Source organism: Uloborus diversus, chromosome 1 (genome assembly GCF_026930045.1).
Source record: "Uloborus diversus isolate 005 chromosome 1, Udiv.v.3.1, whole genome shotgun sequence".
Taxonomy (NCBI): Eukaryota; Metazoa; Arthropoda; class Arachnida; order Araneae; family Uloboridae; genus Uloborus; species Uloborus diversus.
In genome coordinates, this window is record NC_072731.1 from 224,953,056 (window position 1) to 225,241,413 (window position 288,358).

Below are 288,358 nucleotides of genomic sequence, written 5' to 3' on the forward strand. Positions count from 1 at the left end.
ATCGTTGTTAATTTCGATGCAAACTCAAGTGGTGTTATAATTTCGCGGACACTTGGCGATATATCGCCAATCTTTTGGTCTCCAAGTTTTGTCGCCAACTTGGCGACAAATTTGGCGTTTTTTTTTTTAAAGTCTGGTTTCAATTTGGGCATTGTTGGTGACATTCAGAGAGCTAACTATTAAATCACATTAAAATTGCCAATAATGGAGAAATAACATTAAATTGGTGTAAAAGGAAATCATGTGATGCACACATCAGCTCGTTCAGATTACCATGAAGACGATAATAAGTCTAGTTTGTTGTTTTACATATCTTTTAAGAGGACTATTTTTAACGTCACCATGGTTACAAATCGTTCAATTTTCGTCCATTCATATTTTTTCAACGCCTAAATCAAGCAGATTTTACATGAAAAAAAACCGAAGGGTGTCTTCTCCAAAATCACGTTTCTTTTAAGAAAAAAAAAACAATAAATATGAACTTATAAATGGCTAAACTTGATCTAAATACAATATGTCCAGATTGCTAATTAATATTAAGATTAATCAGAAATAAAAAAAATCATGACGGCGTATGCCATAAATATAATCTTTATGATACGTGTACGAGTGCAAATTGGTCAAAATAACCATATCTTAATTACCGCATCCTATATAATTACGGTTTCTCTTTTTTTTTTTTTTTTTTTTTTTTTTTTTTTTTTTTTTTGTGGAGGTGCGTCGTACTATCTAATCTAGAAAATCACCAATCATAACATAATGGGTACGAAATCCTTCTCCATTTCCTTTCCATTCCATTTTTTTGAAACAAGAAGCACAATGAGTCGGGTCCTATTCCATTTCGTGATTGTGAAAATATAATTTAAATTCAAGACGTCACAATACGTATGATTTTCTCTTTTTAGTCTTGATTTATTATACGTACACTTAATACCACATATAATATTTAATTTTTTAAATGGTTTAGATTAGCAACTTTTCATGCAATGATTATTCTAAGTTTAATATGGTCCAAGCACAAAAATGACAAATCCAGCTATCAAACATTTTTAAAAACCTTAAGAAAAATTAATGATCGAAAAATATGTGTATTGGCATATGTTTTTTTTTTAGTCGACAACTCTGAAGAAAATCACGAGAAAGCGGTTCACAGAAATAATTTGTCAGAGTTGAAAAAAAGTTAGCTATTTTTAGATTATCAAAACGTAATATGTCGCCTAACAAATGCAATGCTGTCATAGGTCTTAAATTATGTCTAAGACCTATTTTGAAATTCATGATCATTTTAAATTTTTAATTTTCATACTAAAGCTTTTTTATGGGCTGAATAACCTGATGCATTACTTAAAAACTGTATATGAGGTTTTTTAGTCTGTAAAAAATGTTTATAAGTACAAATTAAGCTACAAAATAATACGTGTATTCAAAATTATGCTTGAGCTAGATTATTACATATTGAATCAAGACTGCTGGGAGACGAACCACGATCAAAAGATACAGCTTTTAGAAAAGAAAGCTCAGCATTTAAAGAATTGGGAGAAGAACAGATGTAGCACAAACCTTATTTGATAACCTTTCTTTGAAAAGCACATACTTTTTTTTGACAGAGTTTTAAAAGAGAAAGCAAATTTAATCAAAATTCGCGAAAAACAAGTGCTTTTAAGTTGGTAGACAAACCTTAGTATATTGTTCTTTCACAACTAGGTTTTGTGTGACATTCATGTAGTTCAACTGAGCTACATTAGAGAGAAAGAATATCACGAAACTGCAATACATTCCCGTTACATTTGTTCAATAATTCCCAACAGTTTCACTTCCAGGAAGGACCTGAAATATCCTATCAACTCCATTTTACGATCTCTAAAATTTGAGCTTGAAAGACACATCGAGGGTGGACGCGTCAGAAAGATGGGAGTCTTGTTGACAAAGCACGCTTCAATCCGCCCATCACTCACGTGAGTCGTTCCTAGGAGAGACACTTATTTCTGGCAGGAGTACGTGACTCACGAAGGATTTGGGCAGCTTAAGATGGAGTCACAGTTACGGGACTCGTCATATGGAAGCACTTTGTTACATATTGTAAATTTCATTTCGGAAATTGCAGCATGTGTCTGAATTTCACTGCATAATTTTGAAAATTACTGAAGTTACATGAAATATCCTTTAACCCTCTTGTTGCGTATCCTATAATTATCACGGTCAATGTAGAAGTAACAATAATAAATTGTTTACTTCGCGCTTTCTATGTGCGTAGCGTAATTTTGAAATCCTCAATCTGCTATTTTATTGTTTTAATGTCAGTAATGTATTTTTTTTTAAGTATTTACGCTCATCGCTCATCCATTTTGCAAGCTACATACCTCGGCGTTTAATGCAGGAAAGGTTTTTTTGTTGTTTGTAACTCTTTTGTTTTTTTTCGCTCCATGGAGGGACTGATTTTTTTATTTGAATAAAAATAGCTTTATAATTGCAATAATAAGGAAGATAAATCGTAATAGACTGCCGTCTGCGCATTTCGCGTGATTTTAATTGATGGAAAATGACCAGAAAATTGCGATGATTTAAACTCTTTAACTGTTGCTATCTTGTGTTTGTTAACAAATAAATGTTTGTAATTATTTTAAGCAAGGCATTTAAATAATTTTCAATTTTCATTCTTTGCTTTGCTTTTGAGATGAATCGGGAATTGTGATGGTCGTCAAGTTATGGCGTGTGTAGTTTTGTTTTTGTTGGGAATATTGCTTCCTCGTCAAGCATGGGGTGAGATCTGAATTATAAGAAAGATATAGAAGAAAGTTTCGTGATGGCCACAACATACTGGTTATTTTAATGGTGATGAAACTCGAATTTGAGTCCATAACAAGGACGAAACTGCAGTCTCTGGATGGGATAACTGAGCTCTCAGCATGTAGTCCTGCCATAGCCGTGGCTTAGGGGCGGTAACTTACTGCCTAATACACAACTTTTGCCTTCAGCTTAAGAGTGGAACCACGTCATGGGTTTTTACTTCATGTATCCCTTTATTCTTTAATAGAAAATAGGACTTCTAAAACTTATACTAATGAAAGAGAAAAAAAAAATGAATAAAATTTTGATAAGGAACTACATAAGTGAGCATAATGAAAATTTCCTGAGTTCTGAGCTTTGCATTTGAACTTATTATTAATATTTTTTAAATTGTATTGAAAAATGTTTTCATACGGACTTTTCTGGAGGTACGTAGTTGAGACACAGATTAATTTTTATTTTGTAAAGATTTTTGCATCACGTGTTTATTGAAATTAATTTCAGACAGCACCTCAATACCAGACATTGTCTTTAAAAAAAATACTTTGAAGTATCTCTGATTGGAATACAGTTTCACATGAAATACTATTTTTAACCAGAAACCTTCACCATAAAAACCCATTTTTGAACAAAAGTATCACGGACCGCTGCCTGGACAGGAAGCGATCTGACAAAAATTGATGAAACTTTTTTCGCAAATTTCAGCAGTGTAGGATGGGTTACTGTTACTTAAATTTAGCATTTGCGATGCTTTCCATTTATTATTTAGCAACATATTATCGTCTGCAGTGTTTCGTATTTCGTAGTATTATTTAATTTAATTATCGTCTGCACTATTTATTGGTGTATTTTTGCTATGGCAGTGCTTAAAAAAACAAGATAGAAGAGCTGGAATGTTTCAATGTAGTTAGTTTTCTCGCTTGTTGTTGGGAGAAAAAATAATTTTATTTTTTGGTAAATAGCTAATTAAAAGTATATATATATATTTTTTTAACAAAAATCGAAGACATTCATTTTAGTTTCGAAACAAAGGGGAATTATTTATTTTAAACTTCCAAAGAAACGGAATAGAAGAAACTTTCTCTTAAAGCTTTTGTATCTGCCAAATCATTATCCTAAAAGGCTTTTCACTCCTGATCAAGTTTCCAGAATACTCGAGAGTATTCAGGGGCTACAATGACTTGAGGCGATGTGTCTTACTTGACGCTAATTGAGTTTGAGAGAGCAAATGACACTCAACCATTACGCAAATGAAAGGGCGAGTGATAGGACAGAAGACACTCTGGGACACGAAGATCAACGCGGGCCTCTCTTAGCTTTTATCCCTTCCGTGAAAAAGCCATTTCTGTTTGTCGTCACGGAAATCCTGATGACACAGGTTGCCCTCGAATTAATCACGAAAGGAAAAGTTTCTCAGAAATTGTCTCGCAGCTTGCGAATTCATACGCGTTCATAGCAAAAACTAAAAAAACATTTTTGGAATATTTTAACTCTTTGGTTTGAGGACTAAAAGTCGCAAGAGTTCCGTAAGCTCAAAATTCATTTTGTAAGTTGCCAAATTTTTATGTTGCCAAAAAAATACATATTAATTAAAAATACACTGCAATTTTTATTTGAAAACAGTGCAAATGTTTTCATAACATTTTATCATCTGCAACCACATTGTCATGCTTTTAATTTTTCTTTAAAGACTAGTTACGTTGATGCAGAGATATGTCGATGAGAACTGCACTAAAAATCGCAAAATAAATAAATAAATAAATAAATAAAATAAAATAATAATGATAATAATAATAATAATAATAAAATAAAATAATAAATAAATAAATAAAAGAATTAAAAAAAAAAGATTAATGCGTCGAAATTATTTACACGTGACCACGAAATTTAGTAAATCACGTTTTTTTTCTGCTTTACCTATTTATACATTAACGACTCCCTTGAAATTCTTTTACACTTTCTTAAGCCTGCGCTCAGCCCAAGTTGAGAACTACTGGTTTAAAGTAATAGCAAAACCGAGATGAACTCACTTTTAAAGATGCTGCGAAGTTATTGAAAATTCCTCGAAACCAACAAAAATGGATGAATGTTTCATTTTATTCAAAAATCAGGATGCTTTGAATGTGTCATTAAAAACTGTCGTATATTTCCTTGGTGAACTTGAGTTTTGCTTTCTTTCTCGATGATGAAACAATATATATTTATCAAAGAAATTCTCCCCTAAAATACGTACTTTCCTCAATACCAAGATTCCTAGACCTTCATCAGCATTATCCTGTGAATGCAAAGATATTTAGATACTTGGATACTATTTGAGCTGCTTTCGCACGCAGATCACGAAAAAAAAAACAAAATCAAGTATATTAGATTTATTTTTCTTCTAACTTTTGTGATGATGTCGGAACACTTTAAACGCCCACCACTTGAGATACACTCTTAGTAGCGTAGGAGTGTCCGGTAGCACCTGATCCACACTCTATCCACCCCCACTATCATCAAATGACAAAAGACATAAAATGTAACATCAATAGTAATAATAGTAATAATAAACTTTGAGGTTGCTCCAAACGTTTCAAATTTTGCTAAGCATCAATCTGAACTAAAGCGGATCTATCAGATGATTCATAAAAAGCGAATAAATTTAATCTTATTTTTAACCTCTTAACCTTTTGGCTAAAAAGCAAAAAAAAAAAAAAAGGTATTTGGTTGTTGCTGTTTTTTTTGAGCGGGGAGGGCTTTAGTAATTTGTTTTTAGCAAATTTTAAAAGTTCCTTTTAAATTGTATTTAATTAATTTAAAAAAAATCATATAATAAGCGATTAAACTTCTAGTACTGACTGATACATTCCGGAATTTGTTGTTCTTGTTTTGGGCCAGCTAGGCAGATATTTTGGAGTGCACTGCTTCATTTTTTCAACTGCACCGTAATATGGTGTGAAATCAGACTTCTACAGTACACACAGGCCAAAAGGACTCGCTTGTAGGACAGGCAACTATTCATAGCACAACACATTCATACAAGGAAAGGACAAGAGAGAGAAAGAACATCCATGCTCGAGTCGGCATTCGAACCCAGGACCTTCCCTTGCGCTTCTTCAAACCCCTAGACAAGGCAGTCGGCGCGAAATTTCTGCAAATGTGCATTTAAGGGGCAATAATTTCGTTTTCATTTGTTTTTATATAAATGTAACTTATGCAAAACTAATTTATGACAATGTAGTTTATAAAATTAAGGAAAGACACAAAAAAGACGAACGATTGTTTCTACACTTCTGTTTAATCATTATACTATTTACATCATTCTTTTTCTTTTAGGATTCCTTCGCCTGTGATGTGGAAGTATGTTTTATATCTAGTCGCAGTTCTTAAGTCTGTACATTTTAGTATAGCTCGTAAGTATATTTATGTTAATACTAGCAAAAATACCCGGCGTTGCCTGGGTCAGTAATAATTGTGAAGACTAGTTGCTATGTGTACTTTTGTACCCACTTTTTAAAAAAATAACTCATTGAATGAATTTGAACAGGTACACATGCATTTTATGATTTGTCAATCAAATGTGCATTCTTTATTTAAATACTAGCAAAAATACCCGGCGTTGCCTGGGTCAGTAATAATTGTGAGAAACAATCGCTACTTTCTTTTGTTTTCTGTTTTAACTGAAAGAACTCAAAACACACAGCTTTGACGTCATTAAAAATTGAGCTTCATCCTTACCCATAAAAGTAAAAAAGCAATAAGTATAAAGAACGAAAGAGTATTCATTTAGAAACGAAAGCGCAAAGTGAAGCATATAAAAATTTGAAGAATTTCCAAAATATATCTAACAAAAACAAAGATCACTAAAAAAAACTGTGCGCTTTATTTACTTAAATATACAAAAAAAAAAAAAAATGCTCTCTACTATGCTTACTTAAGTGTGCAAAAAGTGAGTTTCCAAATGTTTAAATGACTTTAGACTCATGTTTGCTCCGGAGAAGCCTTGATTCAAAATTTACATTATGATTACTTTTAATGTTGCTGTTGTTAGGCAACGAATTTTCGAAACAATGGGTTTAATCTTTAATCATTTGATGTGGAAACGACATGACATTTACTGCTTTCGATCACGACGTTCTTAAACTGAGTTTTTTAGCAATAAATTATAGCCTAAGTTGTTCCCCGATTATGTAGCTATCTATGGTGAAAAAATGGTTAAAATCCCTCAGTAGAGGGAAAAGGAGAGTTCTGCGGCAGGAGGGGCAATCGGGCAATGCATTGCCCCTCCACCCCCTGCCGCCCCCCCCTCCACTTCCTCCCCACCCCCTCCCGACCTTGGGGTTGACCCTCCCCACGACCGGGGCCGCCGCGAGAACCCGTAGAAGGTGACGAGGGTTTTTCCCGCGTTTTAGATATTTTTCCCGCGTTTTCGGACTTAGAATATTTTGAACTTGTTGTCATGGTATCCACAAAGTTTTTACTTTTTGGATGGCAACACTTGTTTGAGTTTCGGTTTTGGAATGGCAACACTTGTTGTCATGACAACCAGAGTTTTTAGTTTTCGGTTGGCAACACTTGTTGCTATGTTTTAACTTATGCTATGTTTAACGTCGGTGGCGCCATCTATTGAGAGGTTTATTTTTATTTTTTTATTTCTACGAATTTAATTATTTTTATTTTTACAGAGTGTTGAAGTTGGGAATCGAACACCCAAACTTTGAGTTAGCAAAAACGTATGCTAACCACTATGCTATATTTTTCATTACTCTTTCAGTCTTAATGTGAATCTGTACCATGACAACGAATATTACAATTAAATTAATTTTAAAACCATCAGTTAATTTACTCTTTAGTACTAATCATGGCATATCATTAACTGAATTTCAGCTCATAATTGAAACTATCATCATTATTATTATTATTTTTCATAATAACAAAGTTTTCACTTAAGTAAAGATTTATTTAAATACAACCCATTCGAGATTTTAGATTTATTTCAATGCTTTGTGGACTTGAAATATATTTTAAACTTTGATTTTCTTTTTCATGCATTTCAAACTTTATCCTTTTTATTTTTTCTAACTTGTTAAATTTTCTTTTTTCTTTGTCAAATTTACAAATAATTTTTCTAACTTGTAAAAATTTCGAAGAAATAATTTTCTTAACTAATTTTTTTTTTTTTTTTTTTTTTTGACTTTCATACAACAAAATATTTTTTCTTATTTGTTAAATTTTCTAAGAAATAATTAACTTAAATATTCTTTCATACATTTTGAACTTTAACGTTTTTTCCTGTCATTTAGCACTTTGATTTTTTTTTTTTCACTATTTTAGCGTTTTTCAATTATTTTCAGTCTTTAACTATTTTCTTAACTTTTTAGTCTTTAACTAATTTCAAGCATTTCAGACTTAGATTATTTTTTCGTGATTTCGATTTTTTTTTTTAGTATATTTTAGAGTTTGATCATTTTCTCGCTTGTTTTTACTTTATCGTTTTTTTTTTTTTTTCCCGATATTTTTAAACTTAGAAATTTTTCACAAGTAGTGACAGGAATCGAACCTTCAAATTTTTCAAAACGTTATCATGTCTTCAATTTTTGCAATCATGTCAAACTTGCAATCAATTTACTCGTAGTAGTAATTAACACTTATCATTAACAAATTTTCTCAGATTTTAAAAAATCAACTTAATTAATTTTTTCCAGTAAGCAAATTGCGCACTCAAGTTACATTCCAACACTGCATATATGTTTCAAGAGTTTCATTGAATTTATCACATTCCATTTAATTAACTCTAATAATTACTTTTTCATTAATACTTAACTTAATCATTTTATCATACATTTATTCCACTTACAAAATTATGCTTAAAAGTTATTTATTTTTCTTAGCACAAGAGATTTTAACATGTTCCTACTAAAATGCTTTTCACTCTAGTTTGAGTTTACTAAAATAGCAACTCATTTACGATTTAGATTCATTTAATCGTCTTTGATTCTTTTTTCATTGTTAATATTTTACATTATCACATACGTTATTATTTTTATACATTTATCCATTTAATTTTCCAAAATCTACAATCAATTTACTCTTCGTATTAATTAACACTTATCACTATCAAATATTTTCATGAATTTTAAAAATTATCTTCTTAAATAATTTTTTACTGTAACCAAATTTCCCACTCAAGTTATATTTCATCACTACATATGCTTTTCATGAGTTTCATTTAATTTATCGCATTTCATTTAATTAACTCTAATAATTATTTTTTATCATCGATATTTAAGTTAATCATATTTTCCTTTATTTATTTTTCATGCAAACACTCTTGATGGAATAAAACAAATTTTTAAACTTTCATGAATTAAATCCCCTCTGACTATTTTATTTTACTTTACCATACTTTACTATTTTACTTACTGCGTTTTACTATTTATCATTCATTACAGCTTTTCCAAAATATTACTTTACAACCAACTAATTTCATTAACAGAATTTTCATTACAATTTATAAATTTCACTTTTATTTAATTATTTTTACCTACGCTAAAATAAAACACATCACATAAAAAAGTTAAACATCAATGAAGAACCCGAGAAATGTTAAAATTATAAGTCAAGTATCAAAACTTCATGTCAGCAAATTTTAAAAATAGACTTACCGAAAAATAACTTCTACTGAAATTCATTTCAAAACTTGGAATCAATTTACTCTTAGCATTAATAAACACTTATCATTAAGAAATTTTCATGGATTTTAAAAATCAACTTATTTAATTTTTTCCAGTAAGAAAATTTCGCACTCAAGTTACATTTCATCACTTTATATGCTTTTCAAGAGTTTCATTTAATTTATCACATTTTATTTAATCAACTCTATTAATTATTTTTGATTAGTATTTAACTTAGTCATTTTATTGCATAGTGTTTTACTTTATTATTATTATTTTTTTTTTTTTTTTCATACAAGCACTCTTGTTAGAATAAAACAAAATTTTCAACCTTCATGAATTAGAATCACTTTGGCTATTTCATTTTCCCAATAATATTTTACTTTAACAACTAATTTCTTTAACAAAATCGATATCATTTATTTTAGTCTTTATCCTTTTCGAACGATACATTCAAATGGACAGCTATACGTTAAATTAAGAAACTTAATCTAAATTTTGACAAATTAAGTTATAGCTAAATACTGACTAAAATTAAGTACAAAAGACTAACCTTTTTGGGGTGAAATCCCTCAAGTACCAGCTATCGCGAAGTTATTTAAAAACAGTGAATGAAATTGTAATAAGTGGATTGTTAATTATAACTCAATCTCACAAAATTACAATTACACGCATGTTTTATTTGAAATCACTGCATACGGCTGGCTGCCCATCGTCGATTTGCAGAACGCATGCCGTGATATCGCAAATCAACTCGGCTGTTGAAAAAAACTACCGTAATGCTACAGCACTTCGGATCGTCCACACTCACCGAGACGAATTGAGAAAATGACTTTATCAATATTGCTATCTACCCCTTTACCGATAACAGATAACAAACCCCACGTGCGAGTATTATTCACCACCTGGCCTACGTCTTTCAAGTGATGTCACTGTTTCTGACCAATTAAAATTAGTTCACGTTTCTCAAATATCAAGCACATAGATCGGCAATAGCCTGATGTCTGGTTTTCCAAACAAAATTTTAGATTTTAATTCGTAGTTTCGAATTAATTTCTTTTTCATTTCAAACTTATAAAAAAAAATTTCCAGCTTGTAAGAATATTTCTTTCAAAAACAGATTTTTGATTCAAAACAGTATTTTTTCAAACTTGTAATATTTTTCTACTTAGAAAATGAAATCAAAAATTTTTGTTTTCTTTAATCATATAAAATGTTTTTTAAGAAATAATTTCTCAAACTTGTAATATTTTTCCACTAATTAAAAAAAAAAATCAATTTTTTTTTTTCAATCATATAAAAATAAATTTTTATTCTTACAACAATAAATTTTTCCGCAAAAATATTTTTTTCAAATCAAAATAATAATAATAATAATATTTTTGTAACATATTGTTTTTTTTTTTTTTCCTTTCAATCTTTTTTTTTTTTCAAAAATTTTCAAACTTACAAAATAAAATTTTTTCAACTGAATCTTCAAACGAAATGATTTAATTAAATTTAAAACTCAATATCACTTTACTCTTAGTATTAATAACCAATAGCACTTAACCATTTACTCTTTGCACTCTAAGTATTAATTAACACACACGCATTACAAATAATAATAATAATGTTTAAGATACTTACAAATCATCCACTCAAGCTTTCAAATATCCATCTAGCATGTTATTGTTCATTCGTGTGAGGGAACTTGTAATAAAACTTTACTTATCAACCGAAATTATAAGCGAAAATATCGCATTTTTTTAGCACTTAATATAATCCTACAATTAACAAATTGGTTTTAACTTTGAATTTAAGAAAAATAAAAACTATTACACACTTAGTAACATATCTATCGATGTATATTATTTCATGACAAATCACAAATAGGTGAGGATCTTTTATCGATCATGTGACCAACTAAGTTAAGAAAGAGCGTTCTTATCTCATATGAGAATTTATAAGTCTTTAATATTTCTCTTTAATGTAAGTGTATTGATACGTACGAGTTTGTGTATGTGAATATAACTGTGTATTGTTTTCAAACCATTGTCATGTTTAAGCTTTACGGTTCTAATTTTGACTTTCCACTTAGCATTATTTGAAGTCCTTCGCATGCATTAAACTATAGAAATATTACAAAAATTATATTTTCATTCAGTCTTAATTACAAAACCATACAATAAGATGAAGACAACACCGATAGTATAAAGATTACTTACAATAAAGTGCATATAAAAAATATATGTAAGAGTGATTTCAAAGTATAATCCATCAACCATATTCAACAACTCAATCAAAACACAAGTCTCTTTTAAAATGATAAACACAATTTATTCACACACACAGTAAAAGACAATTAAAAAAACTTTCATCCTTAAGTAAAACTCTTCAAAACTTTCAAGCGTATTTTTAACATCGATTGCATCAAATAAATCAGACACATGACATTTTAAACATGGACTATCAACATTCAAAGTAACGAAGTCACGAGTCAAGTTTTCCCAATTAACATTAAAAAGAACCCGTTCGAAAAAAGTGTCGAACTTTCGACCCCTTGTTAATGATTCACATTCATGCACTCTCATGTAAAAAATGAATCCATTTTTACAATCCACACATTCTTTTTTAGAAAGGTAGTTTATGTTGCATATGAGCTCATCAAATAGTCACTTACGTAGAGAATCAGCCAGTTTACGAACTTCTTGTGATGTATATGTGCTGATTTTATCACATCGACAATCACAGGGATATTTTTTCTCAATTTCCGAAAGGATGTACTCTTTTAGAGTATAAGTCATAAGTTTGTCTTTGACACTACGTGAGATACAAGGGGACGCGTAGCACAATTTGTCAATCTGGCTTTCCAAAAGTAGAACTCTATCAGGCATCAACTGGAACACTTCTCGTTTCAGTTTGAACAATCTTTGCACACTAACACAGATGTTACCATTCGCACTCGACTCTCCTTTTTTATAACAAAAACGAAATCACGGTCTTCGATTAATTTTTGATTTATATTTTTACGTAGGCTTGAAATAACTGATCTCCACACATCTGGTTCTAAGGAAATACCATCCATAGTTGGTCGAAAAATACCATCTTTCCCACACGTATATCTTCTAATATGCACGCGTGTACGTTTCCGAAAAGCATTCACCTAAAGTGAAAATACAATCACCCAAGTGTATCATATCATCAGGCTGTGGAGAAGCCTCAATGTTCATTTTCATGTTCGTTGCACCCCATCTGTTCATCTTCAGGCTTCAAAGTTTCAGAATGATTTTCACCAGCGTTAGTCATTCTTAACTCTCATAGGATTAGGAGTCACAATACTAAAACAACTTCCTGTGAACTTAAAAAATAAATCAAACTAGGTTTTAACACTAGCTGGTGAAGAAAAATCCTAAGTACATAGAATAAAATTTCACGATCTCTTTCAAAGCTCAGAATCACCCTGAAAATGATTCTCCAAACATCCACTATAAACCAATGAATATTCACTTTAACCAATGAGAAGTGTACATAAATCTCTTGCTACTGACGTCATAGAATATCACATGAACTTTTGAGCAGAATTGTGTTGTTTTACACAGTATTCAGATTTTAGAAAATGCCAACACTTTGACTTCCAAATTCATCCTGACCTACTACGAGTAATTTTAAGATGGTAGCAGGTTTTCACATCACACCGAATGTCGATGACGGTTTCGCATCTCATGCAAATTGACATGATCAATTACACGTGATTGATCATGTCATGCGTGAGATGCGAAACCGTCATCGGCATTCGGTGTGATGTGAAAACCTGCTACCATCTTAAAATTACTCGTAGTAGGTCAGGATGAATTTGGAAGTCAAAGTGTTGGCATTTTCTAAAAATCTGAATACTGTGTAAAACAACACAATTCTGCTCAAAAGTTCATGTGATATTCTATGACGTCAGTAGCAAGAGATTTATGTACACTTCTCATTGGTTAAAGTGAATATTCATTGGTTTATAGTGGATGTTTGGAGAATCATTTTCAGGGTGATTCTGAGCTTTGAAAGAGATCGTGAAATTTTATTCTATGTACTTAGGATTTTTCTTCACCAGCTAGTGTTAAAACCTAGTTTGATTTATTTTTTAAGTTCACAGGAAGTTGTTTTAGTATTGTGACTCCTAATCCTATGAGAGTTAAGAATGACTAACGCTGGTGAAAATCATTCTGAAACTTTGAAGCCTGAAGATGAACAGATGGGGTGCAACGAACATGAAAATGAACATTGAGGCTTCTCCACAGCCTGATGATATGATACACTTGGGTGATTGTATTTTCACTTTAGGTGAATGCTTTTCGGAAACGTACACGCGTGCATATTAGAAGATATACGTGTGGGAAAGATGGTATTTTTCGACCAACTATGGATGGTATTTCCTTAGAACCAGATGTGTGGAGATCAGTTATTTCAAGCCTACGTAAAAATATAAATCAAAAATTAATCGAAGACCGTGATTTCGTTTTTGTTATAAAAAAGGAGAGTCGAGTGCGAATGGTAACATCTGTGTTAGTGTGCAAAGATTGTTCCAACTGAAACGAGAAGTGTTCCAGTTGATGCCTGATAGAGTTCTACTTTTGGAAAGCCAGATTGACAAATTGTGCTACGCGTCCCCTTGTATCTCACGTAGTGTCAAAGACAAACTTATGACTTATACTCTAAAAGAGTACATCCTTTCGGAAATTGAGAAAAAATATCCCTGTGATTGTCGATGTGATAAAATCAGCACATATACATCACAAGAAGTTCGTAAACTGGCTGATTCTCTACGTAAGTGACTATTTGATGAGCTCATATGCAACATAAACTACCTTTCTAAAAAAGAATGTGTGGATTGTAAAAATGGATTCATTTTTTACATGAGAGTGCATGAATGTGAATCATTAACAAGGGGTCGAAAGTTCGACACTTTTTTCGAACGGGTTCTTTTTAATGTTAATTGGGAAAACTTGACTCGTGACTTCGTTACTTTGAATGTTGATAGTCCATGTTTAAAATGTCATGTGTCTGATTTATTTGATGCAATCGATGTTAAAAATACGCTTGAAAGTTTTGAAGAGTTTTACTTAAGGATGAAAGTTTTTTTAATTGTCTTTTACTGTGTGTGTGAATAAATTGTGTTTATCATTTTAAAAGAGACTTGTGTTTTGATTGAGTTGTTGAATATGGTTGATGGATTATACTTTGAAATCACTCTTACATATATTTTTTATATGCACTTTATTGTAAGTAATCTTTATACTATCGGTGTTGTCTTCATCTTATTGTATGGTTTTGTAATTAAGACTGAATGAAAATATAATTTTTGTAATATTTCTATAGTTTAATGCATGCGAAGGACTTCAAATAATGCTAAGTGGAAAGTCAAAATTAGAACCGTAAAGCTTAAACATGACAATGGTTTGAAAACAATACACAGTTATATTCACATACACAAACTCGTACGTATCAATACACTTACATTAAAGAGAAATATTAAAGACTTATAAATTCTCATATGAGATAAGAACGCTCTTTCTTAACTTAGTTGGTCACATGATCGATAAAAGATCCTCACCTATTTGTGATTTGTCATGAAATAATATACATCGATAGATATGTTACTAAGTGTGTAATAGTTTTTATTTTTCTTAAATTCAAAGTTAAAACCAATTTGTTAATTGTAGGATTATATTAAGTGCTAAAAAAATGCGATATTTTCGCTTATAATTTCGGTTGATAAGTAAAGTTTTATTACAAGTTCCCTCACACGAATGAACAATAACATGCTAGATGGATATTTGAAAGCTTGAGTGGATGATTTGTAAGTATCTTAAACATTATTATTATTATTTGTAATGCGTGTGTGTTAATTAATACTTAGAGTGCAAAGAGTAAATGGTTAAGTGCTATTGGTTATTAATACTAAGAGTAAAGTGATATTGAGTTTTAAATTTAATTAAATCATTTCGTTTGAAGATTCAGTTGAAAAAATTTTATTTTGTAAGTTTGAAAATTTTTGAAAAAAAAAAAAGATTGAAAGGAAAAAAAAAAAAAAAAAAAAACAATATGTTACAAAAATATTATTATTATTATTATTTTGATTTGAAAAAAATATTTTTGCGGAAAAATTTATTGTTGTAAGAATAAAAATTTATTTTTATATGATTGAAAAAAAAAAAAATTGATTTTTTTTTTTAATTAGTGGAAAAATATTACAAGTTTGAGAAATTATTTCTTAAAAAACATTTTATATGATTAAAGAAAACAAAAATTTTTGATTTCATTTTCTAAGTAGAAAAATATTACAAGTTTGAAAAAATACTGTTTTGAATCAAAAATCTGTTTTTGAAAGAAATATTCTTACAAGCTGGAAATTTTTTTTTATAAGTTTGAAATGAAAAAGAAATTAATTCGAAACTACGAATTAAAATCTAAAATTTTGTTTGGAAAACCAGACATCAGGCTATTGCCGATCTATGTGCTTGATATTTGAGAAACGTGAACTAATTTTAATTGGTCAGAAACAGTGACATCACTTGAAAGACGTAGGCCAGGTGGTGAATAATACTCGCACGTGGGGTTTGTTATCTGTTATCGGTAAAGGGGTAGATAGCAATATTGATAAAGTCATTTTCTCAATTCGTCTCGGTGAGTGTGGACGATCCGAAGTGCTGTAGCATTACGGTAGTTTTTTTCAACAGCCGAGTTGATTTGCGATATCACGGCATGCGTTCTGCAAATCGACGATGGGCAGCCAGCCGTATGCAGTGATTTCAAATAAAACATGCGTGTAATTGTAATTTTGTGAGATTGAGTTATAATTAACAATCCACTTATTACAATTTCATTCACTGTTTTTAAATAACTTCGCGATAGCTGGTACTTGAGGGATTTCACCCCAAAAAGGTTAGTCTTTTGTACTTAATTTTAGTCAGTATTTAGCTATAACTTAATTTGTCAAAATTTAGATTAAGTTTCTTAATTTAACGTATAGCTGTCCATTTGAATGTATCGTTCGAAAAGGATAAAGACTAAAATAAATGATATCGATTTTGTTAAAGAAATTAGTTGTTAAAGTAAAATATTATTGGGAAAATGAAATAGCCAAAGTGATTCTAATTCATGAAGGTTGAAAATTTTGTTTTATTCTAACAAGAGTGCTTGTATGAAAAAAAAAAAAATAATAATAATAAAGTAAAACACTATGCAATAAAATGACTAAGTTAAATACTAATCAAAAATAATTAATAGAGTTGATTAAATAAAATGTGATAAATTAAATGAAACTCTTGAAAAGCATATAAAGTGATGAAATGTAACTTGAGTGCGAAATTTTCTTACTGGAAAAAATTAAATAAGTTGATTTTTAAAATCCATGAAAATTTCTTAATGATAAGTGTTTATTAATGCTAAGAGTAAATTGATTCCAAGTTTTGAAATGAATTTCAGTAGAAGTTATTTTTCGGTAAGTCTATTTTTAAAATTTGCTGACATGAAGTTTTGATACTTGACTTATAATTTTAACATTTCTCGGGTTCTTCATTGATGTTTAACTTTTTTATGTGATGTGTTTTATTTTAGCGTAGGTAAAAATAATTAAATAAAAGTGAAATTTATAAATTGTAATGAAAATTCTGTTAATGAAATTAGTTGGTTGTAAAGTAATATTTTGGAAAAGCTGTAATGAATGATAAATAGTAAAACGCAGTAAGTAAAATAGTAAAGTATGGTAAAGTAAAATAAAATAGTCAGAGGGGATTTAATTCATGAAAGTTTAAAAATTTGTTTTATTCCATCAAGAGTGTTTGCATGAAAAATAAATAAAGGAAAATATGATTAACTTAAATATCGATGATAAAAAATAATTATTAGAGTTAATTAAATGAAATGCGATAAATTAAATGAAACTCATGAAAAGCATATGTAGTGATGAAATATAACTTGAGTGGGAAATTTGGTTACAGTAAAAAATTATTTAAGAAGATAATTTTTAAAATTCATGAAAATATTTGATAGTGATAAGTGTTAATTAATACGAAGAGTAAATTGATTGTAGATTTTGGAAAATTAAATGGATAAATGTATAAAAATAATAACGTATGTGATAATGTAAAATATTAACAATGAAAAAAGAATCAAAGACGATTAAATGAATCTAAATCGTAAATGAGTTGCTATTTTAGTAAACTCAAACTAGAGTGAAAAGCATTTTAGTAGGAACATGTTAAAATCTCTTGTGCTAAGAAAAATAAATAACTTTTAAGCATAATTTTGTAACTGGAATAAATGTATGATAAAATGATTAAGTTAAGTATTAATGAAAAAGTAATTATTAGAGTTAATTAAATGGAATGTGATAAATTCAATGAAACTCTTGAAACATATATGCAGTGTTGGAATGTAACTTGAGTGCGCAATTTGCTTACTGGAAAAAATTAATTAAGTTGATTTTTTAAAATCTGAGAAAATTTGTTAATGATAAGTGTTAATTACTACTACGAGTAAATTGATTGCAAGTTTGACATGATTGCAAAAATTGAAGACATGATAACGTTTTGAAAAATTTGAAGGTTCGATTCCTGTCACTACTTGTGAAAAATTTCTAAGTTTAAAAATATCGGGAAAAAAAAAAAAAAAAAAAACGATAAAGTAAAAACAAGCGAGAAAATGATCAAACTCTAAAATATACTAAAAAAAAAATCGAAATCACGAAAAAATAATCTAAGTCTGAAATGCTTGAAATTAGTTAAAGACTAAAAAGTTAAGAAAATAGTTAAAGACTGAAAATAATTGAAAAACGCTAAAATAGTGAAAAAAAAAATCAAAGTGCTAAATGACAGGAAAAAACGTTAAAGTTCAAAATGTATGAAAGAATATTTAAGTTAATTATTTCTTAGAAAATTTAACAAATAAGAAAAAATATTTTGTTGTATGAAAGTCAAAAAAAAAAAAAAAAAATTAGTTAAGAAAATTATTTCTTCGAAATTTTTACAAGTTAGAAAAATTATTTGTAAATTTGACAAAGAAAAAAGAAAATTTAACAAGTTAGAAAAAATAAAAAGGATAAAGTTTGAAATGCATGAAAAAGAAAATCAAAGTTTAAAATATATTTCAAGTCCACAAAGCATTGAAATAAATCTAAAATCTCGAATGGGTTGTATTTAAATAAATCTTTACTTAAGTGAAAACTTTGTTATTATGAAAAATAATAATAATAATGATGATAGTTTCAATTATGAGCTGAAATTCAGTTAATGATATGCCATGATTAGTACTAAAGAGTAAATTAACTGATGGTTTTAAAATTAATTTAATTGTAATATTCGTTGTCATGGTACAGATTCACATTAAGACTGAAAGAGTAATGAAAAATATAGCATAGTGGTTAGCATACGTTTTTGCTAACTCAAAGTTTGGGTGTTCGATTCCCAACTTCAACACTCTGTAAAAATAAAAATAATTAAATTCGTAGAAATAAAAAAATAAAAATAAACCTCTCAATAGATGGCGCCACCGACGTTAAACATAGCATAAGTTAAAACATAGCAACAAGTGTTGCCAACCGAAAACTAAAAACTCTGGTTGTCATGACAACAAGTGTTGCCATTCCAAAACCGAAACTCAAACAAGTGTTGCCATCCAAAAAGTAAAAACTTTGTGGATACCATGACAACAAGTTCAAAATATTCTAAGTCCGAAAACGCGGGAAAAATATCTAAAACGCGGGAAAAACCCTCGTCACCTTCTACGGGTTCTCGCGGCGGCCCCGGTCGTGGGGAGGGTCAACCCCAAGGTCGGGAGGGGGTGGGGAGGAAGTGGAGGGGGGGGGGCGGCAGGGGGTGGAGGGGCAATGCATTGCCCGATTGCCCCTCCTGCCGCAGAACTCTCCTTTTCCCTCTACTTCCCTCCAGTAGTTTTGAAGTTTACCCCGGACATCCGGACAGAGATTAGCCCTTTATGTATAAAGATGAGGATGCAATTCCTAAGAAAGCAATGTCATGCTTGCTCCAGAGAGGCCTTGATTCAAAATTTACGTTATGATTACTTTTAATGTTCCTGTTGTTAGGTAACGAATTTTCGAAACAATGGGTTTAATCTTTAATCATTTGATGTGGAAATGACATGACATTTACTGTTTTCGATCACGACGTTCTTAAACTAAGTTTTTTAGCAATAAATTATAGCCTAAGTTGTTCCCCGATTATGTAGCTATGTATGGTGAAAAAATAGTTAAAATCCCTCCAGTAGTTTAGAAGTTTACCCCGGACATCCGGACAGAGATTAGCCCTTTATGTATAAAGATAAACTGCAGTTTGTTTCAAAAAGTTTACATATTCTTGATTTTGCACATGTATTTTGTTAATTATGTTACATCTCGCTGTAGCTTAGGGGCCATTCATTAATTACGTAAGGCTTCCGAGGGGGAGGGGGTTGGAAAAATCTCTACATGCCCTTACTTGGGGTTGGGAGGGGTCAGACCCTTTCTTACGTAATATTTTCTGAGTCGATATTTTACATTAGAAATCGCGCGGTCAAGTGGTTTCTCAGGGCTCATATTTCATTTGCTTCTGAAAGGTAAAAAAACGCATTAGGATAAGCTGTTTCTATTTGTTTTACAAAGAATGAACAGAGTAAAATATAATAAAAGAATCGCATTGGAATGTCCTAATTTTAATACGTATCGCATCATATACAAAAAATATTTGTCGGAAAAACATTCAGTCTAGATTCCTTTTAGTAAATATTTCTTTGCACAAAAAGGTTTTAAAAAAATGTAATAATAGTGAACTTTATAATGATTCCAGTGATGCAAGATTCATTATTTTGTTATTTTGAAAAACGAAATCGAATCTTACGTAAGATAGGGGGGAGAGGTGTTTGAAAAATCTTACTTACCCTTACATGGGGGAGCGGTGGGGGGGGGGCAAAAGTTGACAAAATCATTCTTACAGTATAACGAAAAAAAACAGCAATATTAACCTGCATGTTAAGTGAAATAAATGCCTTTGTGCTGAAAAGTAAAATAAGAAATACCAACGTCAAAAAGCAGATTACTGCAGATCCGTGTTTCGACCTTACAAGGAACACCTTTTTCAATACAAAAAAATGAGCTTATGGATGGAAAGACATCCAACAAAAAACAGAGTCAGGTAAACAAACAGCTAAAAAAAAATAGCGGATCAACCAAACACCAATGAGAAAATTATAAACCAATAAAAAAAAAAAAAAACAATAGAAATGCAAACAAAGAGTAAGAGCTTTCTCAAAGGTATGATACCAGAGAAAGAAAAGATTGAATTGGATGGAGATTGAACTAAAGACAAACAAAAAAAAAAAAAAAACACAATATCAGTAACCGTGAACCATAAAAAAAGACAGAGCTGAATGAAAGAAAAATCATCAGGAAATAAAATAAACCAAAAACGAAAAAATTTGAAAAAATAAAAATAAGTAGAAGAAAAGAGAAAATGTCAACCGCATTACAAAAGCAAGTTAAAAACAAACAGAGCAAGATAGATAAAAATGAATGGAAAAAATATATGTATGCAAAATAGAAAAAAAAAATCGATGGGAAAAAGGACAATATTACAGATATGGAAGCCAGACAGTGGAAAAATACGGAACTAATCTAGAACTGTTCCTCAAAGTATGGAAAGATTCCCAAAAGTCAAGCTCTGATGAATTAGGGCATTTTTGGATAATTTGATAAGAGTTAAAATCGAAAGAGTGATTCGAATCCCAGCAATTATCGCTGAGATTGTTTATTATTATCTATAAGGACGCATATTAAAGTAAATCATGCCTAATAATTAGCGTATGATGTTAGTAGCCTCCAGTTAAACTGAAAAAAGACAGGTTTCTAAATTTCCCGCAATTTGAGTTAGTATTTTGCCATACTTATTTTAAGAATCTGCCCAACCGAGTAAAACGATCTTTCTTAGATAATGGCCCTCCTACTCCATCGAAGATGCTATTGCCTAATAAGGGATTTAATATCAAAATGGTAAAATATAACTTTATTCCACCTCCACAGGGAGAGCCGACTTTTTTAAGAATGCAAATTGCTTTAATTTTCTCGTGTGGACCGAAAGAGAAAAATAAAGAAAAAATAAATAAAAAAGCTTCCGACAGATATTGTGAGGCAGAATGACATATTAACAGGATTTTCTTTTAAACAAGTGAGAAATGGCGAGCATAGATCTTGTTAAGAGCTCAAGCAGCCACCCACTGTGTGTGACAAAGGTCGTATTTTCCGTTAACGAATATGTAATTCAAAACGTTTAAGATTATTATTTATGAGTCCAGTGGTGTTGACTTTGTTAGTAAATCATAAAAACTTAGGACGTAAATGGATAACAAATTGAAAAGCATGTAAACTATGATTGAAGGGTTTGCAGCAACAAGGAGTTAACTCCATTTTTTGATTGTGGGGAAATATCCTGGAGATAACAAGATAACTTCATATTGCCTTAAGCGAATGAAACATTTAACTCAAATTTAGCGAATAACTTGAGAAATATCAACCAGAAATAACTCCTTGTCGAACCAAACGACCAAAAAAAAAAAAAAAAAAAAAAAAAAAAAAATGGAGTTAACTCTTTGTTGCTGCAAAACCCTTCAATTGTTAAATTACATTGTATTTATTTATTTTCTTTTAATAGTAAGGTACAGAAATTAATTTAACCTATGTTATTGTTTACTCAACTTATACCACATCATTGAGCTTCCATAACTATTTTTCCTTTCAGTTTGATCTTAATAAAAGTCATATTAAATATGAAGAGCAATAAAATAATTATTTAATGAAAATATAATGCATTTATTTCAACACCAAACTGGGTGTCGCGGCAGCGGCCATCTGTTTATGAACCCCTGTTGCAATATTTGCCTTATGTGCTCATTCTGTTAACATATTTATTATTGCGTCCTCAAGGAATCCAAGACGTGTTCCGCATAGCAAAATCACTAAGATAAATGTTCGCATTTTTTGTACCATGAATCTTTTTATGCTAATTGTTGAACTTCGCTTTTTTTTCTTTTTCGTATTTTAACTCAGAGACTACAAATCCCCGGCACACGTGCAGTGCGTCAGTGTGATGCGGCGAATGAGTAACAGGGGCACGCACACAAAAGCTTTCTTATCATTTTAATATATTAATAAAACAATTCGTTTTCATAAGATGTGTACTAAAAAAACCGCGCTAAAAACGCTAAAAAAAACCTACTCATATACCAACCGCTTAGTAATTACGTAGAATTAAAAGTTCCAGATAATTGTTTTTATTTTATACGAAACCTAACTATTTGGATCTTTAAAACAGTTTATTGATAATGAAACCCAATTTTGTACTTTTTTTTTTTTTCTTATTTACCATGCTATTTTTAAATATCCAATGCGTGCACTGGTATGTGGTAGCTGCTATTTGAAAAAAACCTCGCAAAATCTTTCAATAAATAATGTTTTTTTTTTTCACTTTTTTATATTCTTCCGATTGTTGGAAAAATTTTAATTGACATGCAAAACTTTTTTTCCTCCAACTACTATTATCTCAAAATGGTTAACTTTTGACCACTTTTTTTTAACAGTTTCATACCATATTCTGAACGAGTTTTTCTAGTCAAATAGTTAGTTTTGATTCACAGATTTAATTTAAGGTCGTATTTCCATTTCATACCATTTATAAAAAAAATGTTGCATAAACGATTCTACAAAAAATAATCGTGAATATATAGTAAACAGAAACTGTTTTCCTTGATTAAAAAAAAGTAAATTATCTGAATAAAAACTTTAAAAGTATTTTATCCGGAAAGAAAATAAATATTTCTAAGAATTAAAATAAAAGCCTTCTGAAATGTTTTTCCTAATAATTTTTCTAATGTTATCAATTCAACTTTAAATTCAACAAAATTATCTGATATGTGGTTTCAATTTTATTTCTTTTAGGTACAGTTGCATGTGAAACATTTTTATTACTAAATTTATATCGTTCATTTAAACAAAAAGCAAGCCCCTGCCACAAAATCTGTAAGACCCCTCCCCAGAGGCCAGCAGTGTATATTTGCGATGTTAACAAGTATTAGTGCCAGTTTTTTTTTTTTTTTTCAGTTTCTTGGGCTGCTTGGCCCTTTAAGGACTTGGGCTCCTCCGCACTGCGGGGTCTGCGGGGACACAGATAAAGGCCTGACAAAAAGAAATTATCTCAGAGTTTTCTGAACAATTACAGCACGTTATTGCAGAAAACTTTTCAAGTATAAATACTAGATGGCAGCACTACCTTCCAGAACTCGATGGTGGATAGTGGCTGTGTAAAGTTGATCACTTGTGGTGCAGTACTTTGGTGGTCAACTTTTATAGAGGGTAGCAATGAAAACTTTTTTTTGTCATTTCTTGTCTCATGCATTCTTTTTTAACCAATTGAAATACTTTAAACTCACTTTCTTTTTTTAACTTTACTTTAAAACAATAAGAAAAATTGCTGTTTAAATATTTTTAGAGATTATTTATCAGAATGACGCGTAAAGCCTCATACAAATTTAAAATTTCTGTAAATCGATCAAAAAAAAAATGTCTCATTGCCTATGAAAAACTACTTACTTGATATTAACAATTCCTAAAAATTCATAACAAGTCAAAAGTGACTCCCATTCTTCATTTGATTTTTTCTATTACATTTGTAACCATGCATTTTTTTGGACTTAACATTAGCGCACTGTTTTTCGATGGAAACATAAATATCCATAGGTTTTTCTAAAAAGTCTGGTTGCTTAGTTGAGGCATAACTGATTAAACTTTTATTACAATTTAATGCTTTATTTGCCAAGTGGTAAACTTACAAAGGGTTTTCTTCAATACTCCAAACCAAAGCTGGTGTACATTAGTGGTCAAGATAGACAGGTGGTCAAGATATAGAGAGGTGGTCAAGTTACACAGGTTTTCCTTCATTATATAAGATAGAACTAATTCCGTTCCTGACACAAAAGTGGTCAACTTTGACAGGTGGTCAACTTACAAAGGTGGTCAACTTTACAGGTTTCACTGTATTAAACTAGGGTTCGCTCAGCGGTCGAAATTCGACCATATCATTACTGAATATGTAAGAGTACTTATTTTTATTTTTATTCTTACACATTCATTTACTATACATCAGGGAACATATAACTGTTACATGTACTCACAGTACCAAACAGTAATAATTTATTACAATTTTGCTTTCTATATGTGGCACAGCATAGCCTATTAAGGCTTTTGCGCAAAAAAAAAAAAAAAAAAAAAAAAAAAAAAAAAAAACTAATAGAACCAAAGATTTTTGTATGTTTATCTCAAAATAAATGAAGAAAGGGGATATTTCGATCTTGGGAAATTGGAGTGGCCCTCAAATTCTTGGCGGAATTAATTTCATTTTGGATAATGTCAGATCATGGCAGATCCCCAGACTTCGGATTTGGGAGGGGATTTTTTTTTTGGCAAGTATGTTTATGGGGATGGGGGGGGGGGGATATGAAATTACTCATTAAAAAAATAACCATGAATATTGAGTTTTACAACTTGATCTTTTGCTTCTACGCGTCTTATCAAATTTTTTCATGAATTTCAAACTCTGCAAGTACAATTCTTAGACAATTTTAAAAACAGTTTGTTCATTGTTCTATTTTTAAGTGCAAAAAAATAATAATAATAACAATAATAATAATATTTGCAGCAGTGGCTCAACCAGAAAATGTTTCAGAGGGGGCACTCTTGAAAGTTCCGCCATCTGATTGGAGGGTCCGAAATTATTCTCCCTCGGAGAATTTTTGAAATTGTAATACGTTCTCCGGTAGTGTTACGAGAAAGAAAGGTTCGAGAACCTTCTGCGAAAATTAAAGTTTTGAAATCGCGTATATAGGCGATATTTGTTGACAGTAGGGTTCGAGATGGGACTTTTTTTTGGGCTGTCTCCAATCGAGTAAAATTGATCTAAATCGATAATGCCTACGCCCAATTTTTCGAAATTGAAGTACCAAAAACGCTGTTACGGATAAACTTTGATAACGTTTCAAGCAGTGGGGTTCTAGGACTCTCCCCAAAAAATTTTCAAAAATGAAGTTTTAGGATACGAAATTTTCAAGCGGTATTTAGCGATGAAGGATTTCAGCATTCTCCCCCTTAATTTTTTTAAAATTGTAATTTTTTTTCATTTTTAAATTTCCTATAGGAGCATCCAGGTCCAAGCTCAGAAATTTTTCGTAATTGATGTCTTAAAAACGTGACTGCTGACTATATTTGGTAACATCAGGGGTACGGCAATTTTTCAAAATTGAAACTCCAAAAAACCAATCTTAAACGTTTCTCGGTGTTGTTAGAAAGCGAGGTGTTAAGCAGTTCTCTCCTAGAAATTTTTCGAAAATGAAGTCCTGAAAACAAGTTTTGAGACACGCTTTAAAGGTTTTGGTGGGTAGAGGAAGGGGACTTCCGAAGCATATCATTAGGAAGACTTTCTTATGTTTAGAATTTTCTTATTTTAAAAGTGGGAATAAAAGAAATAGGAGGTGTGGGATGCATGAAAAACATTCTACTCAGCCTTCTGCCCCCCCCCCCTGGTTGTGCCACAGAACTGCAGAAGCGTTAAATATAATGATCAACCGGACACCAAATAAATGTAAAAGACAGTTTGAACAGGTTTGTGTTCAAAAAGACTCATTTTAAAAGGTTACTGAAAAAAAAATTGGGAGACTGGAATTGGACCTAAAGGGGATAAATTGGACTACGACTGGAAAGCTGTATTGTGCCATATTGATGAGCCTTTACAAAAAACCTGAAATTTTAATTTTTTTAGGTACACGTCGGAATTTTAAGGGGGAAGGGAAGCATTTCCGCAGTTCCCCTCCGTTTGATAACTAATCGTTTTTCCTGGAGCCTTTTGTCAAGTTCTAAAAAACGGAAAAATTTTCCTGTACTGTTTCCTGAACAGTTTTAGATACAGTTGTTTTATTTATTTTTTTGAGGGGGGGAGATACATTCCCGCAGTTCCCCTTTGGATCCGCTTTTGCAATTATCTCCTCTCATTTTCTGACGCCTTTATTCAAGTGCAAGTTTTTAAAAAAGGAAGAATTTTCCTGTGTTCTGTTCTGAAAATTTTTAGGTACACTTTTGATTTTAGGGGAGTTGGGGGAACACATTTCCCCAGTTACCCCTCCATGGATCTGCTCCAGATGTTTGCCCTGTGATAACCCTGTATATATTTCTCTACTCTTTGTTGACGTATGTAATGGAAAAACATTTCTCGCGCTGGCATTGGTGCCAAAAAATTGACGCCAATGGATAAAGTTCGCCAATTTTCCAATTATCGAAATCTTCCCGAATGAAATGAAATGATACCGCAAAACTCAGTTTATACGTAAAACTTCTGTAAGAAAAATACTTCTTATAAAAAGTCGACTATCATTGATTAAGTTACCTTGACCTTTGCCATTAGAAGTGTAAATTTTCGGCAGTCAAATGAACCAACCCTACTTGCTGCATCAAAAATTGTCCAGTCGAAAGCACTGGACATCGCAATAATAGTAAAATTTAAAAGAAATTCTTCTTTGTGATTTGTTTATGGTTAAGGGCTGTGCATACGCTTTTTTTCGACACATTTGAACCACTTCCCCCTTTGTCACAAAGTTTCACACTTCACCATATCCCTTCTCTATTTGGCATATGACACGCTGTTTTCCATAAACATTCTTATCAAAAAAGCACGCGATCTCACATTCTCCCCTTTGTATGTCTCTTTTAGTCAATCCTTTCCTCCCCCTTGCCACAAACTACTACAATTTCATAAACCCCACCAAAAAGCATGACTTCATACATTAACAGTACCCTACTTTGTGATAACCCTGTGCAAGTAGACTATTATTATATCCCTACTATTTGTTTACGTATGCAAAACAAAAACAATTATCATGCTGGCATTAGTGCTAAAAATGTAACGCCAATGGAAAAAGGTCGCCAATATCCCAGAAAAATCAAAAGCTTCCTGAATGAAATCATACCGCAAAATTCAGGTAATACGTAAAATTTCTTTATAAACAACATTCTTTGTAAATAGATTAATTAATCATGTCAACTTATTCAATATTATTGAGCAAGTAGACATGAGCTTTTCCGTTAGAAATTTAAAATTTCCAACTATCAAATGAACAAACTCTACTCGCGACAGCGTATAAATAATTAAATATTAATAATTAAATATTCGCGAAAACGTAATCAAAAGGAAAAGATTTTAAACGTTCGTAGTTACCTACGAAGCCTCAATAATAGAAACGAATGCAAGAATTTCACTTCTTTACGCATAAGCGAGAAATGGCAACATATAATATTAGCCAGCAATTTCTTCACGCTAACTATGTCGCATGAAAAAGCAAATAACACGAATAAACGAATTCTTGCTAACTAATAATTGCATCTAGAAATTTTTCTAGTCCATTTAGCGAGTTTTTAATCGGGTTAAATGCCTTTAAAAATATTTTTCACGATCTTTTCAACCAGAACAAGCTCGAAGCGTTAAAATGCATTTTTCGTGTAGAAAGAGCGGTTTAAAAAAACAATTAAAACTTAATGTTTCATGCTTCCAACAATAAATTTCAACAATGGAAAAAGTCAAACTTAATTTTTTTTAGTTTTGCTAAGTAAAAAACGTTTATAACTTCTTTTCTAGTGCATTTAGGTTATTAAACCTTGGACGCCCTAAATATTTTTTCGTTTGGAGCATTTTTGAAAAACCTTATCAACCATATCAAATTTTTAAAAAAAATGGACCATCCATTCGCGCAGAAAGAGCTATTTAGGGCGAAAATGCGTTTTAGTTAATATCTCTGTTAATTAGCGTCTGACTTCAAAACTTTTTATTGATGACACTAAAACTCGACAATAGCTACTAAACAAAAAAAGAATGAAGAAAACCGGTTCACAAACAGAGGAGAGAATGGTACCGAAAGAAAACGGCTTGCGTATTAATACATGGATGTCTCACTTGCCAAATCGATTAACTCCATAAAGCAAAAAGTAGAGAAAAGTCATGAAGAAAATGGTGTTATTCATAGGAGTAAATAGGACCTCGTGTTACATTTTCGGCCATCACATGGTCCGAAATGTACTGAACCAAAACTTTAATATAAATTCCATGCTAAGCATTGATTAAGCACTATTAAAGCAGAAATGATGATTTTTTCAAAAAGTGAGTTAATCGATTTGGCAACGGAGGCATCCATATAAAAATTAGGTCTTTAACGCCAGCGCCTAATATTTTTCTTTGTGATAACGTTTGTGCTGACAAAAGAGGAGAAAAATCAAAAAGAGGAGGCAACAAATTAATTGTCGTTCCCGGATAATTAAAATGGCAAACACTAAATCCTCTCGGAAAAAGTTATTTTAATGGACATCATTTTCTGCACTTCCTATTCTGATAAACAGCGTTTTTTTCTCTAATAATAATAAAAAATGCTGCATAGAGATGTTTTTTTCTTTTTTTGGGTATGTTTCAAAATATTAATGAAACGTACATATTTTATAGTGTAACATTTTAAAAGACGCCGTTAAATATTAATGAATCTCAATTTAAAATTAAATATTGCTGCAAAAAAAAAAAAAAAAACTAACGCAAGTGGCAAATTAATTAAATGAGTAAAATACTGACAAAATGTGAGTTTTTTTAATAGGGTTTCTACTGTTTTCTAAAAATGTTAATCCTTTTTCTGCGCTTTGAAGTAGAACATACAATTGAGAAGATGCTAGAATTTCTTCATCTTCACATATTTGAATTTATTTTACAATTTTAAAATTAAAAGAACAAATTCCAATTTTAGAAAATATGCATTAATACCAAAGTAAGTTCTAGTCCAGAGTAATTTAGTGCCTCGGATCATCCGTAAAATGCAAATAGATAATCAAACATATTTTGATTTTATTAGATGTAATAAAATTTCTTTGGCTTGTTTGAATAAAAACTTGGCAAAAAGGAGACAAAAATAGGTAAATGAAATGCAAGAAATTGTAAAATTACCGATTTTAGTAAAGTTGATGAAAATGGGTGCAATTTGAAAAATATTCAATTTAGTGAAAAGGATTAATATTTTAATTAACAAATTACAATTAAAACTCATAATTAAGTAAAAATAGTAATGTCATGTCCTTCGAAGCTGTATAATTCGCTCTGTCGTGTTATGAATTCGAAATCTTTTGTTAATCCTTCTATTCCTATCTGTTAATCCTCAACCTCCCCCGCACCAACTCTGTTAAGTAACTAATGAATAATTGCTTGTTGTAAGTGATGTTTAATCGTTTAAGAAAAAACATGACTGTTTGAACAATATTATGGTTAAGACACAAATGCTACTGCTGTAAAGATCAAGTCACCAATCGCAACTTGACGCCTTTTGAAAAAGTGGTGGCTAAAAAAATTGGTACCATTCGCCACTCACCCTAATCCCGTCTGTGTGTATTGTCAGTAGTATCTCCTTTAATTTTATTCGTGATTCTTTTCTTTTGTAAAATATAAATTTTGGATGCGTGAAATTATAAAAGAAAGTGTGGATAACAATTCCAAGTTGTTAGAAAACATTCCACTTACAGAAAGAAAGAACTTTCTTTTCGCACTATTAATACTTGAATACACACCAACGTAACTGTCATTAAATTAGTTATATTAACTTTCTTTTAAACTGATAATGTTTATCTTTAGTTACAATTTAAAAGCTTGTTTCTTATTTTCCTTGACTTAACAAAAATGGCAAACGTGCCGAAAAGTATATTTTGCTCCTACTCGCCACTGGCGACCAGAAATATTTCCTAATCTTGACTATTATATTGCTGTGAATGTACTCGTCAAAGAAGCAGTGTAAGTGGCAAAATTAAAAATTTGGAGATAACCAATAAAAACGGTAGTTGAACCTCTCCTCTGTCTTGGGGCAAAGATAATACTAGTAGCCCATGAAGGTTCTGTTATACTGCTAGATTTAGAAAAACTTTACAATATAAGCCTACCTAGGACCTTATCTTTAAACGTGTTTTACTCAAAACTTGAAAAGGTCCACTTACATCCCTTTGCTTCTCACTGCCTCACACGTGTGTTCTTATTTTGAGCACTCTTATATTTATGTTCAAATACACATGTAATGTACAGTACACCAAGTTTTTTTTTCTCCATTTTAGAGGATTTGTCTAACCATATCAATGTTTGTCCGGAGATGCGGCCTGGAGAAGATGATTTACCAGGTAAGAAAAGAGTGGTGAAAGAAAAAAAAAATAGCATTGTTTTCTTTTCGGCCATACTTTTTTCGCTCGCTTTATTGTGTACATGGCTTTGAAAAAAGAAAGAAAAAACTATATCATTATTAGTAGTAGTACTTAGTTTCTTTGAAGCCATAGGAATCATAAGTGAAGTTTACTGAGGAACCGGTATAGGGACGTTTAATGTTGAAGGTTTTGAGGTTTAAAGCGAGATATTCGAGATTTGAGAGATCAACTAATCCGGGTGGAATCACACAAATTGTTTAAATGGGTACATTTCACTTCTATTATTAATTTGAAATGTATAGAAGTACAAGCATTTCGTCCCACATGGGGTTCTATGGGAACGATATTACCGATACTCTTGCAAAAAAGATGCGAATGCCACTTTGAAAAATAATAACTGCTTAACCATTTCTGAAGCCATTATGAGCAATTAATTTTTTTAACTAAATCTTGTAATTAAACAATCCTTTCATCCTGTAACTTTTTGAAACAATTGCTAATTAAATCTATATAATGGAACTGTGAAAACTCGTCGCAAATGAGACGTAATTAGCAGTGATCAAAATAACGGCATGTACATGTTAAGAAGATAATTACAAATATTTTTCTCAAATTTTCTGAGAACTTCTGGGTTTAGGGACCTGATTTAGCCAGATTCTTATGATGTATGAACTGGACCTGGTTCCTACATAGGAATTGGGTCGTAAAGTGTGCACCAGCAACACCGAGTACGCATCACGCAACCATATTCTAGCTTTCCAGGGTCGAAATAAGGAGGACATCTTTCAATGTCCTCTACTTGTTTTAGTTTTTTTTAAAAGGATTTCTTGGTTTGGGGATCTAATCTAGCTAGGTTCTTATGTATGTACTGGACTTGATTCAAAAAATTTGAACTGGGTCGCAAGTTAGCACCAACAACACCAAGCACGCATCACTCAAACATATTCTAGTTTTTCTGGGTCGAATGAGAAGAACATCTTTGAATGTCCTCTGCTTCTTTTTGATATTTTTAAGGACTTGTGAGCTTAGGGACCTGGTCTAGTCAAGAGCTCGTACCGTTGGAATTATAAACAATGACAACGACGACCAAAACCTGTACTAATCAGTGAAGTTGAATAACGCGGAACAGAACAGAGTAAAAGGGGAAAAAATTACAAATCACAAAATTCGCAAAAAGGGGCCAACAAGGGTTTCTGGGTATGCAAATGACCCCTTTTCAATGCAGCATGGTGTGAGCTTCTGAATGTAAATTCATCTTCTGCTTTGAACGCTGATTTTTTATTGTTAACTTTGTAGTACAAAATTATTTTTTTATTTATTACATAAAAAGAATATTTTTACACATTTAAATAATAAATTGATAATGTTTACCTTTGCTGAACTGAAACTTAAAGGAAAAAAATACACGCTAAAATAATGCTGATGAGCTGATTTTTTTACATTTAAACTCTAAGCTGAGAGTGTTGCTTCCCAAACATTATACTAGAAACTGGGTGAAGTTCTACAAAAAATCGTGTCTTTGCTATAACTCGATTTTTTCTGATGCTTCAGGTGTTTTGAAAAAAAAAATCCAGATTTGGTTTATGATATAATTTCTCTTCAATCTATATTAGAGGCGAATAATTCATTGCTTTTTTTTAATTCGCTTAAACTTTCTTTTCCAAGTGTGTGACGGTACCAGTACGTGTCTCTAATTTCAAGAAAAAAAAGCAAAAATGCGGGATTAAAAAAAAAGTATTTATTGTTATGTCAAAACTAAATAGCAGTTCCGTCTAAAACATCTTCTGTTAGTGAAGTAGTCAGTGGAGTTTGAAAAATCAGACCAATTTTTTATGGTCGTCGCACATAGGAGTATTTGTATCAAAAAACCGGACAAAATTATTTGATGCAATTTTTTGCCATGTCATGCATTGAAACTAGCTGCTCGATCAATATAAGGGGATAATTTGTTGAAAAAAAGATATTTCTTAGAAAACTATTATCATTTTTTTTCTATACACTTATTGCAATTAAACGATTGCTCATCTAGTATTTATTACTGAGTGCTTGTGTCTTGCGATCATCATATTTGCTGCTTCTGGGGAAAACGACTTTTTTTTTTTTAGAGCTGCCTGGGTCTAAGACTAGTTCTAAAGTAGGGGTTAGAATTTCGTTAGTGTCTGCGTCGTGTGCATCTGTTACAATCCACTCCTGAAAATTACCGTGAAATATGTAATCGGTGATGCTCCGAGGATTTATTGTGGGTTACAGCTGCTTTCTCTGAAAATTGTACATTTGGTTGGATTGCTTGAGAGGTAAACTTCAGCGCCCGGCACCAAAAATTTACTTATACTTTTAGGCATAGGATCATAACCATACTCTTATGGGTCGACAAAATCTAACAGAGGAAGGAGTAGCATTTTGTTATTTTGTTTCCCTCACCATAAATAACTACAACTGGTACTAAAGGAACAAGTGTTTGATATTTGCATAGTTTTCAGTAATGTTTGAAATTTTTTGTTTATATTGTGTCTGCTGGTATTCATCATAGCCCTATTTTTATATCAGTATCATATTTTGCTTTTTCCCCCCTGAAGACGTTTCTACAACCTGTACTATATACAGGGTGTTCCGTTTTAACCTGCAAAACCTTTATTTTCACAACCGTTAGTCCTATATGTGTACTTCCAAATGCAAAAATGTTCAAAATCAGATGGAGGGTTAAGATATTGAAAGTTTGAAGCAAAAATAAAAATGAGTCAAAAATACAAAATTTAACTTTTTACACAGGCCCTAGGTTCCTAACTAATATTTAGAGAAATAATATCCTTTGAAAACTACTACTGATACAAAAAACTTGACAATTGTGCGACCAAAACTCAAGGAGATATTCAAGTTTAAAGTTTTAAGGGATCATACAGAGAATGGGATTGGAATTTATCGCCCTTTCAAAATAATGACATGTTTTCGAAGTAAAAAAACAGAGATTAAAATTAAAGAATTTTACATCTACAGAAACATTAAAAAACTAACTCGTCGATTTAAGTAGCTATGTACAGGGTGTTCCGTTTTAACCTGCAAGACCTTTATTTTCGCAATCGTTAGTCCTAGATGTATACTTCCAATCGCAAAAATGTTCAAAAACAGACGCAGGGTTAAGAGATTGAAAGTTTGAAGAAAAAATAAAAATGAGTCAAAAAATGCGAAATTTAACTTTTTATACAGGCCCTTGTTTTTCTTACTTAGATGACCTGTCATCCTTCTGAAAGAGCGATTCCAATCTCATCTTCTGTATGGTGCCTTAAAACTTTAAACTGGAATATCTCCTTGAGTTTTGGTCGCACAAATGTCATTTGTTTTGTCACGACATTTGTGCGACCTTTTTGTCACGAAATTTGACTTTTTATACAGGCCCTAAGTCCCCTAGTTAATATTTAGAGAAATAATCTCCATTGAAAACTATAACTAACACAAAACAAATGACATTTGTGCGACGAAAACTCAAAGAAATATTCCAGTTTAAAGTTTTAAGCCACCATACAGAAGATGAGATTGGAATCGCTCTTTCAGAAGGATGACAGGTCATCTAAGTAAGAAAAACAAGATATTTATATCTTTCATTGCTACTCAAAAACAAATGCAGATGTTATGCCGTGATACACAAAAATACACAACAAAAACGCGAACAATTTGAAAACCACACTCTATGCACACATATAATTTTAAACGCTTGTTAATTGCTATATTTTCCCCCAAAAGGTGTTATTGACGGCTAGTGAAAAGTGGTGTAAGTCACAAAACGCTGCGTTTCATATCTCGGTGAATATTGGTCGTACTAATTTCAAACTTTCTGTGTAGGAATTGTTTTTAAATGGAGATTATTTCCCTAAAAAAGTTTAGGGGAACTGGGTCCCGTCTAAAAAGTTAAATTTTGTATTTTTCGACCTATTTTTTATTTTCACTCAAACTTTCAATATCTTAACTAAGCATTTGATTCTGAACATTTTTGCAATTGGAAGTATACATCTAGGACTAAGGGTTGCGAAAATAAAAGTCTTGCAGGTTAAAACGGAACACCCTGTACATGTATACAGTCGTAAAACATGTATACATGTATACAGTCGTACTCTTGGTCAAGCAGTGCATGAAGTTGAATTTCAGAGAAGGGATCTGTTGCTCGTACTGAGTCTTTATCCGGGTAACATTCCTCCCAAACACTTTCTGCAATGTAACATCTACGGATAATTGCTTTTGTTATAATTTTAATTACTTCCCACTGCCTTCTAGGAAAGTTTCTGTCTGTAATTATTGCGAGAGCCTCTTGAGGTGTCCGTTTCACAGCAACGTTAGATTTAGGGAATGCAATACCGGATGTAAAATTCAATACCGGTATTCGGTATTTTTAAAACGTGATACCGGAATACCGGTATTCGACATTTTTCAAAAGATGCTTCAAAACATTTCGTTTCGTTGCCACATTTCATAATTTTGTACAAATTTTGTATTACTTATGAAAACGTATTTTAAACAAATATAAAAGGAAGGAACAAATCTCATGATAAAAAATCAATACTAGTAAAAAACGTGAATCTATTGAATTATCGCTAAGTCTAGAACTCATTTCTGTGCTCAACTTTCCTACAAGTGAAAATACTCTTTCTGAATTCACGCAGGTCGATGATACTGTTAACAATGCGTAATATATATCTCCTCTAACTGTCCAGAAGTCCTTTATCTTCAAGTAATTCGGTCTCTTCCGTGTTATTTTTAAATAAACCCTTTTGTATTGTGTGTATTATTATTATATTTTTAATTTTTTTAGGTATTTGTAATTTCTTTCTGAGAGACAATACTAAATGTACTAAATATTCCAACATTGACATTACTTTTCTTGAGCAGGAGAGTTTTGTGTTTGCTTTTCATTAGCTCTTAGGTTTGAAATCTGCAGTAAACTTGACTAAATCTGATCTTGTTGGTTTTTCTTATTCGTTTTCTTTTCAAAATTCTTTGCAGTTATAATTATGTAAATATCTGAAAATATGTTTCAATTGATTGTGCTTTACCTCAATGCAAAATTTCAAGGAACTATATAATTTCTAAATATTATATTGCCAAGTATAAAGCCAAATTGTGAGACAGGACAACAAACTAATGCAGGTGACAACAAAATACCATTTGTCATGCTAACAAAAAAAAAGTTTATGTCAATATTTACTATAGTTGAGACAAATAATCAAAAAAGAAATCATTAAGTATCACTACAACTGATGGTTAGAATAAATTGTTCATAAGACATAAGGACAAATGCATTCAAAATTACACTCGAAATTAACTTTCACAAAAGGGAAAGTGAGTGATCAGGGATATGTAAAAAATATAAACATGGTGCACAAAAGAGCACGAAAATGCGATTCATCTCACCATCTAGTAATGACAATATCATTTTGCAATCTTTCCGCTATTTTTGTTTAATTTTATTTTTGTTTAATTTAATTCGAAAGCACAACTAATGTTGTGCTTTCGAAGCCAAATTTTTACATCATTAGATTGAGTTTGGATCTGTAGCATGGAAAAAGAATTGTACGTTAAAAAATATAAGTAGATATTTAATAAGTTAAACTGAACGTTCTTTAGTTGAAACTATTTATCATTTTCAGTAAATACCGAAAGTGCCGGTATTTTACCTTAGCAATACTGGTATTTCGAAATTGCAAAAATTGCTTGAAATACCGGTATTCGGTACACCCGTATACCGGTATTGCAATCACTAATTAGATTACTATAGATGAAAGAATATTTTTTTCGAAGTTTGGTTCATCCGGCTCGTAAAGAATTTAGTTCTTTTATTATTTTGGATTTATCAGCTTTTATAGTGCACTGGCTTATACCAACTACACTTGTAATCTCTTTTACAGGTGCCTGACTTAGTAGTTCTTCAGTTTTACAATTTAACTCTTGAAAGGACTTTGATGGTATATGATAATTGTGCAGATTTTGTCGACCAGTAATACATGATCTTGGTCATTGTTCTTTGATTTTTAAGAAACAATCATCAATATAGCATCCAGATGCCTTTTTACACTTGAACTTGGTTTAAAAGTACTTCAAAACACGACTCAATATGATCTGCCTATTTCTCAAGCTTTGCTTCCGACGTAGTAAACTTTTTATCCAGTATCATAGCTTTGAATTCTTTCATAGTATCATATAATCCAATTTTGGTAAAATACCTGACAGTTTCAGGAGAATTAATAAGGAAGTAATAAAAAAGTACGAACTTGAAATAGTTGGCCTTTTTTACTCACCAACTTTAAACTCTTACAAAACAAAATGGCGGAAATGTGCGGAAGATGTTTTCTCAGAATATCATAGCAAAAAGTCTATATTTCATGCCCCTAACAGAAATGTAGCCCGACTCGACCCAGAAAGCACACAAAAACTTTAATATCTAAACATTTTTGTGAAACATAAACACCCAATTTTGACTTAAATTCACTCAGTAAGAAAGTGACAAGTGTTAAATCAGTTTAACGAAACAGGATTTTAGTTTGAGCTACATACCTCCTTTTTCCATATTCAAAAGCTTGTTTTACTAAATCCCATCACATTCAAATATAACAACAAGAAGAGGGAGACTTAGCATGAAAAGCGTCAATAACAAAAGCGCGAGATTCCAACAAATGTCTAAGTTCCGACAAACGTACACCATTGGAAATGCAACTGGCGATATTTTTACTGTTGTCCTTTGATACAACAGTTATCTGACTTGAAGTAAAGTTGGTAAAGGAACTTTCATCAAACTTTTGGATTCTGGTTTTTGCCCGGTTTTACTGGCTAAATGCAAATACTCCTATGTAAGGCGGTCTTGTTACCCAGGATATGGCCTTTTTTTGGGAGGGGGGGGGGGGTTCATAATTGGATAAATTTTGCATTAGCGTTTTCACAGATACTGCTTTCAGGAGCTTGTTGCCTTTATATTATGCACAGTTTTTAAAATGTTTTCTTTTTTTTTGTATAATAACAATACATTTTAACTACCCCGTAATTTTTACAACATAAACCCAGAATGCCGCTTACTGATTGTAGCAGTTTAAGCACAAGCAGTTAATCGCAAATGTAGTATTCTCATAGCCAGCGCTTAATTTCTACCAAAGGGTATTTAGGAGCCCTATAGTTTTCAGGACTTATTTTAATGTATAAATAGCACAGCCTGAGTTCCGCTGATTATAAGAAAAGTCATATAAAATTGTCAAATAAATTAAGCCCTGCTAGTAACTATTTTGTTTGAGTTAAGATTTTCAGAAAGGTATTATCCGGTTGCTTTTTCAGCTGTAAGTTTTCTATTTTAACAAGTTTCCTCGTGCATGAAAAGTGCATAGTTTTATTTAACACTTCGTCCCTCAAGAACAGTAATTAAATTCGACTCCTTACTATAAGTATGTAGAACGGAATTAATTTGTCATGTTCCAAACTTGTGTTAAGTGAATTATCAAATATTCTTCTAAAAAGTAAGATTAAGGAGTCTTAGTTAAAGCTAAATATAGATGGAATATTAACGCGAAAAGTACTCAAGCGGATTAAAATTCTTTATTTACTTGGAATGTGGAATGGATGTCTATGTTAATTCTTACACAGATTGCTGTCTCTAGCATGAAATTTATTCCGCACAGCGTTAATTAATTATTCTTCGAATGCATTCTTTCTAGAATGTTATTGAAATACAGTAATATATATATATGGCACTGTAATTCTATCTTCATAAATACTAAAACTCTTAAAATATATGATGGTGTATTAGTCTTCATGTTGTTACAACGTTCGAGAAAAACAACGTCTACACTTTTTAAAAACATTGTAACTGTTCTACCTACTTTGTTTTAGCTTTGTCATCCAAAAATTAAAAAACCCACACATCCAACAATAAAGAGCGCAGACGATGTTTAAACTAAATAAATCAAAGGAGTATAAAACATTTTAGATCGTAACACACACAACAAGAAAGAGCGTAGAGGATATTTAAATAATTTACATTAGTTTTTAAGCATTTTATTAGTTTTTAAGTATTATGTTATATTAGTTTTTCTTTTTTTTTTTACAATTGGTTTCCTCAGTATTTTTTGAAATCACAAATTTAGGATGGTTTTTGATTAAAGAAGAATCGTTTCACATTTTTAGGGGGGAGGGGGGGATTTGGATTGGCTGAAATGCAATTTTCTTTTAGTTGTTTCATGTTTTTTGTTGCTTTTCACTAAATAAATATCTCCCTCATAAAATTTAACAGATTATTAGTAAAAAAGTAAAGGCAATTTTGAAGAATAAAACAAAGGTCGCAAAACTCAAAGAAAAAATCTGTCAAAAGCAGATCCACCAAAAATTTAATTTCACACACAGACAAGATACGTTCTTTAACATCGAAAAATTTAAAAAACAAAAAAAAACATTTTATCGTCAATTGGAAGTCTTACCCATTGTAAATTCATGAAGTAAGAGGTTTTAAGGCATTTTGAATCTGATGAAGAAAACAATAAGGTGTCAAGTTTCATTTTACTCCCATTAATATTTCAGCATTTATCATGTATTTTAAACCTTTATGAAAATGTATTATATCAGTTTCTTTATTAAATTTAATAGAATTGTAAATTTTAAAATGAGCTGTCATTTTAGCTTGGTATTCTTTTTTTATCAGAGCATTCGCTTTTACATTTATGAGTATTTTTTGTTGTTTTTAGGGTAATTTTAAGCAGTTTTAAAAAATTTAAAGGAATTTTTGAGCTGTCGAAATTTGATCTCTGATCAGAACAAGGACGCCCATATAGGGGGGCAAGGAGGGGCTCGAGCCCTCCCCCCCCCGCTTTGAAATTAGAACTTCCTTGCTTTCGGAACTCTTTTCTTTGCAAAAATGTTAAAACATTTATTCTCCAGCCATTAGTGAATATGTTATTAAAAATGACAGATGGTAATGACTCTAATCCGTCCTGAAATCGGTTTCCATGGAGAAAATACCCTGCTAAACCATGAGGAAAATATCTGAGCCCCCCCCCCCCCTCTACAATTTTGCATATGGGCGCCTTTGGATCAGAATACAACGTAAGCGGACAATATGAATACATAATAAACCCTTAAGTATCCACATTACCCATTTACTTTTATTAAAGCTACTCCCGCGCATTTTAAAATAAATATTATGCTTAGAGTACCACCCTCAATGGAGATTCTTCTCGTTTTTAGATTGACTCCTTTTTCTTCTCTTTTAGAAATCTTTTTACATTTTTTTTTTTTTTTTTACTGATTTTGATTGTTTTTTTTTTTTTTCCCCTTTCAAGGTTTCGATTTCATTCGAAAGTTTAGACTGGACGACTTTGAATATGATTTCCCTGGAGTGAAAAAAGTCAAGGGCTCTAATAGGATGCAAACAGCCTACCGTTTGTCAAAAAGGGCAGATTTAACTTTACCAACTAGGTAAGACTGATGCAATACATTTCTAATTTGTAGTTATTTTAACTTCTTCTCTCTTTCTTATACTAAACCCAGAGCTGTAAACCTTTGAAAATCCAAAATCGTAGCTGCATTTTTGCCACGGGGGGGGGGGGGGGGGGGGGCGTGGCCGCTGCTTCAGAATCAAACAATGATGAATTTTCTACAGTATAATGAACAAATTAATGATACTCAATGGATTTTAAATATAATACAGAAAATATAAATATGGAATAAAAGGTTTTTTACTGAATATTTTAAGATGACAAATTCTTGATTATTAGCTGTACCTTTTACCCGGTCGGCATGTCTTTTTGAAGTAACATGCTTGCAGCAATCATCATGACCACCATGTTCAACAGAAAAATTGCTATTACAAATAGTACATCTTACATAACTCGTCTTTAAAGATGAAATAAGGAATGGCTAAGTGCTTTTATATTCTTCACGATATTTTTGGCAGTTTTTCCGCTTTTTTGCCGTAGAACCCATAAACTGCAGGAAAACTAAACCGGCAGCATATGCGCAGAAGTTTGATTTTCCGAACTTACAGATTTAGTTTTCATGCAGTTTGTGATTTTTTTAATTTTTTTTTCTCCCGTTCTTGAGATTATAAATTAAAAACACAAGAAAATCGTAGTGTTTGGACCCGCTTTCGTAGTGTTGTAGTTTAAAGCTGTAATTCGTAGAAACTACGATTTTTTCGTAGCAATTGGCAGCTCTGACTATACCGATTTCAATCATTGTATTATCGTAAAATATGCACAGCGTTCACAATACCAAAATGCTCAAGTGAAACTTTTGTGATGTAAGAATTTTTTCTGAAATACCCCTTTGCTTTTTCAGGTCCATTTTTCCTCTAGGTTTGCCTGAAGAATTTTCTTTTGTGTCTACGTTTCGAAAAAAGAATGGTCGCAAAGATCCTTGGTTTTTGATTCGAATTAATGACATTCTGGGGAAACCACAGTTTGGCATCACCATGAATCCCCGTAAGCAGATGCTAGAGTTTTACGCACTCGACTTCGAAGGAAAATTGCAGACCACTCGTTTCAGTGACGTGGAGGTACTACCTTTGCGTACTCAAGCAACGAACCCTAATAATTATTTCAGTTTTATGCTGTAGCTAAGTTAAAATACCTGTTAGATGCAAAATGGTATTAAATAGGTCAGTCGAAAAGTTATTTGCATTTCTTTGCAAAAAGAAAAGGGGGGGGACCCTTACTTAAAAGATATTTGTTAAAATAACGCTTTAGATATTTAATTTCAACCGGCGGCGTAGTGACTTTGCCGAGACAATCTTAATTTGCGTGTTTTTTTTTTTTTTTTTTGGTCGAGATCATGTCACAGCTTCTTAAAGTGTAGTCAAAATCAAATCGAGTGCAGGGATTTTCTAATTTCTTATGCGTAAAAATGTGTAACTGAACTGAAATGCAACGGTAAATTCATTCACAGTAAGCGCATAGTAGAGATGTAATGTCACACTAAGCAATTATAAAGCTGCGCGTTGTGAAATAAGTTGAAAAATGGGTGCACTTACGGTTGGAGTGGAAACAAACGAAACGATCAAGGTTTCAGAAGTTGTCTAATCAAGAGATTCCAATTAAAATTTTCTCCTTTGATGCCAGTATATTTGGATTCCCAAAGGACCTCAGAAAGGCAAAGAGTTTGCGAAAATTCCGGTTTGTTTTTAACTTTTTTTTTATTTTACAAAATTTAAACTTATATGATTTTGAAAATGTTTCGTACGTAAATTTTAATACCAGGTAATATTAATGTCACTTAGAACTTCTAGTACAATAATATTTTTTTAGGGGGATTGGGGAGTATGTCTTGAAAATCCCCCAAACAGGAATCAAGATGGACTTGAACATAATTCGAGTATTACCGCTGAGAGTTGTATTCTGTAAATGCATTTGGTGGAAAACTCCATAATTTAACAAATGTCGTCGGACATTTACAGGAATTTTTGAAAGAAGTTATAGAAAAATCTTGGGTTACTCCTGGACAAATGCTTAGCGAAATAAGGTTTTTGTATCGAAAATTCGTTTCCATAATGTACTTTAATTTACAACTAAAGTTATTGGATATATTAATATTTTCCTTACTTTGTTTTATTTTTGAGCACATTTCTCCCTTTTCGTAAGCGGGCTCGAATAAATGTACAATATCAGCCGCGTAAAACCTACATATTGAGATATCATGCCTTAATATTGACGGCCTTTGGGTAAACAAACTACCAAGAAATAACGCTCAGAAAGGAATTAATGTTTTTGTGAATCCCATGTTTGTTAGTTGCTATATTTAAAAGCATAGTTTCTGAAGTGTTTACATTCAATAGGTAGAAGACAACCAATGGCACAAGATCGATTTAAGCGTATTTCAAGACCGAATCATTCTGTACATGGATTGTGAGAAGCAGTCGTCGAAGGCAATCGACTTGCGAGGTCCCATAGACGTAAACGGAGACATCATGATTGCGAAATATGAAGACGATAAAGACACGGTTCCGGTAAGCTGGTTTTTAAATTTCGTTTATAGGATATTTCAATGTCATTTTTTTGTGCTTCTGAATGTGATGGTTTCGTATTTGTTTTCCAGTTAGAGTTGCAATGGATGGTTATGAGCTGTGACCCATCTAGACCGGAAAGGGAAACATGCGACGAACTTCCGGTAAGTTATACAGTATGAAGTATCTCTAAGTTATACCAGTTGTACTTTTGTTAATGTATGTATAAAATTGTCTGACATTTTTTAGCCTAAGAAAAAACCACCAAAAGAAGACAAGTGCCCCATCTGTCCGGCTGGACCACCTGGTTTGAACGGAACTGAGGTAATAATAAATATTTATATAAATAATGTTTGCATGGCTTATAACTGAGAAAATGAAAGGTTATATGAACGCAATCACTTGTTTCGAGTTCGAAGCAGTAAACTGAGAGTTGCACACATACACGCAAACACCCACTTCCACAAAATATTTAAATAAGCTAAAATCGCTTAATTTTTGTACTTCAAACTTCTCCTCTCATATTTTAATAGTTTTAATGTTTGTATAAACACTGTTAAGCTACGTATTGCTATCCTAAATTAAGAAGTAATAATTATTAAATCCATTTGAAATGAATCATTAGCTAGTTCAAAGCTTTCCTCACACATTAAGTAACTTAGAGACATGTTAAGAGTGGGATGCAAAATAAATTATTTGAATAAAAGCACGGCATTTTTATGCAACAAAATTAATTTTCTAAATGTTATGAAAAGCCTAACCTTTTCACAACATCATACGATTTCTGTCAATTATAATATTGTATAATATAATAAAATTTAGAAAGAGCAGTTTGAACAACTTCAAAAACTGCTTCCATACAGTAGCTTCAAATTTATTGAGCGATGTAGTGAGCTTTTTACAATATTTATTTTTTCTTTTCTTTTCTTTCTTTTTCTCTTTTAAATAAAGAGCAAAAGATTTATTTCATAACCTTGCTGAGAGAGGGCAGTCCTGGATCCTTTATTTTATTTTATTTATTTGTATATTTTTAAAACCAAATGCACTAAAATTGGTCGGCATGGCTCAAAGTAATCTTGAATGACAATACTGTATTTCAGAAATAGCACCACTTCTCTTTTGTTTTAATGCCATGAATTTTATTGAGAAAGGTGCTTTTCAACTTAACTGAATAAAGGTTGAAGATGATTGACGCTTAGTGGATTTTTATTTATACGGCACATGTATTCCAGTACGCCTGAAGTGAGAGGCAAAATTTCATCTAGATAAAACTTTATAAGTTTTTATAGGACTATGGCAGTTGCACCCAACCCTTTTTTTTACTTAATGGTTTCTTACCTCTCATATTCAGACGAGTCTTGCGGAACAAAACAAATAAAAAATTTAAATATACCATTTATTTTCTTTCTAGATGGCATGGGAAAACAAGGAAAAGGAAAAACAATTAAAAACACAAAAAATATTAATATATATTACTACAGGCTCATTTCATTTCAGCGAAGTTTCCATTTGCTCTTTAGAAGCCAATTTCCGACTGATAGGCCTCAAATTTGCAACAATCATTCATAACACTGAATGAAGATGATTTGCTGTTTTGAAAGCTTCTAGAACAAAACTATTCTGTTCGTAACAATGAACCGAACAATGAGTCACGTGGATCAGCTTCGTGGTCTAAATATGGCCGTCGGGCCGTAGGTTGTTACCACTGGCCTATGGAATAGGAAGTGACGGTTGAAGTATTTAGTAACACAACTCTTTTTGAAACTGTATAATTTTACAAGATATTTCACAAAATCAATTTTAAATTTTACACTATCATCAAAACACATAACTCTAGTAACGACAGCCAAAGTCTAAAACGTTGTAAAATAAGCTCAGTTATTTGGTTAACCATTAACGCAAGAAAATTGAGGGATTTGATGTTTGCTCATTCTTCTCTTCATAAATAAACTAACGCTTTATACATCATTCTACCTACAGGGTATTTAAAACTAACTTGCATTCTTTGAAGCTTGAAATTTTGTAATCCAATGTATAATGATTTTTTAGAATTTAGATCAAGGACAAATTTTATATAAAATACAAAGTCAATTATATTTTTCCTTTAAAAAATAAAATTAGATGTTGGATAAAAGTTTTCCTTTTTCTGTCAATTTTTTTGGAAAGTTTTTCCTCAAAAACGAGAGTATTGAAATATTAAAAAAAAAAAAAAAAAAAAAAAAAAAAAAAACATTTTACCTTATTTCTCAGCTCTGTATTTACAAGATCTTGATGAAATGTGTGCAACCAAAAGTTGACACACTTTTCATCGTGATAGCTTTGTCTATCGGTACAGGTGTTTTTTAGTGCAAACTATCAATGCGTTGACTGTACTGATTAAACGAGATTTTTTACAGGTTATATCATTTAACACAAAGCTATTTTTAGGGTCCCCCTGGATCTGCTGGTTTTCCCGGACTACCAGGAGAAAGAGGTCCACAAGGAATACCTGGAGTACAAGGACCTAGAGGTGAAACTGGACAACCAGGAATTCCCGTGAGTTATTAAAATATGCACTATCGTTCTTTGAGATTCAATAAACATTTCAAGTACTTCTTTTGCCATACATTACATATTCTAAGAAAGAAACAATTTCGGAAAAGCTTCCAATAAGGTTTACTATTATTATTATTCTGATAACTTTTTCAAACACGTGATGATAAATTTCACAATGAATCTTTCTGCAATTATAAATTAAAAGCTGAGAGGCATTAATCGTTACGAGTTTTGAAATAAGTTGAATTCGATTTTATATACATTCAAATAGGTTCGCTAATACTATTGACTAATATTTTAAAATTAATTGCTGTTGCTATTGGCTAATATTTTAAAATTAATTGCAGTATTTTTTTTTGAAGGACAATAACTTTTTTCGAGTTAAAATATATTTAAATTTTCAACACATTATTTTGATTTAATAAGTATTTCATTTTTATGCTATCTAACTATCGCTCTTTATGTTGCTTGAAAAGTATTGGCTTATGTATTTATAATCAAGATCTAAGGAACATTTTCTTTTTCCATTTATAGGGTCTTCCAGGACCAATAGGACCTCCAGGTCCCATTGGCCCTCCCGGGAGGTTGGTAAGTGCTTTTTTTTTATGTTATTTTCAAGAAAAGTCAAATTTACAAATTTAAATAAACGCTTATTTTAGACCTTCTTATTACTATTTATTTCATAAGCAATTTGAGACAAATTCTTTATTCTAACTAATTTAATAATCAATGGAATAAATGTCTCATTCTCAAAATGCAACTCATATTCTCTCTCAATATTAGCTCTTCATTTTTTTCTCTCTCTTTTTTTTTTTTTTTTGAAACTTTATTCCAACGACAGAAACGATGTAACACTAGAGAAGCAAAGGGGTCTGTGTGCCCTTTTTGTTATTCCTTGCTCAATTAATTGAATAACAACCAACTAAACGTAATGTAACTTTCTAACTTTGCATAATGTGTCCCGATTTCAGCATTGAATTAGTTAGTCATCAGCATCATAGCTGAGTAAATATTGAATCTTATACAGTACACTCCCGATAATCCGCGGAATCGGGTGGAACGGGTACCGCGGATAATGAAAATCGCGGATAACTCATAAAAGGCATAAAATGTGGTGCAAATAAGGAAAAAATTGTCTTTGCTCAAAAACTATTTTATGGCACATAAATTGTGATACAACGTATAAAGACTGAAAATATATATGCAGTACGCGCATTAAAAATTAATTGCATTTTGTATACCGAAGCATTTGTAAAAGCAGTAAAAGAGAGTGAGAGATAACGCTTAAACAAGCTAGTTTATTTGCAAAATTTATACCTCATTAGTTTGTTGCTTGTGTTTTACATGCCCTTCCAACCTAAAAATGTTCGATTGTTTGAAAAAATCCGTCATTTGATTTTTTGCCCTCGCTGATAATCCGCCCCGCGGATAATCCACTCGCGGATAACCGGGAGTGTACTGTACCACGAAAGACGCGATGGAACACAGTGCCTCCAAGGTATTTCAACATAAAAAAAAGAGATTCTTTCTATGTAATAACCACTATAAGATGAAAAAGTGGTATTCTCTCTTGTTTCACCTTGGTCTTTCCCTTTTTGTAGTCAGTTGGAATTCTAAATGCTAAGCATGGCCCACAGCAATTCAGCTGAATTTTAGCTATTGCTCTTCAAAAAAGACACAAACTTCACGTTTTACAGTGTAGAGAAAAATTCACAGTACATTATTTATGCTCCCAGTATTTTCTTAATCGTAAGAGAGATATTTCGCTCAAATGGATTCACACTGGAACACATTTTTAAGCATTGTTCAAATAAAATCGGAAGTGCCACACTGGTCCCTTTACTAGCTTACGGCAAGTATCAGTCTGTCTCGTGAAAAGATGGAAAATATTATTATTCACCCAAAACCAAGTCGATTAAGTTCAACACACATTCTCCAGGCATCAAGAACAAGATAGTTTTAATTTTGTTGATTCAAATCAATCGTCAGTACTATATGTTAATGCAATCAGTAAAATATAGCTCATATAGCTCATATAACTCATTAAACTTTCTTATAAGGTTTTTATTTGTAAAACATCATTGAAATTTCTAAATAGTGTACAGCGATTGTAAACAAATCGCATGCATGATTAAATTTATAATAAATAACTTATGCAAGCGGTTTTAAAAGGCTACTTTTTGCAATTAAACAAAAATTATACATTTGCATGTAATAAAGCGTGTAATGTGCTTACACTTTATTGTTTTTTATTTTTATGTGTTTTTATTTTTATTTGTTTGCAAATTGCAGTTAATTAATTTCTTAATAGGGTTTACCTGGCGTAAAAGGAGACATAGGCCCTTCTGGATTACCTGGATTACCGGTAAATACTCTTATGTAATGCAACGTATGTGTGTGAAGCTGATTTCAATAGTTATTTTGATGTTATGCAGATTCCCGCCGAGTAGCTGTAAAGCTGCTTTTACACCAATAATAAAGTGTAACTACACGCAATCTTCCTCGATAGCGCTCACGTCACTAGCTCTACGTATTAATTCATTCGCCATCGTGATGTAATACGCTCACTGATTGGCAGTCATTCGTTAAAATCAGTTAATATTTTAGCAATCGTGCTCTCAATGTAATTATGTTTTTCAAACCCTTTCAGACGGAATTTTGAAATACTTAACCAAAAATGCTTTTATTTGGTTGACAGTGTACTATGGTAAAGAGTATCTTATAGACAAAATTTCAAGTTTGTAGGTGAGAAATTAAAGGAAATATGACACGTCCAATAATCCGGAAATATATTATTGAAATACATATTTCAGATAATAAAACGATGAAACATCAAACTTCTTTGTAAAATATTCTCTAAACAATAATAAAACATAATATAAGCATTTGAAATGATAAATATAAGATTATATATTTTTAAAAAAATCAGAAAAAAAACCCTCGCTTTTGTGACGAGAATCCGTGGTTGGGAAAATGAGCCAGTCCCATTCTCCCAACCCCTATTTCTTTGTGTTGTCAATCCCAAAATGAAAAATTCTTGTGCAGATAATGATAAGCAGACTGTAAAGAATCAACTACGAAAACAATCGAGTAATTTATTCAGTTAATAAATGATAAACAGCTGTTTAAAGTTCATGTCCGGCATACCGGACGCCACCTCTCAAAGGGTTAAAATTATTTCTACTTTACTTTAAATGCAGTTTCTTTATGTATACACAGTAACACAGTGTATACCTCTCATCTAAAGCGCATGTATACCTCCCACCCAAAGCGCAACATTTTTTATTGCTGTTACCAGAGCTCAGATTGTTTATAAACTCTGATATATAAAACGTATTTCAAAAATAGTATTTAAAATTGATTCATGAGATAAACGCAACAGTAGTGGCCAGTGCTTCGTAGCGCTTCAGTAGTGACCACTTCAAGGTTTATATTTGAAAAAATAGGATTCCAGGCTTTCCAATTGATTCAAACGCTTACCTCCTGCACGTTTCATGCACTTTTGAATCCATTGGGAAATCTGTAATAATATATTTTCAAACATAAACCTTGAAGTGGCCACTACTGGTGTGTTTACCTTAACTCTTATTATTTTGGTCCTTTTCTTATGAAGTTTTTCTCCTCATTGGTTGAATGTTGACTAAATGCATGTAGATGGCACTAATATATAAAACTAAGGAAGTCATCTGTGTAAGAAAAAGCTTCCAGGAGCACAGGAGAACGCGGAGAAAGTTCAAGGAGAATTTTGAGAGTCAACCCCTAGAACTTAACACAAAATTCTAATATGACAGTTTTTATCTATATTGTGGCCTCAGAGCAATGGTAAGATATCTCGTTGTATTATTTCTTGGATCAGATATCTTACTGTTTCTCTGAGGCGACTATATAAGGACTGGTATCGCCAAACTCTCATAACTGAGAATGTAAATTCTGGTTGCGATGATACATCGCCCTCTTGCTAAGAAAGTGACACAACTTAAAATTTGAGAAAAACGCAGGGTAGACCGGGCCATGTTTACGTGAGTATTTTCAATGAATTTTCTAAATGTTCTGTTTTAAGTTGGGAAATTTTAGACATTACGGTTTTATGAAGCAGTTAATGGAGTCAGAATTGTTCTATTCAGTTGCTGCTCAGCTTGTGTTTTTAACTGTTAAAAAAAAATTTTTTTTTTGGAGTCTAAATCGGTTGCGTAACCTTACCCCGAACACGGGGCACGTTTACGCATATTTGTTTTGATACCTACGTGGTTCTGTTAGCGTTTTGAACATAATGTATTACCATCGTTAAAATAAAACAAATTTATTACAGACTGAATAGTGTATAAAGTAAAAGCTGAACGGACCTGAAGACAGCTCTACATGATTGTAAGCTGTAAGATACGAATTTGTAATTCAATTAAAAATTAAATGTTGATTTTCAAAGCTAGACCGAAGCTCGACTGATGCTCAAAAACTTGTGAGGATATTTGCTAGGGAGCAGCATCAGTATGTTATGACTGCCGGCTCTCCAGTTATAATTCGTTTTGAAAAAAGTGCACTGCGTAAACGTGTCCCACGCGTAAACGTGCCCTGGTCTACCCTATTAGCTACAGGGTTTAAAATCTAAATTTAATGCTCTTTCTTGCCACAAAACTCGCAAAAAGTTAGCTTACATAATTGCATTAAAACGATATTACCAATACTTAAACATCATAAATTTTCATAATTTTTTAGAAAATTTGAAAAATAGAATCGAAAAGATTTTTTTTTTTTTTTAAATTTAAGTACGCAATTTTAATTTAGACAAGAAAAGCTAACCAGTAAAAGTCACATCATATTGCTTATACTCGTATTGTATGATTTAAGACGAAATCCATAAAATCTACTATCGCGCAAAACCTTGTTTTTTTTTTTATACTCGTATTGTTTATACTCGTATTGTATGATTTAAGACGAAACCAATAAAATGTACTATCGCGCAAAACCTTGTTTTTTTTTTCGAATTCTATTTTTTGAGTTGTGTCAATTTTTTTTGCCGGGTTGCGATATAGTGTCTGAAGCGAAGCTGAAAATTGTTTAAATCATCTCAAAGCTGCGGAAGATATACACCCAGAAGTGTATTAAGGATTTGAAAAACACTTTCTAAGCTACGTAAATGAATAATTTTTTTTAAAGTGATTTTTTTTATCAGTGCAAGACTTACTGTATTTCTCCTTTACGGGAAGTCTAAAATAATAGTTTGTTTGGAAAGCTTAAATCAGTGGTCGGTTTTTAAATAAATGAGTTGCTGAAATAATAACGAAGCGTTAATGATAATGAAACTTAAATAATGTATTGTAATAAATAATATGTATTATGGCTAATATGTATTCAATGAAGAACGGCAAAGGTACGGTACAGACATGTTTACGTTCAAAGTAAAAGCTGCCCGTAAGCTAACTAATCAGCACTCAAATATTTGTAAGTGGAAATCGTTTGTAGTTCGTAGGTAATAAGTACTACTGTTTAATGCTCAAACGGAAAAAGTCTCTCATGTTAATGATTATCATTCCCCAGATATCTGCTGTAACAAATATCAACCTAAAATTGCCTTTTTAATCGCGCAAAAAAATCTAAGAAATATGTGTGGTTTTTTTTTTTTTTTTTTTTCATAAAAGGTTCTGTTAAACATTCAAGCTTCTTTTTTATTGCTTTGTTTTTATTAATTATTTTTTTAAATAAATTTTCCCTACAAGTGGCTCTAACATGATTAAGATTCATCAGTCATATCTTAAGCTTTCTCTTTAAATTAGGTATAAATGCATTTAAAAAATCTTCTTGCAAGGTTAATTACCAGAGTGCATCAAATAGCCTTATAATTAATTGATTGCTAGAAAGCTTTTAGAATAATAGTGGATAATTCTACCTTCATTTTTGTGTACTAAGGCTGCTATAAATAGAAATGTATTTTAAAAGTTAAATTTTTATACTTCGCTTATTGAGAAAGCACTGCTTTGAAAGTTCTGCTGTGTAAGTTCATTAAAATGTGCTGGACTTAAAAATGCTATGCGTTCTAAAAGTGCTGAAAACTTGAGGCAAGACTTTTTATGAACTCATGAGATATTTACCATTATATTAATTGAAACACAAACTGTGCTTCTGATTAATCTTCCTCAAAAAGAAGGTTAGTTAATAAAATTTTAAAAGAAATCTAAAATGCATTCATTTTTGAAAATGTTTGATCATCATCCTCTTGATATTTCATCTCCACAGAAAATTTTACGATATCTTGAAGCAAGAACTTGACACTATTCTGTGTAGAGCATAGACATGAGAAAAATTATTAACTTTAAGCATTTTCTTATGTGACTAATTAAAATCAGCATATTAATACATAAAAATGACATGTACACTAAAATTTTAAAAACTAAGTTTAAATTTTAAATGGCAAATTTGTTATTTAATTTTTAGTGGTGCGTTTTACGTTGGTTATTAAGGGGCCTGATGCCCAAATTGTTACTAATTATTAATCAGTAACCTAATTTAATTTTCCAACTGAGCAGCTTTTTAAATTCTTTTTCAGGGGCCTAAAGCGGACAAGGGAGATCAGGGTTCGCCAGGGGAACCAGGAATACCGGTGAGTATTATCTACTTTTCTCCCATCTACTTTTGTTCCATTGTAAAATTTAATCATGTACATTATTCCTTTAGCTCAAATGTACGTTGTGTGGCAAAAGCTGTTATACTAAATGTATATAGCTGCTATCTTTAATAACCGCTTGACTCATAACTAACGTGAAATCCCGAAAACTCAGGGGGCATCGAAGGGAGCACCAGCTTGTGAATTTCAAGACTGGACACATACTATATCCCACCGAAAGAAGGAGTGTCTCTTTGGAAGACTTCTTTAGGATCATTGAATAAAACTTGACTAATGAATGTGTAAAATATTGCCGAATGGAAACGTCTTAATTTTGCAAGATAAACTAAACTGGAGAAAAAACATTCAAGGGTTTCTAAATAATTATTTTTTTTTTTTTTTTTTTGTTCAAATACTTATGGATTTTCTGTTAATTGCAAAACGATACTGACATGCAAAACTTAAAGCAGGATTTTATTCAGGGGATGAAATTCTTGTTTTCTAACATTTTTACTATGAAATAATTTATGTTTCTTCATTATCTGAGTAAAATTGCTATTTAACCGAAAAGATGACTTATATTTCAGGGTTTTCCTGGCCCTATGGGACCCAGAGGACCACCTGGTGTACCTGGAGACGCAGTTGTGGTGAGCTTGTGATTTTTTTTTTTTTTTTTTTTTGCCTTCTAAAAGAATGTACATATAAAATGCAACAGTGTACTCCCAAAGAAAAGAATCAGTGAAGTTTAAAACTAATTTTCTTTTTATTACAAATAAATAAGTAATAACAACATTGGTGAACGGAGGAATCTTTCTTTACTTTTTGAAAATAGAAATTTCTTTAAATAATATACTGCTTTTGTAAATCTGTGGCTGAAACACATTTAAAGCTAAACGTTTTCTCACGTTTCTTCTGATTAATAAAATGGAACTAAACAAAATTTCTCTTTCAGCTAGAAGGTCAACAGGGGCCACCTGGGGAACCAGGACCTTTGGGTCCTCAGGTAATCCCTCTTTATGTCATTTATTTGTCAATGTACCGATAGATCTAATATTTGTTGATCGTCGTACCTACAGTTAGTTATCAAAATAATGGAAACACTCTGTGACAAGTGAGCTGGGAATCGCTACTCTGCCGCAAATGCTCTGTATATAACGGTGCCTTCTGACTGTTATCACTCGCCTTGGCGAATCTAGATGGTGATTGATTTTTGTGGTCACTTTTGTTGCTATTGTTCGATTTTTAGACATTACAATCCGCTGCAATATCCGTCGGTTTCTTTCTTTAAGCTTCTCTTTCATTCCACTATTCTAACTGCCGAGCTTGTCTTACCGCGCTTAAGTCATGTATGCTGTCATGACTTAAGATACTGTACCTCTAGAAACGCTAAAAAGTTGAAATGTTTCAGTTACATTTACTCCAGCTAGAAGCGCTCCAACAATTTGTCCTTTTTTAAAACTTGAGAAGTCCGACATTTCACGCGCTTGAAAAAAATCAATTGAGCCACCCTGCACTACCAGAATATATACATTGCTATTCACAGAAAAAAAACAGATATCTAGTTTTATTCTTTATTACTTACGAAGCACATTCAAAAACGTCACTTTTATTCACAGGTGTTTCCATTATTTTGATAACTACCCGTATATAGTAATCGATAATATTGGTTTCGCTTCGTTTGTATGAAAATTGCATCAGTTTGACGATATTGGAGCCCATTAAGCTCTAAAAGCAACCGAAACATAGAACGCATTGTAATTCTGATATCAAATAATAAATTATTTATAAAATTCATTGACTCAGATAACTTGTAGCAAATCGATCCTTTTCATTTACAATTTAGATTTCACAAAATTAAGAAATTAATTAAACTCTGGTCTTTAGAAAGCTATCTCTAACAATGCTAAGAACATACACACGATTAGGTTTTCTCTCTACATTTCCCTCAATTACATGCTCTGAAGCTTTTCAAAAATGTAAATGATGAATAATAATCTGCTCAAAGAAAAACACCCAAGCAAACAGATATAAGTTATCAAACGTACTGATCCCTTTATTAAGATTACCCATCATTTTCTGGGAATTTAGTAATTTTCCCAGAAACGCAATGGCAATGATTTATACATGGAATTATAAATCATTATCATTACTATGCGAAATTCATGTTGGATTTGTATTGCCCTTTGGAGTGCATGCTTCAATTAGCGGGGATTCAGCCTTTTCTGCTTTTCAACAATATCTCGATTCAATTGATGACTCTATCCAATGTATTCAGAGATGGTCGGATATGAATTTCGCTTCCTGTTGGGCGGTTAGTTGCTCTTATTCAATTTTATGTATAATTAATACAGTCCCAATTTCGACTAGTTCCAAGAATCAAAAGGAAAAGGCTTAAAATCTAAAATATAGAAAGATCGTATTCAAAAATAAAAGCTTCTAGTACTCTTGCAGGGAGAAAACTATTAAGCTATATGAAGAAAAACAAACTTGATAAATATTGAACCGATAGCGAGATTCCACTTTAACATGGCGAAAAGAACCAGGGTTCATTTTCTCCCCCTCCCGCTTTTTTTGAGCATGTGCGTTATTGTAAGTATATTTTTAGTTTAAATACAGAAGTACAGAGTTTATGAGTACAGTAAACCCCCAATTATCATTAGAATAGGGTGGAAAGGTACCTGCGGAGAAGCGAATGTCGAAAAAAATCCTCAAAATTCGCTTTAGAAACAAAGAGACTAAAGCCCTGGTTTCCTAGAAGCGAAATCACCGAGCTTTGACGTCGATACTCGGCGTGACGCTGAAATCAAAGTCAAGTGATTCCGGCGTGCCACTCACAACGCCGATTTTGCTCGGGCGCGCATGCGCAGAAGAATCAAGTTTTCCTATCGGTGAGAAGCGACGCCGAAGGTCGGCGATTCCCTCTTAGGAAACCAATGCTTAACACATGCTATAGCTTTAAAACATCAATACCTGCATTTGAATTCTAACTCAAGATGATAAGTGAATGTAAAAAAAAAGGGGTAAAATCTAAAAATGGGATCATTCAGTTTTGCAAACGGATTACACACGCATGCGTGCATACCGAGCAAATAAATGAACTTAAATAGATCAAGCTAGGTTACAACAAAAAGGAATAGGGAAGGGGAGAGTATTGTTTCGAATAAAACTGATCTGGTCACTTGTTTACGCATGTAAGTAGTGTAGATCTAAATCAGTTATGCAGATCGAAAAATCAGGTTTCAACTGGTATTGTTTCGGTGACCCTGAAGTCGCCGAATTGGAAGGGAAAAGGAAAAAAGAAACAGAAATGTCTGCAAATACACTGTTAAAACTACATGTTGCATTCGACATTTGAATATCCGTATGGAATTTATTCTTACTAGAGTGACGAAAAAAGCTCAAGTCATACGCTTCAAGTAATTACGCCGAGGAAAGATAGTTAACTTAGACACGAGATAATAAATTTTTAAAAAAAGAAAAAAAAAAAGAGACGGAGAAGGAGAATTTCTTTTTTAAACCGCTTTTCTTTTTTTTCCGTGCTCTTATGTTTTGTTTGCACGCAGCATCGTTAGAATTTCCTTTCACTTGCTGAGTGCATCACAGTGTTAACAATTAATCTCTTCGTTAAAAATCCACAAGATCCCTGACAATACAAGCAAGTAAAACAACATATTCAAAATTAATAGTTGAAATAACTTTTCAAATATCATCCAATTTAAGAGTTTTGATTATTAAAGGTTACTTATCCGGTGCTGATAGCTATTTTTAGGTAAAATTTATGCACGATAGAAATAGCAAATGTATTTAACGGCTAACTGAAGAATCAACGTACCTTTGAAACACTTTTAAATATGTTTGAAAGCCTTAAAAGCAACACTATGATCAAATGCTTGTACTTACGCGAAATTGTGAAGAGTAAATCGCAGAAACTTTTGAGTTTTAATCCAATTTCGCGTACTTCATTCAATGGGAAAGTGCATCTGCGTAGTTACTTCCTGCGTGCGCCATTGATTGTGGTTGAACGACGTCAGAGTGGAGAGCGCATGCGCCAACGTTTCACTCTTGCATTTAGGAGGTCTGTCCTCACATTTATTAGCGTCATTCACCTTGATCACATTTCCTAGCCTCGATTGCACCCTGAGGCACCGTGTTTTCACCCCAGAGAGCCAAATAGCTTTTCAAAGGCACCCGTAGTTTTGACAGTGTAGCAGCGGTTCCCAACCTTTTTTGCCTCGCGAACTTCTACCAAAATTTGTGCGAGTTTGGCGAACCCCTTGTGCACGCAAGTACTAAGTGACTTGCCCCCCCCCTCCTCCACCCCACACAATCGCAGTAAAATTTTGGAGATTTTTTTTTTTTTTTTAAGAAACAAAATGATAATTGCAAAAATTTGAAGTAAAAACATTGTTACAAACTGAAATGATAGTTAAGAAATTATTACAAAACAAGTTCAACAGAAAAACCCAGTGATAATTCTTTGAGTTTTTGCCCACTTTGAAACAATTCTTAATGGAATGGTTGTGGAACAAAGAAGATCAAAATTTGACTCAAATGTGTTGTCTGACAGTTTGATTGTTACATTAGGTTCAGCATTTAATTTCCTTCTGCATTTATCTCTATATGCTGAAATTCATTTTTCCCACGGAAATTTAGTCAAAAAGGGGTAAAAATTTAAAACAACTTTTTCTGTCACAACAGTACATTAATTCGTAACGCTAAATCAATCAATAAAAAAATGATCTTTAAAAATATCTTTTAGAGAAAATGTCTCAGATTAACTAAATGACCTTTTTTCTTCCAGTAAAATCTAGTTGTTTGATAAGAATACACTGTATACATTAATCGTTTGAGTGCTGAAGAATTTTCTTTTCCTTGTTCTAAAATGCGGAGTAAAATGTGAAGTTATTTTTCATTTTATTTTTGAAAAATAATTAGAATCGTCTGCAATTAACTGTAATCATTACACAAACGGTAAATTTTACGAACCAAAATTCTTGATTTCCTTTTTTACAGAGCGCAAATTTTCTTTTTTGTGGTTCCGTAATTTTTTTTACGACTTACCTCACTACAGCAACTAACAGCAGCACCTTTGCACTTATTGTATCAGTCGCATTTTCGGCGAAGCACAAGATAAACACGATAGCTCTTCGACAGACTGAAATGGTAATGAAACTAAACATAGAAAATAAAGTACAGATGTTTCAAACGCTCTCATATGCTTCAAATAATGTTTTCATCAAGCGCAATCGAATTTTCTAATCAAACGGAGGAAACTTAAGCATTCACATGCTTTCATCGAAATACATTGCGTTCAAAAGTAGAATTTTTTCGGTACGGGATTAATTCTACCATGCTCAACTAAAACGGTAAAAACCCATGCCTTGAAATGACACATTTAATTCTTTAAATTTACAAAATAGAATTTCAGCAAGTGTTCTAACATTTGTATCCGAAACGTATCGAATGTGCAATAGACAAATGGATAAGTGATGAACAAAAAACGCTTGAACTTGAGACTTCATCAGAAACAAACATGCTAAATTTCCGCCATTACAATATTATTTTCGCGAACCCCCTTTGTACCTCTCGCGAACCACCGGTTGGGAAACGCTGGTATATATATCATAGTTTGAACCTGAAAAATATTTTATAGCTTTTACATAAGATCTTTAGGTTGCGCATACGCCTTAGATTCGGCAGGAGATTATAGCCCAATTTAAGGCAGTCAATTGAAGTCCAATTTTGCGGTAAAAGTTACTGGCGAAATGGATGCCAGTAACTTTTCCCGTACAGTTTCAGGTTTTTTTTAAAGAGTTAGCTATATATATACTTAACAACATCAAACTTTATGTTTTAAACATAGAGCTATTTTTTTCATGTTGAATAGGTTCATTGCGATAGACTTTTGAACTGCTACTTTACGTGTAAGTATTATTTATTAACAGAAACGTTATACTCTCATTGTCATACATAACAGTTAAAATTAGAAACAAATTTAGTATTCCAATTGCACAACGGATTTTAAAAAAAGAAGAAACTACTTGAATTAATAAAATTTAATTTCTTTTAAATGCAAACATTTTGAGTTCCTTATCCTAAGTTCATATTTTTCATTCTTCCAGGGGGAACAAGGATTGCAAGGACTTCCGGGAATACCTGGTTTCCCAGGGAAGAAAGTAAGATTTTTTTTCCTTCTGTATGCAATTTTAAACGCAGCTGAAATTGTTCTTTACATTAAGAGCTAAATCGACTTAAGCTGCCCACAATAAAACATTGCATTTATATCTTTTGCTTTACAGTATAACCTCGCTTATTAGTCTTTCAATTTATCCGGATCAAATTTTTAACTTTTCAAAACATTTTATAATCACAGAGACATATTCAAATTAACAATGCAAGAACGTATCTATTATTAAGCGAACCATTCGTATTTTTGTGATGAAATGTAAAGTTCCTGTGGTGGTAAAAAAAAATTGCATCACCCGCGCCGCAAAGGAGAGGAATATCATCTCTACTGCATTCAACACACAATCAAGCATCCCGTATCCCAGATGATTTGGGGATGTATTTCTGATCGAAGAGTTAGTGGGCTTCACTTTAAGGAACAGTAAACGCTCAGGTGTATATTAGCATTTTTAGGAGAAATTGCTTCCTACTATCCGAGATCACTTTATTTTAGTTCCAAACGTCATTTTCCAGGATGATTCTGCTCCGTGCGATAGGGCAAAACTGGTAAGTAACAATTTAAAAACCTTTATCCTGCCATTAGACTTAAATTGACATGGGGTTAAGTATTTTTTTTTTTCCTCGAAACTCACACGCAGGTTCAGAAATGGAAAAAAGAGCATGTGGTCAGCAGTTTGCCTTGGCCAGGAAATAGCCCCGATCTACGGAAGCAATTATCGCATTCCTGCTGTTAAATGTTCATTTCATAAGTTTTGCAGAATTTCACATACATTCATCGTTAATCGGTCGACCAAAACTTCTCACATAATCCCATTGTTGTGATAATGCTAGGGTGATGCAATTTTTTTTTTACCAGCGCTGCACATAGTAAGTTAATTTATGGTATCCAACTAATATAACGATAAAGCAATAGAGTGACGGTACCACATTCAAACGACACACGAGTTTGAACTAGAAGTCGGTTTGATTGAGGCGGATCTATTCTTTGTCAAGAAATTATGTGAAAAATTGTTTTGATATTTTTAACAATTAATGTGTTATGATTTTGCTGCAATATATGTTTTTTTCCCCGTAGTGCCCGGTTTGAAAGGTTTGCTTATTTTATTACACATACTAATATTATTATCCGGAAGTCTGATCATTCGGATTATCTTCAGTTCCAGTTAGTCAGGATAAAAAAGGTTGCAGTGTATTTTGAACGCAGATAAGAATCTTGCTTGAATAAAATTTGTCTTCCACTTCATTCTGCACTAACTAAGAGTGCAGTTTGAATCTATACTAAATAAATAAATTTAATCTTTAAGAGGCAGCTTTTCAAGATGCTGGAAAAAGACGGCGCAATGACAAAAAGCAAATAAATATAGTATGCGATGTAAACTACATTCTCAAAAAAAAAAAAAAAAAAATACAAGAAAAAGTTTTCGTCTTGTCTACATTACTTGCTTTTGATTTTATTTATTTGAAAACTTCATCTTTCAAATATAGTGTCGTATCAGGTGCACGCAACAAAAATGTGTTTTATGATTCGTTTAAAAGTTAAGAATATGGAAAATGAAACAGAAATTATTGTACTTTTTATTGCCTGAATTGCGTCCAACATATCTGTACCTCAGACTAGCGAAAGTCCAAAAATTATAATTTTCCGTTTATTAGGGCACTGTATGTAGAATCCTATCCTTTCATCGAGCTATGAGAATATGATTTAAAAAAAAAAAAAAAAAAAAAAACCTTTGTGATAATTTACCAGTGTTAAAAGAGCGCAAATCCCATCCTCTCTGTGCAACGGACAAACGTTTTCCCTCTCTCCTATTAAGTAGCTATTGAGTGATTTACATTAGTATGGCTCTGAGGTACAGATATAAGAACTCATATGGACAGGAAGAAAAAAAGTACAGAAGCTGAGCTTCATTAATTTTCCATGAAAATTATATCCTTTGACTTAAGTTCCAAATTATTTAAATATATTAGTTTAACGTTGAAAGAAGTCATTTTAAAAATGTATCTCTTGTGAAAAGATAAAACTGCTGCATAAGTTAAAAGGGCACATAACTCAACTTTGCGCCCTAACTTTGCGGTCAATTCGGATCAGTGGTAAAGCACTGAGTTACTGTCACAAAGGTCCGTGGATCAAACCCCACCACGGACGATGTGTACATGGCGGGGTTTGATCCACGTGATTGTAACTCCGTATTTTACCGCTGAGCCAAAACGACCTCAAGGCTCTGGAGCAAAGCTAGGTTATGTGCTCTCTGAATGCTAAAAACACAAAACGATTAGCTTTTCTAAAAGTGATAAAAATTACATCCTAATTTATCTCTAAAATTGCAAAGGGTTTTATTTCAGTGTTTTCTATCAGCTAAAGTTTTAATATGAAAATTTAAAATCAAATAAATTTGATCAGTCGGCATGAGTACAGTTGAATGAAAAACAAAACGCAGACTTGAACAGCATCAAGAATTCTTTCTAACGTTATATTTTAAAACTGAATAGGTAATAAAAGAATAGATATCAGCTTTACCTTTACTATTTATTTTACTTTTTATAAAATACAATAAATGATAAAGATAAAACTATAGCATATTAAATTTTCAGAATTCGTAAATTAAATCACACACATATTTAAATTACTTGCATTATGGTATTTTTGAAAATGTAATCACATTTTTAGGGAGACCCTGGAGCACCTGGCGTCCCTGGTCCGGAAGGAAAGAGAGGATTTCAGGTGATTCAAACATTTTATTACTTTTTTTTTTTTTTGCATTTATTTATTTTTTACGTTTTATCCCATGTTTCTTAGAGTACGTAATATTTGCGCAATTAAGGTACGCATTTTTGTATGTTTTAACGCTAAATTAATGAGTATTATATTAGTAATTAAACGTTAAAACTGAAACTACCCCAAAAACAGACTTTGCTGTACAACAATCTCTGTTCCTAGAATGCGCTCAATAAATAATTTAATTTTCAAAATTGTGTGCTAAGCAGGGCCAAATTTAGCTCCATGCCGCCCTTAGGGGCATATTTCAAATCTGTCCCCCCCCCCCCAAAAAAAAAGCAAAACTCAAAAACACGCAAAAAAGTGTTCCCGAAATTTAAACTGCCAAGCTTATGAAGAAATGATGACGTTTCACATTCAGGGGCTTCAATTTTTTGGGAGATCGCTGTGACCTCCCATTGGGGCGATGGGAGGTCACAGCGACCTCCTAAAAAATTCCGTATTTGGCAAATTTTGCTGACGATTCGGAAAATTTGGAGATAATATTGAAACATATTCTTTTTTCTTTTTCTTTTTCTATTTTTTAAAATTGTTTTTTAATAATACATAACGTTCCTTCTCATTAGACGTTATGTACGTATGTATGATTTGCGTGTTAGCTCGTGATTTATCATTCTGTCAAATTAGAAGTTTCCACCTCCCAAAAATTTTAGCTCTGTGCGCTTCTGTTTATATTATTTAATTTTGTACATCAGGTTCATGGATCAAGTACTGCTCTTGGGCAGGTTATCATGCGCTTCATATAAGACAAATTTAAATGATATTTACAATATGTATATTTATTTACAATTATTAATTAATAGAGCATGGCTATTATTTTTTCATGGCCCTATACGTTCATAAAGCATGTTCTCTTTCATTCTTTGAAGTTTAAAAACATTTCCTTTCAATGACAACACAGATTAATTACTGAAAAATGATATAGACTTGAGTTAGATCTATAAAGGAAAATATAATGATTGAAACTTGGGAGGTAAAGAGTAAGCGAGATCTGTCTTGAATGCTAAGCATGTTAAGTATGTTTCTCATAAGACAGTATCTTTATTTTCAGAAAAAAATAACTAAATTCTTTGTAGTTTCATTATTTGTTATCGTTTGATTTTATCAAAAAAAAAAAAAAAAAAAAAAGGAAAAAGAAATTACAGGAAAAAAAAACCGATTACATTCCAGATTAATTCGGTCACTTTTCAAGAAAAAATTACGTATTCGTGCTCTTTTTATCAAAACTGATGTTTTTTGAAATCGAAACTTTTGCTCAGTTATTTAATATCTATATAGCTGAATCTTTGATGAGCACTGAACTTTATTGTTTTGTGCGTTAACCATTTTCAGTTGTCATCTTAATTTATAACAGCATCTTTACCCTGTTTTTAGCCTACTTTCCCAGTAAAAGTCAGAAAAAGAAGAAAAAAGCATGAAAGAAGGCTTAATGCATCTTAAAAATATCGTGAAAAAACAAAAAAAAGTCAAAAATAAATAAAATAATTAAATAAATATTGAAAAATTAAAAATTGGAAAGTAGGGTATTGAGATGGGGAAAAATGTCTGTCGGCCTGTCTGTCTGTCTGTCTGTCGGTCTGTCTGTCTGTCTGTCTGTCGGTCTGTCTGTCGGTCTGTCTGTCTGTCCCCCCCTAATAACTTTTGAATGAATAGTCCGATTCGAACAAACTTTTTTTTGTTCGAAAGATCTCGGCGAGGACACCTCATTCCCATATTTCACTTTTTGATTTGAACTATTTTTTGTTCAATTTTGAACAGTTCAAAAAAACTTAACATTAGCGCCTACGGGGAAATTCAAAGCAATTCCGAACTGTGAGGCGAATTTGCTTCAAACAAACTTTGTAGGAAAAAGCTTTTGATAAAAAACTTGTATATAAGATATCTTTTTGATTTGAACAATTTTCCGTTCAATTTTGAACAGTTCAAATCCCTTAACATTAGCGCCTACGGGGAAACTGAAAGTCAATGTAGATTCCGTACTTGAAGGCGGATTTACTTCAAACAAACTTTGTTGGAAATAGCTCTTGACGACCTACTCCCGACTCCGACTCCGAGAATTTAGGAGGACCTGACACCGACTCTGACTCCTGTTCCCGACAATTAATCGGACTCCGACTCCCCGACTTCGACTCTGACTTCGTAGCTTTGGCAAACATTTATACACGGAGGACAAATGACTGACTCCGATTCTTGGATATTCGACTCCGACTCTTTTATCCCAAAATGAGATTGACTCCGACTCCGACTCCGCTGCTGTGGTTTTAACTGTGAAATAATTATTGTTGATATGATTTGTTTTTATTTTCACGCTAAAGTTTTAATTTAGGTATTTGGTTTTCGGTGAATAAACTCGAAAAATATGCGCAGACGATTTTTTTTTTGACAATGAAAATTATTTCTTTAAGTTGACATTTTATTGTTTTTTTTTATTTTGGTAAGTGCATTAATTCGTTTAAAAAAATATTTTCGGCAACAGGGGAAAAAGAAACGATTTTTTTTTATATGATGTATTTATTTTAATGAACTTATTATTATTTTTTCGTTTTAAAAGCTGTTAAAAAAATTTTTTAATGGAAAGAAGTGTATTAGCTGCTTTGTTTAAAAGGTGCTGCTATTTTATTTGTTCGTTTTTATGAAGAAAAGTAAGGAATATTTTATTCCTAGAAATGAGCTTAAAATATTAAAAAAAATATGTTTGAAAAAATTTGCGATTTTAGCTATTTTTGAGAATATTGATCAGGTACTAGAAAGTAGTATGGGTATACGGGAAAGTAGGCTCGTCTAGTTCTAGACGGAACTTCTTGTTTATTTATTAGCCTACTTTCCCAGTAAAAGTCAGAAAAAGAAGAAGAAAGCATGAAAGAAGGCTTAATGCATCTTAAAAATATCGTGAAAAACAAAAAAAAGTCAAAAATAAATAAAATAATTAAATAAATATTGAAAAATTAAAAATTGGAAAGTAGGGTATTGAGATGGGGAAAAATGTCTGTCGGTCTGTCTGTCTGTCTGTCTGTCGGTCTGTCTGTCTGTCTGTCTGTCGGTCTGTCTGTCGGTCTGTCTGTCTGTCCCCCCCTAATAACTTTTGAATGAATAGTCCGATTCGAACAAACTTTTTTTTGTTCGAAAGATCTCGGCGAGGACACCTCATTCCCATATTTCACTTTTTGATTTGAATTTTTTTTTGTTCAATTTTGAACAGTTCAAAAAAACTTAACATTAGCGCCTACGGGGAAATTCAAAGCAATTCCGAACTGTGAGGCGAATTTGCTTCAAACAAACTTTGTAGGAAAAAGCTTTTGATAAAAAACTTGTATATAAGATATCTTTTTGATTTGAACAATTTTCCGTTCAATTTTGAACAGTTCAAATCCCTTAACATTAGCGCCTACGGGGAAACTGAAAGTCAATGTAGATTCCGTACTTGAAGGCGGATTTACTTCAAACAAACTTTGTTGGAAATAGCTCTTGACGACCTACTCCCGACTCCGACTCCGAGAATTTAGGAGGACCTGACACCGACTCTGACTCCTGTTCCCGACAATTAATCGGACTCCGACTCCCCGACTTCGACTCTGACTTCGTAGCTTTGGCAAACATTTATACACGGAGGACAAATGACTGACTCCGATTCTTGGATATTCGACTCCGACTCTTTTATCCCAAAATGAGATTGACTCCGACTCCGACTCCGCTGCTGTGGTTTTAACTGTGAAATAATTATTGTTGATATGATTTGTTTTTATTTTCACGCTAAAGTTTTAATTTAGGTATTTGGTTTTCGGTGAATAAACTCGAAAAATATGCGCAGACGATTTTTTTTTTGACAATGAAAATTATTTCTTTAAGTTGACATTTTATTGTTTTTTTTTTTATTTTGGTAAGTGCATTAATTCGTTTAAAAAATTATTTTCGGCAACAGGGGAAAAAGAAACGATTTTTTTTTATATGATGTATTTATTTTAATGAACTTATTATTATTTTTTCGTTTTAAAAGCTGTTAAAAAAATTTTTTAATGGAAAGAAGTGTATTAGCTGCTTTGTTTAAAAGGTGCTGCTATTTTATTTGTTCGTTTTTATGAAGAAAAGTAAGGAATATTTTATTCCTAGAAATCAGCTTAAAATATTTAAAAAAAATATGTTTGAAAAAATTTGCGATTTTAGCTATTTTTGAGAATATTGATCAGGTACTAGAAAGTAGTATGGGTATACGGGAAAGTAGGCTCGTCTAGTTCTAGACGGAACTTCTTGTTTCTTTTCATATACGAATCAACGATTCGAATAATATCATCTGTTATTACGTTCACTCACTTGTGTTCTTAACACTCCTCACTGTTCGATGGTATTTCATCAGTAATTTGTAACTTGATTACTTTGCAAAGAGTTCAAAGTTTCCGCTTTTGAAAACTGCCCATTTGAAAAAAATGTATCACGTTTGAAAAATTTTTGAAGACTTTTTTTGTTCTTCGGTTTTTAATTTAACATGTTTCCTTTATTTAAAATCATTCAGCCTTTTTCACTCGTCACTCCTTTTCATCTTCCTCGGATTCTTAATATTAACAGAAAACAATTTTTAAATATTCAAAATATAAAAAAGAAAAGCGTAATTCACACAAGAAACCAGTACTGAATAAACTTGAGCATTGCGCTAAAAATCTTGAAATCGACACCCGCTTTTCGTCTTCACTTACTATTTTACGCTGATCAATTACCATGATTAAAACACATGTTATTTTCATAAGATGTGTGAAAGTGATCATTATTAAATTACAAGAAAAATTGTCTCTGTGAAAAATGAATGAATGCTAATACTTTACCTTCAAGAATAAAACATTCATTTAAAGAATGCGTTGTTAACGCTAAATTTTCCACCCCTGAAAATTTTGCCGCAATAGGCAGCTGCCTAATCTGCCTATTGGGAAATTTGGCCTTGGTGCCAAGTAATGTTTTAGCACAAAAGAAAAAGAAACCTGTTTTATGGCTTAAACGTTTAATATTTTAGAATTCGAACTATGAACAGAAAAATTTGAAATCCTAAGAAAGATGGAAGCATTGTATTATTTTTTTCAAAAGTAAATATTTTAAAAATACATTTTGAAATCGGAAATAACAGCAAGAATTTTCGCCTCTCAGATGTTGCAGCGGTGTACTTGTATATAAAAATAACAATGCATTGCGCAGTTGCAGAAGCTTTACGACGGAATCCCCTCCCTCTTTGTATAGAAAATTTAATCGCACAATTAAACTGTGTAACGGCTTTTGAAAGTAATTTTTAAAAATCATAACAATTCGTTTGTAATCAAGGGACTGCAGGGGGGGGGGGTGCAGGAGGTAGACACCTCCAGTTTCTGTTGTTTTTGTGTTTTTTACTGAAATGCATGAAGAAAAATATTATATTTCTTCTGTACAAGAACGGGACATCTCCAACCAATATCCCATAAAATAGAAAGAAACTGTAGCAGGCTACGTCATAGACTAATAATAAGAGTAGACTGAGCTATGGCAACCCTTTTGCTGCTCATAAACCAAACCATGTGACTGGTGGATATCCTAGCAACAGCGGGCGTTAATCGTAGCAGACGATCAACGCCAGCGCGAAATAAAATAAATAGAATTGATGGAACACGGAAGAATGATCTTTTATGGAGTCCGATTTGTAAATTTGTTATTCTAAGTTGTAAATATTTTGTTGATATAGTGAGTTTTTCGTTTAGATAGTATTGTGCATTTTCTTTAGTCAATTTCAATAACTCTCTAAGCAATAAAAGATGCAAGCGACCAAGAAGAATCAGCAAACGGTAAGATTTTTACCTACAGTTTCAATTTAAGATACTGATTAGTACATTTAAGCGTTAACGCAAAACGTTTACGCCATTTCGTTCACGCGAACACTGACAGCTCCAAATGAAATAAAAGTTACCGAAAACTGATCAAAAACTATTACTAATGTCAAAATAATGCATAACTAAAAGAAAAACAGTTCAATCTCTGCACCTGGAAGTTTTTTTTAATGAAAACACATTGTCTTAAAATACATGTCGAGTGCCAAACTATAGATAATGCTGCCATCTAGCAACCATGCTGCCAAAGTCTTCGCCAAGCCCTTCCACTAGTCACATGATACATCTATGAACCAATTTTCTTCATCAGCAAGAATGAGAAAGCTCGGTCTACTCTTATTATTAGTCTATGGGCTACGTTTCAGGAGAAGAACGGTTTAGTTTCCACAGAAGTATTCATAAATTTATATCATATTCTAAAATGAGGCTTGTCTGCATTTTAAAGTATCGTCTGCAGTTTTGGTAGCGGAATTGAAATTAAATAAAAATGAATTTCTAATTCGTAGTAGACGACATTTTCGTGAAGAAAAGTAATAAACAAGAAGTTCTGTCTAGAACTAGACGAGCCTACTTTCCCGTATACCCATACTACTTTGTAGTACCTGATCAATGTTCTCAAAATAGCTAACATCGCAAATTGTTTCAAACATATTTTTCCAATATTTTAAGCTACTTTCTAGGAATAAAATATTCCTCACTCATCTAAAAAAATTAGATGCGTAAAAAAAAGAAAAAAAAACAAAACGAACAAATAAAATAGCAGCAACTTTTAAACAAAGCAGCTAAGACACTTTTTTTCATTTAAAAAAAATTCTTCAACAGCTTTCAAAACGAAAAAAAAATAATAAAAATTAATAAGCTCATTAAAATAAATACATCCTATCAAAAAAAAAAAAAAAAAATCGTTTCTTTTCCCCTGCTGCCAAAAATAATTTTTTAAATGAATTAATGCACTTATCAAGATAAATAAAAACAATAAAATGTCAACGTAAAGAAATACTTTTCATTGTCAAAAAAAAAAAAAAAAAAAAAAAAAAAATCGTCTGCGCGTATCTTTTTGTAGAAACATAAATGACTTCGAGTTTATTCACCGAAAACTGAATACCTAAATAAAAACTTTAGCGTTGAAATAAAAACAAATCACATCAACAATAATTATTTCACAGTTAAAACCATAGCGTCGGAGTCGGAGTCAATCTAATTTTGGGATGAAGGAGTCGGAGTCGAATATCCAAGAATGGAGTCAGTCACTTGTCCGTGTATAAATTTTTGCCAAAGCTAGGAAGTCAGTCGAAGTCGGGGAGTCGGAGTCCGATTAATTGTCGGGCACAGGAGTCGGATTCGGATTCAGGTGCCCTAAATTCTCGGAGTCGGAGTCTGGAGTTCGGCGTCAAGAGCTATTTCCAACAAAATTTGTTTGAAGTAAATCCGCCTTCAAGTACGGAATCTACATTGACTTTCAGTTTCCCCGTAGGCGCTAATGTTAAGGGATTTGAACTGTTCAAAATTGAACAGAAAATTGTTCAAATCAAAAAGATATTTTATATACAAGTTTTTCATCAAAAGCTTTTTCCTACAAAGTTTGTTTGAAGCAAATTCGCCTCACAGTTCGGAATTGCCTTGAATTTCCCCGTAGGAGCTAATGTTAAGTTTTTTTGAACTGTTCAAAATTGAACAAAAAATGGTTCAAATCAAAAAGTGAAATATGGGAATGAGGTGTCCTTGCCGAGATCTTTCGAACAAAAAAAAGTTTGTTCGAATCGGACTATTCATTCAAAAGTTATTAGGGGGGGACAGACAGACAGACCGACAGACAGACAGACCGACAGACAGACAGACCGACAGACAGACAGACCGACAGACATTTTTCCCCATCTCAATACCCTACTTTCCAATTTTTAATTTTTCGATATTTATTTAATTATTTTTTTTATTTTTGACTTTTTTTTGTTTTTCGGGATATTTTTAAGATGCATTAAGTCTTCTTTCATGCTTTTTTCTTCTTTTTCTGACTTTTACTGGGAAAGTAGGCTAAAAACAAGCATGAAGAATTAAAAAAAAGAAAAAGAAAAGAGGCATCTTTCTTTATAGTATATTTTCTGTTTCGAAATCGAAGTTATTTGGAAAAATTAGTCAATTTTTTTTTTATGTGTTCATAAAGAATAATGGATTTAATTTTCTTTTTTTTTCTAAATATCGACTGCGCTTACTGCCAGTTTTAAAGCTTCCGTGGAATACAATAGATTGGAAAAATTCTGTTAATTTCATGTACTTTAGTTTTAGAATTACTTTTAGTCCAAGTATTTTAAATATTTTTCTGGAGTTTTCAGAACATAATTCAGTAACACATGCGGATTCGTCTATAACGATAATCATTCTAACGGACATTTCAAAGTAGAAAGATCACGTCTGATGCTGCTTAATATATAAAGATGCCCGAAGCTTTTAAAAAATCCATAAAGGTCTTACTTTAAATTTTGAGTCAGAAGATTGCAATTTTGGGAATCCTTAGAGTTTTTAAAATGTGGAACTGTTCCCTATTTTCACCGAATTCTTCAATTCTAGAAAGTAGGTTTTATTCCTCGAAAATATGTATTTAATACAAATAGCTTAAAACACTTTCTGCGACGCTATATTATTTCAAATTGAATTCTATTATCTATGTAACAAAGCATTCTATCCTAAAAGTATTTCCATTAAACATTTCAGAAAATGAAATGATAACCATTTAGATTTTTTTTTTTCAAAATGTAATTGAATCACGAAACAAAACAAATCAGCAACAACTTATCTTATTTGTGTGAAGAGAAAAGAATCTCTAAGTGACTCTCCAACGAGTTCTTGATTGGTTGGCTACTCTTCAGATATCCCCACGAGACTCGGATGGTCCTCGTTAATAAAACAAGTCTAATTTTCGTATGTTTCATTCTTTAACAACTTCCTTTACCTCGACGTCTTTAAGGCGCTCTTAAAATAACTTTTATCATTACGTCGCAATAATAGCTTCGACTTGAAACAAGATTTGCGCTTGGTTACCGCAACTTGGAGACACAATTTTGCGAGTTGAGTTGAGAGGAAGGGAAATAAACGGCAGTAATTGATTTGAAATTTCATTTCCGCAGTATTTAAAGTAACGGAAACAAACGGATTTCATTTACCTCTTAATTTTGGAATATAAGGAAATAATTTCTCTAATAAGGTTGCGATGGATTTGCTAGAAATAAACTGTTGAACATTTTGAAGCATTGCATTTTGTTGAAACAATTTTTACCTTTAATTGATATGGTTATTTTTTGTAACCTAAGTAGTGAGATGAGTTATGTGGATCCGCAACAGAATATTTCTTGTGCACTTTACACAGTTTAGCGAATAAAAGAAGGAACGTTAAAAATATTTTTGTATAATTTTTCTGTATAAATGAAACCGAAACAGAATGTAAAAGGCAGTGGCGCTCCTAACATGTGTGTCATTTTAGGCGGCTGTTTGTGATCTCAGCAAAGACCAAAAAAATAAATAAACTTTTAATGGTTTATGTAACCATGAAGTTCTTACAACTTTCATATCATAGACACATACATAATATGACCAAAAGTATTAGGTTCTTCACTTTCAAAAATTCACATTTTTAAGGATTTCTCAAGAAATAAGATAGGAATAGTTTTATAACTTTCTTCACATAGAAGGTATGTATGCTTCAGGTATCATCTTCCAATAAGAGTTGCATCACCCTCGCGTTTCGGGGATCAGTAACAAATTGAGGAAAATGAAAATGTTTTGATCATCATTCATCGTAAACGGCTTAATACTTATGATAAAATTACAGTTCACTATCTTAAAAATTCAGACAGTTTTCAGCGATGTAATGAGCCAATTTTCAGTGATTCTTCGATAGGTGACGCATCGTGAGGGATCATTCGCAAATAATCTGTTTTTGTCATGAATCACACTGAACGATTGCAAGGTTGCTAACTTGCGAATGACCCCTCACGGTTCGTTGCCTATCCAAGAATTATTGAAATTCGTCTTATTAAGATCACTGATAACTTTCTGAATTTTTAAGATAAAAAAACTGGAATTGTATTATGAGTTGAGGAACCTAGTTGGGATTTAGATTATGAAGGTTATAAATTGCTATCTTTCGCGCATGCGCAGCGAAAAATTAATTATTTTAAATGTCCATATTTTGTCAAGTTATACAACATTTTAACTTTAAATTTTAGTATTATGCTTCTCTTGTATGCTGTCAAATTTTCTGAAAATTTGGTAAGCTTTTATGTAAAACTTTGCGTGTTATGAGAAAAAACCTTCAAATAAAATTTGTAGTTTTGAAAGAAATGCTCAGATATTCGTGAGTATCAGAGATACTTACTCAAAAATATGTAAAACAATTGCACAGTCAGCTAACTAATTTCTGAATTTTACAGCTTATTCTCATCTCTTTACAATGAATTATGATCAAAAACCATTTTTGTTTTCCTCAATTTGTTACTGATCCCCTAAACGCAAGACTTATGTAACTTTTGATGGAAAGTGACAGCTGGAGCATACCTTTTACGTGACAAAAGTTACTAAGCTATTGGTCTTTTATTTCTCGACAAATCCTTAAAAACGTGAATTTTTAAAAGTGTCCCAATACTTTTGGCCATATAGCGTATATGACATTCTCCTTTCCGCAATATAATGCTTCATTTTAGTTGAAAATCGATAAACTAAACATCATATCGGGGGAAAGTTCAAAATCGAAATATTTATAGTTTCGTTAAACTCTTGCATCTATTTTTGGTTTCACCCCCCCCCCCCCAGAAAGATTTTACCCGGGGTGCGCTGCCTGCTCATCCTCCTTGAAGTGACAGAAAAGGACCAATTCTTTTGGGGTGTAATACACTCCACCGCATCAATTAAGTGTTAATTGCGTCAGGCCTTAAGTTCCAAAATCACTAGAAAGATTCTAGGGTTTGCATATGTAGGTTCACATACATCATCCCCACGTACTTATAAACAAATACTAAATGTAAAGCAGCTTAAGATTTATTTAAAAAATAAGTTAACAACTTGTAATGTTATTTCGGAACATGTCCAGTTAAGTTTTATGAAACTAAAAACTACTTACTGTAAAATTAATTTTAAATATTTTTTTTTTTATAAATCGTTTAATTCAGGACTTCTCGAAGTTGATGTCACGGCACGCTAGGGTGCCACAGGGAGATGCGAGGGGTTACGCGAAGTGTCTATGATTTTGATATGTATGTATAATAGAAATATGCTAGGGTTATGAGAAAAAAATCTAATTCTCTTTGAAGAGTGCTGTTACGCGAAAAAGTTTGGGGAAAACTGGCTTACACGATTAAAATTGAGATAACGAAATCCAGTTTTTAAAAATTCATCTTTATATTTCTAGAGCCGACATCAAACTCTCAAAACAATAAAAGGTTTAGATTTTACATGTTAAAGTCCACCTTTGTGGCCGACAGAACTGAATAGGTTAAGGTGTCTTCATTTATAAAATGAAAATTTTAAAACAAACAATGCTATTGATGCGGTATCTTCTGAATGAGCTAAATTAATTTTATGTAAGGAAATCCCAAATCGAGAAAGCACACGAAGTTGAAACTGAAAAACATACCTATACACCCATTTGGAAAATTAAAAACTTACCTACAAAAATATTTACTACATGTTTTTTACTTACGAAATGCGAACAGCATTTGTAATGCATTTTAACAATGCAAAATGCACATAGTGTCACAAAATTGAATCATCGGAGAAAGTTGTAGAAAAATACTGAGACTCATAATAGTTGGATAAGGCTGCAAGAAAGTGGTTTCTTTTTGTCTAAAGAAAGGATGCTTTAAAATTCATTTAATAAAGCTTGTATCCAAAGCCCGAAATTTTCTTTGGAATGGAACCCATGCTATTTTTCGATGTATACAGATATCTCCTTCCAACTTTTAGTGTTTCACGATATAAGTTAAAAAAAAGAGCATAGTATATATAATTTACGGCATTGCTTCGCTTTTTCCTTTCCTTATACAAAAAAAAAAACATATGATACTAGTAAAGCAAAAGTATCTATCTCGATAGAAAATTGTCAGGAAGATAAACCAGAAAGGATTTTTCGAATAATATTACTAAACACCTATGAAATCTGTTTGATTGCTTTGCTTGGGGAAATGACAGCTTGGTTTATTTTCCTTGATTTAAAAGTAAAAGACACATTAATAAAAATAAATGTAAAAACTATAATTTCTAAACTAAGTTTTTCTAATTTTTCATCCAGTTGCAGCTGTGGTTACAAAAATATTGGGAAAGGCATTTACGTATTTTAAGGATATTTATATGATTGATGGATACATTGGTTATTGGGCATAATGCTCAAAGTCTTGTTTGTCTGAGTCTTGTAATTACTGATTAACTTTTCGCATAAGCATTACACTTTGACATTTCCATATATTTGTTTTTCTATTTTTGATACGAAACAATATATTTTAGGGGGAAAGAGGAGAATCCGGACCTCCTGGACCTGTAGGACCTCCAGGACTGCCGGTAAGTGTATTTTAATGGGTTATTTACATTCACGATATGCTTTTCTCCAATAGCAGGTAAAGATATTTAATTATAATGCCAAAAAATTCAGAACTGGTATGTTAATAGTCATAAATGGACAACTTTATTTCTATAAAGAAAACAAACGTGATAGATATGATTAAAATATTTTCGTGCAATTAAAGTACAAGCCAAAATTGTGATTTGTATATTCTTACCTCTTCTGTGATTTCTTTTCATCAGAACCATACATATGTGCAATTGTACTTATTTATTTGCTGAAAAACAGCCGAGAGTTACGAATCGAAGCGGGAGAAACTTTTTAGAATTTATCAAGAAACTCAATTAGTCCAGTCCTTTTTTTAACGGAGACATTCATTGAAGGCAGTTACCATTCATTCGCAAATTTGAAGTTAAACAGCATTTTTGTACATTTGCATTTTTCGTACCAGTTGAATAAGCGAATTTTGAACCGGCGACTTCTTGGACTGATACATTTTGAACCAGTAACATTTTGAGCCGGCGACATTTTGGATCGGAGAAAACTTGGACCATCGACATTTTTGATCGGCGACATTTTGGCCGTGACATTTTGGGCGTATATCATGGCATATACAGGACACATAATATACGATTAGATGTTTTGGAGTATCTTGATTAAATTCTAGTTTTCACAAGTGTGTAACAAAAGGAAAAACTTTGGGACCCCTTATAATACATATATATAGTGATGTTGGAGTGATAGATGATTTAAACCTTTGATTAATTTATTCATTATCTTATGACATTCCTTGTCATCCAAAAATTGCGTACTTTCTAATTCTGTGCATCTCTAACTTTTTTTTTTTTTTTCTTAAATCGTGTTAACTCCTTGTTGACTTTCTATAAGTATTACAGATGGATTCTTTTACATTGAGCTCTAATTTAAAGAGAACCCGAGGAAATCAGAAGCATTCGATTGGTACAATGTTAAGTCTATGAGAACTTTCTTATAACGAGAAGATTCTGCTTGAAGCGAGCAATACTCAAGTGGTTCATAAAATTTCTGTAGCTCTCCTCCCGTCAGATTATCTAATCCTTTCTTGGAAAAATCCTTTTGACATGGACAAGACAGTTACTAATAATGAGTAATAAATCCTGAGAATAAGTGATAAAGACATTTTTTTATTCAAAAATTTCAAATTTTCATCGAAATCAGGGGTTAAAATTCCGATTTTCAGGCCAAGAGTTTTCTCCGAAAAACAATGGCACAAGAACACAAGAAAGAGTCGATAACACGGTTGGAAGCAAAATAACTAACTTTTTCGATATGCTGTGTAAAATTAAAAAAAGAACTATCGTAAATAAGTATGAATTTTTAGATTTTTCCTAACTCTTTTTTTTATGATCATTCGGCTATAACAAGCAAATGTCGTGTTCCTTTTAATCTGTTTATAAGCGAGTTGGACTGTGCATGTAAAAAACTTGACAAACAATATTTGAACTAATTTAGAAACATTTTACAAAGGCTGCATAGACTCGGAAGTCTTTTTAGCTATTACTAACTTTTTCTGTCTTTTTACGTGAGTCCACAATGTAATTCCCAGTCGAAGAGCGATTGTTATACAATATTTCTTTTTAAAATGTACGACACCATAAATGATTACCTGATAACTCACGTTAGAATTTCTGTAGATAAAACCTATGTTAATCAAAATGAAAGTAAATTTCTAAAACTCTTCGCATGATTTCTCCCACCGACTCTCGCTTCGTGGAGCAGAAAATTAACTTAGCAACTTAACTTTCCGAAGTGGCAGATGCTAAGTTGTTTATTTCCGAAAGCTTTTCCGCGAGCAGCGATGACCTTTGATATCTTTGGAAACACAATTCGAGTTCGCTCGTCTCAAATCTATTCAAAAGTGCTTTTGTGAAGAGCACCATTCATTAAGGGTTGGCGTGTGCTTTCGTGAGAAGTTGCTCCTACCTGAGCGATTAAGATATTGATTCGCTGCGTGCACCAGCCATGAGTTGGAAGCACTCTCTCAAAACAAAACTCGCAGGCGATAGTTGCGATGGAAGTGAGGATTTCAATTAGGGTGGAATAATAATGTAGAACTAAGTCATATGTTATTAAATAGAGAAATGTCAGAAATATCGTAACAAATTAAAATTACGTTTTGAAAAGAGCTTAGTTAATTTGTAGCCACTCATTGGAGCGTAAGTTAATTTCTTCTTATTTCGCTTCGCTTGGTATTAGTTGAGTTTGAGTCTATTGATTGCAGTTTCACTATAATAAAAAGATAAGCAAAATTTTGAATTTAACATAACATTTATACATAGTTTTTTTTTTTTTTTTTTTTAAAGCTCCGTTTTCACAGTAGGAAAATCATGTGGGCGGCAGGTGGCTGGTTTGTGTACTAGGATACTGCACATACCCCTGTCCAAACACTCAGTTACTGTCGAGTACAATCTGCCATTTCCTGTTGAGCTACAGACAAGAAAACATAACTGTCTCTATCCAGTTTCCCGCCAAATGTGAATTGAGAAGTGTTATTCGTTTCTTGCAAGCAGAGGGTAACAGGGAAACGGAAAGTCATTGAAGAATAAGACGTGTATATGGAGACAACTTAATGAGTGCTGATGTTGTTCGTAAGTGGTTCCGAAAATTTAAAGAGGGCAGAACTAATGTGCATGATGAAGGAGGTCTGGGACGCATGTCTGTGGCTACAGACGACCTTGTTCAACGAGTCGACAAAGCGGTTAAAGAAAATGGAAGATTCAAGATAAGAAAATTATCGATGCAATTTCCAGAAGTTTCAAGATCGTCCCTACATTCTATAGCTATAGAACTGTTGCGTTACAGAAAAAAATTGTGCTTGCTGAGTCGAAAACACCACGTCAAAAATCACTTGCGGAAATCATTGGCGGCAACGTTCTATGAGGGGGGAATAGAAAAACTTGTGCACAGGTACGACAAATGCCTAAATCGTCAACGTGATTATGTGGAGAAATAATATCTATTGTACTTTACTTTTGATAGTGAATTTTTTTTTTTTTTTTTTTTTATTCAACCGTTTTGTTTTAATGGTCAAACGGAGCTTCAAAAAAAAAAAAAAAACTCTCGTAAATATACATTAATTATTTCTTCTCGAAGTCATTTGAAAACATGTCTTTGAATAGTTAATAGATCATTAATTTTATGAACAAATTCCAGCGTCCAAATATTCTCTATTGCCTATAAAAAAAATAACTAGCAATTTTTCAAACTACTATTGGGAGATAAAATCTGTTTTTCTTATATTCTGTAAATTGGGCAAAACAGGAGCAATTGCTTTTTTTTTCGGAATTATTTTCTAAAACTAATGTTGTCCTACCGTTTGAGAATTTTAAAATGTTCATCGTTCAAAGGAAGTAAAAACAACTGCGAAGGATAAATTCTAGAGGTTTGATTACGGATCTAGTATTTTCTTCCCAATTAAAGTTAAAGAACTGTTTTAGTAATGAATTTCCTTTTTTATGAGGACCAAGATAATTGAAATATGTCCTTACAAAAGTTAATCAAGCCTTTGCAAAAACTTACATTCTAAAAAAAAAAGAGAAAAAACAATCTGGTATCATTATTTGAAAGAAATCTTAATGTCTTTTTATTGAATGTTTCAAAAAATATTCTGACGATGGAGAATTTAAAAATTTTAACCTATTCAATGTCAAGAATCATTCAAGACATCAGATGTTTTTACAACAGTTTCAAATAGCTATTTTTGTTAGATTTTTCAGTAAATATTTATTTGAGAGAGTGATTTGTATATTAGAACAAAAGTGAATTAGCCGACACCTCACATGAAATGGAAGTTATGTCAATTATTGTAAATATTTTCAAAAGGACTCTTGAACTAATATAATGGGCATCTCCTTCAAAGTCAATCCCGAATTTTTAGATTTTACAACTGAAAAATTAATGAATTGAACTTTTTTTAGGGTTTACCAGGACGAGATGGAATACCCGGAGCTTCAACAGAATATCCAGTAGTACCGGTAAGTTTCCCTTTATGTAGAGCTATATATATTTACGAATTTCATTTTAAGGCTTTTGGGGGGGGGGGAATTATGTTTAGGACAGACTATTAATAAAATTTGTCCGTAGTTTGATTGTCTCCCATGGGGCTGCGCATTGGTTCCTTACCATTTGCGAATCTAGTGCCAGAGGGCATCTATTCTTTCGGGTGACACCAGTATAAAAAGTTCTTCCCACTCTGAAAGAAATAGTACAAAGGTTACAGTGATGCAAAAACTGCGATATTATGCCACGTTTTTTTCAATATAAAATACGAGTTTTTCGCAAACGTCTCACAACTGAAAATATGAGTAAAGTAAAAATTAATGAGAATTTGTTTTTTTACCTTTTATTTTCAATACTTTTCTAGTTATAACACCAAATCCGTACAGGACAGATGCTCCTGCTTTGTTTAAAATTACAAAGCGCATAATTCCAATAAATTTGTGATAAAATCTCAGAGAAAATTTAGCTAAGCATTTTTTTCTTTATAGTTTAATAGTTTTTCTTTTAAAAATATGTTTGTAGTTTATTCTTCAAAAACAGTATAGTACTATAGCTCTTTCCTTTAGTGAAAGATGCCATTTGAAAAACTTACTCGCTCGTTATATTACGTTGTCAAATGACTCTAACAGTAGAGCCTAGTTTCGGAACAAAAAAAATTACACAAGTTCAAGAAATAATGTGAAAAGTAATTTTTTAACAGTCGAAATTGATGAAGCATTGCAATGTAACGCACTTGCTTAGTATTAATAACTGGAAACGATGGGTAAACCTAAAGATTTGTAAGTAAAAGTTTTCATATTGTGATAAAAGTTACAATTTTAGAAGCTTTTATTTGTGGAAGAAAAATTGTATTGTTGCCAAGAAACAAAAACTAATAAAAGTAGTTATTAAGTTCATGGTCAGGGCCGTGGTAGCCTGATCGGTAGGGCATTGGACTCGGGGCCGGAGGGGCTCGGGTTCGATCCCCGCTGGTCGAAGACCCACCGTCGTCATTAAAGGGGACTGGGCGACGTTAAATATGCTCGTGGTCTCAATGTCCTCCAAGTGAAACGATACCTCTGGGGGTGCTAGTACTAGGTAGCTATTAGCTCTTGGACTAGTTCTAAATTCTCATTAACTGTCCGATCCGGTGATGGTGCTGCCATCTATCGGTATATAAAATAATGGAGGCAAGGCACTTAGTATGCAGATCCCTCGACATAATACAGTTGTAGTCAGTTGTGACTCTTGAATAGAAATAGAAATAGAAAAGTTCATGGTCAATAAAGTTAATAAATTAATATCAAGACTGACCCAACGCAGAGACTGAAAGCTTATGAACTTTTGAAGAAGCTTAAACATTGCAAATAATACGCAGCAGACTTTTGACGCTTTCCTTCATCCAACTCGTTATAGTTAAAAAGCTCTTTTAAAAAACAATCATCCTAATGCAAAATTGATAAATTGATCCTGTAGACGTTCAAATCGAGTGGACAAATTTGCGAGAAGAGAATGGGGTTGAGTTGATTTTATCACAAGCAAATTGCTAACGATAATTTGGTAATATCCGAAACTCAGTGGATTTCGAATTCCTGTCTTTGTACTATGTGTTTTAATAAACAGGGAATTTCAAAAAGGATGACCCGAACCCGATTTGAAATGCATATATTATGAAAACTATTGAAAATAGACACTTCAGATTAATTTTATATTACATGGATAATAATTGAGTTTTTTTTTTACATACAAAATTAAAGTTCCGCAATATGTCCACCTTTGGATGCACGGCATATGTCTGCACGGTATTCAAATTCGTCCCAAACTTTTGCAAGCATGTCTGCATCGCCCTGTCTTCGAATTGTTTATACCATCTTCTAATGCTCTATGTGGGGTTGGAGGTTTAACACCAGGGTATTCTCGACGAAAAGCAAGCAGAACAGTTGTTAAGGGCTCGCAGCTCGCGAGGTGTGAACCACAATACGATTTTTGTCGCGCAGTCGCCATTTTCACAAACACTGAAATGGCGGCCGAAAAAAGAGAGTTAGCGCTACCTGTTGGCAACTCCATGAAACTCGAGATTTTCCCCCATTCTAACCTTATATTTATTTAATGAAACGGATTAAAATTTGAATAGTTATGATTTTTTGAAATCGGATCATTCTTTTTGAAACACCCAGTACACCTGACACACTAGGTACTATAAACATGGCGCAAAGTCAAGGATTTTGCAGTTTAACCAAAACCCCTTCCCCATACGTTGATGAATGCAACCATAACAACCGAATAGCACCTATGCAAATTATTGCCAGCAGTTAAATTTGACACTGTGAATCCATGTTTCATTATATTTCGTTCTTTTTTATTTGATTCCAGGAAGAAGATAAAAATGAATACATTTATTTGTAATAGCATACCATCAACCGAAAGAGCTTTTCCAAGTGGGAAACTTTTGCCAATTTTTGAAAGCGATGATATTTGGCGTTCTTTTAAGCTCCAAACTAGCTAACAGATGCAATGTTTCTTTGTGTCATAGACAATGCCGCATCCATCAGCTGATTTGGGGACTTAGAAGAGCTCAATGTGTCGTTTTCAAAAAAAAAAAAAAAAAAAAGATAAAGTCGCCATTTTGGCAAAGTTGAACATCTTTGACGATAGCGTATTAGAAAAGAAGAAATGAAAAAAAAAAACATTTTGACTTATTCGCTTAGCCGCCTCAAATATGAATTCAAATAAGTCCAACTACTAATGTGCGTACGCTAAAACACGTATCAGGATTTTCCATAAATCTTTAGTTCACCCTGTTTTGTTCAACTCAGCTTTCGCTAGTAAAATATTTTTTCCTGTTACAGTTCTGTAAAACACGCTTTCGAACCCTTACACTATACAAATCTGTTCATCTTCACTTCTTTAACTGTTTATTGGCTAAATCAAATCGTAAACTTTAAAACCGTGCGCTTATAGACACTTTTTATTATGAATATCCGAAAACTGCATGTAAATATTCTAGCACTATTATGGCATTCCGTTGACAGAAAATATATCTGTAGTTATCTAAAATCAAAAATCGTCCTTCTCATTAATAAAGATTTTTGTAATCATGAATTTTGTATTGCAGGGTGCTCCTGGTTTACCTGGAGAACCCGGAGAAATTGGTCTTCCAGGAGCTAGGGTAAGCATAACTCAATGGTATTTTGGGTAATGATCAAAGAAAAATGGTGGTATAAAATAGTACTACTTAATAGTGATACTGTTCAAGAAAAATATACTTCTATTTATAGCAATAACTTATTTCCAGCTGTGTTCGAAATTAAAATACGTGAACTTTCTTATTTAATTACTTATTTAAAAAATATGAAATGTATTGCATTGCTAAGCATTTTCCAATTGTTTTCTTTTCTTTTTTCCCCTACTTGTGTTGTTTGCTGTTAGCTTTTTTCAATATCATTCTTTCTTCCACATTTTTTTTCTATATTTAATTTCTTTCTATATTATCTTTTTTTATATTAAAAAAAAAGTTAAAAGTCTTCGAAAAAGATAACTACAAGACTTCTGGTTTTGTAAATTAATTATATGCTCCAATTCATTCTTTCGCTTGACTTGATGTTTCTGTACTCATGGTAGACTGGCGCAATGCTAAAGAAAATCTCTTACACAGTCTACGCTGTTTATAACTTTCTTTTACAGTCAAAACTTAAAAATGTAAACAAAGCAGACTTGAACCTTGTTGCAATGTGTTCCTTAGTGCCACGTTTCAATTGCTCAACCCCTTGAACTCACTTTACTGCTTGAGCAGCAATGACAGCATAAGTATTGCAACCTACTTGCATGTCTAGACCTATAGGAAACAATCTATAACATGTTCTAAATTTTATATCGGAACTCTCACCGATATATTTCTTGAACTGAAGTGATCTATTATCTATATTAAAATGGCTGTATTCAAGCAAGAAGATAGTATAGATAAAAGGAAAATCAAGTTGAGATAAGGTTAATTAATTATGTTTGTCATTTTAGATTGGAAACATCACGATTGCAGGGACAGTATAAAGTCAAAAAAATTCGAGTAGAAAGGGCAAAACAGTGCTGTGGAATCTTTCTTCACGCTAGTGCCGCACCTCATATTCAGATAAACCTCACGAATCAGATCACCGAAATTTGAATCTATATTTTTGTATCAGGTAATATGGGGAACTACAGAAAATGAGAGAAATCTACAAATCATGAAATATTGTCATAGCTGCATGCTGCTTTTATCAATAACGTTCCCACCATCTTTATGGAAACCTATTTCTTGCTTTTTTGGAGGCCAAATTTGCAACTATTGTTCTTTAATCGAATGAAAATGATTTGTTGCTTTGGGGGGCTCTAGAACAGAGTCCATTACTTTTCGCCGACACGAAATGTCTTTCCCTCTTTTTGAGATATTCAGGGATTTCATGTCGGCGAAACGGCGGAAGATTGGGGTAAGTGGGGAAATGAAGCTTTGCGTTGGGAAAACGGCAGAATTTTTTTTTTCTTTTTAAAATCATATGTGTTTTTCACATCGCTTTATTTTCCTTTTTCAACCGCTAATAATATCATATTTTAAGGTAGACGAGTAAATATTATGAAACACTTAACTATATATACATCTTTAATTGCTTTTTTTATCATTACGGGCAGGGGCGCCCCAAAATATAATTTTTGGAAAGGTGAGAATCCTTAATTTGCCGAATAGAACTACAAATTGTGCCGAATTTTAAAATACGGGTGTGCACACCTAATAAATCTGATGAAAAGGAACATTTTGCCAGAAAAAAACTGCAGTATTGTAATTATGTCCCCTAATTTGCCAAATCAACCTATGAATTTTGCCGAAAATAAGTTTTTGGACAGGGCGCCCTTGTTTGGGGGGGGGGGGCAGAATCGGTAACAGGATTTCCATATTTTGAAACAGAAAAATTCTAATGAAAAAAGTTTTTAATTCTAATTTTCTTCTGAAAAAATGCTACAAAATACTGAATTTACAAAATATTGCGCCGTTCAGTTGAACCAAATAGAAATAAAGATATCAGTACTCTAACTAGTTATTAACGGTTTTTTTTGTACTTACATTATTTTCGACTATAAAATCATGAAACATACATAATTGTCTTTCTAATAATAAATAATTTTAATTATTCTTTCATTTTCGGAAAAATAGTACTGGCGAATCGGGAGAGTAACCCATTAGTTTTCCCTATTTTGAGGAATTTCTAACTATGGGGGGGGGGGGGGTTTTAGCGGCAGTGAAATAAGGGGTAAACCTCCAGAAAATAGCTTCTCCTCTTCTTCTTCTTCTTTTTCTTTTTTTTGTAGCATAGCACATATCACGGGACTACGTGGATCTGCTTCGCGGGCAGCATATGAACCACCGGCCATGAGTTAGGAACTACGGGATCAATGGAAACAACAAAGAAGTGCAACTCTAAATAATAATTTTAAAAAAAAGAGCAATATTTTGCAATATAAATGGAAGCGTTCCGAAACTTTAGGTTCCCAAGATGAAAGATTGATAGAATGTTCAATCAATTAAAAGTTTTTAAATCGTTGCTGTTTTTTTTTTTTTTTTTTTTTTTTTTTTTCTGCTGAAACATTAGCGTCTTTTTTGTGCTTCTCCTACTGTTGTGAGTTTCTTATTTGTTTCTCATATTTTTAACGAGCTTCAGATTAAAATCTTCGACGCATTTTTCTAATTATTTTATTATAAAATCTCTTTTTCAGCATTCTGTAAAGTTTTATAGTAGTTTTAATCTAAAATATTTATACTCTACCTTTAATTACGTTTGTCTTTACTTGAAGGTTTTTCTCTCTTTTGCCACTTAAAACTTGTTTTTTTTTTTTTTTTTTCCTGCGTCTATACCAATGTATACCGCAGAAATTTTTCAATATTCTCCGTGGAATATGAAACTGTAATCTTGTATTTCAAGAAAGCAACTTTTGTATTCTTTCTGATAGATCAAATAAAGGTAGCGTTATTCTTAAATATTTTATGTGCCATATGTAACATTCTCAGTATTCTCACTGTTTGTATCTGTTTTACTATGTATTTTCCCCCATCTTGTAAAAAGCTTTTTTATTTTATTTTTCAAGATAACTTTTTTCAATAAAAACGAAAAATAAGTTTAATAAATGTTGCCGTTTTGAAATCAACTTTTTCGTTTTAACACCAATAGTTCTGTTTAAAAGAAGAAACTATTTTCAACGATGTCTGGTTCTAATATATATAATATGTATATATGAGCCGCTCTGAAGCCAATGCGGTGAAGTCCATTTTTGGATATTTTCTGATTTTTGGAAATTTTGATAAAATAAATGTTAATCTTCTTAGTTATTAAAGGATTTACTCGTTGGTTATTTTTTTCTAGGTTAGACAGCCCTTTTTTTAATAGCTTCTGAACATGTTGTATAATAATTTCAGAAGGCATTGTGAATAAGTCCACCTTTTATCAATATTTTTTTACATAAACTTTGAAATAAAAATTAAATTATTCTTCTTCTTTCGATATTTGTTGGCAACACTGAAAAACAAGAAATTCATTATAGAAGAAGTCAAAATCCCAGTGGCAGATACTTGAATTCAGATTTTTCTATTGCAAAAATGTATAACCTGTATGTCGAACAATGTAATGAAGAGCAAATTGTACCAGTAAAGGAAAAGTTTTATTACCATATATTTTCGACAAAATTTAACTTACATTTTAAGCAACCTTCAAAAGATACTTGTGCAACATCCGATTATTTGGTAATGAAGAAAAAATTGCAGCTGAAGTTGAACATGACGAACACTTGCGAGATGCAGCAATTGCCCGTAATAGTATGGCTAATGATCGACTAAGAGCTTCAGACGAAATATGCATGTTCAGTTTTGATTTCTAAAAAGCGTTACCATTTCCGAAACTATCCACATCAGTGGCTTATTACAAGAGAAACTTATTTGTATACAATCTTGGTTGCCATGATTTAAAGACTAACGAGGGTTACATGTATGTTTGGCCTATAACCCAAGCATCGCGGGGTTCATAAGAAGTGTCATCGTGTTTATCTAAACACATTAAATTGTACGCAAAGGATTTTAAAAAAATTATAATGTATTCAGATTCATGTTCAGGACAGAATCGAAATATAAAAACCGTGTTAAGTTTAATGAAATTGGTTCAGAGTGAAGACATAAAGGCTGAATCAATTGAGCTTAAATTTTTATTAAGTGGGCACAGTTATTTGCCCAATGATGCTGATTTTGCAGTTATAGAAGCTTATGCAACAAAATTCTGTATATTTATAACCCTAGTGACTGGTATCATATAATACAAAATAGTAAAAGGAAGAACCCTTTCAGAGTTGTCGAAAAGAATCCATGAGAATTTCTTTTCACAAGAATATTGGAAGAAGCTGTTACGAACAGAAAAAAAAATCAACAAGTGGATTAACAGTCAATTGACTTAATATGAGATGCATAAAATTGGAACCCAAGCAGCATTAAGCTCAAACATAATTTTGACGAGGATGATAACTTTCATGTAATTGATTTTAAATAAATAAATAAAAAAAGGTTGGCCAGTAAATTTAAAAAATATAACTCAACCTATATTCAGAATAATTTCAAGAGAAACAAAAGACATCATATGTTCAGTAAAGTATATACCTCAAATTAAACACTACTTTTACAGGACATTAAGGACAACACATGGAGATCAAGATTTACATTTAAATAACTTGTAGGAAGATGGTTTTTGTTATGATGAATAAACATAAAACTTATGACAATAAGTGTTATATTATTATTTTTACATAAATTTCTTATATTTTTCATCTGCCAAAAGGTATAAGTCCTAAAATTTTTAAGATGCTGTCATTATTTCAATAAATACTTACGTTTTTATTTACACATCCTGTACATATCTTGTTTTTTTTGCAGAGTTTACATTTCGAAAAAAGATTTTATACACTTTTCTAATTAAATTAATAAACCAAGAATTTTAAAAACTAATGTATCAAAAAACATTAATTTTCTCAATTTTTGTGTTTTTGACTTAACCGCATTGGCTCCTGAGCGGCTCATATATATATATATATATATATATATATATATATATATATATATATATATATATATATATATATATATATATATATATATATATATATATATATATATATATATATATATATATATATATATATATACGTGTGTGTGTGTGTAAGAACATCGGAATTAACATTTGCTTAAATGCTTTGTTACCTAATGATGCCGATTGCAGAAAATGCGCTCGACAGTGCTTGCAGATTCGTGTGAAAGTTTGCGTACCATTTCTTAGTTGGGAGAGAAAATAACTAAGTTTTTTTAAGAAAAAAAAATCTTAAATTTGAACAAATGAAAATTTGTACCATATTTGCCGGGGTTTATTCTACAAGTCGAATACTTCTTTTTAAGCATTTTTAGGGGCCTATTTAGATTTCATGATTTATTTAATATCGGTTTATCTTGTAAGCTATTTTTGGATTTTCATCAGCATCGCAGACAGCTGAAAAAAAATTCTGCAACTGTGATAATGACTACAGGCGTGTGATGACTTTAAATGCGTTATTTATGTTTTAATCTTTCTTCTATCTGTTATTCTGCGTAATAGCATATTTTACAGCATATGCAGGGTGTTCCGTTTTAACCTGCAAGACCTTTACTTTCGCAACCGTTAGTTCTAGATGTATACTTCCAACTGCAAAGATGTTCAAAATCAGATGCTGAGTTAGATGTTGAAAGTTTGAAGCAAAAATAAAAATGAGTCAAAAAATACAAAGTTTAACTTTTTATACGGGCCCCAGGTCCCCTAACTAATGTTTAGGGAACTTATCTCCATTGAAAAACAATTCCAACACAAAAAGTTTTAAATTAGTACGACCAATATTCACCGGGATATGAAACACAGTGTTCGGTGACTTACACCATTGTTCACTCGTCGTCAATAGCACCTTTTGGGGGAAAATATAGTGACTAAAAAGTGTTTAAAATTACAATGTGATTTTTCAAATTGTTCAAAGTTTTGCAGTGTGTTTTTGCGTATCGCGGCATAACATTTAGATTTTTTGAATAGCAATGAAAAAAATATAAATACCTTGGTTTCCTTACTTAGATGACCTATCATTCTTCTGAAAGAGCGATAAGTTCCAATCTCATCTTCTGTATGTTCCCTTAAAACTTTAAACTGGAATATCTCCTTGAACTTTGGTCGCACAAATGTCAATTTTTTGTGTTAGTAATAGTTTTCAATGGCGATTATTTCTCTAAATATTAGTTAGGGGTCCTAGGGCCCGTATAAAAAGTTCAATTTCGTATTTTTTGACTCATTTTAGTTTTTGCTTCAAACTTTCAATATCATAGCTCTGCATCTGTTTTTGAACATTTTTGCAATTGGAATTATGCACCTAGGACTAAACTAACGGTTAAGAAAATGAAGGTCTTGCAGGTTAAAACGGAATACTCTGTATATAGCTACTTAAGTCGACGAGTTAGTTTTTAATGTTTAGTAGATGTAAAATTCTTTAATTTTTATCTCTTTTATACCTAGGGTGAGAAGGGACCGAGAGGTGAACCAGGATTCCCCGGACCTATGGGGTTTAAGGTAAAAATTGATGCCATGTTTTTCAAAATAAAAAGAAATACCTAGAAGAAGAAAATATATTTTTTAACGTTTTGTCTTTAGGGTGATAAAGGTGAAAGAGGTGAGGCTGGAATACCGGGACTCGACGGACAAAAGGTAAGGATAACCATCTATTCTTTGGAGTCGATTAAGAACGGCAATAGTTTCATAATTGACTAAAAAATAATATTTTCATTATATTCATTAGGTTTAAAAATCAAACCTTAGAGATCAATAAACATCATGAGCCTTCTATTATCACCAAACTTTTTTTCTTTCCACTACCTTAGAGACTTTTTGCAGACCAGTGCGATCGCTCGAAATGGCATCCATGCTTTTATGTTCCGCCTTTAAGAGTCAGATGTCAATGCCATAATTTTCACGCCCTGTTTCTTACCACAAGGGGAAACCCTGCGCTCTCACGATGTGAAATTGTACCAGAAATTTAACTTTAAGTATTCAATGTTGAATGAATGCTCAAGGGATCTTTAATCATGCGACATGAACGTTGACGATCATCTGCTTCTCAAAAGACCTCCAACTGTCTACTTGGATGAAAGATTTAGAACCCGGGACCAAAGGCGCATGAAGCCAACGCATTACCACCTCGCCACCTATCCCACTTTTATCGTTAAACAGAGGAGCTGCATAAATGTCTCAAAAAGTGATCTTAATTTCTTCCTTTTCGAATTTGTGTTGAATTTATGCTAATTCCCGAGGCGGCAGAACTAGTTCACTAAAATATGTCGCAAGCTTATTTTCAGTTACACCGAAATTAGGACAAAATTGGTCTTTTATTACCTTCTGCTGTTTATTAAAATGTTCAGGAAGAAAGCACTAATAAGATTTTTAAAAAGAAACTAATGTGAAAGTTTAACTTGCCTGACATAAAGCTAAAAAGTTGTGACTATGTTTGAAAAGTAATTTTTATTTTAATCTCAAAACTGTCTTGAAACATTCTCCAAAATTCTCGGTAAAAATTTAGTTAGAAGAACTAAAATTAACATGTTTACCCTATGTTAATGTTTACCCATGAAACATTCCATATCATCTAATTGTTCTAGTCACTGAAGAAGAGAAATATTTTTCACAGCTGTTGTGTTAACAAAAGTTTCAAAGAAAATTTTGTCAATTTCTTCTTCTTTTTTTTATAGTGCATTTGCAATTGGATCGTTTATTTCCGATACAAGTCAAGCACCAAGTTTTAAAATTTTGAAAACGCCTTTTTACCGTCATGTTAAAAAATTATAGTACTTTAAACCACTAAAACCGATGAAGATTTAGATATATTTCTTTTAATAAAAAAAAGATTTAAAAAAAGTTCTATTCCATATTAAACAATTTAATGTAACAATATAGTTCTTTTTTTTTCTTGAAACTAAAAAATTTGATGATAGATTGTTTTTGACATAAACGAGGGTCAATTGACAAGACAAAATATACGGCAAAATCCTATACTTTAACTGCAATATTCAAACTAACTTTATTATACTTTCTGGTGTTTTTGTTTATTCCTTATTTTAATTCATAGGGTGACAAAGGAGAGGATGGCCGAGTAGGTGACACTGGATCAAAAGGAGAAAGGGTATGACTAACTTTCATTAATTGAAGTTGTATCATTTTACACAATTTATTTAGTTCTATATACACAATCAAAAGAAAAATTATATAATGATTAAAAGCTTATTTGTTGCTTAACCTTTTTTAATTTCTTTATGGACCATCAAACCTATTCAAGCAAACCCTCTGAAAACTGTTAAATAAACATTTAATCAGTTTGGTGCAAAATCTTGAAAATATATTTTAATTTTAACACTGCTTAGAATAGAGAAAACATGTTTCTTACAACTGCAGATGTGTTGCCGTTAAAATCTTTATTAAAATTTTAGTAGTTCAAATATAACTTCATTCCATGTTTATTTCATAAATGCAATTAAATAATACATAACTTTCTCGAGTTTTCACTATTTTTTAATGTACTATGGCATTTGTGACGGGTTTCCTTTGGGGAAAAACAACACACAGTAGTGCTCTAGTGCTATGGAACGTGCCACATAACTGTATTTGAATGGGAAAGGTTTTATAGCACTCTGAAATTCCGACTTTTTCCCAACTGAGCATTTTTGAAACCTTCTCGTAGAGACAGTGCATAGATATGGATATAATATAAATTGACAGGTTGTGAAATAGAGATAAGAAGATCCCTCTGGTAATCAATGTAATGAAGCGTCCCTGACTTAACTTATTAAAAGCTAAATTATTCTTCGGTTAATCAATTTAAAAAAAAATCTGATTGACCTTTCGAAACTCAAAAATATATTTTTAGTAGCATTAGTATTTTTTAAAAATTTTTATGTATAACTATGTAACGAAAACATACCTTCCATACATAATACCAGCCTAAAAAAACGCACTTGAAGAGTTTTGAACTTAATTTTTTTCAGGAAAATTAAATTCGTTGAAGGAAAATTGAGAACATATAAAAACCTATTTCGAAAAAAAAAATGGATTTATAATTTTTTATGTATTTGTCTGTGATAAACAAATGTATTACCGCCTATATTCAGAAAGAAAATTATTTTCTTTGATGTAGGGATTTCCTGGTGCTCCTGGATTGCGGGGTGAGCCGGGTTTAATAGGAATGCCGGTAAGACTTTTGAATATTTTAATCTTTCGTTTTTGTTGCTTTAATGAGTAAGAACTAATGAAGAGTTTAAATGTGACAAAACTATATTTATAGGGACCATCTGGAGTTCCTGGAACTAATGGATTGCCTGGATCTAGAGGTGAAAAAGTAAGCAAAGTTCTTGGAAATTTTGAAATCTTTAAGCATAGCTTGCTTTATCAGTGAAAAAGGTTTAATGAAAACGATAACGGTTATTTTTGAATTTCAGTTGCTAAAGAGGAAAGGCCTTAAAAAGCGAGGAATAATTAAGCCATAGAGAGTAAAAGTAGTGCTTTTTTTGTTTCAAAAATAAATAAATAAATAAAATTTTCAGTGTAATTGAAGCTAAACCTTTCAATAACTTCAAATTTCTCAAAATAGCTCCGTTCACACAAAACAAAAATGCTGTTCCGTTTTACGGTTATTGTCTATCGACCAACGATATTAAATATAGATTTACACTTCGTTCGAATGAAATTAAAAGTAATATCTCTACAGTGATTACAAATTATTTAAAAAAGAAAAAACATTCACACCACTTTTACTCTCTGCGCCCCAGTTGTTGCTGGAGCTATTTAAGCTCAACAACAGTTTTAAGTACGAGTAATACAATAATTATAAGTTTGTTTGCGTTTTTTTTTTTTTTTTCTATTTACTTCAAATCTCGAAGTCTAAAATCAGTGTTACTTCCAATACAAACTCAACTTGGCCATTTATAGTCAAGTTGGCAACACATTTGAGTTAGAAAAATATTTTTCGAATATGTTTCTATTTTGGCGGTATTGGCAATATTCAGAAAGTCACGTTTATATCGTCGCTTTAGAGCAACACTAAGACATCTAATCCCAGGAATAATATTAAGAAATCCTATTGTTGCTCTGAGGCGACGATATTGTCGACGTTTGGAAATTTCATCTTTGGGAAATCGCATTTTTACGTCGGTACGCGACAAACTAGAGAAGAAAATATTTAAAATGTTTCCTTGTTTTTTTAAGTTATTCAAAAAACATGCATTATTTAATAGATGTAAAAGGTTGTAGAGTGTGATGTCCACATTAGATTTTTTTTTTTTTTTTTGAAAATAAAAAGCGAGATTTATTACTCCAGCTAGTACAAACACAGCTGATTCCTCTATTTATTTTTCAGTTTTACGAAACATATTATCAATGACTCGGTATGAAACGTTTTGAGCTAAAATGTAGTTCGTGCCAAACAACTTCCTCTATGCACCATCAGCAGTTTTAAATTCTCGAAACTAACAAAGTTCTTTAACACAAAAATTTCGAGCTTTAAATAGAGTTTTGGTACCAAAAAAAAAAAAAAAAATAAAAAGAAACTTGTTACAATTTGCTTCGTTCTAATTATCTTCTACAGTTTATAATATCTTTGGATGTTACGTTTATTTTTAACTTTTTTCTTTTCAACGATGAAATGTTTTTGTAGATCGAATTGCTCTTTGAATCAGTTGAATCGATGAAGAAAGTCAATCACTTTGCAAATCTTAATGCTTAAAATATGTAAGACCAGTTCTAAATCATCCAAACTCAGTTGATTAGAATGAACGTTCCCAATATTGATTAAATTGGCAAGATGCGAAGCAGTAAATCCTTCAACTGCTTCAGCGTATCTTAGAGGCAGTTCGAACAATATACAATTAGATAGAATCAATTACTTATCAGGTGAGAATGCCCAGAAAGCGCATTTCAAGTACTGAAACCATTTCTGATTTTCGTATTAGAAACGGATTTCTGCTCGAATAAAGCAAGTTTTTACACCCAGGAATGAATAAGTTCTTAGTTCAAGAAACTTAACGACAATGAATAAATTTTTTCAGCTATAATAATTCATAGAAACATTTAAAGTTATAAAGTAAACCACCTTATAAATTCAAGGTATACTCTCCAAAAAGATTAAAAGAAAATAAACAAATGGTTTACCAAATTTTTTCCCCTTTTGGGGCCAACCTGTTATTACGCTAAATACGTGATTGGTGCAACCAAATGGCATATTTTATTATTTGTTTACATCCTGTCTACCTTTCCTGTAACCTCAACATAGCTTTAAAATTAAGTGAGATCTCCAGTCTCTGCAGTAAAGGAAACTTCCTAAATATTTTTTTATCTTTCTTTGTAACAAAGTATTGATTGTGAGACGAAGTAGTAGTACTCCGTAGGTGGTGCATAAAAAACGTTTTTATTTTATGTAATTATGTTCTTACCTACTAATAATCAAATTTAATACTGCGTTAAAATTTCGTTGTAGTTCATCTGCTCAACTTGCTTCTTCTACGTTTCCACGTTCAGATATAAAAACAAATGTTTCAGAATGTTACTTGAAACAAACCTCCTACTTACGAACTGTGGCAAATTTACCGTGTCGCAATTCCACCACGACATACAGTGGCTCCCAAAAGTGTTCGTACACCTACGACTTTCAATGAAATAGGACCTAATCCATTGGTTAGAATTAATATTTCGGAACAAGTGCTAAATTATAAAACCTATGATCAATTTTCAACAAAACTACATGATTCTTTTTATAAATTATTAAAACTTATTTTTTTTAAATCAAAAACTAAAAAGTGCCGGAAATTTTATCTCACAAAAGTCTTCGTACACTTTAAGAAACGTTAATATTTTATTGAATAATCTAAATATTTATTAAGTTATTATTTAGTAGAATATCACGCAGTATCAACAACACCTTTCAAAAGTCTGGAAATAGATTTCATTCTTTTCCCTTTCTTTTTTTTTGCGTAATTTCTGAGCAAGTGTTCAACCACACTTCGAGTCTTACTGTTTCTAGCTCTTTTTTCGTTTCAAAACCGTATTTTCGTAATCTAGCCTCCAGATATCTCTAAATATGTTACATTAATTTCAAATCTGGAGATTGAAAGAGTATTTTCTAATTTTAGGACGATTTTTGAAGCATTAGGCGCAAACGTTAAAAAAACCGTGTCCTTCTTATCGCTATCTTGATAAAAAACAACATTGTTTCCCATAACCAAATTTTTGGCTAAGAGTTTAAAATTTGTTTTTAAAGTATTAAATGAACAGCATGATTCATTATTTCCTCAAACAATTCCAAACTAACAAGCCCTAATGCTAATATGCACCCTCACACAAAACACCTCCACCGTCCTGATAAACTGGTCCAACTAAGTTCTTAAGATTAAGTTCCTCATTTTTTCTTCTATTTACAATTACATAACAGTTTAACAAAAATGTTAAATTCATTTTTATCTTTAAGTAAGACATCATTCCGAAACGTTTTGAGCTTATTTTTCATTGATTTTGTGACGAAAAGCGTAAGCTTTCTGCTTTTTGCACGGCAAAGAAAATTTCTGCGGGAAGAGGTCCCATGTAATCCAGCTAATCAGAAAACTTGGCAAGCAATTTTAGGTGAAAATTAAATGTAAAAATTTTCATTTAACTCTGCAGAAACATTTACAGCACTCAAATGTGTATTTTTCGTAACTTTTTTAACTGTAAATCTTCGATCACGCTTTGTTAACTTTGCCGGTTGACCTTTTCTTGCCATATTTTCGATCCGATTCCTTTCTTTAAATCATTTTATCAAGCACTTTACTGTATTATGGAATAAATTAACTAGTTTAGAGACATTTCAAACCAATTTACTATTACTGTGAGAAAAAAATTCAACTTTCGAATGGTGTTTGTGGGTTTTTACGAATACCAGCCATTTTAAAGTAATAAACCCAATATTAAGGAATAAATAAACAAAAAATTAAAGTCAAATGACGTTTAAGGGTCAACACATTGCAGAAATAATAAAAAACAAAAACAACATATGACAATTTTAATCATGAGTTTATTCGAAAATATTTGAGTGTACGATGACTTTTGTGGCGTATTAGTTCTCTGTCTCATCGTTTTTTGACAAATTTCAAAAACAAAATCTGGCAATATTTTGAAAAAACTACTGGGTTTTATTAAGTATGACATAGAAATGATGTGAAAAAATATTGAACTTTTTATTCGAATTCAGTTTCGCGTTATTTTGGTTTTATTGAAAATTTTCAAAGTGTACGAACACTTTTGGGAGCCACTGTATGTCCCCCAGAGGGATCTAAAAATGCACATGAGAAATAACTCAGTTCGTCTGAATTATATCTTAAAAATGCATTGCGATGGGCGTCCAAACCAGAGAATCTGCATATGAACAATGATTATTTTCTTCATACTTAATAGTTTTTTTTATTGTGTTAAAAGAATTCCGGGCAAAACGTTCCAAACTGATACGAATGTGAATATAAAGAGAATATATTAAAAACTTGTTTCTAATCATTTTAGGGAGACCAAGGCGAACCAGGAATTCCAGGAGATGTTGCAAAAGCTGGAGATCCAGTAAGTATCAGAGAATTTTTGCTTCAAATTCCATCAGAGATATTTTTTCGTTCTTTTGTTTTAATTATTATGAATATACTGAAGAACGTAGATTATTTGAAACTCTTTTGCCTAGAATCTCATTTAACTGCCGAATGTTTACTGAAGTTTCACTGTTTTTGGGAAGTAAACATTATCACTTCAGGGTCATCGGCCGGGTCAAAAGCCATGCCCGAAGTTTCTAATTAGGCTGACATGGCCTGCTTGTAAGACATTCACAGAACAAATTCGATAATAATTATAGTAATAAAGTTAAAACACCATGCTAATTAATTCATTTTGAATGAAACGAAATGTACTTTCTGGGAACTCAGGTAGCATACGTAACATTTAAGCGTTTTATAAAAGTTTTTAAGGGATTGTTACAACTATCACAATCGTTTTTAAACGTTTGTGAAACAAAGTGTGCTACCTGGAAAATTGATCAATTTAAAAGCGCTTGATACAAATGTACACAAACCAATAAAGACAGAAATAACACATGGTACTGGGAAATTATCCGTATGGAAAGATGTTTAAATAAAAAAAGTAAAAGCAACTTTTTCATCGCAAGTACAGTCAGACCAATGCAATGAAATATATCAAAAAAACACAATATAGATGAAAAGTTAACCAAAGAGAATGAGGTAAAGCTTGACCATCGAGAGATATCGGATAACCTTGAAGTGAAAACATCATTTGTATTGTTTGTTATCATTTTGCAATGGATAGGATCAGCGAGAACGTGCCTTTTACTACTTAGCGCTTTCCGGCTGATTCTACGTATTGCAAAGGATACAAATGATGCTACCGCTTCAAGGTAATCCGCCATCTCTCCGTGGTTATGCTTTATGCACCTCTTTTATTTTATTTGTGTACGTTTTTTTAATGGAATGTGATCAGTTACTTTCACAATAAAGCATAATACTTACTACGGTCCATCAGTGTTAGCACTCATAATTTTATTTCCTTTACATAATTCTTCACATGAAAAAAAAAACTTAAATGATAACTCCCAAAACCGTGCAATATTACTAATAACTAGAAAATCGCCCGTCAAAGCATGGCAGGAGAAAATTGCTTCTACATTTGAACGAAGCAATTGACTGTTTGATGATATTTAGATAGCTGAATTTTTAACCCTAAATCCAGTGGATTAACCCTAAACTACAATAGATAGCGCTCATTGCCGATCACTTTTTTCGTTTCATCACTCTCCTAAAATGACGGTTTTACGCGCAAAAATGTTAAGTGACCGGATCCAGTTCAGCCTTGTCACAATAAAGCTTTTCCCTACATGTCAAACATTACCAAAAAATATTATCAAATTATGTTGCGGCGCGAGTTCCATTTTAATGACGTTAGTGTTACCTGATCATTCGCTATTATATACTTAAGGATTCTCTTTTATTCAATAAACCTGCTTTTGCTTCTCAACCTTGCGTGCAAAAGAACTATGCAGTTGTCTTACACGGCTCAGCGATGGCGTGACATTGCTTCACACAAAAGTCGGGACAAAGTAGGAAGCGTGAAAACGTTTATTCACTTCACTAACTGTTCTATTTTAGTCTAGTTTGACTTATCATCAGAGTAGATGAGCAAAAGTACAATCGATACAAGAAGACTACAATTAAATCGCTGTTTTATGCAAGTAAATTGTTTCAGCTGTCTTTCTGTAGTTCATTTATCTAAGGTTTGTTTTATGTAATTTGCAAATGAATGCGGGTTTTGGAAAAGAAATCTAATGACTTTTTAATTTCTGATCAATTATCATTTTGTATTTTAGAAAATTATTTTTAATTATTTTCAATAAATAAACTCAGTGAATATGAAACATGAAAGAATGATTCAAAAGAGTAACATCAAAATTTCGCGGATATTTATCACAATTCATCCAGAAAAAAACAGCATTGAAAAAAAAAAAAAATCAAAGGATATCAGCGAAAAGATAACAGGTCGACTTGAACAAACCAGAATGTCTTTATATCAGCGTCAAATAGCTTCAGTCATTGATAAGTATTTAGTGTTAATTCAAAAAATAAATTAAACATCTATTTTGGAAATACGACTGGGATGTGCGCGTTTTGCTTTTTAACGGTATTCCGACTAACTCCTAATTCTAGAATATTTCTATATTGAGTTACAAGATCTATCTATATATTTGTATTCTAAAGAACAGACATGATAAATGGTTCTATGAAGTCTCGTAACAAGTGGATGCTTTATCATCAAAAACCTTCCACTTAAGCATGGGTCCCTTAAACCTTCCCCCACGACAATTGGGTTGTTTCCTTCAGTCAAAAGTAGTATTTTTTGTCACTGAAATTGATAAAAATAAATAAAAAAATAACATGGACTTAGAAAATACTTTTATTTTCAAAACAGTTATTTTTTAATTTAATTTTTTAAAATGTCCGATTTTTTAAACAAGGCGTGGTCTTGATGACGTCACAAATGATGCACTTTGGCGCATATGTTACCGCATTTCCACGTTATGATAATCAACAAGCGAATCAACTAATTACGCTCTACGCTTGCTATCAACCATATCGTTGCCAATACACGTGAGTAAAGATATGAATTAAGTATTTTGCTCTGTGAATGGTAACACTAAATGGCATTTCCTCATTTGTGATGTCATTGGACAGAAGCGTAAACAATAAAAGCGCAAAGATTATAGTAATTATTTAAAAATATTAAACTTAAACAAATTAATTAAAAAATGGTCAGATCCTATGTTTTGGGGCTGCTCTTTCAGAAAAAAATACTTTCAAAATTTCGGAAACGAACCCATTGTCCCTTAAACCGAAAAGAATCTTCATATTAACTTTAGTTCTTAGACTCCTTACCTTTTAAAAGAAGTCATTAAATTGCTATGCGTTGCTGTATGGCACAAAAGAAAAAAAAAATACAATCCAACTTCTATATCTGCAGGGTTAGAATATCTGGGTCTTTCATAACCTTAGGGTTCAACTTGTTTTTGTCGTAGACTGAATTTTTGTTCTATATGTATACTCTATGGATGCGCTGATTCATAGACAGTAACTGGCTATCGGCCATAATCGGCCGTTTGATGAATAAATTTGACAATGATAAGTGAATGTAATTTTGTGCAACATAGGTATAACATGTATCATAAATTGTACTGGCGAAAATAAAAACAAACAGTATAAAATTTGCGAAAAACTGAATGAAATATTGAAATTAATCCTCTCAGTTGACGTTGAAAAAATTGAAGTGTTAAGGTCAGCACGATTATTAATCTGTAATCGGTCAATTTGCTTATAAACGTAACACTAGTATACTCTTCTTAATTTACAAAATAGACAAACTCCTTTCGACATTTTATAGATATGTTTCACATACTATACACTCTGTGGCACCAACTTAATAAAGCTGTTACGACTGGGACCACCTTATAATTTACTCCACTAATACGGCAGCAAACTTAATGTACACGTAGAAGAAATATCTTTAAAACCATGATGTGATAAACTTTTTACTTCCTTTTACAAAAAAGGAAGTAAAAAGTTTATTTGTAGAATTTTTAGTTCCGTTCTTGCAATCATATATATATATATAATTAAAAACTATTATTTCAGTAAATATATTTTTACTTCCTTTAAAAAGAAGGAAGTATTGTATTCGCGAAAAAAATTTCCCTCAAAAAATCGGCCTTAATTTCCATTTTGCTCGCCCCCAAATGAATACTGATTTTTTTTTTTTTTTTTTTTTTTTAAACCCGACCACACGTGGATATGTGCCTACGATTGTACAGACACCCGAAATATCCATTTTGACGATCCCCGAGTTAATTACAACGAGTTTTCTCGTGACGTCTGTATGTATGTATGTATGTATGTGCGTATGCGCGTATGTATGTTGCATAACTCAAGAACGGAATGTCCTAGAAAGTTGAAATTTGGTACGTAGACTCCTAGTGGGGTCTCGTTTTGCACCTTCCTTTTTGGTTGCATTCGTATGCTCCAAAGGGGGTCTTTTGCCCCTTATGGTTGAAATCATTGTTAATTTCGATGTAAACTCACGTAGTGTTATGATTTGTCGGACACTTGGCGATATATCGCCAGTCTTTTGGTCGCGAAGTTTTATCACCAACTTGGCGACAAATTTGGCGATTTTTTTTTAAGTTGGTTTCAAATTGGCCACTGTTGGTGATATTTAGAGAGTAAACTATTGAATCATATTAAAACTGCCAATAATAAGAAATTGACATTAAATTGGAGTAAAAGGAAGTCATGTGTTGCACACATCAGCTCGTTTCTTTATCCTTTACTTTAGTCTAATTGGTGTTTCCTATTTATTCCCTAAGATTCGAGAGAGAAAAAAGGCATGTTAATGGAATTAGTACGCACCGCGTATCCATTAGCATATCAAATTAAGAACGGTTTTTTAGGCTTACTGATAAGTTAACTACGCAGTTTTCGGAGAGTAAAAATACTTTGATCTATATGAACAGCGCAGTTATCATGGGCGCCCATATAGGGGGGCAAGTAGGGACTCGAGCTCCCCCCCCCTAGAAATTAGAACTTCATTGCTTTTAGTACTTTTTTCTTTTTAAAACTGTAAAAACATTTCTTCTGCAGTCTTTAGTGAATAAGTTATTAAAAATTTAAAATTTTAATGACTCTAACCTGTTTTGAAATCGGTTTCCATATGGAAAATACTCAGCTAGACCATGGGGAAAATATCTGAGCCCCCCTTTCAATTTTGCATATGGCAGTTATGTTTTCAAAGCTTAAAATTTTCATAAAGTGGTTAATACTTGTTGATGTAATACTCTTTTCTAGAGTCGAATGCATAACTTTTCATCGAGCAACAATGTTCGTAAATACAATACCTCTCTTTGACTTATGCTGATTGGCACTAACTATAGTCACAATTTCTTGAGATTTCAAGTTTGTTATTAGATGATTATTATAAGAGTTGTAAAGTATATTTTGCAAGTAAAGGAAAGTGATCAGAATCATTTTTCATTACAAAACTATTTTCGCTGAATAGAGTTTTAAATTGCGTGCTGCGCATTGAATATCATTTTAACAAACGATCCTATGAATTATTTTTATCGGAAGGCTGAATTATATTAATTAAAATTGTTGGCAACACTCGGTGTTCCAGGCACCGACTCAATTCCAGCACGTGGTTAGCGAAAATATAGAAGAAATTAGAAATGGTATTTTCGGAATGGCAGATTTGGAGTGAAGCCAACGAGCGCTCGATATTCACCAAACGCGGGTCTATTTCGAGTTCGTTCGTGAAAAGAGCCATTTGACTGCTACGACGGAATAAAATTGAGGTTTAATTCAGACGTCGCGAATGTGATGGGGCTCAACTTTGCCGCGGGGCTTTTACTCGCTTCAATCATTGAAAGCTGAAATGTTATGATCACGACAAAATGTCCCCTCTTATTATTAAATGCTTTTTCTCGGAGATGCATGGAGAACTGAAGTGGAAATAATATTTTTCAGTTCGTATTTGCGAATATGTTTGCAATTGATCAGAATTTTTCGAACCGATGCAATATTTGAATAAATGTTTCAAATGCGAATCTACCTGCTCTATAGACTTTAACTTCATGAAAAAAAAAATGTTTAATGATGCATTAGTTGCTTTTTATTGTCTTTTTTTCAGAATGAACTTTTTTTTTATTCAAGAGATTTCTAGCTTTTATTAAAAGAAGTGAATTAGTAAATCAAATTGTATTCCAGATAGCACATTTCGTTTCTTAAACAATGTAAAAAGTTGTTAAAGTTATGGCAATTGTTCTAAAACGTTTATAAAATGCTAAAACGTTATGTGTGATTCCTGAGATGTTGGACAAGACCGTTATTTTATAATTATATGAATCATTGGATCCCAAGGTACATATTGGTATTTCTCTACATCGGTAGTCCCCAACTTGCAGATGTCTGTGTTTACTCAGTTTGAAAGTGAACAACCATGAACCCCTATTACTTTATTAGCATCCATCCATCTCATCAGTGGTAACTAAATTCAAAAGTGATTACGTACAACTGATCTACATAATGGGAAATTGAACTAGATATTATTAATATTATTTTTCTTCTTCAATTAAAATACTATCAAATTATCCTATATTTCCTGGATATTTATTAATCCCACAATTATCTTAAGCAATTAAAAGAAGTAATCACTTCTATATAGAGGTGTGAAAAAAATACATGACTGCCGCTTTCAAAATGAGATGTCGCAAAGACGTTTTAATTGGATTAAAAAAATGCAACTAGACGGCAAATATATTTTGTAGACACTACTACAAATATACTGTATTATAACTCAGTTTTCTTATTTGTTTTGTTTCCTATGTTCTTTATTTGAACGAGGTGATTTGTTCTGAGCTTTTTAAAATTGCTCTCAGTTAGAAACGATTGTTCTAATTAACATTCAAGCTCCGAAAAAAGCTCATTTGGAGCAGTTTTTTTTTTACGTGCTCAACGTTCACTGGTGAAATGATGTGTAAATTTGTGCATGCAGAAAGCAGAACTTTTTTGCAGTCATAAGTAATTTTTGCAGTTTAAGTAATACTTAAACTTTCAAGTTAAAGCCACAGTGGAACTTTTTTAAGCTATGAAGAATTCCGTATGTGAAGTATTCAATTTGAAATCCCTTGAAGTTTAGGTTTTCGTGAAACACTATACATACTGATGTCGATTAAGTTATCCTACTCATTTTTGAAAATATTTATTTTACTATAAATGTATTAGTCTTTAAACAAAAAAATACGAATGTATTGTTAAAATGTCAGTAATCCAACGTTATTAAGCACAAAACTTGCAATTGATTGCAGACACGTGTTTCGGTGTTACAAGGAACACCTTTTTCAATGCAAAGAAGTGTGAGCTTTTGGATGAAAAGTCATCCGAGAAAAGCAACACGGTGGAACAGGAGGTAGTATAAATATCAAAAAATAGAAATTAAACAAAACAAAAAAGATAAAATGACACATGGAGACAAAATTTATTATATAATTCCATCAGGAAAAAAACCGTTAAGTAATAAATTTTAAAAGAAAACCCATAAACAATGCAAAAAGTCCAAAAATGAAACCACTCTGAATAAATTAGCAATAAATTTACCAGCGGGAAAAACTATGTATGGAAGCAATGTATCAAATGGAGAAATGCAGAAAAAACAGAGTGAAGGATAAACATATTGGAATTAGTTAATCACAAAACGAAATAAGAAAGCAAAAAATGAAAAAATAAAAGTAAGAAATGTACGACGTTTACATAAAAATAATTTGTTCTTAATAGAACTTTTAACACTAAGAATTTAGTTGTTCTGCCTTTCTTCCCTGGTATCAGTTTTCAGGTTGCTAAGATTCTGAAGCGATTCCAATTCCAAGTGGTATTTTCTCCTATTAATAAACTTTCTTTCTCTTCTCTTAAAGATTCTATTCACCCTCTTAATTGCTGTTAGATCTATAAAATTGTTTGCAATTGCGGACTCGGATACATCGGACAGACCCGCCGTTCTTTGAAATTTCGGTTAAAAGAACATCAAAGCTATGTGAGAAAACAACAGCTGAATAAATCCAGTATTGCTCAACACTGTTGGGAATCGAATCACTCTTTTGATTTTAACTCTTATCAAATTATCCAAAAATTGTCCCAATTCGTTGGATCTTGATTTTTGGGAATCTTTTCACATCCTGAGGAACCGTTCTAATTTAGTTAACGATCTTACTGCAATTCCCTATTTTTCCTCTGTGTGGACTGCTTTGTTAAAATTGGTTTAGATTTTCTATTATTTTTATGTAAACGTCGTACATTTCTTACTTTTATTTTTTCATTTTTTGCTTTCTTATTTCGTTTTGTGATTAACTAATTCCAATATGTTTATCCTTCACTCTGTTTTTTCTGCATTTCTCCATTTGATACATTGCTTCCATACATAGTTTTTCCCGCTGGTAAATTTATTGCTAATTTATTCAGAGTGGTTTCATTTTTGGACTTTTTGCATTGTTTATGGGTTTTCTTTTAAAATTTATTACTTAACGGTTTTTTTCCTGATGGAATTATATAATAAATTTTGTCTCCATGTGTCATTTTATCTTTTTTGTTTTGTTTAATTTCTATTTTTTGATATTTATACTACCTCCTGTTCCACCGTGTTGCTTTTCTCGGATGACTTTTCATCCAAAAGCTCACACTTCTTTGCATTGAAAAAGGTGTTCCTTGTAACACCGAAACACGTGTCTGCAATCAATTGCAAGTTTTGTGCTTAATAACGTTGGATTACTGACATTTTAATTTTTCAGCACAAAGGTATTTATTCTTTATTTATACGAATGTATTGTATTGAAAAAGTTTCGTTACATGTGGGCATGCCAAAAGTTTTTAAAAGAAGGTTTATGTAAACTTTAGGAAAGCTCTTACGAAATGTGAACTGTTTCCAAAATATTGCTTTTTTTTGGGGGGGGGGGGGGATCTTATCCATGACTCACTGTAAATAGTCTAAATTTAAACTGGGAAGGACAATAGGGTGTACTCTGTAATCGTGCTCCTCGTACGCCATTATAATAATCGTTAAGTACTTATAGATATTCTTACTATAAAGACTGACTTTATTATTTATTTAGGGGCCGCCAGGGCTACCAGGGCCAGCAGGAGAGCCTGGAATAGACGGAACCAAGGTAAGAAGAGCTCAGTATATTAGAATTTCTTTGACATTTACTTTTACTCAAAAGCTTTTGCGTGCAGCCAACTACTAGAGCCGCAAATCGATATGTTAGTAACAATATTTGTGATTAAAAAAAATAACATACGTTTTGTGTCTACAGTATTAAAATGTCAACTTAATTCTGCATACAATCGCAACTGACCTCGCATTTTGAAAAATCCTGGGAAAAAGAATTGTAAACTTGAAAAAAAAATTGCAGCTGTTCCAAGTAAATTTCCCCATTTTGAAATCGAATGAATCCAACACAACCAAATTATTTTATAATTAGCATAACTATAACAATCATGTAGAATTTATGTATACATGAAGCATATATTTACACTGAAATGTCATCTGCAAGATATTTTAAGAGTACATTTTTTGAAAGGGGACATTTAACGTCGTAAATATTTCAATATTTGTCAGTTGTATTTTTATAATTTGTCAACACCACCGTTTTTACGTCATGTTGACTAAGTCTCGAAATGTTGGTCTTGTAACATATCTCTGGTACATTACAGGTTAAAAATGCGTCTTTAGGATGTTCAGCAGTTTTTTTTTTTTTTTTTTTTGAATTGAAATGACGACAGTTTGACTTAATAAATAAGATATCATACTCTCTGAGCACACTTAGCAAAATCATAAATGTTTCATCAAAGCACTGAAATAAAATAAAATAAATTCTACAATATTTTGAAAATGATTAAGGAAGACGATTATTCATGTGCCATGACTTTAAAAAATCCTTTTTTGTTAACACAGAATTTAATCTCAAAAAATAAAAACTACTTTCTAGAGTTAGATAATTTAGCTTTCAGCGAATGGGAACAAATTAAAAACTGAAAAGTATCGAAAATTTCGATTTCAATCTTCTAAAATACGTAACCCTGTTTCGCTGTATGCATTAGAAGCTCATTACGTGGAAAGGAAATTATACCAGCGAACAAGCAAAGCGGAAACTCCTAACCTTAATGATTTTATGAACCCACTCAATAAAGTAAATTAAATCTCTGAATAATCTTTCTGAGTTTATGACATAATAGGGTTCAACCATTTGCTCTATAGGGCCCAGCCACGAAAAAGCCGCCATTTTGTCCCAAACAGGACAGCTCATATAAATTAAAAATTGATAACTTTAAAGGATAATGAACAAACTTTTTTGCTCAAGAAACTACACAATCGTTTGCGATTTATGAAGAAACAAAATTTTATTCCTTACTTTTTTAAATAAGTATTTTTGAGGAAATGTATAAGTTGCCCCGTTCGGGACAACATGTCCGTTTTCCCGTGGAATAGCCCTGGAGAGGTATTAGTAAACACAAAGCATTGGTTACTTTTGAGATGAAATATCTTTACATGTTGCACACAGAAGCTACATTCACACATACATATACGAGGGATTTCTGGGCACAGTGAGACGAAAAATATAAAATTTAAGAAATTTGGAAGCTTAGATTCTGTCAGAAATCGTTTAAGATGGATTCGTAATGCAGATTAAGCATACAATCTTTCAAGACACAAAATTTTCATTATTCTTTTAAAGTTTTTAGAACAATATAACAAAAGGAAACATAAATTTATGTCTCACTGCACCCTAAGCAAGGGGTACGATAAAACATCATACTGGGCACAGTGAGACAGCATACGAGTCACAGAGATGCAAGGGTTAAGTGAAACATAATGTTCAATGTTTAAATTCAAAATTAAATCCAGAAGAAAAAAAAACGGATTAAAGAACATCTAAATAAAAATTTAATTTTCAAACCACAAAAAAAGATTTAATTTGTTTTGTACCATTTCTTTTCGTAGGAGCTGTTAACAACAATTTAATATTTTTATTCGAAATGGTTGCAACATCTGGGCACGTGGTCAAATAAAAACATTCAACATGGCTTTACTTCTGGGAAAAAACTAATGTACAAATCTCCATAGTTATCAGCTGCCTTTAGATCACGGGGGACTTCAGGGTGTCATGTAATGCCTGTAGAGCATTTTCAGCGTAAAAGTATTTCTGGTGATGCGAAATTCTATTTCTATGAGAACATGGACTCCTTCAAGTAGGGTAGACCGACCAGTGAGTGAACACCATCCAGTGAATGAACAGCGCGTCATTTTTTTAAAAAAAATAAGCTTCCAAAAATTTTTTCTGAATAAAAACACTACAAAAGCGTTCTTTATTGATATTGTAACGGATTCGGTGCGACTTCCACTTTCTTGAAATGAAGACACAGTTCTTGATAAAAACACAGGAAATTTATTTACACTATGTACAGGAAAGATCTTCAACCACTGCTAAATTATTCATCAGCAATTAAGCAATTATCACACAACACCGTAAACTCAACGTTTACACACGTATTTACTTCCAAATACGAAAACAACACAGCGAAATGCCTCGCTATAAACAGAGCAAATACACACTCTCAGTTCGAAATCCTCAATCGAAACTAAACTGTTTATCCATCGCTAGCGGCTTATATATACGAAAAGAAATCTCTCAAATATTCCAGAAAATGCTACGACGTTCTACAACTACACTTCCATTGATAAAATCAGTGAATGAAGTAAGAAAAAAAAGAATAGGGGGTTGTATACTTGAGCCATATGTTAAGGGGTTGTATATTCATTACGGGAAACTATTTACAGGTTACGTTACTACAATAATTTCTATTTACAGAATTTGTAACAATATTCTAAGCTATCTGACACCTGATTGGTTACTTTGGATACGTATTTTTTTCCTAGAAAAAAATTTGAAATTTTTACTGTCGTGAATCGTTTTTTCTCTCTTTCAAAGTAATAAGGCTGGTTTCGTGATAGCAATTATTTTGATACATATTATTTTTATCGATAAATTTTATTTTTTAACTGTACGAAAGAAAAATTAAGTATACATATTTAGGCTATGGATTTAAATTGTTTCAGTCAATGCAGAATGCGTAGATTTTCAGCTAGAGGGGTGTTCAGTCACTGGGTACGAAAAATTGCGAAAACCCAGTGAATGAACAATGGCAAAATTTCTTTTGATTTAAAAAGAAATTTGAAGTTTCTTTAAGATATTTTCATTTTCATACTTTTTTGTAATGCAGATAGTTTTATATGCTTATTTATTTATGTATTTCATTATATATTTTATAATTTCTTTATTTTTATCTTTGTAAACAATGCACTTTTTAATGAGTTTTATCTTTTATCTATCTATATTTCTATCTGTATATTAACCTACCTACATCTATCTTTCTATATCTTTATCTCTCTTGATAGATAGACAGATAGATATATAGAGAGATAGAGAAATAGAAATATATATACAAAGAGAGAGAATAAATAGGTAGATATGTATGTATGTTTGTATATAGATAGATAGATAAATAGATAGTAGGTAGATAAATATAGAGATAGAATAGGTAGGTAGGTAGATAGATCGATAGATTTATTGATAGAACAATAGATAGGTAGTGGTTAATAGATAGATAGGTAGATAGAGAGACTAATATAGAGACAGATAGCTAGGTAGAGAGACTGATATAGAGATAGATAGTAGGTAGATATATAGACAGGTAGATAGATCGATAGATATAGATTGGTGGATAGATTTAGATAGGTAGATATACTGATAAGGATATAGATAGATAGATACATACATACATAGATACATAGATAGATAGATAAGTAGATAAGTGGGCAGATAAGTAGATATATATATAGATAAGTAAATAGATAGGTAGATGGATAGATAGGTAGATAGATAAGTAGATAAGTAGAGAGATAAATAGATAAGTAGATAGATAGATAGATAGATAGAAAAATAGATAAGTACATTGATAAATAGGTAAATAGACATAGAGATAGATAGATACGATATATAAATAGATAGATATATAGATAGATAGATAAGTAGATAGATATATAGATAAGTACATAGATACATAGATAAGTAGATAGATAGATAGGTAGAGAGATAGCTAGAAAAATAGATAAGTACATTGATAAATAGTTAAATAGACATAGAGATAAACCGATAGATGTGTAGATAGAAAAATAGATATATAGATAGATATAGATAGTTATAGAAATAGATAGATAGATATATAGATATAGATAGTTATATATATAGATATAGATAGTTATATAGATAGATAGATAGATCTCAAAGAAACTTAGTTCCTTTTTGAATCAAAATTTATCATGTTCATTCACTGGACCAATTTGAGTTCATTTACTGGTTCGAGGTGTTCATTCACTGGGTCGTTGTGCCATTTTTTCTTTAAATACCTAAAAAAGTCGGAAGCGGTACCATTTAAGTTCCCGCGATTTTTTAGAGATATTTACATAGATCAATTAAAATGTTTTAGCTATAATGATCTGTATAATATAAAATTTGAAATTACTAGGATTTTTTTAAATTGAAATTTTGCTTAACTGTTCATTCACTGGTTGGTCTACCCTATCCACGACCTAACTCTTCTAACCCAGAAGGTAGATTTTTCACATATAAACATAAATTAAAATTTCTCTCTACATTTAGAATCTATGCATTATTTGTAGTTCCGCATTTTTCAGATTAATGCAATAATACTGATTTTGAAATGCTCTCAAGAATATGAAAATTCAGTGACTTATTCCAATTTCGCAAATATACCTTTTTAAGGCATAATACAAATTTTGCTTGGGACTTTATATTAATTTATGAAGTAATTATAGCTGTAAAAGTTTTCCAGTTACGTTACAAATTTCAACGCTTTGATTCTCCTCAAGATATCGTTGATAAATTTCAAACAAGCTGAAATCTTTTGTCAAGTGCTTTGCTTTCATCCATCGTGCAATAAACTAACAAATCGATTGCACTTTTCTAAACATCGCTTAAGCCCAGAAAGCGTTCCTCCTAAGCCGGATACTTAGCCGCTCGGAAAGGCATATTTTATAATGAAAAATCGATTCGAAAAGGATAAGAAGCATGTTCTGCAACTTGGTGATTTAAGATGAGATAATTCACACTTGTTTTCTCAACGCAAACACTGCTATCCATTGCCGGCAGCAACTGAGAGTAGCCCTACGATACTGCAGCAAAATTAACAGTAAAAACTACTGGTAAAATGAAAGGGGTAATCGATTAATGCTGAGAAAAATGGCCCAAAAGCTGTGTTACAACAGGGTTCCAAAAATGTTCTCAAATGCGTTCCCAAAAGAGTAAAAATGTATGCTGAACCAAATGAACGTTTTGACAAGTGTTCTCAGAAATGTTTTTAAAGCTGCTATAAAAAGTGCTTTAAAGTGTTTTAAAAAAGGGAACAAGTGTCCGAGTTCAAAAAGTGTTCACCCGAGGATTAGTCTGCATAACTAAATACCGAATCTGTCTAGATTCTGAACCTAGTATTCGACTACGGCAGTCAAAATTTAAACTCAATGCAGTAGAATTGTGCCAGCTAAACCAACATTACTCTTCCCTTTTCTTCGTTTTGAATTTTCAGTTTTTTTTCGAATTGATTTCTGTCTGATCAATTTGATTTTTGTGCTTCAGAATTTGTAAATAAAGTAAGGATTAGTAACCACAAATGAAGTCACGCTTTGAAGAGAGAGGCTTTTGGGAAATTCTTTTAGTTTGTGACCAGGGAAAGGAGAGGGTAACAAGAAAAGGGACGTCACGCATCTTATTATAAAAAGATACTTATGAAAAATAGTGTGGCATGTAACATGAGGAAGGGGGTAAGGTGAAATATGTCACTTTGTAACACGGCGCGGATAGGGGGGGGGGGAATCAAGCATGTAGAAAAAAAGTATGACATCATTTAACGCCGCCCCATTAGAGCTCTTTGGCGGGGGGGGGGGGTACACATTCAGTGTTGGTCTATGAAAGGGTCCGTTGGCTATAAAGTTTGGGAAGCCCTGATATAATAAAGCATTGATATTTTGTGAATATAAAGAAGAAACACTATATTTGAATTAAAGATTTTGAAAAAGAGAATACATTACTAATGCTATGCAAAATAACTTATCTTAAGCTACCAAAAATATTTTTTTTTCATTTTCCCATATCAATTGAAGAAAAGGGCTCAATATGAGAAACTATGGCGAGGACTTTAATTTTAGTGTGCGTGCTGAGAACGCATGAAACTTTTATCAATACAGCATTGTCCCCCTCAAAACGGTGTTAGAACTTTATTAAGTACTAATGGGAAAATGTTTAAAACCTAGAACAGGGGTTCTCTAATCTGGAGCCGCGGCACCCTTGGGAGTAGTTGGGAGAAGGGAGGGTTGTCGCGAAGTGTTCACGATATCAATATGTATTTGTGCAATAGAGATAGACTTGGCTTCCGTGAGAAAGTCATAATTCTTCAAAGGGTGTCGCGAATCGGAAATATTTTTGGAATCCCTGCCCTAGAATCATTCTTAGTCTGTTGTATATATACCCATCGTAGCATCGGTCTGTACTTAGCAAAAATGCAATTTAGGCAAACATTAGGAAGAAGTTAAAAGAATATTCAACATTTTCCAGTTAAACTGCGGATATACTTCAAGAAAGATACAGCATTTTACGAAGGAATCAAACGCATCTTACATGCAATAAGATACCGCTTATAAGTAAGGGCAAAGATCGAACTGTAAGCAATGTACCAACGGCCAGGTTATGGTATCCAAATACTCCAATTTCGTCCTTGCTGCGGACTCATCAGTCTGAAATAGTCAATAATCGAGATTGAGGCAGATTTACTCTCATTGAAGCTGAGACAATCTTCAAACCGCTTGATAAAATTGATTTACAAATGTTGGTATGTTGCTTATATTGCTTAAACTCATGTTAGTTTAAAATAGTTTGTTCAACCATAAACAATAATATAACTTAAGAGATTCATTCTGTTCAAAAACACTAATGTTTACCGTAAATAACCTAATATGTTTGTGATCCTTCCTATGTTTCGGAGCATCAACTGAGTAAATATTTACTACAAAAGTTTGTTAGCTGGGTTTTCCGGGAAAAAAAAAATTAAAAAAAAGAGAGAGAGAGAGAGATTCTTGGACAAAGCTCTTAGCTTTATTGCAGATCTTCAAATTCAAATCATATGTGTTAGCTATTAATTAAAAATAATAAATCAGTTGATGACGATGGAATTCAACTGCCTGTAATTTCAATTGCGGATTCAAATAGTTGCCACAGTTTCAGTTGTTTCTTTCCTGTATTTTAGTTCATTCGTTGTCTTTTCATTTCTTTGTCTCGCTGATTCCGATCGACGTATGCAAAGACTTTTATAAATTTCTTCTTTTTCCCTAGGCTGCGGTTTGAGAAATTCGTTTTGCCTTTCTCAATGACAGACTTTCTTTCCCTGGCCTCTGGGGAAAAGAAGAAAGCAAACGAAGCCAGGACGACTCTCGGGAGATTCGGTGAAATATCGCTTTATTCAATACATGTGATGCCTGCTCTTGTGAAAGCGTGTTACTCAAGCATTGAATTAGTTTTCAATTTGTTCCCCTACATCACTAGGTAGAAGTTGCGCCATCGTGGAGGGTGTAGAGAGCCCTACGGATTGCCGTCGCTTTTGTTACGCTGGATATCTTTTAAAAGATATTTTCGAATATTTATAGAAAATCAACATTTGCCAGGTTAGGGAACAGAGAGTCGCTCTTAACGGGACAGATGCACTATATAAAGAAAGAAAGACAACTTTTGAGTAATTCGAAAGAGATTTTGAGTAATTCCCAACTCAATGTAAAAATTTCTTCTGGTAGCTTCAAATTACTCGTGAGTGATACATTTCAGATAAAATAAAATAATGAGAAACCGAGAATTTCCCAGTAGTTTTTTTTAAAAATCTAATAATGATCTAGACCGTAAGTTTTAGATTTATATTGATGGAAATTTAATAAAAACCCTCGTTAAGCAATGATCATTTATTTTGAAACGTGTGTAAAATTATTAAAACTTTCGATTGCTCTCATAACTTGAATTATTTGTTTGCATGTTCTTAAAATGTATTTTACTGCGTTGTCAAGAAAACAATTCAACATAAGAAATAACTAACAAAATGACATAGCATGACATTTCCTCAACTCAGAGCAACAGTTAGACATCTAATACCAGGAATAACAGTATTGAAGTGACGATGCATACATTTTTTCAGGTACTTCATGTATCGATATTTTTAATGTTTTAAAACAAATATGGGTATGCATGTATGCAAATGTACTTAATACCACAAAAATGCAATCGGAAATGAGCAAAATGTATGACATACATAGTATATTGATAGTAAAAAGAAAGTTCTAACACTTAATAAGATACTTTTAATTTCAGGGACCCCCTGGACTTCCTGGGCCCACCGGAGCATTAGGACCTCAAGGATTACCTGTGAGTATTTTGTTTTAGCAGCTTGTGCTTTGAAACATGTATTTATTCTTAGAAACAATATTAATGTTATAAATGCGGTCGAGTCGTTGAGAGACAAGCAATTTATGCTGAAAATCAGAGAGAAATTTAAAAGTGTAGTTTAAGAAAGAGTAGGCATCGGTGTAACATACCTTATGCATGTCTCTCTCTTATTTTTCTACCTGAATCCTTCAAAATTTCCCTATTCATAAACGCATCTATTATACTTACCCGGTGAATTTAAAGTTGTTTTTCGTTCCTTACAGGGTCCGCCAGGACCACAAGGGCCCCAAGGTAATGAAGGAGCAGAGGTAAGTCAATTGATCATACGTTTAATAAAGTGTTGCCGCATTTAATATTTTTGAAATTTTCAAATGTACTATAAGCTATAATCATCAGCATTGTGAAGAAAATAATGCGTTTGATAATTTGACTTTACTTTTGAAATCATGTGCTTATAAAAAACTTTTACAGGGTTTTGGGAATGGTAAAATGGTATTTACTGGTTTGAAGTTAAACGGTGGCAAACATCATATGTTTTATAACATATATGTCACCTTTTTCTTCTAGGGACCGAGAGGAATGAAAGGCGATGTTGGACCTCGAGGCCCAGATGGACTTCCAGTAAGTTTTAAATAAGGATAATGTCATTCAGTATACGAACTCTATTCATAAAAAACAATGAGATTTCTTTTTTTTCCCTTCAGGGAGATCCAGGAGTGCCTGGGAAACCAGGTCCATACGGAAAACCCGGACCCAAGGTTAGTTGCTCTTTGAACTTAATTAAAAGTTCAGGGTGTTTCAAACTCTCGTACTGAAAAGGAAAATTAACTTAAGTAAATAAGTGTTTAAGGATTATACATAATTATTTTTTCAATTGCTACTATTAGTTCACACTCCCCCAAGATAGATATTTACACTCCTGTTTGTGAAAATTGCAACACCATGAAGGAAGCATCATACTTGAATGAAATTTAATACACAGTTGAATGGTAATGATACAAATAAATGATTACATTTTCAAACCAAACAAACAATTAAGAGAGACAAAAATTTGTATCTTGTGTGGCCACCACGTGCCGCAATAAGAGCTGCTACACGACTCGGCGTGGAGTGAAACAAAGTTTGAATATCTACCTGCGGAAGAGTATTCCATATTGTTTGTATGCGCAGCCAAAGTTCGTCCGTCGAAGCAACAGGACGAGAATCACGAGCGAGACGCCGCCCAACGAAATTCCACACATGTTCAATCGGTGACATATCCAGGGAATATGCAGGCCAAGGAAGAAGCTGTACCTGCTGCGAATCAAGGTAGGATTTGACAGTCCTGGCGACATGTGGACGGGCATTATACTGCTGGAATACAGCCCCTGGCAATCCTTGCAGGAAAGGAATAGCTTGGGGCCGTAAAACTTCGTTTATGTATCGGATACTGTTCAAATTGCCCACAATTCGTAGCAATTGTGATCGTCCATGATATGATATGTCACCCCAGACCATAACTCCGGGTGATCGTCCACTGTGACGTTCGATAATGCACTCCGGAATGTGCCGTTTACCGGTATAGCGCCTGACACGAATTCGGCCATCATGGTGACACAAATTGAAGCGGAATTCGTCAGAAAAGATGACCTGCTGCCAATCAGCACGCCAGCTCCTATGCACATTGGTCCATTGTAGTCGCAGGCGGCGATGGTTTTGCGTGAAAGGAATCCTGTGTAAAGGAATCCTTGCGCGCAGCCCACGCTGCAGCAGACGTCTCCGAATTGATGAAGCACATAATGAAACACCTATAGCTATTGACCACTGTGCTGCCAATTGACTAGATGAAGCTGCGCGGTCCGTTAGTACCATACGCACCAGGTGCCTGTCATTGCGAGCTGACGTCACATTTCGGGGTCCACTCCCGGATTTCCGAGCTGTCCGACCTTCGTCCGTCCACTGCTTCCAAACACGCATGATTGAGCTGCTGTTACGCTGTACACTAGTGGCTACTGCACCATAAGACAATCCAACTTCACGAAGGCCGACGATTCTGCCCCGTTCAAACTCCGAATTTTGCTTAAATTCCCTTTCTTTCGTCGAAGAGGCATATTGAAGATTCAGTTAACATTTATTCTAGCATATATCCACCAATAATCATACACGCCTCGCTACAGCCGTCTATTTATATTCGGATCGATCCACCGTTTAGAGCGCGCTGCTCAGCATACGCATGCGCTACCGGTTTGCAATTCTAATCATTTGCATATCATGTCCTATTTTACATTTCCTGCAATTTTCAGCTCACTCGTGTACCTTCGTCGCGTTGCAATTTTTACAAACAGGAGTGTGTTCGAATTGTTCGAATTTTCGATCGTAAATAAAATACGTTTTATTCATCCATTCAAGTTCAAGTACATTTTTTCAAACTTGTAGTGGATGGCACTTGATATTAATTGTTTTTTCAAATTTTAATTCATTAATTCAATTCAATTTCATACTAGTCATGAGATGCATCCTGTAATCTTTGATTTCGTTAATCTAAGCGTAGGCGCTTTTTTTCTTATATTTCACTTGCAAGCTTACTTTCGTCTTGGTAAGACGACCTCCGTTTTCGGATACTACGATACTATGCATTGAAGCAATGCGCAGTAAAAAAAAAAACAGAATAAGTTGGTTTTTTCTATGCAAAACATCCAATATGTGAGTTGTCTCTTTATTTGTTGTTGAAAACGGTAAAAAAAAAGCTTTAAAATGATGTCTTATATATATTGTTTCATAAAGTATCGGAAGAGTTAGGGCTTTTTCACAAGAAAACGCATTTGATAAATAATATTCATGATCTGAAGTAGGATTTTTTTTTTCCTTTCTTTTCTTTTCAAACGAACTTTCTTTATCAGTGAAGACTTTTTAATCACTCTGTATATTTCATTACATAAATCATATACGTAAACTTACTAGATTGGTCGACTGCATTGTGAAATAATAATCTCTACCATGCTGACTTTTGCCAATATTCTGATGACCTGGGATCATCAGAATATGATGTCAATTGCTCTTGCAAATTTCAATGAGATCAGGGAACATTTTGAGTTTAAAAGTTTTGACCCGAATCATTTCACTTATTTTACTTGGATATGAATTTTCAACAGAAGGATAATTTAAATTGAGTTATCAAAAAATATTAAGAACACGTTACGTATTTTTGTTGTGTTCATAAAATCAGTTAATAATCATTCATTGTGTTTGCTCTGATTATCAATTGGCAACATATTCAAATGTGCACAAAACTGGCAGACTATAATTTTGTTATTCTTTGTAAACGCCATTATTTATTTCAGGGAGACCAAGGAGACAAAGGTCCTAGAGGTCTTGAAGGCATCAGGGGACCACCAGGATCATCAGTAAGTTAAAACGTTTTCTATTTTACGAACAGCGCACGATGATAAATACGAGCCAAGAGCAAAAGGTTTACCCTCACATAGAACATGTTTTTGTGGAAAATATTCTCTCAGAACAGCAAAGTGTGAGTGGAAAACAGGCGAGGACTGAAGTTTTAATTGTTTCAAATATAATGAGTGGAACTGCTTTTAAAAAGTAATACTTTTACTATATTCTTTGAAAAATAGACCGTGGAAAATGTGTAGCAATTTTTTTGTAATATGTGTTTTAAATATTTCTCTGTTGCTGAAATTTTAGTTTCAACCTCATTTTAATAAGAGTTCAAAATTCACGCATCGAGATTAATTGAATATATAATTCATTATAGAAATTTTAAAGTGGATAGAACAATATTTATTATATTTATATTTCTTGAAGATTTGAAACCTTTTTTGAGTGAATTTTCTTTAACTTATAAAGGAACCAACCTTGTACACATACCCTCAGTTTGAAACATCTTAATACTGGGAGGAGCTATGCAAACATCTTTCGCATTAGCGGCGCGCAGTGCACTTACAGGGCAAAAATCAATTATATGGAAATGTTTTTCCACCCTAGAACTTCCAATTACAACATACATTAAGCGTAATGTATTCAATTTTTAAAAAGGAATAAAGATATTTTATGGATGAACAATTAAAATTTAAGCAATTATATTGAAATAAGACTGCGTAGCTCTTGGACAATTAAATATTTCATGCAAATCTAAACATTTTTATGTATGCAGGCGTCCCTCGTATATCACGGTTAATTCGTTCCTTGTAGTATCGAAACCGTGTTATACGAGACTTTTTTATAAATGGTTTTTTTACTCGTTTTTTAACCTAGTTGATCATGTACACATCATAAATCATGATAATGTGCACCGTGTTATATCGAAACCATGTTCGTGTTATATCGAAACCGTGTCATACGAGGCCTTGAAATGATGTAATTCAAGAAATGTGTACCGTGTTATATCGAAACCAAATCTTAGGGTGCAAATTTTATAATAGCTGAAATTTCGACTAAATAGAACATACAAACGAAAATTGGCAACCAGAACATACACTGTAAAAACTGAGGTGTAATAATACTCCGAGTTTGGTGTTAAGCATCTCCAAAAATTGTGCAAATCAACGCTTTATTTCAAGTCAACAAACACCATATCTAGCTTTCCCATTCACCAAAAGTGGTGTAACTGAAACCAAACACCAATATTGGTGAATTCTTACACTTACGTCACTTGCGCAAACACCATTTGAGGATCCGTTGACACCAACTTTGGTGTAAGATTGGAAAACAGCCGGTGGCAACCAAACATTAATCAGTCTCAAGCACGTTGCAACGTCGTCAACACACAATCTTTTTGTGCACAGGATATAAGTTTTCAAAAGGTATGTTAAATTTTATTTGTAATGAAATGTCAATTACCGTAAACCAAAGCTACTTTTCACCATTGTTAGCTCCATCCGAAAAATAAACGAACGAATATATTCTTTTATGAATGATCGTTACAACTTTAGCAGCCATTTTCAACATGGTTGCTTTAAGGCTGCGTTTACGGTATATCAATTCATTATAAAATAACATGTTTGTGTGTGTATGTGTGTGGCGCGCTTTCCGTGAAAACGGTAAGGCCTAGTAAACACTTTTTTTTTGTAATATAACTTTTTTGAGGAGCGAGAAACTTGATCGTTATTGTATCGTGATTTTTGAAATTTTTATATTCTGCTTGTTTTTGTAATTCATTTTTATTTATACCAGACTTTTAAGACTTATTAAGAAATCTTTGTGAATAAATTTGATTGAAATCTTAAACTGTTCCATTTTTATGTTGTTTTTTGAAAAGTGTTAATTTTATTGTTCTAATATACAGATAATTTTAGTTTCCTTAAGTGTTTTTGAAAGATACTTTTTTGAACAACTTATAGGCATAAATGTCCATTCCTTGTATTAAAAATAAAAAGTTGAGAATCTTCATATACAAAATAGTTATATGTATTTGTGTTGTTAATAATCAATTGGGAAATTAAAACTAGTATAATATGTTCACTAAAAAAAATGTAGTATATCTCAACACCAAAAATGGTGGCAATTACTTTACACCAAGTGTCGTGTAGTGAAACACCACAGATTATTCTTGGTGTTAGCAAACACCAAGAATTATCTTTGGTGTTTCATTACACGACACTTGGTGTAAAGTAGTTGCCACCATTTTTGGTGTTGACACACACTAAAATTTTTTACAGTGTACAAAGATCCACTGATTTAAAAATAAGAGTTGTTATAAAAGATAAAACTTAACATATTTTACACACCTCAAATTAAAACTGTTATGCACAACAAGGAAAAACTTTTTTATCCGCTTTTCTTTCTGTACTAAGAACAAAACGCATTCCGTAAGAGAAAAAAAATCTGAGCTTTTCTTTAGCAATAAAGTTCGTCTGAGCAACAACAACCAAACAAAATTTAAAATAAAATAAATAGAATTATTCTATTTATTTTATTTCATATTCTGTTTCTACTACATTTTTTATTTATCGTTTGCCAAATTTAGCTTATGTTTAATCATAATCTTATTTTCTTACAATGCATTGGAAACAAAATAATATTCACCTTTTTGCTTTTAGAACACTGATGAGAAAAATCAAGTATGTATTTAAAAGTTAAAAGTTAGTGTTATACGGGGAAACCAAACTTTTGAGCCCAAGACAGAAAATTTTTCGTAAAAGTTTCATAAAAACAAAGTTAAAACTTATCACAGTTGTTATCATACATTTTTGTACAATGCATTGAACAAAAATTAAATTCCTTCTTTTAAAATTCTTGTTACATCAAAACCGTGTAGTTATGAATTAAAGTTTTGTACCGTATTCTATCGAAACCGTGTTGTAGAAGTACGTGTTATACGCGGGACGGATGTACTAGTAATATACCATAAATCAGAGGTTCTCAAACTCGGTGCCGCGAAGTGTCCATATTATCAATATATATTTATAGTGGGTTTGCTAAATAAGGTCATATAGAACAATGAGGCAATCGTGCCATTGTTTAAAGCAGAAAAATGTCGTTGTATACCGTATTTTTTTCTTTTAACTTGGTAAGCTAGAAAAGTATTGTCGAGAATTAATCATGTTTTGCATGTGCTGCACATATGTGAAAGAGAGACAAAACACAGAAAATAACTATTTTCAGTTGCCCCGAATGTGACGTTTCCTTTTCGTGGAAGTAAATAGGAAATCTTTTGTAATGCGTTTGAAATTATCAAATGTGGTTTAATGTGTATGTTTTTATATTGGTATTGAATATTTTTTTAAAATCCTTTTTGGTTATGATAATATGTTTTGGCGTTTTTTTTTTTTTTTTTTTAATCTTCAATTTTGAGCGAAGTAATCCTATCCCAGAGTACCCCTTAGAAGGAACCCATGTTCTTAATTAGGCTAAATCGTCTTTCTTTGTTAAAAATGCTGAAAATCATTATTCAAACTTCACTTTTCGCTTGATTTATTTTTTTATTAGCTTTCATGAGTCATCTGGTGAGTATACAAAAGATGGAGCCAATTCAATCATAAAGAGCGAGGTACTTGGTTATGAATTTTAGGGTGGCCTTGTTTGGTACACTTACCCTAAATAATAGAGATGGACTAGGGTGCCATAAGAAAGTTCTAAATCTTCCAAGGGTGCCGCGATTCAAAAAAAGTTTGATAATCCCTGCCATTAGTAGTAAATGCAAGTTTATATTTTAACATTGAGCAAATCAGTTTTCCAACAAGGTCAATGTTGTTTAACAGAAGCGATTTGAAAAAGAAGCAGTAAAAGAAATAAGTAAACAGTAATAGAGGAAAGAGGATCACATTGCTTCTGTAGAAGTTAATAGCGAAGTAGCAAATTACACAGAACATAGCTTGTTTTCATCCCTTTCCTCTTTTTTTTTAATACAAAAAAGGCCTAGAATCAAGAACTACCGTGAAAGTATTTGTACATGACATTAATATCAACGAAATAAATGTATTAATATCGAGAGAGACAGAAGAAGTGAGAAAGTTTGTAACCCCTAAAAAATAAATAGATTTTATTTTTTTCTACAGGGCCCACCAGGACCAATAGGACCTCCTGGATCTTCCGGACTACCAGGATTAGTTGGATTTCCAGGACCTGCAGTAAGTTGCTCTAAATAATATTTTATTCTCTTTCAATAGTAGATTGAAAGCATGAAATCATTTTTAATACACTTCTGGACGTACACTGTAAAAAATAAAAATGTGTAAGGTTACCAGTATTAATGGGTGTATCGTTACACGAATTCTGAAGCTTGTAGCATCATTGTTTTGAAAACTAAAATTGTTGGAGCAACCTTGCACTATGGTTTCAGTACAATTTAAAGCGCAAGGGTAAAGATCAGAATCGGCGCAGAGCATGTCAACTCCTTATTAGCGGAACGTAAACCGACCTTGGCAGCCGAGCGGTAAAAGAGCTTGCATTGAGAGTCTGTACGATTCGCGTTTGGGGGTTCGGACACCACTCAGGGCATTTCCTCTCTTAGTGCAATAAATATGAGTTGTTTGTATATTAAAATACTTGGTGTATATTGGTTGTTAAAAAGCGTGAATTTGATAAATTGTTGAAGAAAGTCAAATAAAAGCTTAATTTTCGCTAATGTGTAAGCTTTCAAGCAATTTCTCTGTAAGCATACATACAATCCTGGTATAACCTTACGCAGAATTAGTGAGACGTTACACTATAGTTTCATTACCATAGTGTAACCTTCCACAAGCGATGTGTAACTTTACAATTACGTTTTATCAATTACTAGTGGTATCCGCACGGCTTCGCCCGTAGTAGAAAACTAAAAGGTCTTTTGGTTCGCCTGTATATTTACAAATAATCTATGGTGAGTTTCTCGCCAATTGGCTTGCCCATGTTACGGTTCCACGTTATGATAACTAGGCGCTATGCGCGTCATAGAGATCCAGACATCCAGACAGACAGAGATCTAGACAGACTTTCAGCTTTATTATTAGTAAAAAGAAATTACCCCAGAGTAGTGGAGGCAGTTAAGCTGCCACCAATTTTATGGAGTAAGGTTACACAGGTTGTTTTACAGTGTAGGAATTTCATTTAAATGCATGTTCACAAACATGTTAAACTTTTAATACTACACGAATTGTTAGGCTATTCCTTTTTTTCCCGAGGGTAGCGAATAAATAAGTGCTATTGATGCTGCACTGGTAAAGATATATTCTTGTAAAACTGTTTTCATCTTGAACCGAAGGAAATACCCTCTTTGCCATTCAGCGATAACAGCGCTAGAAATGTCAAAAATGCTTCAGTACTTGAGTGTTATGCGTTTTAGTAATGAATCATCAAATCTTACAACATTTTCGTCAATTTTGACAATATTGTGTCTTGAAAAATGCTCCGATTCAACTCTTCGGCAAGTTAAACGAACACTTCTTGAGACTTGAGCAAAAGTTTCTAACACAGGCAGGGAGGAACTCATAAATGACGAAATTTGTCTAACGATGAAATAATCCTTGAGAGTGACCGATTAATTTTTAAGAGAGATTGACTTTCTGAGAAACATTTCTGTGGAACTATCCCCAATTTAGGTTTTTGCGATAATAACCAAACGACCGTTGAATGAAACCATTAAAATGATTCCTTCTACGGCGTATTTTTCTCGTAGTATTTGCGAGACATTTCAACCTTAAATTAATATTTTATGAAAAATTCGCAACTAAAAGTTCAAACTCTTGCAGCATTTTTAGCCTAAAATTTATTCAAAAGTAAAGATTTCATTTTATAGAGTATCAATATCGTTTTCAATATTTTCTCTACATGTTTAAATAAATCTAGATTTGGTAGTTTTGCAATGAAAAATATTTCCAGCTCACTCAGTGATAGAGCGATTTATAATGAGTCAGAGCTCACATTTCATATGCAAAGGATTCAATTCAATTTAGAAAGAAATAAAATTTGTCGTGAGTTGTGCTATGTGTCTATAATACATATACTAAGGTTCACACATACAAATAAATAAATAGATAGATATAATAGATCAATAGATAGATAGATATGTATATTTTAACCAGTTGCAAATTTATTTAAGCAGCTGCCTAAACTGGCATTTTAAATAAGGTGACAATATAAAAAGAGAATTCAGTATGAAAGTAAGCAAATTGTGTGCAGTAGAAATCCCTCATAAAAATGTTCGGTACAGAAAGCTCGAGAACCAGCAACATAGTTTCGTACTTTGAAGTGAAATGTACGATTACATAGCAAGATATTTCTCTCATGTAAAGAGTCTTATAAGGAAACAAGAAAAGAAAAATCCAAGAAATAATTCGCACGATGTATGACACTTTTTCGTAGAAGAAGCACGGTAATTAGATTAAGCTTTTCACCTAAAAAACCTTTCTGCATCTTTAGATGTGCAAGTCTTACTTAAACAGTTGCTTTTTAGTGCTCATTTCGCTTGTTCCATAAGTCGTACTACGATTTTTAAATTCCTATAATGCAGGTGATTAAAGGACTGTTGTACTACTTTTAGTTAATAACTTTTGCTAAATCAAAGAAAGAATATTTTCTATAAACATTGGTGAATAATACAAAATTAGGGGTACTGTCCAAACAAATTCGCTTCTTTATTGATGTATTGCACCCGTAATTTTTTGGAACAATCTATTACAAAAGTTTAGAACATTCTATAATACCAAAATGATATTTAAACTGCTTTTTTATTTTTTTACAATTTACATTTGCAGAGCAGGACATGAATTCGATGTTTTCAAACCTTAAAAAAACAGGTTTTACTCATATTCTTCTTTGGATGAGTTTCAATTCACTGCGCTAATATGCTTTATTTAAAGCATTTCAATCATATTTTCCGCTAACATACAAACACAATCAATCATTTTTTAAGCTGACTAATATCAAGTACCAAAAGCTATTACAATGTTCTTGTATTACTGCTTTCAACTAAGTTTTGTAAAAGAAAAATGGAGCTCATAAATTCAAAAGTTCTAAAATTCATTTTTTTTCCTTTTCAGGGCCCTCCAGGACCTCCAGGACCACCTGGTCCAAAAGTAAGTGACTGATAATCTAACATTCCTCCTGAACTGAACATAAAAATGTTACTCTAGATACTAATGACTTTATTTATAATAAATGTTGCGAATAATCTACTGATTTACCTTGCGGATATTTTTTTTAAAGGTAGGCAAAAACTCTCATTTAAAAAAAAAAGTCGATTTTGAGAAATTTAGAAAGCTCCAATTTTCTTCTTTCTATATCCGCAATTTTTCGTTAAATCGATGAGAAGAAATTTACTGATATCAAATGCACTGCTTACAATTTAAATTTACTTTTCTTTCTTGACTTTCTCAGAACCACGTTTTCAAGTTTCTGTTTGCGCCAACAGCTCTAGCGATGAAAGTATTAACTCTATACGTTTGAAACTTTGCAAAAATGGTAAATGAACATATTACTATGATTTAAACCTCGAAAAGCTAATGCACTTGCAATATGTGGTTTTGGAATAATGTTCAATTAAAGTTAGGGGGCAATAATCACGTTATGGGGGGGGGGATTTTTTAAACATTTACCCCTGGTATCTAACGAAGAGATAGACACATAAATCTTTTAAAATTTTGAAAAGGTTAATGTTCTAAAAGTGTTAATAATAGTCCGGGAGCCACCTAGAAACTTGGTCAATTATTTCCTCTCGAACGATAGTTGGTGAGAGGCATCAGGGAATGGTATCAAAACCAATCAGCATGAAAGTCAGCTGCATAGCCTCCCAATCATGCAAAAAAATTAAAAAGTCAGTCATTTCCTCCCGGCTGAAACTTTGTCAAATTATAATTAAGACAATATCTCGAAGGAAGATAAAAAGGTCTGCTGACATAACGCTGTGGGTTCTAAGTCAGCCGGTAGGTCGAACATGTATATATATATTTTTCTTTTTTTTTAATCAATGATTATTATACGAACTGGTGGATAAGTTTGTCATAGAATTTAATATTATAACAGCAAAATGCAGCGATTGTAAGCTTTCCTCCAAAAACATTGGAATAGAATCGTCGAATACTTCATGACGAAGGCGGAACGAAATTTCTTTTCCTGGAAAACAAGCAATATTCTAATCGCCGTTACTTCCTCCTAACATTTTAAATTCAAGGACCACATTGTAAAGTTTTGGAGGCGAGGGGGGCCAAAAATCCAACAATATTTCGGCTGAGATAGTCTATAGATGGGACAACCCTAACCTGACTGCATTGTGAAGGCTATGCAGATCCTAATCACAACATAACGAACCTGCCAGGTTTGGTTCGTTCCCTTTATAGTTTAGCGGTTATCAATATGAGAGCGTACACCGTTAAAAATTCAGGAAACTTTTATAGTAAATATTACTGTAAAATGGAGTTTTTCCAGTTCATAAAATATTTACAGTAAATTCTACCGAAAAAAGCAAACGATTGCAGCTTCAATCGATACACCACGTGACTTAGTTTGAAGCACATAACATTGTATTTCCCCTCGCTCGATGTATCCCAACTCGTATGGTGGGCAGCAAAGCCGCCTGCCAAGCCGATGGTCCCGAGATCAAAACTGCAAATTGCATTTTGCGGTTTTTTACTCTCATTTATTGGGTTGTTCGGAAAGTAATTTCGTTTTTTCCCGTCAGAGGACTTAATTACATTATTTCGAAACCAGCTTCACACTTAAGCCGCATAACCATTATATGTCTTGAGAGCTGATATTGCAAGGCTTGTGTGTGAAAAAGTTCTATTAATTCTACGCAGTAGTTTTTGGTTGGTGCCCTTTTAAATATGGAGAGCAATAAGCAGCATTTTCGTCATATTTTACTTTTTTACTTCAGAAAAGGTAAAAATGCTGTCCAAGCGAGAAAAAAATTGACGGATGTGTATGGAGAAGGCGTGTTAACAGTACGCCAGTGCCAGAACTGGTTTGCAAAATTTCGATCCGGCAATTTTGATGTCAAAGATGCACCACGGTCTGGAAGGCCGGTTGAAGCTGACAAAGATGCGATAAAGGCATTAGTTGATGCAAATCGGCGAATAACCACACGAGAGATCGGTGAGAGATTAAATTTGTCGAATTCGACTGTTTATGGCCATTTGAAAGGCATGGGCTTAACCTCGAAGCTCGATGTGTGGGTGCCCCATGTCCTTACGGAGCCTCACACAAGTTTGGTCACTCGCCAAAAACTTTTACAGCTTGAATGGGACGTACTGCAACATCCACCATATTCTCCAGATCTGGCGCCTTCCGACTACTATTTGTTCCGGTCCCGGCAAAATTTTTTGGATGGCAAAACCTTTACCTCAAATGAAGATGTCAAAAACCACCTGAACCAGTTTTTTGCCAGCAAGGACCAAAACTTTTATGAGAGGGGAATTATGTTACTGCCAGAAAGATGGCAAAAGGTGTTGGACCAGAATGGCCAATATATACTTTAATAAAATATTTATTCATTATACGAAAACTGTCTTTCATGTTCCCCCAAAAAAAACGAAATGACTTTCCGAACAACCCAATATTTTACCGTAACATTTTACAGTAAAATAGAATTTTACGTTAAAAGTTACTGGCAACATGGATGCCAGTAACTTATACCGTAATATTTCAGGATGTTTTTAAACAGTGTAGTAGAATTTGTAGGCAGCCGTGAATGTTTAAAAATGCAAATAAAAAAGGAAAGCATTTTGCTCACATTTGTAATAACCTGAAAATATTTTGACACTATCATCTGTTTTTGAGATTTTTAGAACAGTTTTATTACATACTAGGGGGCTGAACCCCGTGCTCACTTCACTCGCCATGTCCCGTTTGACACTTGCGGTGGTTCGATGACGCCTGCGGCGGGTGACATTTGATATTTTAATACTTCTCAGTGTGTTAGGACATCCTCAGGACTAGATAACCAGCTTCTTAAGGTTTAGAGGGTTGAGAAGGTTTAGAGGGGGGAAAAACGCCTTCCCATGGATGTTCTGTATCCAAAACCACCAGTATTGACTTGGTAGACATTTCCAGTCCGGAGGAGATAGGGTTGCAACACACACAAATAAATGCGCCTATGTTTAATACTATAGTATCCTCATAAATCTAGATTTTTAGTATTCGCATACATTAAGTCAAAATATAGAGCAAGGCATTTATAGTCACCTCAGGTGTTACAATCTAATATTTAAAAACTTTCACAGAACTAACAGTGGCAGCCCTCCCATTAATATTATGAAAGTCACTGTAAATGCCAACCTCACTTACCTCAAATTAATTTGTTTAGTTTTTTACTTCTTCAACTGCTGCTTTTATAGTAATATGCGCAAAATTAAATTATGTGTTGTAATATTAAATTCTGTGCACAAACTTATCCGCATGTTCGTTTAATAATCAGCGCTAGTTTCTAATTCCGATTATGGTAGTGTACCGGGGGAGGGGAGGGCTGCGGGAATTCACATCAATGTTCAGAGGGGGGCGCATAGCCAGAAAGGTTGGGACCCCCTGGTCTAATCAGTGGTACCCCTGCTTCTCGCCGTACACTCACGAAATTGTCTTACTTAAGCGATTAATAGTGCAGTTTTTGAGATTTTTGGGGCTTAATTTTCTCTAAAAACTACATAAGAAAATATATTATCAACTAAAGGCCGTTCATTTGGTTTGTAGGCTTCCCGCTGGCCGGAACAAATCTATTCACGGGACGAATGTGACCCGCAGGCAGTAGGTTAGATACCACTATTGTATGCTATACTAGCGTGTGTTACTTCAATCTTTAGAAATAACGAAAAGAATTTAGCATACGTCTCTTCCCCCCATATCAAAATTTGTAAGCTGATTGTTAATATACTTCTCTAACTAATAAATAAAGTCAGCTGGCAGTAGTAAGTCGAGGGAAAACTCGTCAGCTGGCGCATTCTAGTATGCGATAGATGCTTCCGCTTAACTCCTGCGTCTACTTTCAATGTACTAGCTGACCGTTTTTCCACCTGGGTATAGCCAGATGACTTGTGTATTTATTCATTGTTACATATAAGCTGTCATCAAGCAAATTCTTAGCTGAGAGGAAATCATTGAATTCGTTTTTTTTTTTTAAATCTTTTTTACATGTTCGACCTACCAGCCTGACTCATAACCCACCGAGTTATTTCAGCTGACTTTTTATTTTCCTTCGAGGTGCTGTCTTAACTATAATTTGACAAAGTTTCAGCCGGGAAGAAGAGACTGACTTTTTTTTTTTTTTTTTTTTTTACATGATTGAGAGGCTACCGCCGCTCATCCCACCCACGGACACGCAGCTGACTTTCACGAGGCGTTTTGATACCATTCCCTGATGCCTCTCACCAATTATCGTTCGAGAGGAAATGATTAACCAAATTTGTAGCTGGTTCCCGGTATATAAGGAAATGGTATTTTTTTGCTAAAAGTAATGGCTTTTTTACTAATAAAAACCTATAAACTTTTTTTTTCAACAAATAAGCAGTCAAAATGTGTTTTTTATGCCATATTTAATGATCGCATAGAGTTTTAGAAAGGTGCAATGAATATTGAAGAAAAAAATTAGATTGTTCGCCTGACTTAAAATCTGCATCATAGTCTATTGAAAAAAATTGTCGTACTAGGCATCGTATGTGACTTCAACGTTGCTTAACTTCCTAACATATCGTGGAAATGTAAAGCACTTCTCGAAAAGTTGAACGAAAATTTTACATTATTTTGAGCTGGAAAAAAGCAATTTAAAGCAGTTGGGACTGACACATTAAAGGTATATGATACACTTTGTCTCATGCAATAAAAAACAGTTAATAAAAATAAGATATTGAACTCTACGGCTAGATTGTTTGTTAGTGATGGTCTGTGAAATGAGTTTCTGCAATGTGATATGTTCAAATCACATCACAGAACTCCTTTTTCGTGATAGCTAAATACATACGATTTATGAAATTTTTGAAACACTAGGTTGCTTCTCACATTCACTAAAATGGTTTTCAACTTATTATTTCTTGTTCCGAACATTTGCAATAGAATGTTTCAGAATGAAGAAAATATAAGTAATTTTCTGCTGCAGGAACTGAGCTTACTGTGCTAAAAGAATGAATTTAGCTTCAGCTTAGAGTTCTGTTTTACGGCTAAAAATATGCATCAACAAATTTATCTATTTCCTATGGAAAGAGAGAGTCGAGTCTATCTTGAAAATATTAATAAAAAGACCGAAATGCATTTCATGAAAAAAAAAAAAACGTTTTTAGTTACAAAGAACTAGAATATCAATTTTAAGCAGAGTCTACAGGGGATCTGCAAGTGGAAAACGATATTTTTTTCTTAGTTTTCGATATCAGAGGGAAAATAATATTCATTTTTGAGCTCACTTCAAACATGAATATTCTTTTACTTCCCAATGGCTTTCAAAAATGAAAACAAACCTTTTGAGTTTCAAATCATGCTCGAAAAATATTGGTTATTTTTTTCAATTTCATTTCGAGATTAAACGATTTTTTTCCATTCTGGTAGAAAATTCGAGTAAATGTCTCCAAAATAAATTACCTTGAGAAGGTGTTTTAACTGGTACGCATATCAAATATTACAGCAGAGAAGCAAAATATTTGTTTTTTAATTACGATTTTTCAGAGATTTAATAGAGTAAAATATTTTGCAATTCTGATTTTGATAAACAGTTCGTGAAATGTTTCCTTTATTTTCTTTAGCTTGTGATTGAAAGTATGGAGGAATATTGTTTTAACGGATGTAGTTGTGAAGTTCATAATCTTATTTTTCATTGTATGAAAATTGAAATATTTGGAAGGGGGAGGGAATGATGCTGGAATTTTAACTTTAAAATTATTTTTTCTTTCAAGTCACACAAGGACGGAGTTTAAGGTTTTAAATCGTCTGAAAAGCCAATACATCAAAACAAAATTAGAGAAAATATTCCTTCACGCACCAACAACATTACGAAGCTTTACTATTGTTTTCATAAATTGTTCTGAACTACACGAAATGAACATTTCATTATATTCATTGCAAATTATTCTTCATCGAATTTAAATAAATAGTACTCAACCGTTATTCAGTTATTTTATGGTACAAAATCATTAGCATTTAACGTGTTCCTTTAATTTGCAAACCATAAAATCCCACATAATATTCAGTCGCTCGTTTCAATTTATTCTCTTGTTTCAGGGTGAAAGTGGACTAGTGAGTTATGATATTGAAGGACTTGTATCACTACCGGGACCTCGGGTAAGTTTGCTGATGTGAGAAATGCTATTTAAACTCTTTTTGTAACTGATTAAAAATTGGTAAAAACCTTGTAAGAATTTTTTTAAACTTATTTTCAATCTTATTTTTAAATTTATTTCAATAACTTAATTTGCTCTTTTAATTTTAAAGCTAATATATATGGCATAAAATTGAGTAACCACACGAGTTTAGACTCCATAACAAAAAAAAATAAAATCAACGCACCTACAACGAACAACCTGAAACGAAATTTTTCATTCGTAAGGACAACGTTAAAAATTTCAAAAAGACATCAAACTGATCATTTATACCTAGAAAAATATCACATGCATGGAGTTTTAAGCAATGGCGTCACTACGGGGAAGGGGGGAGGTCGGTCGCCCCGTGTGTCACCCGTCTGGAGGGTAACACCCAAAGTGGAATTGCAAGTTTTTGAAAAATATGAGGATAAAATGCATTTTTAAGAGCACAAATTTTAAAATTTTGCTGGGGAATATAACCCCGGACCCCCTCTTTCCCACCCCATATCATAGAGTAAATTGAATACTATATTCAGGATTAGGTTCATTTTGTCAATACTCAGATCTAGTAGTGACTTTCTCATTTACCATAAAACTAAACCCCATTATCTTTCCCTGTGTTTGAGAGAAAAGTTTGACATAATTAAGGGGCCATAAATTTCATACACTCCCTTACTTTTTTTGACCTCTCGACGGCCTATTCTATTAATTTCATGTTTTTGTGTTTAAATGAAACATTAAAACTTTTTTTTTCGTTTTTGCATTTGTAGGCGGGGAGGGTTGACACCATAATTACCGTCCCTGGTGTCACCCATGCAAGGGACGCCACTGGTTTTAGTACCCTGTTCAGCCACCTCTAGCGTGATTTACGCGGTGATACACCCGGACATTGAGGCATAACAGTCTAGTACGATGTCTTACATCATCTCGTAATACAGTTACCGTAAACGTGCCACTAATTCGATCAAACTCATAGGCTGTCCGACTTACCGTCTCCAATGATCTCGGATAAGCTCGATTTGTGAGGGAGGAAATCCCCTGACCTTCTTGCTATGTGTGACTGAACATTGAACAGTTAAAACGAGCTGATGTGTGTGTGCATCACATGACTTCCTTTTACGCCAATTTAATGATAACAGTGGTGTCTTGGAGTAAGCAAAGCACTTTAAAGATTTTTGCCCCAAGTTTGTTGCGAACTAAAGCAAAAAAACGTTTTATACAGATTACCTTTCCCAACATTGGACATTTTAATCTGATTTAATGGTTAACTCTCTAAGTATCGCCAATAATGGCTAAAATGAAACCAAATTAAAAACAAAAAAAAAAAAAAACGCCGAATTTGTCACCAATTTGGCGAAAAAATCGACCAAAAGCTTGGCGATGTGTCGCCAAATGTTTGCCAAATTATAACACCACTTGAGTTTGCATAGATATTAGCAATGGTTTCCCCCCAAAAAAGGTGTAAAAAACCCTCTTAGGAACACCCGAATGCAACCAAAAGAGGAGGTGCACAACTAGATCCCACTAGGAGTCTACGTACCAAATTTCAACTTTCTAGGACATACCGTTTTTGAGTTTTGCGAGATACATACGCACATACAGACATACGCACATAAGCATATATATACGTACATACGGTCGTCACGAGAAAATTCGTTGTAATTAACACGGGAGTAGTCAAAATGGATATTTCGGGTGTCTGTGCATTCTTAGGCATTTATCCACTTGTGATTGTGTTGAAAAAAAAACTCAAAATTCATTCGGGGGCGAGCAAAATGGAAATTAAGGCCTATTTTTGGGTCAAAATTTTTTCGCGAATACAATACTTAATTTACTTTGTAAAAGGAAGCAAAAATGGATTGTGGTAGCCCCGCCATGAGTGCTAATACATGTAACTGAAGCACAAGCGTTCCAATAGGCTACCATGATGCTGTGGATTAATGTAAGAGGCGACCATGTTTCGTATTCCAGAGAACCCCATAGCGTAAGGAAAACATCGATATACGAAATCGATTACAATAGGAAAGTAAAATGATCATGTTTTACTCGAAGAATACCAACTGAATGGAGGTTATAGTATCCTTTTGAGCCTCCTCTAACGTGAATGTAAGAGGAGATGCAGGTGAACATTGAGGCATAACTGTCTTGTACAATGTCCTACGTCATTTCGTTCCACAGTTACTGTAAATGCACCTCTAGTTCGTTTTAACTCGCAGGCTGTCCGATTTACCGTCCCAAGTGATCTCAGATATACATCATCTGTGACAAATCAGTTCATCAAGCAGGCAAGAGAAGATGATAATGTCGAAGAGAAAACCCTCTTTGTCATGTAATAAAGCAGAAATTTACTTTCCTTTCTTTATCACTTTGCGTCGATCTTTTGTTATAGAGTGTAATTGCAACTTGAAGGAAAATGAAGAGGGAGGGGGCGGGCCGGTGAATTAAAAAGAAAGCACATTCCATGTTATTCTTATCTGTAAATAATCAGACAATACTGCTAATTTCAAAAAAGGGAAACAAAAATAAAGTCGTAAACCAAATGTTTTTTCACACGAAAAAGAAAATCTTTTGGAGAAATTGAGCAGTCAAAGCGTGAAACAGCTTTGGTTTACTGTAAAATTTCAAAAAATAGAAAGAGCTGATTTTGATACTAAACGCGTTGTTTAAAATATTAACAATCAATTCATTCAACAAAGAAATACAGAAAAAGAGTTAAACAAGGAAAAGCTGCTAATATTTTTTACGTTTGACACAAATTTACTCTGTTATAATTGAAATCATCCTGCTTTTTGAATGAAATAAAACTACATGTGAGCAGAAACACTCAGCATGTGGCAATTCTATGCATGTGGAAATAAGAAAAGAAAGTTTTACTCTACGATTGTACTTTTGGAAAGATTTCTTTTTTAAGCTAAGAACTCAAAAAGGGATTAGCCTTAAAGAAAAAAATTCGTATCCTTGCAAAGAATAGTTATTTTCAATTCCTTTTTAGTTTTCTTGGAAGAAGTAACGCAAATTCAATAGCTCTTACTCTAGTTTTTTTTTTCTTTTTGTAGCCTATTGTGCTGCACATTTTTTTAATGTTATAGTTGCAGTCACTTTCGGAGTTTTAGTCGATAATGTATTTTTATCTACGCCAATGTAAGATGATTAGATTTTTTCAATATTGTCATGTATGGTTTAAACATCATTTTATGTTTCAGGGTACCACTGGAAATATGGGTCCACCGGGAATGGTATGTCTTAATTATTTTTTATATTTTTCACTATTTTTACTACATTTTAAAAGTTAAAAGCATAAAATATGCCGATTTCTAATTGAATACTTCTTGCTTTGATATACCCCCTTCAGCAAAATAAATTTAAGAGAACTCATGTAAATTTAGCAATCCTTCTAGCAGCAACTAATAACGGTCTCAATTTGTACTTTTGAGATAGTAATGATGCTGAATTCTCTTAGTATAGGTGTTAACATTTAAACTAAGTAGGGTTTTGGTGAGTAGCACAAATCGTTTTTTCACGAGCGCAATAGTTTTAATAAAGCATGGAATGGAATGCATGGTGAAGTTTAGCTTTATTGCAGACAAGTATTAATGTTCTAATTCCGTTTAAACTGATGTCTGATTATAAAAAATATTTTCAACTTGCATTTTATCCATGTATTTGTAAAGGTTCGACTTTTGAACTCTTGGGACTTTTTATTCAGTGCGAGAAAATAATGATATACAATTTTCTCAATCACACCAACTTGCTTCACAACGTATTATTTTATTTTGGCAATGTAACGGTTATTTAAACACCTTTAAACAAAACTTCAGCTGATATAACCTAAAATGTAGCTTTTCGTAGCATATAACTTGTATTTAATTGTATATGTTGTGTTAAATTGTTTACTATAGTGAACTTGTTATTTTAAAATGGCATATTTAGCTGCTTTTTGGGGTGATGTCTTAACGAAAGTAAATAGCCCAAGTGTTCTTTATATTACTGTGATGAACGGTCACCATTTACGATACCGTAAACGCGAGCTACTTTGGCCATAATGAAGAAAAAGATGCGACGTCCTCTGTCAACCTTCAGGGCGTAATTTTTTCAACATTCTTTGACAGATTCCACGAGAGAGTCACCCTAAGCACTCAATTATGTACGCCAAGCAGTTCTATAGCTCTGTTCAAGAAGCAACACTAGTCGTTCTGCGTTCCTTGTGCATGTGCGTTCATAACCTCTCAAACTTCTCCGTGTAGGAGCAGTTCTACATCAGCTTAGAGTTTTTTAAGTGCCTATTTATGAGCACTGTTTAATACTCTATGTCGTAGTATAATTGTACTTTTCATTTCTGTTTGGTCCAGCCTAAAAACTTAAAAAAATATGCCAGAGAGATTTGTAAAAGTACAGAATAGCTAAAATTAAGACTCTAAACAAGAAAAACACAAGAAAAAAACTGGAATTGGCAACGGATAAAGAGAGAGAGATTGCAGACTCAATTCATCATGACTCAGTTACATGGCTTTCATTATGGAAGATGAAGAGGAATTAAGAGTTGCAGGAGGTTTTAAAAAAGGATTAAATTTGTTGGAAAGTTTACGGAATTTTATTATCGTAGAATGGAATGAGCTCAGTTTTCCAAAGATAGCTGTTCATGTGAAAGAAGGAGAAGCGAGCATGGAACACACCAAAAAGTTTTGGAATTGACCGAAACTTTAGGATCATTTGTGTTTTACGAATGAATTTATCTTAATAAAATTATTCAACCTCCAAAACTGATGAAAAGATCAGTCTTCTCCGTCCGTAATTTCTGAAACGATAACTAGGTATACACATACATTAAAAAATAATAATAATAATAATAATTTTCCTTAAAACAAATATGTGTGACACAAACGTCTTGTAAAATACATTTTCCTTTCAAATAAATATTTTCCCCTATGAGCACACGTCTTTCTTTGTCTCTAGTTAGTTCCACAATGATTTTAAATAGGGAAAACCACTTTGGACCAAAGTAACACAAAAGCAAGGGAAACATTGACCCAAATAAAAAACAATAAGCAAGGGTTAAAATACTTGGAAAAAATCTGATCACTATTCAAAACTTAAATTAAGACATCTCTAGGTTTGTGAAACAAGAGCCCACAGCTTAAAAATATGAATAGTTATAAAATTATTGAGAAAAGAATGAGAAAGGTGCCACAATCTCTTCCAAAGTAGCCCGCGTTTACGGTACAGAAAATAGGTTTTCTTTTCTTCAAAATTTTGTTCCCGAAAATGTTAAGAAATTGAATATTCATCATAATTACAGAAAGTAATTAGTTTTATTTTCCGTTTTGCGTTGTTAATGACGTGGAACTACCTCGTCAAAATTTCTTCATTTATTTTACCCACAAATAATTTTACCGACTTTTCGTAAACAAAACAAAAAAGAAGTTGTAGTTGAAATTAAAGTATTATAATAACGAGATTTAGGATAAAAGAAACAAGTTATTTAAATAAATGTTGCTTTCTTTTTCATGTTTAAACTTAATATCGATATAATTACTCCCATAAGTAATGTAGTCTTTGAAAATTCAGAATTTTTCATAGAATTAGAACAAGTGGTTCACCCCGTTTATACAATTTTGTTGTATTTTAAATAAGAAATAATTTCTTAAATAAATTACAATAACTGCTTTAAACTTTTATCAGCAAAACATTTTACATTCACTCATTATTTTTCTTGGACAACCTAGGACTTGATTTTAATTGTTTCGCAATTGATTAAATCTTTTTCTACCCAGAAAAGAAATCTGATTCTAGATTCTTGTTTACTTTCGGTGAAACATTTTCAATTAAGATCAATCTATGCGTTGCAAAGTTAATTAAATGTTACTTAATGGGTTTATTTGAAATGGTTTTGAATATCATATAAATGATGTATTTTTCTTATAAAACTAGAAAATCGCCTGTCAAGGTATGACGGGTGAAAAATGCTTCAACATTTGAACAAAGCAATTGCCTATTTGATGATATTTTGATAGTTGAAATTTTAACCCTAACTCCAGTCGATTAACCCTAAACACCAGTAAATAGCGTTCATTGTTAACCACTTTTTCGTTTCTTCATATCTCTGAAACACAGTCTTACCAGTGAAACAGTTAAGGATTCAGTCCAGCCTTGTCAAAATAAAGCATTTCCCTGCATGTCCAACATTACCTAAAAAAATATTATCAAATTCTCCATCAGTGAATTCGCTATTATAGTGTATATCAGGCTGTTTTAAATTTAAAAAAAATGCACCAGCGTTTGTAATGCACTCGGTTTACACATTTGCTGCAATTTAAAGAAAAGGGATTTGAAACATTTAGTATAAACGTTACCTAGGGAAGCATTTTACTCTCAGTATTCGAATTTTTTATTTGTCAATGTCAAAGGGGCAATGCTATAATTAGTCACTAACTTCTGTTCACATTGAAAGTATTTTTTGATAAGTGTCAAAGATTTAACTTTGGGTACATTGATTGCAAGAGAGAAGAAGTTTTGTGACGAACAAAATTTGGAAGAGCAATAAAGAGCTCATTGTTATCACAAGGAACGGTTTTATCAATATGTAAAGTTTTCAGTTCCATGATGTAAATGACCCGAATTAAAAAAAAAAAAAAGAAACTTCTGCACGCTTTCAATCTCTTAAGTGTCTCTCTCTCACAATCAAGTGTCAATAAAAAAATGAATTAAAATATATATATATATATACATTACAGTATAACGTATCTGGAAAGCGATGTAGTTTTCCTTCGCTTAGATTTCTTTAAAATATAAAATAACTCCAAAAACGGGGTTGAGAAAGGAAAAAACAAACTTTGAATAGTTTCAATTAACTTATATTATTTTATATAATCATGAAAAAAAATAATGCAACATAAAATATGAAATAATACTACATTTCCATTTTGCGCTGGAAAATGTTTACTTAGAAGCAATTCTTGCAAAAAAATAATACAGGAGAAATATCTATAGTCTTGAGTATATCTGTCATGTGGTTTTTAATTTTGTTATGCCTCAATAAAATTTCCATCCGTGCTATATCTTCATATGGTGCCTTATCCTTCTTAGCCTGGAGAACGTGGTTCACCAGGAGACAGAGGCCCTCCAGGAGGATCGGGACAGATCGGAATGCCGGGCCCTGCAGGCCCCCCTGGCATATCCGGCAACCCGGGAAGCAGAGGCGCTCCCGGAATGCCCGGACTACCCGGCCCACCCGTAAGTTAATTGAATCATCTAATTCCTTTTCCCAATTAAGAGTCGAAAAGAAAGCGAGTGCGTCTGTAATTGATTCCTCATTAATCATTGCCGACACCCCAAAAAGCTCGTTTCGCGAGATAATTTCAGTTGATTCTGATTTGCTGTCCGTTTCTTTTAATGAGTTTGTTTCACCGGGGGTGTAATATTAATGACTGGAACTACACTTCGGAAATTAGAAACTTGTTTCAGGATGCTGCGAATTGCTTTGCACTTTAATCATTAGCTTAAAAAGTTACTTTTATCGCGTTGAAATGACGCAGTCCCGTGTTGACGTTTAAATATGCGAGTTCTGAAACTCGGAACGGGACCTTGTATTTAGAGTTTTCCATCCCCGAAGTGTAATCTCTTTTACAAGTTTTGCACGTCATCAAATTTTACTTGTTCGTGTAATGATATATGCTATAAACAATTTGTTAAAACAAGGCAAAATTAATTATTACGCAATGAAACTATAAAATACTGAACTAAAAATGTGGCAGTGAGAATCAAAGAGATGTAAGTGGCAAAATTAAAAATTTGGAGATAACCAGTACACATGGTAGGTGAACCTCTCCTCAGTCTTGGGACAAGAGATGGTACTAGTAGCCCTGGTAGTTGCTGCTATACAGCATGATTTAGAAAAAAAAATGAATAAAAGTCTACCTAGGATGGTACCTTTAAACATGTTTTACTCAAAACTTTAAAAGATCCACTTACATCCCTTTACTTCTCACTGCCTCAAATACTCTTTTCGAAGCTGTGAGTTTTAAAAAGGTAGTATATACACTCAAGAGCCAAAACATTATGACCACCCCTACATTTTGCAATGAACTCGCCTGGATAACGTGGAAGGCACGTGATTAGGTGGAAGTGGTATTTAACTGCTGCTCATTCTTTCACTTAGCTTTTGTGTGTGATGGGAAAGGCTGAGAATCTAAGCGACTTTGATAGACGGCAGATTGTAATGGTTCGAAGGCTCGCAACAAGTATTTCAGAAACTGCACAACTCGTGTGTTGTTCGCGGCCTTGGGTTGTTAGTACTTATTTATACACAGTGGACGAATGACGATGAAACCAGCAGTAGACGACATGGTATTGGACGTCCACACGCTATCGAAGAAAAAGGTCGTCGGAGACTGTCTTGCACGGTGAAGTAAAACCGGAGTCAGACAGTGGCTCAGCTGACAGCCCAATACAATGCAGGATCAAGTAGAATAGTATCAAAGCACACTGTTCAGCGGACACTGTTGGATATGAGGCTACGCAGCAAACGTCCCACTCGTGTGCCTTTAGCATTGGTTTCCTAGGAGCGAATCGCCGACCTTCGGCGTCGCTTATCGCCGAGAGGAAAAGTTGATTCTTCTGCGCATGCTCGCCCGAGCGAAATTGATGTCGTGAGTGGCCACGCCGGAATCACTTGACTTTGATTTCAGCGTCACGCCGAGTAGCGACGCCAAAGCTCGGTGATTTCGCTTCTAGAAAACCAGGGCTTTTGCTGACCAAGCGTCACCGCCAACTGCACCTGCGCTGGGCCGGGGAACATCGCGACTTTTCCATGGATCAGTGGGGGAGAGTTGCCTGGTCAGATGAATCACGTTTTGTCATGAATCACGGTGATGGCCGTGTCAGGATACGCCGTCTTCTGGGCGAACAGTTGCTCCCACAATGTACAGTAGGTCATACACAGGCCGGTGGTGACGGTATTATGCTTTGGAGAATGTTCCAACAGGACAACGCCCTGTGTCACAAGGCTAAAATTGTTTTGGAGTGGTTCGAGGAACATGATGCTGAATTCCAGTTAATGTCCTGGCCGCCTAACTCACCGGATCTTAATCTGACAGAACACATTTGAGATGTCATGGGACGGCAGCTCAGAATTCAAAGACCACCAATTCGCAATATCTCGGATTTGCGTGACAATCTTTTAAACATCTGGTACAATCTGTCTCCGGCCAATCTACCAAGGACTTGTGGCATCCATGTCAAGGCGAGTTGATGCTGTATTGCGCGCCAAAGGTGGGCCAACTCGTTATTGACAGGTGGTCATAATGTTTTGGCTCTTGAGTGTATGTTTCCAAATCATACATTCAGCTGGATAAACAATTGTTAGGGGTTTAAAATCATACGCAGAAACATTTTGATCTATATGATGGAACTACAATGAATGGTAAAATTGCTCACTGTGTAATGATTACCTTCTGCCAAATCAAGCATCATTAATGAAAAGAAGAAATCTTTGGAAAAATACGTCTCTATAATAACTTCTCTTTCAAGAATACTACGCATGGCGTTAACTTAGAAAATACGTTAATTTACTGATTTCAGACGAAAGAAGTAACTAACAATATTCTCCTGTTAATGAGCCGTACAAGAGCTAAGTATTTGTAAAAATGATGGTAATTGAAATTAATAAAATAAAATAATTTTCTGACTGCGTGAAATTGATTATTCATCTGTGTATATTCTTTCAGCATCGCAAAAACAACGTTTCATTTTGTTATATTCAAACCTTATCTAATAGGAAATTGGCATGCGATTACCTTATTCAAAATGTAAGTTTGGGTGTTAGAATGAAAACAAATGAGCAAGGAGAACATAAAGTTTTTTTTTTTTTTTTTTTTTGCAACCCACTCTTAACGAATTTAATTTATTGAAGTTTGAGGACTTATAGTTAGACTATCTAAAAAAAGGTAATGTCTATAAATAGAAATTAGCCTTTAGTTTTTTATCACTCAGAAACTAAAGTTTCTTTACTGAGTACAGCATTGTTCAAATACACTTATGTTTCACATGAAAATATTTATCATAGGGAAGAGGCTACACTGAAGAAGAAATGCGGGAAATCTGTGCTTCAGTGCTGAGAGGTAAGTTTAACTACAATAAAAAGAGATAAATTTGAGATTTAATTTTTAAAAAAACATATGAGTATGATAGTTTTACACAACCTAAATGCACTTATCTGAAACTTAAATTTAAGCATTTTATTTCGTATATTTAAGTATTGTAATTATTTTCTGTTTCCAATGCTGTTGCGTATTGGTTCATTACCATTTACAGACTTGGTGCATCCCGTAGGATTTGGCTTTCTTTCAAGGGGCACCTCTATCAGTGGATAGACCAAGTGAGAATTTTGATCTCAGTTTTCTAATCAGATGGAGTCACCTAGTCTCTCGCAATGCAAATCTGCACTAGAAACTTAGTTTTGCCATGAGTATTCAAGCCAATAAGTACTCTAGGGATTTTTAATATTCCGCACAATTGTATGAATTTTCTGAATGCTTTAAAATTTCCCTATGAGAGCTAGGTTTAACATGACCGTAATAGGCGAACGCCTAACCACTTCGTTATTCTACCAGAGTCGACTAATTAAATACTATAATTATAGTACAAACAACTAAAAAACATTCTGATAATGAGTAGTACGATTTTTTTTCATCAAGCACATCATGGAAGAATAATTAAAAATTCCTTATCCTTAAACTCCATAGTTTACCGAAATGTGAATATTTTTAAATTTTTAAGACTAAAGTATTGTGGTTGTTTTTAATGCTTACAAATGATGTCGTAATCCTGTTTATCTGTATTATTTTGTCATTTTCTGCACAAAACTTAATTGTTTAGGAAATCTTACTTTTCCGTACAGTTGCATTAAATGTATATGTTTGCTTGTTGTAGAGCAGCTAGCCGAATTAACAGCAAAACTGCGGGGACCTCCGGGTCCCCCAGGGCGTGGCAAGCCGGGACGTCCAGGACCACCAGGAAGGCAGGGACCATCAGGTACTTAAAATGTTTCTCATACCACACAATACTAGACAATAACAAACATTATTTAAACCATTTTGTTGGCAAGTCCTAGCATACTCAAGTTCATCTTTGGAGACAGTGAGAGGGCGTTGTCGTGCCGCTAAGAGGATTTGTATGTTATCGAAAGAGTTGGTCTGTGGCAAAAACTTGGAAGTAGCGGTATACTTCGATATTAGAAAGTTTTGCCATTTAAATAGGAAAACCAGGCGCACGTAAAATTTTATAACCCTTGAAACGAAGCTAAATGCAGTTCTGCGACATTGAATTTGCTTAATTTTTACAATTTACTCAATAACACAAAGCAGTTTTCATCCTCATTAACTCTTTCTTAAGCTTTCAGAGTAATGTCTAAAGAAGCTTCATATGCATTTTTTTTTCAACAATAAAAAACAGTTGTTATAGTTATTTTATACGTACGCTTTCTCACCTAATAAATAAGTTATGATTTTTATTGAAAAATACAAAGACAACTTACACACATCAAGTAAAATCTATTCTTTTTTGTGTATGAAACTGGAGATTTGATCCAAGCTATTCCCAGCTCCAAAAAATTGTAGGGGGCGCTGCAACCACATTCTATTGCCGGATGAAAAAGGTAAAACAAATAAATGCCGAAACTTATAACTTGCTTTGAAGCTTAGTGAATAACAGTAATTTTTCATCGTGTTTGTGGAAAGCTTTCTTTTCGATTCCTTTGAAATTACGTAACACCACAAACTGTCTGAAGCCTGTAATTTACTAGAAAGAAAACACGTGGAACGGAATGTTTTACCTTCTCCGGTAGCAATGTTAATTACCGCAAGGTAGCGTAATCGAGTTCTGGAGTTGCAAATTAACACCTAAAGCTTAGTATGCCAAATTTTTTAATGCAAAATCCGTAGAGAGTTTCAGAATATTAATATTTTACAAGCAATGATTTTAAAACCCCTCGACTGAGTCACAACTGTTGAATCAATAGGGAAAATTGAAAATCCTTTTAAAAGCCTTTTATTGTTAAAAGTCAATGTCATGTATTTTATTATTAAAAGTCAATGTCATGTATTTTATTTGCTATTAAATAGAAACTGGCAATAGATAAAAACTTTAAATCATTGCTTTTAATTTCCTTGTTAGCCAACAATGAATTCGGTTATCAATCACGTGAATAAAGGCTTCGCCGTTATTCACGCTTTTCGCACGTTTATCTGCTTTAAGAAAGCGTTATAATTCGAATTCTATGACACATGGATGTTCCAAACACATTCTATCAGGACGCGAAAAAAATTTTTCATTATTTTGGTATTTAATTTTAAAATTTTTAACTGTGTTTTCACTGCAAAAATCGCGACAAACCTTTTAGAGGTTTTTAATTACTATCTTCGTTAATGAATGTCATCTAAAGATGCAACCTAGCAAAGATTATTCTTGATGAACTCTCCTTTCGAACAAATATTTTGTTTTTTCAAAATCGGTCCTTCCGTTTAGGCGCTAGAGTGCCACAAACACATAGATACACAGACACATCAAATTTATAACCCACTTCCTTTGTGTGTCGGAGGTTAAAAGCATACTAGAATTGGAAATCATCAAATATTTCTTTTCGAAACATAAGTTATATTGGCATTGCTGCTCATTAACTATATATTTAACAGTTATGGAAATATTTAACAGTTGTAGATTTTTCGATGAGTTTGGGTCAGAAAATATATTGCTATACATATAAGATTTTTTTTCCATATTCCAGACAGTAAGTTTCGGTCATTTTTTCCTCGGAAAATGTTTTTAATATTTTCCATTCCTCCGTTTTAAGACAAGAGACTTCTTTCAATCCTGTGTTGTACACGTTTTATGAAAATAATAGTTTATGAATTCTGCCGTATTTTGAACTTGCCAGTATTTTTGAGATGCTGTGATTATGAAAAATACTGAAGAAGTTGCTTAAAAATTGAAGTTACTAACTCTGAAATGAAACGATATATATATCTAAGAGTATATAAATTATTTATTAAATATATTAACAAATATTGCTCTATGAGTACCTGCGCCCCAACGAGTGCTTCGTCAAAATCACGAGCAGAAGTTCGACGAATTTTAACAACTAACTCATTGTTTTAAACTACCTAATAACTGTATTTGGGACACAAATAATCTGGAAGCATCGCAATGATGTGATTAGTTTCTCCGTAGACTTCACAATGTTGCCAGGTTAGGTTTGCCAACTAAATTTTACGTATGCGCATACCCTTCCAGAAAAATATTTTGATACTTAATCTCTCAATTGCAATTCCAATACGACTTATGCTCAAACTACTAAGTGGTCTCGTGATTTAAAGTCTTTTTAAAGAGTTTTATATACAAAACATTAAAATTTAGTAGCATTCCAACCAATGCTTCATATCTGAAATTAAACGCAATGAAATGTTTAAGTAATTGGATCTTATCAAATATCTGCTATCTTTCGCCGAAAAGTGATTTCTTGTGTCACAAAAGCACACTAACATTTCATGCTTTGCCAAATTTTTTGCACGTGCCTTTTGCATGATGATCTCTGCTCCCCTTCACCGTCCTGGATATCCCTGCTCCACAGATGTTCACTCGGCTAGCTGCCCTCGCTGAAATCTTGCTTTGCATGTATCTTCATCGCCTGAACCTTCTTATAGATCGCTTGCAGGAACTGACACGCGGGCTGCGCGGACCGCGGGGATACCCCGGGCCCTCAAAAGTTGGAAAACCCGGCAAGACAGGCAAACCAGGAATTCCAGGTATTTAATGAACGATTATATCAAGAATGAAGCGTAAGAAGGTTTTGTGTGCATGCTTAAATTGAAAGAGCATACAAATGTCGTGTTTTTTTTTTTTGCCAAAGAACACATGTAAATGCGAGATCTGATACTTGTAGATGTCCTTTTATAAATAAAAGCTAAATAGATATTGAAATAAAATGTTTAACAGTTGATAAATTACTTGAGAAAAAGTAACTTAATAGTAAAAAAGAGCTTTCAACCGTTAATAGGTCGTTAGTTTAAGCAATTTATACTTTAAAATCATCGTTTATACTATCGTTTAAGTTATTAAATTGTCCTGCTTTGACACTTTTTTTCCACACTAAACATTTTTATCAAAAAAGAGTAAGTGAAGTTCAGAGTATGGTGAATGCAAAGAACTTCCGACCCTAACCCTGCGATTTTCTGTAGATCCGCCAAAGACGGATTGTATTTTTCATTGTCGTGATATAGTTTGATTTGATTACTGTTGTACATCGATGACCCCATTGCAATACTTCCCAAACTGTACCATTGCCGATTTTCACTGATTGCACTCATAGCAAATTTTTACTCAAAAATGCTCAAACATGAAGAAGATGTCAAAATAGAACTACAAAAAGAGCCCATTACAACATGATTTTTTTACACGAATGGATATTATTGGACTTTTCACAGGGGATCTCGGAGATATCTCAAACTCCTCGCCCGCGGCACGATATTTTTTAGAAGGTTAATCGACAAAGCGCGAAGTAGAGAAGGCTTCTCCGGCATGAAGAAAGATAATGGGTGAATATACGCTTTATGAATTCCAATGACGCATAGAAAATTTTTGCGTAAAACTAATTGCATTATTTTTATCGTATGCTTAATTAATTAAAAATATTGTCTTTTATTTGGCCAACACAGTCAGTTTTCGGTACCTGTTTGATTTTAGCATTCATAGCTGAAAATATTTATACATGTATACTCCCCTGGCTTGCTTTTTTCCTGCTTTTTATACAAACACGTTCAATGTTCTTTTTTCAGTAACCTAGCAAAATGTTTTTTACCATAGTCATACACCTAATTAAACATCAAAACATATTTTATTAAAAAAACAATATAAAGTTATTTATTAGCATACAAAAAATATTTCATTTTCACGTGACATAATAATTATGTCACCTTCACCTGGCGAAATTAAAAGAGTCTAGTTTAGCATTAAAATTGCTAAAAGATGTCCTTGACCACAAATAACCACCGTAATACAGATGAAAGTTAAAAGAAAGCTAATAGGGTTGAGCAAAATTCAAATAATCGAGCATCAATTCTCTTCGCACTGCAACAAAGCGTGCTTGTACCAGTCGTTTCAAAATTTCCCCTGTTAAATCTTACTAATATTATATATGTGAAAGTTTGTCTGTATGGATGTATGGATGTATGGATATTTGTTACTCTTTCACGCAAAAACTACTGAACGGATTTTGATGAAACTTTACAATAATATAGCTTATGCATCAGAATAACACATAGGGTAGTTTTCGTCCCGTTATGGGGGGCAAAACCCCCTTAGGGGGGCAATAAAACACAATTTTTGTATAAATTCTCTAATATGGGGTTGAAAAAATACTTGCACATATTAACATTATATGTCCATCGAAAGCTCTGATTTTTCTGCTGAAGATGGCACCTGTTCGAAATTTCTAAGTAGAATAAAAAACGAGTTATGAGCTTTTTAGATTTATGTTCGAAGGCTTTCCTCAACTCAATACAGTATTTAGTGTATCATCTCAACTCCCTGTCGATAGCGACAATTGTTGTATTGTTGACTTTTTTTGCTTTTCGTGATCGTTCAAGGCTTTTCTCAAGTCAAATCTTGAAGTCAGATTTTTGCACAAGATTGGTAAATAATACATGATTTGGCTGATGATTTTCCATTTAAACGGAACTTTAATGTAATTAATGGTTTTTATTATTATTTATGCTGATTGAACACTTACTCATTATCCAAAAAACCAGCAGATCGCCAAAATTTTTGCAGAAAGATTTCCGTAGCTGATGCATTTGGCAGTTTTTTCAACGTTGCTGTTTTTGAAGCCGAAGACTACGTCATAATGTTTCTCAGCTTTCACCATGTAAACAAAATATCGCCAATCAAAGAATTTTCAAAAGAATTTTTTTACTGTGTTAAATAATCTAGCAACTAAATTAGGCAAATCCATAAACAGCACAAAAACTTCCATTAATTTTCCTTTTTGCACAATTTCAAACAATCACCAAATTTTATTACTTATTTTGGTAACATTTCGGATGAAACTGTTTAGCGTCATTTTATGGTGACCAAAAATATCTCAGCATCTGGCGAAGATATCTCGGTAACGAAAATTAATATCATATCGTTTCACAAAGTAAGGAAAGAATGGGGGAGCATCATCGAAGGTACCCCGAAAGGACTTTCGCAAATTCGGTAAAATCGCATCAAGAGCCACAATGATTGAAATTTCCCGAAATAACTAAAGCAAGTATAAGGGAAATACGAGCGCAGCTACTTTTTTTTAATCACTTCGTACTTCATTAGCCATACAGAGAAGGTTTAAACTCCATGTTAAAAAAAAAGTATCGACAGATTAATCTTTTTAAACATGAGAAGATTAATTTCATGTTTTTTAAATTTGTATATGCTCAAATATAGTGCTTTCATTTCTAAATCAATACTACTTTGTTTTTTATACTTATTGCTATTTTAGTTTTATGGGTAAGGAAGAAACTCGATTTTTAATCACGTCAAAAAGATGTGTTTTAAATTCTTTCACTTAAAACAGAAAACAAAAGCAAGTAACGATTTTTTCTAATAATTATTACTGACCCAGGCAACGCCGGGTATTTTTGCTAGTAGTATATAATTTTTAATTTTATAGTCATCTAAATGTACGTTTGTACAATGCAATGTTTATTGTGTGTAGACATCACGGATTACGTTTAAGTTCTGGTAAAAAGAACACGTGATGTTGTTTTTATAGGTTATGTGTGAATTTGTCCCTTCTCTGGCGTCACTCCCTCTGGCAGTTTTAAAGTCAATAATGTAGCCCATGAAGGCATAAATTCCCCTGGTACTTATAAAACTCAAAAAAGTTCGAACATCATCTGGCCTTCATCTTTGCAAATACAAAAATAACGACAACTAGTGAAATAATGAATGTTCAACTAAGAGAAAATTTATCTTCGGGAACGCGCAAAAAATTCATTTACCATATGTTCACCATAATATCAACACGGTCATCGACTGCATTGTCCAAACACCATCAATTGGGTCGTTTCCAAAATTTTAAAAGTATTTTTTTCTGAAAGAGCATGCTTAAAAACATAGGATCTGACCATTTTTTAGATAATTTGTTTAAGTTTAATATTTAAAAAAAATACTTAAATCGGAGCGCTTTCATTTTTTACGGCTTCTGCCGATGACATCACAAATGATGAAATGCCGTTCAGTGCTGTCATTTCTTCAGTGTAAAATATTTAATTCGCATCTTTACTCACGTGTATTGGCAGCGATATGGTTGTTAACAAGCGTAGAGCGCAGTATTTAATTCGCTTCTTGATTAATATATGGTAGAAACGTGGTAGAAAGATGCGGCAAAGTGCATCATTTGTTACGTCATCAAGACCACGCCTTGTTTGAAAAATCAGACATTTAAAAAAATTAATTTAAAAACTGTTGAAAAAATAAAAAAAATTTCTGGGTCCTTTTTTTTTTTTTTTTTTTTGGCTCTTCTATCCATTTCAATGAAAAAGTAGTACTTTTTACTGAAGGAAACCATCCCATTGTTGACCTTACAGAACTGCAATAATCTGCAAGTGAAGAGGAAGATGAAACTAGTATGTTGTGGCCATCACGAAACTTTCTTCTATATTTTTCCTTTTTCTGATCCCTCCCCATGCTTGACGAGGAAGCAATATTCCTAACAAAAACAAAATTACACATGCAAAAACTTGACGACCATCCCAATGTCTGAATTATTGTAAAAACAAAACAAAGAGCGAAAATTGAAAGTTACTTTAAAAGCCTTACTTGAATTAATTACAAATATTTTATTTATTAACAAACATAAGATGGCAACAGTTAAAAATTTTAAATCATTAAGATAATATTTCCGATCATTTCCATACAATTAAAATCACGAGAAATACGCAGACGACAATCTATTACGATTTATCTTTCTAATTGTTGCATTAATAAAACTATTTTTATTCGCAAAAAAAAAAAAAAAAAAAAAATCAACACCTCTTGGAGCGATTGGAGTCAAAATTGAACCAAAGCCTGTTTACGTATGGATTCACATATATTCCAAATTTCAACCAGAACGTAGCATTACTTCTTGAGATAGGGCACTCACAATGGAAAAAAAGATCGGGCGATTGCGCTACCCCCTTTTTAACTGTTGACACCAAAATAAAATCAGCTTTTATACCCACTAAGGGCTACTTGTCAAAAAATTTTTGTTTGATTCCGTTCGTTATTTCTTGAGATACAGCAGTCACAATTGTCGACAAAAAACGTTCTATAACTCAACCCCCGTTTGAGCTATTGACACCAAAATTGAATCAGCACCTGCTCCTGTTAGGGGCAACATATGGACCAAATTTTGTTTGATTCCGCCAGTTACTTCCTGAGGAATAGCAAGCACGCGTAACTCAAAAAACGTCCCATTGCTCCACCCCCCTTGGAGGAATTCGCGCCAAAAACCAATGGGCACGAGTTCACATAGAGGCACATATGTGTACCAAATTTCGTTCAATTTCATGCGCAGTTTTTGCTGTAGAGCAGCCACAAAGAACTAGTCACACACAGACGTGACACACACACACACACAGACACAGACAGACAGATATTTTCCAAAAATAGTCGAAATGGATTCAGCACACCTCAAAACGTTCGAATCCGTCAAAATTCGAAATTCGAAAATTTGCACGAATCCAATACTTTCTTCTATATATTAGATATAGAAGAAAGTAAAAAAGCGAAGAACGGGCTTTGCCCTGCTTTTTAAGTTTTTAGTAAAAGAAAAAGGCATTCATGATAAATTCGTAATCTATCTAATACTCCCGTTCAAAAACATGATGCGTTTCATTACCAATGCACCCTACACCACTTTACTTGTGTTTATGAAGAAAAATTGTCGCAACAATAAATAACATCGTTCTGGAAAAAGGTGTTTGGTGCACGGAAAATCTCTACAAAAAGAAGTTCAACTGGTCACTTTTCTTGCAAAGAGCTACCGACGATGTGCAAGCCTTGTCAGGAGAAAACTAATCCCGATCTTGACCGGTTATGCATTTACTGCACGTGGTAAATGGTAGCACATACATACTGAATGGTTTAAAATAGTTTGAAGGTAAGCAAGTGAGTAAACTAATTGTGTCTGTGCTTCGAAAAGTAGTACTGTCCGCCTCTGAGAAGTTGAGATGTGGCCTTGAGCAAGGCCATTTCTTTCAAGGGAGAGCAAACAGTCAAAAGAGGAATTGTTAGCGCAGCATTGGGCTACCATCAAGCCTTTTGACCTTCAGCCAATTTTCCTCACCCTTATTTCAGCAAATGGAATCGTTTAATTGATCGGCCAACGGAGCTCAACTTGCCAGACACGGTTTACAGCGCAAAATAATACTTTACGTGCGGAGTCCTTGTAAGACCCCCCCCCCCCATCTCTCGCTTATGTCAAGACTCAACTGGGCAGCGAAAGTGCAATCATCCACATTATGAACTGTCTTTTCGCAATGGATTCGCAGTATCGCAGAAGCTTAACCGTAGATCTATTGGTATTCCCAAAAGTAGTTTCTACCAAATTTAAATATTAATTATTTGCAGTAAGTTAACGCCCATAAGTCATTGAGATGGCATCTGCCTCCAGCTCGGTTATTCCCTGTTCCAGAACGATGAGATCATAACAAGGACGAAACTGCAGTCTCTGGATGGGATAACCGGATTGTCGGTACATTGCAGATATATAAACCATTAGGTTAATCATGTGTAATTTACAAAGCACTCGCATCTGAATTTTTTTTTATCTCAAAATTATACATAGTTTTCAAGGCTTTTGCAGTTATTCTTCGAGAGAATGTTCTATATTATCATTAAGCATTATCATTTCATTTGCGTTGCTTGACGAATTTTAAAGGCGTTATAAAAAAACTAACCACCAGTAAAATTAAGTGACAGTAAACTGGAAAATAATTTGGAGATATTTATTTTGTACTGAATACAAGGAAGTCTTCGCGATAAAATTTAGTATAACATACATGGAAGCTACCTTAACTAACTTTGTTGTACTATTATTAACTATAAAACCTAAAGAGAAAATATCCAATTTATTTACTAAAAAAGAACAAAATGAAAATCCTAAATGAATATGATGAAAAACTAAACGGTTCTTTTAAATTTTCATAAACTTTTGAAAATTTCTTCTTGGGAGTCAATTTGATTGAGATAAAACGTTTGTTGAACTCTTAAGAACTAAATTTTTGTGTCTTGGCGAAAAAAATCAAGTTTAGTAGGAAAATAAAAGCTGTTTTTGTGACATATTTAAAAATTGAAGAATCTGTTACTACGTGTATGTTAACTAGTTCAGTACTTAAGTGCTTTATTCAGATTTTTAAAAACAATTTTGGTACTATGAGCATTGTAAAAAAACCTGTAACTCAAACTGAAAGCATTCCAGGAACTTTTTGCATCGTTACTTAGAGGCGGAAAAGCTAAAAGCTTTGAAATTGCGATACATTAGCGCCTTGAATGGATTGAAGAGAAAAAGATGGGGGGAAAAACCAGAAGCATATTGGTGTTTGAAATTATGAACTAGAGTTAAAAAGCTAAATGTCGGTGCACATACGATACTGTAGGAAATAAAAAAAAATATTATTTAATCATGTAATGTAAAAATTAATTCTAACAGCTTATTTGATTTGATAAAATATAATGTGTATAGAAGTGTGTTATTTACAGCAATTTTGAAATTAGTTAACATTCTCCCAAATCAATCTAATTCAGTTGAAGCTAGTAAAGTTTAAACGAAAAGTAATGAGCGAATTTTATGGTGATTTTTAGAGATAATATATAGAATGGCAGTTAATCAATGCGTGTCAAATTAAGTTTTTTTTAAAAAAAAAAGCATTTTAATGATGCATATGGAATGTTTGTCTTACCACTAACACAACTAGATTTTTTCCCGGGGGGGGGGGAGTAGTAATAGTTTTTACATGCAGAAAATATAACTAGTATGCAACAATTGAGAAACTTCCAAATCGTCTAGTTTTGCACAAATATACCCCAATCACCCTTCTTCTGGTTTGAGTGGAGATATTTTATTGATGACCCTCTCTAAAACTAAAAGCTGGATATGAACATGTTATTGAAATTGTTGAAGTATTACTATTAACCTAACTTAGAGATGTTTCACAACTTGTGAATTCTACAACTAAGGTTCATTCTGTGGGGAAAACAAACGTTTCAAGCTTGCATTTTGCAACCCCTCCCCCCCCCCCCCCCCCAAAAAAAAATCTAAGCATAAATATTCAAATTTCAAATAAATATACAGGGCGTATATAAAGACTTTCTCTGATAAAGAACATTCATTTAAAAAACGATTTAATTAGATATTTGACCATATGATTTTTCTTTATTTCCATTGCCATCTCTAAAAGATTTTTTCTACAATGTTAATACCCTTCTAAAATTTATTCACGCGAAAGACAGACTAGATGTAATTCAAGAATCGTATCTTTTGGCGACTTCAATCATGTGCTTGCCATGTGCTCATGTGGTGCCAAGCAGACGGCAAAATGCGAATACTATCGAATCTTATGTTTTCCGTAAACTGAGTTCACATGCAAACGTACCTAGTTCTGACCAAAAAACCATAAGACAGTGTAAAAATGAAAAAAAAAAAAAAAAAATGTGCGTCACGGGACGCTCGGCAGAAGTGATAACTTTCATAGGATTAAATTGTTATCATTATTTAATCCTATGAAAGTAACAATTGACTTATAATAATAGCTATATTAAACAACGAAATTTTTTGCATTGTATATTATCTAAAAATTTTGCGAAGACTGCATCAAGTAAAGTTCCGTGATTTGCGCTTCTGGCTTATTAATCATTTGTAATTGTAACTTGGATTGTAGAAACGATACTAAATTTTTAGCTCGATCAGAAGCAAAATTAACATTAAAATCTCCGGTTGAAATTAAAGGAGTTGTATAATAATCTTCATTAACTAAAGTAGAAGCTTCTTGTGAATAATTTAAAAGCTGTTTATGAATGAATTGAATAATACTTGAAATACTTTTGTTTGGAGATTATATATATATATATATATATATATATATATATATATATATGTTGGCAATAATAATTTATTGCTTTGCTTCATTGAGACGACTTCAAAATTGCTCTAAATGAAAAATAATTTTATTCTTTGATCAACATTCAGACTACTTTTAAACATATGTTTTATTGATGTCGGCGCAAAAACAATAGATTAAATGACGCGTCGTTTCTAAATATTTCGTTTAACAGAAAAAACATTCAAACTTATGAAACATTTTAGATTTTACTTTGTGATGAACAAATTAAATGTTTATTTATTATTTTTGTTTTTTTAGCCGTCCCCAACCCCTGCGTTGCGGAGTCTGTGGGGATGAGTTCGTTTAAAATATGTACACCTTATCACAGTTCGAAACCCTAAATGAAGCGAGAAATTTTTAGTATAACTAATCACAAAAATGTTCTTTGAAAATAAATTTACGGATTAAATGCTGTTTTGAATATATATTACAATGTTATTTACAATGTTATTGGTAGTATATTGTATGATTAAACTCACCTTTCGTTAGGAGATTGCGTTATGTTGCGACGATCATCCATCTTCTGTTTGTTTCATTACTTTTTCTACTATCACTTCACGCTTAAAGCTGACCCAAAGAAACGAAATTTAACCGACCATGCGCGCTTCTATCGTATGCACGAACGAAAGGAATGCCAGACAAGAGTTTCACCGTTACGCGCGTTATGTCACAAATCGGTTTACCCTCCCATAAGAAGTTATCACTTCAACAAAAAAAAATGGCGATGGGGACTTCGGGCCCTTTTTATTTGAATGCTGGTACGTTGCATTCAAAAGATATGCTTTCACAATCCGAATTGCGATAGCATCTTACCAGGAAACATCACGATCAAGGAAATTCAAAAAAATTCCAAATTGGTGGCATTCGAAAGAACATTGGAAAACATGTTTATGGCACTGAAACTACGTGCCCTCGTGACCACGTTATCGAAATATGATGTCTTAAAAATTGCCGAAATTTTTAGTAAAGTCGCCAAATTTAGCGAGTTTTGTTCAGAAATGGAAGGTACGGCGCGAATTCAACATCTGCATCTGACAAGACATTTCACTTCCATATTTGGTCACCACCAAAGCGCGTGAGAAATATCGCATTAATTCTTTACTCGGGGTGACTACCATGGCGCGGGGTGTCGTGGCACAGACTGGGGCATTGAAATTTTTAGGGGCTTGTGTTCCGGGATATTAACGTGCAACTGTATAGGGCAGGGCTTCGCAACCGGTGTGCCGCGGCACACTGGTGCGCCGCGACAAGGAACCCGGTGTGCCCCGGTATTTCGTGTTGTATAAAAAGAAAGAACCTTGATGTATTTTATATTAATGTTACGACCGAATAGCGTTTGTATTGTTCTGTAACTTCTCAATTCACCCTGTCGATCATGTGTTATAAGACATACCCAACAAGGGGAGAGGCGGGATTTCCTGCCCCACCTCTTTTGAACTTCTTCAGTTTTTGAAAAGAAATTTTAATTTCCATGAAAAATCAACTAATTATACAGTTTTTTTTTTCTAAATCATTCGCAAACTGGAGTATCGCCCAATCCCCTAGGCAGGGATCGTGCCCTCCCGCCCAGAATTTTAGCCCCAGATTTAACTTTTGTTTTCCTCTTTTCCAGTTCCGATACTCATTTCATTCCATCGTAGTTTCTCAAAGCTCGGTTCCGAGACTTAGCAAACTAGAAATTAAAACCATACACGAAACGAAAAATCCACACACTGCGTGAAACGCTTATTTTACCAGCGTGCAAAGAAATTGTACGGGGAAGGCTAGGACCCGGAGCAGAGAAGGAGGTGGTCCGAGTGCCACTTTCTGACGACACTATCCGGAGACGAATTGATGACATGTCGTGTGACATTGAAGTAAAATTGGTTGAGAAATTACGAGTAGCTGGAAAATTTGCATTTCAAGTTGATGAATCAACAGACATCGGAAGCTGTGCACAATTCATAGTCATTGTGCGCTTTGTTGATGAGGGACGCTTTAAAGACCATTATCTTTTCTGCAAAGAACTTTCTCAACATGCAACCGGTGATGAGATATTCCGCGTTACAGATGAATACATACCTGTAAAGTAACGGGACTCAGCGGCAAAATTGCACAAGTGTTTGCACCGACGGAGCTGCTACAATGACAGGACCTATAATAGGGTTTCTGTCGAATGTGAAAAATCGTAAACAAGTGTTCAAACCATACGTTTGTTTCCTCCATCGTGAAGCTCTCATGGCGAAAAATTTACCAAATGAGCTGAAGTTAGCTTTGGCTGAAGTCGTAAGCATCGTGAATTTCATAAAATCGAGGACTCGCATTTGCTCCGTACTTTGTGAAGAAATGGGGGTAGATCACCACTCCCTACTTCTTCATACAGAGATTCGCTGGCTTTCACGTGGTAAGGTACTATGAAGAGTTTTTGAATCGAGGGACGAGGTACGACAGTTTTTGATTTTAAAAAACGAAATGCAGTACGCCAGTTTGTTGCAAAATAAATATTGGCTGGCAAAACAATCGTACATGGCTGACATTTTTGAACACCTTAACGAATTGAATCGGAAAATGCAAGGACAAGAAGAGAATATGGCTACATGTATGAACAAGCTAAACGGGTTCAAATCAAAAATTCAGCTGCGGAGAGAAGAAGTAGATCGTGGCTCATTGGACATGTTCAAACAGACCGTCAACAGACCGTATGTGAAGGAAATGGCAAAGAAGAAAAGAGGCTGAATGTGGTGGCAGAACATTTAGTCATACTTCAAGACAAGTTTAAGCACTATTTCAAGAATACTAACATAGAACAGTATGACTGGATTCGCGATCCATTCTCTCCATCTGCGGAATCATCAGTTAAAAACCTTTCTTTGAAGACGCGAGAAGAATTTATAGACCTCAAGAGCCACCGTACTCTTAAACTTAAGTTGAGCGAGGGTGCTTCTGGACGAATTTTGGTTGCTGGTTAAAAATAAGTAACCCACCATCTCTGGTCTTACTATTGATGTGCTGCTACCATTTTCAACTACATATCTTTGCGAACTCAGCTTTTCAGCCCTCAAGAGATCATCTCTAAAGAGCCTGGATCAAGGACTTCGTGTAGCTTTTTCCAGCATAGAGCCGAACATCAAACGACTTTGCTCCTCAAGGCAGGCTCAAGTGTCTCATTAGTGTCAAACGGAAGTTAGGTGCTTGGTTTTAATTTCTTGCTTGCTTGCTTCTTAAAACATCGTTTAACTGCAGTGTGCATTTTAATGACATGTTTGACAGAAATGCTTTGAAACATATCAAGTATAATTAACTGTAAAGTCTGATATAGGACGTTTTGTTGTTTATCAACTTCAATACATTCCAAATATTTCTACTTTCTAAATAAATTTAAATACACTACGTTAGTTATAATTATTTTATTCACATGAAAAAATCCCCCCCCCCCCGGTTTTTTACCAGTGAATGATAAAAACATTTCTATATTACCATTATGAAATTAAGTTCAGTGTGCCCCGATGATCTAGAAATTTCTTAAGTGTGCCGCAAAGTAAAAAAGGTTGAGAAGCACTGGTATAGGGGAAAACGCCACCGCCCGAAATAATTGTTTTATTTTATTGTAAAAACAATGGAATTTTTTGTTATTCTTAAGACAGTTAAAAAACTGATGTTTAAAACTTTTATGCTTCTGCGGGGTGAAATATTTCCACTGAAAGAGTTTATTCGATGATAAAACTGTTTTGAAAAAAATATGATAACTGTAGAGAAACGGTAAACACACTTTAAAGTCTTTTTTTTTTTTTTGAAAAGTCGTAAATCTGAAGTCTTCAACAGTATCTAAATACGAAGAAAAGGACATTTTTAAAGATTTCAAACATGTTCTCAAATTAAAAAAAAAACGATTTCTGTCAGTTATTTCCAGTGTGTTTTTCGTTATGTGTATCGTTTTCAAGTTATGTGTAAACCCTCTAACAAGTCAAATAAAAAAAAAACTGTATTAATTTTTATTTTGTTCGTATTTGAATTCCCTTTTAACGTGAAGCATAATTGGTAAAAGTGACTTCAGTATTTTTAAAAATGACTAAATAACATGCAATATGATGTGCATTTACGTTATAGCGACTTTTAGTTGCAGTGACAGACTTTTTCGAACTACAGGGGTTGTTGTAATGAACGTCGACTATAAAATTTTTTAATAAGAATCTGTTATGAAGTAATTTCCGACATCGTTAGTTTTGCTGTGCAAATTTTTGACATTTACTATCCGTTGTTTTCCTTTTTTTAATTATTATTTTTTTCGATTTTAAATTAAACATTTTCGCTAGCAGTGGTCAGACAATAAAACTTCATGAATGATAATAACTTTTGAAAAAATAAATAAGAGCTGGGATACTACAATCCATGATCATGTTCTTTCAACATCAAAAACTATCCATTTTATTTTCAATATATAAGCTTTAATAAGCATTTTTTTTTTACTTATTCATATTAATTCTCGTACATAATTATTAATTACTTACAACACATTTCATTACAAGAGTACAAACTTAAATTAGTTAAGTAAAACACACTTGAGATGCACTTAAATTCTGAAATGCATTATTATCACGATTACAAAGTTAAATCCTACGTTCAATTTCGTTATAAAGTTGTAGCTCCTCTGGATAAAGCTCTCTAGTTTCCATTTCACAGGCTTCATAGTTACTTTTTAATTTTACCCACACAAGTAAAGGGTTAATTCGAAACATCGTTTACGCGCTTTGCAGATGACCAGAAATGAAAATGAGAGTCTTGCTAGACGCAGGCGATGAAATCACGTGGTATTTTCCATTTCTTGCCAAGTCTTTAAATTTGGCGAATTTTCGTAAGATTTCGACAGACTTTGACCCCCCATATCTCAAAAACAAAAGGACGAGGGCACACAATATTTGGGTCAAATTTTTTTCTAAAGATACTCTTTCGAATGCAACCATTTTTAACTTTTTTCATGATTACTGAACTCGTGATGTTTCCTGGTTAGCACATTAGTAGTGCGATAGCACGTTCTTCATCGGTTAGTTTTCGCCGAGATATATGACAAAACTGTAAGGTATAAACCAACCTAAGGTAAGTCAAACTTTATCAACATCACACATAACGTTGTTACACCTCAAGAAGTCGTCGCTCAGTTAAATTAAAAATAAATCGAACACAATCTCGTGGGTATTTTATTTTTCAACAATGAGGTGTTGCCATTCGACACAGTTTGTGTAAAATGAAATAAATAAATATATTTAACAATTGAAATACATTAAATATGGATGAGGTGTTGCCTTATATATTATTAGAGGTGATCTTAACGTGGGAACGTTAATAGCAGTCAAGTGAGGATAATAAGCAATTCAGATTGCTCAATAAGTAGCAATCAAAAGAGCATAGTACAACATGTTTTTGTAGACATAAATCATTTAATGTATGTTCTGGCACGTGAAGACGATAAAATCGCCTGCTACCTACAATTTCTCGCCAAGTCTTTAAAATTGGTGCTTTTCCTTAAATTTTTGGCAGATTTTAAGATTTTATGTCTCAACAAAGGGGAAACGAAGGCAAACAATATTTGCGTCAAAAAATATATCGATATGCTCTTTTGATCGCCGCCTCTTTGTTTATTTTTTCATTATCACATTATTCGTATGGTTCCCAAGTGATTTAGACAATTTTCAACTTCGCGCCAGATCCGAAAGCTCTGGGGGATTGATTCTCCCCCCCCCCCTCGTGGCACCCCTAGTGTATTTTTCTTTTGTTTATCGGCTTTTCAGTTTTCAAAGGTTGCTCCACCTACTTTATTGCCTAATATTGTACCGATAGGGGGAAACTTGATGAGAAAAGAATTAAAATAAAATAAAAAGAATTATGTATGAATCTAAATAGTTTTATTTTTATTTTGATTTTTTTTTTTTATTTATTATTTATTTGTTTATGCATATTTTTTATCAGTACAATACTTTATAAACGCCCTTTACATTGTTTCTGAAACTGAATGTTTAGATAGTCTCAATGTGAAATTCCACTCATTATTTTGAAAACATTTTATTGTGTTCCAGGTGATCCGGGCACACCAGGGCTCCAGGGAGAACGAGGATTCATGGGCTTGCCCGGAATGCACGGACCCACCGGACCCCAGGGACCCAAAGGCAAGTGTCGAGTGTTCCGAGAGTCACGTTGCAGAATAACGGAGTCTGAATACTTTATGGCTTGCTGCTTTTGTTTCCAGCTTTGATTTTTCAGACGAAGCGTGACTTTATTTTTACTTCTTCGAGTCTGAAAATCCGGCTCGCAAAAAAAGGGAGATTTCATTTTAAATGTTCGAAAGAGCGGAAGAGGATTCCGCCTCACGTGACAGGAGCTTATTTTGAAATAGCAATGCTTCGGTGTCTCGGTGCCGATTTTGGAATATTCCTGCTTTGAAAGTTCGATTCCGAAATGTAATATTGTTAGGAAGAGTGTGGTAAGAGACATCGAGTATCGTCAGGCCAAAGAACCGGATAAATGTATTTCTGTTGGAGCGAAGCGTTTAACTTTTACGTGAAAAATTAAAAACAAAAATTAATTTATTCGGTAAAATTAATACGATCATATGAGGCAGTGGCAAGCAAAGGGATGTAAGTGCACATTTTCTAGTTTTGAGTAAAACACGTTTGAAGATAAGATCCTAGGTAGGCTTTCATTGAATTCTTTTTCTAAATCATGCTGAATAGCAGCAACTACCAGAGCTACTAGTATACCATCTCTTCCCCCGAGACAGAGGAGAGATTCACCAACCATTTGTACTGGTTATCTCCAAATTTTAAATTTTGCCACTTACATCCCTTTGCTTCTCACTGCCTCATATGTGGAGTTATTACAGATATACAACCACCCACCACCTTTGCCTTTTTTTTTTCATTTTTCCTTTCGCTAGCGTATTAGGTTTCCCTCTTTCATTAGTTACGTCTGAGCCAGTCTGTCCACATCGGGGGGGGGGGGGGGGGGATGTCGTGACATAGGCTGTACAAATGCTATTTTTAGGGGTAGGCTGTTTTAAGAGGTATTTTTCACTTTTTTTGGTGGGGGGACTCCTAATTGGGGGACCTCCGTGATGGTTACAGGAGTGCATTCTTAGTCTAAAGGGATCGAGCCCTGCTTTTTCATATGTGGTTAAAATGACAGTGACTTGAAACACCCCAGCACAGTTTCAAGGGATGAAGGTTTTGTAAAATCATTTGCAGAAAACAATTAAAACTTTTTTAAAACTTTAAGAGCATGCTTAAGAAAAAAAAAAAAATATGGGTACCTTTTCATATTTTTGAAGTAAATTTTACTAAAAGATACTTTTATCTTGTTTGAAAAAACCTATAAATTATTTACACCACAGTCATTCTCCATATTCGTCCGGAAATGAGCATAACCCTCCACCCCGCCCTCCTCCCTTTATTTTCAACATTATGTTACTTGTCCTTTAATGCTTGCCTTAGACAGTTACCTTAAGGTCGTAAGAGTCATACCATCCATGTCATCCCTCTATGTTCTCGCAGATGTTTTATAGCAAAACACCTTCAAATCCCCGAAACTCAGCCACCAAATATCTGCCAGATGATGATGCAGAATTCAGCTGTGTGACGACACAAATGTGTATCGTCGATGCTTAAGACTCTTGCGACTTCAAGGTAACTGTGTAAAGCAAACATTCAACAGTAAATAAAATAATGTTGAAAATAAAAAGAAGGGGACGGGATGTAAGCCCAATTCTGGACCATTCTGTACATGTACGATGCGCTTACTGAAAGAACGTCACTGATCAAATAACTGTTATAAATGAAAAGAGCAAAAATCAAAAGTTTTTGGCTGCTGAATGGACCAGCAGCATTCAAACCACTTACTTACAACCCTGCCATTCTCAACTCAACTAGTTTTGGTTAGTGGACAAGTTTTAAACTCTACTATTGGGTGATATGTTTTTTTTTTTTTTTTTTTTTTTTTGTGTGTAATGGATAGGTACACTTAATGGAGGAACTAAATGGGAATCCCAATTCATGCTAAACTCAAAAAGAAAAATGTTTGACTTACACCACGATCACTCTTACCTTTTAACGTATGTATTACATTTATCTACACTAAAAAGGCTATGTGACTAGAAATTAGGTGGTCCTGTGCTGTATTAAACTCGTATTCTGAAATTGTTAAATATCCAAGGAACTATCGGTAAAGAAGGTCTTAACCAATAAAAACACGAGAGTTTTTTTTTTTTTTTACTTCTTCTTTTTATTTCATTTTATTTATTTATTTATTAATAAAAACTGGCAAAAAATGATCGTTTTTTTTGACATAAAATGAATATACAGTGGACTCTATCCATCTGAACGCTCCCTAATGTGAACATCCCGATTTTCAGAACATATTCTGATGGTCACGGCGAAACCCCATAGACTTAACATAAGCTGACCTCTCTGTATTCTGAACACCCTATAATATGAACACCCCAGCATTATGAACGCTATTTTTAACCCCTTAAAGTATTACCTCTCCATGTAATGAACATTTTCACAATTGGTACTCGGGAATTCCTTTGAATCAAATTGGTAAGCCTGAAATAAATTCCCAAATTTATCACAAAGATTGAAGGACATTAAGGGGAGAGTGGAGACAGGAAGAAAAAATGTATTTTCCTGCATTACATAAAGTCATTCGGATGAACAACATGAGCCTGAAATTTCTGCCATTGAACTATATTTCAAGAATCCAAGCATTGTATTAAGTAGTATTCCAGACCATAAAAGTACGATTACAATCAAGGAAAAAGCGACTGAGAATCAGCCGGAAGTATTTTCACTTGGATAACTAAATATACCTTGCACGAGAATACACACTGCAAAAACATCAAAAATTACTCTTTTTTTCCTCCGGGTATTGTACCGATAGCTGTATTGTAATATTTTTTCAGGACCTCTATCTCGGTCACTGCTATAGCTCACTAAGCAAAAGGGAACATAATCCATTCATGCAATAGAATATATATACATGCATTTTCCAGTCTCCCTCTGGAATGAATACCCCCATAATCTGAACGCTTTTATTCGGTCCCATGAGTGTTCAGAATAGGGAGAATCCACTGTATAGGAAGAGTGTAAGTTGGTTTTCAGTTGTAGGAGGGGTTTGACTAGGGAGGGAAGCGGAAGGGCAGTGAAAGGCATAAAAAATAATACTTTGCAAACCAAGATTAGACGATTTCATTTCATGTTTATTTTGAATTTCCAAACATTAAAATCAAATTGTCAAACTTACAATCATAGAAACTCTTAAAAATTCAGTTTGTCAATAAAAAACAGTGTATTAAGCCTTGGTTTCCAAGGAGCGAACACGCTGATCATCAGCATCGCTCTTCGCCGAAGGGAAAACTTGATTCTTCTGCGTATGCGCGCTCGAGCTAAATCGACGTCGCGAATGGCCACGCCGGAATCCACTTGAATTTGATTTCAGCGTCACGGCGAGGAGCGACGTCGAAGATAGGCGATTCGCTCCTAGAAAACCAGGGCTTTACCTATCCACACCAAAGACCTACTTTCCACAAGAAAACGAGGTTTACTCAAGTAAAATTTTGCATATTTGTGCCATCAATGGTAAATACGTTTAATAATGATTTTGCCCATTTATTTTCACTAGAACGGAACTCAGACGGGCATTACAAATAAAATAACGTGAGATAAACAACGCCTGTGCCAAACACGGGCATGTGTAAATTTCTCGGTAACTTTCGCCCGTGTTACGCACTGGCGAATGCGTTTAGTGGTAAAGATGAATTTCGCGGTTTAAGAAAGAGTTTTGATTTGAAACGTAACATATTTTAGGAATTCAAGGAAAGTTAGCTCAAACCTTCATTCATCAACGGATTAAAACCGGTTCGAAACAATTCTACTGTTAAGGAGATGGAAAAAATCAGATGTGTCATACACAGTATTGGGCATTAATCAATTATTTTTTCAATTGCCTTGTTAATTAATTAAAAAAGTAATTACAATTAAATTAATTTCAATTAAACTATTAATTGAATTTTGCAATTAATTTAATTGAATTAATATACGTTAATCGTTTCTCATCATTGAAATGATTATAATTAATTTTCTTAATTGTTTTATGAAACAATAAAAACTAACAATTAACTTTATGTATCAACAGGTACAGCGCAGGGTACAGAGTCCGAAGTATTATTCAATTTTGTATTTTCGTTCAGTCTGATTGCTCGCTCGCCGCGTAATCTAGTCTCGTCTTGGGAATCTTTTTCCACACGTAAATGTTTGTGTTTTAATTAAATGTTTAAAGTTTGTGAAAATAATTGTTTTAGTTTAACCCGTAACAGGAAAGGTGAGGAAAAAGGACATAACAGGAGACGTGAGGTCTCAGAGACAGCTCTATTTTAAACATTTTTTTTAGAATCGTGTAACTAAAATTCATTTCCATAATTTCTCTCAGATGTTTTTTGGACTTTTATTAGTGCAGAAAAAAATATTTTTGAATTTTTAATTGAAATATACCTTTTCTGAGGAAATTTTGCTGGAGCCATAAGATTTTTTGAGAAAAGTCTTTTGCTGCCGTAAATAATTTATTGCTCGAATAAAGTTACTGTTATGCATTGATCTTTTATTTGTTGTTAACATGTGTATTTAAATAGTTACATAGTAATATGGTACCTGTCCTGTCCAGCGTCCACGTCCCAGATAGATCTGTTGCCTGTACAGTAATATAAAACCAGTAATTTTTTAAAGAGTTAGTCTTAATTAAAATTCACAAAACAATAACTGACAATTGCTAAGTCTAGCAAACTACAATTAACAATGCGTTAACTGTAGTAAACGACAATTAACAATTAATTAATTGTTAACTGCAGTAACTTATAATTAACAATAGATGAATTGTTAGTTGTTGTATTTACGTTTACTAATCTTTAATCTTTAATTCTCCATGCAATTAAAATTTGCCCAACTCTGGTCCTAGAACAGCACAGAGAGCATTTATCCTAGTGAATTGGTTTTAAAAAATGCATATTATAATGGATTGTATAAGTCTCTGGCAGTGCACTATTTCCTGAAATCAATTTAATTTAATTTCTGAGAAAAAAAAACCCTCCACTATTGATTCATCGATTACTTGTTTATGATGAAAACAATGTACCCATTCAATTCAAACAGGCTTGTTTTTCGTTTTCACTATTGCTTTCATTTGATGAAAAATATCATCGATTCCAATGGCTCTGCTCTGTCTTCTTCGTCTTCTGTTGTATCTCTTGTTCTTGACCTTTCGATCTGTTTCTTTCTGACTCTCACACACTCCCATTTATTGCGAAAGTTTCATATGTTGATGTCATTACTTTTTATAATGACTTTTTTTTTTCTTCGATATAACGATTTTATGACGCAAGTTTTAACTCCAATTGCAAATCCTTTCTTAGTAAAACCCATTTATCTTTTATGTAACCGTTCCTCTGAGCCTTTTGAGGATTTTTAACTTTTTCAATTCCTACTTTTAGTTTAGTCTTTCCTTGTATATATTTATTTATCTTGTTCAAATTTTCAATCGTTAATAGAATGCTTTTTATTTATCTAACTAAAATAATTTTTGTTTTGTTAGGAATTAACTTTAAAAAAATTTTTTATTGCTTGTTTATCATTCTTTTTAAGATTGTTTTCTCTTAATAGTAATGAGTTTATTGTGCATCTCGTTTTATTTTTAAATTTTTTAAGTAATTAAAATTTTCTAAAAATATTTAAACTAGGTGAAAAAGGTGATCGTGGAGACAGAGGACCAGAAGGCGTCGGCATAGAAGGACCAATGGGACTGCGAGGATTGCCAGGTAAAAATATTTGATTGACCTTCTTGTTATTATACGTTAGAATGAGCTGGTCTAATGCATTGACAGACTGCCCGTTTAATAACACCTTGTTTGAAATGAGACACCTTTTATAATAGATTGCAGAAAAATGTCTTCATTTTTTTTCTGTGAGAATTGGCAGCAATTTCAGGAGTGAGTATGACATCACTGTAAGTTAACAATAACAGGTATACACTGGTGGACAAAATTAAGAGATGGAAGGCATTTTGACACATTTTTCAGATAATATCACATAAAACCAGGACAGTTGGTTACCATACAATGGCACTATGGTGCTGGTGTCGCTGAGATAAGTTAAGGTAGAAGGAGGTTTAAAAGTCTGCAGCCAGCTGCTTAGCTCATTCCACTCTGCAACACAGTAGCGATTTGTATTGTGTTTCTTCAATAATTTTTTTTTTTTTTTTTGGTGATTTTTAGGTGAAATGAGTGAGCATTACGTTTAGACGAAGGTATGAGGTTGAGAATTGTATTTAGAATTGAGGCAGAACAGGGCCAATATCAGGTTGCTAGGGAATTCAGTGTAACTCCAAACGTTGGTTAGAATTTGTAAAGTCAGTTTAAAGACAACGGGAGAATATCCAGAAGACACAGACAAAGTCGTCCGAGAGCAGCAACGTCCAATGAAGACCAGTATTTGTTACTTACAGATAAGCAATAGAGGACGTCTAAAGCGATTCCACTGTCTAACCTTGCTGCTGCCAAAGGAGCATTCGTTTCAAGGAAGACAGTTGCGAGGAGGCTAGGTAAAAGAGGGTTGTATGCCAGGAAGCCCACCATTTGCATTCCACTCACTCCCTCCTACAAAACAGAGCGTCTACAATGGTGCAGCCAGCTCTAACACTGGACACAGCTCCAATAGGTCAATGTTTTTTATCACAGATGAGTCCAGATTCAGTCTACAACCTGATTCTCGGCGAATGTTCATATGAAGGCAACTTGGGACTCGATACCACTCCAGTAACATATGGAAAGGGGCCATTATGTTGGTGGAGGTGTGATGATTCGGTCAGGAATCATGCAAGATACCCGCATACCACTCACCACTCCATGTATTTGATACTGGTCCCAGGAAAGCCCACAGGTACAGGCAAGAGATCCTACAACTCTGTGCGTCTTTTCAGGAGTGCTGTTGGCTCTGAATTCGTTTTTATGGTCAACAGTGCCGACCACATAGAGCTGTCCTGGTTGAGGAGTTTTTGGCAAGCGAAGATATTCGTCGAATGAATTGGCCAGCCGAAAATCCTGACCTTAACCCCTTTGAACATGCCTGCGATGCTTGTGGGAGGGATATTGCGATACGCCAACTCCCATCCAGAACCATTCCGAGATTAAAAACTGCTCTGGTGTGAGAGTGGGAGGGTCTTCCACTAGCACTCCTTAAGTCTCTTACCAACAGAATAAATACTAGTTGTACATGCTGTCTATCTGTCAGAGGTGACCATACAACCTACAAGAGGCGGCCACACACCATACAAGCCTCATATTCATTGCCATCTTCCATCATCAAATTCAGTCTACAGTGGACTATTGGCAACAACTCTTGCCAATGAAAGGCACTTTAGTTTTTGCTTTGCACACTTCATTGTCATACTATAAGTTATACCCATACCAAATTTCATTAATTTTTATCCAATATTTCTCGAGCTATTTGGGAAAAGGTCTTTCATCTCTTAATTTTTTCCACCAGTGTGGTTACTTGATAGAATCGTCATTGGGATGTTACTAGATAGTTACTAGCTTGATACATAAAAACCATTTGTCTGTCGATTTTTGCGCGTTTTTTTTTTTTTTTTTTTTTTTTTTGAAGCTGCTGAACTGTTGGCGAATGTGCAATTTCAGTTAATGTCTTATTTTAGAAAGGTTTCCGTATGCAGGCTACATTAGGGTTTAGGTCGACACTGATGATCTTTCTGAGGGAAAAATATATATATGAGGGTAGTAAAAATTATTTACACCTTTCAGTCAACAACTTGATTAAACTAAGATACGTATACAACAGATATATTATTTTTTTGATTTCGTCTCCACCTTTAGCAATGCACTTGGTCCAGCGAGCCACAAGTTTCCGTATGGATTCCTGGTACAAAGGCTTTTGGTTGGTCTTGAAGCCACTGTTGCACCGTTTTTTTTTTCCACGTCTGAGGCAAATCAACAATCTCTTAAAGCTTCCTTGAGCAATCCATAGAGATATCAGAGGGAGCGATGGTGTTCCTGGATTTCAAAATCCAACATGTTGATTGTTTGGATGGTGTGATGGACCGTGAGTGGCCATGCGTTGTCTTGCATCAACAAAACTTTCTTTGAGAGATCACGGCGTATGTTTCGAATCGCTGGCTCAGCTTTTTGGCCATCGAAAATTTAACTACTCCTTTTTGCTCCACTTTGGTGCAATTTAATTACGGAGCTGACATGCTTATGATGTTGTAGCTAAACGACTACTGACGTGATCGTGATTATTTCCACACAAGTGCCAACTCAACGCACGCGCATGAGGTCGCCTCCTATCTTAGTTTAATAAAGTTGCAGAACGAAAAGTGTAGGTAAGGGCCTCCGTAGCTCTGTGGTAGAAGCTTCGTCTTCTAAGCTAAAGGTCGTAGGTTCGATTCCTGCCGGTGCCCTGGGTGTTATTTCCTTTTCCTGTGTTGTAAATCATTCCTGTGGGTTTCCGGAGGCAAGGCGCTTGGCAGGCAGTTCTCTATGCATGTGAAGCTGTTTAGCTTGTAAATAAAGAGTAGGTAATTTTTGACTTACAACCGTACACTTATATGATGCAGGCGTTATCTTCCTCGAGAGTAACATCAGCGAAGACACATTAAATCTCAGAATCAAATTTAAAAAAATATATATATATTTTAAAACGTTTGATTTTAGGACGAATAATACGGTCAATTTCTTACAGTTCTGGAAATTATCATTAGTCACAACTTCCTTAATAGCTAACTTTTTGAAAACTGAAAATGCTTCGCAAAATGCAGATGGTTTTAAAAAGTCGCAGCAAAGCCTCTTTTTGAAACTATGAATCCATTTAAAGACTTAACCTCTGAAGGAATGCATTATTATTATTATTATTTTGCAGACTTAGTAGCTGAACACAAGAATAACACTGTCCCAATTAGTCAAAATATTTAAAATTTCTCATATTACCTGTTTTACATTTCTTAATTTTTATATTTATGCACGCATTAGTTTCAATTAATTTACATTTTATTTTACTATAATCTCTTTTTTTCAGCTTCTTTGACTAATTCATATATTTGAAAAAGTTGTGGCACCTATATTCAGATAAATATATGGCCAGTTTACTATGGTTAATATTAACACGCACTAAAAGCTTTATCACCTTAAATATTCCAAAATACATTCTTCGTAAGTTACAGTATACTTCTGTGCTATATTAAAAATTTAATAATTCATGAGAACTCTACATGACAGCGACGTTCATAAATTGGTTTTCATGGATTTTTACTTACGCGTTTGACTAAGATACCTTCTACACAATATTTCCGTTTTGTACGCTGCGCCAGAAGGCAATAAACGCTGATTAAATTTCTATTTAGGCAAATTTTGACGAAGGCTCCTGATGTTCTCATTATGTGCTAGCACGTTTTTCCAAATCGATATCTTTTCATTGAATAAACTTGCAAGTGACCCATCGAAGTTTCCAACGTATTTGATGGAAATTTATATGCAGGGTCCTATTTTTATTCTCATGCGTGCATTTATTTATTTTGAATAGAAAGCATTTTGAATATTATAAATAGAATATGTTTTCGGAGCGTGAAAGTGCTTTTATCGATATTTCTAGAATATTGCAAGAATGTTAAGTTTTCCAACCAAAGAAGAATGAAGTGAAGCCTTTGGTCAATATTGTAATACATTATTGCGCCTAACGCTATTTCTGTTACTTGGATTTTCGATTTCTTAAAGGAAGAGATGGCTTTAACTATGCGTAGTAAGTGAAATTGGAGGGGACTGAAAATTTTGATGATCGGATACCAATATTTCTTTAGGTTTATATTAAGTTATAGCAACCATAGTGCAAAAGAGTACATCCAGTGCAAACATCATAAGAAAACAGTTAAGAATTTAATGCGTAAATGGTTGAAATTCAATATCAACCAATATAAGGGCCTTATCCGTGGAATGTAAGTGGACATTTTAAAGTTTTGAGGAAACGCGTTTAAAGATAACGTCCTAGTTAGACTTTCATTGAAAAGTTTTTGTAAATCATTCTGTATAACAGCTCCTACCGGGACTACTAATACTATCTCTTGCCCCAAGACAGTTTAGAGGTTCACCTACTATTTGTACTGGTTATCTTTAAATTTTTATTTTTGCCACTTACATCCCTTTCATTCTCAATGCCTCATATATTCTCTCTTTCTCAGTTTGAACAGCTAAAAGAACTACTGGAGACGACAAAAAATATAATTCCTTCCCTGTCCGTCTCAGGTCAAAATTGTAGGGGCGGAAAAGCCTGGTGGTGCCCTCTCTAGATGACAAATTAAGTTATCCCGATTTTGTGTCGGTATAATGAGGGTTTCCCACTTGGTGTCCCTTAAAAATGCTGGTCATCCCTTTTTTGACGTTAGGAAAGGCAAATTCCGATAAGTTTAAGTGCAATATTATTTGAAAACAAAACAACTTTTTCTTTTCTTTTTTACAGGACCTCCTGGACCGCCTGGAGTAGGATTGCCTGGAAGGCCTGGTGAAAGAGGCCCAGCAGGAAAACAAGGAATTGCTGGCATTAGAGGATCCCCAGGACCTCAAGGACCGCCTGGGTATTGCGAGCTTTGCAGTTATCAAGGAGCAGATATTATGAACGTTCTGAATGCAAGGGGACCACCATCGCAAGAAAAAGGACCTACAAACTAATCAACCTTTTGACAGATTTTGAAAAGAGTTTTTTACCAAGGCCGAACTACAAATGATGTAGCACTTGAACACTTCATTCACAACTCTCGAAATCTAACGTGACGTAACTTAATGAAAAAACAAAACTTGTGATGATATTCAAATGGATTTTGAATATTTACAGAGTAGAATCTTTTGAAGATTTTGAATATTTTTTTTTAAGAATTTGCTATTGTGCAAGCTTGTATAGTGACATTATATTTGCAAATGACAAGACACTAAAGTTTTCAATTTGGCCACTTTTCTTATAAGCTATGAGATTATTGGCAAGTGCTAATTTCAATAACAATGATACTATGTTTGAAAGTTTTCTTCACGAGTGAATCGTAATGCATGACTTTCACTTACAATGGTTGAAAAAGAAATTCATTGAGTGTACTACATAAATAATGATTAATTTTATTGCAAACAAAGTTTTCACGCATACAATTAATTATTTAAGAAAATAAAATTGTTGAAAGCTTAAGCAATAATTATGCAGCTGATTGCTTGATATAGCATATTCTTTTGTTACCGTCTGATTTCTTAATATTGCCGTTTTATTATCTAAATGGCAATATAGATTATCTTGCGTCAATCTCAGATGTATTAGCAACATAAAGCTTGGAACTGTAATATTGTTTATTTTTTAAAGCTTTTTTTTTTGTTTTGACTTAGAGCTATTTTTGCGTAGATATAAATAAAATTTTTAACAACAACTAATCTTCAGGATAAGAAGGTATATGTTCACAACAAGACTACTTTCCAGGAATCGAATTATCAATATGTACCAATGTTATAAAATGTGCTAAAAATGTTGTATGTGCTAAAATTTTTTATTACTTTGTGTCTACATTAATAACTACAGTTATTTTATTATTATTATTATTATTATTATTATAATTATTATTTTGCAATAAATTCTTCCAAAGTCACACATTCGCCTTCCACAGAAAACTTGGTTTGTGAAACGGGTTTTTCTTATGAATGCATTTAAATTCTTCTATCTGTGATTGATCTATAGTTGGGGCAAATTAATCTCGCAGCGTCGGTAATGCTGATAATAGGATCTGCGTAGCCTTCACTATGCTGCCAGGTTAGCTTTGTACCAAGTATAGAAAATGAGAATTTTTTGCAAATTTTATAGATAGGCAGGTACTTTTTTTTTTTTTTTTGAATAACCTCCAATTAACCATCAATCTATATTCCAGAAGGAAATTAACGAGAACTTTAATTGCCATTTTGAAAGACAATTAGAAATTTTTACTTAGAGATCAAAATTCAGCAAATCATAAATTGATTTCTTAGACCTTTAGACACATACTTAAACAAAATTATAAACTAGTGCAAAAAAAAAAAAAAACAATTGCAAAGTGTAACGTGTATAATATAATAGTATATATTTACGCAAATACTGACACAAAACACAATTTAGAGATATAATTTGGCAAATTGATAGTGACACAATGAAATCAAAACATGCAAAAGTAAGTTAGAAGGACACAAAAATCAGACATCGAGAAAGGATTATCCTTACTTGCTCGGAAAATTATTTGATATGTTACTGTTCACTTCATAAATAAATGTTCTTGAAGACAAAGCCTTATGCAGTATTAGCTTGCTTGAAGGATAATGAAAATTACGGCCAACTTTGCTTGAATCACTATCAAATTGCCGACATTTTTTAAAAAGTAGTGAAGTTTTAACAAAACAATTTGAAATAATATACGTATATTTATTCAAACACTAAGAAAAATTCAATTTAGAAATATAATTCGGAAATGATTACAGAAAATTAATGACTTCCCATAATAAAAATATAGCGGAAGGGTTAAAAAGAAGCAGATAACGATAACCGATTGTCCTCCACTTGCTACGAAAACTAATTTGCTCACTCCATAAATAAATGCTCTTGAAAACAAAGCCTCATAATAGCTTGCTCGAAGGATAATGAAAATTACCGCCAACTTTGTTTGTATTGGGATCAAGAGCCGCCAAAATAGAGTTCTGAAAAACACCAAAGGTGGGGATCAGTGTTCTATTGATTCCCCGCAGTCATCCATCATGTGATGACACGTCATCTTGTCAAGACTCACCTAACGAGCTCTCAATAGAGCTTTATGAATTAGCAGATTAAAAGACGAGGATGATCTATAGGGAGGAAGGGGGTTCGTCTTTCTTCGGCGTTAATGAATCGGAAAAAAGAAGACAAATCTGTCAGGTAATAAGCATCGTGTTGGGTGTTGAAAGTCTTTGAATATTTTCTTGGCACCTTTAATGGATGGTATTCGTCGCGGGAGAGGGCTTTTAATTGAAAGGGTTTGCAGTAAAAGGTTATTTTGGGAGTATTTTAATATTGTTAAACAGTTTTTTTTAATGTATTTAAATAGTTTATGTTCATAAAAAAAATATATTTATGGTAGAATTGATACATGAATGTTGAAGAGACGGGTTTAAGGATTGCAATAAAATATGTTGAAGCGGAGCTAGGTGAATAATGTCAATTTTTTTGCGAGTAAAGGGCACGGATTAGAGTATTGAAGTAACAAAACAAAAGTGTATCACATTTACATGCCCCATTACTTCATTCCTAAATAAATGGTAAAAGTATGAGTTTTTTCTTAGTTTTTACAATCTGTCATCTTGGTTTAGAAAAACAAATTTAAACTAACGCATAAGTTTTATTTATTTTTTTTTTATAGGTTAGAACATTTTAAACTTTCTATCAAAATGGCTGGGGCTGAATTTTAACGAATTACGATATTTATTTTTGCTTTAGAAATGTGGAAGACAGTACACTGAAATCATAATAGAATTCTTAACTTAATAAAAACTGTATGAATGGCTTATAGATATATGTATGAATGCATGTGTTTCGCTTTAAAATGAAAGTAAAGATGAGTTTTTTCGGATCGAGTAGAAATTACTAGAAGAAGAATATGATACAAGGAAGAATTTCGAATGTAATGCTAACATTTGTGAAATAAATCAAAATCCTTAATACCAACGTGAAAGTTTCCAAATGGCACGGAGGGAAATTCAGACAGGTGTTTCGGTGCTGTAAGAAAGCGCTTTTTCAATGCCAATAAAAAAAGTGCTTGCAAAATGAAAGATATTCGGCAAAAGTCGATGAAATCTCAATTTCATGCTTTATCTTTTGCGTCGAATAAAAGTGCTCTTGTAACTCTGAAATACTTATCTACTTTTTGCTATTTATGTCACTTTTAGGGTTTTTTTTAATTGTTATTTTAAGAACTAATTTTGCAAAAGAATAAATATTTTACCTTTTAAGCTAAGTTTTGATATTGATATTACTTCCGGACAGTGTCATTAGTAAAAATAGAACTTATAAACGCTTCAATGAATACATATTCTTATTTCACTTTTATTCTAATTCTCCTAATTTCAAAGCAGTATTTTTAAATACTCTATTCCATTAGCTCATGTTTTGTTATATTACATTTATTGCTCGCTTGTTTTGTATCTTGTGAAAATATCTAATTTAATTATACATTGATAGGACGCCAGAAGGGTAATTTCTCTGTCTCTCTTCTTTTGAAATACTACGTATTTTTGCTCAATTTTATTCGTAACACTGCCATTTAACGAGTTGTATCTTAGCACAAACAGTGTTTAATTTAATGTTTTGTAAGCTAACAATTTATTTAAAGGATTTGCAAGAATTTGTTCCAGGCTGTATATATCTGTCACAGAAGTTTTATAGTGTATCAGTCCTTTACATAAGATTTGTACTGATGTTTCGCTGAAACAACTTTCTTACAAAAATAAAGCTTATATTTAGCATACGGAGTCGGTGTATTTTTCTGGCGTACACCCAATAAAACATAGTTGGCAATTTGATGTCTTCCATCTTACGTATAAATCAAAATTTCTGTGTAAAGAAATGCATTTTTTCCCCTGCAATAAACTATTGTAGCAATTTCTCCGAAATTAAAAGCAATGCCATTTTTTCGATATATAGGGGAAGCTGCTGTACCCACGGACGGTTGTGCCTGCTTATATTGGTCGGGAAATTCCAGGTATTGTCGAGAAGATCGGATGGGGGGGGGGGGGTTAAACGTGTGTGTCTCAGCCCTATCCAATACCTCAAGAGTTTCCAGCGCCATCACAATACCTCAAGAGTTTTCAGCTCCATCAAACGAACATGTAAGATATTATCCCGTTTTTTTTCGGTTTTAGTAGGATTTAAGTTTATATATATATATATATATATATATATATATTAGGGTGGTCCTTATTTATATGAGAAAAATTTTTTTCGGAATTCAACAAGTGACGCCTCCTAGTTTTATGACACTATAATAAAAAGTAACGTGTGCAAAATTTGAACTCGATCGGTCAATAATAACACGTGCCCCTAGGCCGTTGAACTTTAACACTTTTGATAATTTTCTCACAAATCTTCGAGTTTTTACTTCAGACCCAGTACATCGTTTTTCCAAGGTTTGCAAAATATTTTTACAGTGAGGTAGCACTAAAATTAATCTTTTTAATTGCTTTATATCTTCTAAAGATTTTACGTTGAATAAGAATGAAATAATGCTTTAGAAACGTTCCTTAATCGTACGCTTTTCTCAATGTATCTCAATAGTGTGTATTTTTTTCCCAATAGTCTTGGATGGTCTGTAAAATCAATTGTTTTTGTGACTCATATTTTCTAAATTAGTTATGAAATTCTTCGATTAATTGTGCTCCTCTTTCAATTGTATCACTCACAATTTTCAGTATTTTAACGATCTCTCTTCTCTTTAAATAGCTTCCTTCATTTTGCCGTGAATCAGGATCAAATAGGAAAAAATCTTTTAGCATTTGTAACTTATCAAACAGTTTTATTGACTTGTAATTGATTCTATAAAGAGGAAGATCTTTACTAAAAAAAGTATTCCAAATCATCTACTGTTATCTGAAATTTGTTAAACAGTCATCAGACACGTCTTCCTTACCACAAGCATTTTTTGGACTAGTCCTTTCCTATCTTCAAAGTTAATTCCTTCATCTATTCCCGACAAAACTACTAGTTTATCCCTTAAATACCAGAAGTGATTTATGAATTTTACAATCACTGCTTTTGCTGCATGTTTGTCATTTTGTACGCTGCTAGTTTTTCAGACATATATTATTCAAAGGAGCCTCGATTGGGTTGCTGCGAAAAACCACATCTCTATACAGCATTTATTTGTAAAACAGAATTGAAGGGCTTTCTTTTCATGTAAGGTCAATTTAAATTGTTTCCTAAATATAAAAATTTTCAAACAAAAATTCCTTTTGCTACCTATGTGGCTCAGGGATAAGCTCCAAGTTGCCGAAAACATATCCTGTAGGAGGAAATTCAACAGGAAAAATTATTACAAGTTACGAGAATTCTCTGTAATCTTTCTCAATTCCGCTTTTTACGAACAATAATATGTCATCAACTTCGTCTTTTAGAATTTAAGTGGTATGTGTACTTGATTGAAATGTTATAAGTTCTGAATGATATAGATCTTTCCACAAAGTTTTGCAGCGCTTAAATAATTGAATATCTGATCTAGAGCTAAGAAAGGCAAGAACTTTAAGGACACACTATGGAGTACGATTTTAAGTGCATGATGATGGCAATCCAAATGCAATATATCACCGTTCAGTTTTTTGCTCTAAAAAATTGCATGCACAATTTATACGGTTTCTATTACAATTCGTTGTATCAAACACTACAGCTAGAGCAGTTAGCAATAAAGAACTATCATCTAAGATATCATATACAACTGAAGAAATATCTAAGGAATTCCGAGTAGCTGTTCAATATTAGGACCTGAAGCTATCACGGGTAATCCTGTCGGCGTTCTTTTTCCAGTTACATCTGGATGTAGCTTTGTATCCCAGTGATAACTACAAAATTTAAATTTAAATTCATGAAATTTAATTTTACCTCTCGAAGATTTTCTCTTGTTCTCTTAAGGAATGTACGATTGATCACTAGGTCATTTGGATTTAAATTTACTGCATCTACATAGGCTGTAAATAAATGAACAACATCTTTATCCCTCATATGGCATTTTTCTAACAGTGATGAAAGGAGAGATGATATAAATAGTTGGCAAGCTTTTTCGCATTGTGGTACACCAGCTGTAGAAACAAAAGTTCAACAGGTTAGGATAGATACCCATTTCGGTTTCTAAATCTTGTGAATCGCAAGAATTTGATGATAATAAAGAACTATGTACTGAAATAGAAGAAAATTAATTTATAGATTTCTACATTGTTCCGATCTGATTATTATTTTTTTAATTTATATTTTAGCTATGTAAAATACAGTATATTTTTATGTTAGGAGTAATCGGGGATTTTTCGAAATTTATATTTTAAAAATTAAAAATTGCATAAGAATTTAGGTTTGTTTATAACTAAAGAACAGCGAATTAAAATATAATTGCAATTACTTATATTTATAGCATTGAAACCTTGCGACTCTATTTGTCATACCTATTACATACACAGTAAATTTTGTAAATCGACACCATCAAAGCCTGGAGGAGGCAATTTGTTGTTGTCAAAGATTATTCATTAATGGCCTAGGCCATTCATTAATGGCCTATAGAATCCATTGTGTCCATTTTTGTGGGAGGAAACGTTCCCCTGCCGCTTCGTTGGAACAAGCGCAGAAAAGCGGTACGCTTGACCCAAGGCCATTGGGGTACATGTACCCTCTGTAACATGTTAAATTTTACAGAATGAAAGTGAGAGGAATGGTCAGTCTGGAAGTAGCAGCACCTATTGAGAGAGGTTCAAAATTACTTTAAATATAAAACTTTAGAATATTTTTACATAAAAATGAGAAAATCCGCAATTTTTTCTTCGAAACTCAAAGAAAGGGGCCCTAGGGGCACGTGTTAATATTCATGGATTTACGTAAAATTTTGCAAGGATAATTTATTTGTATAATGGAACAAATTTAGGATGCGTCGCGTAAAATATCTGCATTTTCAAAAATAAGGACAACCCTAATATATATATATATATATATATATATATATATATATATATATATATATATATATATATATATATATATATATATATTGTACGTTGAGGATTGTATTATTCATTTTTGTGGTAGGTATCGGGTCTCTTTATGTTTTGAAGGTGCTGTTTCTGATTTTTAATGTCGTGAAGCTGTGGTCTTGTAGATGTGACAGGTTCGCAGAACCAAAATGGCGTACTTTTTACTCAAGGACACATAACCATTTGTACCCACGGACAGCAATTCTTCGTGTCCTTGGGGCACACCTCCGTCTTCTTACAATGTGAAGTACCTCAAAATGGTGCCTTGCCTTGTCATCAACGTCCGAAATTTACTTTCAACAATGATGATTAATTTGAAGTAGGGCTTGAAGATACAGTGTTGTAGTAACCCCCACCTGTTGTAGGATCTACAGACCGTCAATCCTAGCTGTTTTCGTTTGACGTCGACTTTTGTGGGTTTTTATTGGGTTAATCCAAGCTAAGTTTTCTTGTAATGGGTTAGTTTTATTAAAGATTTTTTTATTTTCATATAAATTGAAGTCATTATATCGGTACATAGAGAGACAGACTATCGTGTATCTAGTATTTTTTGGTTAAAAACATATTAGCCTCTATTAAGAGTTTTTTTTTTTTCTTTTGAAGAGTTCACTAATGTTAAAAATTAAGTATAATTAAAAAGGGGAAAAAAACCTTTAGGTAAAAATTAACTTAAATTTCGGTTAATTTTCAAAGTTTGATTTCTGTTGGGATTTTTTGTTTAATGTTATTTTCAATGGATGTTTGAAGTATTTCAATGTAAAATGTCTTATGAAAATGTATTGAGTAATAAGTGAGTACCTCAGACCTCTTTATTAATTTTTTTATAAGCCCATGGGAGCAAAGGCCTCTGTCCGTGGGATGAACGGGGTGTTGTACCCACGGACGAAAAACATTATTTTAAAGATTTTTTTTTTTTTTTTTGCAGTTAAAAGCTTTGAGATTTTCACCTGACGAAAATTGCCAAATTAGATGATAAGTTGTAGATTCTAATAAAAAATTTTACCGATCGGTTACTTATTCACTGAGATCAGCAAAAGTTGAAAGGTAAATTTTGTCCCTGGGTACATCAGCTTCCCCTACTGCAATGTACATTTTCACTGAAAAAAATTCGTCTTCCTTCTGACTTGTGTAACAGATGTAATTTCTCAGCAAAAAAAGACGTCGACTTTCTTCTATTACATATTATTAATATATGCTGTCAATATAATGTCTGAAAAAACAAATTGAGTGAAATGTTTTACCGTCACCAAATTTATTTATTCAGCCAACGGAGAGGCCAATCCTGGGCGTAAAAAATGAATTGTGGAAGCAAGCGAACAATCTAGCAGCCAAATCATAAATAAAACTTTTTTTTTTTTTGCGGTGGTAGGGAGGGGGGTCGAGAGGGAGTAGTTTAGTATTTATTAGTTATGATTCTCGTATATGTTGCAGCTGGGACAAACAGTCACATCCGTTTAGATCGAAGCTGAAGGATTCCACGAAAATATCGAGAGAGAGTACATATCGTAGTTTTAAAAGCATTATACAAAGTTAGCGCAAATAATGGACCCGATTTAAAAATGTTTTCAAAAATACTGCAAATATTACAAAAAGGGATAAATGAAAAAATAAAAACCCAGTGGCACTACAGCCCGTGAGGGCCAAGGCCTACTGTGCCCATTTCAGTCTTCCGGACCAAGGACTCTGGGGTGCTAGGCATATATTCCTATTAGGTGGTCAGCCTAAATGCAGATCCCCCAGGATTTAGTTCCCAAGCGTGCTTCGTGCTCATTTTATTGACCCAATGAAGGGATGAGCAGCTAAGTCGACCATGCCCGACTCGGGGATAGAACCCAGGCCTGCGGCATGGAAACGCAAAGCGCTACCACTGAGCTACTGGGCTTCAAGTGACACATGAGCAGAGATTTAAAAAAAATCATTTACAAATGTTTATTGTGTAATTAACCCTTTTGTTACACGGCGATCGTCTAATCTGTAATTATGTTTATTCATCACGCTATTTGATTACGTCAAAGACACTTCATCAACCCCCGATCCCGAAAACACTAAAAACTTCTTGAGCAATTTATGCAGCATTGCAAACTGGTTGTCAGTGAGATACTCCGAAATGTGTGAAACGAACTGGATTACAGATGTTCCCTTGTAACAAAAGGCTCCAGCATTGAGTATTTGAAATGGAACCTTTCGCACAATGTGTTTACTCACTACACAGTATATAATTGAACTTAATTGAAAAAAAAAACTTGGTTAATTTCTCTTTAAACTCATGTATCACTTGTCGTAACGTGTGCAATAGTTCGAAAATAGAATTTTCTGAAATCGGGTTCACCATTTGTGCTCACCCTGGCCATATCGTCGCTTGAAAGCAACATTGGGATATATCTTACTTTTATTGCTGGGATTAGATGGATTATTGTTGGCAGTTGCGTTGCTACGAGGGGGGGGGGGTAGACACCCTAAGTGGAAGTTTTTGAATACTACAAATTTAAACTTTTCCAGGGGGTGACATCGCACATTGCCGCCCCGGGTGACACTCATGCTAGGTACGCCACCGCTTTTGGTCGCCTCAAAGCAACAGTAGGCCATCTTACTGTAATTTCTGGCATTAGATGGTTTACTGTTGCTGTATGGTGACGATATATAGGGTCAAAGGGGGAACATGTGAGCACGGGGCGCATGTAAACATGGTATGTTTTACTAGGATAAAGTCAAGTAGAATATCTTTAAAAAATCTCATGTAATAGCAGTACCAGCTCTAATTTGTAACCGAACTTTCAGAGCAAGGTGCCAGTTTATGTTCCTGTGGTGACAGCTTCTTTGTTTTAGCAGATGCTGATGTACTTTTATCACTGTCTTCTTCGTGTAAAAACTAATAAGCTAATTTTAATTATATCAAATTATTATTTGAACGTTCACGTAAATTTATGCCAATGTTAAAATTTTTTAATTAAATTTAAAGTTCTTTAGTTTTGAAAATTATTTCTAAGGTAGATGCGGGGCACCTGTGAACGCAACATGTAGGGGCACATATGAACAGCTCTCATATCCTCTCCGCAAACATAAATATTAGTGTAGACTCATTATAAGTGTTCAAAGAGAACTAGAGATTTATACTTATTATTTTGTTACAATCAGTTTGTAAATTTATTATTAATTATTATTACATGATTACTTATTTTTTTTATTTATTTTTATTTTTTTATTTCGCTAATTACTAAATAGTTGGCTAAAAAGTTAGTGGTACATAATATTTGCAAGGAAAATAAAGACAAAATATTTTCCTTTAACTAACAACTGAATTTAGAAAAATTTTGAAATTCATCATCATATTTTGTATGAAGCTAAAACGCACTATATAACAAGAATATGCTTTACGTAATAAAATATTCTGTGTATTGTTTAGTCTTATAAGATTTTTTCTTGTCGATCCATTGATTAGAACATTACATGAAACTTTAAAATTTGACAGTAAGCAAAATTTTATAATTCAGAAAAAATATTTACTTAATGACAGCTACTGTACATTTCAAACATACACAGTATAGGTTACAAACCCTTGAATATTATTATTATATACAAATATACTTCATTATAACGATTTTTTCGTTGAAATATTATTTTCTTCCTGCATTTTTTAATCGTGTTCACATGTGCCCCAAGCTCGTTCACATCTGCCCCCCTATAGGGGCACATGTGAACAATTGAAGCCATTTTGTAAAATTTCTATAAAGTATCGAAATGTTTTTTTTTTTTAATCTGAAAAAAATCCATGGCACAAAGAAAAGACGATTCAATCATGGGGACCATTTTTCTGTGAGAAATTGAAAATATTTTATGACAAATTAAGAAATAAAAAAAATGTTCACATGTGCCCCCTTTTCCCCTACCTTGTTTTTGAAACAATGTTATTTAGCGAATAATAATGCAGATGCTTCCGATATCAGATCGTCGTACTTTTTATTTCTAACACATCGCACGAACTTCCTTCTTTCTGTGCATCGAAAATGAGCTTTTTATGATAGAAAAGGAAGGTTTTCATAAATAGTCAAACAAACCATCTCCTAAATCTTTGTTGAATAGAAAGCCTAAATATCAATTCTTTGTTTATTCTGAGAAAGACTGCACATTTCTTCCTGTAATCCTCAAAAAGTAAGTGGAAAAAGAGTAGCTATGGAAACAGTGGGCTCAGGACAATTCCTTTGCAATTTAAGCATGAAGAGAAGAAGATAACACTAATCTTCAGCCAAGATCCTAGCAATAATTTTTCAATGGCTTTGGAGCTTTAGGGGTAGGTGTTTTTTTTTTTTTTTTTTCAGGGAAATTGCTTAAGAATTGATCTTTTCGTACCTTTGTTTCTTTTGCTTTCTTTTTCCTTTTTTTTGTCCCCCCACCCTCTTTTTTTTTGTTTCGTTCATTATTTTCACTCACGCTAAAACATGGTTGAGCTAAGAGATTTTTTCAAAGAATAATGAAGGCGGAATTCACAGTACAAAATACCAAAGTCTTTATCCCAGAGTCAGACACAAATGATGATCATTTCATAGTTTTCAAAATTCTGCTTTCCTAGAAATCTTGGGTCCTTCATTTTGTCATCAATGCGGCAAAAAGACGTTCTATATCGGACGTAGCATTTTTGCTTCGTGATACATATTTTTAAAAATTATTTATAATTAAGGCAAGAGATTTTTATAATTAAGGCGAGAGAGATTGAAAATATTACGTTAGGAAGGTAACTTCACTTTAGATCGACCTCGCTATAATCGACTCGGCGTAAGCAGTGGTCAATACTACCGAAAAGTTATCACATCTTTATAGTTGGTATTTCACAGGAGCTTTGGTAAATAAACGCACAATGAATTTAACTGCATACACATCGCTTGTTTAGAAAAAGAGTGCCACAATACGAAATTTTTAATTTTCTTTTATTTTTCGCTTAAAGGCCTTCTAAAGCCGTTATCTTCTTTGTAAAATAATGACAGATTTTTTGTTCGAATATTAACCACTGGAGAGCACAGCAAACGCACTTTTCTCAATGCAAATTGCTGTAAAATTTCATTTCTTCGTATTGTGGCACTTTTCTTCCAAATGAGTGACATGTGTATACTGAAAACGCATCGTAATATATAATTTTTGACATATTCGAAAGAAGGATTTCAGACATATTTCGCTTATGGATCAATCGATATGAAAGTCTTATACTTCCACTGCTCTATTGAAGTAAAATTTAGCTTCTCAAAATAAAGGCCCTTGAAATTAAAATCTCGGGTTGGCTTTCTGTTCTATTGCGCGAGTTGAAAGAGATTCATATTTATGTTTCAGTTACTGTAGAAATGATATACGTAAATGCTCAATGATGATTCTTCAGTACTCGATAATCAAATTAACGTCAAAAGCAGGAATAAATATCTACTTGGTAGACATAAATCATTAAATTCAAGATTCGAGATCGCTCAGAACTGGTTTTCAGCTGTTATGAACAAGCATAACACGAGACTTTGAATTACCACAACGTTTTCAATAAACTACATTTTACTTGACAGAAATTTCTGCCGTCAAAAGGAAACATAACATGTAAAAAAATTGGCGTGATTCAAAAAGGACTACTTCTTAACACGAGAAAGAACTTACTTATTGCTTCTTTTAGCTCCACCTATCAAACAATTTGATATACATACAAAAATGCACATACACAACAAAACATTAAATAAGGCACTGGATCATGCAAAAATTTAAGAAATTTAGAAATACAGTACAAAGATCTTTTTTGTTTTGTATTGTTTTGATTTGGCGATGTCTATGCCGCTTTCTCATTGGAATTATAGTGCGAGAGATCCAACTCATCGGCCGATGATCGGCTGTTCATCGAAATCCGATCAAACTTTGATCGGTCGATGATCGGCCGATGATCGGATTCCGATGAGTTTTCATCGGAAATTGCTTAGTACAGTGCAATTAGACATAAACCTCAACATCCAAAGTAAAAGTTTTCCGTCAACTCCAAATTGTTGTATACTGTCCAAATATTGTTTGGTAAAAAGTTACACCGTTTTCAGCGTCGGGTTTTGGGGGGAGGGGGGGAAGGGGTTGGTAAATTAGTAGTTTTTATCAGTTTTTTTGGAAATATTTAAAAAACTATGGGGTTTAGCGCGAAAAGTGCAATATACAAAATAATCTACACTAAATTACGAACAAAATGGTCCTAAGCATTATTTTCTTAAGTGAACGGTTCCAGAGTTACGGCGGGTGTAAAAGTAGAAAATTTTCAGATTTTTTTGGAAAATGAAATTCTAACTACTACGTAAACAGAAATAACTAAACAATTTTATTAAAAAGTAATATTGTATAGTCGTATTCTAGTCTAAAAGAAGCTAAGAGGCATTACATGGGATCCCACTAGGTTTGGCCTACCCTCATCGAGTTTCCTAAAATTGTTACCATAGATGAAGAGCAAAAGTTGTAGAACGTGAAGGTAAGAATTTCTACCTCTTTCTAGAAACGTAGAAATACTGGGAACGGGAACCGGTTTACTGCAATTTGCGTGAACTGTGATAAAGCACTTGAAGTTAGACTATTAGCTTTAAAAAAGACTGAGAACAAAACATTCAGAGATACATTTGAAAAGAAAGTTAGCTGTTCAGTCTCTAGCCTCTATTACCAAGTCTATGACAATTAACAACACCACTGTATGTGTGAACCCTAATACCAGGGGTGTTTTTGATCCGAAATTTCAGAAATTTCCGAAAATTTTGGGTTAACAACACATTTTAAAACGGAAAAATTATTTTAAATAATTTAAAAAACTTTTAAAATATTTTTTATAAATGATTTAAATGATTTTTGTACGCATATTTGAAGAGTTTACTGGGGAGGGGGAAGGGTCGAGCTTCCTCATAGTTTCAGAAAATTTCACATTGCCTTCAGAAAATTTTAATTGAGTCCACGTGCGCCCCTGCCTAATACTCTCTTACATCGGATTGTGTGCACTGCATGAAAATATGAGAGATTGTAGAAAATACTGTCGAACCCGCTTAAGTGAATAGCCATTTTGCCACGAGAAAATATTTTAATAAGCGGGATATTCCGAAAACCTGGATAAAAATAACACATTATATTGGTTTGGTACATTGAAAATGTATTATATTAAGCGGGATATTCTTTTAATCGATGTTCTAATAAGCGGGCTCAACTGTATTTTAATTTGAATTATGTGCATATCCTCCATCCTTGTTCGACGAATCTGGCTTGATAAGGATGGGGAGCAAATCTTCAATGGTGTCTGTTTTGGTTCCAGATTCAAATGAATCATCGATCACCCCAGATTTAGAAAAAGTGTCCTACATCATTGATGATGATCACCTTCTTCATTGTGTTTTCTGAGGTTTCCCAGCTACTTTCAGACAGATTTGCGAGCAATACATAAATTACGTAATTGCTCATTATAGGCCAGCAACTTGTTTTTGATGAATACGAGCAAGAAACCACAAAAGATGAAGAACAATTTACGTAGATCACATTCTACTACTAACATTGAAGTCAAAGTTGAAGACTCAATCGATGTAACTATCAACCAAAGTGAATTTCTAGCTAACACTAAGAACAAAATGGGCCTTACTTGCAAAGAGGTGGTTGCAAAGTTCATCAAGCATCAGGTGATGCTGTCTTATTAATAGTTTTAACAGCGATTGATAAAGCTAAGAATGGAGTAGAAGCTTGTGTGATCGGTGATGACATGGACTTACTATTCTTGTTGAATGTTCATACACCATCAGAAAACAAATTGAAAATAGTGGTACCAAAGAAAGGCAATCAGCATGAGAAGGTATGCACTGTTTCGACATTCAGCGAAGCATTGGAGATATGAAGGGTGCACTCTTTGCAATATATGCCTTCACAGGATGTGACAATGTACCATCTTTCTACAAGAAGGGAAACATTTCACCGTATAGGAAAGTGTAAGCCAACAATGCTCTTCGTACGAAGCTTCTAAGTCTTTAATGATTCCAAAGCTGACCCCAGTGCAGTGGCTGACGCAGGGAAGTATTTCTTTCTTGCGATGTTTAGAGCAAATAATACTGAAGATCTATATAGCTTTCGCTAGCAGTGTTACTTGCAGGCTATTGCAAAGCAGCCCATACATTCATTGTTCAAGTTGGCTTACCCCCACTTCAGCAGCAACCAGGCAGCATTCATATAGACCCTATAGAACCTATTACCAGGTTCAGCAACGGCTGGATGAGAAAAAGAATTTACCTCCAGTGGGGGTGGAAGAAGATTAATGAATACCTGAGACCAATTATAACAATGCGTTCTCCAGCTCCCTGGGAATTACTTTCCCTCATAGTGCGCGTTTGCAAAGCCGAATGCTTCCGTAGCTGCGAGTGCAGAAGTAGTAGTCTAAACTGCTCAAGCATGTGCAGCAATTGCTGAGGTCTAAGAAGTAATAACAGGGGCACTAATATCATAGACGAAGATCTAGAAGAGGACGGTGGTATGCTTGAAGAGGACTGAATACTGGTGAATAATTTACATCACAATCTGTCGCATTCAACGTTCTACATTTTTATTAAACATTAGTATTGAACTCAGTTTACGAACGTCAAAAATATACAACAATAAAATATGATTGTAATATACAGGCAAATATGCCTATTTTCTACAGAAAAAACTTCAAAAGCTGCACTTATAAAAATGTCATAATTAAAAATGATATAGCAATAAATCATAATTGTTATGAATTTTTATATTTTAAAAAATCATCTATGTTTAAAATATATTCATTTTTATTGCGGCATTGTCTAGAGAAAGTTTGTGTTTCTCCATGCTGCAGATTTATATAGCCACGGTACATGAATGCTTCTTTTCCCTTACAAGTAGAGCCCCTTGAGTAGGTGGTGAGGTTGTCGTTCCTTCAAGGGTTTATCACAAACGTACCATCGGCCCTATGGATCGCAATTTGCTTTTACAAAACACTCCTCATACAAAAAATTAGTTTTCTAAGTGATAATGAATATTTTTTCCGAAAAATCTAAAAAAAATATGAAAATTTTCTATTTTTCACCTGCCGTAACTCTGCAACCATTCACTTAACAAAATAATGTTTAGGACCATTTTGTTCGAAATTCAGTGTAGATTATTTTGTATATTGCACTTTTCGTGCTAAACGCCATAGTTTTCTAAATATTTCGGAAAAACTGATAAAAACTCTAATTTACCAACTTCTTCCTCCCCTCCCCCCAAAACCCGACGCTGAAAACGGTGTAACTTTTTACCAAACAATATGTGGACTGTATAGAACAATTTGGAGATGAAGGGAAACTTTTACTTTGGATGTTGAGGTTAGGCCTTTTTTTGGTCTATTTGCACCGTACTAGCTCCAATATGTCTCATCGGCAATAGTAGAATCCGATCATCGGAATCCGATAAATTTTGCTCCCAATACCGATGAGATTTGGAGCAATATACGAGCAGTGCTGTTCCGAGGCGATGAATTTTGGATGAAAATAGGATGAGATTTGGAGCAATATACGAGCAGTGTCGTTCCGAGGCGATGAATTTAGGATGAAAATACGATGCGAAGTAGTAACAACTACGATATAGGGACAAGCAGGAGGAAAAAAAATTAACAGTGAGAAGAAAACTTTTCAAGAGGGGTATTTTCGGATGACGTCATTTGGGACAATTACCTAATATATATTATTTTTTTTAATAACTTGTTTAATTAATTTCTAATTTATCAACTTTTGATGAGCGTGATTCGTGAGTTCAATCTTAGTCGCTCTAGCCGGGAATCGAACCCTAGACCTCTGGAATACAAGATTCATATGCTAACCACTAGACAAGTTATGCTCTCTCCAAGGTGGAAAATAATGTATTAAATAAAAAATCATTTGTGGCGCCATCTATCGGGTGGCAAGGCTATGACAGATTTCTGAACGGAAAGTGAGAATTTTATTCAAGGAATATACTTATGGCGCCAGCTAGTGAAGAGTCGGAGTCGATCATTTTGTCCGCAAACCGAGTCGGATCGGTAATTTTGGAGTCAAATTGAACGGAGTGGAATTGTTTTGGAGATAGAGAGAAATCATTCAAGAGCCGGAGTCTCATTTTGTTCGCAATTCCAGTGAATTAATCGGCGTTGGAATCGTGGAGTTAAAGTTGAATTGATTTTGCGCAAATTGGAGTAAACCCTTCCAAAATCCAGGAGTTGGATTCGGAGTCAAAGTCTCAGTCATTTTTCCTCCGATTCTCAACCCTAAATGTTGATCCGTATAGCCTTACGTTTGATAAATAGTCGGATATTCAAATAATAAAAATTATCCTATTTTAACAGTTGGGAGATTTCCAAAAATTTTAGATTGGGAAAATTTTTATCGGAAAATTTAAACGACCTACTTTTTTTTAAGATGAAATGTAACTTGGCAAATTTTCATCGGAAAATTTGATCGTTACGATCTCTTTTTCCGATGAAATGTAGCTCAGCAAAATTTCATCGGAAAATTTGATCGTTAAGATCTCTTTTTCCGATAAAATGTACCTCAGGAAATTTTCATCGGAAAATTTGATCGTTACGATTTCGTTTTTCGATGAAATTTCGCTCGGAAAATTTTCATCGGTAAATTTGATCGTTACGATCTCTTTTTCCGATGAAATGCAGCTCGGCAAATTTTCATCGGAAAATTTGATCGTTACGATCTCTTTTTCCGATGAAATGCAGCTCGACAAATTTTCATCGGAAAATTTGATCGTTACGATCTCTTTTTCCGATGAAATGTAGCTCGGCAAATTTTCATCGGAAAATTTGATCGTTACGATCTCTTTTTCCGATAAAAAACAGCTCATCGAAAACCGTTCTCGGATTCTGATCGCAACGATATCAGCGTGCATTACGCGATGAGTTTAGGAGGAGTCGATGATCGGCCGAGCAAAATCCGATGAGTTAATGCTACCTGAGTAAAGTCTGGAATGCGGAATATCTTGCCTCATCGAAAGCATTATGGACAAAGAGACTTTTCTCTACTATTTTTCATCGCTTGAGGTGCACATTTTTTTTATACCGACTTCTTGTTAACTTAGGTTTTAGCTGGACATGGTAGTTTCAATAGCTATTTGTTTCGCTTCGAGTTGGTAAACTGTGAACTTTGTAATCGTGGCGAAGCTTAGGGAGATGTATATTATTTTCTACTAAACTGTAAGCTATATAAGAAGGGCAAAAGTACCTTTAGGCAAAGTTTAGTAAGTTTGTCCTGTAGTCGGCCTCCTGTCCTTTCGGATCTAGTGAAAAGTTCGGAGAGACTTGCTGTTCTTCGGAATTTTGTTTTGTGTTTTGGACTTTCATTGTTTTAGTGTGTTATGTTAGTCTTGAACGTGTTGTTTGTTTTTAGCTTTTTGTGATTACTTGTTGTGCATGATGAGTTTTGAAAAACCTTAACTAACGAGCTGATGTGTGCATCACATGACTTCCTTTTACGCCAATTGAATGACAATAGTGCCTTAGAGTAAGCAAGGAAGCACTAAATATTTTCAACCCCAGTTTCTTGCCAACCGAAGCAAAAAAAAAAAAAAAAAAGTTTTTACACAGATTTATTTCCCCATAATTGGCAATTTTAATGTGATTCAGTGGTTAACTCTTTAAATATCACCAACATTGGCCGAATCAAAACCAGATTAAAAATTAAAAAAAAAAATTGCCAATTTATCGCCAAGTTGGCAACTAAACTTGGCGGGCAAAAGCTTGGCGATATATCGCCAAGTTTTTGACAAATTATAACACCACTTGAATTAGCATTGAAATTAATAATGATTTTCCCCCAAAAAGGTGTAAAAGACCCCCCAAAACTAAAGGTGCACAATTAGACCCCACTAGGAGTCTAAGTACCAAATTTCATTTTTCTAGGACATACCGTTTTTGAGTAACACGCACATACGTACATACACACATACATATGGACGTCACGAGAAAACTCGTTGTAATTCACTCGAGGATCGTCAAAATGGATACTTCTGATGTCTATACGTTCTTAGGCATTTATCCACGTGTGGTCGGGTTGAAAAAAAAACTTAATATTCATTCTGGGGCGAGTATAATGGAAGATTTTTGAGTGAAAATGTTTTCGCGAATACAATACTTCTTTTGTAAAAGGAAGTAAACAATTAATATATATATATATATATATATATATATATATATATATATATATATATATATATATATATATATATATATATATATATATATATATATATATATATATATATATATATATATATATATATATATATATATATTGAGCAGTTTCACAACACAAAACTTTTACATTACTATTATTATTTTTTTAATTAAAAGTTGGAGAAAAGGGGGAGGGGGCGGAGAAGTCACTCGGTGGATGGTCTACCATAGCCAAAAAACTCAAAAATAAATAAAATAACATTAACTTACCTAAAGGTCGAATACTGAACAACTAAGGTCGCAAAGAAGACTTAAAACAATTCGAAACGTCTTCCAAAAGTATCAGTTTAATGTTGAGAATTGAATAAGACATAAATATAAAATTTAAAGTTTCATTCATTGAAGTTAAAAGTTTCATTCATTGTCGCAGCAAACAGCTGTTTTGTATATCGCAGAGATAAAAATTATTTCCGACAAAACATAATTTAATTGCTTTAACCGCATCAACTGATCTATCCCCAGAGAAGCTACAAAGATAATTCACCGAGTTCAGCATTCATATGGAAATGAGTACTGCAGTTGAAAAGGAAAAGTTGTGACACGTTTTAAAAGATTTGATAAAAGCTGAAGACCATCTACAAAGAAGTTTTTTACATGTAAATAAGGCGAGTTTCATTTTCGAATGAAATGGGAAAGAGTTTAATGAAAACGTAAAAACGCCAAACAACTGCATTCAAAAAAAAAAAAAAAGTAGGAAACATTTCTTTCTTTCAATGGTAAAACCACAGAAATTTAATTAATCCCTACGCTTTATTTTTTCAGTTGGTACAATTTAATTGTTTAGTATAAGTTAATGCAATATATGAGTATAAGTAACTAATTGTAAAGCTGAAGATAGATTGAGAATTAAAGCTATGAAAAATTTGCATAACATTAGTTTTTCAAGTAATATGCAAAAACATGTTTTGAAATGATCCTTGAAAATTTCCGTTTCTAATTTTTTATTAACGTTTGGTTTGTTTTTAGATCTTGTGTTGTAATCCTTATTTATTGTTATTTTCTGTTTAGTTTAACATTTTTTAAGCATTTTTTCAAACATTTATTTGGACTTTTAAATTTAATTTCTTTACTTTTTTAAAAAATTCTTGGACAAACTTTTGGCAGTTCATTTAAAACTTATTCCCTCTCCCGGCATTTGCATTTTTAGGAATTTTATTGGTCATTCCATGAAAATTTCAACCTGTAGGCCGAAATTTCAAACTCAATCAAGATTAATGTTTTATACATAATTTTAGAGATAACATTCTTATTTTTTGAATCTGGTAAAAGGTTTTTCAAAATGGATGCCGTGCGTAGAATAATTACTGCTTGAAGATCTTCAACAACAACATGTAAATTTAAACTATAAAGCATTCAAGAAACGCGACCTGTAATTTTTAAGAATGCATTTTATGTAATTTTTTTTTCAGTTATTGCTTTTGTTTTGAGATTTCAGTTTCTTTAATTTCTTTCATTGAGTTTTTATTTCTTTCTCGTTGAGCCTAATTTGAATTTTGTGTTAAAGAGATTGTTACGTTCGTCACAACACGTTGTATTTTCCCTTCCACACTTTTTATAGGACTATAAAAAGAAACATTTTGTTTTATTCTTTTCCCAAGAGCTTCCTAGAACTCATTTAAAGGTTTGAAGTTTTATTAAATTATTTACACAATTAGCTACCAGCGTGACGAACGTAACACATTGAGTGTGACGAACGAAATCGCTTGAAACAAACACTGCATCTTTCGAACGTTTAGTTCAATAAGAAATAAATGAAAGGTATATTTTTAAATAATTTAGTTTCTTAAATGTCATTGTATAATATTTTGTAATTTTTACAACAATTAACTCGATTTTTAACACATATTTGTGGAATTTTCTTGTGTTTAATTTTGTGGAAAAAAACGGAAGAGTTAAAGCAGAGCAAGAATGGCAGATAAACAAAGAGAAAATGGCAGGCAAAAAGCTGCAGAGCGTACGCGAACATTATTGCAAACACACACACACACACAACCGATAAAAATTTTTAAAAAAATCAAGAAGACTGAGGAATCAAAAATGAGAAGTCAGGAGATGAGAATCAACTGCAGAGAAGCTAGAAGCTTGTTGTTGAAATTTGACCCTAACTCCAGTGTATTAACCCTAAACTCCAGTAAGTAACGCTCATTGTTGACCACTTTTTCGTTCCTTCATTCCCCTGAAATGACATAGTCTTACCAGTAAAACAGTTAAGTTACCGGATCGAGTTCAGCCTTGTCACAATAAAGCCTTTTCCCTAGTTGTCAAACATTACCAAAACATATTATCAAATCATCATGCCGTGGCGTGAGTTTCATTGTTGATGACGTCAGGAGCGTTGCTCAATCATTGGCTATTATCTATATGAGGATGATAATAATAACGATGATGATGACTTGAAGCTGTTTCGATGATGATATTAGTAACAATATTATTATTATTATTGTTATTGTTATTATTATTATTATTATTATTAATAAAAATAAAAATAATAATAATAATACTAATAATAATGATAATACTTAAATAACAAAAAAAACAATAGTTTTTTTGTAGTGTTATACAAAAGTGCGAAAGGGAGTAATGTAATAATATAAATATTTTATAATTAACAGTGATAGCACCACTACTAATAATAAATAACTAATAAAAGTAAGAGAAGTGAATCTGAAATTAAGCTTTTGAATAAAAGGCCTTAAAATCAGACTATTAAATTTATTTTAATGAAACTTTTGATGCATTGGATTCATATAGAATACGTTTGAAGCAGAACCATTTTATTTTGTTCAACTGTTTTCTCTTAGCGTCACATTTGAAAGATCAAATTTTGATATCGCGACTTTCCTCCTTGATGGGAAAAGTGGAGCTCTTTCAGACATAAGGTATGCTTAAACAAAAATGCGTAAATATTATTTTTGAAATAAGTACATTGAAATAAAAGTACCTTGGTTACATTTAACGGTACAAATGCACAAAAGTATAATTATATTTGTCCCTCTTATTAAAAAAATACTGCCAACAGTTATCAAGCTTTTACTTTATTTTGTTTATTTATGTATTTATTTATCAATTTACATTTGTTATTCTTTTCATTCTAAACTACATTTAGAAAGTTAAACTGTAAAAGCAATTGGCTCTTTAAAGATAAAAGTATTTTCCAACGTTATAAAAAAAGAGAAGAAAATTTGCTTTGTCATTTTCATTACAAAAAATATAGAGCATTAATCTTAGACAAACATTAACTTAGAGACAAAAAAGAATCAGCGTGATGTAACTCTTAGCTAAGCCATATCTTAGACCCAATTTATCCAACCTCAGAAAACAGCTCACAATAAATATGATAATAATTCTTGATAAAAGTAGTTAATTCTTACCATTCTACAGGAATATTTTCTCTAAATCATGCACTTTCAGTCTGTATTAAAGGTTGGAGTTTCCGCCTTTCAATAATGATTTTATAGATAAGTTTATCACTAGTAAAAAATTTATGTTTCATATGGAAAACGAACATAAACAAATAATTTTCTATCATTTTTGCTTGTCGCCAGGTTTTAAACTAAAACAAAAATACCTGTTATAATCTCCTATGCTTCGAAAAAATAATTAACTAAATATCTTAATTGTCAAGGAGAAAATTTGGTTTTTCAATAAAGCCCCTCGTTACCCCCTTAGATCCACTTTCCCCCCACGTGACCCAACCTGATAAAAGTAAGAGTAGTAGTAGGAGTAAAGTGTATACATAAATTTTGTATAAATAAAGCAAGAAAGTAAAGTAGCAGACGCATGAATCAAAATAAAAATGATTATTTTGACATCTTTTTAATGAAACTTAAAAAACAGTGGCAAAAAGCCTTTGCACAATAGAATTGAAGTAATAGTCGCTTGAGAATTGAAGTAACAGTCGCTTGAGAATTGAAGTAACAGTTTATTTTTTAGTAATTTCACTAGTATGTCTGAGCGAATAAAATCATCTGCAGATATGCGAGAGCGAAAAATATACATGCAAAACTTTTCCTGAAACATTCATTCAAAAATAAAATGAAAAAAGCAAAAAACTATTTTTATGCAAAAAATTCTGAATTTTTGAACATAAAACGAAGCAATTGCTTAGCTTTTGCCTCCTTCACGTAATGCCGACGAGAGCAATAAATTGCCAAACGTGGGAACTAAGTCGCACACGCGCGCTTCTTCGCCCATGGCCGTGGCTACCGATTGTGAGAATTTGGCGTCCGGCAGATATCCCGATATCGGGAGAAAAGACGGGAGCGCGGGCCCAAAAGGTTAAAAGAATCTGAGTAATGTGGATCGTCGAAGTGTTTCCAGGGGTAGCCTGGGTGAGGAGAGCCTGAGGGTGTGTGTTCTTTGTTCGAAACGTGCTCCGTGGATTTTTTTTTTCTTCCACCATCCGCTCTCCGATTCTAGGATGCAGATCTTCTCGCCAAGTGGTGTCTGTATCGGAAAATGTGCCTGAGATCGGAATAATAAATGCGAATTTAGTGTCGTACTTGAAGGTTAAATGTTCTCACGCTGGAAACCAGGTGCCAGGTATGTAAAATGTGTGTGATTCGTAGCGTAGATTCCCTCGTGCACCTGTCACTTTGTGTTATTACAGCGGAAAAGTTTATCGAAGCAAAGCCTTCATGAATGAAAAATTAAAAGTCGCACATTCAAAATCCTACACAAAGATACACACCAGAATATTTTAAAATTTGATTTAATAAAGCAATTTTCAAGCCACTTTTACACCATACTACACCAGTTACAAAACACATTATTAAATGAAAAATAAAAAAATGCCATTTCAAAACCTTTTTCAATTATACATCCATTATTGAATTTTCAATACCATTTTTTGAAAACTGGAATTATGAAATGTGTTTAAGTATTTTTTAACTTATTAATTTCCTGCAAATTTTAAGATGATTTATCTTTCTGGTTTCCTCCCAGTTTCGCCGACAAGAAATCTCCCCCCCCCCCCCCTCTTGTTTTTCAGTTTCAATCTTACCTTTTGATATATTTAAGCGAAGGAGGGCATTTTAAACCTTTGCGAAACTGGGGGCAAGCCACATTTCTGAGCTGAGGAAGAAAATACAATGGTTAATTCAACCAACAATGAAAGGGACAAAATTTGGTCACGTGGCGCGAAACATTGAAACAAAAAGGCACAATTTTAAAAATACAATAATTTTTACCGCTGTAAACATTTTATCAAAGATACGTGATAGAATGTACGTAAATAGAAGAATTGTAAGATTAAATTAATCATCATTCTTCTCGGTCTATAATTGCGTCGGTCTACGGATGTTAACTTTTGTGGGCGTGGTTCTGCTGTCAAGAGGATTAGCATAGAATGAAAAACCTTCCTTTTTATAAAATATACATTATAATATGTGATGTTCTGTGCTTCTATGCTTTCGTTCAGTAGATTATACTCAAGCTGTATTACTTTAAGAAATTTGAAAGTTACATCATTTTACGGTTAAATTGAACGAATTCCTTTAAGTTGTAATTACGAAGCGTTTAATGGAGAAATAGTTTGTTTTTCTTTTTTGCTTTTTTATTGACGTCAAAATGTTATTCAGGCACTCATACCTTGATTTTTTAACCTGGTTCGACTGATGTTTCGTGCTGCAGGGTAGATTTCCCAAGCGTCAATAAAAAATTTGTTTAAAAAAAAAAACATCTCACTTCCATGAGCACAGAAATAAAAACAGCGCTCGTGAACGTTATTAACGGTTATAAAAATCGTTTTGAACGATATTTTCAAGTGTTCAAAATGTTTCTGCTAAAAATAACTCTGGAAAGTTTATCCTTATCATAACAAAAGGAAAAATTCCATAACTGTCCAAATTTGGTTATTCTAACTAGTGTTTTAAATTTCAACTTCAAGCGGAACCAGGTGAGAATGCACCAAACAAACCCAAAAATTATGAATGGCACCACGTTTGGTACAGCCATTCTAACCCCCTATGGCGGAATGAATTTCATAAAAGCGGCGTGCTTACTAAATTGAACGCGGGACAACAATAAATAAGTACCGTATTCTCACAGCAGTTCATTTTGTCTAAAATTTAAAAGATTTTTTCCATTTCTCCAAAAGATTGTGTCGAAAACTTCTTACAAAGCACGATAACTTTTGTATAATAACCCATTTGCAATTCTAAGTCATGATATGTAACTTTTAAAGAGGCAATAGAAACATGTTAGGTTTATTATAATGTGTAGTTACCGCATTTCAATTGAAAAAAAAATCTGTTTATAAGTAACATTTGGAGTGACTTGCTTTTTTTTTTCTGCTGATGGAGCTTGAAAAGAGAAGACAAGAAAAAAACTTATTTTTGATTGAATGTGGAGTTTACTGGATAACAGTCTTCGCTATCGATTTATAGGCTTTGACTTACAAGAAAATAACTGTTTGAATTTTTCTCATTCTGTTTCATTGTCTTTAAACTTGGATCTCATTGTTTCATTGTGTGTTATCAATGACTCAAGAACTGCAACGTTATGCATATTATGTTAGTTGAGGTTAGTTGGCGGATTTTCGGTGAAGACTACTTAACAGTTATGCTGCCGTTTTAGAGAATTTCTTAAAGTATCTTCCTCGTAGTGATGGGCACTGTATTAAAAATTTTCTGAAAGTAGCATCCATGCAGCCTGTACTTTTAGTTCAAGCTTTTAAAATCCGAGTTAACTTTAAAGTTTCACAGTAACTAAGAGTAAAACAGTATCCTAATGACGCAATATGGTATAGTTACTGTAAAACTTGTACCGTAATTAGTTCATTTTGTTTTACAGCAATACTTCCCTTGCAATTTTCAATAATGTATTTATTGGAATAAATCCAGGAAAATTAATCTCGGGCAACTCAGTGAGGACTAGATAATAAAGTCCTTTATTTTCATTTCTTAAAACAGCGGCAAAATAAATCCGAGTAAAAAACCGAAAAGTTTATTGAATTTGCTTCTGACAAATTACTGCTTCCAAGTCAAAGATTTAAGCTAGACTTTGAAAAGTTTTTTATTTATATATTGCTATGTGTTACTTTTTTCCCCTTTTTGAAGCTATTTCTCTCTTTTCGAATTTCTATGCTGTATAGTTGATTACTACATGTTTTTTTTTTCCTGTTTCTTAAACGTTCGGTTTAATAAATTTTCGAGTATCTTTTCAGATTTGGTAAAAAATTGGGAAAACATGCAAAGAAATCCCCCCAGACTGGCGGGATTTCTTTGCATGTTTCTTTTCTTTTCTTTTTTTTTTTTTCTTAATGCTGAAAACAAAACGAAGTATGAAAAATCTGCAATATAAGTTAAATGTAGGGTCTGGTGGGGTAAAGTGGTCATAAAATCGTAGGTTTTCAACTTAGGCGGATAATAAATGCAACAAATTCTTTAAAAACTTCAACTTTTTTTGTTGTTATTTTACATTGCATTATTAAAGAACACGGTACAATGAATTTTAGGAAGAAAATATATATTTTTGTAGTTTAGTAGAACTTTTTTTATCTATGTTTTTATGACCACTTTACCCCATGGGGTGGGGGAAAGTGGTCATTGCATGGGGTAAAGTGGTCATTGTTAAAAATAGATGCAAAACCATTATAAAGAACCCTAATACTTGTATATTTCAGTCGTTTTTATAGTTACAAGTATATTCACGAGTACATGCGTGTATACACGAATATATACGTGTCGCGTTATACACGAGTAAACACGTTCCCATATGAGTAGATACATGTATACATCAGATACATGCATGCACGTGCCTACTGAAGTATAATACGTGTATATACGAGTATATAAGCATGTATATGTGATTTACCTACAGGAGTATAGGTGTCTACATGAGTACATACGTGTCACATGTATATACATGTCACGTATAAGTACGTGTCACGTGTATATACGAGTATATACGCGTATAAACGAACATCGTATGCGTGTATGCACTTGTATCTCGAGAAAATACGTGCATACTTGAGTATATATGTGTATAGTAGACGTATATACGCATATATAAGTGTACATAAATACATATACGGCTATACACGAGTTAATTCGTGGATACACCCAGTGCGTCTTTGTACATGTCTACTCACGTATATATAATATGGAAGCACGAGTATATACGCATGTATACATGTAAACACGATTATATACCTGTATAGACGTATATACGTACATTTACGCATATACACCCGACCAGAAAATGTATGTATACACGCGAATAAACGCTTATATACATGTCGGACTACAGAGTGAATCTAAGCTCTTGGGCAAAAATCAAAGGGGTGTGAGAGGAGAGGATAAGAAGCAAAGAATCATAAGGAAGTTATAATCACTGACGCGCTACATGCACACAAAGCCAGAAACTGATGGATGCAAAGCAGGGCACAAATTTGTTGCACAAAGATGATTTTACCTAACATTTTAGTTTTTAAGAAATATTTAGAGTAGTTGTTGAAAGTTACAGTCTGTTGTAGCTCTAATACACGCATCGCAACAAATGCGCAACGGCTGATGAAAGTTTTTCAAAAGTCTCGTTATTGCAACAGAGAGGGATCTGTGAATGCGACGCATGTATTACAGCTGAAGGCCGCAAATTTCATCAATCGTCTTAAAACTTTCGTAAGTCCTAAAATGTTTTGTAAAATTGTATTTGTGTAATATATATATATATATATATATATATATATATATATATATATATATATATATATATATATATATATATATATATATATATATATATATATATATATATATATATACATATATATATGTGTGATTTGTTTTGCATCCATCATTTTCTCACTTTGCGTGAATGTAGCGCGTCAGCATTGTGTTTGTCACCATATGCTCCTCATTGATTCTTGCTTCTTATACGCTCCTCTAACACCTTTTAATAATTTGCTGCAGAATGTAAACTCACCTTGTGTACTTTTATATCATATGCTTGTATGTAAGTGTCTACTCGAGTACGTATGCGTATATACGTGTCTACCTGAGTATATAAGTGTTCTTATACATACGAGTATAAGCGAGCATATACGTGTATAGTAGAATGTATAGCTGTATGGATGAAAAATACTTTCAGCTACCCATATACGTATTTATTGGCGCATTTATGTGAATACGTCTATGTACATGTCTACACGAATATATATGCGTATATATACGCATATACTCGTATATTTAACCCCGTCTACTGTAAAAACAATACATATTAAGTAAAATTAATATTTAATTTGTATCTGCCTTATACCTAAAGATTAAGTGACATTAGACGAACAATATTCGTTAAGCCTAATATTATGACCACTTTACCCTATCTTACTTAAATTGTTCTAAAAAATTATCTAAAATAGATTCAGCTAACTGCTAATAAGTAAGAGTTCTTGAGACATATAGGAAGTTTCCTGTACAGTCAATCTGCTCCTAATTTTAACAAACAAAATTTCCCAATTATGTTAAAATATGCGTTTAGATTTTAAAATTTTTCATATTCACGCAAAATATTTTTTCTTACCGAGTAAAATTTTGCCAGTTGTAAAATTTTGTACTCAAAATGTAGTTGTTAAACTACCTTACTCAAAAATATAATTTTCACATTCATTCGAACATTTATTTCCAAGCTATAGCCATTTATTTGACGTATGACCACTTTACCCCATTGACCACTTTCCCCCACCAGACCCTATCATTTTTATTATCATTTGTTTATATTTTAATGAAAAGATACACAACTGCTGCAACTTTCATGTAAGTAAATAAATCTTTAAAAAAATCCACATGGAGTTGATCTAAAAGCAAAGTCGAGTTAAAATAATAATAATAATAATAATGATGATGATGATAACAATGAGGATGATGATAATAATAATAATAATAACAATAACTTTAATAATAATAATATATGAGACATTACAAGTGGCAAAAGTGAGCACAATCCTCTGACGTCAACCTTCATTAGCAAAATTAGACTCCAGTTGCCAAAATCTTAGTAACTGTTTTTCATATGGATTTTTTTTTTTTACGAAGACAGGTAATTAATCTCTGGGGAGTACTGTTCCTTTGGAGCAGCTTTTGAGAACACTCGCTCTAGTGACATTTTGAAAGATTGCAAAACAAAGTTGGAATTTGAACTGCCCATGTGATTTCTACATGGCAGATTCTTTATTTATTATTATTTTTTTTCATCCATGGTATATAAACAGTAAAGATTTCGTGCTATATCGACTGCTCATATTGAATACACAAAAAAAGGTTTACACTAACCAGAATTTAAGTTTAATGATTACTAGTAAAAATTTTAATGCGACTTTAAAACAGAGTTGAAAAAAAAAAAACAATCAATTACCATACATATAAATTGCACGGAAAAAAATAATAAAACCAAAATTCCGAGAAAAAAATCTGCTTTTGAACACAATACTTAAACATCACAACACTTGGGATAAAACCATTTGTAACTGTAAAAGAAAGACAAATTTCAATTTTAATTTACCAATTTTGCAACAATTCTTCGATTAGCTAAATAGTATTATATGTTACATCGCTGTTCAACTTATTCCCATGGGACGTTAGATATACTTCTTTTAAAGATATACATACTTGCGTTTAAAAACCAAAATACTTTTTTTAAAAAAGCTTTTGTAGTAATATGAACTAAAAACCGAAATTGAAAATCAAGATTATGCTCAAATGTATAGCGTGAGTGAACAGGCATAACTTTATTTTTTGTAAATAATAGAAATGAAATAATTGAAAAAACTATTCCCTTTAACGTAAAAAAAAGCGTGTTGTGCTTCATACTAGCTTTTTAAATTTTCCATCGATAGCTATTTGTCAATATAGAATCCCAGTGAAATTGTAAAAACAGAACACTCCTCGCTATTTGTTTGTTTGTTTGTTTATATTGAAGTTAATTGATTTGTGATGATTTAATTTCCTTTACTGTAAGTTCATTCAAAAAGTAAAGTTATACAGCTTTATAGAACATGCTTTCGCTGTTAAACGTAATTTTTGTATTCAAATGATATTTTTTGCTTATTAGTTCGTTTCGCAAAAAACGTTGTTTTAAGCTTTCTAAAATTTTTCATTTTATTTTTTTGTCGCACTAGTTTTATGAAAAATAATTATTCAATATTGAGTTCTAGTTCATATTTTTTTCAGAGAAATGACTAAACGTCTCAACCGAAATTTAAAACTGGAACCTTTTGCATCATAAGTCCCTTGAAATATAGCAGTCCTTAATTAAATCTTGATCCGAAAAACTTTCAATTGCTTTGATCCCCCTTCTCGAAGTTGACGCCAAAATCTAATCTGCCCTGGTTGACACTGACGCCGACTTATGTGCCAAGTTTTGTTTGGATCCTTGAATTACTTCGTGGAATATAGCAGTTATGCTAAACAAGAAAACTATTCGATTGCACCAGTCCCTGTGAATGATAGACGCCCTAAAGCTCAATCATCGGTTTTTCATAAGGTGCGAAAAATCATTTAGCCGGCTAAAAGTGATTGATAATTGGATTGAATTATTTCATCACAGTCATATGCAGGTTTCAGCTACTTTTTTAGCTAGCTCTTTATTAACTCCTCAATACAAACGGATTTAAAAGTTGTTTTTTCTTACATATAAATTGTTTTTGACTTTTTAGTGTGTGTTTGGCAGAAATGTATGTATCTTTAAAATGTTTGGTATGCATTATAGTGAAAGTATTGTTCAGTAACGACGGCGATTCATAACTATAGATTCACTAACATTTAGCAAGAAATTACTTTGAGACAGGTAAAACCATTACTATATCCCCCTTTTTAAAAAAAAACTCCGAAATTTTAAGCAAATCATCGAATATAGAAATATTTGGGTTTTTGATTGATGTATAATCGTTATTATGTGCAAGTATTTTTTTTTTTTTTTTTTTTACATTAACAAATTGGAGAATTCACACAAACATTTTGTTGAAAGCTAATTAGTAGTTACTTGATGTATCTAATCTAACAATATAATAATAATAATCAATTGGCACCAACCAATTGGTCGCAGACAGAATTTCAAACGATTCCGAGCATATGAAGTAGGTGCAAATTTAATTAAAAGATTCCGATACCATACATAGATACATTCATACATAGAAAAAGTTAAAACTTACAAAAGCGTGTTAATAACATAGAACTTTAAAAAAGGATTTTTTAAAAACATTTTAGCTCAATTTTAAATTGAATGATTATTTCCTCAATTTCATTGTAAACTCGTTTTTTTTTTTTTTTTTTTTCTTTTTTTCAATGCAATGGCATTTATTAAGAGGTGGTTTGTGAGGCATTATAAGAACCTCTGAAAAATTATTAAGCATTTAGAAACTGCCGTGGGAGGGTAAAGTGCGGTATCTGCAGAAATGATTGTGAGATATTTGAAGAAAATCGTGTTTTGGTATCCATACTATTAATAGACGAACGTTGGAATTTAATGCATTTTTCGTGCTTTATTGCCAGCGGAGACGAAATAAGAACGCTTGAGCAATAGGGGCTAAAGTGCAATAGATGACAAAAATGCAAAGAGGTGAAAAAGGAAAACTTTGCAAATACTGCGCTTCACCTTCCCATGGCAGTATACTCGTAGATATTTGCAAGAAAAACGTACTGTTTTGCAACAATCTGCACAATCGCAAAGTAGGGTAATTAAGATAATGAAATTTAAATATTTGCATCTAGAAAGCATTCCAAAGCTTTGTTAGGAGCGTTCTAAACAAAAGCCACGTATTAATAAAACAAATGTCTACACTACTGAGCGTTTATAAAATAATGAACAATTAATAAGTAAAGCATGGTTGCGAAAGGCTTAATTCAATCCTCATAATTTCCACGAGAGAAGAATACAAATGTGTTATAACTTTTCCGCAAAAGTAAAGTAATTAAGAGCAGTAACCCGTGCTACGTTTGTTGCAAAAATTTTGAATAATATTAATATTTTTCAACCATTCTAAAGCAATCCGTTGCATTTATTCTCGTCTGTTTCATAATTTCCTTAGCACGCTAAAATTACTTTATGATTGCCCTAAAAGAAGTATGAACAATTTAACATTTAGAAAGTTGAGTTTATTTGATTTTTGGAGTCGATAAAATAACAGGAAATGAAATACAACCTTTCTGTATTTTTATATTCCTTATTATTTGTGAAGAAAAGTAAAATAACAACTATACTCGACTGAAATCTTACTTGACAATGGAGAACTAAGCTGAGACCAGGCGAAGGAAATAGTTACTAGCGCCTTATCCGATCTTCGGGTGAATAGAAATCGTATTATTTAGTTAAACTCAAGCATACGCAACATTTTTTTTGGTCATAACTTCTGTCAATCGGTAAATATTTTCAATTTTACGAGCAAAGCAACGCTGAACGTTATTTCCATTTGAATCAAACGCAACAGCCAATAGCAGCTCATAGACAAGTGGCGATCTCCTCTCATTTTGCGAAGCAGACAGCGGGTTAGAGCCGCTATATAAATAGGCCGAAGCATCAGCTTAAGTCCTTTTGGATCGGATTTTTCATTGTTGCGGAGCTAGGGTTACCAGAGCAAAGTTTCGGGTTTTGCCAAATATTTAATAAACAGTTCATGAGCCGCTAATTATTGCTTGCAGTGAAAAATCACCAAACGCGGTAACTTGCCAGAAAAGACAACCACTCAAACACGCACTCCGATGCAAAATGGCTGTTCTTAAGCTGATGCGTCGGCTCACCATATATAGGGGCCTTAGGTGCCTTAAGTAGAATAGGCTAGAGCCGCTATATAGATAGGCCGACGCATCAGCTTAAGTTTAGCCATTTTGGATCGGATTTTTCATCGTTGTACTGCTAGGGTTACCACAGCAACCTTTCGGATATCGCCAAATTTGCCGAAAATAATATTTTAATTAATAAACAATTCAATTGTGTGCCGCTAACAATTGTTCACAGTGAACAATCACCATACGCAATAACTCGCCAGAAAGGCAACTACTCAAACACGCGCTCCGATCCAAAACGGCTAATCTTAAGCTGATGCGCCGGCTTGTATATATAGGGGCCTTAGGGTAGGCAGGATAGGCAGCTAGTAAGTGTGACGTTTTATCTTTTAACTCGGTTTTTTTCGCGTAGTGACGTCACTGTCAACTTAAGTTGCAAGTGCAAGCAAGTATAAACAAGTCCAAATTGCCAAAACAAAACCAAACTAGTATGTTGTGGCCACCACGAAACTGTCTTCTATATCTTTCTTATGAATTCTGATCTCTCTCCATGCTTGACGAGAAAGCAATATTCCCAGAAAAAATAAAATTACACGCACAAAAACTTGATGACCGTCCCAATTTTCGAATTCTTGCAAAAGCAAAGCAAAGAGCGAAAATTGAAAATTATTTTCAAAGCCTTGTTTGAATTAACTACAAATATTTTATTTGTTAACAAACATAAGATGGCAACAGTTAAACATTTTAAACCATTGAGATAATATTTCGAATAATTTCCCAAAAATTAAAATCACACGAAATACGCAGACGACAGTTTATTACAATTTATCTTTCTTATTGTTGCAATAATAAAGCTATTTTTATTCGCACAAAAAATAATAATAATAAATAAATAAAATAAAAAATCTGCCCCTCTTGGAGTGATTGGCGCCAAAATTGAACCAACGCCTATTTACAAATAGATTCACATTTGTTCCAAATTTCATCCAGAACGAAGCATTACTTCATGAGATATACCACTAGCAATGAAAAAGAAAGAACGTTCAATTGCACCACCCCTTTTTCAGCTATTAATATCAAAAAAGAATCACCTCTTGCACCCTTTAAGGGCTACTTGTTGATGAATTTTATTTGATTCCGTTCCTTATTTCTTGAGAATAGAAGTCACAAGTGACGAAAAAAACGTTTTATAGCTCAACCCCCGTTTGAGCTATTGACACCAAAATTGAATCAGCACCAGTACCTGTTAAGGGCAACATACAAATCAAATTTTCTTTGAATCCGCCAGTTACTTCCTTGGGGAATAGTAGGCACGCATAACTCAAGAAACGTCCCATTGCTCCACCCCCCCCCCTTGGAGGAATTTGCGCCAAAAACCAATGGGCACAAGTTCACGTAAAGGCACATATGTGTACCAAATTTCGTATGATTTCATGCGGTAATTTTTGCTGTAGAGCGCCACAAGAAAGTGGTCACACACACGGATGGACACACACACGGACGGACACACACATTTTCCAAAAATGGTCGTAATGGATTCAGCACACCTCAAACCGTTCGAATCCGTTAAAATTCGAAATTCGAAAATTAACACGAATCCAATACTTTGTTCTAGATTAGATATAGAAGAAAAGAAAAAAAAAAAGAAAAAAAAAAAGAAAACCGTAAAAAACATAAACAAAAATGTTTTACGTAATCAAGTTGAAACACTTATTACGTACATTCCAGGTTTTCAAGATAATACGCAAAAACATATGCAGAACCAAGTGTCATTATTATTATTATTTGATTCCGGAAATACCGTCCCTTTTTGTAAATACAGATACAGTTGGCTCTCTGTTTAATAACGCTCTATTTAACGACTTTCTCTACTTAAATGCGACTTTCACGGTCCCGCATGCTCTACTGTAGTTTTAGAAGCATTCTATTTAAGGACACATTCTACTTAAGGACGATTTTTTGTGGTCCCATGAAAGTCGTTAAATAGAGATCCAACTGTACTTGTTTAAATGGTTGAATTTGCGACATTTTTTAAAACAATTATAATAGTGCTGCCTAAGGCACTTAAGCTTTTTGGAGACCTAGTGCGTTTTCCCGATAGTTCATCTAGTCTTCAATGTGACACCATTAAGGCGTGGAAGTCAATGACACACATAATTTGGACCCCCAGTGTACACCAGAGCTCTTTTCGATGCGAAACTGCACTAGAGATATAAATTTGCCGAAGGCATTCAAAGTCAAACGAATACCCCAAGGGATCTTTCACATACCAAGTAATCATACGATTTTCTGCATCTCAAAAATCCACCAACGGTCCATCATAGGTCAGAACCACGGTGCCAAAGGCCAACGCCTTACCACCACGCTACCCAGCCAACAATTTCAACAATTTGCGACAAATAGCATCATTTAGTTGTTTACTTTGGTCTGTTCATTAAGTGTGTGTGTGGGGGGGGGGGGAGAGAACATGGGTGTGGGATTAGGTTATAAAATCAATTATATGAATTTGTTAGGTTAGAATATTGACTACACTCTACATTGTGACACAAAGGGTCAAACTCCAATTAGTAATTTGACACGCTAACTTCAACTCGTTGTATAGATTTCGTCTATAAAATATTATTTTACAACAATAACAGCTGTAAATTTATGTGCTTATGCAAATTTCTGAGTACTACAATACCTTTCCAATGATCTACTTTACTGTTTGACCGCGGATTGCATGTAATTTGGCAATCTGCCAAGTAAAGACTATTCCATCTGAATGAATCTAGCAGGGGAGAAGGAAAATAACGATGGGATTTTGATGCAAGCGTTTTATAATGTCACTAGTGCTTTATTCATTTATTACATTCTCTAAAATAAAATAATGGAGAACAAAAATCGTTACCATAGAAACAACAAAAAGAAAAGAAAATATTTTCATTTCGTTCAAGAACGTAAAAGCAAAATGGTAAGATGAAAACTTTGCTGTGAATAAATAAATCAATTAATTTTTTCCGTTAGAATATAGATCGAATTTATAGATTTAAAAAATGTTGCTCAGAGCAAATTTTCATTTTTACAAAACTAAACCTAAATAATAGAGAGGCAAAAGTGCACTTCTGTAACAAATCAACTAACATCCCTATAAACTAATAGATACGTCCATTTCCGCCTATAAACCGGATATTAGCCTTTCCATGTAATCGATTTTCAGACAGTACTACGTTTTCTGTACAGAGATTCTGATTAGAATCTCTCTCTCGTTCAAGTTATCTGTTCTTTTTTTTTAATTTCAATATTGCTGCCAAGTTTGGAATATTTTTCAATCCCTCATTTCTTTTGTCTTGTTGCATCTTAACTGTTCGCAACTCCAGAGCTCGAATACGCTACCTTGCGATGATTTATAAAATTGCCGAAAAAGGTAAAACATTGCGTTCCACGTGTTCCATTTTGGGCAAAACAAGCAGTTTGTTGTGTGAATTTTTTTTTTTTTTTTTTTTTTTTTTTTTTTTTTTTTTTTTTTTTGCGTAATTCATCATTTGGAATCGTCACCCGCAAAAGCGTAACATCAAAAATATCTGCTAAAAAACTGTGGGTACACATTTTATTTATCTTATTCTGAGTGAATTTGAATAAATATTAGTTTTTCATTTCGATGAAAACAAACGGACTTGATAACATTGGCTGGACACTAGGGCCATGCTGAAAAATTACTGCTGTTCCTTAACCTAATTCCACACAATTGATTTAAATAACCTTGTTACTGAAGCATCTAACTGAAATGGACAGTATGCAAATAAATATTCTTGAACATATTTATCACTGAACGGATTGAAAAATCCAAGAAGAACGTTAAGAATTTGAGCAATAAAAAATAAAAGTTTGGAATTTTTATCGCTGAAATAGTGCGCCAACTTAGGGTTATGGTTTTCGTACTGTGTGAAAGAATAATGTAGTATCTTGACAAGATTTCGCTTATCAGTTAAATCAGAAATGACGAATGAATTAAATGCATGATGATTCAAAACAGAACTGCCACTATACACCAGTGAGCATTTTGTAGATGATTCACACAGCATTGCATGACAGAATTTTAGCATTTAGTTGAGAAATAGAAACATATGAAACAGCAAGAATTAAAATCAACCGATTCGAAGAAATAACTCAATTACATAAATAAAAACAATTTGGGCCAGCTAAATAAAAGAATGAAATATCATCTTCCCCTCAATCATATATATGTAGTCATAGAAATAAATTATCTAGTTTTGAAAGTTTTTCTCGACAGTCTTACGGTCACGTATGTGCACTATGTGATAAAAATGTCAGCAAATGCCGGAAATGTCACGAAACTGGACATAATAAGTACTAATTAATACAAAAAAACAGTACAAAATGAAAATGTTGTTCGAAGGGAACCAAAAATTTATGAATATCGAACTCAACATAGTAAAAATAGCTGCTTCAGAACAACTTACTGTGTGTTTTGCATTATTTTTTTACTTTCCGTAATACTTTTTGATTTCTTCATCTCTTTCTTCGTGGGTCAGAATAACCAAACGGCTTCGAAAAATCTTTTCAAAAGAATGAAGAAGAAAAAAAATGTATATATACATACGAAGAAAAATTTCTGTCATTTACTAAGCTTCGAAGCAATTAATTACCTTTTTCATCCGCAATTAGATAGTGGCTGCAGCGACCCCCTATAGTTTGTTATAGTTGCAAATAGTTGGAGCAAACTTAACCTGACAGCATTGCGAAGGCAACGAAGATCCTAATCACAACATTACAACTGTTTCAGGTTAGGTTATGAACGAAAGAACTTTTACAGAACAACAGCGGAAAGAGATCGCTTATTCTGGACGCTAGGATTCGGACGTGCTGGTCATAATTAGTCTTTTGTCATTTGGCAACGAATTAAATAATTTAATGCATTTTGTGTTGTTCTAAAGACTATCTCTGAGAACGATGCGACTAAAATGATGTAGATACGGTGATAGCTGCAATGCAAATAAATTTAATGAAACAACTTTTAACAGAATCTTACTAATATTATATATGCGAAAGTTTGTCTGTATGGATGTATGGATGGATGTTTGTTACTCTTTCACGCAAAAACTACTGAACGGATTTTGATGAAACTTTACAATAATATAGCTTATGCATCAGAATAACACATAGGGTAGTTTTCGTCCAGTTATGGGGGGCAAAACCCCCTTAGGGGGGCAATAAAACACAATTTTTGTATAAATTCTCTAATATTGGGATGAAAAAATACTTGCACATATTTACATTATATGTCCATCGAAAGCTCTGATTTTTCTGCTGAAGATGGCACCTGTTCGAAATTTCTAAGTAGAATAAAAAATGAGTTATGAGCTTTTTAGATCCATGTTCGAAGGCTTTCCTCAACTCAATACAGTATTTAGTGTATCATCTCAACTCCCTATCGATAGCGACAATTGTTGTATTGTTGACTTTCTTTGCTTTTCGTGATTGTTCAAGGCTTTTCTCAAGTCAAATCTTGAAGTAAGATTTTTGCACAAGATTGGCAAATAATACATGATTTGGCTGAAGATTTTCCATTTAAACGGAACTTTAATGTAATTAATGGTTTTTATTATTATTTATGCTGATTGAACACTTACTCATTATCCAAACAACCAGCAGATCGCCAAAATTTTTGCAGAAAGATTTCCGTAGCTGATGCATTTGGCAGTTTTTTCAACGTTGCTGTTTTTGAAGCCGAAGACTACGTCATAATGTTTCTCAGCTTTCACCATGTAAACAAAATATCGCCAATCAAAGAATTTTCAAAAGACTTTTTTTACTGTGTTAAATAATCCAGCAACTAAATTAGGCAAATCCATAAACAGCACAAAAACTTCCATTAATTTTCCTTTTTGCACAATTTCAAACAATCACCAAATTTTATTACTTATTTTGGTAACATTTCGGATGAAACTGTTTAGCGCCATTTTATGGTGACCAAAAATATCTCAGCATCTGGCGACGATATCTCTGTAACGAAAATTAATATCATATCGTTTTACAAAGTAAGGAAAGAATGGGGGAGCATCATCGAAGGTACCCCGAAACGACTTTCGCAAATTCGGTAAAATCGCACCAAGAGCCACAATGATTGAAATTTCCCGAAATAACTAAAGCAAGTAAAAGGGGATTACGAGCGCAGCTACTTTTTTTTAATCACTTCGTACTTCATTAGCCATACAGAGAAGGTTTTAGACTCCATGTTAAAAAAAAAGTATCAACAGATTAATCTTTTTAAACATGAGAAGATTAATTTCATGTTTTTTAAATTTGTATATGCTTAAATATAGTGCTTTCGTTTCTAAATCAATACTACTTTGTTCTTTATACTTATTGCTATTTTAGTTTTATGGGTAAGGAAGAAACTCGATTTTTAATCACGTCAAAAAGATGTGTTTTAAATTCTTTCACTTAAAACAGAAAACAAAAGCAAGTAAAATTTTTTCTAATAATTATTACTGACCCAGGCAACGCCGGGTATTTTTGCTAGTTTAAAATAAATGCTTTGTCAGCAAAAATTACTAATACTGAATTGGCTCCAATTTTAACGTGTCGATCACTAAGTTTACAAATGATTGCAGGAAAGAATTTACCAAAGGAATTCCCAGCACGAATCCATCAGAAGGTATGTTTAGTTAACTAACTATGATTCGGTGTCGTAAAATTAATAAATCTGATTGACAACTCGCCCAATTAAATCTTGAACTTCTGGTAATGTTGTCGTCGGTAGTTGACGTACTTCATGTCTAAACCATGCTTGTGTTTTGAGTACAACATTTTCACATCAGGTACGCCATTAACTTGCCGTAGATGAAATCTGAGAACGGTGCAATGTTCAACAGAATTTAATATTAGAATCCGCGCATCGTCCATCAATGGAGCAGGATTTCTTTCAGCAGTCTGCAACGCAGCTTAAAAACCCTCAAAATTGTCGATAAACCAACATTAGATTAATTGAAAAATGCATAAAAATAAAATGCTAGACTCAGGTCCGATAATTCGAATTTTTCCAGAACGGGATTGGGCAGAGAAAATAGAATCAATGAAAATGTCCCAAAGAAAAACGAGGGATTATTGCTCCCCTCTCCCCTTTCCCCGAACTGGCTTGACTTAAAACATACAAGTACTACATATTATCCATAGATTATGTCAACAAACCTAGAAAATACAGTAGAAATCTTCGTTCGCTGAAATTTAAGACTTGTTTCTTCTTTAAAAACATTAGTTATTTTTCGTCCTATTTAACTAATGTACTGCAACCTTTCCCAAGGATCTGCGACGTACGTCGCAGCGTCGTGCTATTTTTTCTGCTATCGGAATGCATTAATTTTTCCAAAGCCAGATGTTGCAATTGATCCCCCCCCCCCCCCCCCCCCCCCCCCCGCCGACTCCCCTTAATGGCGGGAATAGCTACACTTCAAACACAAGCACTACATGTTAAACGTGGATTGTGTACCAGAACACAGGAAATACAGAACAAATCTTCGCTCGCTAAAATTCGATATCTTTCCTTCTTAAAAAAAATCCCCCCCCCCTCCCAACTAAGAAATAGTCTGTAATGTTTCTTAAGAATTTGCGATGTGTATCGCGGCGTCGCGTCGCTTTGTTTCTGCTACCGGGCTGTACAGTATTTTAACACTTTAAACATTCCTTTTTTGAACTCGTTTCTGTTCTGATACTTAATTTTCCCAACAAAATATTGAACGAACCACGTTATATACAATCGAATCGCGCTACAACGCGGTTCGACTTACGCGAAATGTCTATAACGCGAGTTTTTTTTTTTTTTTTTTTGCGAGTAACAAATTTTAGAGCTAACGCGAATTTCTCGCCCATAACCCGAAACTTTGCGGCGGAAAGTAGAAGATTAATTCATCACCCTTTCTTGTTCCTCTTCCTCTTCTTCTGACGAGTTTCCTGACGTGCATGCGGTATAATGGGAAGATTGATAACAATCTGATTGCGCAACATAAATCAACATTTTCTTCATATTTTAAGTTATAAATATAATTACTGTATCTACAATACAGAACAGTATTATAGAGCTGCACTTTAGTATTACTACATGTACGTACCGTACTGTTTTATTTTATGTCTCTTTCTCCCATTGATTTTGTGCATCGTTTACAATATTTTATGTTGAATAATACAGATTTTTTAAAAAAAAACAGTAAAAATTCACTTCTTTACGTAAGAAATGGTAATATATAGTTAGAAATGGTTTAAAATAGTTTTAGAGGTGTTTATAAATCCCTACTATAAATCCGTGTGTTTAATAAATTTGTATACATACCCTTTTCCACAACACGAAATTTCGACTTACGCGAGGGGTCTTAAAACGCATCCCTCGCGTAAGTCGGGACTCGACTGTAGTCTGTAAGCTGAAAAAAATTTCTTTATTTTTCGGGTAAATTTAAATTTTGATGACTGTTGTTTCAATACTGCATAGCTAGTGAATCATTATAATGCAAAAAAAAAAAAAAAATCAGAAACACATTTATTTCAACTCAAATATCCGAAGTTTAATTATTTTACTACCGTGTAACAAAAAATGGAAGTCATAGTTATAAAACTGAATCGAGAATGCACTCTTAAATGTTTTCTAATGCTGATAAGAAAATATTTTAGCTCTATCTCTCTAGTGCTTGGAACACAGAAAGCGAAAAGTTTCATAATTCTCCTTGACGACAATCCTCTTAATGCATAATCCTCTCAATTCTGAGCATGATATAACTTGTTCAGTTCTGTTACTTCTGATAGAAGTTGAAGCCGAGTTGTTCCAGAAAATAAATCGGTGTTTTACTGATATGCAATTCTCGTCTTAGTCCGCTATTTTTTTGAAACTTTACAAAAGAAAAAAAAAGTAATTCAAGCTGAAAAAAATGCATTTTAGAATTTTTCTAATGAAAACATATCTGTACCTGGGAGGTAAATAGCACTACGTGACAAAAACAAAATTAGCGAAGAAATAAATTTAAAATTTTTCCTTTGTGATGATTTGTATTGCTATTGAATTTAGTGAGAATGGATTCCATAAGTAAACAATGAAATATGACGCTTGGGGATAATGTTGTCTGCTTCGCGTTGGGATGTAGAAAACATCGAAAAATCAGATAAGCGAAATGCAAATGTTCATCTGCAGAATCGTCAAAGTAATTTAAGAAAGCGGCAAATGTAGGCACCAAATAACTTACAAAATGCAATTTTTTTTAAGTGTAAAACGTTAGTTAAAATGTACTTAAATCTCGACTTTGAAAAAACATGGCTCTTTACCTCCCACTGTACCGGCAATAAAACGGAAAAAAAATCAGCCTTCGTATATCTTTTTTTGCCGTCTTATGTACTTGTAAAAATGTTTGATGTACTGATGATGATGTCATTAAATGCATCGTGAAGTTTTACTAAATATTTACGAACGTTTAAGTATCTTCATCAATACCCACTGGTTCTTTTAATTTGAGAACTTTTCAAAGGAGTTAGTTTCTGAAATTTCATAGAATTAAAAATAGTTATTTTCGCTCACTCTCCCGCTCGTTGAATGTAATGATTGCTTTGCTTGCTGAACTATATATATTTTTTTTAAATCAAAGATGGGAACTTGTTTGAATATATTTTCTGATTAGGACTGCTATGATAACTTCACTCGAGCAGTAGGTGCTACTTTAGTTGCAGGTAAATAAATTAAATGGAAACAAACTCTTTGAACCAATCTTTACTAATCTATACATATAAAAATCAATATCCTGAGATATATAAATATACATATACGTATCAACGCACAGCCAATATCGCTGATACCTCAGACGAAATTTTGCAGGCATGTCCACATGATTACAAAAGTATCCACTAAGAAAGGATTTTTCGAAATATCAATTAGTTCGGGAGAAATTAATTAAAACCCCTTAATTTCTACGAAATTAAAACCTGTAATTGAAATTTAAATCCCTTATTTTCGAAGGCTTTCCTCCATTCAAATCATTATTCAGTACTTCATCTCAACTTTTGGTCATAGCGAATTTTAAATTTAATTTTGTTTCTCACGTGATTCTTCGAGGTTTTTCTCCAGTCAAATAATAATGTTTCTGGCTTTCGCTTTCACTTTTTCAAAACTGGAAACAAAGTTTTTAAGAACATCATCACAGATAAGATACACAAAGCATTTATGTTTTATTTCACAACGTAAAAGTAAAAACTCAATCTCCTGAGATAACATATATATACTAGCATCACGTACCCGGCATTGCTCGAGTAAGGAAAATCAAAACTTTAAAAGGGTTGTTAATGACAGTTAAGGATGGGTTAAGGACAAGGACATACATATATAAGGAGACCAGGGGCCCCGGGAACCTCCCAAAATTAGAAAAAATATTGGTAATAAGTAATTATTATAGGGGATTTTCGTAACAAGGTGCTCCAAGCACTGTTATCCCCTGCTAATTCCATTACCCGAGCAATGCCGGGTACAAGAATGCTTGTATTATATATGCGAAAGTGACTTTGTTTGATTGTTTATTTGTTTGTTTGTTACCTTTTCACGCCTTAACTACTCAACCGATCACTTTGAAATTTTTTATTTACGTTGTCAGGGGTGGTGGGGTGAACATAGGGTACCTTTTGTTTAGAAAAAAAGTATTCTATGATTTTTATTCTAATTTTAAAGAAAATCATAAAATTGCAATTATCTCATCGAAAAACAGTCAAATTTGTTCGATTTTTGCAGAATGTTAAAGCAATTAGAAAGCTGCACGAGAGGAACTTTACCGGAAGTTCGAGGGAGGATTTGAACACCCCCCAATTCGTCATTTTAAGTTGATTTCATAATCTGAAACGAGGCTTACCTAGATTTTTAGACACATTGCGAAGCGTGTTAGACAAGAAAGAAATAGTTTTCTCATACTGCAAGTACGAAACGAGGCTTACTTTTTGAGCCAAGACAAATAGTCATTTTGTCGCTAAAAAAAAATATTTTGCTGAAAACAAATGCATGAATACTATTTTAGAATCAAAGCCATGAGTCTGGTACAAATTGTTTTGTTTAGACTTTTAGGTTTTAACATAAATTATCTGCGTAAAATAGATGCAATATAGTTTGGAATTTAATCGCAGTTATTTTAGAAACTATAAATCTCCGAAAAAAAGATACATCGATTTATCTAGCACTAAATTGATATTTACTGACTAGAACTTATTTAACAGAGCAGACCCGGGCCTGTTAGTTTAACGTTTCAAAGAAGGGAATGTACTCAGTTGATATTACACTTTTAACAAATTATACACGTATACATGTAAACATCTTTTACTTCTTGGCCCTTATGTATTCATCAGTTAGCCCTGAACTTAGCTAAGCTTGCGGAAAGATTTCAATTACTAAGATAATTGGCCATTTTTCCAATTGTCGCTAAGTTTTTGACACCTAAGATTATGTTTTAAATTTTTAGGCTTTGATGATGTAATCAAAATAATTGTCCAAAATTTGCAGACTGTGACAAACTCTCAACATTGCCAAACTTGCTCTTTGGAAAACTTTTGGTTAAGATTTTTCTCCCCTTTTTAACGCTTCGGTGAGTTGCAACATAACAAGCTTAAAACATTTAATAACATGTAAAATCATCTAGTAATTAAATAAATTTTCGCTACTCATGTTGGAATTTCGTCCAGTTGGAGTTGTATGGTCATGTAAAATATTTCGGCATTTGGTATTGGCCAACAAATAATGTATTAGTTCTACTAAAACAGAAAACAAAATAACCAAATCCATTATTTATCTGCAACTTTGCCGAGACGACGTTACTATTACCCCGCCATTTGGCGAATCGTTTTAAATTTTAGTGGAACGTTTAATGCCTTTTTGTGTTTTTGAGGATTAAAAATGTTAATGAATTGATGATTAAAAATGTTAACCTTCTGTTCTCATTTTAATACCAATAAAATAATTTTAATGCATGCTGGTGTCAACGTAAAAATATCGCGCCTGCTGATTTATTGGCATGCAAATAATTAATTTCAATACCTGTATGTACTTTTGGTACTAGTTACGTTAAGAAATAAGTTGTTTTTAAGAGCATTTTTTCTTACTGATTTTTTTGCCCAATTTTCTGTCTTACAATTTGGCTTGAATTCATACTGTCATTTGATGATGAAAATCTTAAATTACTTTTAAAACCATTTTAGTAAATAGCAAAACATAAAATAAAACATATGTTTCATTTTTAATTGTTTGTTCGCACTGAAATTCAAGTCTTTCACTATACTTAATTTCATTATGTGTCGTGATTTCACATTGTATTGCCTAATTTCACCTGCCTAATTGTTTCATGTCAAACGAGGAACAGTTAGTGTTCCACACTAATGTCTGTTGCCGTTTTTCCATTTTAATGCTTAACACATACGATAGTATTCAGAGATTTGTGTTCAGAGATTTGTTTATTTATTTACAAAAACCATGCAAAAATGACTGATCAGGGTGTCAAGTTCCCTTTATATTTAGATCCTAGATGGACGTGTTGCATTTAAAATCCGAGCGACACCGCGCCGGGTACAACATAAATTTATGGGTATTACATAATCATAAATTTGGGGTATTACATAAACTTCTTTAAAAAATAAAAAATACTTTAACATAAAATACTGTTAAAAATGGATGAAAATCTCATCACAATTTCCACGTGTTCACATAGATTGAAAAACTTTGACAAGAAATTAAAAAATTTATGTTTGATGAAGAGAAAAAACCTACAAAGGTTAAAATAAACCAAAAATAAAATACGTGTTCCTCCTCTTGTTGTATTGATTGAGAGCGCGTCTTTCAAAACAAACTTAGATACCTATAACTCGAGATTCTGCGCCATCACTACATTTTCATTTTAAAAATGATACGGACAGTTGAGCACATAAAAAATGCTCTTTGATCATTAATAATAACATCGTTATCAAAAATTTGATCTTGGGTCATTTCTTTCAGTCTCCGAATTTATACAGAAGACAAACAGAAAACAAATCAATTGATGGACATAACTATAGCGGTACATACGGCAATAGCTTCAATACAAATTGCATAGTTTTATTATTTAGTAGTGGTACCCGCACGGCTTTGCCCGTAGTTGAAAATTAAAAGGTCATTCGGTTCGCCTGTATATTTACAAATAATGGATGACGAATTTCTCGCCAATTGGCTATGTTCATTCGCCCTCCCATTCCACGTCACGATAGTTTCATAACTTACTCGTCCATCTTATGATAATTTTGCTCCGGAAAATGTTCTTAAAATTGAAATAGAAAACTAACTTTGTGCCAAATTTCATGAAAATTGGTCGAACGGTCTAGGCGCGTCACAGAGATCTAGACATCCAGACATCCTCAGAGAGACTTTGCGCTTTATTATTAGTAAAGATTATTTGGTTCACTAATAATTGATATATAAACGATTTTGTGTTTTATTTATTTATTTATCATATCACCCACCCACCCGCACACACACACACACACACACACACACATATATATATATATATATATATATATATATATATATATATATATATATATATATATATATATATATATATATATATATGTATATATATATATATATATATATGTATATATATATATATATATATATATATATATATATATATATATATATATATATACACACATACATACATACAGGGTGTTCCGTTTTAACCTGCAAGACCTCTATTTTCGTAACCGTTATTCCTCGATGCATACTTCGATACCAATTGCAAAAATGTTCAAAATCAGATGCGGAGTCAAGATATTGAAAGTTTGAAGTGAACATTAAAAATGAGTCAAAAATACCAAATGTAATTTTTTATACTGGCCCTAGGTCCCCTAACTTATATTTAGAGAAATGATCACCATTGAAAACTATTACTGAAACAAAAAACTTGACATTTGTGCGACCAAAACTCTAGGAGATATTCCAGTTCAAAGTTTTAAGGAACCATACAGAAGATGAGACTGGAATTTATCCCCCTTTCTGAAGAATGAAAGCTTGTCAAAGTAAAATAAAAAAAGGTAGTTGTATTTTTCATTGCTTTTCAAAAATTCATACAAATGTTATGCCATGATACGCAAAAGCACACCACAAAACCTCGAACAGTTTGAAAAACCACTCTCTGCATACATATAATGTTTAGCATTGTTAACTGCTATATTTTACCCCAAAAGGTATTATTGACGGCGAATGTAAAGTGGTGTAAGTCACAAAACGCGCAATTTCATATCTCGGTGAATATTGGTCGTACTAATCTCTAACTTTTTGTATTGGAATTGTTTTTCAATGGTGAGTATTTCCTTAAACATAAATTAGGGGACTTTAGGCCCGTATAAAAAGTTACATTTTGTATTTTTTTACTCATTTTTATTTTCACTTCAAATTTTCAATACCTTAACTATGCATCTGATTTTGAACATTTTTGCAATTGGAAGTATACATCTAGGACTAACGGTTGCGAAAATAAAGGTCTTGCAGGTCAAAACGGAACACCATATATATATATATATATATATATATATATATATATATATATATATATATAGTACTGGACTGTGTATTTATATATATATAGAGAGAGGGTGGGGGGAGGGGGTTACCTATCATAAAATTAACGCATCTCAGGCAACTAACGAACATTTTAAAGTAATGATTGTAAAAATAAATAAACTTAGAAACTTTCTCTTAACTTGCAGCTTTTATTGTCTGCAATATCTTTTCTCAAAATCTCTTTTTACACAAACATGCCATGTTAATTGCTAAAGCATAATGGGGGACACTAGAGAGGACACTAGCTGAAGTTAACTATTATGATTTTTAACAAATCCCTGTTTGGCTATCTTTCCATGCATTTAGCAAATCGATACCACTGAACATATTGAAAAAAACGGTAAAAAGTTGAAAAAAGAAAATTGAAAATTTTTAACAAACTGAGAAAAGGTCAGTTTAGGAATTTGTTTCCATAAGCTGCAAAAAGTAAATATGAACTAGTTACAAAACATTTACATCTTCCGTTCACAGCCATAGGAAAGAAGTGTTTCTTCTTGTCATAAAAATATCATCAACAGTAGTGATCACAAGTGTTAAAATACAATGAGGGGACTTGCACAAAACTGGCTTTTTTTCCCTTTTAATATAGAAAGAACTATTTTTATTTTTTAAATATTTTTAATACCTCCGATAAACTTTTTTTAGTAAAAACATTGATTAGTAATGCAATTATTTCGAAAAAAATAAGTCCTAAATTGAAAAATAAAAATAAAAAACAGCACTAAAATCTCATGCGAACAATTAGATCTATGAATATATAATGTGATGGTAAAAGATTTCTTCTCCTGGTGAGAAAAAAAAAACTATTATCTTGAAAAAAATTGCCCTTTTTTTTAAGAGGATTTTTTTTAATAGGCACAATGTTTTGTACATCATTAAAACACGAAGTTATCGTTCGCCACAGGGCGTTTAAAAATTAATGTCAATTGCCTAGGAAAAATCAACTTAATGGCCTTAAATTGTACAAATGGCAAATAAGTGCCCGTTTGTTAAATCATTTCCACTAAAATGAAGACGCAGGCTTTTGCGAACAAATTTTTGAATGTAATCTGTTTACATTAATTAAGGTAGTTAATTTCTATATTACAAGATATATGTATATCGCTTGCCCTTTTGAGCAAAAAAAATAGCCACTGTTTCAGAAAAGTGAATGCGACTGAGATTTCCTCTAGTTTTCCCTTGATACATTATTAACAACTGGGACAAAGTTATTCATCAAAAAACTAACAAAAGTAGATCATCATTTAAAACTATATAAATATCTTTTCCAAGTTTTAATCAGTTAGGTCTCAATTTATAGTGTTCACATACAAAAAAAGTAATATTTTATCGTGAAAAGGAATTTTATGTTAGTAGCGATAGAAATTTTGTTGCTGTGAATAAACTGTGGTGAGCTTATAAGGTCCAATGCCCGAGAGGCAAACATAAATATCGGGAGGCTAGTAGAGAAAATCATAGGTGCTTTTGCTGTATAAAAGTATCGATTGCTCACTGCTGCTTTTCGAGTTCAAAATCGATACGTTTCTACTTTGGAAATGATGCTGCAAACTATCCTATGAATGGAGAGCAAAGCAAACCAATAAAATTTCGTTTGCTGCATAAAAGGACAAATAATATCAATTTTGCTTGGGAGCCATTAACTGCTACCAGCCAGCTCAAGGCACTTGTTTGTATTGAGGGGGAATTAATGTCACTTGATTTGGTATTGGATTTAAACAAAGTTGAATCGATTCATAGAAAATTCGAACGATGTTTGTCAATGAGTGTCAGTTGGTTCTAATCTGTAGTTTTTCTTAAGAAAATGTAAAAAAGAATTCATATTGTATGCATAATTGCATATAGATGCATGCAAAAGTGCGTGTCTTCGTGCGCATAAATTTTTTATCGTAAGGAAATTTTGTTGTAAGTTTGTTATTTCTAAAGTAAAACTTAATTGGCTTTCAATAGCATAACGGTTTTTACTTCGAACTGCAGCAGCAGATTTACTTCCATAAGTCTTTCTTGCAGATTAAAAAACCCAAAAATAGTCGGAAAAATGATTTTTTAGATTTAATTTTCTTAGATATTTGTGCTTTTTTCATTATTTTTGACTTAAAATGAGAAATTTCTTTTTCCTCAAATGTTTACGTATTTGATAAGGAACTTGGTTTATCTTACCAAATTTTAATGCACTTTTGAAAGTACAATTGATTTTATGTATAATAGAGTTACTATACTAATTAAGGTGCAGAATTCAGTGTTTAACTGTTAAAAAAATAATGAAAGAGATACGCTTAGATATTGTTAAAAGCATCGCAAAAAATGTTAAACAGTAGTAATTTAAAAAATACTAAAACAGAAATTTTTTAAAATAATATTATGATACGTGAAAATGTTTGTTTGTCAATCAGTATGCATGTTTGTCAGTCCAGCTCTTTGCCTCCCCCATACACAAAGATAATTTTGAAAGAGTAGCTCGGAAGAGTAAATATTGGTTCAAATGATCTTGGTCTGTACGCGTCCTTTCCGTATCCAATTGACTTGAACAATTTTCTACTCCAGTTTTAACAGTTCAAAACAAATATAACGTTGGAGTTTTAAATATCAGTAGATTTGATTTGAATTTTATTTCTAGTCGAAACATGAAGTAAAAGTGGATTTGCTTCTTGGGAGAGATATTTTGGGGTAAAATACGAAAAAGAAAATAATAATTGAGAGAAATCTTCGTTTTAGTAACAGTTACAATGATCGATTTTTTTGGTTTTTACTTCTTGTTTCTAAAAGGGAATGAACACACTTTTTTTATACAAGAAAACCTAAAAAACTGAATGTTTTAAAAAAATACTATTTTTAGTAGAAAGTTGATTTAGAAATCAATTAACAACTTAGAAAATAATATAAGCAACTGCCTAATTATTGGTAGTAGACTATATTCCAAAAGATTTATTTTATCATATGAATTACGCAATACTAAGAATGTTGAAACTGTTAACCGCAAAAAGAGATCTTATTTACTATAATAATTATATTGCAAAAACTATTGAGGTAAAAAAGCTCGTGCTTGTTTTTTCTTTTTTTGCATTCACTTTTGTAAGATATTAATATTTTGAAAAATATGGAGACATTACTTTTAGATGGTACCAGTAGATCTAGAAAAAATACCTAAACATTAACATCATCTTATCATTTGAAAAATGAATGAATGATGAACATTTTGCACAATTAGAAAAATCCAATATTTATTTTTTTTTTATGAACTGAAGTGTATTCACTAATTTAAATTGAATTTTTTGATATTTGTTACACTGAGTTAAATTTCTGCCTTGTGATTCAAGGTTTAAGTAATTACTTAGCTATGTAGACCGTGGCCAGAGCATCAAGTTAAATGTGCAAGTTATTTGTTTTTTTCGATGCTTAAGTAAATGTATTTCTTCAAATTGTTAATTTTTTTAGATAATATAGTTTGATTTTTTCTCGTAGGCGCTAATGATGCAAACTTTTAAATCCACCAGTTACATAATAAATTATGTATACTTCAATTTATCTGCAGGCGTTAAAATGAAAATTTTTTTGTAAGAAAATTTGCTCAAAAGTTTTGTTAAATGAAAAACGGAACCTGGGATTGAAGTACCTAGAAATTTAGGACAAAAGTAATTGGTTCTAATCGAATTAGTACCTTTAAATGAAGGGACTGACAAACGACAAGCAGACAGAGAGAAATACACGCATTTTCCTTATCTAGCAACTTTAATTCAAAATGCTTATTTTGGTACACGTTTTTGAATCAACAGTTTTGTCTGCTTTGTAATTTCAAAAGTTTTAATTATTTATTTTGTTTTATTTATTTTCGTCATTTATCTATTTATTTTGCTTAAATTTTACACAAAGAAAGCTGAAAAGAGGGTATTCTTTTAACGTTGTCTTTATTTACTCTTGTTTTTAAAACAACTCAAGTCTCAAATATTTTACTTGGTACATGTTTCTTGTTTTCTAATTCCTGATTTAATTTATATACATATTTAAATAACGAAAACTTGTGTTAGAAATCTATAAATGCCCCATTAAAAATTTATTTAACGTTAAATTTACCGAAACACGAAATATAACTGATTAAGAAAAGAGGCATGATCTTGTTTTTTAAAAAAATGGCATTCTTTTGACAGGTCAATGTTGTATTTTATTTTGAACCTACTTCAAAAAGAAAACATATGACCTACATCATAATTGTAACAAATGAAAAACTATCTAACCTTAAGGGTAAATAATGAAAAAAAAAGAAGTTAATGTTGGAGTATAGAAACACTAGACTTGCCTAAATCTAGCCAACCTTTTTACTTAATCCATTGTTCAAGTTTCCCAAAGCTGGTTTTCATTGTCATCCTCACTTTTAGAAAGGAGATGAAGGAAAAAAGAAAAAAAAAACATTTCAGCATGCAACTCAATATACCAACCAACTTTATCCAAATAACCTAAAAATGCTCAACTTGTGCTTCAGGATAAAACAGTTTTAGAGAAGTTCTTTGTTTTCCCTTCAGGTGAAAATAAATTCTTTCCATGTTTGCTCGTTTAAGTTTCATCTTCTTGTCGTATGAAAGTGATCGATGGCATATTCTTATCCTCTCGATTTTATGATTTTTTTTTTCAAAAGATTTGAAATGTGATGGAAATTTGGCAGTGTTTTCGTTTATTCAAATTTTTTAATAGGGTAGCATTTTCAGGTTACTTCATAAGTTCATCAAAGTGGAAAACAAAAACATTTCGAAATATTTACTAAAGGAGTTATAATTTGAATGACTTTATTAAACTTATATAGCACTTTTAAATATTGTTATGTCTTATGAGATTTTTCTAGGAGAAATTTTTCGCACAATTGAGAACAAATTAAAATTTAAAAATTCCATAAAAAAGTTCTTGATTTAAGTCAGTCTTTCTACCTATTCCCCTACTCTTTAGTATATCCCCTACTACCCCCTTTGGGGGTGTATTTACCCCCCTTTGGGGATGGTGTCCCAAAGCGGGCAGGTTTTCATATCCCCCCCCCCCCATGGTGTGTAAGCGGCGATGCATACGTATGTCGTGTTTACTTGATTACCCACTAATTTTAATCAGTCCCAGCGAAGCAGCAGAGAAGCGCCATGGCGCAAACCAGGCTTAAAATTAAAAAAAATGAATGATTTCTAAAAAAAAGAGAAGTTTTGTAACTTGTGATGAGTCTAAGACCAGCTTTTTTTAAAAAAAATTTCAATAATATTACGTCATTCTGACACCATTCACCTACAAACCACGATAGTCCTTCGTTTGTTTCTTTTTTAAATTTAAGGTTACAATTATTGAAATAAAATCGTGCCTTCGGGCAAAGCGAGTATGGGATTTAATCATATATTTATTTATAATTTCTTAACTCGTGTGCTAACTTAAATTTTCTGTTTCAATAGGATAAGTATAACTTTAAAAAGTTATTTTTAGGATAGCAATTAAATTAAACTAAATATTTAATTAGTTATTTCTTTATGTTTTATAAACGAATGTGCTGACTTTAAATTGGATACGTACAATTTTTTAATATATTTTTTATAATGTGGCTGATAGTTAGTCAATTATTTTAATAATTTATAACTTCATAATTAATTGGCAAATGTAATAAATCACAATTAGTTAAGCTTACTCGCTTTGGGCTCCCTGGTAGGGCAAAGCGGGTTTTTCAAATGTTGTAAAGTTTGATAATAAATAAATATTAGGTTTGAAATAATACAAAAATCACTTTTTATTTTGAAGCTCAAGAGCCTTGCTAGGAAATAAAACCGAAGTTGTTACGATAAAAATCCAAAAACTATAATTTTCAAGCGTTCTTCGAAAACCTACCCGCTTTGGGCGACCCTCGCCTATGTATTCTGAAAACATACTCTTATGAATGCATCTGTAATAACCTATGTACATTACTTAAGAAGTAATTGAATTTATTTTTTCGTTGAGTATCATTACCAAAATTGTAAACTGGAAACAAGTTCATGCGTACGAAAGAGAACTTTCGTGTTTGTCTTCATTCTGACATCCCTAATTAAAATGAGTTTTAAATCTCTACGAGATCTACTAAAGCACGCTGTAAATGTCAAACAGTTGAATTGTTTCTAAGGTTTGTTTACTTGGCAAAGATTTATTCACGTGACCACGGCTTTGCCAAATCTTTTTATTAATCCAGTCTACTTGGCAAGAGTATCAGAGTTGCGTCTAGTGAAAAAAGGACGATTCGGTAGCAGTGATTTTTTTGGAAGGGCGGTATTTTCGACTGGAGAGAAAGGATATTGTTTTTACTAGAGAATGAAAGTTGAAAGCTATACAGAATATATTTGCATTTCAATGATTTTAAAGCGAGTGGGAATAAATGCTTGTCACGAAAAGTCAAAAAGTGAGTTTGGGATTTACCCACCTCTTCTGATACGGATTGATTTTAGAATTTCAAAGTAGTTCTACAATATTTTGAAATAAAACTGGCCTGGGTTTTGTTTCAGTCTACGGAGAGCCAACATATTGACATTTCTGCACGTATTTTTAAATATATAAAATATAACAAATATACATTTTTGTCAAAAAGTGTAAAAACTTTTAAAAGCTACATTTTAATATTTTGTACCATGCAGAGGGTCATATGTGAATTTCATGGTAGAGATTTAAGCAGTTCAAACATTAAGAGTCAAAATGTTCTTAAACTTTGCCCATCACTTTATTTATTTATTTTTTTACTATTCGATTGACAGCAAAGTTTTTGATATTAAAATATAATCAGTGTTGTAGTAAATGAAATTTTCACTATAACATCTTTTTTTCTTACGTTTTTTATGGCAGGAATATACTACCGAGCGTAGGGACACTGAAAAGTGAAAATGCTGACTTTTATTAGTAGCTAGTTTTTTGGACCTATAACGTATGGAAAATCGAAGTTCTGCGAGAATCTACATAAAGTTTTTATTGTAAAATTCAGTAATTTCCAGCTGCGCGTACCCAAGATAATTACTGCACGTTAATGGTGTAGTTTCCAAAATTTTAAAAGTATTTTTTTTTTCTGAAAGAGCATGTTTAAAAGCATAGGATCTGACCATTTTTTAAATAATTTGCTTAAGTTTAATATTTTTAAAAAATTACTTAAATCGGTGCGCTTTCATTGTTTATGTTTTGTACCGATGACATCACAAATGATGAAATGCCATTCAATGTTGCCATTCACAGAGCTAAATATTTAATTCGCATCTTTACTTACGTGTATTGGCAACGATATGGTTGATAGAAAGCGTAGAGCGCAATATTTAATTCTCTTCTTGATTATCATAACGTGGAAACGCTGTAGAAAGATGCGGTAAAATGCATCATTTGTGACGTCATCAAGACCACGTCTTGTTTGAAAAATCAGACATTTAAAAAAATAATTAAAAAATAACTGTTGGGAAAATTAAAGTATTTTCTGGACCCATGTTATTATATTTGCTTATTCTATCAATTTCAGTGACGAAAAGTAGTACTTTTGACAGAAGGAAACAACCCCATTCCCGGATATATAGTTCAAAAACTGACATAAAGAGCCAAATACCTGGCCATACTGTCGCCTACTTAAAATGTCTAAATTTTAAATGGTGGGAGTGACTAAGAACTAGCTTTGCATTTTAACATTGCGAGGGGGTTAAACTTAGCGCTTAATGAACGGAGAACGGCACTGCTGCAGAACAATTAATAGTTAAAGAGTGATTTAGAGCTTTATAAGTTTAGAATTAGTAAGTCGAACTTGAGAGTAGGCTTACCCAACGTAAAAAAAAAAGATATAGAGGCCAACTCTGCCGTGGGCAGGTAAAGGACAGTATCTTCAGAAGTGAGTTTTTGATATATCTGAAGAAACGCGCTTTGTGCTCAACACAAGCAATAGGGAAATTTTGGATATAGATGTCTTTTTTCATGCTTTATTTTTCCAGAGGAAACAAATATGAAGTACTAGTGGTACCCGCACGGCTTTGCCCGTAGTAGAAAATTAAAAGGTCATTTGGTTCGCCTTGTACAAATAATGGATGATGAATTTCTCGCCAATTGGCTATGTTACGGTTGCACGTTATGATAATTCCGTAATTTACTATTCCACGTTATGATAATTCGCTGGGTAAAATGTTCTTAAAATTGGAATAGAAAAAGAACAAAATAGAATTTTCAACAAATCGCTTCGAAGTGCATACTCCGATGATACAAATTTTGGACCAAATTTCAAGAAAATCGGTCGAACGGTCTAAGCGCTATGCGCGTCAAAGAGATCCAGACATCCAGATAGACAGAGAGAGATCCAGACAGACTTTCAGCTTTATTATTAGTAAAGATAATAAATGACAAAAATGCAAAAAAAAAAAGGAAAGTGAAAATTTTGCAGGTAAGACTTTATTGGCAGTCAAATTTTCAAAAATACGTCACCCTTTAAATTATCTAGAAAACGCATTCTTAAGGATATCTGACAACGTCATAAAGCAGAGACATAAGTGCAAATCACGGTTTCAAGCTCCATTATTTCTTCCATTTTTGATGGTGTTGTACTGATAATTTTGTAAATATTTTGAAAATGTTTCATTTATTATCAATGTGAAAACATATCAAATTTAATAGATAAGAAAATTTCAATTTAAAAATAAAAAAATAATAATTTCAGCATTACTTTTAAAAAAATATTTTCACAAAAAAAAATTATGTCAAAACGCACTTGTTTATACCTAACACTTGTAATAATATCTCCCCCCCCCATTCTTAAGCATCAATTGGTACATTGGATAAATTACTGACTAACGCCTTTAAGATCCGCGGTAAAACTGTGCTTCGCTCGAGTGAAAAATGACCCACTGCTAATATATTTTTTAATAAGATCATCAAAGCAAGCACATTGCAATAGCATTATCATTTTTTGCGTAACAATATTGATGAAAAATAACTAACAGAAAAAAAAGGTTTGTTGTTAAATGAAAAATGATGAAAAACGCTTTGTGCTAAAATGTAAGTAACATGAAACAGCAATGTAAATAAAGCACAATTGTCAAAAGAGAAAATATTTGTACTTTATTAACATTGTTGTTGTTGTTGTACCTGACTCTTTGTTGGACATACTTTCCCCTTTACTTTTAAAAACAAAGCACTGTTTCGGGCTAAATGTATTCCTTCGCCGGATCGTGCACTCTTATGTAAATCCTATGGCAGATTTTATTCTAGTTAGCAATATAACTACGAGATAGCAACTGAATCAACGTGATATTTATCTGAGTCTACAATACCCTACATTAAATAAAGTCCGCAAATATTTTTTTAAAAAAGTTTTTCCCTCAAAGCTTTTTCAAGAACGATCATAAAGCGAATTCGAAAAATAATCTCCATTGGTAACGGCAACTTTTTGGAATAAAAAGCTTTTAGTATTCAAAAAAGGCATTTGCATGCTATCATCTAGCAAAAGAAGTTTTTCTCTCTCTTGAAATATTTTCCAAAGCCTACACGTGTCTGAATTTCGTTCAATGCAAGTGCTTTTGCAATTCGAATTAATTCAAAATTGAACATCATCATAAAAATGGCGACGTTTTATTTTTTAAATTTTTCATTCAAGAACTGGTTCCAGAAATTTTCCGTAAGTAACTCATATGTAAGAAAAACAAGTGAAAAAAAAAACGGTATGAATTTTTTTACATTGATTATTTTTCTGCTCAATTCAACTATCTAAGATCTATTTTTGCTGTAATTTTATTTGTTGCAATTTTCTTCTGAAAAATACCTATGAAAAGCACAATTATTGTGAGTATAAGTTTTTCACTATTAAACCGTCAGCAAAAAAGGCATTTTAATGAGTAAATTTCAGTATAAAAGATTTTCATAGAAGTAAAAGAAAAAATATGTAGATAAAATTTAAATAAATTTTAAATTTATCCCTCACAGCGAAAAAGGAATGCTACAAGACAAAAAATTAACGAAAAAAAAAACGCTATTTACAACGGAATTCAGATAAAATATAATAAGTGAATTAGTTACTTCCGTATTGATGTCAGTTTTAAAAAAGTAAACTTCAACATGTGTGTGTATGCGAGAAAGCACTCAAAATGATAGAGCTTGTCAGAAAATATTTTTCTTTTCTTTTTTTTTTCTTTTTTGCTACTTACCACATTTAAAGTATTGAACATTGCACTCAATATATATTAATAGGTTATTTTTGTCGGAGGCTTCCATTTTTGAAGCAGTCTCATGTTTTAAAAAATGTCCACTATTCTCTAGTTTTTCCCCGATTGTTTTAACGTCATGAAATAGCAATCGTTTCATACTCATTTTAGTTCAACAAAACAAAGCAAAAGTCGTGCAAAAATAGGTTAAGGAATTTAGGTGCTGTGTGGATACAAGAGAACTGATACGAAACAATCCTCTCATTTTCAGCCATTCCGTCAAAAACCTGCTTACCCAACTCTTCAACGGTTCATAGTCACCACAAACCCAGAAATGCACGAATTTTCGCAAATGAATCAACATCCCCCCCCCCCTTTTTTTGTTTTGAGGCGGGACCCTCACTCTTGCACCTAATATTTTAAATACAATTACGTCACCGCAAGCTGACTTTAATATCTTGCCAGTATGAACAATGTTTTTTTTTTTTTTCAAAAACTAAATAAATAGGTAAAATAAGTAACTGTTCTGCGTTTTTTACTTAAATGGGCCATTATATTAAATGAGGAACGCGTGAATTACTTTCACGAAAAAAAAGTTCCGTAATTGAAATAAAATATATTTGCAATAGAAGCAATTAACTTAAGACGAACTTATTCTATGCCAGTTTAGCTAGCTGGAAAAATAGTTACCAGCACAGAGATATCTTGAATCTTTCCAGTTGAAATTCGACCAATACGAAAATTACAAATGAAACAATATGAATGAAATTCATGGTGCTCCGTTCAATCCCACTCCTAAAAAGATATTTTTTGGGAGAAAGCAAAAGCAATGAAGTGTTTTTTTTCCAAGTAGGGGAAGAGAGACGCGGGGGGAATGACGTCCCCCCCCTGAATTTTCGGTTTGTTATCGTAAAACATATGCAAATATAATTCAAACTGGTTTCAAAACCCACTTTTTAAAAAATAATAAATGTTAAAACTGGCTAAGTAAACTAAAATAACTATTTTTGGCGAAACAAAATTCAATCTATATTGACACCTATCCTATAAAAAAAAAACGAAATAGTTTTCCTAACTATGGTACTGACTACAAGTACTATTTCATTAACATATTAAAAAAATTAACTTTCCACGAAAGGAAAAAGTAAATTTTCTCATCTATTTGTAATGCATCTCTTACACAGAGCGTTATGAAATATAAAATACCTCAAAGCCACTTCACGGCAAAGCCATTCATCACCAATGTGCATCCTATGATAAACTGTGCTGTCGGATCAGAGAAACAGAGATACGAAATCCCAAGCTGGCTTGATAAAACGTTATTGCTCGAGAGAAGCGTGGCTTGTAGACTAACACACTGATAAAAAAAATATACCTCGCAAAGAAGCAAAGAAATTTCTTCCAGTGGGGTTTTAATAACTCAACACTGATATCCAGTTTTTCATGTTTTAATAATTCAGTATGATATTAATAGATCGCCATAACTCAGATATAAAGAGAAATATATATCAGGAATATTTATGCTCTCACATTAAAAATGTCATCCAAAATCAAACCTGGAATTTCACCTGCCATGCTCGTAGAGAGCTATTTCTGTCTATTTTTGCACAAAGCTTGTTTTAGGCATAATTTACTGCATTATTTTAGCTGTTTATTTTATAAAAGAAGTGATTCTGATTTTATTTATGTCAAAACCTGAAACTGTGGTAAAGATTTATCACTAACTTGTGTACCTACTCAAAGACAGACTGCCTACCATTTCCAAAGTTGAAACATTTTGCTAATCTGCTGTGTAACTCTGTACTCTAAGAAGAAAAAAAATTGTAAGGCAGAAAATTCTTGAAATTCTTGAGATTAAATGGCTGACTGATCATGCCCAATCTAAGCATTAAAGAAACGATATATCCATTGAAATTAATTTCATTGAACATGGTCCATTCCTTTTACTAAATACTTTCTTTCTGTAGTACCACTTATTCATTACTTTCTTTCTTCCACCTGTGTTCTTTTTCGAAATCTCCAGAGTTTCAGCATTTCGTCCTTCAGGTAAACCTTCATCTTGTTTCTAAGAATAGCGTCTCATCTTTCATATTAAAAGTTTAAAGCCGGCGGCTTAGCCTCCCGAAAAGTCAGAGGTGAAAGCAAGATAATTCGTTCTGGCTGCATCAAGAAAACTTTCATTACGAGATTGAAAACCCGCGCGCGTTCTGATTTTAATCATTTATGCTTCTCTCCTATAGATTGATAAAAGAATAAATCCGCTTCAATTTGACTTTCTTCTGTAAAATTTACCAATAACGTTTCTGTGGCCAAAACATAGTTTGTAATTTTGCATGAAAAAAAGAAACAATACCTTCTGGGCAGGGCCGCGCCAAGCCTGATCGGCGCCGTCGTGCAAATGTCTTTTGAGCGCCTAGCGCCTTTATGCAGTAACATTTAAGCAAAATATAGTTAACACCTGGGATGAGGTTTTTTAGACAAATGTAAAGTGGAGAAAAATATGTTTGGCATTATTTTTTTAAAAGAAAAACAATGTGTAAGTTTTTTTTATTTTGGAGCACACTGTACGTTTTTGCTTCATATCTCGAAATTATTTCGAATAAGGGCGAATCAGTGGAACCACTACGAATTAAAGATCACAAAAAGACCATAATTGCACGAACGCAAGAACCAAATTGGGAAGTAGCAAATTTCTTGCTCCTCGTATGCTCAACCTTGTGTACTATAGACATCGAAATAGATTCCACGGCTCCACATTAAGGAAGGAGAATGCTAATTAAAGTCACTTGTTTTCAGTGCAAAATATTGCGCTTTTGAATAGCATGTTTGGACACAACAAGGCTATAATTCTGTCTTTTAGACTTTCAGCGAGACGGATTAATAGTTTCAATTAGCAGTATAATTTCACCGTCGCCATTACAAAAAAAAGAAAGAAAGAAAAATGAAGAATTCAATTTTACTTTTTTGGTTATAGTATTTTCCTCATCATTTGAACCATTTTTGATCGGTGGAGCTCGGAGACTTTTTGACTCTGGCGCCGTTGTGCGTCACACGACCTCACACATAGGGACGGCGCGGCCCTGCTACTTGGGTATTTGTTAGAAAACGAAGAGAAAGATGCTAGAGATCCAAACAGTTTCTTTGAAGAATGTTAGTAAGTTTTTAATTAATCAATTATTATAATTTTACAATTTTTTAAAACAGTACTTATCAGCTGGAGCGCAACTGCAACAACAACGGTCATCATTTCATCTTTTTATGCTACAACATTAATGAATTCCCTAAATGATTTTAAAGTTCTTGTAACACAGACCTTAATGTATCACATGCAATCTCACTATCAAATGATGGTAAACAATGCAAACTGGATTTGCCCCTGATTCTATTGATGCATCAATCCTACTTTTAAGGGAAGCAACCTGAGATTTATGGTCGAATGTCTCGATCATTTTTTAGTCAAATGGATTATAATTTTTGTGTATTCATCAAATGACTAAAAAAATAAGAAAAAAATCATTCCATGTGAAAATTTAGGTAAAAACTATGTTTATCAGAATTTTAAAAAAATAAAGAGGATAATTGGCTTTTTAAGGAGCATTGGTTCCTAATGAGACCTGCTCTGAAAAAGCGCCAAAACGTACTCAATTTGAAAAAAAAAAAATAACTATAAAATTCTTGATTATTATTAACCTTACCATTTGATATCTTATTACCTTAACATTTAATAAACTCAAAAACACTCTCAAAATTTTCGTATTAAATTCAATGGAAAAGGGAAAGATCAATCTTTGCAATGTGTGCACTGAAGCACTGATCTTTTTTGGTCACCCTGCGCATAGTTCGTGCACTCATGTACAGCATGTGTAGCACAGTGTTATATTTCTCACCCGACCCTTCGAAATCTTAATAGGGCCGCCAGAATCCTAATAAGTCATGGTTTTACTGGGTTTGTCTACTTTTTTAAGGTTATCAATTTATAGGAAAAAACACATTTTTCTTTTGAATCCGTCAACAACATAAATTAGACTTTCTAGAACAATTACCAACATTTTTTTAAAAACTTTTATAAACTACATGAACCATAAAGAAAGAAAAAATTAAAATGAGATCAAGTAATTTTGACAAGACTCTTTTGTAATAACTGTTGATAAAAATTAGCTCGTTGATAATGCTTAATTAACAACTAGACCAGTGGTTCAAAACCTTTCAAGTTCTACGCCCATTTGACGCCCCTCTTCCCCCGCCCCCACTCACATACCATGTATGTTCAATGCAAGTATTACAATAGGAAACTGGAGCTGATTTTAAAAAAATGCAGAAATTAAGTAAAAATCTAGAAGTTTTCACACATAGAATTCAACATTACAATACAAAACTTTTATGTTGAACATATAATTAATTAGAACATATAAAATCGAAGAAACCGAAAAAGGAATAATTTTTTTCTTTCTCTGGGGGCAATCTAGGTTCCAGCTAAAGCGTCGCTTTCACAACATTAATGAAAGGGTTGGCACCGTCATTTAATATTGAAATGATCACAATATTGAAAAAATTATTATTTGTATCGTTTTTTATTTGATACCTTATACAATCACGCTTCCTCCACCTTGAAGTTCTTCTACGTCCTCAACAGGGGCTCGCCGCCCTGGTTGAGAACCGCTAAATTAGCATTCCGAAGAGATAAAATCACGATCCAGCGAATTTTTGATACCTTACATGGAAAATTGGGGCAGTAGCCTTATTGGTCTACTTGTCCTTATTTGGTGCATACCCCTTTTCTAGAATATTTTTGAGTGTAGTTTTGAAAACGAATGCCTCATTTATATCATATCATCACTATGGTTTAATGTCCTGTATCATCCTGTCAGCACTACTCTTTTATAATATTTTACAAACAATAAAAAGCCTCATTATTTTTTTCATGTCTCAATTCTAACTAAAGAAATTTCTTTTCAAAGCGTGATTACATAACACATAATTTCATAATTAAATTTTAGTCGTTATTGTAATAAAGAGAAAATGTTTTCGTTCTTTTGACAACATGCATTCTTCCGCTTCAATGCTCTCTCGAAGTACTTCCAAATTCAACAACAGAGCGGATTTTTAAAATTAAACAAGACAAAGCAAAAAAAAAAACTCTCTAGAAAAATGTTTTACACTCAGACGTGGAAAATGAGTAGAAATTAATGTTTGATTAGATAACTAAACAACTAATGAGTCTTCAAATTTTTAAATTACATATTTTGCGCAGAAGAACGGATTAAAATATTATCTTGAGAGAAAAATAATTTAAGATTTCAAAATTTAAAAAAAAAAAAAAAAAGATATCATTTAGATAAAATACGAATTAAAATTCATCAACAAGTTTTTTTTTGGGGGGGGGGGAGGGGGACTTTGGGATTTTCTTACAATCACGTTGTTACTAGCAGACAAATGTGACTCTCGTATACGTCACAAGCGAAGTCGCAAATAGGTAATCTCAACTAACGAATGTCAGTTCGCGGTGACGTACGCAGTGCGACGTTGCAGTGACGACGTCTGACGACAAAATATTGCCATCCATGTCACTGAGTGCCGGTTTCCCCACCTCACATCGAAGTCACAGCGACCGTTGCAACCCAGCTGTGACCTACATGTGAAATTGCAGCAACGTCACTTTGCAGCAACATTTATTCATTTTAATAAAAAAATTTATTTCAAAAAAAAAAAACCTTTTCATACATTTGAAATCACTGATACTTCAGCTCAACAGGTTTACGGTTCATAAAGCTAACCATTACAAAACGGAATCCATCTTGCCACACCGGGAATAAGCAAAGAATCCTAACCACTAGACCCGGGAGGAGTTGCAAAATGAGAGGAACAAGAAATGAGGCGCTGACTTTTACGCGGCGGTCACATAAGTTAGTCGCATCTACGTCACGGTGACCGCCTTTGTAAGTCAGAATGCAGCTTGACCGCAATGTCATAGAAACATCACAAGAAAGTTGACCTTCCTGACGCGGAAGTCACGCAAGTTAGTCACATCCACAATGATGTGGCTACTCTTGTAAGCCAAAATACCGCAAAGTCCTTGAAAGGTCGCACGAAAGTCACTGTGACTGCGTTGAAAGTCGCTAATCCATCACCATGCAAGTGTTGTATATCTGTTGGATTTTGAAGCAACGTCACATAAAGTTCAAAAATACGTACTGGTGGCTGTTGTAACTACCGTGTCATCGCAAAACAGTCGTTAGTATTCATCACAGCAACAACCGAGTGAAGTGACTGTTGCTTTGCAGTCACTAATCACTCTGGGACATATGCTGCAACTTCACACGTAGGTCATATAATGGTCACAACGGTCGCTGAGACTACGGTGCGCGGTCGGCGAACGGGATCTAGGTGACCTGCTGGGTTGCATTTTTATCGTCAGGTATCGTCACTGCGACGTCGCGTCGACTGTGTACGTTCCCGAGAACTGACATTCGTAAGTTGCGGCCATCTGTCGGCGACTTCACTTGTGACGCACACGAGGATCACAAAAGCATCTTATTTTGGTCACGGTGCTGTAAGGGCTATTTTAGATTGTATATTGGTGTGGTCACATACGCATCACATTTTGGTCACTGTGTTATTAGGGGTAAAATTGTGACGTGACCGCAAGAGGACAGTGACGTGAAGATAACGTCGCGCAACAGTCACAGATGGGTCAGATTTTGTCACTGTTCTGCTGGAAAGTTATTAGAACGCTTAAATTTTTGGTTTTGATTGAAAGTGTTAATGAGAGAGTGATCAATTCACCGTCTTCAGTCACTAGAATGTTTTTTTTTTTGCATCAAGGCACATTAAGGTCACAATGCAACTTCTCCACAACGTTACATAGTGACCGATCACAATTCAGTTGTTACAGTCACATTGTAATGAAGTCACATGAAAAATATCGCAAATGTGTCACAATGTGACTTTTGTTTGCCATCACAATTCAGTCACTTTGTGACTGTGACGTTTGTGACTCGCAGTGGAGTCACCGTGACTTAGCCGTGACACGTTGTGCTATTGAGTGATAATACTAATTGAAAAATTGAGGTTTATTAAACTTCAGCTACACAGTTTTTCTTTGTAAATGAAAGAAATAATAAACTTCACAATTTCTGAAGTAATTATTCAGAGTGGGCTCAAACTTGATTGGGTGCACCCATTGTTTCCTTTTACTCGACACGCCTTAGAATAACTGCTGACTCCTTCCTCTGCTTCGTTATACAAATCATTTACAGAAAACATATTTGAAAAGTAAACTCTAGTTTCTCAAATTGACGAAGCATGGTGATTGCATTATGATTTCTTTTCTCTGCTCTAGAAAGACGCGAAACATTCTTTCATCCTCAAACATTTTTCAGGAACAAATTTTAGAACGGAACACTTTTTTCAAGGTTTTTGGGAAATACTGTAAAATTATTCTCCGTTGTTCCGAAAATGAAAGAAAATGTGCTTGACTTTTCGACTCTATGCATCCGTACATGCTTTGTTCAAACGAACTAGTTTGCATACGTCGTTCTCGCAACAAAACTGAATGATTTGAGATTTGGTTTATGAATATAGAAGATCGATTTTGGCCTCAAATAAAAATCTCTCATTTCTTTTCCTTCATTTTTTTTCATTGCATTGCATTTTGATTTTGTTCTTAAGGTAAATAATATTTTGGGTTGGTTTCTTTCTTTTTTTTTCAGCTTAAATGAAAACAAGTAACGTATAAAATAAAACAATAATTTTAAAAACTAAAAAAAAAAAAAAAAAAAAAAACACGCTTTAGTAGCAAAATGAACTAGCTAAAAATAATCTTTGGATGACAAGTATATAAAGTAATGGATCAAACACTTAATTTTAATGTAATAAAAAAAAGTGGGGGGGGGGCTGCCTATTTACATTTTTGCATGGATAACAAGTAGAAGAAATTTAAGACAACTGATAAGAAGTCCCACACGCTTTTTTTTCTATTACAGTAAAATTAAGTGTTTGGTCAATTATTTTATATACTTGTCATCCAACGATTATTTTTAACCTTTTAGTTCACTTTGCTACTAAAGCGTGTTTTTTTAGTTTTTTAAACTATAATTTTATTATTAAAGAATATTTAGATACTAAATATTGCTAACACTTGTAACTCTTAAATGAAATCGTTGTGCGCGTGTTCGATTTTTATAATGGAATGTATCTTAGTATTCTATTGCATCATTTGCATCATACATTTTGATTTCTTTCTGGTAAATTCATGTGCAAACATTGTTACACTCCGCAGCTCTGTTTTGTACGTTGCAAGTAGTTCTAATAAGCCACTGGCTATTTGTCCAAAGGAAAGTTGAACCCACAAACATACAAGGTAATCTAGTAAAAGCGTGTTAATTAGAATAAACTAATAACTTATCATTAATAAATTAATTTGATTATAGAATAATGCATTGTCATCTTGTCTTAGTTTGCATACCAAATTTTAAAAGGATCCGATCACAAAAAGTGGACGAAAATTGAGTTACAAGATTATAAATTTAATTTTGGTGTAGGCGGGATTAGAACGCACGCCCAATGATTCCCAGGGGGGTCGATGCCAGCGAAGACCCGTGCCTAAGACCGCTCGGCCACGAACGCTCATAAATTGGTAGAATGTGCTAACAGTAATAAGTCACTAGCTCTTAGTCCAAAGGAGAGTTACAAACATACAAGTTAGGCTAATAAAAGCGTGTTAAAAAAAATAAGTCAATTTCCACTTAGTTCAACAAAGATGGCGGTACTGTTCCATATAGCATGGCTGCCAATGATCCAGAAAATTACTATTCCAACCTTCCCTTGCAAAATGTGCCCTACCGTTCCAAAGATAAATTGTTAGATATCTTTAATAGTGCATGCACTGTAAAAAAAATCCGGAAGCGTTTCTGAGTATATCGTGCAGCTGTGGTTCATGAAAGTTTCAAAAACGTTTCTGAGTATTTCGGAATCCTCTTTCTGTAATGTCCAGAAACGTGTCTGAGTATTTCGGAATCCTCTTTCTGTAATTTTCAGAAACGTTTCTGAGTATTTCGGAATCCTCTTTCCGTAATTTCCAGAAATGTTTCTGAGTATTCTGTGCAGCTGTGGCTCATGAAAGTTTCGAAAACGTTTCCGAGTGTTTCGGAATTCTCCAAACAATTTTCAAAAACGTTTCCGAGAATTTCGGAATCCTTTTTCCATGTTTTTTTCTCAAATATAATTCTTTATTATAGTATTGCATACCATATCAGTTTCAATTCTTTCATATCTAAGAGCAATAATACAAGCAATTTTAGAATCATTCGTGGATTTTTTGTTTTTGAATTTCTAATGACAAATAGCATGGTTAACAGCATAACATATGCACAGTTATAAATTTTTGAAAAATTATGAAATAATCTAGTAGTTTCATTCCTAATCACAAAATCGTCGGGGAATTGGAGGGGGGGGGGGGGTACCTTCTGAAAAGTGAAGATTGTTTGTTGAACAATCTTAAACTTCAGTTTTTCTCTCAATATTTTCAAGACAAAACTATCAACATATTGTATTTTTAATGCAGAACTTAAAAACATATCTTGTATCAAACTTGATAGCTTTTATCTTCGGATAAAATTTGTCAGGACTTACCTACCCTTCGCGTCCCGAAATTCGTTCACCTCAAGTCAATTTCTCTGACGAACAAAGTGTACCGAAAAGTAACAACAGAGAAATTGATGAATTTAAATATGACACCAAGTCCCCCTGCTGGAACCATTCGGGTTGATTCTTCTGTTCTTGCCCTTTTCCAGCTCATCACAAATATAAATACTTATTCAAAATAGGTTACTGATTTTATTTTTACAGTGTGTGCAAAATGCAATATATATATTATTTATTAAAACATTGAACTCTATTACATGATTAATCCATTTCATATATACGAGAATCCCCCCCCCACCATAGGAGTGATGGTGCACCCATAAAATGATATAAAGCGCCCCCCCCCCCTTAAAAAAGCAACCCCCTGAAAATGTCAATGGCACAGTCTGCGTGGTGAACGCCCCTCGTCTTCTCCCCATATGTACATTGTATATTAATAACGTAGTTTTTTAAAAATGATTACTTTTAAAACTGACATCAAATAATATTACTTTTTATTTTGGCATGTAAATGCAGCTGTTTCATTTTTGCCACTGACTCATTCCTCCTGACTGTCCTACATTAAACTAGTATGCATGCAGTAGGTACTGTCCCGAGGAAGACAAATTATAGGGACTTGTTTCTTAATTTAGCCGAGGTAAAAAAACCCCTACTTTTAATTTTAGGTTTAAGCTCTTGTTTATTGCATATAGTTTAGCATATGGTGCGTTTGGCCCAATGTAATGCATATATTAGAGCTTAAACACTCTCTATTTAGTAAGTAGTTTAATATCTTTTGGTCTTTCGACCATATTTATCGAATCTTCCACGGCTGATGAGCTCCGAATTCAACCTTTCAACTTTATTCTAATAATTGCTACTTTTAATTTTCTTTTTCTCATTGCTATTCATTGCTTGTGTATTTCATATATACAAAAATATATTATTGAGAAATAATTCTTGTTTGTTATATTTGAGCTTCTTTCCCTTAAGGGCAGGTACATTGCAACTAAAATAAATCGTACTAATGAAGCTCTGCTGAGATAAATAATATTTCATGTATAATATAAATTATAAATCAAAGTATCATATACATTATAAATCAAAGTATCATATACATTATAAATCAAAGTATCATACAAATTATAAGTCAAATACTTTAATATGGTTTAAAAATACAAAATTATTTATTTTATTAAGTCTTTCTCTTTTTTTTTTGGTAAAATTGAGGCTCGTAAAACGAAAAAAATGAAGACACTTTTAAATACATATATGAATCTATTTGTTAAAGAAATTAATACACATTTAACTAATTTAAAGCGTTTCGCTAATGCAAATATTTAAAGAGATATCGTCATTTAGATAATACTGAAGCACTATGTTCCTAATTACAGGAGATAGTTTTTTTTTTTTTTTTTTTTACTTCATACAATCTAGCTACACTGTTTACGAGAGAATGAAAACATGCAACCTTAAAGACGAACTATCAAACCTGACAATTTGCATATTATAACATTTAATTCATAATGCTTGATACATAAATGTTCAGCCAAATATTAACTGAGATTGACACATAAAAACAAAGTACACAATAACACTTATTTAAAGTTTTTTATAATCTTCAATTCATAAATTTTACAGAATAAAACTAGACACACTTGCACTTTAAATATATGTTCTATGTAATGCAAAATATTTTCAAATTGCAATAGTTCACAACGAAAAAATGATACTGAGGAAAATAGTTTTTTTTTAACGAGATTTATATGAACTAAATCACTTTAAAGTAATAGAGTTGCAAAGCGACTTACCTATTCGTCGGTGGTGGTCTTTTGCAGGCTTTGGTCACCAAAAAGGTGATTTTTATGACAGAATAAAATTCTACCTACAAAAATTACCCATTTGGTAGAAAGAAGAAAAGTATCCAAGAAAAAAGTAAATCACCTACACAAGTTATGCGACGCAACGAATTTACATGGCGTCCTCTCGGCAGTTATTTGGTTTTTAATTTCAGTTTATATTCCTTCCGCGAGCATGCATCGAGAAGTTGCACTTCGTACTTAAAAATAAGTGACATAGCTTCAAATTCAATCTCATGACGATACATCAGCAAGAAAATATAAGACTTTAAAATTATCTTCAGTGAATTCATGCGAGGAACAAAACTTCTACTAATCCCCTTGATGAGTGTTACTTCGTACATGTGTCAGCACTTGTTTTCATTGCGTGCTTTCACGAGTTTCAGTTTGGATTTGGTGCTGGGACTATAAAATTGTCGTGTGAGCTGCGCATGCGTCGACTCTTACTTTCTTGTTAAACGGGAAAGGTATTTGATAAGAGCAGAAAACTGCTGAGGGCGTACGAATCTGTTTATTACGGAAAGCTTTTTTGTATATTCAGAGAGTTTTCCGAGATTTTTTACAGTGTGGGAAGAGTTTCAGGCTTGACCGAGAAGAGCTGTTAAGAGATTAAGAGAGAAGAGCGAACTGATGGAAATATATACGTCATCGACTTGTGCTGACGATAGCCAGGTTTAACTGATGTTAGCCACATTGACTAGTTTCAATAGCACTTGACCAGAAATAAAATGAAAATTAATTAGTTAAATTGAATTATCAATTATTGTTTGAAAAAACTGTATCAGCATCATGTGAAGAAAAAAAATATTTGAGCTGGAGTGGATGAATAAACCGTATTTTATTAACGTTTAAATATTTGAACAAGATATATAAATATCCTCTTATATATAACAGCAGATGATCGAGTAACCCGCGTGTTTCAACAATGAAATTCGAGCCACGGCGTGATAATTTGATAATGTGTTTTGTCTATGTTTAACATGCAGGGAAAGGCTTTATTGTGACAGGGCTGAACTCGTTTGTTTTACTTAAATGTTTTACTGGTAAAACAATCATTTTAGGAGAATAAAAATCAAAAAAGTGGTTGAAAATTAACGCTATATCCACTGGAGTTTAGGGTTAATCCACTGGAGTTAGGGTTAAAATTTCAAATATCAAAATATCACCAAATAGGCAATTCCTTCGTTCATGGCTATCTGCAATCCCCCTGCCCGTGAGGAGCAGGATCGCAGATAGCCAAATAGTCATGCTTCGTTTAAATATAGAAGAGTAGAAGCAATTTTCACCCGCCATATTTTGACGGGAGACTTTCTAGTATATATATATATATATATATATATATATATATATATATATATATATATATATATATATTTATATATATATATATAGCATGTGAACTAATTTTAGTTATTGAAAAATCGATTCGTAAATAATTTGAATTTAATTGATATATTTTTGCATGGCGTAATGGTTTAACCATTTAAATTCCGTGGAACATAATGTGTCGCCTAAGTTAACATTTTATTTCATAAATTGTTGAATACAAATAATTAAATTACATTTTTCCAGGTTATTGAGAGATCAGAACGTTAATATTACGGGGGGGGGGAGGCAAAAAAATAAATAAAAGAAATACTGTAGTTCTTTTTGAAAACATCGCATATAGCTGCGTTTATACTTTAATTCAAAATTACTTTTATACAGCAGAATAATAAGCAGATAAATTATCCTAATGTTTTTAGAGGTGAGTAATGAATTAATCAAATTTTCTAAAATGGTAGTAACTTACTGCCAAACAGCACGACCTTGAGGGTCATAGATCTGGATGAAATTCTGTATTTAGGTTCGTTCACACTAGATATGAACCCAGGTAAAGTGGTTTGACTGCGAAGGCCTTAGTTCGGCCTGCAACGGGGGGTTTAAAGTTGCAAGTTGAGTACATAAAATCAATGCTTTATTCTTTGAAAGTAAACTTTTTTTTCCCTTTTCTAGCATTTGCATTGACGTATGTGCCAATTTGCATTATCAATATGAAACAAACCTCCCCCCGTCCTTCGTTAGACGCCGAACGTCTTAGGAGGGTAGATGTTGTCCGAAAGTTTCAAATTCCAATAAAGACACCATTGCAATCCTGCAGCCCTGCAAATAAGTGTAGTTCAGACGGCAAAAACTTGAGAGTCATGAATTTGGATAAACTTCTGGGTTTTGGTCAACTCCAACTTGATATGAACCCAGGTAAAATAGTTTGAGTGCATACGCTTTCAGCTGCAAGAAAAGTTGAAAATTTCTTGTTTGTCTCCTAAACTGCAATAGCGTTCTCTTCGGAATTTGAAATTTTGGCACAATATTTGCTTTCTTAACTTCTATCTCGTCTCTTGATAGTACAACGTAGGGGCGGTGGAATTCATTCTATACTGTGAATGCATACAGTTAGGTGATACTGTGATGTAATATCAAGAAAAGAGCAAAAAAGGGTTAATTTCAAAGGAAAGACAATTGCTTTTCTGGAGCTGAACCTGAAACTTTGAACCCTCATTACGGCCGAATTAGGGAGCATGCAGTCAAACTGCTTTATCTGGGCTCATATCTTTCGGGAATTTACCTAAATCCAGGATTTCATCCAGATTCGTGATTCTCAAGGTCGTGCCGTTTGGCAGTTAGCATCTCTAATGGACCTTCCAGACACACATGGCTCATCGATTCATTCAAAATCCACAGAACCAAATTTTGCAAAACTTAAACTTAATGTTTTTTACTTTACAATTTACCAGTTATACGTGTAAAAATTTTCCATTTTCTGCACTCAAACCCTAGAGTCCCTAAAGGGTACATTCATAATTTCTGCCAACGTCACGTCCTTCAAATCAGTTACAAGCAAATGTTAACGTAATGCCTCGTTTAGGATAACCCACGTTCACAGTTTCAACTGCTGAGAGAAAATATAGCGTTATATGCATGAACGTAATTTTGCATTCCACATTCTGGGGAGATAACTCACTTGAGCGCAATGCGCGCTCACAAGCCAAGTCGCAATATTTAAAATTTGTTGGAATCTTGGGAATTAGTAGCATACTCATTTCCAAGACACATTTTTTATCATTTAACAAGGTATTAATTGGATTTGGGGCCGCGTCAGCAAATGATGTTACGTTTTGTGGGGTGATCGTGAACCTATGACAGTTAGGGACATGAGGGAGGGACAGGTAACAAGAAGTATGACATCACACATATTTTTGCTTATAAAATGGCGTGACATATGGAAAAGGAATTTATAAGGTAAGAGTGTAACGCAGTGAGACATTTATTTTTCAAAATTTTTGAAAAAAAGGGGGACATTCTTTATGGACAGCTGATATAGATATTGTTGCAAAAATCTAAAAGTGATCGTGTGTCATTCATACTGGGTATTAAATAAGTTGAGTTACTGTTATTCTACACCAAGCTGAATTTTTAGAATAATAAATTTCTTTGAATCACACCCCGTACAAAAAGTTAACTGATTTAACTCTATTTCCAATTACGGAAAAAATAAAACTTGACCCGTAACATTTATTTTTCATAAATTACCTTATTAATATTTTTCGAATCCTTTTGGTTTTGAGTTATTTAATAACTAGTTTACGAGGGTGAGTCACAAGTTTTTTGATGTTTGACTTATATAAATTTTCGCTACAAACTGTTGATGAATGCGCTTGTGCATGAAATGCAGAAGATAACCACTCAACTAAGACAGTATTTAGGCTTGCTTATCACACGATACTGTTGAGTTCTGGTATGAGGTATGTCAAATGAACGTGTGATGAGGAGCAACAAGGAACTAAACACCATTCACGAGAAAGATGAACTAGATGTAAACTAAGTATTGCGCCATTTGACGACCTCAATGAAGTGCTTGGCTGGAACAAGAACAAATTGGTGCAAAACAGATGGCGAATGCGAATCCTATTTGTTAAGTTTTGCATTTTTTGAGAGAGAAAAACCCAAAAAGTGTCAAAGCGGCAAACTTTCTGAAAACTTCTTTCTTTATATTCGTTTTATATGATCCGTGAGGAACAGAGTGTAATTACAGAATTTACGCTTTGTGAGTTCAAGTTAGACCGTAAGCAATCGAAACAGCGCAAATTATATTACGTGCTAAATTCGGCGGTTTCGTGGGCCACAAAACTCCAACAAGATGGTCGTTGTAACATTAATGTTATTTGTTACTAGAAAGTCGCCCGTCAAGGTATGACGAGTGATAATTGCTTCTACTCTTCTACATTTTAACGAAGCCATTGCCTGTTTGATGCACTGTTAAAAATTCAGGAAGATTTTCTGGTAATTGTTACTGTAAAATTGCATCGCCGACGCATCGCTGATTTTTACGGTAATTTATACCGGAGAAATACGCGATCCCAGCGCCAACTGGTTGCTGTGGCCTACCGAGGAAACCGTAAAATTTTACAGTAACATTTGATTTTTACGGTAATAGTTACTGGCAACATGGATGCCAGTAACAATTACCGTAAATTTTCCGGAAAATTTTTAACAGTGTGATAATTTAATAGTTGAAATTTAAACCCAAACTTCAGTTGATTAACCCTAAACTCTAGCAGATAGCGCTCATTTCCGACCACTTTTTCGTTTCTTCACTCTCCTAAATTGACGGTTTTACCAGTAAAACCGTTAAGTGACCGGATCTAGTTCATCCTCATCACAATAAAGCATTTCCCTGCATGTCAAACATTAGCAAAAAATATTTTCAACTTATCATGCCGTGGCGCGAGTTTCATTGTTGATGACGTAAGCGTTACTCGATCATTCGCTATTATATATATGAGAATGAGAGTTATTATTAGCATCATGACAATAATCACGAAATGTTAATACGGCAGTAGTGTCGATTGCTATATCTCTAAAGTTAATAATGCATTAATAAGGAAATAATATACGCTTTTTATTGCTAAACTTCTGACTCACTGTCGTACAAGTAAGCGTCCTGCAGGCAAGAAAATGGCTAAGCGTTAATCCAAAAGTCAATAAGTTTAGTTTAACTTCACAATCCTTTGTCACAAGACTATTAACATATTGTTATGGTCTTCATTACTTCAATCTTAAAACAAACATTTCGACGTAACTGCATTGGTAAACAGTTTGTCTTGCATCTAATCGAAAATTTAAAACTGATGTCTTAGTTTAATAACGTATTCACGACTCAATTTAACTCCTTGGCGCAAAAGCCGTTACTTCGATCATTTACTCTCAGTCCATTTTAATCCTTAGCCGCTCCGATCCCCGGCAATTTTCCACTTCATTCGCTGCGACATGAGTCTGTTTGAGCAATAGTTTAATTGAACTATTTCCCTGGAATAAATGTCACTGTGAGGAATTGATTAAAGAGTTGGACTTTTCGCAGATGGAAGTAAAGTAATTGCTTTAGAACGGAGAACTCTATTTGAAGGGAAAATCGGAAATTTTCCGTTCCTGCACTGAAAAAAAGAAAGATGTTGGAAAGATTTGTGTAAAAGCTGGATATATATATAACTGTTACAGAAGTTGTTTCTGTATTTTTCTTTTAAGGAAATTTTTTTCTCGAAATCTTTGGAGTATCAAAACTAAAATTTCCGTGAAAACATAAACAACGTTTAAAAAGGAAATGGTGTTGATAAAGTCTAATTCACTTAAAAAAAGAAAAACAATTTAAGATTTTCCTTACTATTTTTAATTTGAATATGTATCTCATCCAGATTTTGTCTTGTTTAGCAAAAAATATTAGATAAAAACATGTAGGAGGACTAATTTTAAAAACTGAAAATTTCGTCGATGAGGGCACCGAGACGAGTGTTTTTAATGTCAATCCTTCAGAATCTTTGTTTTTAACACATATTGCCAATTACAATATCACAGTCTATATTCAGATAAAAGATGAATTGAGCAAACCCTCAGCACCAGACGGTAAATTCTTACTGCGCTAATACCTGACACGAAGTTGAAAATCGTTTGAATCTTCTCAGAAGTGTCAAAGGTGCAGACTAAGCGGTGTAAAATTAACGTTGCCAAGGACTTTTTTGAGAAAAAGATCAAAATAAAGATTGAATTATGTTTAAAGCTGAAGGGCGATTCTCGAAAAAATGTCCCGTGCGTAAGGCTAAGTTTTTCCAACTAAAGCCTTCTTTCCTTGCTGTTGGGGAATAATACATGCTTTAATATACTGTCAAAGCGTAATAGTTAATCCCATATTTATTTAATAATTACTTGAATAAAATAAAAAAAAACTTAGCATTACACACGGGAAATTTTTACGAAAATCGCCCTGAAGTTGTTTTTTTTTTTTAAATAAATTTTCCTTGTTGTTTTGTCCAGTGGATTAGTGGGATAGAAACAAACTGGTCCAAAAGTGTCCAAAACAACCCCGGCCACATAAATAACTTCCGAGGAATAGAGGAGCTGATGTTGGGGAGCAGGATGGATTCTGAAGAGCTTCGCCAAAATGTCAGGGCAAGTAAAGATATGGTTGGGAGAGAATTCAATGGGGGGGGGGGGTCGGGGCGCGGTGAGGACAGACTGTAGCTTCGATAGCCATCGGGATCTATCCTCATTACCTTGAAGTGTTTGATCCTCAGCTGTAGAGATCGAGTTAGACTGTAGAGAGAGCACGGTTACAGTTTAGGGCAGGGATGGAGTGCTTCTGGGAAGAAGCATGAAGCAGTCTTCGACTGGCTACTGCGTCAGCACACCACAGCATCGGTGAGCTTAACTATGTTGGAAAGCTGAGTGCCGTCTCGGACTTCTTTGGCGTGGCAAGGACATCAGATTTCTCATTGCCGTCTATATCGTGCTGTAATCCATTGAAAAATGTAGATTCGTCGGGTTATTGTTATTTTGTTCAAGAGCAAAATGATATCTTGAGTGAGTTGGGATTTGCCGAGAGCGGATTTAGAGTCCGAAAATAATAAGATTCCGTTTGAATTATAGATTGTTTTGGAGAAGTTGAGGTTTGAAGTCTCTCTGATGGCCGCTAGCTCACAGGTGCAGTTTGAGGCAATTTTACTTACAGGTATACTGTGGAATTCAGAGTTGCCTTTGGTGAGGGACTGATGGGAGTCTCTTATCAGTTAGAGACTTTATGAATACACTGTGCATATGGAAAAAATTGTAGACATGCGTTTTAGTGTAAAAAGAATTGATAAAACATGCAAGAAATGCTTGTTTACATTCAAATCCGGTTTTTTAAAATCTTTTATGATGTGAAATATAGTACTTTCTTTTACTCAGCAACTAAGTAAGTCAAGTTTCAGGAAAATGTCCACCTGTAGTCAAATATCTTTGCATCCATCTGTAGTGAAATATCTTTGCATCCATCTGTAGTCAAATATCTTTGCATTGAAAAAGGAGTTGCTTGAAACCCGTAAAACGTGTTAGCAATTTCATTTCTGTTTTTGCATTTATAAGTTGTGTAACTATTTTTAAGAATATGTAATAATCAAAAAAATAATAATAATAATTCATATAAAGTTTTTTAATTTCGTATTATTGGATTTACCATTACGTAAAATATTTTTATACTTTTAAGAAGAGGGTTAAATGACATTTTGAGCCTTATTTCTTTCTTCACGATATTAAATGCAGTAGTCCTAAACTTATGGTTACTGCATTATAAGCTTCAAGTGAACTTTCGTCGATTTCATTAAACAATTTCTGTATCTGTCATTTTAAAAAACTCGTTTCCCGCAAAAATAACCTCATCCCAACATGAAGATTCTGCTAAAATGTGTTCATTACTTTTATTATTCTCATTATTTGTTTGAATCACTAATATTATTGTTTTCTTGCATACTATCCTTGTTTTAATAAACTTTCACAATTGAGTTAAATTCTTTTAAAATGTTTTGAAATTAGGCCATGAAAAAGCAATGTTTCAAAATCACATTATTCTATTTTTTTAAGTTAACGTTTCTTTGAAACAAGAAATGAAGTACTACTGTATCTTTAAACACAAATTACATGCACATTAGAAAGGATCACTGAAACCAATTTTCTCCCCTTCCGAAAAGTTTAACAGTTTAAATTATGCTTCGAATTATCCAACGTAGAAGCAAAGCTTTTAATTTAACATGGTCCGAAAGGAATTTAAATTTAAACTATCCAAAAATTTCGAATCCACGAAATATCACGCAACTTATAAAACTGTAACAAATATTACGCAAATTTGTTTGACGAAGTACTTGACGAAAAAGAAAAGCCATAAGAGGAAGAAGTTTACAAAATTCCAACCTAAACCATTGTCATAACGCTCACTCAGCCACATAACAATGTTAACAGGAAAGCGTTTGAAGAGTTATTACTTTAACAAGATAGCTCACGCAGAATCCTCTCTGCTGCAACAAATCTTTTAACAGGCTCCCTAAGGGAGGAAATTTATGACTAAAACTATGAAAGGAAAAAGGAAATTCGCCAACCAGTTATGAAGAATTAGCTTGGAGAAAATACAGATATTATCTTCATGCTAAAACGCTTTTAACATGTACGAAGGTGTATAGATTGTGAAAGATGGTTAAAAAGTGAAATTTTTACAAAAGCTTTGCATACACGTGTTTCGGTTCACAAGGAACACCTTTTTTTCTATGAAAAAATATCTGAATGTGACGATTTCCGATAAAACCTTTCTCTTAAGCGTTTGGCAAAGTGTTTTTGCATCCATACACTCATTTTCTTTTGCAATTGACAAATGAAGTTGCTTTTATCCCCCAAAACGCATTTTTCGAAATCAAATTTGTGCTTTTTTTCTTTTTTTTTACGTTGCTGCTTATATATTTTTTATTTTTCCACTCTAAAGTATTAATTAATTTATTTCATAAAAATATGGTCTCGCTGAAAACTTCAAATAGCTTCAAAGTGCATCTGATTGCTCTAGTGGATTATATTTTCATACATTTTTCTTGTTTTTCTGGAAAAAGAATCTTATTATTATTATTTATTTTTTTTTTTTTAAGTGAATGCATCAGAATTATATTTTTATACAGTATTCATGTTTTTCTGGAGAAATAATATTTTTTTGAAGTGAATGTATCAGAATTAAATGGATATTTGTAGTCATTGTATATTTACAAAAAAAAAATCTCTCTGATTCCTTACAGGAAGGCATTTGATGCGATTAATTATTTTAAAATTTAAAAGATAGGGATTAGTTATTTTACACAAACTGAAAGCTGTAATTCCCTAACTAATATGAAATTTTAACTATAACACATTTTTATGACCGTCCTAAACTTCAATTGAAGATAAATTTCATTCGTTTCTGCCGAAAAATTTCCATTAACTTTTAGAAAAGAAACAAAAAAAAAAAAAAAAAATGCAACCTAAAAAATGTAACAGATGAAAATAAAAAAGCTAGTCTGCTGTACTGGAAAATGTTTTTGCCCTAAAATGCAACTTGCTGAAAAGGTAGCCAGATCAAAAAAATTCCAGACTCATTGCTGAAGGGTCACTGATTCGGTACCTGCCGGTTGAAGATTCTCCGTGTGCACTAATGATGACTGGTACAAGTTAAATCTGTTGTGATCACACCTCTCTCTAGGTGCCGATTTGTATCGGAAGTCGCTCGGGTCCTGGTTTTTACCAAATGAGCAGAACTATCTTCAGGACCCCATCAATCGGTAAAACCACGCCTGGTGGTAGACACCGGGGACTTGAACCCTACAGCGAGAAGTGACATTTGTCCTTCTTCTGTTTCGTACTAACCCTCATATATATATAACAGCCAAAATCACTGATCGAGTAATGCTATGACGTCATCAGCATTGAAGTTATGTTTAAACATGAATTACTTTACACGATTGAGACTGTTTATTGAATTTTGTATCTATTTTTACTAGAAAATAGCTGAAATTCCTTATTATTTTATTTTTTTTTCAACTTTTGCCAATTTTTCGGCACGAAAAGAGTTAATGTATTTCGACCTCGCTGGTTTTGCCAGAAAGGAACAACGTCCCAAAGTTTTTGTATCATTCGCCATTTTTTCTCTCTCTCGCAATAATATTAAAATAATAATAATAGTAACAATAACAATAATAACAATTAATAGGAATCATTCTTAAAATTTTATATTCAAAGAATTTACAGACATGTCATTGAAATGTAAGCGAGTCACAAGATAAGTTAATTAAAGTTGCACAAAAGCATAAAACTGTCATTTTCGATAAGTTCGAGCTATAACCTTTCATGATTCTGCCAAAAATCCTTTCGCTACTAAAGTGCCTTTGGACATGATCGAGAGGCATGCTCTTCACTGCAACCCTTCCCGAAGCTCTCACGATAAATGATTCTACGTTTTCGAACAGCAGCAAATGTCGTGACACCCCCTCTATCCAGGAACGGTGAACAGGTGGCAAGAGAATGTCACGGTAGCGTGCGTCTAGGGGATGTTTATTGGCACGAGAAGTGCATATATTCTGGAGTAAAATTTGTCAGGAGATTTCGTTCGTTTCAGTGTCTGAGTTTTTGGTTGATATTTGAATACTCTGCTGTATATCTGAGGGAAGTTGTTTTCAAAGTACCGAATGCTTCTGGTTGAGAACCAAGTTTTTACGAGTATTGCTTCCTAAAACAACAGTATCAATGGATTTGTTGTAGATATTATTTGCGGAGATACATAAAGTATAAACAAGGGAAAGCATGAAGTGAAACTGATAAAATTGACAAGTGTGTTATGGGTCTTTATGAGAAGTTTTAAAGAAATGGCTAATTAACCAGTCGATAAAAAATGAAAGCCTGACAAATTGCAAATTATGTCCAACTCTGTGTGTAACAAATGTTTTTATTTCTGTTAAGTACTTTGGAGAAAAAAAAACACCTATTTCAATATCATATACCTTTAAATATAAATTTTGTTAACCTTAACTCTTGAAAGAAGAAGCATCGTGTTCAAATTTTCAACGAAATTACAAATTTAGTAATGTAAAATGTAGCCAAAGCTATTTTCTGCCTTATTTAACTGCTCTGGGCTGTTATATTAGAATTCGAAAATAGAAAGTTTACCTCCAATTTAATACAACTACCCATAGCTCCTTCTTGCATGTTTTGATGTAAATCATCCAACTGCTTTCCTGAAGAGATCTACACAATATTTCAAAGAATAAGCAACAATCAGAAAATGATGAAATTCTCACAGGTTTAAACAGAAGAAGACGCAATGTCCCAAGAAAATAATAAAGGAAAACAACAATTAGTTTTACAATGAACACTACAAAAAGTAATGTCTTTAGTTTGTTCTAAAAATGCATAATTGCAATTTTTAATCTGTACGGTGGGTGACCATATCTACTGCAGATACAGACGAGAACAGAAGTTCGTAGCAAAACAAAATGAAGAAATGAGCACCAGATAAACTTAACGTTCAGCAAAACGAAAGAAATAGTCACTGCTCGCGCCAACCAACCATCAGTAATTATGAAAATATTTTACAGCAGAATTGTTGTCGCATTTCATTGGAAGGCATTTATACCAATTTTGTTGGTTTACCATCTTTCTTCTCGAATTACGCAAATTTTACTATATGTTGCTCATTTTCCGAGATAGAGTAGTTTTGAGGAAGGAAATTACAGAAATTGATTAAAATATAATTAGAACACTTTATTAGACCGTAATTTCTCCACATACGAGTCAGCTACGACAGAAAGCATTCTAACAGAGGAACAATTTTGTGTTCCACGATCTTTCAAATTTCAAACTTTCCGGCACGGAAACAACTGAAAATAATAAAAATGAAATATTCTTTCCTAGCCACAAAATAGACAAATGTTTCTCAAAATGATGCCGTCAGCTTCAAATTAGGGAAATTGGTGATTTGTTGTACTGAAGTGCTAATTACATTTAACTATTCAATAATCTCTTCGAATTTCTCAAACGTTATTCAGAAAAGTACGTATTCAGTGGGTATTTACTGCAAGATCATTGTGTCTAAATAAATGAATGCGAAAATTAACTTTCTACGATTTAAGGAGGCAGTCATTGTTTATATATATATATATATATTTTATTAACTATTATCTTCTCCTTGACTGCGTAATTACTCTTTATTCGAAATAGCACAAATTTGTATTAGGTAATTACCTCTCATTTATTATTTAAATTTTCTGGAGGTTCTATATCCTTTAATAATCCTTGTTAATAGTCGCTGAAGAAGGGCTATCAATCTGAATTAGTTTTATCGATTTTCAACTCGTGTAATTAATTGGAATGGAATTAAGCAACACCAATTGCAGCTTATTTCAGTTAATTTTTTCTGACGTGCAATACGTTCTGGAAATTAAAGTTCGTTTTCTTTTGTCGCTTCTGTTTGGAGAAAGATCAAAGTAATACATTCGATTCTCTTCCGTAAAAAGAAATTTTTTTAAAGAGCTGAAGTTTTATTTCGTCATTAATGCCTTTTCATAATTAATGACCAGTATGGTTAGGAAAGATAATTTTAAGCTTCGTCCTGATAAATAAAGCATACTTTATCATGCTACTTTTTTGTTGTTAAATTTATTTAAAAAAAATCGTTAATTGATTCACTTTTCAGTTGTTCATTTATTTATTTGCTTTTAATTTTCACGTGTTTGGGTGATTCCGTCGTAACAGATTAACATGTATATACGTAGTAAGGTGGGCCAAAAAATGGATATTCTCGATCAGGGACTTCTCATACGGCAAAATCAAGTTGCGTTTTTAGTAATAGTCAACTTAAAGACATAGACATTACAGGCAAACATAATTTATTATTTTTATGTTTTTTTTTTTTAATTTCTAATTACTAAAGTAATTTTTTCTGAAATTAACTATAAAATCTATATAATGTAACAACCATATAATATAATTATTTTTTGTAATATTCTTTACTAATAATAAAGCTGAAAGACTCTCTGTCTGGATCTCTGTCTGTCCGGATATCAGCGACGCGCTTAGCGCCTAGACCGTTCGGCCGATTTTCATGAAATTTGGAACAGAATTAGTTTGTAGCATGGGTGAATGCACCTTGAAGCGATTTTTCGAAAATTCGATTTTATTCTTTTTCTATTCCAATTTTAAGAAAAAAATTCCGAGCAAATTACCACAACGTGGAAGAGTAAATTACGAAATTATCATAACGTGGAACCGTAACAAGGGCAATCATAGCAAATTGGCGAGAACATAGCAAATTGGCGAGAAATTCATCATCCATTATTTGTAAAAATACAGACGAACCAAATGACCTTTTAATTTTTCTTTTACGAGCAAAGCCGTGCGGGTACCACTAGTCTATAATAAAACCATACTTTCTAGTTTACCATTTATCTCTCCTCTGTTATCTCATACAATGTACAATCATGCTTCTGATTAATATTTGAATGCTCTTTTAAAGCTGCAGGAACATTTTCTTGCCTATAAATGTTACTGTGTCAAAATGGGATCGCCATTTTGTAATTGTCGTTTTAGGAAAATCACATTTCAATGAAAAATCAATCAAAACAGGTTTTTCAAAGCATTCAAAACTAGACCTCTTTTGCACTAAATTTCAATACAATAACAATCATTCTGATGCTTTTTTTCTAAACGTATTCCTGTACATTTTAAAGAAATAATAAAATTTTGTAAGTAAAGTTTTGAAAACTAGTTTCACAAGAAAATATATATTTAGAAATGATAGAAAGGTACTGTCTGACCATCGATTACAAAGAAAGGCTAATATCCGGTTTATAGGTGGAAATGGACGTATCTATTAGTTTATAGGGATGTTAGTTGATTTGTTTCATATGTGCACTTTTGTCTCTCTATTATTTAGCCTTAGTTTAGTAAAAATGAAAATTTGCTCACAGCAACATTTTTTAAATCTAAAGCACATTTGATCGATATTCTCACGGCAAAAACTAACTAATTTATTTATTCACAACAAAGTTTTGCTTTAACGTTCCTGAAAGAAATGAAAATATTTTTGTTTTCTTTCTGTTTCTATGATAACTATTTTTGTTTCCCCTTATTTCATTTTGGAAAATGAAATAAATGAATAAGGCACTAGTGACATTATAAAACGCGTGCATAAAAATCCCATCGTCATTTTCCCTTCTCTCCTGCTAGATTCATTCAGATGGAATCGTCTTTACTTGGCAGATTGCCAAATTACATACAATCCGTGGTCAAACAGTAGACATGTACTTAATGAAGACTAACTTTTGAGAAACAAAAATCTTCACTACCACTTCAAGTTTTTGAGATAATATTAAAAAAAGGAAACTTAAAATTTCGTCACTGTGCCCCACGCATGGGGTACAGTGAGACAACATACGGGGCACAGTGAGACAGCATACAAGGCACAGGGATACAGCATATAGAGTTGAGTGACACATAATACAAGTTGCGGCGAAAGGTATGCCCTCATTTTGGACAGCAATAAATAAAATACTATTAAATGTAGTGGATTGCAATGTTTTGATTGCAAACGCAAGCAACTACATCATATCCCAGAATCCACAAGGTCAATTGCTGTAGATTCATGGGTACCTAGCATCATTTACAGATTATAGTTAAAAAATAGGAACAAAGCTTTGTCTCACTGTACCTCACGTCGCACTGTGCCCCACCCTCTCCTATATGTGTGTTAACTACAATTTTCTTAAATCTTAAATGTTCGTTACATATAAAAGTTGTAAAAGTATCAGTATTCGAATATTTTGCTTAGCATCTATTTATCATTCATCTAGCATTTATGCATCCGCAAGTTCGCATCATGTATTAGTAAAGTAAATTGTCATTTAAATAGTTCAGAAATATTAAAAAATATATCATTAACTAGTTTTAAGTCGAAGCACAAAAAATACACGATTGAAAATAATTTGTAAAACCATTTCTAAATTTATGGAAAATAAATAGCACAATATGATTTAGTGTCTTTACGCATGAATGTGCAATAGCCTCCTTTTTTTCAGACTTTGTTTATTAGTATTATTTCCTTATGTGAGCATATGCTAGGAAAAAAATTGCAGTTTAACTAAGAAGTTCAAATCCTGCTGGAAGTAATAATTCTCAATTCGATTCGTGGCTTTGAAAGATGTTTTGAACACTGATGGGAAAATGTTTTCCATTTAAGACGTTAGCAAAATAGAAGCTATAGCTTTCAGTTAGCTTACGATAAACAGTTTCTTGAGCTATCTTTTACCGAAAAGGAGAGGGAAAGAATTTTTATTGCCGTATAATCCTGTCATCTGCGATTACATTAGGACGGGTATGTTTTCTTATATGTAAGCAATTGATTTGGTTGCTTGTCTTAATGTTACAATGTAATATTACCTTAAGTGCACAAATATCACCTTAAGATCCTAACGAAAAAAGCAATCATTCTTTCCACTGGAATTGAAAACTGCTTAGCTTACGTTGTACTTGATTTTTTTTTTCTTTAACGGTAGAAAAAAAATCGAAAGTAAGAAGTATGCATTTAAGTAAAACAAAAAATGATTTGTTGTACATAGTATTACCTATAATAATCAAGCAAATATTTTTCTATTTTACACAATGAAATTGAAAAATATGTCTAAAACATTAGTCAAGAATGTTTCCAAGATTTTTTTTTTTATCATCATGTCAAATGGGAGGTAAAAAACTGGAGTTTTTGGAATATTATTTGTATGATGTTATTTTTTAAGTCCAAAACGTCAAACGTTGTAAATTTTAAAAAATAAAATAATACATATCTGCTCGTTCTCACATATTTTCATTTCGTCCAAACTTAAAATTTTTTATGGAATTGATCATTGTTATGGTCTTTTCCTCTTTTTGTATCCTTCACTCCTCCAAAATGAATTACATTCATCTAAAAAAGGGAAGGAGTATGCTCACGGCGGGAAAAGCCATATATATATATAAATATATATATATATATATATATATATATATATATATATATATATATATATATATATATATATATATATATATATATATATTATTTCGTCATTTTCAAAATTTACAGTTCTTTTACATACACGAAATTTCAAATGTATTGTTATCCAGAGCAACTACTTTTGCTGGGTATCTTTGCCACAATATTGAGCGAGAATCTCCAAGTTTGGTAGATTATTCATTAAGGTCATGATTATATTTGTCTGAAATATCTGGCTTGTTCTGAATCCTGTTCTGTTTATATACCGATATGAACATCAAAACAAGAGTAACACATCGTTACATTACACATAAATTGATAGATTTTGATTTTTTATTCTCTGTGGTTCAAAAGTTTGAAATAATGGAGTTCATTAAATGATAAAGTTATTGTGACAACATTTATATTTGTTATTTACTACTTACGTGATTTTCTTCCATAACAACAGATTACTGAGCAGTAGGAAATGCAGAAACGTGTCCTCAACTTCAAAAAAACAGTCACGTGATAAGTGATACAGACAAACTAAGTTCAGAAACTAATCGAAAGGTAGTAGCAATGAGTCTGATTAAAAAAAATGAATTTTGAACTCCATTCACTTCAAAGACACACCGTTATTCCTAAAGTTACCAGGGCTTACGTACACGAAACTTTGCAATTATATTTGCGCTCTGAAAACACATCGTCTTCGTTTGAGTAGAACTCACTTCGGCCAAACTTCGTGATTTGAAAATAAATACTTTCTCCAACAAATTCTTGCGTCAACCGCAAGATTGGGGTACAAAAAACGTATACGAGAAATTCATACACTCTTTTGCACTGAGTTTCGAAATAACTGTGCTGATTTTCCAATTCGCAGATTGATAGTTCTTTTCTTGAAAGTTATCTGGCGTCCGGTTTTTGGGAAATTTTTCTCTTGTTTTACAGAAGTTTTTTTACAAATCTTCGAAATACTGTACTGAACGTGCAGTTCCAAGTTAAAAGTAGTAAAAAACATATCGCGGTTGAGATTGATATACTGGTAAACACGGACATAGAAAGTGAGATTAATGGCTTGGAACCATGGAGTAGCGTGTTCAAGATACATCTATTCTTCAAGTTAAGGATTTTGTTGTGGCTGGATGGGAGGGAATAGTTGAGGGAGTTCTCCCTCTAGGAAATGGACGACGTGTATCTCCAAGAAACACTGCAAAAGAATGTTTCTGTTCCTCTTTCTTCTTTTTTTTTAAACTTATTTGCACTTTACATGGATAGTCTTCAAATGTAATGTTTTCTAATTCTCCGCGTAAATCTAACGTAAACTGACACGGATAACACTATACAGTATAGCAAATTTTCAAAAGGTTCTTGCTTCTCAGATGAGTAAAGTCATTTCCAGATGAATTCAATGTTCTGAAAGGTAAAAAAACTTTGAATTGGGGATGTTTTTTTTTTCTTTTTTTGCAATACTTACGAATTGTGTACAAAAGTATATTTATTTACGCATGATAGGAAAACCTTAAATATGCTTTGGACTCTCAATTTCTTTTGACGTGCAACTAGTAATGGACGTGGGAAGTAGCTTTGATGATCCTCCGGTACTAATCAGCCAGTATTACCATGGACCATGTCAGGCTAGGCCTAGGTCGGCACGGCATACGTGACCAAGAAGGTGCGTACGTGACAGGGCAAAGAGGCTACGTGATCCAAAAACTGCATACGTGAGTCCCTAAGCCCTCCGTGTTGACCGAAGGTCAGGCACCCCCTATAAATAGGACCCACCGGAGAGACGGAGGGGAGACCGAGGAGAGAGCGAGACAGTTGCGGTCGCGGAGGCTGCCGGTTTTACTACAGGACCAAGCTAGGTCCGGACTGAACAGGAACGGGAGAGTTTGGGCCCGTAATCCTGAAAGAGACTGTACTGACGGGAGAGATTGTGCCTGTCGTAAAGTGTGGACTGTGACGAACGGGAGAGTAGTGCCCGGGTCCCCAAGGTGGAGTTACAAAGACTGAAAGACTGAGCATCATATATGCTATCAACGTGTACATATGTGAATAGTTGTTGTGTACATAGATATAACTAAATAAACCGATATTTAACCAAGAATCTGTGTGCCGTGGAACCTAACTGACCACTTCCATGGTATCGTTGTTTTATGTTGGCCTTGACGTGATGAAAATGTTCGTCATGCTTATCATTGACCCTCCCGCAACTATCAGTGAAGAAATTCGAGTTGAAGTCTTCAAAAGCTGGTGATATCATGCAAATACTATAACTTGTCAATGTGAATGGTTGAGTCTCTTCAATTCATTGGTGCATCAAATGCAAATGCCTTTCTTTTGGCATGAAGCCACGAGTGAAGATTTACTGCGCAAGATGGACATCCATCCTACGTGTGGCTGTGGGGTCAGATTTTTGGCCTGGTCTATTGTCGTGCGTCTAAAATACAGATAATACGTTTACTTAACGACTTAATTATCTTTCCCTATGCAGCAAATTTCGATTCCACTCAAATATTTAAAAAAAAAAATATCTGAACTATTGACGCATATACTACGAGCGAATCTTCCTTTTCAAAAGCACAACAATCTTTTGCAGGCCGAGGGCCTAACCACCTAATACGTGAAGCTTTATCCACTTCCAAAAAAAAAAATGCTTCGAACAGACGAGCATATTCGTTATTACTTTCATACTAATGCGAAGTTTGTTAATCCAGAGTTTCCTTCTGTTTACACTTTCGCTTTTTACGAAAATCAACTCAATGTTTAGGGGTAAATAATGGAAACATTATTTTGGGAAGTTTGAGAATACCATTTAGGGACAGAACTATTTCTGTTGCTTAAAGCAATGTAAGACACATCGAATGCGTTAATAAATACTCATAACTGCCTATGTTTACCTCATTATACACACGTGGAACACGTTTTACCTTTATCGGTAATTTTGTAAATCACACCAAGGTAGCGTATTCGAGCGCTGTAGTTGCGAATAACTAAAATTAAAAACTTTTAAAAAACCCGGCGGAGTCGCAAGTGTAGAGCAAGACGAAAAAATGAGAATCCTTTTTAAAGTCTCAGACTATTAAAAATCAATTAAAAGTATTTTGTTTGTTAACAAATAGAAACTTACAATAGATAAAAATTTTAAACCATTGCGTTTAATTTCCTTGTCCAACAATGCATTCGGTTACCAATCGCGTGAATAAAGGCTTAGCTGTATTTAAAATTTGCTTAGAAAAATTATAATTCGAATTTTATGTAACATGGAAGTTCCAAACACATTCTATCAGACGCAGAAAAAAAACTCTTTGTTTTGGTACTAAATATCTTTAAATTTTTAAATATGTTTTCACTGCAAAAATCGTGGAAAACCTTTTAGAGGTTTTTAATAAATATCTTCGTTAATTAATGTCATCTGAAGACGCAATCTAGCGAAGAACACTTTCGATCAACTCTCCTTTCGACATATTTTTTTTTTTCGAAACACAGATATGTAAAACTTGTAACTCCCTTCCTTTTGTGTGTCGGGGGTTGAAAACCACTTTGGAAATAAAGGTTAAAAGAAAATGAGCTACCATGCAAGTACTTCGTAAGCATGTATTTATATTACAATAAATACGCTTCTATAACAGTTGTAAAAAACATTTTAATATCTGGAACTAAAATCAATCAGTTTTTTCCCCAGTGTGATATTAGTGTTCAACCCGTCAAATAATTTCAGTTTTGAGTGCTTTCCGGTACTTTTATAGCAGAAGCAATTTACTCGTTATCCAGGGTAATAGGAACTTGCGGTCATTTAAGTGTTGAAACTTGAAACGAAACCTAAAAATAAATTTAAACAAAGGTATGTACAACATATAAAAAGCAACAGCACATCTTAGTAATGAAACAGAATCCAAGCAACTTGTGCTATCTGAATAAAATCAAAATCGAGCAAAAAAAGAAAGAAAACTCTTTGAATAACATCATTTTTTGCAACGCTAAATGGGTTAACAGCGCTTTAAAAATAGAAATTTCTGTCAAAAATACTAAAATTTGCAAAAAATGAAACAACAGACCAAAACACTCTACATACATACTAAATAAAATTACAGCAGTGAATAAGTTAAAGCTTTCGCAAAATTGGATTTTATAATGAAAATACCAAAAATTTGCTGTCGTTTTTAAAGTTACCCAAATAAAATAAACGTTAGAATAAAGCTGTTCTGAAAGGTAACAAAAGAAAGTGAAAATAATCCATTTAAAATTAAATTTTTATTTTTGAATTACAGGGCGATTGCTTCTAAAGCTATATTCTAATGGTTTCAAACTCTAAAAGGTATCCCATGATAAAACATGTTAATAAATACTTTCAAAAGACGAGCTTTGTAAATTTAAATATTGTAAAGATTTTTTCCTCGACGTAATTAGCTGAAATGGGATTTGCTGAGTCCATTGTACAGTTTTCCATTCATCGCTCTGCAGGCTTTTCGGAGAATATTGGATATCATTTGCAGATAGTCTCTATCGTCGCTTTTTGGTACTTAGAAAAGGAACCAAATATCGTTATTTTTTTCTTCTCTGAAAAGATTACTCATTAGTGAATGCACTTTATTTCTTTACTGCTATTCTCAAAGATTCTAGATAGCTGGACATTAAATTTTCTTCAACAAAATATCTTCCACAGCTAATCAAACCTCTTTCTTTTTCACACACAAAACTTTATTTATTTATTTTTTTAATATTAGCTTTCTGTTCAATGTTATTTATTATCCATGCAATACACCGGTCAGCTCGGTTATTAAATCCAGAGACTACAGTTTCGTCCTTATTAAGAATCATCAGTCTGGAATGGTAAAAAAATCGAGCAGGAGGCAGATGCCATCCCATTGAAGCAGAAGCCTCCTTCTCAAATTAGATGAGAGAACATTTGCCTCCAGCTCGGTTATTCACTATTCCAAATTGATCAGCCCTAATAAGGACGAAACTGCTGTCTCTGGCTGTGATAACTGGGCTTTCTCGTATATTGTTTGTCGATCTGCCTCAGACCCGGCTTCAGGACGGTAACTTACTGCTAAATATTCATACTAGGTTTCGTTGGGAAAACAACTATTTCAAAACGAAGAAAAACTTGTGAAAAAATTAAATTCTTCTCAAAATGACATTAAATTCATTGGCCCAGTCCCAGTTGCTTCACATTTTAATTAGTGCTGTTATCAAGTTTTTTTTTTTCAGCACGACACACCCCCATTGCAGTGTTTCGTTCCGTACATGCATTAACATAACAAAATTTTATTTAATATGTAATAACAACTCAACTTCTTCTGATATACATATTTTTAAAACTTTTTTTAAACAATACTTTTCCGCGACTATTTACCTGCAACAAACAACATGAAGATCAGTACACATTGAAATGATGTTTGTGTTACGTAAAATGTTTTCCTTTTTAACGAGTTGAAAATAAATAAAAAAACAATTAGGGAATTAAGAATAATAAACACACGAACAAATGATTAATACTTATGCCTCAATCGTCATTTTTAATCAAAACAAGACTTTTCTCCTTATGTTAGTGAAAAATACACGCACGTTGAACTTCTAATGCATTTCTTAAATGTTTTTAGCGCATATTTGCTTGCATATTTTAATGATTTTCCAAGATTCATAGCTCTGGTTCTAAGAATTAATATAATACTTTTTTCTGTTGCTAAAGTTTGGAGAGAAATTGTCTAATTTCGCCTAACTTGGCAGTATTTTGCGCATATATTTGGCAGCATTGGAATATAGCCGTATTTTCTATTGATACTAAAAATTTACCCAGCTACATCAATGTTAGTTTTATCTGTTAATGAGTTAATTGTTCGCTGCTAGCTGGGAGTTAGTTAAACATGCAACTTTGTCTTTTAGCCCTAGCTTAAGGGATATACCGTACTACTTAATACCCAACCTTTACCTTCAATCGACGAATTGAACCACACCATTGCAACGGGCTCTCATCCGTATGCTTCATTTACTTTATTAGCTACCAATTTGTTGGTACTCTGAGTTCCAATGAGAAGACATCTGCTCCAGCTCGGTTACTGACTTTTCCAGACAAATAAGTCTATTTCAAGGAACGGTTTCTGAGACGAAACTAGTCTCTAAATGTCATGGCCGGGATGTCGGTATATTGCAATGAACTGTGAGATGCTTGACTATGTTGCATACTCGTAAGTGCTGTTTCAGCTGTTATTTGCCTTATTGTTTTAGCATTTTTGGAAGTAAATGCCTGTTTACCGTTTCGTTTACGTTGTTTTATGATATTTTTACTGATTGCTGGATATTTTAGCAAATTGTATAACTTATTGCAAATAGTATAAATAAAATTCCTGTGCTTTTAAATGTACTGAGTCATATATTTTTTAAAGTACCTAAAGTAATGACAGACTTGTAACAGTAGTTTTACAACCCTTAAATGCCGTTTTCCATGAATTTTTTTTAAACATGATGGTCAAAAAAGCAAAAATTCCAAAGACCCATGGGAAAAAATAAAACGGAAAGCAGAGACCGTTCCACATTTACCTTTAATTCCCAATTTTGAGTGTAATTATTTTTGTCGCCAATCGGCTTGGAAAACTGGCAACGCAATTAATTTACGTTCATGACTGGTGATTAATTCTGTCTATTCTCCGCAAGAAAAGTAAGCTATAGGAAAACTGAATTCCTTTCTTCGCTTAATACGTCGTAATTGCTTTTGGATCTGCTTTCTTAATCAATTGCAGCTGCCTTATGATGCAGTTTTCCATTAACGTGTCTGAAGTCTCGTATCCCATGACTTAATTTTTAGAATCAAAATGTAGCTCTGCTTTTAGTTGCTGCTTCCTGCTGTTGCACGAAGAATAATACGCTCTGAAATATTAATGAAGCTGAAAATAAAAATAAAATCGGATGTTACCGTAATCCTCTGTAACATGTTATACCAGTTATGTTTTTCAGATGATTAGTCTAAATGATTTAAGAGGCTGTTCGTAAATGATGTCCATCTCATTTTTAAACGTTTTTGATCCTCCTTCCTTAGAAACGTTGTACTTCACACACTCGCCTCCTCTTGTCACATTCACGCTATACTACATAAATATGTTGTTTTAAAAATGTTTGTAATTCAAACAAAACGTGTGATGTCATATTTCTTGTTAACTCCTTCCTATTTCTTCTCACAAACGTCTGAAATCTTGCAAACTTCTCTCCCCCGCAAAACCCGACATCATTTATAGAATTTATGAATAAATATTTTGAAGCAGGTATTTTTTTTTCTAAAAAAAGCGCCATAATATTAAATATGCAATGTACCAACAGACCTGTTATAACATTCAGAGACTGCAGTTTTGTCTTTGCCATGGACTCATCAGTCCCGAATAGTGAATAACCGAGCCGGAGGCAAATGTCATCTCATTGAAATGTTAGAACTCAATAATGGAGTTGTTTCCCTCAGTCAAAAGGAGTACTTTTAGTCACAGAAATTGATAGAATAAGCAAAAAAAAAAACATAGACCCAGAAAATTCTTTTATTTTCCAAACAGTTATTTTTTAATAAATTTTCTAAACTGTCCGATTTTTCAAACAAGGCGTGGCCTTGATGACGTCACAAATGATGATCTTTGGCGCATCTTTGTACCGCGTTTCCACGTTATGATAATCAAGAAGCGAATTAAAATTGCGCTCTATGCTTGCTATCAACCATATCGTTGCCAATACACATGGTAAAGATGCGAATATTTTGCTCTGTGAATGGCAACACAGAATGGCATTTCATCATTTGTAATGTCATCGGCATGAAATGTAAACAATGAAAACACACCGATTTAAGTAATTTTTTAAAAATATTAAACTTAAACGAATTATTTAAAAAATAGTTAGATCGTATATTTTTAAGCATGTTCTTTCAGAAAAAAAAATTACTTTTAAAATTTAGGAAACGACCCCATTGAAGCTGAGAGTGCAAAAAACTGGTAGATAAAGTTTACCTCACCAGTTAGAGTCTAACCACTCTTAAGGGCGCTAACTTACTGCTTAATACGGTCGACGCTCTCCAGTATAACCTTAGTACTTATTACAGTCAACGCTCTCTTGTGCAACCTCCCGATACATCGACCGACACATAAATCCCGTTTGCTGTAATATAATTTTCATATTTGTTGAAAAATGAATGTTTAACAGTTTATGTTTCTAAAATAAAGACGAAATATTTCCGTTGAAAGGAGTTGTTTGATGGTGAAAGAGTCAAAGAAACGACCAGAAACACACACAATGATACACATAAAGAACTGGTATTTTCTGAAAAATTCGAAAAATATTTAAAGTAATTACAATATATAAATAAAACGAGGAATAGGGGTGATTCCTTCAGTCAAACGTACTACTTATAGTCACTGAAATTAATAGAATAAGCAAAATAAGAAGAAAAAAAAGAAAATTAATTTGAATTCCGAAATTTTTAATTCAAATTATGTTTTTCGCAATCACGAACTGAGACAGGACCCTACTCATTGGAGTTATTGTTTCTAGAAACGGCTCCGGTCCCCCCCCCCCAAGCCTGCCTCTCCTCCTGAGCGGTTACGTGTGCATAGTTGTGTGTATAGTACGTGTGTGCGTAGACCTGTGTGTATGCACGTAGCGTGTGTGAGGGTTTGTGTGTGAAGTCGTGTGTGTGTGTATGTGTGTGAACGTGCGTGTGTGTAGGAAGGACATGGACGCCTCCGACCAGGAGAAGCGGATAGCTCAAAACCGGAGCAGCCGCGCCGCGTCGCCAGCAGAGGACGGTGGGTGGTGGTGCTGCATAGGCTTCTGGTCCAAGTTGAAAAAGGCACGGACACCAAAAACGGTCAAATGAGAACAATAAGCAATCGTGATTGCTCAAAAACATGGACCCAGAAAATACTTTTATTTTCCCAACAGTTTTTTTTAATTACTTTTTTAAAATGTCCGATTTTTCAAACAAGGCATGGTCTTTATGACGTCACTATTGATGCACTTTCGCGCATATGTTTACCGCATTTCCACGTTATGACAATCAACAAGCGAATTAAATGTTGCGCTCTACGCTTGCTATAAACCATATCGTTGCCAGTACACGTGAGTAAAGTTACAAACTAAATTTTATGCTTTGTGAACGGCAACACGTAATGGAATTTCATCATTTGTGATGTCATCGGCGGAAGCGTAAACAATAACCGATTAAAGTAATTTTTTCAAAATATTAAACTTAGTCAAATAATTTTAAAAATGGTCCGGTCCTATGTTTTTAAGCATGCTCTTTCAGAAAAAAAAAAAAAACAAAATTTTGGAAACAATCCCATTATGTATTTTATAGAACATTTCAAACAAGGCCAAATCACACCATGATCTCTAATTGAAAAAATAACTATTGTCTGTCTCTGTTCCACGTACTTTCATTAAAAGTACTATTTTAACGTTATGTGCAACCCTTTATCCTTAGTAATACATACAATCAAGTAGGTTCGTTTGTTTGTATTGTTTTTGCGCCATAACTACACAACCGATCATCAGGAAATTTCGTATTCGGAACTCCAGCGCTCGAATACGCTACCTTGCGGTGATTTACAAAACTGCAAATGAAACTAAAACATTGCCACGTTGCGTTCCACGTGTGTCTGTTGACGTAAACACAGGCAGTTTGTTCTGAGTATTTATTAACGCAATCGATGTGTCTTAGTTTGCTTTCAGCTACAGAAATTAATTCGTCCCTTAGTAGTATTCTCGAGCTTCTAAAAATAATGTTAGTTTTCATTATTTCCTTAATAATTGGTGAAAGCGAAAATTCTGGATTAACAAACTTGGATAACGTTATACAAGGTAAAAAAATTTATTGTTTTGTATGAATTTGTAAGAATATGGGGGGTTTTTAATCTTAAATTAATTAAACTTACCATATTTTACAGCAGCATTTAGTTGGAATGGACAGTATGCAAAATATTTTCTTGAATATATTATCGTAGAACAAAATGAATAACCAAGAAAGAATTTACTTTATTCCTTTTATTCTCAGCTGAAAGGTTTCGCCAAATTTGTTTAGGGTTATAGTTTTAGTATAGTGCGAGCAAAGTAGCCTTGGCGAGATTTCGCGTTTTTAGTTAAACCATTTTTAATTTTTATCATGAGTGGAATAAAATGGTAGTAAGATTACAGAATTCGATAAGTGAAAAGAAATAATGGTCAATCAACTGAAAAGAAAACTACCACCATATATCCGTGAGAATTTTGTTGATGATTTGCATAACATGACACAATTAAATCGTAACTCAGAAATTAGAAAAATCGAAACAGAAAATTTTTAAATTAACCGATTCGGGAATTCGAGAGAAATAACTCAGCTATAAATGGAAAACAATAAGCGCTAGCTAAGCAAGGCAAAAAAGTATCATCTTCTTTTGGTAATAATTTGTAATGTCATATTAAATTTTCTAGCATTAATTGTTATTCTTGTCAGGTCAAAATTATTATTTAGTTTTATCAAGAATTGATAAATATCGAATTCAACATCGTGGAAATAGCTGCTTAGAACTACGAACTACGTAGTTTGCATTAATCTTTGACGTTTAGTAATGCTTCTTGAATTCTCATTTCTTTCTACGTGGGCCAGAATATCCACAAGACTTTGAAAATTAATTTAAAAAGAATAAAGCGAAAAAATCATACGTACGAACAAAAATCACAACACTTTTAGCATTTTCTTCGTTACCATGTGCGTTTGTTTTAGTTTTCAATTCCGCCATTAGACAGTGACTTCAGTGCCCCCTATAGTTCGTTGGAGTTGCGAATTTGCTTCGCGAATAATTGTCTACAGAGAGCAAAATTCTAACTACTTAATTCGCAACTCCAACGAACTATAGGGGGCACTGAAGTCACTGTCTAATGGCGGAATTGAAAACTAAAACAAACGCACATGGTAACGAAGAAAATGCTGAAAGTGTTGTGATTTTTGTTCGTACGTATGATTTTTTCCGCTTTATTCTTTTTAAATTAATTTTCAAAGTCTTGTTGATATTCTGACCCACGTAGAAAGAAATGAGAATTCAAGAAGCATTACTAAACGTCAAACATTAATGCAAAGTACGTAGTTCTAGTTCTAAGCAGCCATTTTAGCGATGTTGAATTCGATATTTATCAATTCTTGGTAAAACTAAATAATAATTGTGGCCTGACAAGAATAACAATTAATGCTAGAAAATTTAATATGACATTACAAATTATTACCAAAAGAAGATGATACTTCTTTGCTTTGCTTTGGCTAGCACTTGTTTTCCATTTGTAGCTGAGTTATTTCTCTTGAATTCCCGAATCGGTTAATTTAAAAATTTTCTGTTCCGATTTTTCTAATTTCTGAGTTACGATTTAATTGTGTCATGTTATGCAAATCATCAACAAAATTCTCACGGATATATGGTGGTAGTTTTCTTTTCAGTTGATTGACAATTATTTCTTTTTACTTATCGAATTCTGTAATCTTACTACCATTTTATTCCACTCATGATACAAATTAAAAATGGTTTAACTAAAAACGCGAAATCTCGCCAAGGCTACTTTGCTCGCACTATACTAAAACTATAACCCTAAACAAATTTGGCGAAACCTTTCAGCTGAGAATAAAAGGAATAAAGTAAATTCTTTCTCGGTTATTCATTTTGTTCTACGATAATATATTCAAGAAAATATTTTGCATACTGTCCATTCCAACTAAATGCTGCTGTAAAATATGGTAAGTTTAATTAATTTAAGATTAAAAAAACTCCCATATTCTTACAAATTCATACAAAACAATAAATTTTTTTACCTTGTATAACGTTATCCAAGTTTGTTAATCCAGTATATTTCGCTTTTACCAATTATTAAGGAAATAATGAAAACTAACATTATTTTGAGAAGCTCGAGAATACTACTAAGTGACGAATTAATTTCTGTAGCTGAAAGCAAACTAAGACACATCGATTGCGTTAATAAATACTCAGAACAAACTGCCTGTGTTTACGTCAACAGACACACGTGGAACACTTCATTTGCAGTTTTGTAAATCACCGCAAGGTAGCGTATTCGAGCGCTGGGGTTCCGAATTAGTTTTTTTTCCATAGAACTACCTTTTTGACTTACTCAAGTTTTATTTATTTATTTATTTATTTTTTGGAAATTGGCAACATATGTTTCGTTTTTTCAATTTCTAGAACTCGGATACATTTACATTTTGTAAAATTTTGCCTCGTGGAATGTTATACTCTTTTTCGTTGTTTGGTTTATTAGATTTTTTACTATAGTGTGATTTTAGTTTCAGTTCTATTGTTTAGTTTTTTAAAGAATCATAAGTTTCACCTATTTCATGTAAAATCCATTTAATTTTGTTTGTTTACTGCTTTGGATTTTTTTTTAGAGTAAGTACCTTTTCCTTCGTGTTTTCTTATTCCATCTTTAACCTAAGATTTATTGGTTATCTTAATAACTGATTCAAAAAGTTTCATTTCAAACTTGCAGTTGTAATAAAGTTTTCCTAATGGAGCTTTTAATATGGTTTAATTTATTTAAGGGATTATTTTAAGTTGAACTTTTACTGTACTTAATGGCGTTTAATATTTACTTGACAGATTACTTCAAACCTTTAATGTATTTTTAAATCCACCCTTTCATATTCTTAATTTTAGTTAGAAATTTATATTTCATTTAATGTAGCATTTAATGTTCCCAATGGCCTTCTTTATGTAGTTGATGAAGTTATTTAAAATTTATTGGAGCTTTTAATGCAGACGCATTTACTTAAAACATAATTTACATATTAACACAACTTTTAAGTTACTAGTCTTTTCACTTTACTTGGAGAATAATTTCAAACTTTAATGGAACTGTTAATGTGTGTGTGCGTGTCATTCTTTTCCAATTCTAATTCTAATTTATTTTTAACGGAGCTTTTGTTGATGTTTAATTTAGTTAGAACTTTAATATAACTCTTAAAATATTGATTGGTTTCTTCTATTTACTTATCGAATTATTTTAAACATTGATGGAACATTTAATTTATTTTTTAATGTTATTTACTTTTATTTGAAAATTATATTACATTTCAGTGTGATCTTTAATGTTTCTTAATGGTCTGCGTTCTGCAATTTAATTGGCTGATCTTGTTGAATTTCAACGTATATTTAAATGGATTTTTTCATACTACTACCCCTTTTTGATTTCTAGAGGGATAGTTTTTATTTTAATGAAACGTTTAATGATTACTATGCCCCATATTATTTCATTGGTGGATTTTTACATTTTGGTACTATGTTAGTATCTTGCAGGTGGAGGAAAAAACTCTTTTCTGGATACATAATTTTTAATAAAAGTATTTTTTCGCTCAGCGGATGAGAAAAATTTAGCTCTTTTGATCTTTTTTTCTAAAAGTTCTAGTAAATTTGTTCAAAATAGTAGGAAGATCAAATACGACTTATTGTAAAGCTGAAACAATGGGCTTTTATTTGTGCATAAAAATAAACGATTTAAGTTAAGTCTAGTTAAAAAAATTCGAAGGTCAAATTTTGGCTCGAAAAATGTCGTTTTCGTCATTTCGAGCCTCAAAAAGTCGCTGAAGGACTTACAGTTGGAGGCTAATTTTTTTTCCCTGCTGTAATTAGATATGCATACTATAAGCACAGAAAAAAAATAAAAGGCTGTTTCTAATTGTTCTTCATGGTGAAAAAATTGCTTTAACTTCATGGCCTGTGGGTTAGGTGATAAAAATTTGAAAATGCTAGAGTAAGAAGCCGTACATTTAACACTCCCTTTAAAACGAAATAAAAACTCGCGTTTTTCTTCGGCGTAGAAGAAATGTAAGCTTTTGAAAAAAAATTATTCGTTTTTGGTGAAAAATTACGTTTTGTAAATATAGTTAATACAAATTGAAAGCTATTTGTTGGATAAAATTGTATTTTATAAATGTATTTCAATGAAATTTTCGTAGATGGCATTTTATTAGGTGTTTATTCAGTTTACTTAGCATTTTTAGGTAATGTGCGAAAGTTATTGATCTATTACTTTAAAAGCTCATATCTCTTTTACGCATTGGAATAACAAGACAACTTTTGTTTCGTTTTAAAGGGCAACAATGACATCTACTTTAGCGTTTTTAAATTTTTATCCTGATGAGAAATGTTTAATGAACCTCAGAATTTTTTAAAGTGTTCAATTCATTAACTTTTTTACATTAAAAATTTAACAAAACTCTGCAGCAGACCAACGTGTCCCAAGCGTGGGGTTTGTTGTTCCGCATTAGATAACAACTCATGTAACAATTTTAATCTTTATCTTTACTAGTAATGAAGCTGAAAGTCTATGTGTCTGGATGTCTGGATCTCTGTTACGCGCTTAGCGCCTAGACCATTCGGCCGATTTTCATGAAATTTGGCACAAACTTAGTTCGTAGCATAGAGGTGAGCACGTCGAAGCGATTTTTTCGAAAATTCGATTTTGTTCTTTTTCTATTCCAATTTTAAGAGCATTTTATCGAGCAAATTATCATAACGTGGACGAGCAAATTACCATAACGTGGACTAGCCAATTACCATAACGTGGACGAGCAAACTACCATATGCTACCATGGGCGAGCAAATCAACATAGTAAATTGGCAAGAAATTCATCATCAATTTGTAAATATACAGGCGAATCAAATGACTTTTTAATTTTCTACTACGGGCAAAGCCGTGTGGGTACCGCTAGTGATAAATATTATCCAATATTGTAACCAACGTGTGTTCTTTTGTCTTCAGCATGAAACAAAAAAAGTTTTAAGATCAATATAACAAATCAAAGTATTAAATTGACCAACTTTTACTTTTTTTATGCCAAAACTATCAACATTTTCTCTAGAATCAGCACAACTTAGGTCTTCATCAACTTCACTTTTGCTAATATTATATTTATTTTCTAATTCTTCTAAAAGTTTTCGTTTTTTGTGGATTTTCTAAAAGTGGGGTAACGTGGCCCCTGCTATTGATCTGAAGAAATGCGGTCATAATTATTTTCTCTGTAACAAAAACAAAGAAACTACAAATAATTATGAACTAAAAGCTTACTTTAGGACCGGAGTTATATTTATTTTTCCATTCTTCATTAAAACCTTTTTTAAACAAGAAGCTCCGTCCAGAAATAAACGAGCCTACTTTCCAGTATACCAATATCGACCATCTAGTATCTGATCAATATTCTCAAAATTAGCTAAAACTGCAAATTATTTCGAATATAACTTGTTAACATTTTAAGCTGATTTCTAGAAATAAAATATGCCTCGCCCATCGAAAGTAATAATGCGTTTAAAATAAACAAACGAACAACTAAAGAAGCAACACCTTTTAAACAAAGCAACTTTCCATTAAAAAATCTTAAATCGCTTTCAAAAATAATTAAAAATAATAAGCTTATTTAATTAAATACATAACACAAACAAAAAAAAATCGTTTGTGTTACCCCTGTTGCAAAAAAATAATTAAAAAAAAAGAATTAATGTACAGTAAAACCTGTGAAGTTGACCACCCTTGTAAGTTGATCACCTGTCTAAGTTGACCTCTTTTTTCAGGCACGGAATTAGCCCTTATCATATAAATCAACCTCTGTAAGTTAACCACCTGTTTTAAGTTGATCACTAAAGTAGTGCACCGCAAGTGGTCAACTTACACAGGTTTCACTGTACTTTCAAAAATTAAACAATAAAATATCAATTCTTATCATTGTTACTAACTACTGGTACTCGCACGGCTTTACCCGTAGTTGAAAATTAAAAGGTCATTTCGTTCGCCTGTATATTTACAGATAATAGAAGACGAATTTCTCACCAATTTCCTTTATTCGTTTGCTCGACAATGATGCGGTTAAACGTTATGATAATTTCGTAATTTACTCTTCCACGTTGTGACAATTTGCTCGATAAAGTTTTCTTAAAATTGGAATAGAAAAAGAACGAAATCGAATTTTCGAAAAATCGCTTCGAGGTGCACACCCCCATGTTACAAACTAACTTTGTGCCAAATTTCATGAAAATCGGCCGTACGGTCTAGACGCTATGTGCATCACAGAGATCCAGACAGAGAGACAGAGATCCAGACAGACTTTCAGCTTATTAGTAAAGATAATAAAGCTGAAAGTCTGTATGGATATCTGAATCTCTGTCTGTCTGGATCTCTGTAACTATATTAAAAACCCCATTTATTTGAGACTATTTACACTACTTACATCCTTCTAATTAAACTTCCTTCAATAAAAATGGCGAAACTCTTAACGTGTTACCTTCATTTTAATAAACAAATTCTTACTCTATTTTTACGCTGTTGCCACAAGTCAAATGTTTTTTTTTTTTTTTTTTTTTTTTTTTTTTTTGCCTCGAGGTGGAATGAATGATCATTACTTGGTTTCAAAGCTTATCTCTATCAGGATTTGAATAACTAAAGAAGCTTTTTTTTTTTTAGTCACAAATTAAAATAAAAAATATTCATAGTATTACAGTTATTGAAATCGGTCCAATATGTGCTTCATCTCTCTCCCTATTTCTAATCGGAAATCATGGTACTTTTTAAGGGCGAATGATTTATTTCATTCAAACTTACATGGTCATAGGCGTCGCTCATTCGATATTAATGACTGTAAGAGTCCTTATCATCGCATCATCTAAACGTAATATGACAGCCATTTCGATTCGATGACTTTTCTTCGAAAATGCATTTCTCTTATCTTCACAAATGAGAAAAAGAACTCATTTCCAAAGAAAAACCCCGGGTCTTCGATATGTGATGGGTATGAAGATTCATACGAAATGTACATTTACTTGATTGTTGCAAATGATGATTGGCGAGGATCATCAACCCATCTTCCGGAAACTATATATATATTTTTGATAGTGTGAAATAATAGCTGGAAAAGCATAAATGATGAAAAAAATGTTTTATTTCGTAATGAGGTGAAAAACCACGACCGTGATTCTTTGAAAGAAACCCGTAGCCCTTATATGCCCTCCCCTCCCCCCCAAAAAAACAGCGAATCGAACCCGTTTTGAAGACTAGTTGCTATGTGTACTTTTGTACCCACTTTTTAAAAAAATAATTCATTGAATGAATTTGAACAGGTACACATGCATTTTATGATTTGTCAATCAAATGTGCATTCTTTATTTAAATACTAGCAAAAATACCCGGCGTTGCCTGGGTCAGTAATAATTGTGAGAAACAATCGCTACTTTCTTTTGTTTTCTGTTTTAACTAAAGGAACTCAAAACACACCGTTTTGACGTCATTAAAAATTGAGCTTCATCCTTACCCATAAAAGTAAAATAGCAATAAGTATACAGAAAGAAAGAGTATTCATTTGAAAACGAAAGCGCAAAGTGAAGCATATAAAAATTTGAAGAATTTCCAAAATATATCTAACAAAAACAAAGATCACTAAAAAAAAATGTGCGCTTTATTTACTTAAATAGTACAAAAAAAAAAAAAAAAAATGCTCTCTACTATGCTTACTTAAGTGTGCAAAAAATGAGTTTCCAAATGTTTAAATGACTTTAGACTCATGTTTTCTCCGGAGAAGCCTTGATTCAAAATTTACATTATGATTACTTTTAATGTTGCTGTTGTTAGGCAACGAATTTTCGAAACAATGGGTTTAATCTTTAATCATTTGATGTGGAAATGACATGACATTTACTGATTTCGATCACGACGTTCTTAAACTGAGTTTTTTAGCAATAAATTATAGCCTAAGTTGTTCCCCGATTATGTAGCTATCTATGGTGAAAAAATGGTTAAAATCCCTCCAGTAGTTTTGAAGTTTACCCCGGACATCCGGACAGAGATTAGCCCTTTATGTATAAAGATGAGGATGCAATTCCTAAGAAAGCAATGTCATGCTTGCTCCAGAAAGGTCTTGATTCAAAATTTATATTATAACTAGCTGCGTGCCCGGCGTTGCACGGGCTACCTAAAAAATGTAAGAGCAGTCCAGTTGATGCTTTTGTAGTACACTGACACTAGTTTCTAACGCGTTAAGGAATAAATAAATGCGCGTAAAGCAAGGTTTAACTAAGGTTAGGTAACTAAAAATAAACTGCATGTAAATCACTCATTTACTTTACGACGTGCACGGTCCACCTCGAAAATAAAAGTTATGTCAAGTGACGCGAGTTCAACACTCAGGCTTGAACCAAAAAAAAAAGCCAGCGAAATTTTGCGGCAGATTGCGGAAAACTCCCAAAAAGTAAACATTTTAAATCCCCTGTGATTACAGGAAAAGCCTCAAAACAAAAACAAGAGTTTTACCTGTTCTTATTCGAGAAAAAAAAATGGCAACAGATCTTTCATCTCAATGATTTTCTTCACCGCTATACATTTTAATAAAAGCGTTGTTGCGAAAAGTTGAGATGAAGCACTGAATAATAATTTGAATGGAGGAAAGCCTTCGAAAAATAGGGATTTGATTTTGAAATCTAAGAGTCATAATTAATAGTTTTTAATTGATATCTCCGCTAATTATTATCAGAGGATTATGTTAAATAGCCAAACATGAAGACGGGAAGATTACGAATCCATCGATACCTGGTTCGATGGTCAGTTCACTGTCGTTCGGGAGAAGAAGCTTGGACATAGATAGATAGATAGATAGATAGATAGATACTCAGATTTTATATGTATAAGACTAGCTGCGTGCCCGGCGTTGCACGGGCTACCTAAAAAATGTAAGAGCAGTCCAGTTGATGCTTTTGTAGTACACTGACACTAGTTTCTAACGCGTTAAGGAATAAATAAATGCGCGTAAAGCAAGGTTTGCAAAACACCAGTAAAACATATTTTTGCCAAAACACCTCATCAACGTTAATAATCGTTATCAATGATACAAGTTATGAGTACATTTTCAGTCAGCACAAAAGGGGAAAATATAAGCATTATCAACTATAATCTTTACTCACGTTAAACTGAATTACATCTGATAGACTATATCGGAAATATTTATGCACAATAACAATCCGCTTTTTACATAAAATAGTCTACTACCCGGCGTTGCCCGGGTGTTTATTAATGCAACATACCACTCAGATAAATATTTGGATGGATTCTATCCACATGGTCGTACAAGAATTACATCAATCCGTTTTCCAGGTACAAACCCTCAAAGAACTCAAATAACTTGTAAATCACTCATTTACTTTACGACGTGCACGGTCCTCCTCGAAAATGAAAGTTATGTCATGTGACGCGTATTTAACAATCAGGCTTGAACAAAAAAAAAAAAAAACAGCAAAATTTTGCTGCAGATTACGGCAAAATAATCGAAAAGTAAACAACTTAAACACCCTGATTACAGGAACAGCCTTAAAACAAAAGCCTAATTTTATTTCTTTATATTTGAGAAAAAAAATTGCAACAGATGTTTCTTTTCAATGATTTTCTTCACGCTGTAAATTTTAATAAAAGCGTTCATCCGGAAAGTTGAGTTGAAGCACTGAATAATAATTTGAATGGAGGAAAGCCTTCGAAAAATAGTGATTTGATTTTGAAATCTAAGAGTCATAATTAAAAGTTTTTAATTGATATCTCCGCTAATTATTATCGGAGAATTATGTTAAATAGCCAAACATGAAGACGGGAGGATTACGAATCCATCGATACCTGGTTCGATGGTCAGTTCACTGTCGTTCGGGAGAAGAAGCTTGGACATAGATAGATAGATAGATAGATAGATACTCAGATTTTATATGTATAAGATTACTTTTAATATTGCTGTTGTTAGGCAACGAATTTTCGAAACAAAGGGTTTAATCTTTAATCATTTGATGTGGAAATGACATGACATTTACTGATTTCGATCACGACGTTCTTAAACTGAGTTTTTCAGCAATAAATTATAGCCTAAGTTGTTCCCCGATTATGTAGCTATCTATGGTGAAAAAATGGTTAAAATCCCTCTAGTAGTTTTGAAGTTTACCCCGGACATCCGGACAGAGATTAGCCCTTTATGTATAAAGATCAATTTAAAAGTGTTTTTATAAATATTTCATTCTTACTGAATACAGAGGGGTTACCATGGGAGTCAATGAAGCAGATTTCCCCATTGAAACTTTAAACGGGTTAATTTTAGAGGGTTTTTGATCTTACTTTGAGGGGGGTGGCTCTTGTTCTGCGGGATGCTCCGTAGTATTTGAGGATGACGCGCCATTGTAGTTGGGGAGAGATGAGCATCCTTGCTCCCTATTATGAATTGATTAAGGAAAGTGTTACTCGGTGTGAAAAAATTTAATTTACATTTCTGTATTAAGTTAAAAGTGACATTTAAATATTTAAACCTAATGTCTAACACTCAATTTCTTTATTGTTTTCTTTTGTATTCCGAAGAGTTAAAGCACAAGGGCAAAAATAATAATATTAATAAATAAGAATAACAGATCATCTGGTCTAAACTAGTTGCGACTAATTACAACTGAAATTAACCAAATGTGAATAACGCATTCTGTTCTTTTGAAGTTTGATCTTACAAGTTGACTTGTAGCAAACGAAACGTTTTACGCATTTTACGCATTTCAAAGTAGTTTTTAGTTTAATTTCATACATTGTTTTATACACATTCGGAAACACATGCTCAAAACTGACGAAATTTTGGTTGGATTTGTCGAAATTGCTTCGTGAAGCATGCTCCGAGTAACTTTTTCGTTGAATTACCGAAGATTTGTGAGATTTGAGCATTAGTTTCTTATCCAGCTGGGAAATAATCGCCTGAAATGTCGAATTTTGCCTTACGACTGAGAAACTCTCGAAAGTGAGCTTTGTATTTCTGAACAATAGATATAAGATTTGAGAATTTTTTTCCCCATTATGCAACTCACTCAGAAATGCATCGCTCCAAGCATTCTTCAACCGATGGACAAATTTTATCATTTACGACGATTCTTTCCTCACTGAGTCAGAAACTTATGCTCAAATTTCATGAAATTTTTGCTCATACAACGAAAAGTTCAACCGGGCAGCTTTTCTCAAATTCCATTCGTCAAATTCGAAAAAAAAATTGTGAAATGTAAGAATGCAGTTCTAAAAGTGCAATTAATTTTATGCGGTTTGTGTTTTTATTTGTACTTAATTTCGTTTTCAATTGAAACAAGTTTTTAATGAACATTGAGAAATAAATCTCATTTTGAAGAAGAAACATTGCTTCAGCAAAATCTTTCTTTTGGCAAAATAATCAGTTTTAATGCATAGCTGAAAATCAGTTCCATAATCTGAGAAAGGCAGTATATCGTTAAGCCCTCACTTGTCAACTACCCTTCCACTTAAACTTCCCAGCTTCGTTTGCATGTTGAATCATCACTCAATGCTCTCAACGCGTATTGTCAATGAAACCAATTGCACGCTCCGATGCTTTTAGATGGACTCTGCTAATTAACTCTTGCGCAAGCAGAGGAATTTAACTGGGTTTGTCGAAATAACGTATCATTCAAAGCTGACACGTCACTCACGATAGCTTTTTTTTGTCTCGATAGAGTTACTGTGAACGGAAGTTAAAAATATACATGTAATCAATCGAGTTCCAGTAGGCAAAAAAAAAAATGTTATAGTGCCAAAGAGGTTATGTTAAAAGGGCCCTTTTTACTTCCTTTTACAAAAAAGGAAGTATTGTATTCGCGAAAAAATTATCACTCAAAAATCGACCCTTACTTATGCTAATTTCCATATTTTCTTGCCTTCCGTTCTGTGATTCCTAACGCTGCTATTGCCATCCGTCATTAGCAATTGTCCACTAGTGTACGTAGTTACAGTAAATGCTGTATTTTTTTAAGTTTGTGTGCTTTATTTACATTAGTTTTTCTCTTTATTCATATGCTTTGTTCTATTTTCATTAGAATGACATTTTTTCCCTAGCTCTTACATTCTGTATGCTAATTTAAAAGCTTGCTAAACATGGATTTAAAAGCAAAAGTTTGGGGTTCTAAATATTATTGACTCCTCCATGCCTTTAAAAAGTTAAGAAAAAAAAAACCTTTAGAGAGATACAAAACATTCTTCCTTTTTCCCAGACATACTTCTGAAACGACCACGATGCGGAACTTTTCTCGCAAAGTTTTGAGAAGAATAATGTAAAAATATTCTACTTGGCTCGTAGCGAAGGAATATATTCTGCAATTATCGACTCAAGTGTCGTACGTTTTCTCAGTTTTTGTCCTGTGCAGCTTCACAAATAAACCGATGTTTAGAAAAATGAATATTTCTGCAACTTGACTTATTCCGCGTATAAAGAAACAATTTCCAATTAAAGAATAGAATCTGATTTTTTTTATGCGTCACTTTTATTTTTATTTTTACTTTTGTTATTACTAAGAGAAAAACAAATAAGGAATATAGAGTTAAAAAGAAATCACGCGATTTAAACGAAACTTGAAGAAAATACTGCGCAAATGAAAAAAATGTACACATTACTAAATATAACTAAATATTTTGCAAAAAATAAGAAATGTTAATAAGAAGTCTTGCGAAAAGGAGATTGAAAATTCTAAGTACACAAGAAGTACGTCAAAAGCTTTCATTTTCCTTATTTTACGTCTCTTGATGATTCGTTCTCATTAAAATATTCCATTAACTGCCTTTCAAAAAAAGTAAAAAGTATAAATTTAACTAATTTTCATTAATTGAAACGATTATACTTAGTTACTTTTCTTTGTTGTACAATGCACATTGCCGGGGTTTTTTTCTTCTTTAAATCAGTGTTGACAAGTTTGAGAAAGAAAATAAAAACAATTCCCCGAATTAAGGATTAAAGGAAACATGTGTGGTAGTTGCTGATTCCTTAAAAAGACATTTATGGCGCAAGTTTGGAATGCTAGTTGTAAACATGTGATTCGGGAGTGCTAATATTTCCCTTTTCAATCGATAGAGGAGATGGGGATGAATTTTCTTTCAAATGTGACACTTAGCTTCGTGGATTTTTACTTTTTGTTTAAACATCTGAACGCAAGCTCGTGTTATTTTGAAAGCAAGTAAACATGCATGTTGGATTGTTATTTGCTTTTGCTCTGCATTCAACTACGAAAAACTATCTGGGGAAAAGCAAAGCGTTTGCCTTTGTGCGTTAATATTCTAATTCATAACTAATGTTAGAAGATTCCGCTTCTTTAAGATCTTTTCATTGGAAGTGTTTATTGTTTAGTATCAAATCCAGTTCAGTCCATGAAATTTTTGAAAGTTTTTCTTTGTAATTTAATATTTCTTGGTTTATACTATGAAAATTCTAAGCGATTTGAAACGAATTCCTCTCAATCAGGAATAACAATAAACCTGCCAGATCCCCTTTTCTCCCTACTTTAGTGGAGTAATTGAAATTAGCGTCTTGGCAAATAAGTATTTTTGAGTAATGACAATTGCTTACTGTTTTCATTCGACCGGATAATGGCGTCCTATCCTTTTTGAGGTCCTCTGACGTGTGCGCACTGGTGCTCCACCTAGGCGGTTGTCCTCGTCCATATCCCCCAAAATCGACTTTATTTGAAACCATCCCTCTCGACTTTACACAATCCTCTAGAGAAAAACAGCACACAGCATCCAACATTTTAACATCTTGAATGTAGAAGCGAGAAACACAATGAGTAGACTCCTATCGCAACTCGTAATTGTGAAAAACATAATTTGAATTTGAGTTGTCAAAATTTAATTATTATTATTATTTAGAAATCACGATTGCTTATTGCTTTCACTTAACCGTAGTTAATATGCACCTTTGATTTTTAATTTTTCTTATAAAAATAACAGGCAAAATTCTTCGACATCCAGCTAATCCAATAAAATATGTGCAACTCTTGTATGCTCGTTTCTTTTGTGAGATACCTTTTCATCTTAGAGCTCTTACGTCCTTGTCTTCCCGAAACACGTATCAAACAAAGAATTTAAAAAATACATTTTTAATCAATTAGATTACGAATTAAACATAAGAAAAACAAGCGAATTCTCCTTCAAAAATACTTTCTCGCAACAACCTGAGAAAACAATACGATCCAAATGCCTTCTTTCATTTTTACGCAGTTGTTCAAACAACTTTAGAGTGAGAAAAAATGCGACACAACATGATCAAGTAAAAGCAGCGAGAAAACACTAAAAACTCCTGCTAATGCAAATCCAGTTCCTGGTATGTCACTGCATGAGCACAAGAGCTGCGTTTCAAAGTAATACATATTTGATCATAAACAAACTGTTCTCCAGCCGACGATCTACCTCCATGCAATGACTTTTTAATGCTCATAGTTTTCCTTGTCATATGTGTGGCGTGGGCAGAGGGATAATGCCGATGATTCTTTCCAGCCGGAACGTCACTTCATTTGACTATGGCAGACGACCTCCGAGCTGTATTTTTACCGTGACAGAGTATTTGGATGCGTGTTTGGCTTAAAGTGACAGCTTGGTGTGTGGGAAAATGAATATATTTTCTTTTGGGAAAGTTCGATTTATTCCTACTTTTCGGTATAAATTCAAAAGCGGATGGGAACAGCTTTATGGGAAAATGGAAGAATGCATTTTTTTACATAAGTCTAAAAAAAGAGAAAGACTTCATTAAGCATATAACGAAAATGGCGCTCTTAGATGGTTCTTTGTTGGTATGATACAGTATCATAGACACTTCAAAAACTAGATACTTCAATGTCTGCTTGATTTATGTAAAAACTGCTATTCGTTTGGTAAAATAGTCTTTGAATTTCTAATCTTTTTCAAATCTAAATTAAACATGTTTTTTTTCCTTATCATTAAATTGCTTTTTTTCCCCTTTTTTAAGAGAAAAATACGTTTTATACTTTAAAGAAATGGAAACTTAGCTCTATTTGCAGATAAAACCGTCATGCTACTTTTTTTAATGTGGACCATCACTTTGTAAAGATACGTTTTTTACGCATATGTATTTCATGAATTGACAATCAGAAATGTGCCTCAAAAGTTTGCTCAAACGTAGTTTTATTCTTTGTTTTCTAAAATAAAAATTTAGCACCAAAACAATTGGAATTTTAAGAAGTATTGCATTGTTATTTTTTAAACCAAAGTTCGGACATGATACTAGGTGGGCCAAGCAAAATCTACCAATATTAAACAAATGAACTTTTGTAATAGTAATTACTTACTCTAATTGTGTTTTTTTTTTTTCATATCTGAAACATGTTTTACGCAATTTTCAGGCACAGGGTATGAAATGTGACATCAGAAACCTGTCAACTGAAACAAAGCTCGATATAAAGATTGGTTCTTTTTAGCTCGGTTTCCATTGCAACAATGTTTCTGCTTGTTGGCTCCCTATTTCGTATCGAATGTTCTGCTAAAGCTGTCTCATATTCTCTGGTTTTTTAACATACTTTTTCTTTTTAAATATCTCTATAAAAATATGGTTGTGACTTTAAGAGCTGATGTTGAGTTAAAATATTAGTAATATTTTCGCTGCGTCACATGATCATTGACAAATAGAAAAAGTCGATAACTTCAACGCAGTACTATATGATTCTATTGTATATTCAATTCTAACCTGCCGGAAGAAGAAAAGAATTCTTAGAAAATAAAAAGTTATTCCTATTCAGCATTGGCAGATTTTATCCGGCTCAATCTGGTAGATTTAATAAACCAAAACAATGTTCATCTCTGTATCCCAAGCCAAATTTAATTTTATCCTTTGAAAGTTGGTTCTTTATGGAATACATGAATACTATGGTCTTCACTGTTTTCGTTACATATTTCACTTCTTAGAAATGAACTTTACTTCCGTAAAAATAAAAATAAAAGATTATTTTTACGCTTTGGGAAAAAAACCCTACACATATCTCTGACTTTACATCAAGAGCAAGTAAAACGAAGTTTCACTTCGTTGGAAAGAACTAAAAGAAAAAAAAAGGGAAAAAGAATAGGAGGAACGAGGTTTTATTGAAGGAGCTTATATTACTTTTTGCGTAAAATATCAGGACTTCATGTAACTTTTCATACATATTTGTATGATTTGTGAGGAATACATTACTTTGTTCGATATGCAAATTAAGTTAAGAACATACTAAGTGAAATAAATACCTTTGTGCGTAACAAGTAGAGTAAGAAATAACAACGCCAAATAGCACAAATTGCAGTAGTCTGCAATTTGTGGTAATTCAAAAATAAAACCATTTTCAACTGCTTTAACGAATTTATGATATCTAAAATCTTAATGACTTCGTTTGCTAATTAATTAATTTAATTTTTATAACTTTTGTTTTGTTTTTTAATTTTTTTGTTATTACACAATCGGTCAACAATTTAGTGCTGTATACCAGAAAATAAAAAGATCCAAAATATTTTTATTTAATTAAAACATGAGGGTTTAAATCATTTTTAAATACATTTTCATACTCGGTATGAAATTCAAAAGCAGTTTATGAAAAGAATAACTTTGACTTAAAAAATATTCTGTGTTCTATGTAGTCCTAAATGTTTTTCCGCTTCAATCTAGTGACCAGTACAGGCTACGAGACTTAAAAGTTTGACAGAGAGCAGAATCATTTACATGGGGAAAAAATATTTTCTTAATGAAACCACGTTTTCGAAACGAAGTATGCTACTTGGGTAACTGATTACGTGTATAATTTAAACGTGTATAGGTAACGAACCCTTCAATATATATATATATATATATATATATATATATATAATGTTTCCTGTTGAAGAGTTCTTCGTTGAAATATGATGCTCGTCCTGCATTTTTTAATCGTGTTCATATGTGCCCTAGGTTTTTTCACATGTGCCTCCCTACATGGGAAGGGGCACGTATGAGCAATTGAAGACATTTTTTTTTCAATATCATAAAGTAAAGAAATAATATTTTTTAAAATCTCAAAAAATTCCTCGACGCAAAGAAAAGAATATTCAGTTACATGAGTTTTCAGAGCATTTTTGTGTGGAGAGATAGATAATATTTTTAGAAGAAAAAATAAATTTAAATTATTGTTTCCTTGTGCATCTCTTTCCCTATATGTTCTTTCAAGACTTCCTGGTTAATTTAGTGAAGTTTTTTTTGTATCTTAAAAGAAGCAGAAAATTAAAAATTTACGCTGCTTTACCTGACCGGCCGTTATTTGAATTTACTTAGAATAGCTGAAAAGTTATAGATTAAAGCCAAGTTAGTTTTAAGACCTATTGCTCTTCCATATTTGTGCTCAAACGCTTTGAAAAAACGATTTATACTGTGTTTTATTCACATTTCACAACGAAGAATTTTCTTTTTCAATTCTGTTTTTGTAATGCCAAAATGGGAGTAATTTAACTTCTCTGGCACCACACGTGATGTTTAAACGTTTCATAAACGTTTTTGAATGGTTGTTAAAACGTTAACAATGTTTTTAAAACGTTTTCGAAACGAAGTGTGCTATCTGGGTAACTGTTTACATGTTTTAAAACAAAATGAAGACCTCGATACGAAAAGGGGACAATTTCCATTTTTGCTGGTTTTGTGTTTTACATTGAAATATACAAAGAAAATTATTATCTGTCATTATATACAAGAACGTGACATCTCCAACTAATATTCCGTAAAAGAGTAGTGCCCAGAATATGTCCCACGGGCCATATGGGGCCCACGAAACCGATCTATATGGCCCGTTGTTATGTTCAATGTTATGAATCGAAAATTCTGGAACCATCCAAAACAAAGGACAGTCTGTATTTGGTATTACCAATGGTTGTTCAAAATTTGAAGCCAAATAATGGAAATTCGTTTCTGAAAAACAGGTGGAAATTCCTATTAATAAAATACGCATGTAGTAATGATAACATCAGTTCTTGGTTTGGATTACAAAAAATATCATAACGTATTTTAATTTTATACGTGTTCTGGCCTGCGAGATTTATCCTAATAAGAGGTGCGGGACTCGGGTAAAAAAAGATGGACACCACTGCCATCAAATACTAAGTGAATGGAACTATAATGCTAAATTTCAGAGGAAAGTAAAGAAAAACACTAATTGGTATTTTGTGTGTTGTATCATTATGAAACTAGTCTTTTACAAAACTTGTATTCTTTTCTTATCGGAATCAAATAGCATTTACATTATTATTAATAATACGATCTTTTTTAGATTACTAAACGCATTTGGAACAAGAACGAGAGATGTCGAATACGTAACAAATAGTTAAATCGTTCATTTTAGAAACCAGTTAAACGCCATTTTCTTGTTTCATTCAAAATTGATTACAAGGCTTTTTGTTGAGGGAAATAAAACTAAATTGTTTCTCTTTCGGTTTAAAATAAGGTAATCCATATCGAAAAAATTTAATATAATGGTGAAAATGTTTTTTTTTTTTTCTTTTTTCAATTTTAGAACATGACTTTTAACGTTTTGGAAATAAGTGATTCAACTACGGATCGGTAACATTATCTTTCGATGCAAATCCTATTATAATTAAAAATATAAAGACAAAATCCTTGAAAATGAATGTTCAACACTTTTTTGTAATTCCTGAAAGTTTTTAAAAGGTGGAGTTGTCCCCTTCTTGCATCGAGGTCTTCAATTTCGAAAAACAACTCGCATCACTTCTTTTATTGAAAATGCTAATTGATCATGTCAATAACGAGCTTCTGGTGAACAACGGTCCTTTTCTTTTCCCAAACGATTGCGTGAGAGGCTGAGGCTACTAAGTCGAGGGGATATGAAAAGGCGCTTTGCCTCATCCTATCAGTGTACTCTTCCCAAAATCGATCAACGAGATTCGAGTGAAATCTGCGGAATTCCCAACCGATCACGTCTCGGCTCTTATCGAATCTCGGCATTCGGTGTGGATCGGCTGAATGAGTTGATGCCTTTTACGGGAGCCATCATTTTTGATAACAATATTTGCCGCATTCGAAATTCACTTCTGCCGGTAAAGATCAAATAAAAAACGCTGAAAATATCTTTACATAGCCAAACGTAATCCTTAAAAAAGTGTAGAGAGTATTATATGATTTTGCTCAAATCTGAGATCCCGTAAAAGTTTATATGTTCTACAATGCGTTTTGAGCTTCTTGCATAGTGCAAATAAGCAATTTGTTTTTGCAAATTTAATTTTCTTGATATTGACAAAGCTTAAATGAATAGATGCTTTTTACGAGAGCTATCATTTTTGATAGCAATATTTCAGGTTCCTGTCAAAAATGATGGAAATATCTTTATATAGGCAATCGTATTCCTAAAAAAAGTGTAGAGAGTATTATATGATTGTTCTCAAAGTTGAGATCCAGTAAAAGTTTATATGTTCTATAACGCGTTTTGAGCTTCTTGTATAGTTCAAATATGAAATTTTTTTTTGCAATTTTAATTTTCTTTAAATTGACAAAGCTTAAATGACTAGATACTTTTTACGGGAGCTATTATTTTTTATAGAAATATTTTAGTTTCCTGCCAAAAATGAAGGAAATATCTTTACGTAGACAATCGCATTCCTAAAAAAGTGTAGAGATATGATTGTGCTCAAAGTTGAGATCCAGTAAAAGTTTATCTATTTTTCGACGCTTATAGAGCTCTTTTACACATAAGATGTAGTTTTACGGTTATTTTAATGGTTTCAAGTTTTGTGGTCTCGACAAAGCCCTAAGTTGAACCTACAGTTCAATTTAGGGAGATTAAAATGCATATCTGTAATCAAATGTGAAATTTTTCCGGGAGCATCGAGCTAATTTTGTTTTCGTAAAGTGCTTTACACTTCAATAGTTTTTTCAACCAATTTTACGCACTAAAATGTTAGATAAAAACTCATTTTTCTGACAGTTTATGTATTAATTTCTCCTCCTTGTGTCAGACATTCTTTTTTTTTTTTTTTAGCTTCCAAATTTTGTATAAATACCTTTCATAGGTGTTTCCTATTTTATCTTATTTAGCTTTCATGAGGTATTGGAGCATCTGCTATTCTCTAAAAGTATGGGAAACATCAAACTCCCGATACGCGAATTTTTCGAATCAATTCCCCTCAATCTTAAGCCGATGTACTTTCTTTTCGGACCGGGGGAGGGGAGATAGTCGTATTTTCTTCTTAAAAAACCCTCTCAATAAATTAAGACATTTTAAGACAATACATGGACACATTATTGGGAGATACACTTGCTAAGATACGATAAATCTAGAGTGTGTGTTCAGCATCGCGCTGGTTGCAGTTTCGAGGGTTGACGAGCGACTATGAGGAGCGGGAGCTGTCATCCTCACTACTTCTCAATTTCTTTCTAATTCAATTTTTTCCTTCTATCTTGTTTTAATCTCATTTAGCGTCTTACCTGCGTAGCCAAGCTTTTCTGTTTTTTTTCTATCCAAAGGTAATGGTGCTTTTACTCAATCTTAATTTAAAAGTTCCTTTTTAATTACTCTTTACTTAGGTTTTAAAACTATTGGGAGTTTTGCCAACAACGGTGGATGCTTCACTGACTTATGCACTTTTTATTTTCTTTCAGATCATTTCAGAACATTTTTTGCAAGTGTTTTCTCTGAATGAGCTTTTTCTTACAGACACATCTTGTTCCCTTCTTTATGATATTAGAGTTAAGGATTTTACTTCATAAACCTCCGGATTTATATCCTGAATACTTAAAATTCAGAAAGCCAAATGAATATTTTAAAGCAAAATTGTTTTCCGTTTCTTTTCCAGTGAGTCCAGAAAAAACACAATGAGTCAATCTGTTTTTAAGATTGTAACATGCTGTAATGTGAACATTCAATTACATAGTTGCTATCAAGGGCGACCATATGCAAAATTTTAAGAGGAGGCTCAGATATTGGCTCAGATATTTACCCCGTGGTTTAGCAGGATATTTCCCCATAGAAACCGATTTCAGTACAGATTAGAGTTATTAAAATTTGACATTTTTTTTAACTTAATCACTAATTGCTGGAGGAAAAACATTTTTACATTTTTGCAAAGAAAAAAAGTACTAAAAGCACACTCAAAAGGGGGGAGGGCTTGATGCCCCCACTTGCCCCCCTATATGGGCTCCCTTGGCTGCTATAACTATTAGATACGATTAAAAAAAGCTGATGTGTTCTAAAAGTATATACCTCACTGTCTAATTACTTCCTGTATAGCTTTAATCACCGCTTTACAACTCCGTAGGGAGCAACGCAGACTGTTAAACGTTCCTTATATACCTGAAGCAGGAAAAAAGAAATGCAAAAGGAAAATAAACTATTTTTACGATTCACGGATTTCGTCGAATTTCCTGTTTTCCGAAAACCGTAAATTCTCCAAAATTAGTTACTTCACACACAAAATTACTTTCCTTTAACTGAAATAACTAACTGTTGTAAAATGATTACTCGTGAAATAAAAAAGTAATAAGTAAAAAAGAAAACATAACAAAGTGTGGATGGAATATTATTTTTTTTCCTGAGGTATGCTTCATTGACTTCTATACGACACGATGTGCATAATTTTGCAATGCAATGTTATTTTCAATCCTACTTTCTTGGGGTTTTAATTGATTGACATTTTAAAGACCCTTTTTCGTTTACTTTTAAGGGGAAATACAACCCTGTAACCTTGCAGGAATGGGTAAAAAACAGCCGAATTAGATACACTATAACTTTGAAAGAATACATTTGAGGTACTCATTTTTATTTTCTGAAAAAATACATGTTCCCTCTTTTACTACTGCACGTTTAATTTTAAACCCAGACATCAGTCAGTGTTTACTTAAGTGAGTATAAAGTATGAGTAAAGCTTTTTGCTAAAAATTGAGTTAGTCACCTTCCGTTCGTGCTTACAGAAAAAATATTCGCCATGACAGAATATTTTAGGTATCTAAGTAATCCAAACTGTTTCTTTAAGACACTGTGTAATTTCTATTAATATTATAATTATCAAGTGTAATTTCGTTTTATATAGCAATTTAAATTAAAGTGTAAAAAAATGATCAAAAGTTCATCTTTTTTATATCTTATATAATGTTTCAGCTAAGAAATTATGCACAAATCGTGGTTCACTTTGTAAAACAAGGCACTATACATGTTCATTAAAAATTTCATGCAAAAATATTACTTAGTTCTTCGTTATAATGCACGTAAAATAGGAAAAAAACACAATTTGAGATAGACGGCTTTTTAGTTATTTTGTTCGGTAAAATACTTAAATGAGCTGATACATTTTCTCTAAGTTTTTAAAGCAGTTTGTATTAAATTGTTCAAAAAAGAGTGGAGAACAATACATATGTTTTTCCAAAAAATCGAAAATTTTCTAGATTAATTATCGTATGTCCTCTTAATGGAAGTAAACTTAACGATATTCGGTCTTTGGAGGTAAGAGTTACGCTATGAATATTATGTCACTGGATAAAAATGTTCCTCAATAGATTGAAATGAGAAATTAAGATAAATATATTTTTTTCATAACAGTCATGTTTAGCATATACTTTATAAGTGTTCGCCAAACGAAATCCAGTACACTATGTAATTATTTGAAGTTTAAAAAACAAAAGTCATGCAATGATATTTCTCAATATATGTCTCAACACCTTTAGTTTATTTTCTCAATAAATTTAAATAAATATTACTTGAATATATTTAAGAGAAGTTCAAAACGTTTTTCGAAAGTAAGCTTTTGATATGTAAAAATTCCTTTAAAATGATTCCTCCTTTAAAAAATTCTTTCATCAGATACATCATTCTAATTTTTGGAGTTATAACTTTCGAAAAGTAGTATGTTAGAATTGCTCATAAAAACATTTCAGAATGTGAGACCATTTTTTACTTGTTTAAATTTTCTCCTTAAAATCACAATAAATATTTTTAAGCTCATATGATGAGTATTCCTTTGATGAACAAAAATTTGAAATTTTAAGAACACCACTGTATGTTTTTGAATGTTGGGTTATAGTATTCAAGAAATCAGATACTTTACAGATTGCCAATTATTCAAAAATTTAGTTTACTTGTGTTACAATCATTTTTCAAACTTTCACTATAAGAATTCAATGAAAAAAAAATTATAGTCAAAATAAAACACATGATAACTGTGCACAGAAGAAATATGTTTAACACCCTGTTTGTTTTTGTTCTAGTTAAATAATGCCTTTGTTCGTTACTTATGTACATTAAAATTGTAATTTTATTTTCTTGATTGCTTTTTTTTAAATAAGGTAGATCCTATTTCTGCGTTAATACATTTTTGCTCTCTTCCAAGACTTCTACACTGGTTAAGCTTGACTCTAAATTGGATTTTCAGCCTGTAAATTACTTTATAAGGGTTGCAGTTGACTAAGAAGGTAAAAAAGAAAACCCAAGCTTTGACTGGAACAAGTGCACATGAAATTGGATTTTCAGCTTGTAAATTACTTTATGTAAGTTGCAGTTGACTAAGAAGGCAAAAAAGAAAGTCCAAGCTTTGACTGGAGCACGTGCACATGAAATTGGATTTTCAGCCTGTAAATCACTTTATATAAATTGCATTTGACTAAGAAGGCAAAAAAGAAAACCCAAGTTTTGACTGGAACATGTGCACATAAAATGCTTTTTGTTATTACGTCACTTTTACTTATAAGGACACAATGATAAGAAGTGTTCCTTGAGACCCAGAAACACTCACAGGTATTCTGCATTTTTTTTGAATTTGTGCTTTGAAGACATTGCTGTTATCAATTATTTTTCTTCAACACTTTTCCTAGGGTTACCATTAGATTTTAAATATTTTCTTCGAGCCCGAGTTCTCTTAGGAGCGGTTTAACATAATTCCATATAACAAATTTAAAATATTTCCCTAATTGTCTAATTGTTCAATTAAATAACAATATAATTTCTTCCAACGTCTTTCAAGAGAAGAATATAAATTTCGCTACGCTATGTGTTGGAGAAAACAATTCTCTCCCCAGGAGTGAAATTTATTTCCAACATAATTGTCTCACATCTTCCACTAATCGAATATTTACTGCCCCTGAATGTCCAATAGAATAAGTTAACTTTTCTCTGGAGATAAACTGTGGTGAACAGGCACTTTCATCTTCATTGCTTTTTTCTTTCTTGTTGCAAAACTTCTTTCTTCTTTTTTTCAACGCGTTTTGTCCCCTTTCTTTTTTCTTTCTTTCTTCCCTTTTTCTTCTTTCTTTATTTCTTATTTCTTATCTTCATTAAACTAACGTCAGTTTACTCGAATGTTTTAAAACGGGGATATCTGAATAATGCATTTGAAACGCATGAAAACTCTTTTCTCGAAATGTTTTACTTTATTCTTAAAATTTGTATTTGCATTTATTTAACAAACATCTTTTTAAGAGATCCGTCTTTTATTGAAAAAAAATTTAATGGTACTAATCTTACATTTGAATGTTTGGTTAAGTTGTTTTTTGTTACAGTGCACAAACATCCCTAAATCCTGAAATTCAAAAGGTTGCACTTATAGTCTTCTCCTGGAATCTTCCATCTCATCCCATATTTTGCCTCTCTAAAAAATATCAAGGAGTATTTTCATTCCTTGATGAAGAAAAAACGTCGATAAAACTGTTGAAGCACTCGACATTGTAATGCTGTTAGACAAATGAATAATAACGAATAAATACATTTGTGCTGAAGATTCAAAAACTCAGTAATCCAACGTCATTAAGCACAAAAATTTCAAAAAAATGCAGACACGTGTTTCGGTGTTACAAGGAACACCTTTTTCAATGCAAAGAGGTGTGAGCTTCTGGATGAAAAGCCATCCGAGAAAAGCAACACGGTGGAACAGGAGATAGTATAAATATCAAAAAATCGAAATTAAACGAAACAAAAAAGATAAAATAACACCTGGAGGAAAAATTTATTATATAATTCCATCAGGAAAAAAACCGTTAAGTAATAAATTTTCCAAGAAACCCATTTTTGTACTGCATTGTACAGGTTATAAAAATAAGTTCTAAGAAATAGAAAAATATTGTGTTCTTGAAAACGGAATTTGAGAGTCAAATATAAAACCCAACTAGCATGTTGAGGCCATCTCGAAATTTTCTTCTATATATTTCTAACGAATTCTTGACTTTTACGTGTAACTGCTAACTTTTGATCTTCACCAAAGCAAAATCAAAAGCGAAATTTTTTAATAATTTTAAAAGCCTTGCTTAAATTAACTTAAATTAACATTTTATTTGTTAGCAAATAAAAGATAGCAACAGATAAAATGTTTGAATCATTGCATTTTTTTCTGATAGTTTGCCAACAATTAAATCGCGGGAAAAGCTTCCTTGCGGCAATCATAAGTGAAAACATTTTAATATGATTTCTTTTTCATATTTTTGATTTAACTCAGCTGTACGAGTATAAACTCGTGCAAAATATGACAAAAAAAATTACCTTTGAAGCGATTGGCGCTCAGATTGATTCAGCACCTGTTTTTGTATAGGTTCACTTTTTTCCCCCAAGTTTCATTTAAATCATAGCATTACTTTTTGAGATATCGCAGTTGCAATGAACAAGAACGAACGTTCGATTGCATTAGTCTCCTTTCAGCTGTTCGTGTCGAAATCGCATCAGCTCTTGTGCCAAAATTTAAGCTATACGCGTGGACCACTTTGTGTTCGATACCGTCCGTAACTCTTCGATATATAAGACAATAAAGAGAAATAACTTTCGATTTCTGAATCCTCCTTTGAGATATTACATTAAAATTGAATCAGCACTTACATCCTCTAGGGTCTACACGACCACTTTTATTTCATTTCGTCTGTTACTTCCTGAGGAATTGCAGTCCTGCATAACGGAGAAAACGTTCGATTACATCACCCTCTAGGAGCCAAAAACTAATGGGCACAAATTCACATGAGGGTAACTTTCTTTCTCCCATGTACATAATCTGTAGTCCTTTTAGTTCTAGCGTTAGAACGGCAGTAAAAAACCGGTCGCGCGTAAGCAGATAGACCTTCAGATATTTTCCAAAATTTGTCATAATGGATTCATCACTCCTCAAAACGTGGAAATCTGTCGAAATTCAAAATTTTCCCGAGTTTAATTTTTTTTACTATGCATTAGATACAGAAAAATATAAAAAGTTAGTTTCAAAAATGAGTGTTTGACTTGTTTCAGATATTTTGCTTTTTATTACGTTTTGATATTTGAACTATGCTGTTGATTGAAATATACAACTTCAAGCAATACTGCTCTGTATTTTTATTAACTACTTAATACATTCTTCCTGTTTCCAAAAGTTTTTAAAAAATATTTAATATTACTCTCATCTTTACTGAAGAAAATGAAAACGCACAACCTGTAGAATTGTTCGGAAATTCAAATTACTTTTTTTTTAACTGTAAAAGTAATGAAGGTCCATTAAGTACACGAGTTTAAAATATTGAAGTTGTTGAATGGGTTTTAGAGTGAAAAGCGCAATTGACTTTGGGCATAGTTCCAAATGCCTCTCTTTTAGATGCAAATGGTTTCAAGCTGCAACCATTCACGAAATGCCAAGAAGCAGAACTGACGCTTGAAAAGTTTTTCACTTTGCCAGCGAATTTGTTTCGCTTAAATTTGCTTTTTTTTCTTTCTTTTTTTTTCAATTTGTAGTTTTTCAGGCTCATATTCAACTAGTAATTTCCATAATGTAATACCTTTTTTTATTGCATCGAAAGGTATTGCAACAAAAGTTTGACATCTTCAATAACAAATGGTGAGCCATTTATGGGCTCATTAAATGTGGAATTAGCCTAATATCAAGCAATGACTCCAAAAAAATTTTATCAATTTTAAATATTTATTTTAATTTAAAATATTTATCATTTAAAATGCTTATAAATTTTTATTTTT

The 288,358-nt window shown here is 32.9% G+C and overlaps 1 protein-coding gene across 1 annotated transcript; it reads left to right on the forward strand.

The window, feature by feature from the left end:
* Positions 1–30,196: 30,196 nt before the first annotated feature.
* LOC129218973 (collagen alpha-1(IX) chain-like) lies at positions 30,197–167,387 on the forward strand. The gene is made up of 40 exons (XM_054853295.1): positions 30,197–30,215; positions 30,622–30,684; positions 40,008–40,143; positions 41,005–41,221; positions 42,497–42,667; positions 42,757–42,828; positions 42,914–42,988; positions 45,092–45,199; positions 45,734–45,787; positions 47,511–47,564; positions 51,741–51,794; positions 52,385–52,444; positions 52,750–52,800; positions 57,920–57,973; positions 60,652–60,705; positions 73,086–73,139; positions 77,097–77,153; positions 80,273–80,326; positions 86,742–86,795; positions 86,877–86,930; positions 88,345–88,398; positions 89,407–89,460; positions 89,554–89,607; positions 93,792–93,845; positions 102,484–102,537; positions 110,854–110,907; positions 111,192–111,236; positions 111,496–111,549; positions 111,633–111,686; positions 114,249–114,311; positions 118,419–118,490; positions 121,380–121,415; positions 127,531–127,590; positions 130,814–130,846; positions 134,694–134,840; positions 137,671–137,725; positions 138,537–138,638; positions 155,833–155,922; positions 161,535–161,612; positions 166,318–167,387. The coding sequence occupies exons 1-40, from the start codon at positions 30,197–30,199 to the stop codon at positions 166,524–166,526; spliced, it is 2,937 nt and encodes a 978-aa protein (XP_054709270.1). The 3' UTR covers positions 166,527–167,387.
* Positions 167,388–288,358: the final 120,971 nt, after the last annotated feature.

What these genes read in the sequence shown, in the direction of transcription:
- LOC129218973 (XM_054853295.1), top strand. An exon ending in AAACATGCGACGAACTTCCG is followed by an intron (nt 42,829 to 42,913) that starts GTAAGTTATACA and finishes GACATTTTTTAG; the next exon opens with CCTAAGAAAAAACCACCAAA. An exon ending in CTGGATCAAAAGGAGAAAGG is followed by an intron (nt 88,399 to 89,406) that starts GTATGACTAACT and finishes TCTTTGATGTAG; the next exon opens with GGATTTCCTGGTGCTCCTGG.